Source organism: Betta splendens, chromosome 3 (assembly GCF_900634795.4).
Source record: "Betta splendens chromosome 3, fBetSpl5.4, whole genome shotgun sequence".
NCBI lineage: Eukaryota > Metazoa > Chordata > Actinopteri > Anabantiformes > Osphronemidae > Betta > Betta splendens.
The window spans coordinates 3399733-3657232 of record NC_040883.2 but is presented as its reverse complement, the minus strand read 5'-3'; the positions used below and the strand labels follow the sequence as shown (position 1 = coordinate 3657232).

The 257500-nt window shown below is 46.3% G+C and overlaps 13 protein-coding genes and 3 long non-coding RNA genes across 44 annotated transcripts; 9 read left to right on the top strand and 7 right to left on the bottom strand.

The window, feature by feature from the left end:
• The first annotated feature begins 4779 nt into the window (after window positions 1-4779).
• Window positions 4780-43301, top strand: LOC114852257 (uncharacterized). The gene is made up of 4 exons (XR_008694261.1): window positions 4780-5798; window positions 37400-37537; window positions 38806-39007; window positions 42558-43301. It is a non-coding gene; the product is annotated as an uncharacterized LOC114852257 (long non-coding RNA).
• Window positions 24424-27631, bottom strand: LOC114852256 (uncharacterized). The gene is made up of 3 exons (XR_003785330.3): window positions 27133-27631; window positions 25325-25496; window positions 24424-25238 (listed from the first exon to the last, which is right to left on the bottom strand). It is a non-coding gene; the product is annotated as an uncharacterized LOC114852256 (long non-coding RNA).
• Window positions 43302-57691: 14390 nt separating the features above from the next.
• Window positions 57692-72810, top strand: onecut1 (one cut homeobox 1). Of its 2 annotated transcripts, none has more exons than XM_029144852.3 (2): window positions 57692-64354; window positions 67879-72810. In XM_029144852.3, exons 1-2 carry the CDS (start codon window positions 63298-63300, stop codon window positions 68166-68168), a joined length of 1347 nt encoding a protein of 448 aa, XP_029000685.1. In that variant the 5' UTR covers window positions 57692-63297; the 3' UTR covers window positions 68169-72810. The 2 variants fall into 2 exon arrangements, with proteins under 2 accessions (XP_029000685.1, XP_040926003.1); XM_041070069.2 differs by having other exon boundaries at window positions 57692-64369.
• Window positions 72811-74904: 2094 nt separating this feature from the next.
• atosa (atos homolog A) lies at window positions 74905-94962 on the top strand. Its single transcript, XM_029143747.2, has 12 exons — window positions 74905-76194; window positions 87278-87462; window positions 87709-87905; window positions 88239-88364; window positions 88705-90571; window positions 90881-91006; window positions 91496-91584; window positions 92476-92572; window positions 92795-92953; window positions 93075-93143; window positions 93472-93671; window positions 93755-94962. The coding sequence occupies exons 1-12, from the start codon at window positions 76164-76166 to the stop codon at window positions 93906-93908; spliced, it is 3300 nt and encodes a 1099-aa protein (XP_028999580.1). The 5' UTR covers window positions 74905-76163; the 3' UTR covers window positions 93909-94962.
• Window positions 94963-95909: 947 nt separating this feature from the next.
• On the top strand, window positions 95910-99011 carry LOC114851889 (cAMP-regulated phosphoprotein 19-like). The gene is made up of 3 exons (XM_029143748.3): window positions 95910-96147; window positions 96975-97097; window positions 97449-99011. Exons 1-3 carry the CDS (start codon window positions 96091-96093, stop codon window positions 97617-97619), a joined length of 351 nt encoding a protein of 116 aa, XP_028999581.1. The 5' UTR covers window positions 95910-96090; the 3' UTR covers window positions 97620-99011.
• Window positions 99012-100190: 1179 nt separating this feature from the next.
• On the top strand, window positions 100191-129785 carry myo5aa (myosin VAa). 13 transcript variants are annotated; one of them, XM_055507595.1, is made up of 43 exons: window positions 100191-100473; window positions 107683-107793; window positions 107965-108136; window positions 108305-108449; window positions 108821-108977; window positions 110055-110198; window positions 110761-110842; window positions 112224-112331; window positions 112471-112577; window positions 112966-113231; window positions 113405-113486; window positions 113572-113712; window positions 113829-113954; window positions 114404-114487; window positions 116757-116912; window positions 117082-117179; window positions 117347-117433; window positions 117628-117736; window positions 117889-118100; window positions 118181-118337; window positions 118416-118655; window positions 118743-118991; window positions 119612-119705; window positions 119798-119946; window positions 120165-120278; window positions 120370-120504; window positions 120709-120765; window positions 120875-121102; window positions 121432-121440; window positions 121897-121997; window positions 122182-122238; window positions 123204-123284; window positions 123962-124160; window positions 124500-124565; window positions 124967-125060; window positions 125156-125305; window positions 125389-125543; window positions 125757-125846; window positions 125948-126098; window positions 126195-126477; window positions 126567-126741; window positions 126822-126902; window positions 127029-129785. In XM_055507595.1, exons 1-43 carry the CDS (start codon window positions 100447-100449, stop codon window positions 127179-127181), a joined length of 5682 nt encoding a protein of 1893 aa, XP_055363570.1. In that variant the 5' UTR covers window positions 100191-100446; the 3' UTR covers window positions 127182-129785. The 13 variants fall into 13 exon arrangements, with proteins under 13 accessions (XP_055363570.1, XP_055363574.1, XP_055363576.1 ...); XM_055507594.1 differs by lacking the exon at window positions 100191-100473 and adding an exon at window positions 101413-103058; XM_055507592.1 differs by lacking the exon at window positions 100191-100473 and adding an exon at window positions 105395-105516.
• On the bottom strand, window positions 108795-109390 carry LOC114852003 (uncharacterized). 2 transcript variants are annotated; one of them, XR_008694300.1, is made up of 2 exons: window positions 109099-109390; window positions 108795-109022 (listed from the first exon to the last, which is right to left on the bottom strand). It is a non-coding gene; the product is annotated as an uncharacterized LOC114852003 (long non-coding RNA). The 2 variants fall into 2 exon arrangements; XR_003785298.2 differs by having other exon boundaries at window positions 108795-108991.
• Window positions 129786-129998: 213 nt separating the features above from the next.
• On the top strand, window positions 129999-136057 carry gnb5b (guanine nucleotide binding protein (G protein), beta 5b). 3 transcript variants are annotated; one of them, XM_029145347.3, is made up of 12 exons: window positions 130051-130156; window positions 130798-130951; window positions 131321-131432; window positions 131939-132117; window positions 132485-132561; window positions 132760-132892; window positions 133949-134092; window positions 134197-134288; window positions 134837-134885; window positions 134972-135068; window positions 135351-135517; window positions 135638-136057. In XM_029145347.3, exons 2-12 carry the CDS (start codon window positions 130826-130828, stop codon window positions 135647-135649), a joined length of 1188 nt encoding a protein of 395 aa, XP_029001180.1. In that variant the 5' UTR covers window positions 130051-130156; window positions 130798-130825; the 3' UTR covers window positions 135650-136057. The 3 variants fall into 3 exon arrangements, with proteins under 3 accessions (XP_040926057.1, XP_029001179.1, XP_029001180.1); XM_041070123.2 differs by having other exon boundaries at window positions 129999-130151; window positions 135351-136057; XM_029145346.3 differs by having other exon boundaries at window positions 130000-130156; window positions 135351-136057.
• A 1105-nt stretch (window positions 136058-137162) lies between these two features.
• On the top strand, window positions 137163-140840 carry bcl2l10 (BCL2 like 10). Its single transcript, XM_029145239.2, has 3 exons — window positions 137163-137357; window positions 138172-138636; window positions 140005-140840. The coding sequence occupies exons 1-3, from the start codon at window positions 137325-137327 to the stop codon at window positions 140125-140127; spliced, it is 621 nt and encodes a 206-aa protein (XP_029001072.1). The 5' UTR covers window positions 137163-137324; the 3' UTR covers window positions 140128-140840.
• A 6366-nt stretch (window positions 140841-147206) lies between these two features.
• Window positions 147207-173448, bottom strand: trpm7 (transient receptor potential cation channel, subfamily M, member 7). Of its 6 annotated transcripts, none has more exons than XM_029145152.3 (40): window positions 173150-173424; window positions 167244-167323; window positions 165994-166032; window positions 165314-165521; window positions 164874-165087; window positions 163689-163813; window positions 163424-163595; window positions 162078-162252; window positions 161845-161968; window positions 161593-161665; window positions 160954-161054; window positions 160417-160551; window positions 160128-160181; window positions 159908-160048; window positions 159618-159752; window positions 159268-159542; window positions 158966-159194; window positions 158437-158592; window positions 158190-158333; window positions 156518-156646; window positions 156145-156396; window positions 155553-155727; window positions 155026-155158; window positions 154756-154934; window positions 154512-154644; window positions 153624-154423; window positions 152682-152770; window positions 152268-152364; window positions 152041-152108; window positions 151871-151908; window positions 151632-151660; window positions 151322-151375; window positions 151034-151099; window positions 150855-150920; window positions 150077-150360; window positions 149252-149334; window positions 148826-149031; window positions 148528-148579; window positions 148322-148428; window positions 147207-148129 (listed from the first exon to the last, which is right to left on the bottom strand). In XM_029145152.3, exons 1-40 carry the CDS (start codon window positions 173150-173152, stop codon window positions 148017-148019), a joined length of 5736 nt encoding a protein of 1911 aa, XP_029000985.1. In that variant the 5' UTR covers window positions 173153-173424; the 3' UTR covers window positions 147207-148016. The 6 variants fall into 6 exon arrangements, with proteins under 6 accessions (XP_029000985.1, XP_029000986.1, XP_029000991.1 ...); XM_029145153.3 differs by having other exon boundaries at window positions 151034-151078; window positions 173150-173423; XM_029145158.3 differs by lacking the exon at window positions 173150-173424 and adding an exon at window positions 168091-168156 and having other exon boundaries at window positions 151034-151078.
• Window positions 173449-174708: 1260 nt separating this feature from the next.
• On the bottom strand, window positions 174709-182077 carry zgc:123258 (uncharacterized protein LOC641502 homolog). Of its 3 annotated transcripts, XM_029145163.3 has the most exons (17): window positions 181867-182077; window positions 180942-181052; window positions 180568-180750; window positions 180250-180339; window positions 179988-180121; window positions 179705-179868; window positions 179519-179615; window positions 179286-179387; window positions 179036-179117; window positions 178687-178761; window positions 178496-178552; window positions 178053-178106; window positions 177422-177521; window positions 177213-177293; window positions 176889-177049; window positions 175742-175775; window positions 174709-175198 (listed from the first exon to the last, which is right to left on the bottom strand). In XM_029145163.3, exons 1-17 carry the CDS (start codon window positions 181924-181926, stop codon window positions 175161-175163), a joined length of 1623 nt encoding a protein of 540 aa, XP_029000996.1. In that variant the 5' UTR covers window positions 181927-182077; the 3' UTR covers window positions 174709-175160. The 3 variants fall into 3 exon arrangements, with proteins under 3 accessions (XP_029000996.1, XP_029000997.1, XP_029000998.1); XM_029145164.3 differs by lacking the exon at window positions 175742-175775; XM_029145165.3 differs by lacking the exon at window positions 178053-178106.
• Window positions 182078-184506: 2429 nt separating this feature from the next.
• On the top strand, window positions 184507-188018 carry LOC114852635 (putative gonadotropin-releasing hormone II receptor). Its single transcript, XM_029145166.3, is given in 4 exon segments — window positions 184507-185252; window positions 185430-185634; window positions 185724-186091; window positions 186094-188018. Coding segments are annotated over 4 exon segments (1170 nt in total). The 5' UTR covers window positions 184507-184703; the 3' UTR covers window positions 186142-188018.
• On the bottom strand, window positions 187214-191310 carry wdr93 (WD repeat domain 93). 3 transcript variants are annotated; one of them, XM_029145161.3, is made up of 16 exons: window positions 191095-191310; window positions 190592-190677; window positions 190302-190503; window positions 190130-190194; window positions 189911-189989; window positions 189755-189834; window positions 189598-189679; window positions 189381-189504; window positions 189115-189185; window positions 188898-188987; window positions 188691-188819; window positions 188414-188618; window positions 188260-188320; window positions 188013-188169; window positions 187672-187849; window positions 187214-187564 (listed from the first exon to the last, which is right to left on the bottom strand). In XM_029145161.3, exons 2-16 carry the CDS (start codon window positions 190652-190654, stop codon window positions 187480-187482), a joined length of 1671 nt encoding a protein of 556 aa, XP_029000994.1. In that variant the 5' UTR covers window positions 190655-190677; window positions 191095-191310; the 3' UTR covers window positions 187214-187479. The 3 variants fall into 3 exon arrangements, with proteins under 3 accessions (XP_029000994.1, XP_029000995.1, XP_055363143.1); XM_029145162.3 differs by having other exon boundaries at window positions 188694-188819; XM_055507168.1 differs by having other exon boundaries at window positions 190592-190669.
• Window positions 191311-191432: 122 nt separating this feature from the next.
• LOC114852631 (RNA polymerase II elongation factor ELL-like) lies at window positions 191433-208978 on the bottom strand. Its single transcript, XM_029145159.3, has 12 exons — window positions 208714-208978; window positions 208136-208183; window positions 199739-199866; window positions 198719-198882; window positions 197282-197526; window positions 196375-196499; window positions 195838-195937; window positions 195287-195752; window positions 194746-194797; window positions 194063-194234; window positions 193910-193954; window positions 191433-193673 (listed from the first exon to the last, which is right to left on the bottom strand). The coding sequence occupies exons 1-12, from the start codon at window positions 208849-208851 to the stop codon at window positions 193563-193565; spliced, it is 1794 nt and encodes a 597-aa protein (XP_029000992.1). The 5' UTR covers window positions 208852-208978; the 3' UTR covers window positions 191433-193562.
• Window positions 208979-218381: 9403 nt separating this feature from the next.
• On the top strand, window positions 218382-220167 carry LOC114852728 (small EDRK-rich factor 2-like). The gene is made up of 3 exons (XM_029145345.3): window positions 218382-218539; window positions 219485-219593; window positions 219774-220167. Exons 1-3 carry the CDS (start codon window positions 218533-218535, stop codon window positions 219835-219837), a joined length of 180 nt encoding a protein of 59 aa, XP_029001178.1. The 5' UTR covers window positions 218382-218532; the 3' UTR covers window positions 219838-220167.
• Window positions 220168-221509: 1342 nt separating this feature from the next.
• Window positions 221510-251361, bottom strand: LOC114852209 (semaphorin-4B-like). Of its 4 annotated transcripts, none has more exons than XM_029144452.3 (15): window positions 251177-251361; window positions 240221-240631; window positions 233210-233370; window positions 233004-233066; window positions 232442-232540; window positions 230660-230771; window positions 230207-230323; window positions 229966-230123; window positions 227770-227951; window positions 227407-227557; window positions 227121-227331; window positions 226916-227031; window positions 226141-226298; window positions 225774-225865; window positions 221510-225542 (listed from the first exon to the last, which is right to left on the bottom strand). In XM_029144452.3, exons 2-15 carry the CDS (start codon window positions 240321-240323, stop codon window positions 224770-224772), a joined length of 2496 nt encoding a protein of 831 aa, XP_029000285.1. In that variant the 5' UTR covers window positions 240324-240631; window positions 251177-251361; the 3' UTR covers window positions 221510-224769. The 4 variants fall into 4 exon arrangements, with proteins under 4 accessions (XP_029000285.1, XP_029000283.1, XP_029000282.1 ...); XM_029144450.3 differs by lacking the exon at window positions 251177-251361 and adding an exon at window positions 251015-251154; XM_029144449.3 differs by lacking the exon at window positions 251177-251361 and adding an exon at window positions 247163-247312.
• Between the last annotated feature and the right edge of the window lie 6139 nt (window positions 251362-257500).

The window sequence follows — 257500 nt, the reverse complement described above, 5'->3', positions numbered from 1 at the left end:
CGATCTGTTAACATTGCTTTAAATACAATGTTTATTCACATTTATTCTATTTTAACTGAACTTTTATTTATTTTAGACTAATTATGACAAACAGTCATAGACGTATTAATACAGAGATGTTTCCATAGTAATGCAGTTTACTAGGAAGAAGCGGAGCGAGGCGGCATTTGTCCTTATTTGGAAGGTCTGAGTTTCAAGCCAATAAAAAAAGGCACTGGCCGAGAGCTACAGCTCTGGGCTAAAACTAATGGGAGAAGTCACGCCTCACTACATCCAACTTTAAAGACCGCTCATAGTACGAATGCATCATATCCTGCAAGACCGTGCGCCATAAATTGTGGGACATAATTAAAATGAATCGCCGCGCAGCTTATAGCGAATGGAGAAAGATCTGAACGGCAAAATACCAGTTTGTTGATTGAGGTCAGAGTCAAACGACTCACAGACCTTCAGCCTGAGCTTCAGCCGCTGTCCATCGGCACCGCCCTCACACGCCGCATTTCAAGCAGGAAATATAGAGCTGCACAATTTTAATTTGAACACACACATTTCACCAGGCATCGCGCTGAGCACTAAACAAGGACTTCACCACTTGTTGCTGCAAAGTCACTGAATCATCTCAGAAACATCACTGGTTTGAATGCAAAGGAGCCGTGATTGAAGGACGGATCAGGACGCGCTCCTGCTGTGTGTCAGAAGCAGCAGCCGGGCCGTCGCTGGGCGCTCCAACAGGAAGGGAACCACTAAAACCTGCTGAGCTCCAACACATCATCACAAAGTCTGTAGGAGCTTCACCTGGATGTCGTCAGCTCAGCGTACAGTATATTAATAATAATACACACGATGAATAAGATCATGTCACGTGTAAAAGCAAGTTTCTATATGTGTGTCGAGATCTGTGGTGGAACGTGTCCATTAACATCACATCTGAACGCAGCGTGTGCTGCATCTGCAGAGATTAGAATGCCAGGTCTGTGTCACCGCCAGGCTGTGTGGGTGTGTGATTACATTATCTTATATCATATTGTGTTTGATTGGATCACATAAGATTAGATGAAGCCTTAATTAACTCCGTGACCCTAATGAGCTCCACCGGGAGCTTGTATCATTGCCGTGAAGATTAGAACAGGGCTGTTCCCACCAGAGATGACGGGCTGTGGGACCACACAACAACTCTAAAAAAGTCACGCGTTTGTGTGTGTGTGTGTGTGTGTGTGCGTTTTGTAGCACTCTGCACACTTGACACGCGTGTCAGATTGAGTAATACCTAACTCACGCTCAGCGCTTAATGGTGTGTGTGAAATCTGGATGCGGGTTTGTCAACAATGGAAAGGTTAACCTCCCACCGCCCCCGAATGCGAAAGCGGAGCGGGATGAATCGCCACACGGGCCGCGCGTGTGGAGACGAGTGTGCGTTAGTGCGACGGCTCTGCACGCGTGCAGTGGACGCACTGGCGAGTAAAAGGCATCAGCGGCCGTGGAGTGAGCAGGAAGTGGAAGGAGTGGACGCACGACTGCACGACTGCTGCGGCGTCGTCTGGGCCGCGTCCCGCTCCGTTCACTTCGCCAGTTCTCACTGAGATCTGATTCATCCTGAACACATTCATCATGAACTCCAGCCGATGCCATTTCTAGGTCATCTCATTGGGGCCATCAGCGCCGGCCCCCAGGCCTCCCCTCCCTTTCCTCATGCTGAACCTCATATAAACTGATTCACTGGCTGCAGGCGAAACAAGGCAAAGCTCCGCTTCTCAGGCGCCGATGACGGTTTGTGATGCTTCGCCACAGGAAGCGCTTGTTAAACCGGGTCCGGACCGTGTGATGCTCTCAGGTGTTTCCTCCTCGGTCCAGCTCTGCCCACGGGCCCTGGATGCCTTTGCCACATGCTGCCACGTCGTGCATCACTCTTTGCTGTCGCCCTTTAGCCTTAATCCCGTGTCAACAGACCGCCTCATCCTCCGCTCCTCTCCGATGATCTCATCAGTCAAATCCTCTGCCTCTCTGACCCTGGGTGTCACAGGCCTCATCTTAGCCTGGTTTGACGAGGACTTCTGCTCCTGCTGCCAGAACCAACACCGTCCCGCGTGCATCTGAATGAAACCCCTGGCCGTTTAATCACCAACACCATTTTCCCTGATACCTCACTGTCACTACATCTGTTCCTTTCCTTTCGCTGTTAATTACGGCACCGTGTCCACCAGTCGGACAATGAGCTCGCTTGACACATGCAGCATGGCAGCGCTCTGCAAATTACATTTGACAGACACAGGAAGGAGCTAAAACACTGACGAGAACAGCAGAGGAAGGAGTTTCTTAACAAGTTTGAATTGAGTCATGCCCATTTACATGAACTGCACCGATAAGCTGTGAGCGATCTGGCCCATGGGCAGCTGTTAGATTTCTGTATTCAGCAGCAGGACCATCAAGTATATACCATATATATATAGCATATACTAAATCCTGTGTAACAAGAGAAGAGCTATGGACTCAGCAGGTGCTCGTGCTTTGTCAGATTTATACGGAGCGACATCTCCACAGCCCAAAAGCCGAGGCTCTGCTACGCCACTACACGATGGGGCCGAGGATAAGGTCAAAGAATACAAACAGGCAGAGCCACTGGCTCTTGGTGGGGATCCAGTCAGCCGGTTCAGAGAGCAGAGTTTATTTTCCCTGGATGTTTCTCTAAGCCTGAAAAATATGAGTCCATGAGAGAGACACAAAGATGTTTGGATGGGTTATTTCCCTCACTAGTTAATAATACTGTACCAAACACAAGGTAAATGATTGTTTATCATAATGTGCTCCGTGCATGATAATCTGGATGAGCAAATAGGTGAAGCCTCAAAGAGCTGACTGAAATTAATCATCTTTACTGTGTAAACAAAAGCAGCCTAAACCTCCATCATCACTGACGTCCAGAATCCCCACAGCACACGCACCGGCTCCAACACACACACCCGCGCTCAGCAGGGTGCACAGAGTCAGAGCCGCCTCGTGTTCCTGCCAGGGAGGCAGAAAAAAGGTCCAAGTGCAGTTTTCAAAAGGCGATATATTAAACTGTAACATGCACCCAGCAACTGGCCTGTGTTAACACCTTGGCCCTGAGAACACGCCCCGAGCTGTGTGAGCGGAGCGGGGCTGACGGTGCAAGAGTGCCCTCTGGTGGACAGACAGAGACACGCACACGCACGCACGCACGCACACACACACGCAGATATAGATACAGACACACACACACACACACACGCAGATATAGATACAGACACACACACACACACACACGCACACACACGCAGATATAGATACAGACACACACACACACACACGCAGATATAGATACAGACACACACACACACACACGCACACACACACACACACACGCGCAGATATAGCTACAGACACACACACACACGCAGATATAGCTACAGACACACCCACACACACACACACACACACACACACACACGCACACACACACACACGCGCAGATATAGCTACAGACACACACACACGCAGATATAGATACAGACACACACACGCAGATATAGCTACAGACACACACACACACACACACACACGCAGATATAGCTACAGACACACACACACACACACACACACACACACGCACGCCCACACACACACACACGCACACACACACACAAGCAGATATAGATACAGACACACACACACGCACACACGCCCACTAGTAGGAATCTGTCTCAACCTAATACTTTACCTGGATCAAGGAACGTCTTCCCTCACATCTATAAATGGAGTCGAGGTTCCAGAGTAACAACAAACATTCAACTGATCTCATGCAGATTGAGACCATCTGTGACCTGTACTCGTTCATAATCAGGACAATGCTAATTTCAATTCAACAACTTACTTCTAATTAGTCTTAATGTTTTAAAATATAGAAGATAGATTTGATGATTTTTGGTGATCATGAACACAATTATAATTAAGAATAACAACAACTGAGCTCTCAGTTTGTACATCTGAGCCAGTACAACCTGTCTGAATGTAAAAATATATAATAAACAGAAGCATTTAAACAGTGTTTTATCTCTCTACTGTTGTAGAAACGTTTGAATCTCAAACTCCACATGTCTCTGATCGTGATGGTTGGATGGTTCGAAATGAGCACAGTGAAACACTTGCATGTTCATGTGCTGTTCAGTTCAGCCGCAGTGGACACAGACTCTCCTCATTGCTTTGCTCATTATATCCAGTGAAGAAAGTGGTCCGTCCTGCAGGATAATAACTTTTACACTGCGGCTGCCTCTGCGCTCGGAGCTCCTCCAGCAATTAAATGCTACTGCAGCAAAGCCACCACTTCAAAAGCAAACAATAAAAACAGATGATATAATAATGCAGCCAAATGTTACTGTATGTTTCACTCTCGAGTAATAAAGCCTACGAGGCAGTGAATCTGTCGTAGTGTGGCACTTTTACCGACTCGGAGGCTGACGGGGGCTCAGTGTCTTTAGCAGCGACCAATTTGACCTTGATGGTTGAGATTGATTGTGAAATTGCCTTGCGGGTAACACCACAGAACCACATTATGATTATGATACATAAACTTGCTGCCTTTAAATGGCTGCACTGAAGATTTGTGACAACCTTAGGCGTCACTAACACTATGCTTTTAAATGCAGGCTCTCATTCTGTAAAGCCTCCACACACCAATCCAGTACAAAGAGTGAAAGCCAAAAGCTGTTGAGTACCTTTCTGCTGACGGCTAGAAGATAAGAGCTGAGAGGCATATTTAGCTGGAGGCCTGCTCCTTAAGGCCCTATTAAAGCTGCTAAAATCATCTGTACAGAATATACCGTGCACACACAAATGACTAATGCTGGAGCAGAATTAACTGTCTTCTAGTGCAACAACAGAGCAGAGTTGGAAGATAAAGCATGGCTATGTGCACTGCAGGCATACAGTTAGTATTAACATACTAATCTCATTCTGACATTTGCTAAATGAATCATTCATGCACACAGCCATGCATATGCATCAAGCCAATGGGGACTCATTCCCAAAGAGCCTTTAACATATGGGCAGACGTGCACAGCGGGAAGGCGGTCTCAGGCATGTGAACAATCAGTCAGCTGTCCATTCGTTGGGTTTTATTATTATGTCGCCATCATGTCACATGCTACATGCGAGTCAGAGGCAATTCTGTATATATGATATTTTGTTCCATGTGGTGGGTTATTAATGCCTTTTGTGCTTTATTCATATATTTATAACTCTGTAGAGATGCATTGGCATATTCTGCATAATAGCCATCCCGGAATAAATACTGGTCATCAGTTCGCAGTTTTCGGCTGTTTCCCTTTTTAAAAAAAAAAAAAAAAAAGAGCGAATCAGCGCCCCCTAAACGCTACGCGGGGAACGTGTGGCCAAGGCCCACGTGACGAGCCCAGGTGGAAGTGGACGCAAATAACTAATTGAATAATGATGACATCGTGTCACTGTTACCCATTGTTTGCAGCATTATCATCGTCGCCAGGTGCATTTGGGTGGAGGTTTTAGAGTTTTTAGTAAAATACTACAATAAGTTATAATTGAATGCGAGCGCGTCTAACACGAAAACTGCAGCTGCCAGAGAGATGCTAGCTGCTAACTAGCTGCTAGCACCAAACTTTACTTGTCCAGCGTCAGCTGAGCTCACGTTCTGCTCAACAAGAATAAAAACGCGCCCGAGGAACCTGTGTGGACCAGAGGGAACGGCTACACGTGGTTAATGAGCGCGTCCGACCCGTGACAGGCAGAACGGCCTCCTCTTCTTCCAGGTGAGTGGGATGTGCAGCTTGTCTCTTAATGATCCGCTCGTACAGCTGCGTTACGTCGCTTACTGTGCGTTGTCGGTCGGTTTTAGTTGTAGTACGTGTTTGTGTGTGTGTATTTGTTTGATACATTTAGACTAAGCGTCTGCTGGCCTGCTTTTATTTATTGTGTTTGTTTGAACTTATTTCTACATGTACCTTTCTTAATGGGACGTCACATGTAGAGTGCGCGTGCGCACACGTTTCTCTTCTGCTTCTGTAATTGCTCTGTCCGGCCGCTAGGTGTAGCTGTAAGCCCACAGTAGAGTCAGCCGCCACTGTGTGAGAAGCCTATATCCTGAAGCTGGTAGCAGTTATCAACAGTGACCGATTTAGTGAGTCCAATGCAGAAGTATGTTTCACCCATTATAAGCACGAGGTCCCATACGATGCTGCAGCCACTTCATATTTACACATTTACCCATCCATGCAGCCCAATCAATAGGTCTCACATAGTTGAACAAGAAGCTCGGCTGCATAAGAAGGGGATAAATGCCTTCAGTGATGTAGTGCACCTGACATTTCTGAAGGGGCCCAGTTTCACTGAGATGTGACCTAAAGGAAAAAATGTGGCGAACATATAGATGTTAAAATTAAATGGGGGGGATCTGACTTCTTGCAGTAAATCATTAATGTATTTGTCTTTTATAGGGTTATCACAGTTATTTCAATTATAGTTTGAAAGCATCTGCTGAAAGAACAGTGAGATAAAAAAACGATTAATAGAAAATACTTTAATTACCAAGATGTTTTTCTAGTTAAAAATGTGTTTATTAGTATTTATCACTTCTGTTTTGATTTCTACAACCATAATAGCCGTGTTTTTTGCTTGTCCCAACCTTTACACACAGTACACCAATAAGCATTTGAGCCAAAATGGTGGTTACTGCCTTTTACAGTCACATGCTTTAAATACTGTAATCAGCATTTGTTGTTGTTGTTGTTGTTTATCAGTGTGACACTTACACACGTCATGGCTGCACAGTGGGTGTATTCACGTACTGTAAATGGTTATTTTACAACATGTCTTAACATTTTTAATCTTGAAATTAAAATAGCTGCTTAATAGATTTATTCCATGCGACTGAGTTTCTGAATGCACTTAGTTTAAAACAAATCAAAATTATATTGACATCATATCTTGTTAGTAGCCGTCTTTGTGATAAATTAGGTTTATAAGATGATTGACTTTTAACTAATCTACATGCATAAAATGTGTTTAAAAATGGAATGAATCTCAAAAATTAAAATATAAGTGCCTCTGTGATTATAATACACACAGACGCAAATAGACAAAGGTGTGAATTTGTTGGAGACACAGAAAAGAGCGGAGGAAGCGGAGGGGGGAGGACAGAAACACCTTGTTTGCTTTGCATGATCACACGGCCATATAGACATTTAGCTGCTTCCTAATTGCTGAGTAATTGTCTGATTGTAACCATTTGCTCCTTGCAGTCTGTGTTAGCAAGCAAATAGTTTAATCAGGTTTATATCAAACAGTAGCCTGTAAAAACATGACATTTACAACAGAGCGCTATAAAGCTGTGTAAGCCAATCAATAAGTGCACACACACACACACGCACGCACGCACACACACACACACACGCATGCAAACAAGCACAATGCATGATTTAATGTCAGCTCCTCTGCATGGTGCCAAGCCAAGCAGCAACACAACGCACCCACTAACTCACCATCTCATTCTGTGTTAACCTTGTTTCTTTTTCCTTTCTCTTTTTATTTCTAGTTTTATTTATGACAATAATTCATTAATACATAGTTGTTATTATAGTTAAAGTAATTAATTACACTATTATTCTGCTGTTAAATTCTGTTAATTGTGGCTGTAAAAGAATTATATTGTTACTTTGTCTTTTGTGTAGTAAAGTTAGTGAGCACCTTTATGTCTAGGAGTGATTTAATTAGATTATTAATGATGATTTTCCAAAATATCAGAGGTTCCTGCTTGTGGGATCTCCCTTTTCTTGGATTCCCCACCCTACAGTAAGTGTCTTTCCCAGCCCTTTGTGATTTCTGTCAACATGCTTGGAAGATGGAGAAGTCAAGGCAGTGAATGAAGCTTTAAAATAGTTTTGAAAAACTACAGTAAAAAAGCACAGTAATAAGTAGTTGCTGAAATCTATTGTTCAATGAGGTTTAAAACTTGCCTCATCTGTGTTTTATTTTGAAAACTTGCTTGTGTCAGCTGTGTAAGTGGTCTTATTTTGTATCTTTCCTTTTTTTTCTTTAATCATGAATGAATGAATGAATCGGCACACCCACAATGCAACACTTCCATCCACCAATTAGTGTAAATAGCTTGTGTCCAGTGATTCTGTGGGTGCATTCATCCACCACTTTAGGACGTACTCCAGATACATGCTATTATATTACTGACTGACAATCAATCATGTCTACTTGGCAAACAGCCTCTCGCGTTGGCGTTCCGACTTTATTATTGGATCAGTAAACACACTGATCTGTACATATTCTGCTCGAGCACCATCATAAAATCATACACTCAACAATCAGCGCTGATGACTCTGCTTATCAGGATAAACACAGCGCTGTAAAGATGTGGTGGTAAAACGCTGAAACACTGCTTCGCATCAGTGCAGCATTTCAGGTTTTAGGTTATTTATAGTGTCTATTTACCTTTTTTCCAACTGATTAGGTTGGACCAGGCTGCTGTACTTTATTATTATTATTATTATTATTATTATTATTATTATTATTATTATTATTTGTATGCTTATTGACAATACTGAACTACTCAATACTGATTCATTTTAAAAAAAAGCCATTAGCTTTTCTTATTTATTTAGTTCTTCCACTGTTAAAAACACATTATTTTTCAGAAGATTGTTTATAACTAAGATTAGAAGAATGTCGTTTGGAAACAAATGCTCGAACCAAGGCTACAGAACCGTAAATACGTTCTTTTGAGTTTTAACGCTGTTTATTTTACTGTTATTAGCCACAAACAAACAGATGTTTACAGCTTGTCTTTGCACAGCGTTTACTAATACATATCTGAAAGTTCTTTCATGTCATAGGGGAAAGTTTGACATCTTGGCAAATGTCACATTGAACACAACGTCTGGTAATGGACATATTCAGTCCCAAACACACGTGGTTTCGCCCTAGTTTGACTTTCTCTCTAGAGCTGTTTCTCTGTAATTTTGGCAGTTTAGCAAGAAAAAAGTGAGAATAAAACTGGTGTGACACTGTAGATTATACATACATCCCCCATTGTAAAATAAATAAATGGATTTTTAAAAAAAGAAAAGAAAACGCCTCCTGGTGTAAATGCTGCAATTTGCCTCTCAGCTGGTAGAGGCAGCTTTGACAACGGCTAAACAGCTCTGAGGCACAAAAACAATCAATACAGATTCTCTGCTCCATCCCGAGCCCACCTGCTCTCTGCTCTGAGTCCCACACAGGGAGGCCGCCCCCACCTCCACCGTCGCAATCCCTCTATATGAGCACACAAAGATGCACACGTGCACATACGCTGCGAGGCCAGACGCACCAGCTTCCTGTGTCGCCGCGGCGCAGCTTTTAGACATTCCCAGCACGCGCGTCATGGCGTCGCGTCTCGCCTCCACCGGCCACTAATCACCGCCTTTGCCTCCATATATTCACAGCTGATATTGGACTGGGTGTGCACAGTAGGTGGCCTTCCTGTGGCCACACTCAGCATCTCCACAGCCGCTCTGTACGTTACGCTGCTCCACGATTACAGCGGACAATTAGGCCGACACACACACACGCACACACACACACACACACACACAAACACACAAACAGGTTCCTCTCTCACGCCCGGGCTCTACACTTTGACTCCTCTTTTTCATATTGCAATGTTGTTGATGCACCCGTGTTCATACTCAAGGTCCATTTGATGCATGTGTCAGGCGTGAGGTGGAGGTTTAACTGATTACATCAAACTCCAGTGTGGTAAAAGAGCACAAAGGTGTCAATCTGGGCTCTGTGATGGGAGATCAGTGGAACAGTAATGCAATGGTAGTGAGTTATTAAATGAATAAAGAGGCAGAGCTGCCGAAGAGTATTGATTTTTCACAGCTCCCCGAGGCTCTGAGGGCTTTCAAGGCAGGGGAAGGACACACACACGGACTCTCACACACACACACATATATATAGGCATGGACGACACACGTATGCGCACATATATGGACACACATACAGACAGAGAGAAAGGTTTAAGAGTGAAAGGATAATGGCCACAGCAGTTGCAGTCTCACTTAAAACGCAGTTTGGGCTCTCAAAGTTTCCCACCGGGCGCCGATCGCCCAATAAAAGGGCTCATTCAGAACCAGCCGGGTTTTGTTCTCTTTGGCTCGCCGCAGCTGCAATGCACTCAGCGCTTGGCACAGTTTACATGCAGAGAAGCCCAATCTGTGTTTGTAACAGCTTCCTTCGTACAGGGTTTAAAACAGGACCTCTCTTAATCATGAAAAAATGAAGCGTAACCGCTTTAACAAAAGCTCCAGTGTGATAAATGGACTTATCTGATTAAGCTGAGCGATTTACCCTGAAGGTGAATGAACAGGAGGAGCCGCCGCCGTCAGCCTGAGTATTGAAGCAGCGTTTTGATTTGCTAATTCTCAAAATGCACATTATTTGCGTATCATCTGTGAAGCCGATCAATGAGCTGCCGGTCCTGCTCGCGTACGCGCCGCTCCGTCTCGAGCGCCTGAAGCCGACGGGAGCGCGTCGCGGGCCCCGTTTTGTGGCCGCGGCCTCCTGTGTCATTTTGATGAATGCCGCAGGCATTTTCGCAGAGTGCAAATGTGAGGAGGCCGAGATCCATCTTGATTTCAGGAGTCCATGGGAGTCTATAAGGGGAGGGTCAGCGTCCATCTGTTAGCGTGATGTGACACTGAGGCTCCACAAACGGGAGGACGGACGCTGACCTCACGCTTGGACTGTGTTTGTGCCTGTTTCTGGAGCTCCACATAGATCCGACACGACAGACGCGTCTCCCGGCCTCCCTGTTTTCTTCCCATGCTCCGTACGCCGTTACATATTCTTAAGGCGTAATAATCCCTCCCTCCGCATCCACAGACATTCAAAGTGATTCAGCCTTTGAAATGAGCCCTGAAGGGCCTCTTGAGTGCAGGAACATGAAAAAGATGCTCGCAACTGCTGGCGTCTTGTCTCTATTAGATGTTGGAGCTATGTCTTATTGATAAAATCCTTTTCTCATTAATGGCCCTAATGTGTTTCCTTTCTCTTTTTCCAGTCATGGAAGATGTACACAGATCTCTCAGTATCTCCAGCCTCTTTGTGTTTGTGTCGGGAAACGGAGACGTGTGTCTGAGATTATGATAACACGGAGTCCTGTTGAAACCATCGAGAAGAAAAATTCTCACTTGTCGTCTTTTTAAATAGGAATTAGTGTTTTTACTAGGAGGTTACAGGATGGATAATTAGAATCATTAATTGCTGTTTGTTTTTAAATATCTTGAATAAAAGCTTAAATCACCCATAGCATCAGTCCAAAGCTGAATTGTAGTGATACTGAAGGTGTAGGAGCTTTGACTGCGAGTAATAAAGCAATTTTATATTTCAGCATTCCAACGCTTTTAACCTCAACTGTGTTCGCCTCACGGTTGACAAACAGAAAAATCAATGTACATAAACCTATACAGGCTTTGTAGCAGCTGGCTTTTGTCTTTATTCATGTGGAAGTTTGTCTTAGAAATTCAGAAGTGGAGCGAGTCCAGGCAGACAGACGCAAATGAGGACGGAGAGCATCTTTGTGAGCAAACAAAAGACCCACAGACAGGACGGACGGACCGGGATCCCACGTGCACCGCCGTGCTGCCTGAGCACATTCCCACCATCCACACTGCAGGGAAATCAATAGTTAGTTTTCACCACATACAGATGAATTTTTCCAGGGTGTTCTGCTGAAAGATTCAACATTTTTTTTCAACATTTGGAAGAAGAATGGGCCTGTTAAACCCTGACTGATGAGCAGCAGCAGCGTGCGTTTCAGCCCTGAGCTCAGACGTTGCTGAAATATTGAAATATGGATTATTTGACCTAGTTCATTAAGTGTCAATTTACCTAAAGCATAGTGATTAAATATTTGACTTTTTTAGTAAAATCAGGTTTGAAATCAGGTTCTTATTTTTTAAGATATACTGTAGTTGCTCTCTGTGAAAGACCAGGTTTAAACACAGCCTGGTCTGACTTCTCAGAGGAGACTCCCTGTCTTGACGGAGCAGGCAGCCGCTGCCAGCATCCACTACTTTGTTGTTCAGACAGTAATTACGGACAACTGAGTAAGTTGTATCCACAGGTGTTGTGTATCTAACAACACTGAGGGATTAATGAAGTTAGCGTGTGCCGCTGCAGCGCTGTCTGTGTAACCCAACAGGCCTTTAATGCCGAGCGCAGCCCGTGCTGATCTGATTGGGTCCTCCCCTCCTGCCTGTTTTAACACAGGATCCTTTAATGCAGCCTTAACAACGTTTGAGGAGTATTTTTAAACGAAATGAAATTGCCGCGGCGCCACCTCCGTCTGCCCCGGTGTGGCGCGGGATACAGTTCCCCCGGTGGAGCGGGCGCCGAGACGCTGGAGGAATTCAAACTCCCACTAATGAAGATAGGGGGAGTGCTGCTGCTGCCCTATAGGGTTACACTGTCGTACAGCAGTGTAATGCCACAGAGGCCTGGAAGGCCGGGAGTCGCGCTCAGCAGTGAGCTCCAACACACACGAGTAGCACTGACCTCACTAATGGGAACAATTAGGTGCTGAGCAAAACATTCCTAGCCTATAATTTGAACCAACCACTTCAGGATTGGTTTGGTCTTTGTGGGAAAGTCTGCGTCCTCGGCCTTTGTGTCACCTGGACTTTGACCCGCGTCTTTGAGCACGCGTATGTTCCCAAACACTAAGACTTCATGTCCACGCGTGTGTCGTGTCACGGCAGCCGCAGTTTCTGAATTTTTGATGCGACCGCTGGTGAGGAGGGGGTGGGAGGGTGTGAGGAGAGAGAGCAGCGAGGACGAAGGGGCTCCTTGATGTTTGGCCTGTCGATAGCGGTGCTCAGGGGAATTCTCCCTGCTGCCGTTCGGCCGTGGGATGTCTCTGTAACTGGGCTCCAGTAACTGGGCGGTTGGTGGTTGGTTGTCATGTGTTCTGGGCAGGAGACAGGTGTTGTGTTTTACAGGACTTTGTGGGTGCACAGCAGGAACTATGGCTGCGTGGGTGTAGATTTACCCTCCAGGTCACAGATGGACACACACGTTGGCTGACGGCGGTTGGAATGTGCCAAAAGACAGTGGTTTCTTAGGAAATGTCTGGCGAAAAGAAAAAAATCCTATCATTCAATATGAGTAACTTACCAGCCACTTATCAAGCAGTCGATACTGTTAGTGATCGTTTTCCCAAAGGATCCTCAGGTGCGTGTGTGTGTGTGTGTGTGTGTGTGTGTGTGTGTGTGTGTGTGTGTGTGTGTGTGTGTGTGTGTGTGTGTGTGTGTGTGTGTGTGTGTGTGAGGAGATAGTAATCCATTAAACAGTCCCCCATCGTTGGATTAGGGAGGGCCATCAGGAGATGGCTCCTTTCTCTGTGAGGAGGTGCAGGTCAAGCATTTACTAATAAGCTCAACTGTAATAGAGTGACATGTAACCAAGGCTACCAGGCCGACCCTGTCCTGAGAACAGCTCTCCATCACACTGCGATGCAGCGCACACATACAGGAGTTGTTGCACACTTCTGCACCTTTGTAACGGCGTCTCACTACATCTGTGCTTTCCTGAGTTCTTCGACTTATCCCCATAAGAACCCATCTGTTATCTGCCGGGCTGACGTTACTATTTTATGGGGCCTGTTTGACATTCAGCAGAATAAAAGCCTTCATCTTAAGCGCGCTGCCAGAGGTGGTGTAGGTGTCTGATGTCAGCTGTGGTGTAATTGTGGAGGGCTTCTGGGCCGTCGGAGCGACCCGGAGGCCACAGCCTCCGTGGCCGGCGGGCGCCGAGTCGACCCGTTCCTGCAGAACGCTGATGCTCCGTTTGTCTGCGCCGCGTTCTGGTCCGCGTGATGGATCGCATGCGCTGAGGCTCAAGCTCTAAGTAATTGAGGGAGGTTTAAAATACCCAATTCACTTACAGTAGCTTTGCTTTCAATTTCATGACCAATCAGAGCGATAGGCACATGTAATGTAATATGGAGTATCTGTACTTTAATGTACTAGAGAAGCTCAGATATGATGTCTTGCTGTTTACCTGAAGCACCGTTGCTTCAGTATGTAGATCTGGTGCATCATGGGAAAGTCTAGTGTTTATTATTTGGCAGTAATTCTATAACCTGTGATGACTCACTACTTTTTTGTTTAAAACTTTAGTAAATATAGTATTGGTATTTATAACAGAGGAGATTTTTTATTATTGAGCTTAATGAAAGTGATGTAAACAGGATGGACACCTGTAAGAACAGATAGAAGAACCTCTCTGAAGGAACGAAAGGTGAATATTATCACTACTATAAAAGATAATTAATTACAGTTTTGTTTATAGAATTGCATTAGACAACTGTTGTTGTTAAAAGACCTGTGAGTTTGAGTTTCATATACTGAGCCTCACTCTTGTGTATTTCCTTTCTCCGGGCGTTTTAATTAAGCGTATTCTGAGATGGACACTTCCTAAATCAAGTGCTACGAAGATGTTATGCATCCTGCATTATAGCAACAAAGACATACGAATCTATTGATCTATATTTTCCAGGTGTCGTACGTTGGGCTGTGCATATTTGGTGTTTTTCACTTTAGGTGACAGTGTGCGAACGCCCTTGATGCCGTCGTCATTGATTTACTCCTCGGTGTTGGACTGATTTCCTTTTGATGAGCCACTAAGTAACTCCAGTTCGTATGTGTGGGGGAGGGGACGCTCAGGCGTGACTAACACTGCAGGCACACGCATCACCACCATCACCAGTTCAATCCATGAACTGGAGTTACCGAAAAAGTGCACTTAAGAATCAAATGTTTTTATAAGTTTTAGGTGATGCAGTCCAAACATCCTCATTAGGTTAATCGAGCGGTTGTTATTGTGTGTGTGTGTGTGTGTGTGTGTGTGTGTGTGTGTGTGTGTGTGTGTGTGTGTGTGTGTGTGTGTGTGTGTGTGTGTGTGTGTGTGTGTGTGTGTGTGCGCTCCCTGAAGGCCTGAAGAGACACTGCTGAATGTTTTAATCCTTCCTTTAGAGTCCTGAATGTGAATGTCATTGAACGTCCTTCATGAATTTGCCATTGATTTTTCTTTTCCATAAAGATGTTTTCCTCAGGCTATGTGCCTACAGCAGCTACAGGTAGTCGGTTCAAATGCGGGGCAGTGAAATTAAAGCTGCATTTGAATTTTTTATTTATTTTTGTCACGTGTCACTGTGCTTATAAAAACAAAGGCAGGAACACAGAAATAATATTTTATTAGTAAAAAAACAATAAAGCTTAATAAAAACAATAAAGATACTATTACAGCCAATAATAAACATGGACAAGGTGGATGAAGGTGCTGCCCATGATGTTCTGTAGGAACAAACAAATAATAAATAATTCTTAATAACTTGCTCAATAAATATTAATAAATGCATAAATACTAAAACAGACAAACAAACCAGTGGAGGCAGTGACTGACACTTTGCACACGATGAAAATTGTCTAAGTAAAAGTCATGTGACTTTGTCATTGACTCAGTTTTTAGTTCCATTTCATTTTGGAGTGTGTGTGCGTGTGATGTGTGTATTTTTAGCATGTCTCTCACACACCTTTCTATCTTTCATGTCTTGTGTCTATCAGATCTCTGGAGCATAGCGATATGTGCACACACACACACACACACACACACACACACAACTACATTAGGCACATCTTGTAGGTGAGGGTGTTGGGTAAAACCAGTGAGATGGAAGACAACTAGAAATGTCTCTAAATAAATACATTATTAATTGTTTATATTTAAATACATACAAGTAACACAACAATCCAACTGAGCCTGAAAAAAACAACACAAACGTATTTTCATCCTGACCGACAGCATCCAGTTTCCTGCTTTCAGATCTTCCTGTGTTCGGTCATTATGGTGGGGGGTATGAGGCGGCTCCCCCCCGGAGTCTGGACACTGGGGAGGTATAGATCCCCCACTCATTGTCACTGTCAGCCTTCTTCATTAGTGTCTCACACAAACACACAGACAGAGCTGTATTTAGCATCTGAACACCTAAACACCATGTTACATCCTAACAGGATCTTATTTCATATTAATAAAACATATTACTGACATAGTTACGATATTACATAAATATTAGTCCCTCTCAAACCACAGCCTTTTGTAGCAGCACCTTATTTGTTTGTTAATATTACCTCCAATCCATTACTTTGATTTACTATAAGCATATTACTCGTTTCTGAAAATGACAACACGAGCACAACAAAAAGAACAAAATGTGACAAAACAGATGAGGTGCGGGACTACGGTTTGCAGCTCTACTCTCCGTAGGACAGGAGGCCCCGTTGCCATGGTGATGCAGTATTTCTCCAGAATTGCACATATTGATTCACACAGGCGTCAACGGCCGAGCAAGACTGAGAAGAAATGGTGTGTGTGTGTGTGTGTGTGTGTGTGTGTGTGTGTGTGTGTGTGTGTGTGTGTGTGTGTGTGTGTGTGTGTGTGTGTGTGTGTGTGTGTGTGTTGGGGGGATGGGGCGTGGACGCAGAGGAATAAGAGGGAGTGTGTAGGTTGGAGTGGACTCACCAGACAATGACTTGTGCTGCTTTACACACACAGCTCCACGCTTCTGTTTCCATTCTTCTCGTTTGTTCATGTGCGTTTTGAAGTTGGCGTCATGTGATTGAAGAGCTGGCTTTCACCTCAGACCACACATAGTGTATAATTTGAAGTGTGTGTTTACAGTATGTTTATACATAAATGTGGAGCTGGAGGAGTGAGGTCCCCAATAACGGCTGTCGGCAAACACCAGTTAAAGGGAAACATCCTCCCGAAAACACAATTCAAATGTTCTCCCCTGTGTTCTCGACAGGTTAATCAATATGTGTGTGCATGGAAAAACTCTGTGATGTAAAAAGGCCGAGCTAGATTCACAGATGATTATCAGGAGCATCTGATGTCGACTTTAAGGGAACATGTTAACTAACTGTCGGCAAACACAAGTATTTGCACACAATGCAGCACAACAAGCGAGCGCGTTCTCTCTGTGTTTGAGGTATTTAACAGAAATGAAGGCCGTTAAGTTGGCACGCAAGCAGAGATGAAGGGAGCCGGGAGAGCGTTTGAAAGGCGACGTGGATGCGAGCGCTGAATTCCTTGACCGCTGTTTGAAAACTGTAATCCCAGCCGAAAGGTCAAAAGTCTCAGCAGGTTTTTTATTTGTGTCTTTGTGCTGCTGTTTTAAGCCCAGAACACGCTTTGTACTGCGTTCAAAGAGCAACACGAGGGGTCTGTGAGGGGATTAGTCTGAATGATGGCGGCGGAGGCCGGGTGCGTGGGCGTGTGAGCGCGGGCAGCTGCACGTGCACGCCATGCGGCATTTTAAAAAAAAAAAACTTTTCAGCGCCAATAACAACAGGACAGATGCTTTGGTTCTGAGATAACGGCCGACGTGCGCTGGGTCTTTGTCCGACCACAACGCCAGCAATGTGAGCGCCTGTGTTTCGTTGATGGGAGGATTCTGCTCCGAGGCGTGAATGGACTTCACGTTGGTGAGCGTTTACTGTGTAGGTGTCCATGCAGGTGAAGATGGTAGTGACTGGTAATAACTATGGATCAGTGGTGCCCAACCCCTGGGTCCCGGACCGGTACCGGGCCGCGAAGGAACACTTGACCTTCGTCATTTCCGTTATTTGTTGTGCGATGCTTAACAATGTTTTATTTTGGAAAATTGCTCTAATCACTGCACTAAATCCACTAAACGAGCCAGTGATGAGACACAAGAGACCAAGCATTGTCCATGTTACACCAGGTTACGAGGACGCTGCTAATGAAGCTGCTCTCCTGATGAGAGAGAGACCGGTTCCCTGCAGAAAACAAACGGAGACGCGGGAAAGTTCTGCACTGAAACATAGAAGATGTGGGCGGCATGCGTTTTCAAATGCAATTAAATACACAAATGAACTGTGTGTATATTAGATGAGCAGCATCTTGTGTAGGGATTTGTTTAAAACGGGAATAATAACAGCGCAGGTTCAGCTGTAAGACTATTACAGCGTTATTATTGCGTTGGATTCTGACAGTTGACCATGACTCACCATTGACCAATATCAGGTTCTGTTGGTGTTTTACAAATAGAATATGCCAAAATGTTTAAAAAAAAACAATGTCAAACACACAGTTAACCCAATATGCACCTTTTATGTCATTATTGGTGTAATAATATACATTGTTCCATGTTTAAAGCTTGACTGCATGCAGTTAACCAGAGTGGACACGTTAATAACCTCATCATAACAAATTTCATCCTTTAGAGAATAGATAAAACACGTTCTGCAGTAATGCGTGAAAGGGTTAAATTCAGTGTGAATGTGACCTGTGTCTGAGTCAGTGACAGTAATACACACAGGCTTTACAGCTGCTGGGTCCAAACCCAAACTAATTCCACTTGTCCACACGCACACACACACACACACACGTTGTTTGGGTGCTGTGGACGGACTGTGTCTTATGGTCAGCATTAGATTTCTTAGTTTGTTGGAGTTTATTTCGGAACAAACTTTTTTTTTATTCACAACCTCTCCTCATACGAGTCCAGGAAGTTTTGTGCTCCTTCAGATGAACAGCGTGTTGTCTGTCATCACTCCGCCCACATCTTCTACGCTTCAGAGCAGAACTTTCCCGCGTCTCTGCAGGGAGCTGGTCTCTCTCTAACGGCGAGGGCGTTCATCAGGAGAGCAGCCGCCTGCGCATGCGTCCACGCAGACGGGACGGTCCAGTTCCCACGCTATCGGCTACAGAGGCGCTGTACGTGCACACGTGCACACACACGTCCACAAACCGCACAAACAAACGTTCCACAGCATCTGTGTGCGCGGCATTGGCCCAGAGGTGCTCCGGCCGGGGACCAGGGTTGGATTCAAGAGCCTCAATCACGCTCTCAAAAACACAACTAATCCTCTGTCTTTCCCCAACAAACACACACGGCCCCTTCCCTCTCTCACACTCTTTTGCCCTCTTTGCCACTCTACATTCAATGCAGCACACTCACGACTGTGAGAGGGAAAGTGCATGTATGTATGCATGTGTGTGTGTGTGTGTGTTTATTTGTCTGTGTCTGCATTGTGATTGTGCTCGGAGACATTGTTAGCCCCAACAGAGGATTGCTGCCGTGTGTTTCAGCTCAAGGTCTCAGCCTCCGTCTCCGGCTGTGGTCTCAGCTCCTTCCAGCTGCTCCTGAAAGCTCCACTCTGCCTGAATGAGCTGCTAACCTTGGCACCAAATCAATATCAGCCAAACTCTTTGAAGAATCACAGATGGAACTGGCCTCACTGCTCTGTGCTCTCGGTGCTGTGCGATCGGGGTGTGTGTGTGTGTGTGTGTGTGTGTGTGTGTGTGTGTGTGTGTGTGTGTGTGTGTGTGTGTGTGTGTGTGTGTGTGTGTGTGTGTGTGTGTGTGTGTGTGTGTGTGTGTGTGTGTGTGTGTGTGTGTGTATAATTGCTGCCAGCCTTCCTTTCCTGCCTGGCCTTCATCCAGAGAGCCGCACAGTGTGACGGTGGAGTATCTGCTCTCATTCATGATTGAGGGTGAGGTTTAGGGCCCTACACCCCCTCCCTCCCCCACCCATTCCTTCTTAACAAACACACAAAAACATGAACCGTCATTACAGGATGCTTCATGAGAAACGTGTTGTTAGATGTTTGCTACCTCCTGAGTATATTTGGTCTCCACGGTCCCCTTTCCTCCCCTGCTGATGCCTGCGTTTACTGTGAAGCCACTGAGCTGATGGCTTCTGTAGCAGGGACCGGCTCCTCACTGGTCGTACGGGCCCAGCGGGGGGAACGAGCCTCTGCCATTCATTTGAAATGTTCAACCTGATCTCGTTATAAGTTCAGCCAGGTCACAGGCACGGCTGGTTTGTGGGTCAGTGACAGTGACGTTCATAGGTCACCAAGAAACCTCAGCAAACAACAGCAAAGAAGTCAAATGTGTAAAATAGATCATGCTTTGTCTGAATCTGAATCAATCTAAACTATAGTTTGTTTGGTTCTTTGTAGCAGGAGTCTTTGTCCTTGGCCTAAACACACACACACACACACACACACACACACACACACACACGGCTTCCTGTAACCCAGCCCAGTATCATCTGATCTGGGTGTTGCTGAAGCTGATCGATGGCTGTGTTGAAATATCTCTGGCTATGATGGGATGCTGAATTCACACAGGCACAGAAACATATCAATAGCCTGGATGCCCGCACCATCATCTCTGTTTCAAAATACAATTAAATAGTCTCTTTTACAGTGATGCACTCTGTGCACAAGCAAACATTCATACAAATAGATGTAATGGACGCTAGATGGATCTAATACACGATAGATTGTATAGCGACGTACTGCACACAGGCCTGTAACGGTGTTAAACACAGACAAACACACACTTCGGCATAACAAAGTGTATACACACGTTTTCAAATGCAATTAAATACACAAATGAACTGCCTGTGTATATTAGATGAGCAGCAGCGTTGTGTAGAGATTTGTTTAAAACAGCAATAATATCAGCACAAGTTCAGTTGTGGGACGATAAACTACACAACATGAATGACTTTATTGTTATTGTTGGATTGTGACAGTTGACGGTGACGCTGTTGTTGTTGTTGTTATTTTGTTTGTTTTTTTATCAGGTTCTGTTAGTTGAAATGAAGATGTCGTGCTGCTGAGTTCATGGGTGTCTGGTTGTTGTTGGATATGTTTTACAAATAGAATAGGCCACTTTAAAACTGTTTTAAAAACAGTGTCACACACACACACACACACACACACACACACAATGTCAAACACGCAGTTACCCAATATGCCCCTTTTATGTCATTATTGATGTAATAATATACATTGTTCCAAGTTTAAAGCTTGACTGCATGCAGTTAACCAGAGTGGACACGTTAATAACCTCATCATAACTAATTTCATGCTTTTAGAAAATAGATAAAACACGTTCTGATGCAGTAATGCGTGAAAGGGTTAAATTCAGTGTGAACGTGACCTGTGTCTGAGAAGAATAGAGGAGACTCAGGCACTTTTCACTCATCACAGCCGCTGAGGGCGAATGTGTCTGTGTGCTGACTTGAGTCTATTGATGGGAAGGACAGTCGCACCATAACAAATATATTCCTCTGATTGTATTCGGCCGTCATTTTTCTTTGTCTCTTTCTTTCCACTCTCCTCTCTCATTTCTTCCCCTTTCCTCCTGTCCTCATTATTTATCTTTAGTCTATTCTATTACCTTCCCCCCAGTTCTTATGCTTTCCTGCCTTCTTGTATTGATTTTCATTTATAGGTTTTCATCCTTTTCACTCCCATTTCTCTGCACTGATGGCACCTTGCAGCTCGCCTCTCATTCTGTCTCTTCCTTCACCTCTCCACAACTAGATGCCTTCCATGCCGCGCTTTTGTTATAATATCAGATACTTCTGGACTTTGCAGTGCTGAGGGAAAAAAAGAGCATGCACTGCAGGTAAAGAGGTCTTTCTATCCGCGCGCTATTCAAAAGCCGTAAAGGTCACGGTCCTTTCTTATACGTTGGAGGAGAGAAGTTGGTATAGATCCAGAAATCTTTCAGTGAATAGAGGACACCAGTAGATCTATTATAGAATATATTTACTGCTGTACAAGAACTCAATCTGCGGTATGTGGATGTTAAATGAATTTCAAGTGTTGGCTGTGAGTTATGAGTCAGGAGGTGGATTGGCTCAAGAATTCTCTTTATCCGCATTGTAGAGCGTTAACATAAGGCAAAAAGTAAACAACTGAATGTGTGTGTGTGTGTGTGTGTATATATATATATATATATATATATATATATATATATATATATATATATATATATATATATATATATATATATATATATATATATTATATATATTGCAGTATATTACTGTACATTATTATGTTGGCAGATTACACTATTATCACTATTTAAATTTATTATTATAAATTTATTATTTATTATCGCTATTTAAAAAACAGCCCTGCATAATAACATTCAGACTATCTCAAGGATTAAACAGACAGGAATAGTGCATTTACACTGTGGACGTGTTTTCTTGGATGTTCATCGAAGTGGATTTTCTCATTCAATAAAACTGTGCCAACAACTGTGTGCTCATCATGGCGCCGCCCAGCTCTGCCGTCTTCAGCTCATGTTCATAAATTAGAAACCTGTTGCTTTAGAAAAATTATTTGACTTTAGATTTATTAAAAAATGCCGCAGTCATTCATTTACATGAATATGTGCTTTTAGTGTTTTTTTATAGTTGGGGTAAATTTTCAGCTGTACAGTTACTAATTGTGCGTACTAGTCCTACAGTAAGTTACGTAACAAAGCATCCAACCCGTTCCACTAAATCACTGCTGTACGAGTCACCTGGGAACGAGCTCCGGGCTTCAGGCTCGCTGCTTAGCTGTCACTGCAGTGTTGTGGTTTATGCTGTAAAAGTAGCACCTTTATCTATTGGCTACAAGAGCTCGACTGTTCCTTGTATCTATGCAGAAAATACATAGCGAGAGTAAAATCTACAAAGGAAACGCTGTTTGCCCAATTAGATAAATGGGTTTCAGATTGTGTGCAAACAGGGCTCCATGTTTGTTTGGAGGCACCAGCCAACGGGGACGCGGGACAGTATCTGCAGGGCAAAAAGTCAACCTGGAGGAGAGATAAGGAAATGGCGTCGCGGAAATGTGCGCCCTCGTTCTGCTGCGCAAACACGCTAATATCAATGCCGGTTATTAATTGACCAGATAAAGAGTTATGGGCGGCGTCTCTGTCTTTCAAAACGACATAATGGCAAAAAAAGAGGAGATGCTGTCTAGGAATGAGACGATTCACTGTTCAGTCGTGTCACCTGTTGATCTCAGTTCCTTCAAGGTGATGAATAAGAAACAAAGTCAACATGATTTCTACTATAACACAATGACAGCACTTTTACTTCAGATACACGTGATTTCATGTGACAGCACGATGAGAAGGAGTTGCAGAGACGCTGCTGAATATGATTATGTTCATACAGAGATCAAACCCTCCCCCGCTCCTCCTTTGCTCGACTGCAGGTCCTCACCTCCAGTGCTACTTTGCTATTTTCCTCTTACTGATTGGAAAAAATCTAAAGGTGTCCAGTAAAACAGGGGTCTTTGCCCCAGTAGCCTGGCATTACCAGGAGTCCCATTATCCTCAGTGATCGCTCTGAGACATGACCACACACACACACTAGACGAACACACACAAACACGTGAACAATGGCACATCGATCACACATCAGAACATTCTGACATTCTGAAGACACACACACACACACAAACGCACGTACACACACACACGCAGCAACAACAAAAACATTGATTTGCCCCCTCCCCCTGCACAAAAACACTGCCAATCTTCGCCAGCCTGTAATTTTATGGCACAACAAAATGAAAGGGTAATTTTAGCGGAGTAGTGAGGGAGAGGCACAATCGGAGATAAAGGGACAAAGTTTGGTGTCTGAAAGGCCAGTGATGATGATAGCAGCCGTGCAGCGGCAGAGAAAGGAGAGAGAGGGAGAGGGAGAAAAGGCCGTTTGACGAGGCTGACAGCCTCACGCCTCACTACCCGGCTCGGCTCAGAAAGACAGACACTAAAACACTGCAATTTAGATAGTTTACTGGCCATTGTCAAAACACTAGTGCAATCTGAGGAGGGTTTAACGGGTTTAAAGTCACTCAGTGGGACCCCCACCACCTTCTGCTCATTACTTTCACTGCTCCCCGGCTCCCTGCTGTTTTTTTAACATACACCTGTGCTGAGTTTTCAGTATTTCCTGCTCATCCTGTGTGTATTAGGTCTTAACCACAGAAAACTAATGAAATAAATAAAACTACTGTTATATATATTAATTATGGAACAATATTATTAACATACTGTAGTTGCCTTTGTTTTGGGATGTTATATAATTGTATGTATATGGTTCCCCTCTTTTTTAACACTTGAGTTTATTACGGCAGAGAAAGCGTAAACAAACATCCATTGAAACGAAGGAGGACCAGACTAGTTTGATGCTGACAGCATCAAACGGAAGCTTCCGTCTGTGCTTCATAGAGTGGAATTTTTTTCACATTTCCAGCTCTCACCGACAGAAAGGTTCAGTCTCTGGACTGATGAACCCGATCCAAAGCCAGAAAATGTCTGACAGATAATCAGTTTTTCTTCTACTGTTTCCCCACTTGTATAATTGTGAGTCTTTTTGTTGTTTGGCTCTCGTTGGACGTCGTACTGATTCAGAATCCTAAATAACAGTTATACTTTCCAGACACTAGATACAGGATTCAAGGAAGTTATGCGCATATAGAGTTTTTTTAGAAGATCCATTCATTCATTAGCAGCTCTGTTGATGCTCACCAGGGTTTTTAAGCAGCTGGAGAACAATCTACCACCGTCCGACTCGGCAGCGGTCAACTAACACAAACCTGTCAGCTACCAAAGAATATGAATGAGGGCGAATCAGCTTTTGACTTTTTGGAGTCTAATGAAAATCTTTTGTTCTTGTTACAGCCAGAGTTTTACATGTACATGTAGCTGCCAAAACTAAAGATCTCATCTAAAATAACTTTTTCTAAACCGTTGTAGTGTTTTTATTTATATTGGCTTTAACAACGCCATACTGTATTAATTAAATGAAGTCACTCCAATATTTAGTAAAAGTGAGTTTAACAGACCAAAGCATAAATATAGTGTGATGATGGTGAACGCTGGTGTGTTGGTGCAGGTGAACAGCACAGTGGCCTTGCTGCACTTATTGTCACATGAATGACGGCCTCTTTTGTGTTTCAATGTCAAGCTCTAAGAATTTTGAACAGACCACCTGGTTTCTTTCACTTGCTGTGTTAAAGCTGCTGTTTATGTCTAGACACATCCAGTTTCTCTTGATCCGAACTTCAATCAGTCACATTCTGTCTTCTTTGAAACTATTGAAACCTTAAATCTGTAAATAACAGATGTCATTAATGAATGAGCATTTTGTTGATGCTGCATCTCATGTATGAGGGTTGTGATGCCGGCGGATGTGTCTGCTGCATGGAGGAATAAGTCAGGTGGACTGAGTCTGGATCAGTAGCTGCACATTAATGCTGTACAGTAATTTGGAGAAACAACACCAGAAAGAACAAACGGACCTGGGTGAGACAGAGCAGAGAAAGATAAATATAGGTAGGCTGGCTTGAATTTGGGGGAGGGGGGGTCACAGTTTAGAGGTCAAAACCTTGAGTATTGATCAGGTTTTGTCATTTCCATGGCGCCTGGAGGCCCCGTGTTTCTGACCCGCTGGACTGCATTAGACCTGAGATCCATAACGCCTGCTCGTCTCGCTCTTTCTGTCTCTCTTCCTCCGGTTTTTCCTTTTCCACCATATTTTAAACGCGTCTATGGCACACCTACACAGAACAGAAGAGCAAACACACTTATCAATAAAAGCACACACAGACACACACATGCACAGCTGCTCATCCAAGCACAGGAAGAAACCGAATTAGGGCTTAAAAAACAATCTGGGACTGCAGAGAGGACAATTCATCATGATCTGTGTGTGTGTGTGTGTGTGTGTGTGTGTGTGTGTGTGTGTGTGTGTGTGTGTGTGTGTGTGTGTGTGTGTGTGTGTGTGTGTGTGACCATCCAGCCACTGGCCAGTTGTTCGGGCACACACGCTGTGCTCACTTCACAGCACCGGTCCTTAAACACTCATCCTCATTCTGGCCAAGGTCAGCTGGATTGTAAATGAAGCTGCGCATCGGGCAGCGGTTTGTGTCCGAGCGAGGAAAGGGGCCGAGCGAGGCAGAGAGAGAGAGAGAGAGAGAGAGAGAGAGAGAGAGAGAGAGAGAGAGAGAGAGAGAGAGAGAGAGGAGAGAGAGAAGAGAGAGGAGAGATAATAGCTATATAGCTCTGCTCTCTCTCTCTCTAGCTAGAATCGTCTCTTTCCTCTATACGCTAGAGTACGAGAGAGAGAGGCTTAAGTACATGAAGCGAATCAAGGGAGTGTGTTAGAGATGGGCTAATTCGACTTCATTTAGCCCGTACAGTGCTTTAGCCTGATGCCAGCCTGGCAGCACTTACAGTGCTTTATATCAATTTCTCTAATATTTCTTTTCCCTTGTATTCCATTAGGAGACGCACCACTTTTCGTACTTCTCAGTGCTTTATTCCACTATCTGTCGCCCTCTTTATTCTTGCTCTCAGCCTTTTTTCGGACCCTTTGGCTCTCTGCGTGCGTGTCCATCACTGCCGCGGGCGCCTGAGCCAGAGGAAGGGCTCTTTGGTTCGTCCCGCGGGCCGGCAGGGGCCGGCAGGGGCCCGTGCAGCGAAGGGGTAGCCTCTTTGTGAGGAAATGATTTTCTCGGTGCTGAGGAGGACACTCCAAATCATCTCCAGCAATCTGAGTAATGGCTCTGAGACGCTGCTGCCTTTGTCCTGTAATGGTGACAGATGACTGGTTGGGCAGATGGGGGCCATCCAGAGCGTAGTGAAGGGGCACACAGACACACACACACACACACACACACACACACATAAACACTTGCATAAAATGCCACTCCACTCGCGGCCGGTGTGATTGCAGGTAATTGTCTCTTCTCGGCCGTGGTGTTAGTGGTTATCTTTAACGATCACTCTTAAAGACGACTTCTAACTATCTGTCCTTTCAACGGAAAGATGATTCCACTTTACAGAGTCACGCCTGAGAACCCCCCCACCGCCGCCCCAGCCACCAGCTCCTTCAAACCTGAGAGGGACAATACAGCTTTTAATGTTGGTGCATTAACGGTGTTTGCACTTCTCACAGAGCAGCTGACACGTGGATATGTCAACAGTCAGCACAAATATCTTTATAATACCTTTGTAAATTACAGATGCGTCCCCTGGAATAAAAGGTTAATAGTAAGTAAATATTGAATTAGACCTGCATCACTTGCACATAAGAAACAGTTTCGTTACAATTTATGTTCAGTACAAACATCTTTAAACAACATGTCTTGAAGTTTTTAGCCGTTGAATGAAAATGCTTATTTGTGTATTTACCTCCCTTGTGTCGTGGTTCTGGTGTGTTTGTGTGGGCCGTCGTCTCCCTCACCAGAGCATCAACAGACAGTTTTCGTCCACAAAGGTTGAGAACACGACTTCGATGGTCTGAAGCGTCCCAAAGTTTGACTTTTAGACAGACAAGCCTCAAACACATGTTAGCAAAAGAATCAATGGGTGTAAATGGAGAAAGCCTGTTGTCTTGTTCTGCTCCTGGTAAAGAGGAGGTGTGAGATGTCCAGCCGCAGTCCCAGCGGTCCGAGGTGTTACCATCTCTTTAACCTGCCTGGTGGCTTCCACATATGGTCTGCAGGCAGAGATCCACATGGATTCATACAAACCCAGAACTGTGCGCCAGCCTTTATACCGCAGATCTTGATCTTTATTATTATTGTCATTATTGATCGCCCTCAATGTTTACATTCAATTTATGTTTAGAATTAAAAGATTAAAAACACATTAAAACATAACAAACATGTTGTTGCCCATGTGCTATGAACCTGATCTTTAATGTGTATTCTACCATGACTAATAATAATAGTAATAAAACGTGTGCCTTTAAGACAAGAAATTCACTCAACGTGGTCCTGAGATTCCTCTCTCTCCTAAACATTAGATGCTACTTATTAGAGACTCGGGCATCGTCTCGCTTTGTAGCCGACATCTTCAAACTAGTTTATAGATTATTAATTCCCAAACAACAAAATCCTATTAGAGCATATTACCAATAAGAATCCATATGCATAGGCCAGTCAATGGCCCAGCCCTCATTAGAAGAGGCCCGGCAGCAGGCCTGGGGGCAGATCATGGGCCTGGTCTGAATGTCGCCCTCAGAAACGACGACGTGTCTCCACAAACTGCTGCAGCAGTCGTGTCCCACTCTGTGAAGCGTGTGGGACGCAGGTACGAGTGTCACCTGTGTCCACGTTCCTCCCACTGTTCAGACTCAGCTTCACACAAACCAGGACCTCATGCTGCTTTCTGTCTTTGTTGTCGCCCACTACGTCTGTGGAGGCAGGTCCTGTGAAAAACACTGCAGTGCTGGTGGAATAACGGTTTAAATATAGAGATATGATCTTCTAATGCCGAATAGAACAAACATATAATACTATTACTATGTAGCTACCAAATTTGAATACAGAGTCTTTTAACAATTATTTTGTTTTCGACACGTCATAGTGAACAGTCCAACCAGTAACGTATTTTACACAGCGCAGGACCATGCAATGCTCAATAAAATGTCTTTTTATTGAAAAATGAAAAAACTGGAATTCTGAGCTGTTAAAAAGAAAATGTATATATGATACAGCGTGTATCCATCGTAACTTTCCTGGAAAACTGAGCTGAATAAGTAGCTTCTCAAGAGGACGCTTATAGTAGAACTGTCTGGATTAACTGCACTTGTGGTACAGTGTGTGTGTGTGTGTGTGTGTGTGTGTGTGTGTGTGTGTGTGTGTGTGTGTGTGTGTGTGTGTGTGTGTGTGTGTGTGTGTGTGTGTGTGTGTGTAAGGCAGTGGAAAGTGGTCAGGGCCAAATTGCTTTATCATTTGAGGATGAATTGAATAAAGTCATATCGGGCTTTTTGGAATGTTACCACAGGGTTCAGGAAAATTGGTTAGTGGAGCATCTTGCTGAAATTTCCAAGATCCTGTTACACACTCACATGCACTCAGTCAAGGCTGTTGTGGAAAAACACCTTATGGGACTTGGAAAACGAGAAGTGCAATACATCCACGGCCGTGGCGCTTTTTACACGGTCCTGTGGAAACACAGACTCATCATCTGCTCCAATGAGAGAAGCATCCGTCCAATACTGGTTTATAAATGTCTAATTAAAAACTCCTTCTGGTTGTGTGACGAGCACATGGAGCGTGTTTTTGTTTGTGTTCTCTAGCGAGACCTTTTTATCACGATGCAGCCAAGTAGCTTTTGTATGTAATTACAATAACGGCTCCGATGTTTAGGTTAAAATAAGGGACTACTTGTGTTTATCTATGTTTAAATATTGTGCGTGCGTGCGTGCGTGCGTGCGTGCGTGCGTGCGTGCGTGCACATCTTTGCAAGGTGGAGCAATTTGATAAATGGCGCTAAAGTAGAATAGACTGGTGTTCAGATGGCTTTAGCCTTGTAAAGATGTGACAAATGACGGAGCACAAAGTATTGATTCCAATCTCTCTCTGGTGCTGTGTTTCACAGTGAAGGCTGCATTTGCAGACACACACACACACACACACACACACACAAACACACGAAAACACGCTATATACATATATATGCTCACAATCGCAAGCAGAAACACGAGGACAGTGCAATTAATGCGTTCATGATGTGAAACGCGTAAGTGTGCGTGTGGATTGTTGTGAGTGCAGTGTGTAAGAACGTCATTTGAAGTCATTTGTGTGCACGACAAAAGATTGCAGCTTGTACATATGTGTGCGGCAGTGACATGTGTAATGCACTGTACATGGATGCTTTGTGGCCATGTGATTGTTCTCTTTGTATGTGTGCGCGTGTGCAGCCGCCCGTGTGTGTGCTTCCATTGTTCGCCGTTAGTGTTCAGATGCCAGCAGGAGTCCCTGGTCACACACATTAAGGTCTCATCTCACTGTGTTTTAAACCAGCTGTGTTTCTCCACGCTGTCAAGAACATTCAGTAGCTCAGATGATGTAGTGTGTGTGTGTGTGTGTGTGTGTGTGTGTGTGTGTGTGTGTGTGTGTGTGTGTGTGTGTGTGTGTGTGTGTGTGTGTGTGTGTGTGTGTGTGTGTGTGTGTGTGTGTGTGTGTGTCAGGCTGTTTGTTAGGGTGCCTGAGCGTGTGTGCCACGTTAGCGTGATCACACAAGGGGCCAAAGGTCAAACACGGCTAAGCAGAAGGGGGGAGTGGAACTGATCAGATGAGGAGGAACAGAGCAGGAGGTAATGCAGCGAGGGAGACTACACACACACACACACACACACACACCATGACCACATAGATGGATGGATAGATGCCCTTGTTGTGGGGAGTGTGGGGTTTCCTTGGTACATGAAGGTACACATTAATTATTCAATCAGCAGCGTCTTGTGGTTGGTTCAAAAACAACCTCTCCGACCCAGAAAACCGAGGCGTCGTCTGTCCCAAAAGTCAAGTTCAGCCAAGTCATAAAGGGCCAGAAGTCTCTTCAGAGCAGGTCTATGACTGCGACAGCTCAGAACCAAACCTGCACAGATCATCTGTTGGAACGTGGCAGTCCAATCAGGGTGAGCTCCAGAACCAGTCAGGAACAATGGGACCAACTGACCAAATTCAACGGCGACTTGAAGCTGTAATTGTGAGAGATTTCTACAAAGTCCTCAACTCAGACTGTTTGCTTTTTCCAAATATAGGTTGTTGGACTCTACAGTAACATGTACATATGTATACAGCATTCAAGTATTGCTATTAGGAAGTGAAGGGAGAGCGCATTAAGCAAGAGGTCAGCGCGGAGGTCAAAGGCATTCAGAGGGACGACCACCACCCTCCCTTTCTTCCTCACCACCTCCCATCACCCCTGCTCACTCCCAATCAAGCCCCACACTCACCTCTCTCCTTTTAGTGTGTGTGTGTGCGTGTGTGCGTGCGTGCATCCAGCCATGTTGAATCGCAGCTCATCTCCTTGATGCCGCCGCTCCTGAAACTGCTGCAGGGGGACACATTACTTCTGACCTTTGACCTGGGGAGAATTGACTCTTCACCAGGCCTGTGGGGTCGCTCACCCTTGACCTTGAGGTCGCTCAGTCAAAGTCAGCCAATTGCAGCCCTCTGCGGCTCGCTCGCCGAGCCTCGCATGGAAAGTGGAGAGGTTGGGCTTGTGGCGATGGGGGAGCTGACCATGAAAACACACCACCCTGCTGTGATGGAGCATATGCTGTAGCATCTGCCTGTTATGGCAGATCTGTGGGGTTTCTGTCACAGCAGCCTGCGTTGGCAAGCCTGTGTGTGTGTGTGTGTGTGTGTGTGTGTGTGTGTGTGTGTGTGTGTGTGTGTGTGTGTGTGTGTGTGTGTGTGTGTGTGTGTGTGTGTGTGTGTGTGTGTGAGAATCACAATCAGTGTGCAGAGAAGTGTGAGCTGTAAACTGTAACTAGAATAAACCGGTGAGACAAACCAGAGGCCCCTATACATTCACTACACCCAGAAACATACATTCAGGTTAGAATACATATTCCTGCCCCATGGCTTCCTGCTGGTCCTGGTGAATGGAGTTTACTGGAAACTGATGGAGAATCCTTACGGTCATGACCGTTGTTGTAATCTAATGACTGCTCACTGAGTGCAGAGAGGAAGAGGAGGAGGAGGAGGAGGCCTAGGGAGGAGTGGACATGAGGCAACGAATGAGGGGGATGGTCAGAAGGATGGGTGATGGGGTTAGGAGGGGAGGGAGGGGGGGGGGGGGGGTGATCTTCTGTCCTCAAGAATGGCCGGCTGGTGTTGACCTCTATTTGATCAAATCAGATAACCAGGCAGAGACAGTGAAAGGCATTGTCCTGTCGTGTGCCACGGGACGGACAAACGCAGGTTCATTCATCCTGGACTGGATCTGCGGGATGTTTTTATCAATTATCCACCAGAGAGAGTTCTTAATTGAGATTAACCTTATTGTCTCTGTTGGCGGCTCGTAGGAGACCGCTCGGCCGGTGGCTCCACTTCACAGTGGATTGATGTTAGGTGAGCCGGGGGCGCTTTATGTTCACAAAAGCCTTCGCGAAAAATACTGCTCGAGACCCTGTGTGTGTTGTGTGGTCCAATAGTTCCCCTCTGCTTGTTTTTATAATAGGTGTGTGTGCTGCACGTGTGCGTGGCCACGCCGCTGACCTCTAAGGATTTATGGGACACAAGTGTGAGAGCTTTGTCACAGAGATATATCTACAGGACCTACTGTGTTAATGCAGTGTGTGTTTGTGTATGTGTATTTGTCTCACTTTGTCGCGCTTGCTGTGTGTGTGTGTGTGTGTGTGTGTGTGTGTGTGTGTGTGTGTGTGTGTGTGTGTGTGTGTGTGTGTGTGTGTGTGTGTGTGTGTGTGTGTGTGTGTGTGTCTGTGTGTGTCTGTGTGTGTCTGTGTGTGACAGGGACTAATTCCATTAGTGGTCTAGTGCTACGGGAGATGAGCAAGGATTGACGGAGCTGCACTCGTAATGAATTGGCTCTGGCAGCATCACTCAGCCTATAAGTTTCCCCTCTCTCTCCTCCTTCCTGCCCCGCTTCGCTCGCCCTCTCTCTCAGCAACACTTTCATCCCGCTGCCTTTCAATAAACACACTCTCATTAGGGCCCTGCTTGCTAATCACTACTATTCATTACAGCCGTGTTCGCTTAACTAGGTGGTTTCATTACAACTGCTGCGCCTGCAAAATTCCAGGCCACCTGCGTCTGCCAATTTCCTTCCTCTATTACTTCCAGTACACAGTCACATAATGACTAATTGTCCTGGAGTCTCCTCATCAAGTTTTAAGTAAAGGAATTCTTTGCTTTAAGCACATGATAAATAAGACGTTCAACATTTAACATGATAAAGGAAACCAAGGGGTGGGGGGGGCGTCTGGACAGGAGAACGAGGGGTCTTCTGAGCAGTCACTGAGGATCAGCTCAGTCTGCAGGTAGAGTGGAGTGACTGCGAGCGTCTCCTAATCACAAGGTCACAATGAATGTCATGCAACTTATTCCTGCAGGGTTGATGAAGCATCTGAAGAGTTGGGTAGTTACTGTAGTGCAGCGGCTCCTGGAGAGTTCAGCTCTTTGCTTTTGGGAGGATTGAATGCAGAGCCCGGTTCGTCTGCGCGCTCTCTCTGCTCCGGCCCTCGACTCTCTCCCGCCGCCGCCCGTTCTTCTCATCTTGTCATTTGCTCTTTTATAAGGACATCGATTCTGTAGGTCAGGTCCGCTGACCAGTCCCCCCCCCCCCCCCCCCCCCCCCCCAGAGACCCTTTCATGTTCCCAGCAGCACCCTGACACCTGCCCTGGACTCCAGCAGTGGGCCTCCATGAGCCATACATCACAGACACGCACAGAAACACACATGGATGCAAACGGAAAAGTCACACTCTCGTGTTCAGACATGTCCGTGTCTCCAGACACGCATCCCAGCATGTCGACGTTACACAATTATCGACACTTTGTGGGGATTCAGGGACTCATTGAGTGTAGAGTGTTTGCACACACTCAAAGCAGTTGTCCTCACACCTGCGCCAAACCTTTCTACCGTTCTTGCATCAGCGTAGACTGGTTTCCAGATCCAACCAGTTTGTGCTGGGATGGAAACCATTAGCGTCTTGTTGAGTTTTTGATCAGTCAAACGTGGTGCAGAGAGCTCCAGATTTCTCAGATTTCTAATGTGCTCTGTTCTTTGTTCTATTCCGAACTTGATGCTGTCGTCTCACTCCTGCATAGAAATGCATCGCATTACATATTGAGGGATGTGAGAAATGTTATGTAGAAGTAATGCAGTTATTACATTTCTGCAGGCTGTAATGTAAGAAATGTGTTAATTCCTATGAAGGCCACTACCATACGTCCTGTGGAATGAAGACAAATACCAGTAATAGTCCGAGTGAGAGCAGTGGGAGGGAGGCTCCACCTGGATATTGTCTCGTTGCGTGCTAATTGTGTCTTTAACTACAGTTTATGGTGATGGAGCAGGTGTGGCGCAGAGAGTCTTCATGCTGATGGTCTTCCAGCGGGTCCATATATGAAGTACCTTGTTAAGAGAAGGTGGTCGATAGAGTCGACGGTGTTTGTGTGTCCTCATTAGCTGCAGGATGTCCCTCAGCAGGAGAGGGGAGGTAAGGAGGCCCTCATCGATGATGAACGTGTGTGTGTGTGTGTGTGTGTGTGTGTGTGTGTGTGTGTGTGTGTGTGTGTGTGTGTGTGTGTGTGTGTGAGAACCATCACATTGATCGATCCCGCTCATAATCTCCCATGACCCCCTAGGCAGCATGAATTACACCAGTGGGCAGTGTGTGCGTGTATGTTTGTGAGGCTGAGAGAGTTGGGGGCGGGAGCCTCTATAATTACAGCGGATGGAGATAGCATCTAAGGGACCTGCACACTGGAAAGGCTGAGCGGGAGCAAGTGGATTAACTCCAGAGAAAGGCGAGGTGTGGAGAAGGCCGAGCGGCGAAGGAGTGAGTTCCGCCGCACGCTCAACTCTGCCCTGCACCTCCACCTGCTCTCAACAGGATGGAGCCAGTTTCACACAACGTCCTTTGGCTTTCCGTCGTATCCAACAGAACGTCTGACACATAATGTGGACCATGTAAATGTGTAAATATGATTAAGGGTCATCTGCATAAACCTTTCGGTTGCGTACAGTTTAGTGATTTAGAGAAGTTTTGATTTGGAAAAGTATAAAATGTACCAGACCTGCTGTTCTTTCGGGACCATCGTTAATTATGTCACATCGTTCCACTTTAATGAAGTTTGCATGTTCCTCCCTTGCCTCACAGAATGAGTCGAGCTCAAACACATTGATCTTAGATTACTATTAAAGCGACAAGAGCCTCATCATTGTCATTGTTATTCCCTCCCTTTTCATTTTTCGGGGGGGGTCGAAGTCCACTCGTGTGAAGGTTGTCACACGAGTGGACTCATACATCAAACCCCATGACCTCAGCTTCAAGACAGGACGGGGTGTTTTCGTTCCCGGGCCCATGTATTATTCACCTAATCTGACTTGTTTTGTACATTTATTTCGCAGTTTTTTTGTGCAATTGGCAAAATGCTAATGACACTTTGTGAAGCAGGAACCTGCGGGTGCACTAAGGGATATCCTCGGGTATAGGATTACAGCGGCTGAAGATTATTATTGATTTGCTCATGAGGCTGTCAGTCTGTGCTCAGCTCGCAGGAGCAGGGTGACTGACAGGGACAGGGATGGGTGGCCTGCAGCCAAAGGGGGGGGGGGGGGGGGGGGGGGCACTCGGCAGGAAGGGCTGAAAAGATGGAGCAAGGCTGAGACCAGGAGAACGCAGGAATGGGAGTAATTGATTATTGTTTCAGCAGTGGAGACGGAGAGAGAGCATGAGAGGGAGACACAAACAGAAGAAATGAGAGGGAGAGAGGGAGCGAGGTTGATGAATGGGAGGTGGAAGAGGACTGAGTGAGTGCTGAGAGTGGGGCCGTGATGGTGAGTCTTTCCCATCTGTGCTCAGGAACAACCACCTCCACAACCGTGTACTGGGAGGATCCAGCAGCTCTGGGACGTCTGTACTGTTATAGGAGCCACTGTAGAAACTGCAGGTCATGTGACACCCGGTCAATACAAACATTTAACCAAACGGCAGCTGGCGATGATGATGATGATGATGATGATGATGATGATGAGAAATGATGCTTTTTCTAGTCAGTGAAAGAATGCGAGCGTATGCAGGAAACCTGTTTCCAAACAGAGGTTGTCAAATGAAAAGCGGTCTGAACCAGAACATTGGCCTCTGGACGTTTCAGTGGGAGACGTCTCGTCCAGACAACTTTTAAGGTACGACTGTCGGAGCCAGACAGTCGTAGTTCATCCATCCGACAAAACCGATGCCCTAATTCGATTTCCGTGCACTAGAGTGTTCTCAGAGAGAAGAGCGCACACGTACTGTAGCTGTGGCTCCTTCATTAGACATAGTTGTGTATGTTGAGCAAGCAGCGTGCGTCTTAGTTTCAGACAGTCGGACTCAGTCGCTGCTCAGGTTGATGGAGATGACACCCGGTCCTCGTCTGCAGAGTCCCTGTGTGTAAATCTGGTTTGTGCGATGCCTCCAGTTTCTCGTGAAGACCCCCTCACACAAAGGCACTTTAATCAAGCAGCTTGTACTGATGGGCAACAATACGCACACGCACACACACACACACACACACACGCAAACACACACACACACACACACACGCACGCACGCACACACACACACACACACGCACGCACGCACGCACGCACGCACACACACACACACACACACACACACACGCACACACACACACACACACACAGCCCTCAGAGTGCAGACGCAGGCAGAAACAGTCACTCTGATATTATTAGACATTGCACTTTAGAAAGCCAGATGAATTATGTTTTTATTTGAGAACCATAAAACAATAAAGTGTGATTGCAGCGCCCGCTGCTGCAGGACGGACAAGACAGAGGCCAATAAATGACAGCGTTGATTTCTGCTCACACATTACTCTTTGCCATCAGGTCTTATACACATCCGTCTGTCGAGACGCCGCGAGAAGAGCTTATGATAAAAAATACAGAGCCAACGCTCCAAATAACCAAATCACAATTACAACGGTATTTATGCCTGTAAGAAGGAAGCAGAATATCTGAAGTGATGCACAGACGTTTGCGTAGCTAAAGGCGCTAACCACTCCCCCCACAGCGACCTCTGGTTTGGAAATGTTATTCCACACATTTTACTGTCATGTACTCATTATTTCTTCTTCAGAGGCATCACTACCACAGGCCTTTGCTTCTTATTGGCCGCCTTTCACCACTTCGCCCTCGAGGCCTGACTGATGCTATAGCTTCTTCCATCTGGCCAGAATAAGGCTGGAGGTTTCTCTCTCTACAGATAAACTCTGCACAAAGACTGCAGCTCTCAGTCCACAAGGTTCCGATGAAGATGGAGGCCATGGGCTCCTGAACGATCTGTATAACATGCTCCGGGTGCATTCCGTAGCCATCCCATAATTCCCTGCTCAGTGCTCATGGTTTAGTCTGTTCTTTACTGCCTTTACACTGGGAACAGAGTGAGCAGAGACCGAGTAGGAGCCTATGTTTGTTACATGCGAAGTCAGCGAGCACATACATACGATTCTGCCCAGGTTTTTCCTTCGCTCCTTCACGCCGCACATTATTTAAGGGCAGCTGGCAGCTTTCTGCGACACCTCAAGGTGTCTGTGTCACCAGCGAACACGCATGCGCGCACACACACACACACACACTCACACACACACAAACATCACTACCCCTGACACACAACCGACAGCGTGTCCCTGTCCCCTTGTCACACAACCCCTGGCCTGTCGCTTCACCAGCACCTCCCTGTGTGTGTGTGTGTGTGTGTGTGTGTGTGTGTGTGTGTGTGTGTGTGTGTGTGTGTGTGTGTGTGTGTGTGTGTGTGTGTGTGTGTGTGTGTGTGTGTGTGTGTGTGTCTGTGTCTGTGTCTGTGTCTGTGTGTGTCTGTGTGTGTCTGTGTGTGTGTCTGTGCGCACGCTCCCTCTGAAATATGGCTGTGTCTGCCTGGTCTGTATATCTTGACTCGTCCCTTCAGGAGAAAACCTTGGTTGCTGCTGATGAAAGGAGCGCCGCCACAAATAGCCCTCACACCGCTGCTCCGACAAGTCAACACCAGATGAAAAACACCGGCGTCTGTGGACCGTGTTCATTCCCTGCTGATCAGTTACTGATGGTAGGACATATCACTCCATACATAATCTGTTGTCATAAAAGAAGCCAATATATTTTTAATATTGGTGATTTTGATAATAATAATAATAATAATAATAATAATAATAATAATAATAATAATAATAATAATAATAATAATAATTGAATAGCAGACATGTTGCAACAAGCCTAGGCTTTTCCCTCAAGTTCACTTCCACCACCAAGTTCAAGATACACGTTCTCTTTCTGAACGAGGAACCAAACAGCATCTAAGCTAAATACCATAACACCAACAAGGAGTGATGAGTGAAGCTGTATATTGTGATAAGACCAAATATGTATTGGATTAAGTGTCCCTGTGACTCGTGGCTCGTGACTTCTTAGAGGAACAGAAAGTTGACAGCAACTTTTCCTTTTCAGTATCTCGTCATCGTCTTCAAACCTCCAGCATGGAATTGACTTTCTCTTCACTTCACATATGCGCCGTGCTCTCATTAGTGCCTCGTAGCCGGCTGGAGCTTTGTGGAGAGCACTCGACAGGTCACCGAGTGTTAACGTCTAATGAAAGCGTCGCAAAGTAATCTGCGAGGTGTCACACGGGCTCTGCTTTAGCCCAGTAATGACTGGAGGATGATTGTGTAGGATTATGTAGAAAATGGACCCACTCAGGTAAAGTCCCCTCCAATCTCTTATTTTGTGCGTGGAGTGGCCAACAACCTTGTTGCTTGATGGAATCAATTATCAGTTTCCTGAGTCTCAGCAGTGGCGGCAAAAGACTGAAAGACCTGAACCTGTGAAGGCTGCAAACAAACGGAATCAGGGAACGATGAATTATTCCATTTGGAAGAGGAGAGTGACAGACCACTACAAGGGATGGGTTTAATGAAATGCAGCAACACACACACACACACACACACACACACACACACACACTCCGGCTACGGCTGTCAAGATATCGAACCAGAGAGGCCTCGGATATCTCTCATTGCTGTTTCAGAAATAGGATGCACCAATCGGCCTCAGGCAATTCTCTAGGTGTGTTTGTGCATCTGTTTGTGTGCGAGCGTCTGACTGCTCGTGTGTGCGTCTGGTCACATGCACCTGTATTCATCAGCTGCCAGACATCCCACCAGTCCTAGAATCCATCCTTTAAAACGGCGCGTCTGTCTGTCTGTCTGTCTGTCTGTCTGTCTGTCTGTCTGTCTGTCTGTCTGTCTGTCTGTCTGTCTGTCTGTCTGTCTGTCTCAAACCAGCCCTTTTCAGCTAATTCCCCTTGTTTTTACATCCTAGCAGTGCTAGAGGGAGCCCTCCTCCATTTCACCCACACACACGAAGGCCCTCAGTCCTTTAGCAGCAGCGAGGTCCCGGGGGATCAGAGGGGGACTTGCCAGGACCTTAGCTGTGCTCCACGAAGGGGTGGGACGAAACCCAGGATGCTGAATCCAATCTGACCCTGTCACTCACTCAGACAGGCTGAGACGCTGAAAAGAAGGTAGGACAATGAACGAGCAGCGCTAAGAGAGGAAAAACACGGCAAACGCAAGACAGAGGGGAGTCAGACAAAGATGGCGTGAAACACACAGGTCCTACAGGGGGTGAGCTCATCCATCAATACAGTCAAATGAAAGGAAGGGAAAAGATTCAGGCCAGGAATTATTTTGGGTCGGCACAAAAAAACCCCTCACCACTTTGCAGATTGGGTGTTTAGTGTAAAAAACCCAAGGTCTAAAGCGCGGCTGCAGTCTGGGCGCTGAAAAGCCATTCTCTGAATTCTGTTCTTTAAATGGGGAGAAATATTGATCTGGCTCAGCTGGCCCTGTAGTGCTGTGTGTGTGTGTGTGTGTGTGTGTGTGTGTGTGTGTGTGTGTGTGTGTGTGTGTGTGTGTGTGTGTGTGTGTGTGTGTGTGTGTGTGTGTGTGTGTGTGTGTGTGTGTGTGTGTGAGGCTTTGTCTTTTAGGACCCACTGGGGGTGGCAATGGGCTGTTACCATGGAGACAACCTCACCCCCACACACACACTCATATACACGGTACGTTGTACACACACACACACACACATACACACACACACGCACTGTCCCAACTACGGCTTCAGGGCTGCACACACGTTTTAGAGCCTCTGGTAAAAAAAAAAAAAAGATGTAGACATTTCTGAAGGCGTTTTCAGATGTGTCACACTCCTGGATCAAGGAGAAAAAGTACACACACACACACACACACACACACCTGTTATGAGGTCCAAGAAAACAGACAATCATGGTGGAAAAAAAAACCTGCAAGACACTAATGTGCGACACAGACTCATCGCTCATCATTTCCTTTCAATTTAGCCTCTTTGTCTCGTCCACCCTCCATCCACTCCTCCGCACGCTCGCGCCGTTTTGTGTCCGTAACCTCCTGTACATGTGATGCACCTTCATCCGCCCACCTGCACTCGGACGCACACGCCGCGTCCTTCGGCGCCAGGTGTTTCAAATGCAAACTAGCACGAGCAAAACGCGACTAAATGAGACATGAGAGGATGTGAGTGGTTTACTGCCAGGTAACTGATACAAATACCCCTCATTACAACGGTGACAGGAGCTTCTTCTCCTCTGGCCAAATGGCATCATTAGAGACACACACACACACACACACACACACACACACACACACACACACAGACGTTTGCAGAATGATATAAACACACAAACAAACAGCTGATTGCGATGCAGGTATAAAAATGCAGATATGACAAATATCAACCGTGGAGCAGACACAAACTTACACAAAAGCTGATAAACAAGCGAGTGCAAACTTTTAAAAATGAATCTTTTTCTTCTTCTTCTGCTAAATGATGACGACGATAATAGATCATGGAGGATTTCATAGGGTCGTTATAAGGCAGGAAGTCGCAGTGCTAGCCGACACGGGCCGATCAATACGCCCAGGGTCAATTACAATATTTAGGGTCACATGACTACAGCACCGAAATAAATCAGGATGTGAAATATTGTTGGGGCGGATGGCGGAATGGGCCTGCGGGTGAAAGCAGGGGGGAGGAGGGGGGAGAAAAGGGAGGAGGAGACAGAGACAGGGTGTGAACGGAACGTCATCCCGCTGTTCCATGCAGGACCTGGCTTTGGAAAAGGAAGCTCATGAGCAAGGCACCATGTTACAGCCATTAATAAGGGAGCTGTGTAATGAAACGTTACGTAACCCTTTATTCAAACACACAGCCTTGAATTAGAAGTTGAATATTTTTTAGAGGCTGTTTTCAATACATGAAATTAAACCGTAATGTAGAATGAGCGTCTCAGCATCTTAGATTCGACCCTGTCCCGTTTATTCATGTCGTCGCTGCTTTGAGTAACGGCGCCGGCGTCCGAACGCACAGCGGAGGAGGAGACGGATGAGCGGCGAACGGGAGCAATCGTATTTCCGCTCCATAATGAAGCTTTTAAACTTTGAGTTGATGCTACCGCCTGTGCAGCAGCCGGAGGAGGAGGCGAGTGATGGATGGACCTGTGGATTCATCCTTCAAGGCAAACGCAAAGGAAGTTGCCGTTGGCGTCGGAACTGTTAAGAGACTGTTCACAGACTCTGAGCCGCTCGTTTGCCTCGTGCTCGATTCAGCGCTCAGTTCAGATTCTACCCGTTCCCCTTTGATGTGAAACACAGAAAACGCATGAGCTTCTAATAGACTCTGCCGAGTCGGTGTTTGTGCACGTGTTCGTGTGTGTGCGCGTTTGTGTTTGCGTAATTAATTGGGCATTTCTGGCTCTATTCAGGAGACGGCGACCTCTGACCCCTGTAACAAGCGGGAGCTCCGCCCTCTGTGGCCCAGAGTCGCTCAATCTCGCACCGTGTTAAAGGAAATTAGTCACACACTTAACCACGCGCACGCCGCGCATTGTTAAGTGACTCCTAAAGTGTGTCAGAGAGGTTTCATGGTTGCCTCAAACAGCTCTGCCTCGTTCAGGTTCAGCACTCAGACCCTTCTAGACCTTGGAGCTGAGCTACTCCACCTTTGCCTGTGACCCTTAAAACAAGGAGGAAACCTCTCCACCCACACACACACACACACACACACACACACACACACACACACACACACACACACACACTCACTGCACGGTCAATAGAATCAGACACTCCTCTGTATCTGGAGCTTTTCAAATTAATTGCAGGTGCCGAAGCCAAATGTCGCTTCAGTGTTTTGTCAGAGTGGAGTCCATGCGACGCCTGAACAAAGAGTCCGAGTGAAATCCTTCCTTTCAAAAAGTTTATTAAAAATAGAAAAAAGCTAAATACGGCGTGGTTTCAGACAATCGGCACATTCCTCTGTGAAGTTCCAGGGCAAAGTCATCCAAGTCGTTCTCAGAGATAAAGGGAAAAATGTTTTTCAGGCATTTTTACAGTCCAAACATTAAAAGGTTTTTAACCAAAATCTGAACCTCTGCTTTTAAACCCACAAACAACCCTCTGCATCTCACTAATTACTACAAATAGTATTCTTTGATAATATATGTAACATGCTTTGATAAATCTGATCCTGGGCCGTCTGTGTCTGGGTGGGAGCAGAAGGCTTACACATCTGCACGTGTGCTCCAAGGTGTGATATGAAGGTGTAAATTTCTGATAGCAACGCGCTAATGATGCTGCTGATTGAACGTGTCTGCCGATTATTGATTTCCCCACAGAGAAGTTGCTAAAAGTCTCGCAGCTAATCCTGGCGGGCCGAGGACGCTGTAGATAATGACGTGTAATGAGCTAATGACTTGTTGAAATATTTAGTAGCGCCTCAATAAGGCTGCACTATTAGAGGTGGGAGAGGTCATTAGAGGACTGTCTGAGGGACGGCCCTTCGATTAGTAACACCCAGAGCTGACTCACACACACACACACACACACACACACACACACACACAAAGGCAGGTACATGCAAGGATAAAAGCATACACACCTAAACAGACGCACACAGTCGCAGACAAAAACGCATGGCTGCCAGTATTGGAGTTGGACCATTGATCGGTCAGCTTTTAAGAGAGTGACCTTTTGCAGGGGGCTCCACTGGCCTTGATAAATCTGATCTGGGGCCATCTGTGTCTGGGTGGGAGCAGAATCTCCAGGATGGGACCCTGGAGAGGAGGCGAGAGGAGGCGAAAGTGGAAACGGAGGGAAAAACACTGGACAGGACGCGAACATACGGAGCCAAATAATAAAGGTCAACGGGGGAAGAAACCTGAAGAGACGGGCGGCGAAACGAGGCATAAACACGGAGCGCGAGTAAAGGAAGGAGTCATGCAGATGTTTAACGAGCAGCGGGAGAGTGGTCGTTAAGCGTCCAGTCACATCGCAGCTTCTACACTGGAACTAGGCCGTCAGTGCAACAGCTTAACTGCACAATGACTGTTGACAACGGCTTCAACCATCTCCGGCATTTAGGCGTTTGAGCGTCTGCGTCGCCACTAATGCTGAAATCGCAGCCGTCCGTTTCTAAACACGGGGAGCGACGTGCGGCGTGAACGCACGCAACTTAATCACACGCTGTGGTCGGTGGTTTTTGGACGAAAACGGGCGAAGGTGGAATTGATTTAGCGAGAGTTCGAAATGTTTAGCTGTTAATGTACTGAGTGAATGAGTGTGACTTCATTAGACGAAGCAGACGCGTGTGTGAAAAAGTGGGTCCGGACTGAGCAACAAATAAACAAAGTAGCCGACTTTGGGGCGCTTTTCCGTCTGATCTGCTGTTTTTCATCTGTACGTCGCTTCTTTTGTGTCACATCAGAGTCTCGCGTTCTGTGAATAAGACGCACACGCGCTTCACAGACGCACACGCGCTCACAGACGCACACGCGCTCACAGACGCACACGTGCTTCACAGACGCACACGCGCTTTACAGACGCACACGCGCTTCACACACGCGCTCACAGACGCACACGCGCTCACAGACGCACACGGGCTTCACAGACGCACACGCGCTTCACAGACGCACACGCGCTTCACAGACGCACACGCGCTCACAGACGCACACGCGCTTCACAGACGCACACGCGCTTCACAGACGCACACGCGCTTCACAGACGCACACGCGCTCACAGACGCACACGCGCTTCACAGACGCACACGCGCTTCACAGACGCACACGCGCTTCACACACGCGCTCACAGACGCACACGCGCTCACAGACGCACACGCGCTCACAGACGCACACGCGCTTCACAGACGCACACGCGCTCACAGACGCACACGCGCTTCACAGACGCACACGCGCTTCACAGACGCACACGCGCTTCACACACGCGCTCACAGACGCACACGCGCTCACAGACGCACACGCGCTCACAGACGCACACGCGCTTCACAGACGCACACGCGCTCACAGACGCACACGCGCTTCACACACGCGCTCACAGACGCACACGCGCTTCACAGACGCACACGCGCTTCACAGACGCACACGCGCTTCACAGACGCACACGCGCTCACAGACGCACACGCGCTTCACAGACGCACACGCGCTCACAGACGCACACGCGCTCACAGACGCACACGCGCTTCACAGACGCACACGCGCTTCACAGACGCACACGCGCTCACAGACGCACACGCGCTTCACAGACGCACACGCGCTCACAGACGCACACGCGCTTCACAGACGCACACGCGCTTCACAGACGCACACGCGCTTCACAGACGCACACGCGCTCACAGACGCACACGCGCTCACAGACGCACACGCGCTTCACAGACGCACACGCGCTCACAGACGCACACGCGCTTCACAGACGCACACGCGCTTCACAGACGCACACACGTCACACTGTGTTTGACTAATAACAAAAGCAGCACAAACTGTTTACTCTCACTGTAGCTCAGCGCAACCCTGACACACACTCATCCTTAAACACACACACACGCTCACACACACCATTACTCTTTCTTTCTCTCTATCTGCTACGTTTAATTCCCTTTGGAAAAGACAGGTGCAAGCGTTGATTGAGCCTGTGCCAGATTTAGCCGCGGCCCTCGGTGTGCGTCCAGCTGTGCTCTCCAGCCCACTGAGATCGATGTCCAGCAGCCAGCAGCCAGTCAACCGGGCTGCACCCAGCGGGCAGAGGGGGCTATGGCTCCCCCGGCCCGGCCCGGCCCGGCCCAGACGCAGCCGCGCTCCGCTGGGCTCACTGGGCCCCGGCCCCATCACTGCACCGCTGATGCAGGATGTGCTGCGGGACGGGACGGGGGGGGACCCCCGGACGCTTCCTGGACCCTCCGCTCGTTCCCTCCTCAGCCGCTGCACCTTTCCTCCACGCTCGCTCTCCACCCCGCTTCCTGCACCCCCCCCCCCTCCCTCCCCCACCCCGCCTTCCTCCTCTCCCTTCCTCTCCTCACTTCATCCATCTCGCAGCTACTTTGATTCAGGTCTCTCTCTCTTGCATCCTCCATCCTCCATCCTCCAGCCCCGGCCGTTCTCCAGCCAACCACAGTTTCCTATTGATTTATTGATTGCTGTCTGCCTGTGGGAGAGCGGCCGCAGCCTCCCTCTGCTCTCCCCTGCATGGATTTGTCTTCCCTTTCCCCTCCTTTCTTCTCCTCCTCTCTCCCTTCACCCTCTCCATCTCCCCATCGATGCAGCAGCTCTGAAACATGAATTAGAGAAAGCAGGGGAGTCCAATTTACCGGGAGAAATCGGATTCACCTTCTGCTACGCTCGTTTCTTCCATCTTTCCCGCGCACTCTTTCACTTACGCCCGTCTTTCTCCTCCATTTTCTGTGGTTTCTCTCGCGTTTCGCTTTCGTCTTCACGTCTGGTTTCCCGCATTTTCATTCTGATGCTGCTGCATGAGCGCTGATGCTGCAGCTCCACAATGGGCGCATTCACACCTTAATAAAAACAAATGTTGGGCCTTCAACATTGTTTTAAAATCCAGTTATGTATCATTCAGTTTCTATCTTTCAGTTTGTTGCATGTGTGGAGGAACTAGGGGAACTCTCATGGACACAGATCTGTGTAATTCTCAAGCTGATGTGTGGGTTTCACCACCCCCTAATGTTTATGCCGCTGCCTTGTTTTATGTTCATGCTGCATCTCTGCAGCTCCAGCTTCAATTATCAGCCTCGCACCAGCGCAGCGTCGAGCTGTTTCAGGCTGAGGAGTCGTGCTCTTATACCACACTGGCTCCTGAAGTGCAGGTTAGTGCAGGTCACGGAGGACGGCACCTGATTATCTGACCTCTGGGGTCAACGGGCAGCTCTGTGGGTTTGGAACAATAGGATCAACTGCCCGATGGACGGGCGGAAAGAGGAGGAGGAAGAACGGGACCTTCCATTCATCTCAAATATTTTTTTCCTCCACTCATGCAGATATTTTGCCTTTGCAGACATTTGTATGTACATACCACGATACAGCGGAGGTGATTGGAATTTGTAATTTTGGTGGAAATATGACGTGACAAAAGTTCTGAATTATGCTTGAATCCCATGGTCGTTCAATTTATTGGAACAATTTTTGGTTGAAATAGTCCCAATAAAAAAAGAGGAAGTATGTAACTTAACAAAAAAAATGTTATTTTTATTTATTTATTTTATTATTATTATTTAGTGGAATGTTTTTTTTGCTCCAAATTTACTGAACACACTGAGGAAATATTTTTTACATTTTAGAACCATATTAGTCGTCCATAGATAAATAATATACATCAACTCCTTCACTATTTCCTACGTTTAGGTATTTGGTTTCTACCGAAACTAACCTGGGATTTTCCCTGAATGTGTGACTGGTGCCAGTCAAGATTCACTGGAAATCATGTTTTCTGTCCAGGAAAGGAATTCTGTGTGAGGATTTGAGGGACGAGGGGGGGTGTTAGTAATGGTTGACAGCAGTGCTTCAAGAAAAGAACCCAGCACCGGTGTCGCCTCGGCGCCGCGCTCCGTCTATTGATAAAATCCAAACCACTGAGGTGTGTGTGTGTGTGTGTGTGTGTGTGTGTGTGTGTGTGTGTGTGTGTGTGTGTGTGTGTCTGTGTGTGTGTGTGTGTGTGTGTGTGTGTGTGTGTGTGTGTGTGTGTGTGTGAGATTAGTTTCCTGACTGGATCCTGGTTAATTCCACTGAGGGAAGGACACTCCACACCTGAGGCCCCGGGCGACGCGCAGACTGCAGGGCAGGGAACCTATACAGTACAGACACCGGGGAGACACACTAAATGCCAGAGACTTCACGATGGCGCACACACACACACACATGGATGCACGGTCCCCCGGTCTGACGCCACCACCCCAACGGTGGCGGGGGGGGGTCAGGTGTCTGCAGGCCAGAGAGTGGCAGCACAAGGACAGACGTCTCCCTGGCTGTCTGGCTGCCGACAGGTCTGATCGATCAATATGCTCACTCTCTCTCTCTCTCTCTCTCTCTCTCTCTCTCTCTCTCTCTCTCTCTCTCTCGCTCTCTCCAATCTCCGATTCTCTGTCTCTCTCATCGGCACGTCTCTATCTACTCTCCCATCTCGCTACGTCTCCGTCTCACTCGAGTCTCTCTCTGTCGTTCATCGCTCTCTCTCATGTCTCTTCTCCTCATGCGATCTCCTCATCTATCTCCGCATCTCTCTGCATCTCAAAGCTCTCGCTCTCTGGCTTCCCTCTTGTTTTCACCCCCTCCATCTCGTTGTTTCCTCAATCTTCATCTGTCTTTCGCGTTCCCTCCTCATTATCGCCTCCATCATTCCTCCTGTTTCCCACCTTTTGACTTTTCCGCATCATATTTTTCCCCACTCCTCATTTCTTTTGCCCTTTTCTCTCCCGCGCTGTGATCAAGGCCCGCTGACCGCTGGCCCTCTCATCCCTGGGCCCAAACTCCTTCCTGCCTCGTCCCCTCATTAACCATTCGTCACTCGGCCTCACTCACGCGCACACAAGCTAGTTCCTTAAAACACACTCCAGCGAAGCACTTTGTACAATGCAGATTAATCAGAGGTGATATTATTGACTGTACACTCCATCAGCAGAGCTTGAAAAATCAACTTGAATAGTTCTCCACGCTGGAAAAAATCAAAACCCCTTCTGTGTTCACACAGGACTATTCTTCCTGAGCACTCAGCAGGAATAACACTCCACCAAACGATGAAAGTGGCTTTTATATTTCACCTCAAACATACAGCTCGAGGCACATCTCACATCTGCATCTCTTTAATCTGAGAATCTGTCCCGTCTCTTTTTTAGAAAGTCCCGTTGAGACTAAGAAAAGCGTCTTCAGTGAAGCACAGATGGTTAAAAGGAGGAAGATGAGGACGGTCAAATAGAGACGGCTCATTTATCGTCGGTATTTGGAGTTCGTCTCATTTCTGTAGCCGCCATCTTAGACATTCACTTTCAATTCACATTAGAAGTCGCGTCGAAGTCAGTGTCAGACGCGTAAACAGACGTGAGTGGGTTTTGGGGCTTTGATGTGTGGTTTGGTGTCTGTGATGGTTTTTTGGGTATGACTCACCCACAGAGAAATGCCTGCATGTCTCTAATCTCTTTTAGATGGGATGCTTCACTTCCCCATCATGCGTTTTTTTCTTCTTCGTGGGCCCCTGGGTAATAAATCTAATGGTCTAAACTTCTACTGCATCTCATTCACTATTTCTCCCAAAAACTATGCGCTTTATGTTCTCCTGAACTTCGTTACGCCGGGCCAGAAAGGAATGATTTCACAGGAAAATGTATATATCGGCTTTGATTTTTGTCTACTTTCGCGCAATATGGGCCTGCTTTAGTGGAATAAAAATTGATTTTTTTTAAGCTTTTGGTGCATTAGCTTTTAAATTTGAAATTGTATTTGCAGAACCTGTTTGTGATCAATGGGAAAAAATCAAGATTTATAGCTGTGATGTAATATAGAAGGAACAGCAACAACTGCCTGAGATGGGTTTTACATCCTGTGTTTGAAAAGTGTGAATCTATCTATCTATCTATCTATCTATCTATCTATCTATCTATCTATCTATCTATCTATCTATCTATCTATCTATCTATCTATCTATCTATCTATCTATCTATCTATCTATCTATCTATCTATCTATCTATCTATACATCTATCTATACATCTATCTATCTATACATCTATCTATCTATCTATACATCTATCTATCTATCTATCTATCTATCTATCTATCTATCTATCTATCTATCTATCTATCTATCTATCTATCTATCTATCTATCTATCTATCTATCTATCTATCTATCTATCTATCTATCTATCTATCTATCTATCTATCTATCTATCTATACATCTATCTATACATCTATCTATACATCTATCTATCTATACATCTATCTATACATCTATCTATACATCTATCTATACATCTATCTATACATCTATCTATCTATACATCTATCTATACATCTATCTATCTATCTATACATCTATCTATCTATCTATACATCTATCTATCTATCTATCTATCTATCTATCTATCTATCTATCTATCTATCTATCTATCTATCTATCTATCTATCTATCTATCTATCTATCTATCTATCTATCTATCTATCTATCTATCTATACATACATCTATCATGTCTCACATGTTCTGTTCCCTCTCGTTACCTTTTTTCTCTTATTTGTTCGCTGTAAACTCTTACGACTTTACTTCAGCTTTTAAGTGCTACAAAGATAAAAGCAACGAATCCATTTCCTCTCACCTTCCTCTAATTACTCCTCCTCATCATCATCTTCATCACCCGCCTCTTTATTTCTGTGAAAGCCTCTTTAATGACTGGGTTTGATATCCTGGCTGCTTGTCTCCAACTTGGGAGAGCTTCCTTGAAGACCAGCAAGTGGCCGGCGATAAGTACGCGAACACACACACCTACACACACACACACACACACACACACACACACACACACACACACACACACACACACACACACACACTGCCCATCTTACCCGACTGTTCATTTTGTGTAGCTGCAGCCTTGAAAAGTCTTGAGGAGTGTCTTAAAAGCATGAAAGGGGTTCTAAGAGGGACACACAAACAAATACACACACTAATGGCATCACATTAGCGTCAGTAGCAGGGAAAACAGACACACACGCGAGTCAGACACACTCACTCGGACGCACACACACTTCAGTGTCTTTTCTTATGGACTCTTCTAAAACAGAATAATCTTTTTTTGTTATGTTTTTGAAGTAAGGTCAAAAATATTCAGTTTTGTCCCTAGCCTGCGGCTACATGCAGCGACCCTGGAACTTTTTTTGTGTTTCATGCTTTTTGAAGTCACATTTATTATATATTGAAAAGGGGTAAAGAGCGTATCATCAGCCTAAAGTAAATGACACGTGTGTAGGTCACCATATAGAAAAGCACCAATAAATGCAATGCAAACTCATTCATGAATGAGCGTCTAATATATTATTCACCTCAGATAAATTCTTAATCAGTTTTGTTGTGAACCCGATGCTGTAGAGAACAGAACTTTATAATAACGTGGTCCCAGTCATGTTTAGGCTCCGGCGGTGGCTGTGTCCGTCCAGATGTGAGCGGCCTCGTTAAGACCAGCGTCTGCTCATAACGAGTCTGTCTCCTCCAAACTAACCCACCTGATCACACACACAGTGGAACTGCAGCGGAATCTTTGTTTCTATCCAAATAATGAGGCCAGGCTGATAATCAGTATAAATAACAAGTCACAAACACAAACCGCTCATTTATGTAATTTGTTTCTTATTAAATATGCTTAAAGTATATATGTCGTCATCAGAGAGTTGTAGTGGTTGTGACACATGTCTCACCTCGGTTAACAGACATAGTGAATATTAAGCCCTGGTCATTTTTGCTGTGTGTCTAGATTTGTGTTTCCAGTGAATTTCACCCGGTGGGAGAAGCGAACGTGAGACTGCACTGTCGGCTCCTCTCACTCACCGCAGGCAGCTGCTGTAAATGCTGTCCACACACAGTGAAGCTAGTGGTTGTGCGAGAGTTACGCGGAGGCAGAAAACTCTATTGGAACCTCTCAGGATCGTTACCTTTTCAAACGTTCTCCGGCTTTTATCAGACACATCCAAGACACAGTTGTCCAGTTCCTGCAGTGGAAAAATCTAATAAACAGATTGAAGGCGCAAGGCGACTTCTCTCTGGCTCCGCGTCTCCCACCGTGTGTGTATGCATGTGTTGGCGTGTGTACTTGTATGGCGGCAGCCTGCTAGGCTGGGGCTGCTGCTGGTGATGGGGGACATTGATTTTTCTCTCTCCCCCCTCTGTTTTCTTTGGGATTTTGACAGAATCATAGCACCATGGAAACAAAGAAACTGCTTTGTGACAGAGGAAAACCTTTCATTTCAGCCAGAGTGAATGGCGGCTTGCTGCTGATAACAGCATGGGTAATCACACGCACACACACACACACACACACACACACACACACACACACACACACACACACACGTGTAAGGTTCCAAGTATAAGGTTAAGGTATGATTGTTGCACATAATTGTAAAAATAAACAACTCAAAGGTCTCCTTTCACTAAGCTGCAGCTCAGAGGCACAATCACAGTTATTATCGGCCCCAACAGGAATAGATGTCAGCCGCAGGGAAGCTGGTGTCTCATGTCATTCGGATGCATATACCTGGTGTTTTGCGGTACTGTGTGCAGTCACGGGGCTCTAACTGAGACCATAGGTCTGCGTTTAGGAGCCGACCTGGTGCAAACGGCTGCTTGACAGCACCTGAAACGTGATGCGCTGGGTTTTAGTGAACCCTGAGACGCGTCGGTCAGTTTGAGAGTAGCAGCTGGTGCTGATGAGCCTCGGACTCAGACTGCGGCTCGTGCGTCGTGCGTGTCGCCGCTCGGTTCCGCTCCGGCAGCGTCGCGGGTTCGCGGCAGCCTGACGGATGGCGTGCAGTCTGAACCGGTGGGCGCCCAGAGTCAGATTGCTCTTCATTAAACGATTTGACCCCAAAATATTAGATTTCAGAGATTCTATTGCATTTAGCATCTTTTCTATCATTACTGAGATGACGAGGGATCAAATCGATTCTGTGTCAAATTAACTTGAGGAACACCAGACTGCCAGACTTTCAGCGTGCGTGTGCACGGATGAGTTGTTGTCTATGGCGTTTGTGATGCACATTTTAATTGAATTTGATTTATTGGCCTCGTTGATCCCACGGTGACACATTTCTGGGAGAACTTTTAGGCTTCTCGTTGGGGGAGAGTGGAGGCATTAGATCCAGGAGTGTCTTCGCATGTGTTCATCTGCTGCAGTGTGACACACACACACACACACACACACACACACACACACACACACACACACACACACACACACACACGCATGCTGAGCTTGTCTCTATTGAGCTGTTGCTGTAATCTGAACAGCTCCACTGAGAGGTTCCTAACCTGAACCAGAACAGACGGACAGCGGTCAGTGGTCACAGAGAACAGGACAGTTAAAGAGACAATCTGCTCTAAAAACATAACTCACCCTGTGGAGGTCACAGAGGCGGCACTGGAAGCTTATGTCTCTACCATCAGGCTGCCTCTGTGGGGGGCTGAGCTCCCCATCACTGTAGTGTCTGAGAGGAACCAAAGCCCTTTATATCCACACACGTTTGTAGCTTATATTAACAGTTCTCTGCCTTCACTCAAATGTTTAATACATTCATTATTTAGTTTGAGCAGATCTGACGCAGGTTTTGTCATCGTGAGCATGTTCATATGATCTTCGCTCACTGTTATGAATCCTACCTTCACACTTTGTCCGTCTGTATAACTTGAACTCAGAGTCTCGGTCTCCAACACATTCCAGCTGTGTTGATTCCGACACGTGCTCAGAAGCTCCACAGACGTGCAGCGCCGCACCTCGGCTCCCGATGATGAATTGGGTTTTAATCCTGAGGGAAGCTCCGGGTGTTCTGTGCTGCGTCTCTGTGCCCCGGCCTTCGCAGGAGGACTCGTCTCATCCCAAGCCACTCACAGCTAAATGTCCCATCTGGTAACATTTCCACGTTCGTCCGCCTTAAATCAATAGCAATAATTTTCTTAAGACCCTCATGCATGCACACACACACACACACACACACACTCAAACCCGAGGACACATGCTGCTGCTTCTCTTTGTTTCAGCAGCCATTTAATTTGATTGCCGTTTCTGCGCATCTCCACCCTTTAAGCAATTGGTTTTGAATGTGCATTTCAGTTCTAAGCAGAATAATATGCCTGTTCCTGGACGCGCAGCCTTCTCATATTCTCATCTCTGGATTGAAGCCATGGATTTTGTCCCTTCTAATATAATTGATTTGTGGTTCATCTTTAAGCGTTTTGGTTTTCATACTGATCCGCACATGATCCTGAAACCGATGCACACAAGTCGCACACGCATGCACCGGCCTCCATTTTGCTTCAGTCCTGCTGGAGGTGGAGCCGTGTGATGGCCGACGCTCGACACCTCACTGCAGGTTCTTTTCAGCACACAAGCGTAAAAATACACAAATGAGCATGTTGTGTGTTTTGTGGCTCACTCACAAATCCAAACGCTCTTCTGCTCATTGTGATGCAGGAGCGACGGCGCCGAGGGCAGTGAGTGATGCTTCGTTATTATTGTATCCAGATGAGATAATTACTAAGACCTTCTGCTCATCCGTTGCTCGGCCAGTTAGTTAAACACGCATCAGGGATTATGATGTCAGCCAGATTAAATGATCAATTACACACACAAACACACACACACACACACGGCTGAGTGCGTGCTCCCCTCCCTCCTTTTAAATACACACACAAATACACACATGCAAAGCAAAACATGAACTGTGTGTGTGTGTGTGTGTGTGTGTGTGTGTGTGTGTGCTGGTCAGTGCCCGGTTGGTTAGGGGGCCCCGGCTTTTGACCTTGAGCTCAGGGGTCATGCAGCAGACGGCCGGCCAGCTGGACATTTCCATCTCAAAGACCCTGAGGACCCCTCAGCTCTCCCGCACACATCCTACCTCCAAGTTCCCCTCCCTCCTCTTACTTGTATCTCATTTTCTCCTGCTGTGGATGGTTGGATGGTTTATGAGTGCGGAGAAGCTACAGCCATTCATTTCTCCCTAACTGGGGGTCTAATGGAGAGGTCTACGCTGGAAACCTGAGCTCTCACTGAGTAATGAGCCGCCCTTTACTGTCGTGTGTGTGTGTGTGTGTGTGTGTGTGTGTGTGTGTGTGTGTGTGTGTGTGTGTGTGTGTGTGTGTGTGTGTGTGTGTGTGTGTGTGTGTGTGCCCTGGCCACTCAGCTCTGTGCAGCCCAGCTCTGACCCCATGTTCGCTGCCCCCCCCTCCCCTCATCCACAGCGGCTCTTTACTGCTAATAACCTCAGATCGGATCTTTGACGGCCGAGCCCAGAACTGGCTCTGGACCGCCTCCAGTCCAACAGCCCGCTAATACGCTCCAATCAAGCGTGGGCTGCTCCACTGGAGGCTGATGCGCAGGGATCCGTGGCAGGTACGAGTCACGCCCTGTGCCCCCACGCGGCGGCCCGCTGACTGGCGCTGCTGAAGGATGGAGCGCGTGCAGTGAAAGGGAGCAGCCACTTCTCCACAGTCTAATGTCGTTAGGCCGGAGCCGATCCGTCATCCTGACCAATGCTAACCATGTCGCTGGGCCTCTCTGCCCGTCGTCTCCACACAGGAGCCACGCACAGGAGCCACGCGCAGCAGCGCTGTGCATTTACCTGCAATTAGATTTACCCCAGCCGTCCGAGTGATGGAGGCCCCTCGGACCCCATGATGGCAACCAGCCCGGCTCCATAGGAACCAATGCACCCGTGCACTGGGAGCGTTTGTGTGCGCGTGGGCCCCGTTCCCTCCGTGTGAGGGTCAGTTACACATTAGTGGTGCCGGGTGACAGCCCAGTAGTGTTTGTGTGGTGCTTTGCAGAGGTGCTGGATGGATAATGATTTAACCATTGGAGAGTAGCGATGGGGTGAACACAATGGAGGGGCTGATAGCTGCCTCTGTGTGTTTGCTTTGTCCCCACTGGAAGCAGAACAGACCGCGCACGTCCTCGCACCGTTCCGTCGGTCTGATCCTCTGTCGCTGCTAAACTCAGTGTGTGTGTGTGTGTGTGTGTGTGTGTGTGTGTGTGTGTGTGTGGGAACAGCCTGCGCTGTGTAAACACATCAGCACTTTCGGAGGGCGGCTCTTTCGCCTCGTCAGAATGCACACACACAGATTCCATTCCCTCATCCCTGAACCCCCCCCCCCCCCCCCCCCCCCTTTCCTCCAATCGCTCCTTTCCTCACCTCCAGCCTCCCTCCACCCCCCTCCTCTCCTCGGCCCCCGCGGTTCTCCCTGATTTACAGCTCCTGGCTCCTCCCCGCACCTCGACAGCACATTAAGAGCATTTAAACTGTGGCCGTTACTAAACAGGGGTCTTTATGGAGACGCTCCACACATCTAAAGCCCATTACAGCTACATCAGCGCGGGATAACAATGACTAATGAACAATAGAGATCACGAGAGACTGTGCCAAATCAGTATTCACTGTTACCAAGAGGGTGTGTGTCGGGGCAATCCCAGCTCCATCGTCTGTATCTGCAGTTGTGCAGCGTTTTCCCTGTGTCTGTGTGTGAATGCGCTGCTGGGTCTCACTGTGATCCACACACCACAAGTACAGTACACGCAGCCTTATCTGGGATCAGCGCGAGGCTCTCCAGACCCGTGAAGCCCCGTCTGGCAGCGTACCTGTTGACCTGCCCGGACCCCCCCCCCCCCCATGTGGAGGCTTTGAGGCTGCTCTGCGCTGCAGCACCAAGGTAGGAAGTGCCGACCGTAATCCTATAATGGCAGGTGCATAATAACAGGGGAAGCCCATGTAATCCTCCTTTAGATGCAGCTATCACTATCCTTACTTTCCCTACTAATCCCTCCCCCTGTCCTCACACACCCACAAACCCACCTAATCCATGCTGCCATCTATGATTAATAATTAATTAGAAGTTAAGACGTGATTATAGTTTGCACAAAAATAAATGTGGAGCACTGAACGCTTCCCTGCACTCGCGTGTTTTCTCTTACACATATTAATGGTTTGTATTAGTGATCATTCCTGCAGCGTGTGTGGGGTTTTTCTCACACGCCGCGTGTTTTGTGAAGACACGGAGGCGCGTTTAATAGCGTCTGACCGATCCTGGACAAACTTAGCCTCAGGCGAGAGACCAATTGGCGATGCTAAATGTCAGCGTGGACAGCTGGAGGAGCAGAAACTAATAAGAGTTACTGCTGGCATCAGGGAATATTGACCTCCAATTTCATGCTGAAAAGGGTATTCATAATATTTTATCCTCCGAAATTGCATATCGTTCACAAAAACAAATCTCAACTAGTATTTTAAGAACAACTAGCTTGGTAAATGTTTTAAAGAAGCATGGCCCTCATCTTGTAATTTCTTCCCTTTTAAAATCAAATGTTCTAATGTAATTAAATATTGACTTAATGAGAGAAACCTCTGACGCAGAAGGAGCCGCTGTGGGAATGTAACTACAGAAACACAGTCACCTCCCAGTGACTGTGTTTCTGTGAAGACTGAAGTTGGACACTCATAGAGTCTCACACACACACACACACATCAGAGGACAGTCTCTTGTTGACATAAAATACATAATCCTTCCCCTTTCTGAGATATAGATTTTCAGGCACAAGTAAAGGACAGCAATCCTTGACCCAAGCGCTGAGCGCCTTGTTAAATCTGGACACTGCAACGCCCGCATCACATTTAACGGCTGGAACATACTTATTAAATATGACACTTCCTGTAGTGTCCGTGGCTGAAAGGGTCTTAACTGATGGAGGGGGACTCTGCTGTTCGAGGCATTATTAAAGCTTAAAAAGGGATTTCTGCTCCTGAGCTTTGCTGCTCGGAGCCTTGAACACCACACACTGTGTTTATCTGTCCATGGATGAATATGCACCGTCGACAGGCGTCACGAAGGGAATAAATTATACGTCAAAACACTTCCGTGAAAAATACTCCCAGAAACTCTGCAGCTCCATAAATTAACCTGGACCTAATGTCGCTTGTCAACACAACCGCACATTCTGAGTAATGGCCATGGTTCCCTGTCCTTCCTCCCGTCAGGCTGCAGGAGCAGAGGACGTCTAAAGGCTCAGTACGTGAATTTGGCCCATTGGTTACATACAGTATTAGTCTGCTGCTGCAGCGGATCCGGGCCCAACGTGGACCTCATGAGGTGGAAGCCAGCTCTTTGGTTTCACCGACATGTCCCCGCTGTGTTTCTGCCCGTGCACTGACCAGGCAGCGCCCCGGCCGCCGGGTCGGGTCGGCGACCCCTGACCCCTGACCCCCTCAGCTGGTCAAACTCTAACCCTGGGACAGATGGATAACGGACTCCGCGCTTTATCTGCTCCCGACCACGCTCCCCTTCTCCGTGGCCTCAGCGCAGCCTCTCCTTTCACCTCCTCCTACCTTTTGCTCTCGTTTCATGCTCTCAGTCGCCTCATGTCTCAGATTCACTCCTGTCACTACGCATACGTTCCACTGTGTGTTTTGTCTTCACCCATTTTACCAGATATGTTCCTCTTTTTGTATAATTTCTTTTTTCTTTGCATTTGACCTCCAGATGCCTCCTTTCTCCAGGGTTCATCAGTCCTGTCTTATCCCCATAGACTACATTATGAAGATGACTGCGCATCACTGGCCTCTAATAACTAAGTAACTACATTCAAATAAACGGATAAAATGTGCAAAACTCAAGACAAGATGACAGCTGTCACGTTAAATTAAATCACATTATTTCATAAAATTCAGAAATCGATGAACATTTGCATGATTTTATGCCCCCTATGACAGAAAACAATAATTTAGTTGTACATTAAATATTAATTGTAGCATTAAAACAGTGTAGTTCTACTTATATAATGTGTTGTGGGTTTATTTCACTAATAAAAGAGTCTTTTGAGATGAGCATTAGCTGAGGCAAAGTCAGACAAGCGCATTCATAAATTTAGATTTCACTTAATCTGCAAAAGCGTTTTTTGTCCTCACCCTAATAATCTTGCGTTATTATATGGGATCATTATAAACATTTATGCAGCCAAGGAGCCTCTAGTGCCAAAGGGGCTGAGGCTCAGGCGGATCGAACCTTTCGATTGATACTGAAACAATTTGCATACTGATTCTCTTTCAGTGCGCACGGATCCATAACAACACCGGCCAGCTATTCAAATGCGCCTGCATCGAGAAAGGCACGGAGAGAAGCGCGGCACCAGCGCAGGAAAAGAGCGGATTCTTGCGCAAAGGATAATTTGCCTGTGGACACGGAGACGCACGCGGCGGCTCAGGATGTTTACCTCGGTCGGGATTTTGGACTGTGGCAGCTCTGGAGAAACGAGGTGGAGGACGAGGGAGAGGGTGGGACGGGGAGACGCGCACACGCAGGACGAGGCGTGTGGATGCACGCGCGTCCTCCGCGTTTTCCAACTCGAACGTTGGAGTTGGACACTTCATGTAAATTGATGTTCAATCTCTGTCGTTATGTGCGCGGCTGAACGGGAGACGGTTTTAAAGATGGATGGCGGAGGATCCCGCGGTGCAGTCGGGGGGAACAGCGAGTGTGCGCGGTGTCGATGCGTGTGTGTGTGTGCGCGTGCGTGCGTGCGTGTTTTCATGTGTGTCGCAGTAGAAGAGGAGTTTAAATGCAGATATTTTACACTCTGGCCCCTGTTGACACGAGACACGGACAACAGGACGCGCGCGGTCCAGTGTGATAGACTGCGTCTCTGCAAACTTAGAGCAGCTGCAGCACTTCGACCTGTGGTTTCGACTAATACCTGGACAAGGCGTCGGTTAATGGCCCATTGTTCGATGTTTGTCTGGATAGTAGTTTAACTAAGCAAATATCTCGCCTCATTAATATACAGTGTGTGTATATATATAAATACAGTTTAATAATTCAGCGCCAAGCCCGCAGTGAACACCAGTACAAGCAGCCGCCGCTGCTTTCTGCATAATGCGCTTCCGTGAATATGTGCAGTCAAACTGTGGGCTATGACTTTATAACACGGACTTAATATAATGTTACGGTTAAACTATGGAGACGCACTTCAGTGCTAATAATTGACTAACTGAACTAAACGGTCAGTTGCACCTGTGCACGCGAGCGCACGCGCACTACGCATACGCCCGGAGTGGGTTTGCGTTTTACAATTATGTATTTTATAATATTAAAGTCGTACGTTTCTCTCGTGAGTCCACGCTGATTTTCACGTAGGGACATTGACGCACAGGAAATGGTGACTATGCAGAAAAGCGCGTCGTCTCGTGTCACATATCAGCCCCACCCGTGTTGACTTCACATGCAACGCACACAAGCAAGTCACCAATTATTTGGCAACAGTGCAGAGAACGACAACATGTCTGTAAAGGAAAGAAAAGAGCACTTGCCCTGTTGCGTGTAAATAATTAATTTATCGAGGTTTTTATGTCAGACAACTTCTAAATTTCAAATTCTCATCATTTAAATCTAACAAACTACCACATTCTTTTGCTAAAACGTAAATGACTCGGGAATTAGCCTCTAAAATAAACAATGAATTGTATGTATATTTTCAAATCTAATTTGAAAAATGCCTTTTCCTCCCGCTCCGCTGTTTATTAATGTCATTACAGCTCCAGTCTGTTGCAGTGAGAAGTCATTAGGATTTCACGTGCACATTTAAAGCGGTGCGGGTTTGGCTATCGTTAACACGGTTTTGTTGTCATAATTGGAGTCTCACCAAAGTTACAGGGAGTAATTGGGCGACATATGGACACCTTAATGTAAAGTGATGCCTTGTTAATCTCACATGAGTGCGCGAATCAGAGCAAGTGACGCGGAATAACACAAGGGAAGAGGCAGTTGATTTACCCCTGAGCAAGGCAGCAGGTCCGGCATCTGCTGCTCGGCCATGATGGCATTTTTATTAATTACGCAAAAAATAGGTAAATAAATACGTTCCTCTGATTAAACAGAACAAAATGGAGAGCGCTTTGAGTATTATGATTTCATATTTGATATAAAACCATAAACCTGTTTTAGTACAATGTTCGTTCATATGATTAAAACATTTACGAGATTCAAAACAAAATGTTTGTTTTTTTTATTGTAATTTGTCATTTTAATTTCTAGTCTGCTAACGAGGCTCAGTGATGCTCAAAATTATTTTAAATAGCTTTATCCTCCCACTAAATTATTAAACTCATTAAACAACGCGTTTTGTAAAAAGCTGTAGTTCCTGCAGAGACTCGACCTCCTTTAAAATAATAAAATTTAATTTAAATAATGAACTTATACCAAAAGTCGTACGATCGGTGGGCACAAACTAATTTACATTATATTGCATTAAAATGCAACAAAATACATCAGAAAACTTACCTTTTCGCTTTGTTTATTGGAGCAAATCAAATTCCTCAGCCTGGGTTCCACTAGGAATTATAATTTTATTCAGTATTGATTGACGCGGTGTGTTGTGTTTTCAAGGCCCATACTTCAAATGCTGTAAAGGCCAGCCAACAACACTGCAATGCATTTATAGAAAACAGCGCGTGTAGCAGTAATGTCATATCTTAGGGAAAAATAGCAGCGTTTAACTCTTCATTTCCCAAATAATTGTCTTTGTGTTTTGGGGTGATTAGAAGATAAATCACACAAGCTTTGCGGAGATGTAATATTTATTGAACTCGGGAGTTAAAAGGTGAACTAGCAAATAGGTTTATTAGTTCAGAAGAATAAAACAAGAGCATTGTGATTTATTTTCAAAAGGCTAATTCGGTTTGCTCACAAATGTGGGCCAATATCACGTGCGTTCAATCGCCATAAATAACCGTCCACCGTAGGCCAAAGTCCAGTAGGCTCATTTATTAAAGTTTAGTTTCACCAGACGCCATTTAGCAAATGCTTGTTCCTAAACAAGCTGTAATTGTCATTTTGAACATCTATAACGCTCGCAACGCTGTGTCACTTTGCAGAGCTGCCGAAATATTGATCCACGGTCCTCTCTGCGAGGCGTTATATTGCTTCTGCGCGCATATGCCGCTGTGGGCTCCACGGGAACGACGCCCCTGCTTAATAATCAGTGTGAAACCTGTGCCGAGGTAAATCACACCATACCTGCGGGTTGCTCCTGACTGGACCCGCACCTATTCGTCTTCTATTTTACACATCTGTACGTGATAAAATAAAATGTCTGGACTCCGTTCCCACATAGGTTATGAATATGTGAGGCGTCACTTGCAGGTCATTGCCTCTGTTTCCTTTGTGCTAATTGAATTGAATTCCGCTTGAAATGTATCCTCTTCCCGAAGTGCTCGGCAAACCGTGTTCCTTATATTCTCTGCAAAAGCAAATGTCACCGGCTCTAAGAGCCAGGCCCATCTCGGCACAATGACCATAAAGAGCCAACGCACATAAACACACGGCTCGGGTCGCGCAGACATAGCAGGAGCCGATCGATCCGCGCGAGAATGTGTAGATGAGGTTTGCTGCCACGTGAGGCCGATCCGTGGCCTTTCATATTTCTCTGTCGTTCGCGTCGCATGTCTCTGTGCGTGTACGTAGCAAAATAAAAACACAACGCCTTAGTGGAGAACTAAGAACGTCGGGAAAAGTGGGAGGAAATTCTCAAAAGGTGTTTTTAAGCGACTTTAAATTAACGCGCTGAAGAATTATATGGAATTCGTTTGAAGCTGAAGTGAGTGTCGGTGTCCGAACAGCACGAAATGACGCATTTTAAAATTGACACGTAATCACATCCCGGTGTTTTTGTTCCCCTGTTGTCAGCCCTATTTGCCTGAGTCTAAACTCTATTATCTCCGGCAGAACTACACGCTTGGGCAGCCACTTCTAGGAATTAGCGCCCCTTTGTCTGGACACACGTCACACACACGCCGTTGACATTGACTTCACATCAGAGACAGTTTAACTTCTTCTTCTTTTTTTTCTTCTTCCTTTTATTTAAGTCGTTCAACCGAGCGCCGGGTCCATTGTGGGGGCCCTGACAGATGCGGGGCCCCTAGCAGGTCCGGGACAGGGAAAAGTCTGAAAGGTTAATCTGTCCCCCCGCAGATGTTGGCTTTGGGAGTCTTGAAGCGTCACCTTTGACATGTCCCCCATTCAGCAGGGGGTCCAGCAGGACACTGACCGCTGCAAGCTGTCACCTCGGCCGACGGAGGACGCCCTGCGCTACCGCTCTATTAGGATAAACGGCCCCTGACACGGAAGGAGGGGCCCTCCTTTGTCAGGACGCAACTTCGGGGAGTTTGACACTTGCACAAAAGTAGTACAACAACACGGGGACACGAGTCGTGTTATGTCATGTGTGTCGTGTGTCAGCGTGTCATTTCCTCCTCTACCTGCGCTTTTAGAGAGACGCACTGAGCGCGTGCGCGCCGGCAGCATCAGTCGAGTCTGTCTGGGTCTGTTTGTCACCAAAAACGAATAAAACGTGATTCCACTGAATGGGCTCCTCTTGCTTTTGTGCGCGCCGCGGCGTGTTGCTGCAATGTTCACACTTGGATCAAACTTCAGCTTTAAATGTGCATGCGTCCATTCCCCTAAGGGGAGAAGCGTGTGCACACGCACACACACACACGTGCGCGCGCGCATACCGCTGGGCTTGGTTCGTTAAGCCTAATGGCTGAACAATAGACACATCTGCTCATCTTTTTCTATCAAAAGAGAAGTTACTACAGTCGTCTTCGTTTGGTTAAACCGCCACATATTCGTCATTGTGGGGGCGGGGAGCTGCAGCTGAAACAGCCTCATAATCAAAGAATGGATCGTAGTGATTTACTATCGGACAGTCTATAACTTTATTGACAGCCCCATTAGCCGATAGTTTAGTCGCGAGGCTTTGTTCGAACCCATCCTCAGTTTTCGTCTTCCTTGAGAAGAATTCAGTGCATATTTTAATTTTGAGGCGTTGGATAACTGACCTCACGAGTTAAAAATCAACTCCAAATGAACCCGGAAGTGGACTTCATTTGCGCGTAATCATTTAAGGAGGACTGGGGGAAAACGACTCATTATAGCGTTAATGAATTCATTTATTTCTAAGTAACAATTGACAGAGGATCATTAGGAGCTGCCGCGTACAAGCTGCTTCCATGGGTCGATTCTGCGAGACGTTTATAAGAAATCCATCTTTTCATTTCTAACGTTTCAGCAAAGGCTACATGCTTCTGCATATGGGTTATTGAAGAGAACGGCTTTTAGCAGGTGCTTTGATACCGCCCTTCCTTAATAAGGTAGCTGACGTCAGAGCAGCGGGGCGGCGGGCGCGCGCTTGTGTGTTTGGGAGAAAGAGAGAGAGAGAGAGAGAGAGAGAGAGAGACAGCGAACGTATGGGAGGGGACGTTCGTCCACAGTGCGCATGTGTAGACGGGGATCTGTGCTGCGGTGGACGAGGGTCTGGAGACACACAACTAGAGAGATGGCGCGGCACCCGACCGGAGCGCAAGGACAGCTGGTTGGCGGCGGGGGGGCTTGAATCATAAAGATAACCAGGGAAATAAAATAACAAACCAAAAAAAAAAATCAAGAAAAAGAGATTCAGATGCGGAGCTTCCGTCCTGCACAGCAGCATCACGGGGAGAAGAATAACCAAACAAGGGGGAAATAAAGAGACAAGAGGCGACAGCAAAGGACCCTGCTGCAAAGGGGGAACGGAGGAAAAACAACAAAAGAATTTGAACTTTACCGGACGTGAGGACTTCTGGACATCAGCTACACCTGCAGCAGGTCAGATAGATGGTTTGTCCACAGCGCTGCCCGGATCATGAATGCACAGTTGTCGATGGAGAATATTGGCGACCTGCACGGAGTGAGCCATGAGTCCGTGTCCGGTCACGGAGAGCTGCTGAGCGGTCACAGCCCGCACTCGCGTCCGGGCGCGCGCGCTCTCAGCCACCGCGCGATGGGCATGGCGACCCTCCTGGACGGCGGAGACTATCACCCCGGCCACCCCGGGCACCTGCATCCGGCCATCAGCATGTGCGAAGCCCCCCCCGGCATGAGTGCGAGCAGCACATACACCACCCTGACTCCCCTGCAGCCCTTACCCCCCATCTCCACCGTGTCCGACAAGTTTCCTCCCCATCACCACCACCACCACCACCCCCATCATCCTCACCCTCATCCGCACCAGAGGATCCCCGGGAACGTCAGCGGCAGCTTCACGTTGATGCGCGAGGACCGAAGTCTGGCGCCCATGAACAGTCTGTATCCCGCATATCATCACAAGGACCCATGCATGGGCCAGAGCCTGTCCCCGCTGTCTGGTTCCGGTCTGGCCAGCATACACTCGTCCCAGGCCGGCATCCCTCCTTACGCTCATCCCGGTGCCGCCATGCCTGGTGAGAAGATGCTCACCCCCAGCGGGTTCGAGGCGCATCACCCGGCCATGCTCAGCAGACACACGGAGCAGCACATGAGCTCGTCGGCGGGGATGGTACAAATCAACGGCCTCCACCATCACCCGCACGCCCACCTCGGCGCGCAAGGGCACGGGCAGGTGCTGGGGAGCAGCCGGGAGCAGGCCTCCGGACCCGGGCAGCAAGGGGGCGGTGGCGGAGGGGGTGCTTCGGGTGGACAAATGGAGGAGGTGAATACCAAAGAGGTGGCGCAGAGGATCACCACGGAGCTGAAGCGCTACAGCATCCCTCAGGCCATCTTTGCCCAGCGGGTCCTGTGCAGGTCCCAGGGGACCCTGTCCGACCTGCTGAGGAACCCCAAGCCCTGGTCCAAGCTCAAGTCCGGCAGGGAGACCTTCCGCCGCATGTGGAAATGGCTGCAGGAGCCTGAGTTCCAACGCATGAGCGCGCTCAGGCTCGCAGGTGAGCGAAGCCTCGGTAAAGCCTCCTTTTTGCTTCCATCTTTTCAATGTGTTGCTGAGCGAAACCAACGTTGACCCTGAATGTTACCTCGTTTTGAGCAGTGGGTTAAGTGGGCTGGGAATAAAACACCTTTTAGTTTCTACTACATTTTCTAAGTGTAAACTGCGAATCCATGTGTGTAACATTCAGGGTAAATGTTGCCTGATAGTGAACGCAATAGAATATAAGCACTCGTGTTCAGAAACGAAATGCTTTGTAAAATGTGCTGCAAAACAAATTACCTTGGATTTGACGGAGCACCGAACCTGCTTTGTAGAAAGCATCAGATATTGGTGCCTGGATGGACTCTGCTGAATGGTCACAATCAAGTGTGATACACAATACGTGGAAAACAGAAAGTGCTTCATCAAGCTGATCCCAGTGCACCGAACAGTGACCCGATACTGGCCCGCATTCCTGTTCTGTTTCTGCACAGATTCTGGGGCTTGTGTGGAACAAGTGTTCATGTCATTTTACCTCAAAATATCGACCGCCGGACTGTGCGCGTAAGCTGATCCTTCGCGCAGAAATCGTTAGGAATGTGTTTATTTTGGTGTAGATGCAACCGATCGGCCTTTTTGATGTTGCCCTTGGTGTAAACAGAAATGTAGAGAGAAGGAACGGTGCGTGGGTGCACGTGTTCTGGAGAGTCTGATAAACCAAATGTCAAGCTGAACTTATGCATTATTTAGTTGGTGAAATGGGCTTTGGTAAAATCATGGCCTCTAATTTCCCAGTAGAACAGGGAAGAATAAAACGCATGTTGGTGTTGACTTGACTGAGGTTCCTCTAATTAACTGATAGACCTCTGTATTAATTTGTCCCAGAGGCACGCGCGAGTCAATTAGGACGTGCAGTAAGGCCCAAACAGCCCGTGCGCGTTCACAAACAGACACATATAAGCGTCCAGTAGATGTTTTTTTGTAACGTTTACGAGCAGTGACCACTTCTGTGGCTGCATCTTGGAAAATGCGCGTATTTGCCTGTAGGCGCGTGGACGCGTGTTCGCGCGCGTGTGCACGCGAGAGTAATCACAATTGATCCTTTTTCAGTTTTCCCATCTGCTGTGTGTGCGCGCGCGTGTGGCTGAAGATGTAAGGAAGGAGTAGCAAAAGAAGCCTGAGTGAAACTGACCCTGGTTTTGTGTTTGTTTGTTTGCGTTATTCTGATAAACGCTTTTATAGAAGAGCTAATCATCGTGGATAAATACTTTTAAATGCCCTTTACGCACGTTTGACTGGTTGCTTTCACGGCAAAGCTTTTCTTTGGCGAATATTCCAAACTACACAAATATGGCTCATCGTGGAAAGTTGCTCAAAATATATGCTGGTAGAAAAGTTTTAAGCGCTAAAAGCAAATTAATTTAAACAGAATAGGCTGAGCGGAGTATTATTGATCCGGTCGTTCCTGGGTGAACTAGATATGTGATCGCGTGCTGAAGTAGATGTGATATACTTATCGATTTTAGGCTTCTGAAATTAATCTCGGGCCTTTTCTCCTTTTCCCCAAGTATTCAATTAACCACCTGACGTAGAATAGAATAGAATAGAATAGAATAGAATAGAATAGAATAGAATAGAATAGAATAGAATAGAATAGAATAGAACGAGACAATTCGACAATGCGTAATTGTGAGACGTTCGTTGTTAAAATGTGTGTTTGCGTTCGTTACGAGTTTTCTACGGCTTCGTTTTCTGGTTTAATATTTGCCGCATTTCCAGCGCAGAGGTCTATTTGCTGTTCCGCTGTACTCCATGAGATTATGAAACGAAGGGCCATCGTCACAGCGTATCAGCGGGCCCAGTGTGTGCACTGTCTGTTTGAGTGTGTGGAGTTATCTGTGCGCTTGTAATGATTAGCCGGCAGCAGCAGCAGAGTTTTTGTGCGTGTGTGTGTGATTAGCCTGATAACGAGGCCGTTGTTTCGTGTCCCGGTCCTGGGAACGCTGCCTCTCCGCCCGGGCCTCCTCTACCTGGGCCGGGCCGCTGTGTGACGGCTCCTGCTGTCTGAGTGGCCTTCACTCCTCTGATTTATAGCAGCTCTTACACGAGGAGCTCCGGCTCCCTGTTAATGTTTACCTGCACAGGAGACACTGGGCTGCTCATACTCACAATTACACTCCACTTTATGGTCATGCGGATGGGCCGCTGCACTGTACTTTAGCACACATCCGAGGCATCGTGTGCTGCATTCAGGATCAGAGTCAGCGATGCCTAAATTTATGTCATAATAATTACTATTAATTTTATTATTAATTTTTTATCTATCCCTAGCAGTTAATTTGATATTACAGGCTTGTCTATGACCTCTGTAGTGGCTCTTTCCTCTATATTTTACAGTGGGTAGATCTGTTGGTGTATTTAATTGATTTCCTTCATGGCTTCGTTTTCTGTAATTAGGTGTTTTTGTTCAACCGCTGCATCTTGCAAAATTAAACAGTGCGGGTTTCAGAAGTGCCTGGTGGTTAGAATATACCTTTAATCATGTCCCCCAGTGCTGCCATAGAGCGCGTCTGCCCCCTCCCGGTCTCTGCACGCTGATCAACCCAGAGCTCTGTCCTAGACCGCTGAATGCAAGAGTTAAACGAAGGACATAGTGAAATGAAGAGAGTCTCGTTTAGTTGGGATGAAGCTTGTTTTTTCACAAAATGAAAAGAATTGTACAGTTTGCAGAGATATCGTTTATTGTGCCGAGCCGTTGCCTTCAGCACCATGGACAGCGCTAACTGCCCGCATGTGGCCGCTCTTCGTCCTGACCCGCACCTCGGCCCACGGGCTGGAGGTCGGTGGGTTCACGGTGAAACGTTGCTGTCTTTAATGACACCAAAGGATTTATCCAGCCAGAGATCACCACAATGAGCCATAAGCACATAAGCCGAATGGCTGCTTGGCTATTTTTGGTTGAATGGTTTATGATGAGCACACGTCGTAGCATGTTGGGTCATTTAGGGTCCATGATAAGTATGATTATTTAAAAAAAAACATATCGTCAGTCTGCAAACTGCAGAATATTATTCATCTGTTTTTAAAAGAATGTAAAGATGGACGCAGTTCATCAATATTAACAAGCTTTTTCTGAGGATTTAAGACACAGGTCAACATAATATGTCAACTTAATTTGTTTTTCGCAACAAAAGTTGTTAAAGTTAAAAGGTTTTTATTGATTGCCATGTAATGTTTTCTCCTCTAATTAGGACATTGTATTACAGCCCGAAAACTAGCAACACAGGTTGTAGAATGTTAAATCTATCAATCAAAAGAGCCTGAAAATGAACCTCTTTGCATCTGGTTTGTCTTTCTTCATAAATTAACTCTTAAATTAACTCTTGATCCTAACCTGGAAAAATATATGATATAATAATATATGTATTTCATTTTGTGATATCTTATCATATAATATGTATAATTCATGTTTGAAACAATAGCTTTTTTGCTGTCTTTCACAAACATGTCCTGTGTGTCTGTCTCCTAACTTCATCCTCCCAGCATGTAAACGCAAGGAACAGGACCACGGCAGGAGCGAGCGGGGCAGCGTCTCCAAGAAGCCCCGGCTGGTGTTCACGGACGTGCAGCGGCGGACGCTCCACGCCATCTTCAAGGAGAACAAGCGTCCGTCCAAAGAGCTGCAGCTCACCATCGCCCAGCAGCTGGGCCTGGAGCTGGCCACAGTCAGCAACTTCTTTATGAACGCGCGCCGCCGGAGCCTGGATAAGTGGGTGGACGACGGCTCCGGTCACGCAGCCAATTCTGGCCCCAGCGCCTGCACCAAAGCCTGAAGACAGACTGATTTGATTAACTCATGGACTGACTGAACCTCGGTGGAAAAGCTTTAAAACTTAAGAGAAACAAAGAGAAACTTAAAAAGACCTTGAAGCAACATTTTGCCCTTAAACCTGTACTATATTGATATTTATAGTATCCAAAGATGAAAAAACAAACCAAAGACTTCTTGTTTGACCTGCTTTGAAATGTTTGTTTCAGCAACACATTTATGTGTGACGTCCTGCAAAAAGACTATGATTTTATCCCCCCTTCCACACACTCACTGTCACTGGTCTCTAGCTTTACCACCCCCCCCCCCCCCCAGCATCAGCCTAGCGTTCGCCATCCTTCATTTTAATCTGATTGGTTGGTTTTAGTGTTGGAGGTCTAATCAGCCTTTTGGGAGTCTGATCTGCAGCTGTCCACACCCTTAGCAAACAGCCAGAACGTGGAGCTCCGGTGGGATTGGCCAATCAACTTCAAAGAAAAAAATCCTGCAGGAGTGCACTGGATTGGCTCAGCGTTGCTTCTGGATCGGTGGCGGTGGCGGTGGTGGACCGTCTGTCTAAATATCTGTCCGTCCTGCTGTCTGTCTTTCTATCAAGCATGCCAGACAGATGGGTCAATGCCCATGAGTCGACTGCTAACCCAGAACCCAAAGCCCATCTCCAAATCAAACCAAAGGCCCATAACCTCAACCCGCGTTGTAGTGCTTTCTTCCGACATGCTGAAGCGTGAAGGATTTAAAAAAGAGAAACCAAAGCCGCCCACACAGCTCAGAAAAACCTTAAGGACTCATTTGACCAAAGAATATATTTTGTTGTTGATAATCTTAGAGTATTTTATCAGATGTTTCCTCACAAAGTCACAGCTCTGTTCATGCAGCAAAATCTGAACACCTGCCTTTCTGGATTAAACAAAACATGTTTAATCTCCGCTGTCAGTCAGGTGAATGTTGTTGGAAATGCTGTCTGCATGGACCCCCTGCTTCTCTACAGGATCAGGTTCAGGTGACGCCGAATGCCGACAGTCGGTGAACAAACACAAACCCGCTCTGTTGTGTGTTTTCGCCACAGACTCCGCTCTGAGCGCGTGTCTGCGTCCACACTGTAACGTTCCGTCACATATAGTCTGTATTTGGCCTCATCACCGCATGAAAGAGTTGGATGGACAGTATGATATCAATGATCAAACCGCTATCAGGCACTTACGCAGCATTGTCAGCTCCTCACCTGAATATAACCCCCCGTCTCCTGGAACGCTATGCATTTCAGCAGTAGGAGGGAAGCACTACACGGAGCCGGTCCAGGGCAGCGTCGCAGTGATGTATTCAGCCGTCATCGTCCCCGCGGCCGATTAGCGTTAGCAGCTCCGCTTTCATCAGAGCATCACTCTCTGAGGGAGCGCGCTGCCTCTTCGCCTCCCAACCAAAAACCAAAAAGACGACAAGAAACCAAAAAAAGAAAAAAAATGTGTCAAGACCTGCTGATGTTTTATAGTGTGAACCAAAGATGCTACCTCACTCAAGTTCCATACGTGATTTCTATCACTTTGATGATACCAAAGATAACCAAAGATTTTTTCTCATTGCACGGCCTCTATGAGTGATTTTAAAGATGTTGTATGTCCCCCCACCCCCCTCTTTTCCTTGCAATTGCCCCTTTCTCCCCCCAACACTCAACCCATCACCCCTGCTATGTTTGCTCTAGCTTCCTCTGTTCTCTGATTACAGCTCCATAGATAGTCATGCTGATGTAGCTCTAGGCAGATGTGCTGATCTGGCCATAGATACACACCACCACGCAGGAGCCTGCAGGCCAGACGCGGCGGCAGCGTGCTCATCCTTTGCTCTGCCTGTGAGCAATAACGCACCATTCATATCTATAAAGTCAAAGTAAAATCTGGTAATGTAACTTTTGGACTACGCTCAGACGAGCCTGCGAGCCGCGGCCCTGCCTCTGAGTGTGTATCTATAGGATGACGCCAGTGATGGATCCGAGGTCAGCCATTTTCACATGACGGTAGACAGACAAGCTGACATAGCCATGGACAGAGTCGTTGACTAAACTATAGGCAGACGTGTTCCTGAAAGTAGAAGCAGACGTGTTGCAATCTTTCTAAAACTCCCAGGACGAGTGCCTTGCTTGAACCAAAGTGTTAAACCGCTGTTGACCTCTCACCTTTGACTCTGTGAATACCTCAGCCTGTAGAAGGGCCACTACTGACGAAACAAGGAAATGGGTTTTTATTTTTAATCACACCGTGGTGCTTTCGCCGGCACGACCATGCAATGAAAACATACCAAAGGAATTTGTGTTCTGTCCACTTCTACAGATGAAACCAAAGCTCTTTGTTTCTCCTCTCTCCGGCCCGTTTCCCCCCCCGAGTCGCCCCCGTCTCTCTGTTGTGTAGGAGGGTCCAGCACTCTGGCCGTGCATGTCTTTACCAATGTCTCTGAATACCTCATAGTAATAATTCCTTTGAGTTCTGCATTGAGACGTCTATCTGGGAGTAAGGCAGAACTCGTCTAGTGTGGTAATTATTGTTATTGTTACTTCAAGAAGCTGTATGATTATCTATTTTGAAGTTTGTTCTTGTTTTGTTTTCCTGCAGAAGTGCTCTGTTTTAGGACAAGTTTCAGGGTTGATGAATGAAACTTAACGGATGGAGGGAGAAGCATATTTTTTATCAAACATTGGGTTATTCCAATAATATATGATGGTAGACTATTGCTTTTACAGGGTAAAAACCAACTGCTGTGATATTGTGTTCATATTTTCTCTTTTCTCTACTTCTGTGTTGTGATTATAATTTAATTGCATTTTTGTATTGGTTAACCACTGCTTTAATTTATGCATTTGTAGAAACTCTAGATTTGTATATAGTAGGTTTTTGAAAAAAGGCAAACAAAAAAAGACAGTCTTATGTTACAGCCTTATTTCCCACGCTAGACATAATAAAGGAGTAGTTTGTATTCTTCTTCAGCTAAATCCTAGCCGGCATTTCAATGTGTGTTCTGAACACTGCCAGAAACCCAGATAGTTGATTTGCCAACGCAGACAAAGTTATACAGGAGCTACTTTGTTGAACAGCTGGCAAAAAGCAGTGTGTGTGTGTGTGTGTGTGTGTGTGTGTGTGTGTGTGTGTGTGTGTGTGTGTGTGTGTGTGTGTGTGTGTGTGTGTGTGCGTGTGTGTGCGTGTGTGTGCGTGTGTGTGCGTGTGTGTGTGTGTGTGTGTGTTTTTCTATTCTTTTGACTTTTTCAAAACTGTTATTTTAAGGGTATTACTGCACATCCTAAAATTTTTAAAACAAACCAAAAATTGGAAAAAAAATATGTATAACGTTGAAAAGCACTGGCATTTGTGAGGTAGACTCGTTGACTTTTTGATTTGCCATTCGCACGGGTATAGAATGTAGAAGGCGTAGGGCTGCGTAGACAAGCTGACTCTGCCATGTGGGGGAATCTCCTGTTCAGAGTACAATCGAACGCGTGACTTGACTTTGCCGTCTCATGCACAGAGTGAGGTGGAGTGGAGGCCGGGCAGCCGGTCTGCCGGGGGCCGTGCCGTGGAGCCGGGTGGGCTTTTTTTGCTGTGTCACTGCTGCCTCGCTCCATCCAGTATCTGTTCTCTTGGTACGTACTCGTGTGATGACTATGAGCTAAGTCTAATAAAGAAAGAAAGAAGCTTGAGGAGGTGTGTGTGTGTGTGTGTGTGTGTGTGTGTGTGTGTGTGTGTGTGTGTGTGTGTGTGTGTGTGTGTGTGTGTGTGTGTGTGTGTGTGTGTGTGTGTTTTCATCTGTTAATGACTGTATGTTTGTATGCGTGTGTGTGAGACCTCAGACGGTAAAGTCTCCAGGGACGGACGGCAATCCCCCAAATGTCCACGACAGATTAGATCAGCATGTTGAGCAGTTATTGTGTCACAAGATGAAGAATGTGATGCTTTTCAGCAAAGTGAGGAGGACCGGATGGACGTATAGTTTCATGTTTCTGTAGATGTTTTGTCCAGGAGGAGTTCCCATGTGATGGGTGGCTTGGCTACAAGTCTCATAACAATACTGCAGCGCCTAAGACAATCATCTGGATCTCTTACGCTGGGGAACTAGTTTGTCATCCGCAGAGGGGTGTCCTTAGCAATTCATACACAAAGATGCTTGAAGGGTTTTGATAAACAAGCATATTTGTTGTCATAGACATTTAGGAGTAAATTACAGTTGTAGTTCATCTTGCACTTGCATTTCAAAATGAAATTTCATAGCTCTCGTCAGCCTCGTGCTCTGACCTTCTCCTCTCACAATGCTTCTTCAGTTTTCGGTATGTGTGCGACTGGGTGAGCGTGTGTGTGTGTGTGTGTGTGTGTGTGTGTGTGTGTGTGTGTGTGTCTGTGTGTGCCGGAGAGGCCAAACTGTCAGTGTTACTCTCAGATGTATACGTCCACGTCCCATGACTTTGATTTGTTTATTGCCGTTGCCCAGGTTTTGCTACTGCTTTCTCAGTGCCGTGCAATATCATCTGTTGTGATTGCTAAGCAAATAAAAAAAGAAAGAAACTTGAGAAGCAAGTGATGATGTCATCGAGCTTTTTTTTCAGTGTTCGGATGTTTCAACATTTCTGTAGTCACAAAAGTAGAAAATAAACTGTTGGTATTTCCAGCTTCTGAACTCTGGCTCTTTATTAAAGTTGTTTGTTCATGGTTACTGTGTGTGTGTGTGTGTGTGTGTGTGTGTGTGTGTGTGTGTGTGTGTGTGTGTGTGTGTGTGTGTGTGTGTGTGTGTGTGTGTGTGTGTTTCTATATGTGTTTTTGCCTTTCCTGCTCAGACAAGCAAATTGAATCAATAAAACATCCAATCAGACCAGAAAGTAGGAGCCGAGATGAGCAGACGTACAGTACGAGTCTGGCCTGCATGGAAGCCTGAATGACAATTAGCTTCAGACCGTCTTTGGGTTTATACTGCCAGGGCTACACATGATGGAAATCCTGAAATATAGATTTCATTTTGTGGCTTTAGTACGTTTGGAAATATTTTCACGATTTTGTCAGTTCTGAGTTAAATACCCTAATCAAAACTCAAGGTACTTTACAATAAAGGTTTGAAAGTACTCTACAGAGTACAAAAACACTGTCATAGTAAAGCTCAGCAAATCCCACTTGAGCAGCGCTAGGCAACAATGGAGACGAAAACCTCCCTGTAACAAAGGGATCTTCCAGCCGAAGCAAGCGCAGCGCGGGCAGCCATTTGCCTCCACTTATTGTGGCGAGGGCACAGAGAGGAGAGAAAAGGACAACAGGCAGCAAATAATACTCGTATGTGAAAAGAAGAGGCTGGGGATCAATCTTGTGGTTAAGGCACAGCCTGTCCTACCTGAGCCACGTCAGCCCCATGTGGTTCAGGTAATTTGAAGAATGTAATAAAAGCCGTGCTGTGTGTCAGGGAGACGAGAGAAGACTTCTTGTGTGTTTGTGAAGGTGCTTGTATTGACAGTGACCAGAGGGGGATCCAGGACCTGCCCGTGCCGTCTATGGGAGACAGCAGCGTCCTCATAGTCCTACTCATATTCTGTCGCTAGATGGCGCTGTGGCACGTCTTTTTCCGCCAACCCTGCGACTCCTTTGTGTTGCCCTCAATCAACATTTTAAAGGAATCATATAAAACATAAAGCTATTTGTTAGAACGATGTTGGGATACTTGATTCACTGTAAAACTCGGAATATGATCAAGAATATCACGGATCTTTGAATTTTTCACACTGAATCACTGTAGAGATGATGTGAATGTGGGTCTCTGTCATATAAATTGGAAAATGTCTCCATGCTCCTTTATAATCACTGGTCTCAAGGATGAACTATTTTTACCTTCAGGGTTTACATCACAGCTAACTGCAGCCTGAACTGTGCAGCTCACTGAAGACCACAAGCCAAAGTGTTCAACTTCAATTTAAAAATAGCCACGTGTAATAACAGAAGGCTTGTGGTTGTGATTGATTGGTTGTAGGAGCAGAAGCAGTGGAGTCGCATTTTTAATACTGGCATAAGTGATTGCTGCTTTGCCTCAAAGTATGAACCGCATTTCAAACAGATATAGTCAGTAAAGCAATAACTCTTTAATACACCATTATACATTTTGTCAGTGGTAAACCTATAGGTCACGTTTGCATACAGTGAAACTTACTATGACTATTCTTTAAATAACAAAAAATATTTTGGGTCTGACGTGGTATGTTAACTCGTTGCTGCCTACAGTAACCATCCGACCACCCCGCATTCATTTGAATACAAAGAGTAAACCTTTATCATGTGGCAAAGTTGGAGTTATTATATTATCATTTCCTCAAATTTGAGTTTTTATTTTTACTTTGTCACAAAGGAGAGGCGATTAACCTCTATACACACAGTTAACAATCAAATAAAGTCCTAATTAAAGATACTGGTTATAAGAATAATTCTGTCCAAAAATACATAAACATGTTAATAAAAAATAAATAAGTAAATTTGTGTTTTTCTGCCCTACATCACATTTACGACGTTTGGACTTCACGCGAGTTCCACAGATCAGGACAAAATGTTCACGACGGAGAAAAACGAATCCTCACGTGCGCACGTGAACACGGACCGAGTGTCAGTGGCCAATCAGCTCGCGGCGAGTGGCCCGTGTTTTGTTTGTCTCGTTCCCCTGCTCGCGCGAACGTCGGTTGAAAATGACGCAAGTGACGAGAGAAACGTTCCGCTCGGGCCTTTTATTTAAAAACAGGTTTCCGTCGCACGCGGGCCGTCCCGTGTTCCTCGCGAGTTTTTTGGTACCACTCCGAACTTCGCCGTTGCTATGGCTGCGAGTTCAGGCGAGGCTGGGCCGAGGGGCGGGAAGTGACGAGTGTGGCTGTTGTTGGGACACGTGACTGGAGCTGCGCTGATCTGTTTTGACAAGCAGCAGGGAGGGAAGTGCGGAGGGCAGGCGGACCGTGAGCATCGCGACTGGAAGCACTCGCTGCCGCTTCCATCCGCGACCTGCCTCGGCGATCTCGGCGTCGAACTCGCCCCACGGTCCCCGCCGCTGGCCTGTCAGCGGTGCGACGGCGGCTGCTGCTGCACGGCGAACGGCCGCAGACCAGCGGGCGCGCGCGCGCTGCCGAGGCGTCGGAGCCGAGTTTGGCTGCTCGTCGTCGGGTTCGGAAAAAGTTTAGTGAAGCTCACAAAGGAAGTCATCGCAGGTGGCGTTCGTGCCGTCGAGTTCGTGGCGACGGGTAGAAAGTGGACCGCGCGCGCTTGACGTCGCGAGAACAATAACACGCTAAACATGGTCCTGGAGCCCAAATAATAACAATAAGAAGACAAAAAGCGAGGCCGCCCGTGAGCAGCGTCGGTACCGAGCTGAGGCTAACTACCTGCGCTACGTTGGGGGTTGGGGTGTTTAAAGCTACATGGAGGGTCGTCGTCACCGCTTCACGCCGAACCTCCCAGCGACGACACGGTCAGTGGCTTGAGTTGCTCCGCTGCCGCGGTGCGGAGTTAGCGAGCCCCGCACCCGCGCGGCGTCGTCGTTACCGGAGAGCGCGCACAGAAATGCACCGCGACGTAACTATGGCTCAGGTGGTGGAATTCGAGACAGGCTGTGACGGTAGCCAGCTCGCTAGTTAGAACGCGGGCAGCCCCGTTGGCCTCTAGCTAGGAAGCCGCTTGACAACGTCGCCCGGCGGACATTAGCGATCAGCTGTCTTTGTGCTCGTCGGCGAGGACGTTACGGTGCGACTCCATGGACGTGTACAGTAGCATGCTAACAAAGCGATGCTTTGTTGTTGGATAGGGGGCAGCTGGCACCGACACGCGCACTCTCCACAGCTGATATCGCTTAGCCATTAGAGCGGATCTCGGTCGCCGGAGGCTCGTGTGTGCGTGCGTGCGTGCGTGCGTGCGAGGGGGGACCCGACGCCGTCGTGTTGCAGTCCGGGCAGCGCGTGGCGGAACGCGAGAAAGAGCGTGAAGACCCCGCGAGAGGCCGTGGAGGCAGCCTGATGACACTGGACAACATGAAGAGCGAGCGAGGTACGTGGGTGCTTCAACAACACCAGCAACCGCAGTGAAATGACTGTACCTGTTCTAACACGAGCAGAACCGGGCCACGGAATTATATAAGAGCCGGTCAGCCTGGTCACCGGTTATGTGAACCAGCGGAGCCCGACCTGGGTGAACGGGGACGTGGACTCGCTGCTCTAGATCTGGATGTTCACGGCGACGTCAGCCGCTTCCTCCTCCTCCCCCCAGTTTGTCACAAGTCAAGACTCCTCTCGTGACAAACACCCAGTCCGCTTCCAGTGGCGCTCGCTTCGACTGTCTCACTGTAAAATGTCCTCTAACGCCGCCCGGTCGCTGCCGTATGCCAGGCAGCCTGTTTCCATGTAGCTGCGTGTGCGCCATGAGGTGGAACAGGAGCAGAGGGGACACCCTTGTTTGCTTCAGTGTGATTATGCAAATGATGGCGCTGCATTCATTTCTAAAGGGGGAATTCAGTACCTTTTAATCTCTGCCCTGACACGCGATTATCGGTGCGTGTTGCAGACGCTCCTGGGTCGCATGCGCTCCACGGTAACTGGCGACTGGGTTTATTGTCATTAACACAATAGCGTCACACTTGGCAGCAGTAAAGGGCCACTGTTCTCCGTCACGATGAGATTAGCGGCCGTCGGCGTGTTTGCGCCGGTTATGAAACGGCAGCTCCTCAGTGGTCTGAGTGAGGTCCACTTTGGAGCCCATGGTGCTGGTAATGAACCCGGTGAACATGCGGCCCGCACGGGCCCGTTGTTTAGCCCTAGCGGTGCCAGTTGGGCTCCTTTACATAGAAGCACTGACCCAGACGTGCGTGTGACGTGACTGGTCAGAGTAAAGGGCACGCGGCCTGGTGTAATTATAGCCTGACAATGCAGCGCTGCCGGGCCGAACGCCGGGCCGAACGTGATCCACAGCAGGCGAGCGAGCGGTGGTGGCAGAGGTGGCTGAGAGGCAGCAGCCTGGGGCGCCTTGCTGCGGTGCATCTGTTCGTCACAGTCGACTCGACTTTATCGCCGTCGTGTTCCACTTATGAAGGCTCGTGCCTCGGCGGCTGCTCTCCTGTTCCGTGGCGGATGGCGTGGGGCTAGTGTTGTTTGGAGCACACTGTCCTGGAGACCTGTGAGCCAGGCACCTTTCGTCTTCCGTGAGGTGGACCGGAGCGTTTCACCGGGGGTCGGTTAGCGGGTTAGCTAGTGGGGAGCCGGTCTGAACAAGTCCAGGCATGTGCAGTATTAACACAGCTGTGACGAGCGACCACCTCGTCAGGTGGGTGTCAGAAGTGGCCCCGGGGCCTTAGGTGGGTGACGGGGTCACAGAGCAGCGGCTGCATTCGCCTCCACTGAACAGCAACAGCAAGTAGCGCAAATTAGTCTGAGCACAGTGATGAGACTTTGCCCAAACAGCAACACTGACGTCAGCTGAAGCCTGGCTGTCAGAGAAACGGGCCTAATGGAGGAGCTCTGCTCCTATTAGAAACCAAGTCCAGACTTCCTGGAAGCAGATGTGTTTTTATGTTCATGCAGCCTTTCATTGTGGCACTTTATGAACCGAGCTTTTGTTTAAAGGTGGACCGGGATCACTTACGTCGTGCTCAGGGGCCTAACCAGAGTCATCTGACCCCCTTGTTTGTCTGTGAGTGAGCTGTGAGTCAGGGCGGCGAGTGTGTGTGTGTGTGTGTGTGTGTGTGTGTGTGTGTGTGTGTGTGTGTGTGTGTGCGACATGGAGTATGCAACAGATTGGCCCTAATAACTGCTTTACTGTTGAACCGTGTGGCTCAACTGACAGCTTTTATAGATCCTATAAAGATCAGCTTTGGAAAGTTCAGAACCTGTTTACGCCTCCCGTGGACAAACGACAGCTCGTCCTATCGGGTTTCAGATTGTTTCTGCTCAAGTGTGGTCAAGCGGGGTTTCATTTGCATTGTTATTTGGCTTTGCTTTCAGGCCGCCGCTTCCACAGGTAGGAGTTCGATTCAGAGCCCACTGGAATTGTTTGCCGCATAAAAATAGTCTGTTTTCGCTCAGCTGCGGTTCTGCTCTTAACCAGATCACTGAGCAGCCATATGCTGAGGCGTCTGAACAAAGGGCCGAGTGCTTTGCCCTGAATGCCCTCGGCCACAAATCAAGGCCTCGTCCCCTTTGCTGCACTTTTCCAACAACATGCAGAGGGCTGATCTCAGAGCCTGCGTCGGCGGCGAGGCTCGACGCCGAGCTTTGACGGCGCTTCCTGTTTGAGTTCCTTCTGCCGCGCTCTCATCCAGATTACAGCTGCCCTAAGACGTCCCAGACACACGCCAGCAGGTCTGTGTACACACTCTCACTGACGAGGGCCTCAGATAACACAGAGTGACACGCACTGTTGGCCCACACTGCACGTGTCCCGCCCTTTGTTCTCATTGCCCCCACCTGGCAGTCATTTATCCCACGATGCAGCATCAGCCCCGCGTGGAGGTCATTTAAATCATCTCCAAGTCTTAATTGAGTCGGGTTTTACTCAGTTTTTAATGATTTGTGAAACATATATTACATCATTAGGCTTCTAATTATTTAGAAAGGAATGGGAACATAAAACCTAACAATCCTAAACATAAAAATTTAGTATGATGAATTTCAGTAAAGCGACATCCGTCCATAAAACTGGATCTTTTTTCTTCTGTCTTCATTTAGAGATACAGCTGAACAGTTAGTATTCATTATATCAACAAGACTAAGTCAACATAAGTGCTTCCTCGTATTGCTTTTTCTATAAAACACCACGGTCCTTTGCTGACCCAGCTGCGCTGAACATGGATATTCGACTCCCCATTGTACAGTGAGATTCACAGCTGCCTCTCTCAATGAATACCAATACTGGGTAGGCATTCAGCTGTGAGCCGCCGTCCCGGCCCCCAGAGTAATCAGTCTAAATCAATGCTGTTGTGACAGATTTAACCGTAAGTAGCCTAGGCTCGTCCGCATGCTGTATGGGATTGGGCACCCAGTGCTCCCAGTACTTTAATGCTCTTGCGTAATGCTGGAAATCTTTATTTAGCAGCCCAGCCCTCGTTAGGACGTATTTCCAAGGTCACTGTAACCCAATACGTGTACGTTCATAGGTGTAATGCTGAAGGCCCTGCATGCACACACAGCCACCGTCCAGCCCTGGTGGCTGATAGCAAAGCAGCAGTTGGGTCCTATTTGCGCTGCCAGGGTGCCACAGAGCCAGTGATGTAATTCCTCTCGCGTTCGTCACATCCTCTCGGCCCTGTGGTTCATCATAGCCAACCAGCAGTCAGCTCTGCAGGAACAGGAAGAGCCATCTGGACCTGGTGCTTTTTCCTGGTGGGGGTGGTGATGTAGTAGGAACACGTTTTACATCTCTCTCTCTTCATGACGGCGGCTCCGACAGTTCTGAAAGAATTGGCTCAAATAAAAGCCTGTAAATGGAACTCTGTAACTCTGGTTTATTAAATAAATGACCACATTTCTATTGAGCTTTTAGGATATAGCTGAACAGGATTAGTAGAATGTATGTAAACAGGGGACCAATTATTTCCCTGCTTCATTTGCAGTGTGTCCTTCCTTCCAGTCCAGTTTTGGTCCCTGATGTGACAGAACTAGACGTGTGCTAAGTTCTGTAGAACTAGACCCATAATAAACAACCCGCTCTCTGTGCCTGGCATTTGTTTTTGGAATTTCTTCGCCCTCTTCCGCCATGTTTATTTTTGTAACCAAGGAACCAAAATGACAGCTTCTTGTAAATCTCAGCATTGTTTACAGAGGAGTAAGTCGGGGGATTTGTGATAATTGTTATTCTGTACGAAGGGAAACCGTGCACAGGGGCTGTTGTCTCCCTCCCCGTCCCTCTGTTGAATCAGCTTACCCATTCCTTGCTCCACTGGTCTTTTACTCATCCTGTTTACCCCTCTCATCTCCCGTCCTCTGTTTTTTCTCCACTCATGTATGTCACATCCAGCCTCTGTTCGAACCTCAGAACTGTCTAATAATGCGATGAATGGAGAACAGGCCAAAAGTGTTTATTTTCTTTCAGACAATGTGAGTTTTGGTTGACTAAAGACGTGCCAAACTACTCTCCTCCCCTTTTCCCACCATCTCCTTCAGGCCGTCAACAAACCTCAGTATTGAGTGAAGCCATTCCACCTCACTACCCCCACTTTTCTTACACCAGAGCAGCTGATAGTCAGTCTGTCCTGTTTAACTGGATTAATGGCTGTTTTCTCTCTTACTCAGCTCTTTGGACAGGGTTGAGTTTGGGTTTGATATGGTTAATAAGTGCTGCTTTTGAGTCCAAAGTCAGACAGGGCTGAAAAAGGCTCCATTGATAAACACATAAAAGGAACAGTCAAAGTGTGGACTGCTGCTGTTTGTTGACCTTTGGTGACAGATAATTCATCTTACAGCTTAACTGAGAATATGGTGATGTTTTTTTTCCCAAACTAATCTTTGTGCTTGTCGTTGGGGGGTGCATTCATTTCAGTCCCCAGCCAGCCCAAACCGCCTGACACCCTTTCCAAATGGTCCTTGGAGGTAGTGTGCTCAGGTTGCTCACATTGGACTCCTCTTACTAGAACTTGGCACCAGCGACATGCGTTCGATCAAAGGCCCGTGCGTTCACGTTGGCCCGGGCTGCTCTGGTTACAGAGAGGCTGGGTTGTCCTCCTGCCCTAGTGTCCTATGCCCACCAGCACTCAGCTTGTTGAAATTCAAACTGCTATAGTAAATATTTAGTCTCCATGTTGCCATTAGAGGAGATAAAGGGTTGATTAAGGCGGCTGCAGAGTAAAAATCACTTTTAGATAATGTTCCAGCTGCTCGTCTTGACTGAAGGATAGTTACGTATCTCCTGTTTATTGTTTTGGAAATGAGAAGATGTATTGTTAGTTGTTTCCAACCTACAATGTCACAGCAGGTTTGAGATCTGAATCTTCACCTTTGGGGTCAGTAATGAGATTATGTAAATGTGCGTCCTATTCAAATGCTTTATCGGTTCAGTTGGGTCCTAATCACGTCCAGCGAGGGGCTGCGCTGAAGACCTTTTGCAATTGATTATCAATGCTTACCTAACTGTGACAGGCTGCCCTTGTTTCTGAGCCTTTCATAATTCATACGGGCCCAGCACTGTAAGAGCACAAGTGATTTAGTGTGTGTGAACTCAGAGTCCCCTGCAGAAAGTGTGGGGTTAAACTACATAACATGCTAATGGTGTGTAAACAGAGACATGCAGCAGTGCAAGTTTCTCCCAAGTGCCTGTAATGTTTGTGCTTAAGGCCTTTTTAGTCAATTTTCATGTTTTTTTAGAAATAGCACACACAGAGGGGTTTACCATGCTAGTGCATCATCTACTAGCAAACATTTTTTTAACCTCATGATGAATATTCTGTGTGGCTCAGTGCTTGTTTACAATGTGACCCCACTACAATGCTAAGTTGCTCAGCTTCTACACAACAGCTCTGTTTACGCCTGACAATAATGGGTGTGGCTGAGAGGAGGCGAGGTGGCGTGTCACTCAAACATATGTCTGAGTGTTTGTTTGTTGGCGTCTGGAGAATAATAGCAGCTGAAATCACACAACAGTGGAAGGGTTCTCTTCAGCTGGAGCTCCTCGCATCCCTCGGCCAATCAGGGCTTGTTGCTACGTCTGCGGTGAATCTGCCCCTTTGTGTTGCAGATGGGGGGGACACACATTCACACGTCGTGGGCAAAGTCTTGAGAAAGGCTCTTGTGGTCCTAAGTCGATGGGTCAAGAGGTTATTGCTGGTGGTCGACGAAGTAAATGGAGGAGGTCGGGATGTCAGGTTGAAGATTTACAAATATTCAGCTGGATTAGTTTAATTACAACATATGTATTGGAGCGCACCTCGCAGGCTGACACACATCTGGGCCGTATGACGCTTTTTGGCAGCCTTTCAAGCATATTTCAGCCTCATCACACGAGGCAGACGAAAACAGGAAAGGTGAGCTGACAGTGATGTGTGATTCATGTTCTACCACATTATGGGAAACCACAGGCCTGAGTGCTGCTGACCAGCGACTCACAGCTCGCTCTGCTGTTACATCTGACATCGAAACTACGAAGGAGAACAAAGGATGGATGCGTGACTTTAACACATGACATCATACACCAGACAGCACACACAACTGGGACAGGAAACCGATTTTTTCATGATTGTGTAAGGATGTGGTATACGGTCACAGCAGACACATGCTGTGAAACTAAATAGATATATGGTGCTTCTCTAATACAAATCACATGGTATTTACCTGCTTTATAAGTTTGTCTTTCTAGAAACTTGCATTTCTTTGTATAGTTTGGTAAATGAAAGGCACCCTATTCTGCATATTTCACACAATACTAGAAATCTAATAGCAGCAGTTGTGCTTCTTCAGATGTGTAGGAGAAGTTCTCCTTTTTTTTGGTCTTGCAGGCCAGCTGGTGTCCAAATATAGGCTTCAGACTGCAGAACTGCCCGTGGAACAGAGAAGACAGCATTGTATACATTCCCCTGGTGATTCCTAAAACCGCTGATTCCACAGATCTGCTCTTTTCTTTGTTATAGTGTATGTGAAAACTTTGGAAGTCTCTTTGCTTTCACAGTCACGGTGAAGTCGCAGCGCGCATCAGAGGATATTTAAAAGCAAAGCCCACCTGTAGATGCAGTTTTTATTGTTTATTTGTGTGTATGTAGAGTTTAGTTGTGTTGGTTGTACTTAAGCAAAAGGATTATCACAGCATGCAAGCTGTGCTAGATCATTGTAGTGCAATCTAAAATATGTGTCAGCATTAAAGAACCTAAGTTGCTGCTTGCATAGTCGCTGCTGGAACTTTTCTGACAACCTTGCAATCATTTATATTTAATCATTTCAGAGTGTATGACTTCAGGCGTTTACTGCTTTAGCCCCTTTGAATGAGAGCTCTGCTGCCAGACGCCGTCACAAAGTCATCGGATGCTTGATTGTAGGAAGCTTCACTTTGAAATCAGAGCGAGAGAGAAAGCAGAAAATGGGAGCTACCGAGTTGTGTCTATATTTATCTCACCGCGGGCTGCAGTAAGGAGATTTAGCATGGAGAAGTGTCAGTGTAATCTCCCATCGTTCCTCTGTATAGTCCTTACAGACGTGCAGCTGTGCGTGCAGCGCCACAGTTCCTGATGAAATCACGTCGGATTGTACGATCGACATCGGAACCTCGGAGAACGGTGCACGGCTACAGCCTGACACAGTGCACCAGCAGTGCATGGTCTTCTTTCACGCTGACTTCCTCTGGGTGCGGGTGTTGGTTGATGCTACAGCAGCTGTTGACAGAATATGTGCGTCTTTTGTTTTGAGCTGCTTTTTGACAACGTTGATGCAACAGAATATGACTGTTTTTGGCACAAGCACAACAGAAGTCTGAACTGTAATCTGTTCTTGTTGTTCGAGAGAAGTCGGAGTTGTTGGTGTCATAATGATTCTGATAGGAGATTTAAATTTCTGCGTAGCTTCACTCTGGTGTGTTCATTTACTAAATCTACTTCAAGGTCGTGTCATTCTATTCAAAGGAACTAGATTATTGTGGCTTTAGCTGACAAACGTCAGACTCTTGCAGTCGAGCAGCCTGGGACAGTTTAACATGCACATCTATAAACAATCATTCACATCTCAGCATGTGTTTAGACTCCAAAATACTAATGTCAGACCGGAACCACGACACCAGGAACTCGCCCCTCGCCAGTTTTCCCGTGGGGCCACTAATGCTCGGAGTATTTTTAACATCACATCTCTATATAAAACCAATGCTGCGTTCACGTTAACTAAACAGCTAACTGTAAAAGTTGCTGCTTTGACTTCCTGTCTGCCTTCAAACCTACTGCGTGTTTTCTGCCCTTTCCACTGCTCATCTGCCTTTTTCAAAATCTGTGCAGACCTTCTGTCTCTCTTCCTCTGAAGTGAGTCTCATTTCCCCCCGGTTGCCGCCCTGCAGTATATTATCTCCTAACGCCTGTGTGTGATAACCAGTACCCAGCTATAGTGAGCTCATCAGCGATGTGTTTCAGCCAAGACTTTGATCTGTTACTCGCTTTAATTTCCTCATGCACTAATGGCTCAGTCGCCTCGGCGTAGACGCATCGCTGAGGACAGACGAGCAACTCTCTGGTGCCACTGTCTGCTTTGTTTGAGGGAGACGTGGCTGTAAACAAACCTATAGAGCGCAGCACTGGCTGAGCAGTGGAAGATGGGAGTGGTTTTTACCATATGGGGACCGACACAGCATTCAAATTAGCTGCCAGTGTATGCGCGTGGATGGTTGTGTATGCAGAGAGGCAGACGCACAGTGGTTGCGTGGCCACGGATTAATGGGTCGTCTTATCTGAATGTGTGTGTGTGTCTCTCACTTCTGTCCGTCTTTCCATCTGTCTCTCTGTTAAAACAAACCCAGAGCAAATGTAAACGGAAATTCAAGCAACACGTCTTCATGTTGTGTTCAGAGCGTTGTGTGTTTGGTGACACAACACAAACCTTAAGTAATGATGATTCATACCTAAGCGTGTGTCAATGTGCAACGTGTGTTTACTCTGAATGCCGTGTTGGCGATCAGGTCGGACCCTTCCCCTCTTGACCTCGAGGCCTTTTTTCACCCACATGACTCCTGATGCTGATCTACTGCCGGAGGACGCTGCGACAGGTGCATGTGTGTCCGTGCACAGGCAGGAGCAGCCGATCCATAGGCAGGAATCCAGCTGCACTCTGCGGCAGGCGGCCGCAGGTCTTATAATAAGATCTATGAATCCAAATCCGACCTGTTACATAATTCACATCACACATTGCAGAGGGACAGAGGAGAGGTCACACGCACATGGAAATGAGACAAATCACTGTTCCAACGCTTGTTATGAGCCGGAGTACGGGTCCTGTAAAGTGCAGGGTGGCAGCAAAGCCTCTTATTGAAACAGTGGGACTAAACCCCATTAAAATCATTTCTGTTTGCAGCACGCTGCTGCTACGGTGCTTGCATCAGAGACCAGAAAAGGGGAAAAAACGATGAAGATAAAACGAGAAGATGCCTTACAGACACACTGGTGGACCTACAAATATAGATGAATGAGAGATGGAGGAGAAAATATTTGGCCACAGTCCAGTGGGAATGGAGATGTGGGACACTTAGAGTCATTCTTTATAATTAATAGTTCTCTAAAATTCCAAATTCCATTGTATTAATACTATTGTTTGGTTATTTTGATGGAAATGTCTAATCCTGGTTTCAGTTGTGGACTGTGTAAATGTGCCCGTTTCCTACTTTCATCTTGTGCCAAGGTTTCCTATTCTTCTGCTTTGTGCTGTTTTCGCGACCAGCAGCTTTCATTTAGCTGCTTTTTGTTCCACTCTTTGTGCGTGTGCGTTTAGAGGAGTGTTCTTTTGAGGCACGACGCCCTGAAGAATGACTGTCCTCCTCCCCGTGCTCGCGGGACGGGCCCCGTTCTGCACAGCCTCCAATCACTGGCCCTTTTGTCCAGCGCTGCACGCGTCTGTGTGGGTCTCTGTGCTGCTGTGGCGTGTACGTAATCCCTGGGCCTGCCTTTGTTTGTTAGTGCACAGGGGTGTTTATCATACGTGCTCTAAGGTGTGTTACTGGCCTTGTCTTTCCCCATAGAGCAGTAATCTATCACCCTGTGTTCGTTTTTTTGTTCAGTGTCTCCTTTAGCTTCTTCACAGCTTCATGTGAAGGTGCAGCGATGGCCCTTGTGACCTTGAGTGTTGACCTTCATCATATATTACTGCTCCTCTCCTGTCCCTTCCTGTTTTACTGTTGCTCTCTCTCCACCTTTGTTCAAGCCTTTCTGGTTCCAGCCCATAAATAAAAGGAGCTTGTCTCTGAATATAGCCTCCCTCTCCATCTCTTTCACCCTCTGCTTATTCAGCCTAGAGCTGGCGAACAGGCCCCATCCACCCCCCCTCCTCTTATTTTATGTTGGACTTAGCCTCTCTCCACGTGCAGCAGCAGCTCAAAGGCATGTAGGAGGAGTTCCCAGAGAGGAATGTGCGTGACTGGCTGGCTGACTGTGACAAACACACACGCATGCAGCGGCGGCGGCGGCTCACACTTCTGCAGAGCCAGCTGAGAGGGACTCTGTTCTGTGAGGGCTTGGGGTCTGTGTGAGTGCTTCTAGCCTTGAGTGAATAGTGGCCAAGTTCTTGATTCCAGTGTAAAGGAGAGCACAGGGAGGAGTCGAGCAGATGCCGTGTTTGCTACACAGTAATGAAGCCGAGATCCGGGGCTCTGCTGTGTATCAGCTGACCTCCTGCGGGATCTGTGGCGTTTTCTCAGGAGGAGAACAGGAGATGAGCTCCTGTTAAAAATACCTCCCTCAACATCGGAGCTTCGTTTGCAACGCTCACAAAGCTGTGTTTTGTTAATTGTATCAAGGACGCGAAACCTGAGCCACAGCTACAATTAAGTAGCATTTGATTGACTGGTGACTGTGTAATGTTTGGAATTTCTTTGTGACGTCGACCTAATTGTTCCTCGTCGTGTCGTTGAACTGCTGGAGGAGGACTGTGTGTTGGGTTGGACTTGAGCCTCCTGTGTCCTCCCAGTCCTGCTCAACCCCACCCTCCAGTCCTCGGTGGAGCGCTGGGCCCTCTATGACTGTATGATTCCTGTCCGTCGCTCTCTTCTTGTGTCTGGTTGATCTTTTGTTAGTAAATGTTTTGTCACTGACTGTGAGTGATGTCACAACGCCGCCTATACTTGCGTGTGTTCACACAAAGGGAACTCACAATGGGTGTTCCTTCATTTTTCAGCACAGCTGACATTAGTGGGGGTATTTATCTAAAGTAGCCAAACTGGAACCGTCATCACCTGCTGACTTAGCCCACATTCCTTCCCAAAACAAGTTTTTCCAGCCAAAGTTAAATATCTATTTCCATTTAAATGCAAACCCAAACAAACACATTCATAGGCACAGCATGTATTACTAGGTATCAGTCACGAGGCAGGCAGAGTCGATCCTTCAGCTGCTCCATCTTCACTTTCTTCTGCTGTCCGTTGAGGTGGGTGTGGATTTTACAGAATATACTCAGTCTGTGTGTTTTTGCTTTGCCAGAGGCAACGGAGGAGTTCTTTGAGTATGACGCAGAGGAGTTCCTGGTGTTCCTGACCTTGCTGATCACAGAAGGACGCACGCCAGAGTATTCTGTGAAGGGCAGGACTGAGGGGTTGCACTGTCCGCCGGCCCAGTCAGCTATGCCACCTCTTCACAAGCACGAATGCAGCGACAAACTGCCTCAGGTAGAACATGTGTACACAGCTCTGTGTGTTTAAACAGACGTTCTACCAGTCAACAACACTGGGTGGGTCCATTTATCAAATGGGACAATATAATAATATTGATATAAAGAATTCGTCTGTTGGTGTTACTTCTTGGGGTTACACTTGTTTTGCTCTTTGATGCCTGAGTCCTGGTAGTGATGAATCATCATTGATGAAAACTAACCCTTCGTCTTTGTCTCCCGATGTGTGTTTGTGCGTCTCCAGTGTCGTCAGGCAAGACGAACTCGTTCCGAAGTGATCCTGCTTTGGAGGAATAGCATTCCGATTATGATCGAGGTTATGCTCCTACCAGACTGTTGCTATGGTGACGAGTGCCCCCCAAGTGACCCCATCAGCGACCCGGTCATCAAACAAGACGCTCTGCTGCTGGAGAGATGGACCCTGCAGCCAGTTCCAAGACAGTAAGGCACCGGCTGTGGTATCACTATTTTATACCTGGAAATCTGGGAAAGATAAGTTACACGGTTAGATAGATTTTATAATAGGTTTGAGTTTCATCTTTCAATAGATTGAGAGACAAATGTTAAACAGCTTTTAAAAATGACCAAAGAAAAAACCCACGTAATTAGTTCAGCACTCAAAACACTAATTGGCTTGAAATTGTCCCACTTTCCCACCCACGAGAAGCAACGAGGAAATCTGTGTCTGACAGAAACACACGTAACCCTGAACTGTTTCCTCATTAATCTGACATACTGGCACATTTCCACCTCTTTTAACTATGTTTTTAATAGAAGCGGTGATCGTTTCATTGAAGAGAAGACCTTGCTGTTGGCAGTCCGCTCCTACGTCTTCTTCTCCCAGCTCAGCGCCTGGCTCAGTGCCTCCCATGGCATCGTCCCCAGAAATATCCTATACAGGTCAGACATAACACTTAAGACTCGTGACCCACTGGAGAGCTGAAGGTTTTTCACTTAGTGCCTTTGACAAGATTATTAAAGCTGCACTCGTTTTTTAGTTTTATGCAAATACCATTGTTTATAGAATTGCAAATGTTTCTTTGTGGAAAAATATCAGATCTTATATTTGTGTTTTTTGCTTGGACTACTAGATTCTTTTAGAAATGAAAACCATTAGACTATAGTGATTTGTACCCCTAATAGAGAAATATTAGCATGAGTAAATCTTTCCTTTGTGCTTTCATAAATTAAAAACAATAAGTGTATTTAAAAATGTTGATTCAGTCTCCCTGTCCTACAGGATCAGTGCTGCGGATGATGAGCTGGTGTGGCACTTCTCCCAGACTCCTTCAGAACACATCTTTCCTGTGCCCAACGTGTCCCAAAGTGTTGCACTGCAGGTGCGCGTCCAGTCTCTCCCCCGACAGCCCACCTACCCCACCCTAGCCTGCAGCATCCATACCGGCCTGCCTCCGCTTTACAGCAAGACCCCCAGTCTCAGCCCGAACCCCAACAGCCACGGTGGCCTGCCCACCTTCCAAACGACGCAGGATCCCAGCAAGGACCAGCTTCACAACTCTAACATGTACAGCAAGAGCTCCAACTCAATGTCTGGTCTTCTCCCCAATGGATTACCCATACCTAATCTTCCTATCAACAACATCCCCATTAGCAGCCTTCCTCACACTGCTGTGTCACCCTCCTACAGCAAGAAGAGCCAGGAGCCTGGTGATAGCTACGCATATCAGAACGGAGAGCTCCCACAGGTCAGCCTCCCCCAGCGTCAGGGTTCTCCACTCTTCCACAGATCGTCCCACTCCCCCACCACCTCCCGCTCCCACTCCCCATCTCTACTTCCCACGACTAAAGCGGGGAAGTGGCTGTACTCAGCCTTCAACGGCTCATCCGACCCCACACAAGTCGAGGACTTTGGGCCTGGCACCAACAGCAGCGACAGGTCAAAAGGACCCCCCCCTGAGCCGCTGAGAGCCTTCAAGAGTTTCTCCCTGGCAGAGCCACCCCGCTGCCCCTCCCCGAGGCCTTCTGCACCTGAAACAAACCCCCTCATTGGCTCCTTGCTGCAGGAGAGACAGGAAGTTATCGCCCGCATCGCACAGAGGCTCAACTTCTGCGACCCCACAGCACCACCGCTCCCCCCTGGCCTCTTCGTTTCTGACAACCCCCCCAAAGCCATGTGGGGCAGTAATAACGATGACGTTACTGCCAGTAGAACCAAAGAGCCTGAGGTACCACCTTATGAGTCTGTGGGATGTGCGTGGCCAGGTCCCTTCAACACACCCGTGACTGACACTCCTTTCAGCAAATTGGAGAGCTCCTCCCCCAAACCTGCAGTGTGCAGGAAGCTGAAAATGACCGAGATGAGAGACACAGAGGAGGAGAGGATTGTAGAGATGGAGAGAGACAAAGAGAAGGAACGAGACAGCTCTCTGATCGCCCAGGCAGTGCAGGACATAACCAGACTCATCCAGGAGAGATTGTCGGTCCCAACTCTGTCCCCCAGACACAGCCGGACCGGCAGCCCTCTGCACCACACTCACACAACAACCGTCACACACACTGTGCGCACATACTCACACACCGCACATGTCCCAGAAGCCTCCCACACTGCCACCAACGGCTACATCAACGGCCACACTCGCGGCCACACTAGCCACGAACCTCATCGAGGCAACACACACACAGTTGTCACACACGCGTCCGTTTGCACAGACAGCCCCCGAGTTGATTCGGGGGCTGCATACAATTCTCCCCGGGCCCAGAACGGTGCTCACTCTACACTTGAAGAACCCTCAATCAGAGACCAGTCCCACACCCAGCCTGGTCAGTGTTTACGAACACCCCCGCAGGAAAAGCTCAGAGTCAGGACACCCAGCAGCCATGAAACCCCCACTGCCTCCACCGCCTTCGAGAACAGCCCGAGGAATGCCCAGATTTTTAATTGGACTTTCAACGATGCCAGCTTAGCCATGAACTGTAACGTGAGACACAACCATAGCAAGCCTCATCCTCAGCCCCAGTCCCAGGTGCAGATGCAGAAATGCATGCAAGCCCAGGCCTCTGCCCTACAGGATGAGAACCAGGCACCCTCAGAGTCTGGGTGCTCCAGCAGTTCCAGTCCTGACAAGACTCCCCTTTCTACTGTACTGGTAAGAGATCTCTAATTTTAGCCAGCTGAGTAGGTTGAATGATGGCCCACTGAGTAATCGACAGCTCACCCATTACTCATGTAATAAAAGTTAACGTTGTACTGTAAACTACTAAAATAGGCTGTACGTCTGGTTGCCATTATAGATCATTTAATGAACCACATGATTCAGTTCATAACATTCTGCTGATTTTAAAGGGGGATCTCATATCATTAGTGAGCTTGAAATGAAATAGTATTTCTCTTCAACAAGAAGGTAAATAGGATTAATGTGCAATATGAATGATTGAAATCCTTCCTTTTGCTCCAGCGCTCTCACAGCCCGTCACCACTGCGCCCATGCAACAGCTGGAAGAAGCAGAATCGCCACTCGTTGGATGCCACAGCAACCAAAGCCTTCCACCCGTGCACCGGCCTGCCGCTGCTCTCTAGCCCCGTAAGTGTCACACCTGAGCATTTGTTGAGGTCACACATTTATACACTGATTTACTCGGTTCGCTCAAACACTTGTTTGTCACCGTATCCTTCCATTTACTCACATACTGACTAACGTACCTGGCAGCTGTTTTTATTGCTGCTGGGCTACTGAGTAGACAACAGGGTTAATGTACACACAGAACTAAACCCAGGTGGGAGAGGCATGTGACTAATCTGTGCCTCATCGGCCACAGTGAGTTGCTGCGCTGACTTTGTTAGATTTACCCCTCCCCTCCCTGCCAACGGCTTCCTCTCTTCTGATTGGTGTCATTCACACATGTAACCACTGAGATGTGCTGACACGCACGAGACTCACCCGACTGTTTCACATTTAGATTTCAGATAAATGCTATCCTGTGTTTTTAACTCTTTCACAATTTTCCAAGCTCCAACCTGTAATGGTGTTACGGTCGCAGTGGGTTAATCATGTCCTGTTTGTCTGCTGCAGGTTCCTCAGAGGAAAAATCAAACAGGCTACTTTGACCTCGACACCTCTCTGGCAGCCTGTAAGGGTTTGCCTTGGGCCTCTGGGAAAAGGTACACATTTCCTTGCATGAGATCTTTTAGTGTCCTTCTCAAGCTGCACTTTGTTCTTGTTTCAGCTTTATGGATTTAATACAGTTATAATCACAGTCAAACGACAAACAATTTAATGTTTTAGAGTCCTCTCCCACACCAACTGGTAATTATAGTGCCATCTGGACTAGGTTACTCATATTGTTACAACCTACATGTTTTTTTTTCTCACATTTCCACCAAGTATGACTGACTCTGACTGAAAGCATTGTTTAAATCATTTTAGGGATGAATTTGAAATCGGCAGACTCCGCTGTAGAAGAGAGATGTGACAATAAGAGTATTGTTGTGTCTGATAAGGTTCAGGTCACTGCTGTTTTGTGCTGCCACCTGATGAAGCTCTGCTTTGCTATGACTGCATCTAAAATCGCACACATTCAGCACAAAATGGCAGACACAGCCAACCTGGTTCTCAATACACAGAGCATCATGGCACTGCCCACACAGCAGATGTGGGTGGTAGCTCAGTGCTTCTTTTAATAAAGCAGAAATCTCCACCGTTTGGCTGTTGGGGCCAAAAGTTCACTTCAACCCCAGGATATGATTTGGATCATTTAATGCATGGTCCCATAACATATGTATTTTATTTATACTTGTTTGATTAAACATCTTATGACTACAGTTGAGTATGTGATTAAAAGAAGACTGCCCTGGTTGTTAAGTAAGACAACATAAACATTTCAAGATGGCTGATATCACCGTTTACATTCAACTAAAATTCAGTCTGAGGTCACTTAATCTCAGTTTCACAGGAACATACCAGAAATGTTTGTCATGTAACAACATTCAGATGCTTTTCACCCATCACTTAATTAGAACAAGTTGATCGAGTGTGAATATTTCAACCTGCAGGGTATGTCCAAAGAGAGAGGGGTACACTGAGGAGTCACAGCAGCTGTTCAGTGCCAGTGCTCCACCTGCCAGTCTCAGCCTTCTGGGAAACTTTGAGGTGAAACACACGAACATCACATTTCATACAAGTGCTGCATTTCATATAAAGTACCAAAATATATAATGAAAATTATCGAATTAGGCAGAACAGTTAATCTAGTATGCTATGATCTTACGCTCGTCATGCGACTTAAACTCGGTAATAAAAACTGGTGCAAATTTATTTGGGTTGTGGAAAAAAGACCATTCTTAAAACTGAATCAAACGTCTCTTTCTGAAGGAGTGTGTGCTGAACTATCGCCTGGAGCCTTTAGGGACGGTAGAGGGTTTCACGGCCGAGGTTGGAGCCAGCGGATCCTTCTGCCCCAGTCATCTGACAATACCTGTGGATGTGTCGTTCTACAGTGTCTCTGATGACAACGCTCCCTCACCGTACATGGTGAGATTATGTCCTTAGTACATGGCTTTGTTTATGACTTATAGAACTGTTGCCTGTCTAAGAACTATATTCAAAGCTGTGTGTATTTGTGGCAGTGATCCTGTGTATAACTTTCTCACAGGGTGTGATAAACCTGGAGTCCCTGGGAAAAAGGGGCTATCGTGTACCTCCATCAGGAACCATTCAAGTGGTAAGAGGATGTGTTTTTTTTAACAAGGGAATGTTTTTAATATTCTTATTAATACATCTGAAGATGTGATATAATGATCAGTCACAGTCTACAAATGGTGAAGAACAAAGAACAGATTACACTTATTGGCAGCAGGAAAGGGAGACACCTAATGGCTATAATGACACATGCTTCATTTTTAAGACAGTCTGTGGTTTCCTTTTATTTATTTTGTGAGCTAGCTGTAACTTTTCCAGGATTTCAGCTTGTGTACATTGTTTAGATCGATAAGTTCAGGTCCCAAAGCACAGGTCTAACTGCTGCCACGCTCTCTGATTTTACCACTCAGACCTTATTCAACCCGAACAAAACGGTGGTAAAGATGTTTGTTGTGATGTACGACCTGCGAGCCATGCCAGCTGGACACCAGACCTTCCTCCGCCAGAGAACCTTCTCTGTTCCTGTCCGCCGTGACGCAAACAATCATACCAGCAGGAAGCCCCTCAGCCTGGGCCAGGGACGCACCCTGCGCTACCTCATTCACCTGAGGTGAAATTGGTGATTCCGTTTATATTTATTCAGAAGCTGTGAATTATTCTTCATCTCTTAATTTTCTTTCCCATCCCAACCAGGTTCCAGAGCTCGAAGTCTGGGAAGATCTACCTCCATAGGGACATCCGACTGCTGTTTTCTCGGAAATCCATGGAGGTGGACAGCGGTGCTGCCTATGAGCTCCAGTCCTTCACAGAGTCCCCCACTGACCCTCCATTCTCTCCTCGATGCTGAGGCCTGACTCCCTCCCTCCGTCCTACACTGGGAAGGCAGTTCCACCTCAATGCCAGCATTAGACTCCTCCTCAGCCTAGTTTATGAAAAAAAAACAAGTTCAACAGCAGCAGCCAATAAACTCACCTGGCCTGTTCCCAAAATCCAATGTTGCATCCTTTCTGTCACTCAAAACTGACAAAGGGAAACCAGGAGGCCGGGGGACGGGTCATAAATGAAACCCTTTTCTCTGTTAAATGCAGTGATTGTGGACCAGAGAGCTTGGGTGAAGGTTTCTAATTATTGGATATGTTACAGATCCTATTCTTCTGGTCCTTACCAGATACGATAGGTAAATCGTCTACATGCTGTTGTGATATGCCTCCAGCGTCTGGCAGGAGTAACAGTTAGTTCCTTAGAGAATTTAAAGTTCAGGTTACTTTACTCAGTTAATTGGACTTTTACTTGACATTGTGAATGACAATTATCTAATTTCTTTATAGATGCAAAAAAACCTTTTAATGGTAATGTTGAATCCTTAATCGGTTTGATTGAACTCAAAGTAAACTCAGCTTTGTCCTTGTGATTCCTGAGCTCAGCAGAGCGTGAGCATTTGAAAGAGGAAGCGGATGGCAGACTGCTGCCACGCCGACCCCTCGTCCAACAGAAAACCACATCCCGTGGACCACCGATGAAGTCAAACAAGCAATCAAGCTCAAGTCACCTAACGGCATCACAGCAGAACATCAGAAGTGCACTGTGGATTTTTTTTTTCTCATAACTGGAAATGAAACAGTAAATAGTAATATTCTAATACTTTTGTACTGTTACAGAACCACTTTATTGGAAGTGTTGCAATAGAAAGAGTAACCTTAGTTTAGTGTTTACACGTTCACTTTCTGTTTACTTACCATCAGTTTATTTAATATTTAAATTAATATTTCAGTTACTACTTGTGACGTCTGTCATGCTAAGATGATGTAGTGTAAACTGTATATCATAGTATGTATTTTTGACATTAATATTCAAATCTGAAAAAAATATCTATATATCTTCTAAAGCATTTTTGAAATCTGTTCTGTCTCTGTGTCTTTTCCACCAGCCCACATCTCCATGTGGTTATTTGTAGCAGAACACATACTGCTCCTCAGAAGTGCTAAACGATGGAATCTCCAAACCGTTCACATATAGCAGGAGTAATGTCCTGAGTGTGGCTGTAGATCCTCTGCTGGTGATTTCAGACTACTAGTGTCTTGATAAGTGCATCAAACAAGGGGTGTGTTTTGGATTTTTATCAGAGCCACGTTGATACAGATATACTGAACCGGACATAACGCTAGAAATAACTTTAAATATTACATTACATTTGCAGCACCACATATTACAACTAGTAAGTCCTGCAATTGAATCAACACATGTCAAGAGCAAAAAGCACAACCTGATCATTATTATGACTTGGATTTTTTTGTTTGGACTGCAATAGATAAGAATAATAATACAGAGGCAAGTGAGGAACACTTCAGAAACATGATTATGAGCTAAATTGTACACATCTAGACCTGTTTGTGCGCTTTATAATAGAAAGACGGTGTGTTTTGGTTACTGTCGTGAAGAAAATCTTGATTAGACAACTTGCGTCCACCTGCAGTCTTTCGTAAGACGTCAGAACAACATTTGACAGCAACTGACATTTGCGGACTCCAGGTGGTCGGAGCCGCTTGAACTCCTTTCCACGACCTCGCATTCACAGGTCATCCAACATGGAGGCCACCGGGCTTTTAAATGCACCGCATTTTGTATGCGTCGCTTCATTTCCTTTGCACGGTGAAAGCCTCTGCGTACGCTCCGCTGCTCAGTTAGCAACGTTCCATCACACGAACAGAAACCCCGCGTTAATCAGCGCAGCAAAAAAAAAAATCAGCGCCCGCGACGAAGGATTATTTGTCTAAAACCTGGATTTCGCGTTACAGCACAAGGGGCTAACAGCTGATCGGTGTTACGCAACACAAATCCGCTCTCGGGCTTGTGTGAGCGCGTGCACCGCGTGGGGTGCCAGGACGCGAGCGCGCGTGGTGTCTCCGCATGTGACGTAGAATTCCTTGTGCGGGAGTGAACGAACGCTCGGCATCAAGCGGTGTGTGGGCTAGGAGAGGCAGCGCGGGGGGATTCGAGCTTCGCTAGTCAAAGATCGCGACTATTTAAACATGTCGGGGGACAACGACGAAACGCAGGCGCCAGAGGAGACATCGGTGGAGGAGAAGGTACCGTTACGGCGGGCGAGCGGTCGAGCGGCGGCGCTGACTTTGTTATAGCCTCGGTACAGCGCTAGCTTAGCTCGCGCGCCCCCGCGCCTCTTATTGTTGACATATCACATAAAGCCAGAATACTTCGGACCAGTTTGTGTTCCGTGTGAATCTTTACAGCCACATTATGCTTTGGGTTCGCGGTTCCACTGTGTTAGTCTCAATGCGGCGCTTTTGTTTGGCGGTTGCTGTGAATGTCAGCGGTATCGGCGGCATGCTAATGTTAGCATCGCCACGCTGTTATGACATTTGACGCTAACGTCTAGGTGCAGCGGGGAAATCGTCGGCTAATAGTTAGCTCGGCTGCTCCGTGGTGGGTTCGTGTCAGCCCAACGCATCTCTTTGCCGTGGATCAAAGTCTGTTTACAGTAACGCCGTTTTCCACGCAGCCAGCGCAGTCTTGTGCGGCATCAAAACGCCTCTGCTATTCGTACAAAAAAACGGTATTGCACCAAATTTGATGGTCACCCCAACCGGTGGTTTAACCCAGACAGAACGTCCCTTCAGTGTCTGGCAGACACAATGGTTAGAAGAGCAAACCATTGGATTTCCCCTTTTAGCTGCACTAGGAGGAGATTAAACGTGTATATAAATGATGTCAACAAAGCTTTGCTTCCCAACCAGCAGCTTGATAGCCGTAGGTTCTAATGGGCTGAATATGGACCTGTATGTTTTTGATTTTTACGGTGTGTAAGGACAGATCTGCCGATGGAAATGTCAGTAGTGGCCTGCGAGCGTGTGGAGTCTCCCTCTCATCTCCGTGTCTTCCACTTGCTCATTTCAAGGATGTTCAGGAGAAAGTGATCAGCCCGGAGAAGGCGGAGGAGGCTAAGCTGAAGGCGAGATACCCAAATTTAGGGAACAAACCCGGAGGCTCTGATCTGCTTCGCAAACGCCTCCAGAAAGGGGTGAGTCGTCCGACTGTGTTCGACTTTCTGCCAAATACATATATTCCTGTCTGTATCCTGGACATAGAAGGAGCATGTTGAGTTTGTTACACTTTTGTGTTCCCATCTGTGTTTCCTTGCTAAAAGTTGTTTTTGCCTGTCTTTGCTACCACCACCAACAGTCAGTCATCATATGAGCACTGACTCACTGGTTACAGACTCTTTGGAAGTAAACAGTTTGCAACATGTGTTTGTTGTTGTTGTTTTTTAACAAAATGATCTTAAGATAAATAATCTTATTAATTGGTCAAAATTTATTGAAATTGAGGGTCCACAGTATGTTTTAAAAACACGAATAATCTCTTTCCACAGCAAAAGTACTTTGATTCAGGCGACTACAACATGGCCAAAGCAAAGATAAAGAACAAACAGCTGCCAACAGCTGCACCAGAGAAGACCGAGATCACAGGGGACCACATCCCGACCCCCCAGGACCTGCCCCAAAGGAAACCGTCTCTGGTGGCCAGTAAACTGGCAGGCTGATGCACATTAAGCCTCAGCAGCTACTGCAGCTAGTCTCAGAGCTGTAAAATTACTTCTCCCCCTCCACAATGTCATCCATGCCCCACCTCTGACCCCAACCCCACCCTACAAGACTGCACACCCAGCAAGCTGTCTAGCATATACCCTCCAGTCCTCTGTTTGTCACCCTACATGGCTCTGTCTGTACTGCCTCCTAGTTTCGTTTATGTTTTTCTCTACTCCCCCAAACTGACTCCCCTCCTTTTTATTGATACACTGTTCTGTCATTTACTTTCCATGTTCTTTTTAATGTTCTCTTCTATGTAAGATACACTGAAAGACGACACGTCCCAGCGTGAGTGTAAAGATTGAACAGTGACTCCTATTGAATAATCAGCACTATGATGTTTACTGGCTGAGGAGAGGGACAAGCAGCAGATTCTGCGTCTTGTATGGTTGAAGGGCTTTAGTGTGGCTATCAGGATTCCTCACTTTGGAAGGGAATGTGTTTGTTGTATATATATGTACACATATATATAGCTATATTTGCTTTAAGTTTGGCACAGGGGGCACTTGCCAGCCTTTTAACACATTTTTATCAAATTTCTTCAAAGTACTGTATGTGCTTACTCAAAGTTTGTCATCATGCCTGGCTGATTTGCTAAAAATTGACCCAAATCCATAGCTCACTTTTGTTAACAGCGTGATTGTTAAATGCGGTTAAACTGTTACTAAAGGACAATAGAAGCCAAAGTGTCCTATGAAACTGCATGTCTGACACAAGGCTCTCCAGTCTCCCTTTTACTCCATTAAGGTGCGCTAAATGGGCTTTTAAACAGATGCCTGAACATTAAAGTGCAGCATAAAAGCACTGGGTGACAGATATGTGGTTCATTCAACACCGCTGGAAATGAGAAGGGAGGGAATGTGATTTTGCTCATGTCTGAAACCCTTATGTCTAAAATGACTCTTCCACAGGACCGTTCAAATTCAGATAATGAAATAGTACTTTTATCAGGGTTTCTAGTTGTTTGTTGCTGTGAATGAGGCATTAATAAGAGTAAAAAAACTTTATTAATTTCACAGTGGGGAAATATCATTAGCATGAAAAAATGACTAAATCATGAAATCCTGGCAGCAGGAGTCGATGTTTGTGCAATTATAAAACTCAGCACTGGGAAGGAGAGGTGACATCAATTATTTGTGGGTTTAAGACGAACTTATAAGTGAAAGTTTTATCTAACGTATCTGCCGTGCATATTGATTTTTCAGTCTTCACAGACTGGTTGAAGTTAACCTGCGCTGCGATCAATCTAAGCAGCGTCTGTCTAAACTGTGCATGTATATGGCTGCCCTGCTGTCATTTTGTGCCATTTTGTTTTGTAAATAAAATAGTTTTGCACAAATGCCTAATTGCTGTTTCATGTGTTGTGATTACTTTGCTAAATATAAAAGTATTATTATATTAAGAGGCATTTTTTGTAAGCACTGGTGAACTTTTTTACCATTTTTTGCAATATCAGACCAAATTAATTTTTACTGTGATAGTTTGAGTTGGTTATAATACAAACGAGAGTTTGTAGTAATTAATGTAAGTTTTTGAGGAAACATATTTGAACTCCAGTTAGAAACCTAGTCACACAGTAACTGACCCTGATTGCATAATAATAAGTGTGGGATTTAAATTTTTGTAACTTTTGCAAGAATATTGAAGGTGAATCATAAGATCGTCCTGCAATTTATTCATCCAGAAATACCTTTGCCTTGCCTTTGCTTTAACTAACTAATCATGAATACATTTTAAAAACTTTGTAAAAAGCAACGTTGCAATTAAAATCATTACATTAAAAATCTCAGATTTTCACTCTCAGAGCTCTTGTTTACCTGTGGTTCCTAGACTGTCTAAATGTAGAATGAGAAACAGCTTCTACCTATAAACTCCACTCAGGCTTAAAATATCATTTTGAAAAAGCTCATAGAGCCAAACATTGTATGGTCAAACTGAACAACTCTGAGTGTTGCTGCTACACTCTCAGCTGTGTGTTTCTCCTGTCTCCCTCTCTGTACACTTCCTGGCTTTGGGGTTGTGTCAGTACTGCAGTTTCATTAAATGGCTACAGTGTTTTATCAGCCGTTTCTTGTTCAGCTTTTCATTCTCCACTTTTCACTCATTCTAACAGTTCGAGGCTGATGGTAGTTCCTGGCACTGCTGTAGTTTCCTTCCATTAAAGGGAGATTTACTCAATTAATTAGGCCTGAAGTTATGCCACAATATGTATTTGGTGTGATGTAGGAATACTGAATTAAAGCTCAATTAAAAAGAACATCAAGCTCATGTAACAAAATGGACGACAATAGCAATTTATATGTGGGCTATTTAATTTTGCTAGCAGTAGCAGAAACAATACAAAATATAATAAAGGTGTCTATGAGCATTTTAATGAGCATTTTTCTCTGTTCTCTTTCCATTAAATAAATAAGTTCTACCTCCCTTCGTAATTCAACGTTTGTTGCTTTTGATTATACAATGTGAGTGTAGTACACACGTTCGACCACGTGGGGGCGCTCTCCGCGCAGCAGCAGCCTCCCGTGTTCGGCTGAATCATTTCATCCATCGCACGCAGAACGCACGGTGAGACACCGAGTCCTCGGCAGCCTCGCGCCTTCCAGGTTATCATGGCGACGCGAGACCCATCCTCACCTTGAGTCCCAGCAACAAAGGCTCCTCCGCCGCCGCTCCGGGCGAACGCACGCCCGCACGCACGCGCGCGCGCTCCCATGCAGCGCGGAGACCTGCTCGACTGTCTTTAGCCCCAGATTTGGAGGACGGACGCGGCGAACGAGCGTCATGGCAGCGTCGGAGCTGTACACAAAGGTGAGGAGTGTGGCGGCCGCATCTGCTGCGGGCGGGCTGCTAGCATAGCGGCTAGCCGAGCGTCCGGGGCCAAAACGTTTAACGTTTGTCGGTGCGTCGCCAGGCGAACCGGGCGGAGCGGCTCGTGAGCGCGGAAATGGTGGCGGAATGAATGAAAAGTGTTTTAGGAGCGTCAGAAGCGGTCGGTGTCACAACGCACGGACGTTTGAGGCGTTTAAATATAGATGTTAGCGCTGACATGGGTGTAGCGGGGGGGAGGAAGGGAGGCGTCGTCCCGTCCACGCGCACACGTTGACAAAATCATCTGTTTGTCGTCTTGTTGGATGAATCAGAAGCGGGCATCTTCTTCCCCGGGCCTTTGCGTCATCTTCCCCTGGATGCTAATGGGTTCGGGGGATGCTAATGGGCTCGGGTGATGCTAATGGGTTCGGGGGATGCTAATGGGCTCGGGTGATGCTAATGGGTTCGGGGGATGCAAAGGCGGTGCCGGCCGTCACGGAGGCTCCGCAGTCACGCGTTGAAGCCTTAACATTGGGCCAGTGTGTCGTTCGCGTGACGCGGCTGTCTGGGACGCGAGCTCGGCCCGGACGTCGGGTACCGCCGGGATGCTGCGACTAACGCCGCATCCCGAGCGCTCGGCGTCCGGTGCCGAGGCCCCGAAGCCTCCGCGGAGCTGCGGACGTACAGCTGCGCGCGGCTGCTGAGATCAGCTGGCTCCAGCGGTCACGCGTCCTCCAGCTGCTGCTTTATCTCTGTAGATGTGAAGTAGAAGCGCATTTAGTGTGTGTGTGTGTGGGGGGGGTCACCCATCCCCCATCCCCCTTACTTTGACAGCTGGTGTGTTCATCTTGAATCATGTGGTGTCGGAGTGAAAACGTGACTGTGTGTGTGTGTGTGTGTGTGTGTGTGTGTGTGTGTGTGTGTGTGTGTGTGTGTGTGTGTGATGAGGGCAATCGCTGTTCTTTTCTAATCCCCGTCTAAACCGCAGAGCTGCGGTGCACGGAGCTTCCACCGCTGAGCATTTACACTGAACATCCCAGTTCCGATCCGGTGGTTATGGACTCTGATGAAACGGCTCCTGGTCCAGAACTCCTAATGCTTGAACTGCTCCAATAACAGACAGAACTGTTTCTTGGGCATCACTTCATCGCCTGTAGGTTTGAAACCAGGCGTCACGATGTCTTGTTCCTTCAGAACTTTATTTGGCGTTTAAATGTTTGTTCTAATGGCAAATAAATAGGGAAGGTTTTCAGTGCCACCGCTGGGAAAGCAAAGGTTTCTGCTCTGAACGGCACCGTCTGGTTCAGAATCCAGCGTCTGTGGTTTATTTTTCCCACTGAGGGGTGGGAAACACTCCGGCCTTTATGTGCGTGACTCAGCCGCATAGAAGCGCATTGAGCGGGTCTAATCTGCCTGGTTGACGCGCACACAAACGCACACAGTATCGGGTTCTGCTGTGGCTGTGGCTCCTGTCTGGGCCGAGCTCCGGCAGAACCAGCGGTGAGTCAGAGTGTAGAGTTTAGCTGCAGACCCGGCTTCAGATTATTCATCCATCTGAGCCAGAGGAGTAAAACAAGCTGGGATCTCATGGAAATAGAAGTGAGGCTCCATTAGATGACTCAGAGCCGATAAGCGTTTCCTCAGGCTCGAGTTTCAAAAATACGAACTGTACCATCTTTAGTACTTATGCTGTATTTTTAGTACTGCTATTGATTTGTTCTGGAATGAAATAAAACTTTGGCGGGTTCACAACCACTCATAAAGGCAGGTTTCCTTTGGCATAAACATAAACTCAATGCAAGTATTGCGTTTATGGTTCATAAACAAAGCTAAGTTGATAAAGTCATCGTCTACAAACCCGCTGTGTCTTCTGTGGAGAACAGAGGGCAGCATTCTCTGCTGACAAACTCAATTTCACACCTGTAGATTATACGGTTCATATTTAACACAGTTCATTTAGATTGGTCATAGTGCAGAACACTTCAGCTTTGTGCGTCGGTGGCGTCTCAAACGCATCACGTGGCCTCACGTTAGCGAAAGTCGGACTTTATTTCTCCCCGGCTCTAATTGGGAGCATGTGCATCGCATCACTGATGTAACCTGCCTAATGTAATGGCTCAGTTGTGTTGTGTGTGATTTCTCGGAGGCAAAGCCCCAGTTGAGCTGCGTGTGTCGGACTAAAATAGCGATTATCGTCCTGAAGCTCCCAAAGTGCGGCTCGGGGTTTCCTGCTCCTCTGTGAGTCGGTCTGGCCGTTTTCATTGGGCGTCGCAGCGGTGGTTTGTGGGGAAGGCCTGGGAGTCGGCCTCCTTCAGATCTCATGTGATCACAGGAGGACGAGCGGATGCGCTGAGTGACAGCGAGCGCGGCCAGTAATCCGTCCCAGGGCCGAGCGCTTCGGGCAGCGCTGCCCGCGTCTGCGGACGCAGTGGGACGGGTTGATCCACCAGTAAGCGCTGGAGCCCCATGCTCCACCAGTTAGAGCCTGCTACTGGAATGAGTGGCTGGAGGCGAGCTCGCGGCATGAGCTAGAGGCTCCATAACGAGGCAAGATGAACCAGGACCTGGATTATATGTTCATCCAGGTAGGATTCTTTCCATTCCAGCCTTTTATTTTTATCTCATCACCACATTCACAGATGAAGTCAATATGGAACAGAGCGAAATCGTGAAGAAGAATGAGTGTGAATGAAATGTTAGCCCATATGTGGCTGTTGGACCAGTGATTTTAAAGGTCTGATCTAACAGTAGTACATGTTTCTATTGGGCACGAAGAGCCCACTGCTGACACACCCTTCATCAGGATTAATAGTGGGAGAAAATAGTCATTTCAGTGGAATTAGCAAATCGGATTTTAGCCTGAACTGATCTTTGCTACAAAAACAACAAAATCTTTGTGAGTTTTAATTTAATCACTGGAGGCTTCAAGTGTGTGTAGAGAGAGAGACGGTCTAAAGGCTAAACACTATGGTTTGCTTTAAAAAGGCACAGAAGATTCTTCCTCCTGTTCTAATGTGTGATTGGTTTTATATCATCTCAAATGACAGCGTCAACACTAACTGAGCCGATGTGATTAAATGCAGGACAGCAGCTCAGCTTCCTGATCTTTAACACACTTGGTGAAAGTGAGACGCTCGAGCCAGGAGTTGAGCAAGCGAGCGGCGCCGGGTGTAGCCGGCCCGTCGAGCTTTTCTGACCCGACCCTCCACCAGCACCGAGGCCTCCGAGTCCTGCTGCATCTGCCCAGCGGAGCAGAAAAACAGCAGATCCTCACATGAGTGGCATCATGTGACGAGGCCTCTGCAGTCTGGAGCTCCATTGACTGCTTCGCTGCAGATATGTGGGCAAAACACGTCACACATTCTTCCGCAGCAGCTTCTGCTGGAAGTCAAATAGTTTGTCTGACCCTCAGCATTTGTTTTTAAATCACATAATGTTCTGCTGCTGTTGTTCACACTCACCATAGTGTACAGGTGTGTTTTTATGTGCAGAGCTGATGTGGATTATGTATAAATGCCTGTATATATTCATCTATATTGACTGTGTGAAGTCTGTTAAATGAGCTGCAGCCCGTGGAGCGTTCAGAGAGGCAGGACTTGAGTGCAGCAGTGAAAGCTCAGAGCTCGGCATTAGCACGGTGAAGTCCCTCTAATCTGCACTTGACTTTGTGCAGATTTGTAAACACTTCTCGTGGCGGCCCCACCCTGCGTTTACAGCCCTCCACCCCCGACAAGGGCAGAGGCTCGTACCCAGGCGCCTCGGCAGCGTCCTGGTCGCTGCGGCCGCTCCGTTCCTCAGGAACGGGCATGAGACGCTGGAGACGGCTGAAAACACGGGCTCCATGGCGTCTGTGGATGCATTCAGTCACTTTCTTCATATCAGTGGATCACAGTCGTATTTCAAGATTTAAAAACTTTATTAATTCCAGGGGAAATGTTTTTCCCTGCGTATGATTGCTGTCACATGTAGATAAACACAGAAGGAAGGAAGAGAGATTAAAAATGATGAAGCATATAACACAAATACACACACACTCGCACCAAATGACCTGCTATTCTACACAGATGGAGGTCGACCCGTACAGAGGGGGGAGGAATTGATGGCTACCGGTGGGAAGGACCTCCAGGGGAGCACTTTGAGTTATACGTGGGTTTTTTAGGGTTTAGTCGCTTGGGTTTCCTTTTCAAGTGATTCCCGTCATTCTGTGGTCGCCGCTCGCTGATGGGACCAGGGAGAACCTGTAGCTGTAATGCAATCACGGTGCAGTTGACTAGAATGAGATTAGCCAGCGTTAAACCCTGAGTTAGCCCAGTCAGTCCTGATCCTTTATCTTAGTTAAACCACGATTAGTATCGCCACAGCCTTGAACCTTCACAAGAAGCCTCGCCTGCTGTGAACGGGCTGGTCACTGTGATAAAACCACTGGTCGTGTGTGCTGTTACTGCCTTTAAATGCGCCTTTGGTCTACAAATACCTTGGTATAAAATGGATAGATGTATGAGATGATACTCGAATTTGTTGATTTAAAGAGTCAACCGTGACTAATCATCTCAACCAAAAAGCAATGTTTTCCGTGGATTTGCATGAGCTGCAGTATAATGTGTGTGGACGTCTGGAAAAGATGTTGATGAAAAAGATCTACGAGCAAATACAAGGTTTGCAAGAAAAGCGGTCACTCAGGTTGGGGTCACATTGATTGTGTCATCATTCAGGTCAAATAGCAGCATCCGTTACTGAACAGACACAGATGGAGGCTGAAGGTGTGTTTGCGCCTGTAGTACAGTGATCTGCTGAGTGGAACGGGGCTCTTTTTTAGTTCATGCCACATACTGTAATTATCAAGCATGTGCTGTGATCTCAGACGTCACCGTTGCTCTGATGTCCTTTTCCTCAGTGACCTCATCGTCATCGGGCCTGAACGCCATCATCCCTGGAAGGCACCGAGTGCTTTTCCAGCTCGGGTTTCATTGTGGAGGAAGGAGCCCGTGTCTGCGTGTGATGAGGCTTCATCCCCGTCTCTGCTGCGCTTGTTTGAATCTGTTGGTCTGTAAATGTGATTAGCTTCCGCTGCATTGCAGCAGCATTGATTGCTCGCTGTCCCTTCATGTTTTACTCACATACTCGCAGCGCAAACTCTCAGGTTTGTGTCAGATGCAAGTGTCACATGAGAAATGTGCTGATTAGCAGCATATTTCAGTGATAACTAATTCAGGCTAATTGTGCTTGACACCTATGGATGTGTGAAAACATGTGTGTCTGTGTGAGGAAGGAGGTTGTTGTGAAGTGTGATCAGTAGGTGTGTATGAGGTGTGATGCTGTTCAAACCTCACTGCTGCTATATTTAGCCTCCTCCCTTTGCTCTCTCTCTCTCTCTCTCTCTCTCTCTCTCCCTCTCTCTCCCCCCTCCTCCTCCTTACTCCTTCGGTTGCTAGGAGGCCGGCTGCTGGGACGGTCTCCCGCAGGGACCAAAAAGGTGAAATGACTAATGAAACGCTCGGATGTGGAGGGAGAGACGGAGAGATGGAGGGCGGCAGCGGAGCGGTTGTGCTCTGTTATGTTTCACCGTCTGCAGTTTTTCATCCTAGGTGGAATAGGAGCTTTTTCTCATTATGAATAAGACAAACAACTTGGCACACAACCCCAGTGTCCAGTGGTTTTAGTATTTAGATACAGAGGCATTATTTCAGCTCAGCAGATCAATTATTCATTCACAGCTCACACCTTCTTCCACAATATCTCTTTAAAAAATCTGTTGTTTTCCTGTAGCTGCCTTAATCAGCTGCAGTTTAATTGCATTATGAGCCTAACCTCCCTGATGATACTGTTGGGTGTTTATGCAGCGTAGAGAAGGATTAGAGACATAAAATACTCATCCTCCTTGAGGGTTGGTGGAGGTGTAGTTTGGAAGTGAAGTGCCCCAATAAGACCTGAGGTGAAACATGGTCGTGACTGATTTATGGAGTAAAACTGCAGAACCGATGTAAAACAAGCCTTTTATGTGTCTGCATCCGTCCCTCCACCCTTTCACGTCCAACTCTTCTTGATATATAGCGTGAAGGCGATGAGGTGGAGGAAAGTGAGGGCAGGTGAGGGTTAGTGTGACCATGATGTCATGGTTCAGATGATCAGTAGTGGAGCAGCAGACTGGATTATTCACTTTCTCCCATTGTTAGTGTCTACAATAACGTATCTGTGCCTGTGAAATGTTCTTCCTCCTTTTGGCTTTGTTACATAAAACCTTCACTTGACTCGTCGTCATGTGCCTCAGTTATTCACGTCCTCACCAAAATACGCATGTAATTTAAAATAGTTTATGTAATTTTATTTGCATGTAGTTGTTGTCATTTGACAAAAAGGTTCAGAGTCAACCATCTATCATGGCATGTCAGGGTTTCAGTGGGATCTAATTTAGATTTTATTTATAGAAAGGTGTAAAACAAAGCTTATTTTAAAGCTTTTGTTCACTATAATAGAACAGAAATCACTTTTGCACTATTGATTTCGAATTTGCTCACCTCCTGCTTCTTGACTTTAGCTTGATGCAAAGTCAAACATTATGTAAGCGGAGCCACCTCAGTCCAGCGTTGTTGCATCGGAGGACATTAATGGCTGCACTCATATGCTGTTACGTGTTTTTGCGTGAGCTGGATTCCTCAGCCATGTGACCGGCAGTGTTCAAACCCGTTTTTTCTACATCTGACATCTGTGATCAGCTGATCGCCTCCGGTCACAAGTCAGACACTCTGAAACGTGTGTGTGTGTGTGTGTGTGTGTGTGTGTGTGTGTGTGTGTGTGTGTGTGTGTGTGTGTGTGTGTGTGTGTGTGTGTGTGTGTGTGTGTGTGTGTGTGTGTGTGTGTGTGTGTGTGTGTGTGTGTGTGTGTGTGTGTGTGTGTGTGTGTGTGTGTTTTGACCACAACCTTATTCTTCAGCCATTATGTGCAGCTACTTGTTCGAGAGTTCGTTCCCACAGACTTACTGACAGTTATGAGGCTTGGTGCTCATGACTGGGGGAAACACAGAACCCACTGTTCTCTGCGACGTCATGCTAAGAAAAGGTAGTAAGTCTCCTAAAATCTGTCAGTCAAATAAGGTGGAGAACGAGACAGGGGCGACACGGTTTCACCAGCGTCAGCAACTCCAACTTCATTATAATAACAAACACAAAGACACGGTGCAGCTCATGATTTCCTTTGTTTGGTGTCTCTCAGCATGCGCGGGTGTGGATCCCCGACACCGAGGAGGTGTGGAAGTCTGCGGAGCTCACCAAGGACTACAAACAAGGGGATGCCTCCCTGCAGCTCCTGCTGGAGGATGGAGCGGTCAGTGGGAAGGAAATGCTGTTTCCTTCTTTGTCTTTTACTCAATCTCATCAGAGATTTTCAATTGCATCTACATTGCACTCATGCATGTTTTTATAGAAATGTTGCCTGTGTGAAGTAATTTTATCAAGCTCTGCGTTTTACCCTCTGATGCTCTGTGATCATCCTCAGAACCTCGGATACAAGCTGGACCCCAAGATGACGAACCTGCCTTACCTTCGAAACCCAGACATCCTGGTGGGCGAGAATGACCTCACAGCGCTCAGCTACCTCCATGAGCCGGCCGTGCTGCACAACCTCAAAGTCCGATTCATCGACTCCAAGCTCATCTACACGTACTGTGGTAAGACGCCAGTCCACCCACCCGGCGTCCTTGACCCGCATGCAGTACAACCCAAACGAGGCCCTTCTGCCCCGCAGCATGAATGATATGCAGCAGTATCTGTTACATACAGGCCAGCTCAGCCCCAGGTAAACCCACACCTGCATACGCTGCTGCTATGTGTCACAGGAATCGTTCTGGTGGCCATCAACCCGTACGAGACGCTGCCAATCTACGGAACCGACATCATCAACGCGTACAGCGGTCAGAACATGGGGGACATGGACCCGCATATCTTCGCCGTAGCAGAGGAGGCATACAAACAGATGGCCAGGTTTGTGTGTGTTACCTGAGTAGCCTACACCCCCCCCCCCCCCCGCCCCCCCCTCATTCCTGTTTGTAGGTCAGAGCTGAACCAGAAATAGCCTCTTGGTGGTCTCCTCGTGTCCCATACTCATTTGAACACACAGGAACGGATGTTCAGAGTTTTTCTACAGGAACTAGACTAGGTCCAGACCACATACACATACATGCTGAACGTACTGAACAGCAGGTTTCATCAGAACCGGGATCTATCTTCTTTGTTCATTTCAGTTTGCAGTCATAAATTAGCAGACATAAGCTGTTACTATACTTACTTAATAAAGCATATTATATGAAATAGGCAAATACCATTCAATAATTGTTCATATTATTTATTATCAGGGACGAGAGGAACCAGTCAATCATTGTGAGTGGGGAGTCCGGAGCAGGGAAGACGGTATCGGCCAAATACGCCATGAGGTACTTCGCTACAGTCAGCGGCTCTGCTAGCGAAGCCAACGTGGAGGAGAAGGTCTTGGCTTCCAATCCCATCATGGAGGTGAGGACCTGAAACTTAGATTGCCCTCACTTTTATCAGTGAGGACTGAACTGATTTGAAGCCCTGTGTCATAGTAGTGAATTAGTCTTGTGTGTGTGTGTGTGCATGTGTGTCCATTTACCCTGTGGGATGAAAGTCATAGTCTTCGTCCTTTTCTCTTTAGTTTGTTCTTCGCTGGCATTTACTTCCCTTCCTCCACTGTCTCCTCCTCTTTCTGCCGTCCTGCCCTCCAGCGGCTCTCTGCTTTTCTAACGCTGGGCTCATCCTCAGCCGTGTGTGTCTTTCTTCCTGTAGAGTCATAAGAGGGCTGGTAGAGCTCCCTGGGCCCATATGCCTCTAATACTTTCCCACCCCCCTCCTCCTGCTCTTATCCCTCGCCCTCATTCTTTGCTACCATCACTGTCCTGCTCCCAGCCACCACTTTCACCTGGAGCCAATCAAAGTCCCACTGGCAGAATGAATAGGACGCTTTCATTCGAGCAGTGATGTCATGCCATTTCCTGAGCCTGGCTGTGGAGTGGATGGTTGCATCAGCATTTGCAGTATTAGAAACTGTGTGTGGAAGTGTTTGTGAGTGAGGCTGATGCAGGCAGAGATTGGAATACCTGCTCCACTGAAAGACTCCTTGTCTGCAGTGAAACACTGTTTGGATTTAACTCGGCAACAAGCGTTCACACACGATTTAACTCTGTTTAGCACGGCTGTGTGTGTGTGTGTGTGTGTGTGTGTGTGTGTGTGTGTGTGTGTGTGTGTGTGTGTGTGTGTGTGTGTGTGTGTGTGTGTGTGTGTGTGTGTGTGTGTGTGTGTGTGCGTGTGCGTGTGAGCGAGTGTGTGTGCACGCACGCCCCCACCCATCTACTGTCTACTGACACTTCCTCCTGGGACCATTGATCAGTCCTTTATATTGACCCAAGGCTGCTGACTGCAGATGATTCCTGTGCTGCTGCAGAGCTCAGCAGCAAATGTCCGTCAGCGTTTACCTGATCCAGTGTTTTCAAAGGAGAACGTGGTTCAATGTGTGCGGGCTAATGTAGAGAAGCACTATTCTATTAAACATGTTTTCCATCTGCCACTCAGGCCATAGGAAACGCGAAGACCACCAGAAATGATAACAGCAGTCGCTTTGGCAAATACATCGAGATTGGCTTTGACAGCCGCTACCGGATCATCGGTGCCAACATGAGGACGTACCTTCTGGAGAAGTCGAGGGTCGTGTTTCAGGTGAGTGAACGGATACACGTTGAGGTTTGAATGAAAACACACCTACTGGGACACTTTTTTGCATTCTTTACATACATATTCTAGTTTTCCACACTTGCCTCAGACGGCACAGATAACGCCCTGCTAACATTGTAGATCCTTTATCACATTGCCATTCATATATTAGAACACACACACACACACACACACTGCTGTTCTAGACATCAGTGCTGGGGAATGAGGAAGCTGGTGGAATAAGGTGATCACATGCTTGGCTGCTGTAACGCCCATTTACACAGCAGGTGTGTGTTTGCATTCTGTGTTTGGGTGTAGTAACATCAATGTGGGCCACAGGTAACAGGCCGTAGAGTATAAGATACATATACATGTATAGGTGGGCATCATTTTATGTTTGTCCTGGGAAATGTGAGTTTAGAAAATAAATCACACCTTTCAACAAGTGCTGTAATGTAACTTGTGCCTTAACTAACCTCTCCACAGATGGACCGTGAAAAATCAGGTATTTATGACTAAATACACATAGAACAGGAGTGTATTAAATCAGTTGCATGTTTTCTTCCAGGCGGATGAGGAGAGGAACTATCACATCTTCTATCAGCTCTGTGCATCATCCCATTTACCAGAGTTCAAGACTCTGAGGCTAAGTAAGTCTGAACATACATAAACATGTATGCGCCTACACAGAAGCAATTCATTTCTTATCAGAAGAAAAATCCTTTTTTTTGTATCGTATACATTTGCATTTAAGATACAACGACAGTGAATCTGTGCTTAAAACAGGAGTGGACTGAAATACTGAGCCAACGAGTACCCACCTAATGGTTTCCCTGCTGATTCCCTGCAATATGTGATTGAGTTAACGCTCGGAGCTTGTAAATATGCATCTCCTGACAGACAAACAGGATCCACCATTTAAAAGTTTGATAGTTCTCTCAGTAAGAGAGGCTCTACCATAAAGCTATGACGTGGATTAGTCTTTATTTTTTTGCTACAGCAGTTCCAGGACAGCGGGAAACCTGCCAGGACACTGAAAATCCATCAGCTCACTGAATCTTAGGCTCAGCCAAGTGAAAAACACAGGATGTTAAGATACTTGTTGTTTTTCTGACGTCTGCACCCCAGTGAACACTGGCGCAGGAAACGCCTTCCACATCAAAAAACCCTTTACTGTCCTTTACTGTGTCATATCTGATATTAGTTTAGGTATATTACGCTGATTGGCTCTGGTTGAACAGGAACCCATACAGATCACTCCAACTGTGGGCCTGCACCTGCTCCTGTGGTCATGTGACACACACTCACACTCCTGGCACTGTGACTAAACAGTTGGCGCACACACACACACACACACACACACACACACACACACACACACACACACACACACACACACACACACACAGCTGCTGTCTTTTCCTCTCTTGCTGACTTCCTGGCTCAGCAGATAGGGAGGCCATGTCAATGCCTCTTGTTGCTAGGAAACGGGCCAGGCCTTCATGCCTTAAGTTGGTGTGAAGTGACCATGAGGAATCTGACTGAGATATTCGAGCTATTATAATGTCATTTTGACTGAGAAGTTGTTCTTAATTTAAGTCTTGTACAGTATTTGGACATTGCACACTATTAATAAAGCGTCTGGAATGAAAAGAAGTCACTTAGAATTCTGGGTTGATGAATTTATTAATAGAGTCCTTTTATAAAAAGTCCTTATTCTGCTTTAAGAAAAAAATTTTGTTATTCTTGCTTGTTTTGATTTCACAGCTACTTAGAAAAGCCTCTGACTGTGAGCATCAGCTACAGTAGCGCATGTCTTTGTTGTCGGTTAGCGTAACCATCCAGGATCATTGCTATGGTTACTGTACTTACATGGTTACCCTTAGCACTGGCTGGGAATGAATGACGCTTCTCTGTTCTCAGATCTGTTCGTCTGTTCCTGGGAGTTGGCCATGCTAAAGAACCGAGCACGCTGTTCACACCGCAGCGTGTTTTTTTGAATGTCTGTGCTCTCCCTGTCGCTTCATTTAGGCAGTGCAAACGACTTTCTGTACACCAGGCAAGGCCGCAGCCCTGTAATCGACGGTGTGGATGATACCAAGGAGCTGTGCACCACACGGAATGCCTTTACATTACTCGGTAACAGCCACGCATGAATATAATCACAGATGTGTGTGGAAGCAGTTTTATAGAATGTCCAACCACAGTGAAAATATTATTGAGGATAGGTTTAAATGGTCTAATTCTAATGTTGCTTGTGTATGTTTTTACTCCGCAGGCATCAATGAGTCTTATCAGATGGGCTTGTTCCAGGTTTTGGCTGCTATTCTTCATCTAGGAAATGTGGAAATTAAGGACAAAGATGCAGACAGCAGCTTGATTGCTGTGAGAACACATTCTTAATATTTACATTTGCGGTCACATTCAGTTTTTTTGTCAGTCATTTCTGTTATTGTTTCAGCACAAAAGCCTCTTTTCATCGACCTAAAAGGACCAACTCAATGTTTATAGTGATGATGAATGAACACAAAGACTAACTACATCGTCTAATGGCTTTTAACATGTTAGACTAGGCCTATTATTAATTCTGAATGTAATAGTTGATCTATTCCCACAAATTAACAATATGCACTCACTCACTGACCATATCACTACAGAGAGAAACAACACTCACTGTCAGAGATGGGAGGAATTTTTAACAATTTTTATTTATGATCATTTACAGATTTTTTTTTTAATTTACAGCTTTAATCTGCTCTTCTGTTTCCTGTAGCCTAACAATCGCCACCTCACGGCGTTCTGTGAGCTGGTGGGCGTGACCTACCAGGACATGGCCCAGTGGCTGTGCCATAGGAAGCTGAAGACGGCCACGGAGACGTACATCAAGCCACTCCCTCGTCTGCAGGCCACCAACGCTCGGGACGCGCTGTCCAAACATATCTATGCCAAGCTCTTCAACTGGATCGTGGAGCACGTCAACAAAGCTCTGATCACCAACATTAAACAGCACTCCTTCATTGGCGTCCTCGACATCTATGGGTACCTATGAACCTTATTGCTTGTGGGTGTGTGAATACTTTAAAAGCCAAAGCTAGCAGATGCGTATTTATCTACATTCGACTTTATGAACATCTTTTCTATTATATTTTTGAGTTAAATGTTCAAATGATGGGAAGGTATACAACCAATCAGCATCTTTCTTTTTCTTTAAGGTTTGAGACTTTTGAAATCAACAGCTTCGAGCAGTTCTGTATTAACTATGCTAACGAGAAACTCCAGCAACAATTCAACATGGTGAGCAGCACGTTCACTGTTGCACTTTATATTTAAGAATATATACTGATGATTCTATTTGTGATTCAAAACTGTGTGTGCACAGCATGTATTCAAACTGGAGCAGGAGGAATACATGAAGGAGCAGATTCCCTGGACTCTGATTGACTTCTATGATAATCAGCCCTGCATCAACCTCATAGAAGCTAAGATGGGAATCCTGGACCTGTTGGATGAGGAGTGCAAGGTACTTTCTCCAATAGAGATATTTTTAAGGAATATTTACATCCTGGCTGTTCATTATTTCATTAATTTAAACTTAGCTTGACATAACATACTTGTGTCTTCACCTTTGTTTTCCAGATGCCTAAAGGTTCAGATGATTCTTGGGCTCAGAAGTTATACAACACTCATCTAAAGACTTGCTCCCTCTTTCAGAAGCCACGCATGTCAAACCGTGCCTTCATCATCCAACATTTTGCTGACAAGGTGGGTCAAAATGGCATTATCACAGTTTGATGTTGATGTAGTGTGATAGTGTTCTGTGTGTGTAAGCTTTGCCTCTTTAGCTTCAGTATATCCACATAAGACCAGGCTGCAGTGGGTGCTGCAGTGCTGGAGTGAGATATTTTTAGAATAGCTGGAAGCAGGATGACTTTGCTATTGTCATAGTTTTCCTGCAAAAGGTAATGAAGTGTGGAGAATGCATGTGTTCGGATGCTGGTGCAATCCACTGTGTGTGTGTGTAATATATTACATATCTCATTACAGCAGCCATTCATGTACAAGTAATGTCCCATTGTTCAGTTCCTGAACTGAAGTGTTTCTTGAAGAAAACTTTGGCAACAATGTTTATATCATCATAAACATAAATGAGCTGCTGAAAAAAAAAGTGCTGATAATTGTGACACGTGCTGTGCTGCGTTGCTGTTGAGCAGGTCGAGTACCAGTGCGAAGGATTCCTGGAGAAGAACAAGGACACCGTGAATGAAGAGCAGATCAATGTTCTGAAGGCCAGCAAGGTGAGGTGCACAGATGGTATATGGGTAACGTTAGAAGCCGACCGTGCAATACAGATACAAGTAGCACAATTCACTCGTAGTGTGTGTTTGTGTTGCTTTAAAATGTAAATGGTCTTGTATCTAGTGAGAGGCTGAGGGCACTTTGAAGCAGCGCCCTCTACTGGTGACACGACGATAATGTTGAGATTCGTTGAAAGCTTGATGTCACTAGACAATTCACACACGTGCTGTTAAGTCCCTGTTACCTTCACGTGTGTGTCTTCCTATTCGTTTAGGATCAGTGTAAAAACCTATCTGAGTCAAACAGGATCTAAGTCTTTAATTTAAACCCTTGGTGCTTCATGTGCTGCACACAAACGTGCTCACGCCCACACATACATGCACCAGCACATATAAATGTTTAAATATGAGACTTAAGTCTCACAGCAGACGTTGACAATTCTCCTATAGATTTCAACTAGAGAAATGCATAAAGTCTAAATGATGTTTTGCTCTAACGCTTTAACAAAACCACTTAACACATAGACCCACTGATATAAATAGCATTACTGCTCAACAAGAGTTAGGATTACATTGTAATGACAGCTTAGTCATTTAGTCTAATGAACTTTCATTAGACTAAATCCAAATTTATCACATCCGTATTTGTCCACAGACTCATAACAAAAGTTATTTACCTATACTGTTTATTTGTTACACGCACGTGCTGTTATACTTAAATATATCCCCAACTAAATAGATCTAAACATAAACCATCAGGAAATATTCTATATGCTGTTTTTTTTTTAAATTATCATTCAACACATAAAATGTGGATACAAAATATTTTGGTAAAAAACAATCTCCTATGACCAAGCTAGATTCTGTAGTGTTTGTTGAATGAAATGAAAAAAACTGTGACGGCACAAAGCTGCAGCTCATCAGGAGCTTGCACTGATTTGTTCTTATTTTTGTGCTAACGTCAGACTCTTGTGAAGTTAAATATCCCACTGTCTAATGGTTTGTTCTCTGGTAGAAACCAGCCTGTTCAGAACCACATTAAACCCTGTAAGAGGCACAAGGGTTTCACATTAATACCACTGTTAATAGCTCATTAGCTCATCAGTATCATTTCCATGATCACCAAATGCAGATCTTTACTTGTTTGGCTGTTTGAATTACTGTTCTTCATATTTGTGTAGGTTTGTAATTGCACCACAATGTTTTTTGATTTGGATCTGATCAACAGCCATCATGCTTTTCTCATTGCGTCGTCACTTGCAGTCTGTCTGTCTCTTTTTGGTTCAGTGTTCTGGTTTTGGATGGGGATGACAATGGCTTGGATTTCCTAAACCTTTCTTTAATGTCATTTTCTGTTGTCACTGTCTCCATATGTTGTCTATGTATGTTTGGTTCTGACCTCATCATGACAACCCTTCCCTGCCAGCAGAAGGTAAACTGAGGCGTTCTTCCATCGCTGGACCGCCTGTAGTTCTTCTTTGAGCTTTTATTACCTCTCCTTCTCGCTGTAGCACTGAATTATTATCACCCTAACAGCACTGAGGAGATTAAAGTTGCGGGAGTGTGTGTTTGTGAGTGTGCGCGCTGCATGGAGAGCACTAACGGCACTCTGGGAGGAGAAAGGAGGATTGGAAATGAAACGGGGCACAAAGGAAGCAGGGTGTTTTATGTTTCCACAGCGATGCTGGGAGCGAGCAGCATGTCGGGCCTTTGTGGCTGTCGTGCTTAGAGCAGCATGGCAGCGGGCTGAGCTCAGCAGGAGGAGCTGCGCACATAACACGGCGTCCTCCTCATATAACATCCGTGTTATATGAAGAAGTCACATATGGCAGCAGCTTGTTGTCATATGTGACAAACACAACCTTTTCTTCATTTCACTGGCTTTTTGAGAATATTGGACCAACTTATTTAACAAATGCTCATTAACAAATCAAATGATCTTACTTACTCATCTACACTGTCAAATCACTGACGACCATTTACTCTTGACTTGTGTTGTATATGATATCTTCAATAAATATAAAAGGTAAATCATTGTTGACCTGCTAGAAAGAGCTTCGTGGCATTGCTCAGAATGTTTTGGTCATCCTGCTTTGTAAGCCTTCATTTACTAGGCAGTAAGTACGGGTAATCCAGATGCATGGCTATAAGAAGAGGCCACTCTGTGACAGTAAACTCTCGTTGCACTGAAGCCAAATATACACGTTGATTTACAGTACAATTAGTTATGTGTTGTGCTATTTCTCACTGAGCCTGGTGCTGTTCACAGTTTGACCTGCTGGTGGAGCTGTTCCAGGACGAGCTGAAGGCCACCAGCCCCACGGGCCAGGTGCCTGGGACCGGAGGTCGGACCCGCCTCAGCATCAAACCCGACAAAAGCCGGGAAGCGAGCAGCAAAGAGCACAAGAAGACCGTCGGCTGCCAGGTTTCTGTTCAAACCAAAGTTTATTACGGCAGTTCACTTCTACTAAAACTACAACTTCTACTAGAATAAATGCATTTCTGTTAAATGGATTGAATAGTGAAATAAATGCCATAGACAGAATACTGCTGTTGCTGTTATTCATGAGGATAATGATGGTTTTCTCTTGTAGTTCCGTAACTCTCTGCAAATGCTTATGGAGACATTAAATGCGACTACTCCACACTACGTCCGCTGCATCAAACCCAATGATTTCAAACTGGCCTTTTCGTAAGTCTCCGTTTTCTGTGGCAACATGATGTGGTTGTTTTTGTCTTTGTTAATTTTAAACTAAATTTAGTCTTTTCACCACAGTAAAACGGCCTTCTATGAATTATAAGCATGTCGTTCTCCTGTTCTGCTCAGCCGTGTTTATTCTGATGGTTTGTTTCTGACAGGTTTGATCCCAAACGTGCGGTTCAGCAGCTCAGAGCCTGTGGTGTCCTGGAAACGATACGCATCTCAGCTGCAGGTTTCCCATCCAGGTACCGATACTGTGACACTGACTCGCAGGCCTAATTGTGTTTTTGCAGTTAAAAAAATGTATTCTTTATAATATTTAGAATTATTACATATATAGATACATAGAATAATTCTATATAAAGTGGGAAACTGGTACAGGGTATAAGGCTTGTTAACTGTCAGTCAGGACGGGATTTCATGTGTTTGTGTTTCTCAGATGGACGTACCAAGAGTTCTTCAGTCGGTACCGAGTGCTGATGAAGCAGAAGGACGTGCTCCCAGACAAAAAGCTGACCTGTAAAAACGTCCTTGAGAAACTAGTGCAGGTCAGAGTGTGCTGGTTTTTACTTACTTACTTTATTTTTACTTATTTTTCATAAATGGAAAAATGTAGTCCCAGTCCCATAAAAATAAAATGTATAGATAGGGTTGTTTTTAATGTGCGTCAACTCTGAACCCTGCTCCTGTCGTACCTCAGGACCAGGACAAATACCAGTTTGGAAAGACCAAGATCTTCTTCAGGGCAGGTCAGGTTGCTTATCTGGAGAAACTGAGGGCAGATAAGTTGCGCGCTGCCTGTATCCGCATCCAGAAAACCATCCGGTGCTGGCTGGCACGCAAGAAGTACCTGCGCATGCGCAGAGCTGCCATCACCATCCAAAGGTTTACCAGAGGATACCAGGCTCGCTGGTGAGTCAGCCGAAAGTGTATTTCCATGGTTAACTTATTGGGTAAATGAATAACCTCACATTCTATTTGTCTCTTCTCAGCCTTGCTAAGTTCTTGCGGCGCACTCAAGCAGCCACCATCATCCAGAAGTACCAGAGAATGTATGTGGAGAGAAAACGCTACAGGCAGAAGCAAGCGGCTGCTCTGGCCATGCAGACCATCCTCAGAGCTTACCTCGCTCGGCAGAAGTACACTGCGGTAAGTTTGTACTATGAATTAGTACTATTACAGACCCACATTAGCACATCAGCGCTAATCTCTTTGCTCTGTCCGTAGCTACTGCGGGAGCACAAGGCCGTGATCGTTCAGAAGCACGTCCGTGGGTGGTTGGCTCGCTGCTGGTACAAGCGCTGCCTTTACTCCATCGTCTACCTGCAGTGCTGCATCCGCAGGATGAGGGCCAGGCGCGAGCTGAAGAAGCTGAAGATCGAAGCTCGCTCAGTGGAGCACTTCAAGAAGCTCAACAAAGGCATGGAGAACAAGATCATGCAGCTGCAGAGGAAGATCGACGAGCAGGTGAGACGCTGACCCTGTTCATACGTGCTTTAGTGACTTGTCTTTTTTTATCCGACTTCCCTGTTAACATCTGTCTCACACCTTCAGAACAAAGAGAACCGCTCAGTCAACGAGAGGCTGGCCGGTCTGGAGAGCTCCTACACAGCAGAGAGCGAGCGCATGCGCGGCGAGCTGAACCGGCTGCGCGGGGTGGAGGAAGAGGCCAAGAACAAGGCCAACCAGGTGACGTCGCTCCTGGAGGAGCTGGAGAAGGTAAAGAAGGAGCTGAAAGCCACACAGCAGGAGAAGAAGACCATCGAGGACTGGGCTCAGACCTACAGGAACGAGATGGAGAAAGTAAGGCTGTGTCCACAACCGCATCCGCCCATGTGCTTTCCTGCACTCCCGTTTTCATCACACTTTACATTGTATGTACACTGATCTGTGTTTCTTTATCTCTTGTTCTTTATCTCTAAATTTCTTTCTAAATTTCTCTAAATTTCTTTATCTCTAAAATTGAGATGAATGGTCCTTTTTACTCTACCGCCCACTCTCGTCCTCATAGCACGTAGAATTGTGAAAAGATATTAGCATTAGTTAAGTCAATAGATTTGAATCCTAAGAATTAGAGTCTTCTATAGTTCCCTGAAAATATGCAGCATATTTCAATACTGGCATCAGAGGAAAACATTTTTCCCTAATTTAGGAGCCAGAGCGAACCAGGGGACAAAGGGAATGTGTTGGGCTCAGAGGGCAGAGTTGCCCAGACAGAGGTGAGCATAGCAGAGCCAGTGTGCTAGTGAGGTAGCCACCGGTCCATGTGTGTGCTCTAGACCCCCAGTACCTCAGTGAGCAGTGGAATAGCTTCAACAGGGAGTTAGTGTCATCTCTTGTTCCAAACATCTTTTAACATTAAAGTTAGTGTAACGTGTTAAAAGTCCTCAGATGTGAATAAATGATCCTCTGTGTGTTACTAGATGGTCTCCGAGCTGAAGGATCAGAATGGTCTGCTGAAGAAAGAGAAGGACGACTTGAACAGGTTGATTCAGGAACAGAGTCAGCAGATGACAGGTACAAAGCTGACTTGAGCACATCTGTTCATGCATATTTCGCTTCAAAACTGTTAATATGTTTCTATTTGTGGTTTTTTTTTTTTACTTCAGAGAAAATGGCCCGTGCGATAGCAGAGGAGACTCAGCAACTGGTGACGGATCTGAACGAGGAACGATCTCGCTACCAGAATCTCCTGACGGAACACCTTCGCCTGGAGGAGAAATACGACGACCTGAAAGAGGATATTGCTCTTTCTTTGGTAAATACCACATGAACTCACAGCATTATGAGTAGATCTTTTTATTCATCGTTAAGACAATCCGACTCCATCCATTGTTTTCAATATTAACAAATTCAAAATCAACAAATTGAGCCTTTTGGCTCATGTATTTGATTCTATCTGCTGCAGCACAAACTAAAGCTAAAGTTCCTGTTCTCTGGGAGTAATTTCATGTTGTTCTTGTTCCCTCCATAAAGAACGTCTCCAAGCCTGGCCACAGGAGAACAGATTCTACCCACAGCAGCAACGAATCAGAGTACACCTACAACTCCGAGTACACCGAATTGGAAGAAGGGTCCCGTGCAAGCGAAGTACCAGACTGGCGTCAAATAAGTTTAATACGCTGCAAATGGTTCCACCTGTTGCAAAAGGATCACGTGTGTGCATTTTGTTGTCGTACAGGACGTGACACGAGGAATAGACACCTCCCTCACCCTCAAGCTGCAAAAGCGACTCACAGAACTGGAGCAAGAAAAGCAGTCGCTGCGCAACGAACTAGAAAACAAAGAGGAGCAGTATCAGCGGGCCAGAGCCAGGGTACGACGGAGCAGAGCAGCCCCCCCCCCCTCAGTTTGATGTGCTAACCAACGGTTAAAGATAATGCAAGAATACTGGAACTGCTTTAATACACCTTTTAGACTTTTAATTGAAACACTACTCCATTTAATATTGTACTTTAATGAATAGGTTAGAAAATCGTGCATGTATTATAGGTTTCATGAGCATTTTTACCTGTTTCAGGATGATGCAGAGTTTAAAAAGGCTCGTGGGGCAGAGCTGGAGTATGAGTCACTTAAGGTAAGTGGAAATTATAAGAAGTCACGTGACTCTTTTCACTGACCCCAGTTCATTACTCATTGTTATGACCACCACCCCCTCACCCTGAACACGTCCGCGCGTCTCTCAGCGTCAGGAGCTGGAGTCGGAGAACAAGAAGCTGAAACACAACCTGGCCGAGCTGAGGCAAAGTCTTCTGGGTAACGCAGCCACAGGCGCGGGGGCCCCGGGCTCTCCAGCTTACAACGTGCTGCTGGACCAGCTCAACGCGTCCTGTGAGGAGCTGGAGGTTCGCAAGGAGGAGGTGCTCATCCTGCGCTCCCAGCTGGTCAGCCAGAAGGAAGCCATGACGCACAAGGTAGACGCCTTCTGGGCATCAGAACAGGGAACTAGCGCCTGGCTTTTAATCAGTGTCAGCACTAAAGCGTGAAGCTTCCTAGGACCAGGCTTCCTGTCATCCTCTGTGCATTTGTATGTTTCATTAGTCTGTTTGTTTCTTTGTGATGATGAGTAAATATAGTGAACAGGAGTATCTGTTTGCCTAAAGATTAGTGTCAGTGCCACTCAATTAAAGCAATCATTAGTTTAACCCGTATAAAGCATAGTTTTAGGCAACACTTTGAAAATGTTTTCACTGTACTCTCATTTTGTCTAATTCATCTCTCCTGCATTCATGCTTTCCCACAGGATGAGAAGGTACAGTTGAAAAGTTGTTTAATGCATGACACCTTTTTAACAGTCTATCCTCTGCGTCCATCCTTAAGCTTAAATAAAAGGCCCAGTTACAGTTTTACTTCCATTTTTACTGCCTTTACTTAGGATTTAATTCATGTAGCAGTAACACAGAGACACAGACACATCAAATCTGTTATGCAGCATTTATTTGAACCTAATTGAGATTTTCTAATGGTCATTTGACAGAAGCCATGTTGCATTCTTGACTACTTCTTCTGTAATACATCCCATAATGATGGGATGTATTACAGTTGTTTTATGTCCTATTAACACATCACTTCATTGCTTGCAGCTACGTCAGGCACTCTGACAAACATATATGAAAACCCTGATAGTCATGGTGAATGATGTAGCCTGCTTGAACTCTTTTTTTTTTGCTCATTCTTGTTCTGTTCCTTCTTCTAAACCGTGTTCCAGGAAACCATGACTGAGCCCTCTGTCTTTGTTGAGGATGTGTCCAAGCTGAAGGATGCTGATGAAATCAAGCAAGCCTACGTAGGCCTCAAAGACACCAACAGGTACATTGGCACAGACGCTACTCCTCCCATTGTTGGGCCTTTACTTTCATTGTCATGGTTGTATTCTTTCAGCACCAAACTCCTTCCCTTTGTATTAGCCACTGAGCTCCAGGTCCATAGCCAGTAATCAGTATGTGTTTGAGTGTGTGGAGTATGTCCGTGAACACTTGTTTCTTCTATGTAGATCTCCTAGGTTCATGCATAAGCACCTGGAAGTCAGTGATCTCCTGAGTAGGCTAAGGTAACAGTTGAGACGTGGCCTATGCATCTTGAACAGAGCATGCATGGCCACAGTGTCACTGGGCCACAGTGTTGCTGGGCAGGGTGGAAACAGCCACACACGACTCATTATTGACACTGTATCAGCTGATGCCGTGCTGCATCGCCGGTTAATGCCTGAGCAGCTTCACGAGGTGTTTTCTGCTATAAACAGCATGAGGAAAACAGGTCTGGCTAGAACATAGGTCTAACAGAAGTATCAGCCAGGTAGGTCTGCATGTGTTTCATGTTTCATTAGTTCATGAGTAAGAGTAGAGGTTCCTTCCCACTGATAGAGAATCTGGATGTTTTGAGTCACTTCAGGCATTCTGGTGTTTCCTGCGGAACATGGAGCAGCTGATTTCTGGCATGTAGGCATGAAAGCACAAGCGGCATCGGTTGTAGTGTAACTTTTATTAACACGTGCAGGATTATTGGTGCAGGTGTGTTGTAGGTTTGTCCTGCCTCAGCTTCATGGAATGACTTTGGCATGAATGCTGCATGAAACAACGCTGTTACTATATGATGTTTGCTAAAGCAGAGATGCTCAGTGGACTTTGCATCATAAGCCTCCAGAGCTTTGTGAGAAGTCGTTCTGTGCATCTCTGCGTTCATCCCTTTGTTTTCTTCCATCACGTTTCGAGATCCGACTTTATTCAGCTAAACGCAGTAAATACAGGAACAAACTCACTTAATTTATATTGATGCTGTGCAGTGAAAACACACAGTATTATTATAAGTTATTATTATTATTACATGTCCAGATGTAAATATAAGATGACATAAAACAATATTCACCCTAAACTCCAGCTAAACAACATTTCCTACCTTCTCCTTTTAGTTTTCATACTGGCATTACCTTTATCAGACACCTGTCGTCCCACTCACCTGCACCACCTTTTTGTTTTGTCGTGTTGTTCATGTCCCCTTGTGTTGTGTGCCGGTCAGATCTGCCGCCCCAGACTTCCATAAGCTGAATGAGGACGGAGAGCTGTGGCTGGTTAATCAGGGCTTAAAGGAGACCATCAGGTGTTACTGTGTTTTAGAGTGTGCATCTGAGCATGATTTCACCTTTTGACAGTGAAGGAAGTGAGCGGCTGTTGCTCTTCTCGCTTGGACCGTGTTGGAGATTACAAAGTGCTCATCAGATTCACTTCAAACCTGTATTTAGAATTAGATCATTTATAACAAAGTAGCAGAGTCCTTCCTCGGTTTGTTACTAACCTAGTTTCACTTTGTTTTTATCTTCATATTAATTGTTATGCAAAATTGAACTTTTATATTAATTTTATTGAAGGATTAGTAGTAGTTCTTTTAAAGCTGCTTGAAGGAAACCCTTGAATTGAGTTTCAGTTGTCTTGCTGCTATAATATAAATTGATTGAACTGTTTGTGCAGCAACACACTGAAACTTCTGAGTAGCTGAGCTCTGTGCTGCTGATGGTGTCTGCACAGCATGCTGCTGTCCTGTCACCACGTGGTGAAAACCTTCCTTCTTCTCTCTCACTCTTCTTTGGTCTCCTTACAGTAAAAGTCTCTCTAACCTTTCTTTATCTACTGTCTCCATATTCTTCCCCTTCTCCCTAATGCCTTTACTGCTGTATTCCTTAGATTTCTGTCACTTGCCTTGTTTATTCCCTACGCGCTGGTCCTTCATCTCTCTGCTCCCTTTGGTCTCATCTCCGTCCTGGTCTCTCTCTCCCCCAGGTTGCTGGAACACCAGCTGCAGACTCAGCGGAGAACTTACGATAGCGAGGTGGAGTCGTTACGGGGAGAACTGCAGAACGTCAAGGAGGAGAACAACCGGCAGCAGCAGCTTCTGGCCCAAAACCTCCAGCTGCCTCCGGAGGCCAGGATCGAAGCCAGCCTGCAGCACGAAATCACTCGGCTCACCAACGAGAACCTGGTACGCTTCCGTCCGTTTAAAGCCTCCCTGGAAAGTCTCTGAGCATGAGTTGTTGATAAAGCAGACAGAATATTCAGAGTCCAGACTCTGATCATCTCTCATTTATATTCCTACTCCTTCTGTGCACAAACGCCAGGGTGTGATTCAGAAAATATATAACTTAAAGCCATTATAGACGTTTATTATAAATATCTAAAAAACCTTTAATTTACAAAGTCTAAGACTATGTGAGGTTTCTGATTCATGAGACTGACACAGTCTTGGTTCCTTCTGCTCGGATCCCACATGTAAAAGTGAGTGTGTGAGTTAAAACATTTTTTGTGGCTGGTGTCACCATAGGAACTCATGGCTGACGACCCCACAGCGTCCCGAGAGGCTCGAGTCATCATTTTACGCCGAATGGTTGTATGTAGATACAACGTGTCTTTTCCTGTGTGTGCACGTGCGTCTGATCAAAAGTTGCTCTAACCCTCTACAGCAGCGTGTCCCAACTAAAAACTCTGAAACTCTGCACATTCCTCTCTTTTCCTAACAGCCAGCGAGTCCTGCACTGATTCCAATTATTATTGTAAACATTCTTTGCTGCATTAGCCTTCAGGTTTTAGCATTTTGATTCTACTACTACATTAAAGTAGAAAATATTAGAACTCTGCTTCCAAATATTTTCCAGGTGTTTATTTTCACCTCTGGAGGGCGACCGTGTGCCGCAGTCTGACTTTTTAACGCTTGCTAGTTTGCTTCTCTATTCTCACCCTCCTGTTTCTTTTATCACGCTCTCCATCACTCCATCCTTTTTCGTATTTCAGGATCTCATGGAGCAACTGGAGAAGCAGGACCGCACCATCCGTAAGCTAAAGAAGCAACTGAAGGTTTACTCCAAGAGGATTGGAGAAATGGGAGGTATTAGCATTCATTCAGCGAAGCTTGAGAAACGTGCTGAGGAAAAGCAGGCGTTTGATCTGATCCTCCTGACTGCTCTGTCTCCTGTGTCCCAGCGGTTCAGGCCGAGGGCCAGACGTCTCCCGGGCAGATGGTGGACGAGCCGATCCACCCCGTCAACATTCCTCGCAGGGAGAAAGACTTCCAGGGAATGTTGGAGTACAAGAAGGAGGATGAGCTCAAACTGGTCAAGAACCTGATCCTTGGTAAGAATGAGCGATGAGTAAATGACAGCTAAAAAGAAATGTTTAAAAACGGTCACTGAACTCATTGCATGTCTCCCCTGCAGAGCTTAAGCCTCGCGGCGTAGCTGTAAATCTGATCCCAGGTCTGCCAGCCTACATCCTGTTTATGTGTCTGAGACACGCAGACTATGTCAATGACGACCAGAAGGTCCGCACTCTGCTCACCTCCACCATCAACAGCATCAAGAAGATCCTGAAGGTGTGTGTGTGTGTGTGTGTGTGTGTGTGTGTGTGTGTGTGTGTGTGTGTGTGTGTGTGTGTGTGTGTGTGTGTGTGTGTGTGTGTGTGTGTGTGTGTGTGTGTGTGTGTGTGTGTGTGTGTGTGTGTGTGTGTGTGTGTGTGTGTGTGTGTGTGTGTGGCTTCTTGACCTTTGGCCTTCGCCAGTCTTGACCTGCAGGTTCTCTCCTTTCAGAAACGGGGCGATGACTTTGAGACCGTGTCTTTCTGGCTTTCCAACACCTGCCGCTTCTTGCATTGTCTCAAACAGTACAGTGGCGATGAGGTGAGACCAGCTGTGTTTTGTTTGCATATTAAACGTCTGGAACGTTATTTTTTTTTGTGTAAGGTCACTGTTTTAACCCCTTTCGCCTCCGTCTGACACAGGCCTTCATGAAGCACAACACGCAGAGACAAAACGAACACTGTCTGTCCAACTTCGACCTGGCAGAGTACAGACAGGTGATCAGCGACCTAGCCATCCAGATCTACCAGCAGCTGATCAAGTGCATGGAGAACATCCTACAGCCCATGATAGGTGTGTGCTGGAGCCGTGATGCGCTACCGTAGTGTTCGAGGCTCCTTCCTCTATGGCCATGAGGCCGATGCTGTCCCGTCTGTGTGTCCCCTGCAGTCTCCGGCATGCTGGAACACGAGACCATCCAGGGCGTCTCGGGCGTGAAGCCCACCGGCCTCCGTAAGCGGACGTCCAGCATCGCCGACGAGGGCACCTACACGCTGGACTCCATCTTGCGGCAGCTCAGCGCCTTCCACTCCACCATGTGTCAGCACGGCACCGACCCCGAGCTCATCAAGCAGGTGGTGAAGCAGCAGTTCTACATCATCGGCGCGGTCACCCTCAATAACCTGCTGCTGCGCAAGGACATGTGCTCGTGGAGCAAAGGCATGCAGATCAGGTCGGGGACTCCTCTGAGGCCTTGTTGCGTTCTGTTTATCTGTGCCGAGAGCCGCGGCCCCTTCACGGATGAAACGCGTGTGTTTGCAGGTACAACGTGAGCCAGTTGGAGGAGTGGCTCCGAGACAAAGGCCTGATGATGTGCGGAGCCAAGGAGACGCTGGAGCCTCTGATCCAGGCCGCTCAGCTGCTGCAGGTGAAGAAGAAAACGGATGAAGATGCTGAGGCCATCTGCTCCATGTGCCACGCTCTCACCACGGCTCAGGTGAACCAGCGCTTCCTTCAGTCTGTGAGGGTGTTTGCAGGGGCTGTTGCTGTAACCTTTCTGTTTTGAATCCCATTCAGATTGTGAAGGTCCTGAACCTCTACACTCCAGTCAATGAGTTTGAGGAGCGAGTTTCTGTTGCGTTCATACGAACTATACAGGTAGCTGAATAAGTGCATCGCTGTCTTTATAGGCTCCATGTACCTACAGTATAAAGTTAACAAGACACATTTTACAAGCACTACTTATTAATATTATTAATAACACTGGTTTTCTTTCCTCTCTAGACTCGATTAAGAGACCGCTGTGAGAGTCCTCAGTTACTGATGGACACAAAGATGATCTATCCCGTTACCTTCCCGTTCAACCCTTCCTCCCTCGCTCTGGAAACCATCCAGATCCCCAGCTCACTCAACCTCATGTTCCTCACGCGTGTCTAAAGCCACACACATCGGCTTTGCGGCGGTTTTCGTCTTAATGGCCACTGAAACTGCAAGTCTCAAACGCACTAAACTCACCAGAGCAATGAACAACAATTAGCGAGCGACGCAAACTTCTCCATTAAATAAATTACAGTTCACATTTACAAAGATAAATAATTGAAGTCTCATGATATCGCGTTGTTCTACATGCCCCTGTGGACGTGAACACAGATCCCTCCACACACCGAACTCTTAACCTGCATCTGTGTGAAACCACCACCTGCACAGAAACACAGCGACACACACACACACACACACACACACACACACACACACACACACACACACTCACACTCACACACACACACCACTGCTTGTACAAACGCCTGCCTCTGAGCAAAGCTTCAGGCTCAGACCGACGCCCCCGTGACCCCCGACTGGTCCAGCTCTCTCCTCTACTCACCCGCCGCTCGTCATCGTCCCGCTCTCCAGTGAGAATGTGTGTGCTGATAAATGAGAATAGGCCCAAAGGAGGCGCTCACACCCCACAAAAACAAATAACTTGTAGTGTAGGTAAGCATGATTTTAATTCAGATTTCTAGAGAGAAGCCAGTTGAGTGAGACCATGCTCATGTTCGCTCCTGCTCTACGTCAGGTAACCTTTTTACTGTCTGAACACAGTCAAGCCAAGACAGAAGTCATTGTCTGTACCATATTATTTATACATATATAAATACGAATAATCTATATGACAGATTTACTTTATTCCATTTAGCTGCCATAAGGCTGTCTCATCTGATGTATCGGATTTGAAGGTTGGGACCATGGTTTCCCACGCAGAACAGCTTTGTAGACGTCTGTTTATGTGTCAGCCTCATTCGGTGGGTGGTGGGTTAACGCAGACACGTTTGCTTTGTCATACTTGTGTTTTATTTCTCGCAGATGTAGCATGTGCGTTAATGTGGAGAGATGAACTCAGCCGAGGGTGGAGCCTGTTACAGCTGTGAACCCAACATTACAAATACACAGTACTGTGGCAGAGCCCTCTCTGGATCCGTCCCCTCTGCTCACAGTTCTGCTCAGAGCTCGATGATGTTTTATTATTTTCATTGTTATTTATTTCAGTATTGTCGTTTCTTCTGGTTGTGTTTAACCTCACGCCATGTTTTGCTGAGCGCTCGGCCTGAAGCCGCTGGAGCTTTTGCCTCTCACACCTCCTGCTTCACGGCAGCTGTCTCTGCTGGACTCGAACTGAAAGCGCGGCCTCAAGGAACGGCTCCCGTCGCCTGCCTTTGTGCTCGATGCCCAAGGAAGCGGGCTGGAACTGGTCCACTGGTTGCCCTCACATAACCTGTGTGGTTCTAGGTTTGTCAGCGTAACCATTTAGAAGGAATTAGCCCACATGCTTTTAACGGAAGGTCGTCTGCTTTCATTTCGCCTTGTGTTCAGCGCTCCAGAGCTGTTAACCTCCTACCAAACTGCCTCTTATTTTTCCTGATGCCAATGATCCCTTAAGTACGAATCTGCTCTTTGATGTAATGTCTTATTTTAAGGTGCTTTCATATTACACATATTGAAACATGACACTGATATTATCAAGGTGTGATGAAATGCCCTGAAGCTCTAACTAGAACAAGCAGCTGATGAAAACTAACAAAGTTACTTAAGTTTTGTGTTGCACTTCTATCCATATGCTCTTGTTGGGACCAACCGTTCAGCCTTTTTTTATATAGTTTAGCTAAATGATCGCTCTGTGTTACACATACATATCTGAAGAGGAAGGCAGCAACAGTAGGAATGATTCAACCATATGAATGTTGGATTGTGGTCGAAGCCTTATTTGAATCTTTTGAATGACTCACACGCGTCGTTCTATCAGTGCAGTATTTTCCTTTCTTTGTTGTTATGTTGATGTCTGTCCCTCAGCTGAAGTCACATGTGGGCTGATGTCAAAATGCACTTTTTAAACATTCAAGGAAGGAAGGAAGGAAGTTCAATGAATAATACATAGACAGTAAAAGGAAATGCGTTAGCGCTCACGTCCCCCCTTTGAGTTCCCCTGTGGCCCCGTCGAGCTTCTTTCCACACATTCCCGTCTTCCCCGATCAGACGCTTCCTCTCCTTTTATCAGTTCTCTGCTGTTTTAGTTGAGTGATCCCTAAAGGAAGGTTGTAGCTTAGAAGATGCGAGTTTCATTGACGCAGCACCAGCCTCCACACACTGTTGTGTCCCAGCACGTGCGTGTCTCGTTCCTCTGGGCTCCTCTCGGCCTCTGAAACAGGAGGAAACCTCATTGCTTCACTCTGAGTATTGGAGGAGAGAGTTGGTTGTGTGATATGATGTAGCCATTATAAATGAGCATCGTTCTTCTCGGCACTAGTGGTGATTATGTCATTCTTGAACTAGTTTAAAAGCAGAATAGGTCATGGTCCCAGCTGTCGTGCTGGTGTGAAGACGCTGGCGCCGGTACTAACATGTCTCCTCTCTGCGCCCACGTGTACATTTGACCAACTGGACTGTTTGTAGTTTCTGGTAGCTGTGCTTAGTGAATGTGTTCACCGTTAAGAACTTGGAATAAATTGTCAATTCTGTAAAAGTGAAATAAAAGAATCTGCACTGTCACGTTGTCTTCGTTGGTGTTTCTTCTTTGTTTTAATTTCCCAAATTTGCATCACATGCAAAGGGATTCATTGAATCTGATAACAACTTAAAAGGTGACTTTTTACTGAAACTGGTTGTGTAGAAGGTTACAAAATTCAAAATTTATATTCAATTTTATTTTATTTATTAATTCTATATTGGATGAGTGAAGGTGCAGGCCTCGCTGCAGGTGATGTGTCAGGGACGTACGCAGGTAAAGGCAGAGTCACGGCTTAAACACTGCACTAAGAAGCTTAATCTGCCCTCTCTGACTGAATCCTCCTCACTAACTCGCTTTAGGTCCTCGGAGACAAATACCTGCTGAACGGAGAGAAAACTAAGTCTCTGGTGAGGTAAGATTTGTTGTTCCTTCATATATCTGTTTTTGTCAGTATATTATTCAGAGAGCTGATGTGTATTTAGTTTTTAAGCATGGGACTAAGATGCTGTAAATGCAACTTGACTTTATAGCTTTATAATTAACATGTTAACAGCAGAATCAAAACAAAAAATCGATCCTATGAAAAGTAAATTTGCTTATGAGTAAACGTCTTTTAAGCAAGGTTGGATTAAAATCCTGTGTATGTGTGTGTGTGTGTGTGTGTGTTCCTGCTGTTGGACACGCTGAGTTAGTCTGATCTTCAGTACCAGACGACGTCTTCATGTAGAATCGGTTAGATCGCTCATGCAGTGCTTGAATGTGCTTCAGTTTGAAAACTGGATTCTTGTTCCGAGTGTCCACTGTGTGTGTGCAGCTCCCAGAATAGCAGCGCTGCACTCTTCTCCTCTGGAGGAGGATCAGACTGGATAGATTACAGCTACTTATCTCAGGGCCCACACACACACACACACACACACACACACACACACACACACACACACACACACAAGCTAAGTGGCAACAACTCTGAAATCAAAGGCCTCCGTTAAAGGGAAATACCTCCACCCTGTGTCGGAGCTGATGGAAATAACCTGCGTGCCCGTGTTTCCACAGGAGTGTGTGTGTGTGATCACCTGCAGCCATGTGTGACCAGACGTTCGTGGTGGCGACCTTTGGCCCCTGTGACAGCTGTGGGATCGCCAGCCCCCTGATGAACATCTACATCCAGAATGAGCCCGTCACCTACTGCTCTCTGTGTGTGGAAATGGTAATGGTGGTGTTTTCTCTCAGCTTACTGCAAATGCACATGAGACTGAAACGTGCTCCCAGCTAAAAAATGCTAAGATGTACTATAATATATTAGAAAAATATACTTAACACTCAGATGCCTTTATTTACTGATGTTGGAGTGAACCCTGGAGATGAGAGCAGAACTTAAAGACACAGTGGCCTGTGTTAATGTGGAGCAGAGGGGGGAGGGGCTGAGGAGGGGGCCGGCCAGCGTGAGGCTCCAGCATCCGCGTCGCGCAGGGGAACAATCTCAGCCGACCGACCACTAACGGACACGCATCCCTCCCGTCCCCTCCGTCTGCCTGCCTCCCCCCCGCCTCCCCCCGTCTTGCTGCTCGCCGCCCAGATGGCTTGTCAGGGGCTCCAGAAGGGGGAGACCCTGCAGACGCTGAAGCAGGAGAGCGAGAGTCTGAAGAAGAAGCTGGAAGAGGAGCGGAACAAGCTGAACGACGTGGAGCGTGAGTGTCGGGTTTAAACAGCGCTCATGACGTTAACGGACAGAGGGAAGCTGTAATGATGCTTAGTCTAATGAGTAAAGGTCTTTATGAAGTGCATTCACCTGACAAATAGAATTATAGAAGTCTTGGCCTGTTTATTATGGGATGCTATGATGTATTCAGGGCTCTATAGTGGCCTTATAAGTGTTTTTTGTGCTTGTAGTGTCCTCGTGGTTTCTCTTATGTTTTAAGAATCATCTTTGCAGCTGTTCTGTGTCTTTTTTTGGTTATTATTTTAATTGACAGCCATATTTTATGATATTTACCTGTAAAGAAACCGGCTGGACCTTTCAGATTCAGGAAACTCCTATTGATCAAAGAGGGCAATTGCTTTGAGCCCCTGGGTCCATTCAGTTATTTCTCTTTCATCTGTATTCTACATGAGTCAATATAGTAGATTCGGTGTTTTTGTACTTTTGTATTTTGACACCTACTTGGGCCTTGACTGTTTTATCTCTGTGCCTCAGTGCACCAGCTGGCTGAGAAGGTGGAGGTGGTCGGTGCTCTCTCCATTAAGACCAGGCGTTTGCTCAAGGGCCATGAGAACAAGGTGCTGTGCATGGACTGGTGCAAGGACAAGCGGCGCCTCGTCAGCTCCTCGCAGGACGGAAAGGTCATCGTCTGGGACGCGTTCACGCTCAACAAGGTGGGTTCAGATCAGCGTGTGGCTTTTCTTCATGGCTCCTGCTTCGTCCTCACGCCTGAATCCCCCAGTAACTGTATGTCACCGATGCCTTCTTATCTTTATACTATGGAGTGAAGTGACTACGTGGGTCCCATGCTCCTCAGAGAGAGGAGGTCACGGGACTAATAAAGATTATGCGTCCATCTGTTGATGTGATGGCTGTGACTGAGTGCACTCATGTTGGGCGGGATTCGCTCCGGTTCAACCCTAATGTGTCTTAATGGAGCCCACTAATCTACGCTGGTCATAATTCCTGCGATTTCCCGCAGCTGCGGCTGTTTGCGTTCACGCTGCCGTTGCGCTCACGTCTGCTGTGCTTGTTGTACAGGAGCACGGGGTGACGCTTCCATGCACGTGGGTCATGGCCTGCGCCTACGCGCCCTCTGGCTGTGCTGTGGCCTGTGGGTGAGTGCACATATGTCACAGACGGAAAGTTCTCACTTCCTGGTTAATTTCCTACTTCTAAAGTTCCTTTTGCATATGATGGAGTGCGTTTCACTGACCTCACCGATTCGACCACTGTTGCCGAGTCTGGATCCAAAAAGCCGAAGTGATAAAAGTGATGAATTTGGTGATTTTTAATCCTTCTCCATCCTCCATCAGTGGATTGGACAACAAGTGCTGTGTGATCCCACTGTCGCTGGACAGAAGCGAAAACCTGGCTGCTAAGAAGAAGTCGGTGGCCATGCACACCAACTATGTGTCAGGATGTACCTTCACCAACTCTGACATGCAGGCGAGCCACACTTTACTCATTTCCATTCATTAAATGCGTATCGTTCATTTACACTTTGGCACTAACATGAAAGAAAGGGGGTCGGAGTCAGAAGTGAAAGGAGCTCACAGAGGAAGTGGCCTCAATAATTCATTACCTGGTCTGGTGTGAGCACATGGGACTGGAGGAGGAAGCAGGAGATGGATCTGAGAAGTGGCCAGAGAAGAACCGGGGCGGGGGCGGTCCTGGTCCGGGTGTATTAATAGACACAGTGGGGCTTTTATCTACGAGAGGCTGGAGCACGTCTCACAAAGACATGCGTGTCTTCAGCCCACGGCCTTTATACCATTAAAACAGACCTGGGAGCGTAAAGCTGTGGACCACATTGAGAGTGTGTGTGTGTGTGTGTGTGTGTGTGTGTGTGTGTGTGTGTGTGTGTGTGTGTGTGTGTGTGTGTGTGTGTGTGTGTGTGTGTGTGTGTGTGTGTGTGTGTGTGTGTGTGTGTGTGTGTCTCTCTCTCTCTTTCTTCTGAGTTATGAGTTTTGAGGCTTCTTGATTAAAGGCATTTCCATGTGGGTGCTTTAATGAAGCCCTCTTGTCCTGGATTGAATATACAGTAAAGATGCAGGTGGTACCAAGCAAAGTCCCACTGCTCCAGAGGCTCCTTGTATCATTCTGTGTATGTGTGTGTGTCTCCGTAATTGTGGCTTACTGATAATTGCATTCATGTTGGGACTGGAGCTACGTGTGTTCGTGCCTGAGGTCGTCCAGCAGTCGCTCTTTAATCCAGCAGCCAGTGGAGACCTGTGATGTCGACCTGCGTCTCCCAGTCGCTGCTCATCAGACGGAGCATTAGCTTGACTTTGTGTGTGTGTGTGTGTGTGTGTGTGTGTGTGTGTGTGTGTGTGTGTGTGTGTGTGTGTGTGTGTGTGTGTGTGTGTGTGTGTGTGTGTGTGTGTGTGTGTGTGTTTGGCATCATTCACCCATGTATTTGTCCAGAGTCCTGTAATCTGGTTACCGATGTTTTTCGATCATCATCGCGCCTCGCGTCTGATGCGTTTGTCTGATGCGTCGCAGCTCCTCACCTCCAGCGGCGACGGCTCCTGTGCCTTGTGGGACGTGGAGAGTGGGCAGCTGCTGCAGAGCTTCCACGGTCACACGGCCGACGTGCTGTCGCTGGACCTGGCCCCGTCTGAGACCGGGAACACGTTCGTGTCGGGGGTGAGAGTCGTTGCGCGTGCGCGTGTTCGAGTTCAGTAGCGTGAGCAGCTCAGTGGTGGTTCAGGCGCTGAGTCGACGCTCTGTGTGTGTGTTTACGTCACCAGGGTTGTGATAAGAAGTCCTGCGTGTGGGACATGCGCTCAGGACAGAACATCCAGTCTTTCGAGAGCCACGAGTCCGACATCAACTGTGTGAAGTGAGTGAGCAACGGCTCAGCACGTTTTATTTGACTGCATGTGTCACAGGTTGAACAGTGGACGATGCATTCACACAATCAGACCCCGGAGCCTCTCTCCTTATAAATAACTGTATTAATGGTCAAATGCATTTAGAAAAAATGTTTGTGATACAGTAAATATGTTTAAATAAGCAGAAATGTATTGATAGTAAGAATGCAGCACCACCAGATATTTAAAAAAGGTTTTAATTATGTTGTTTGAATCCTTCTATTTATTTGTGGTCATAGACAAGATAAAAAAAAGTTAAACTAAAGGTAAAGTTTGACCTTTACTCCCACTGCAGACAGAGTCAGATGTAGATGTGAAATGAATGAAGGCTCCTCGCCGCACGTCTGCACGCACAAAGGCTCTGAGGCCGCGTGCTCCCCTTTAATTTGATGGCCTCCAGTGAATGAGAGGCCAGAGTTCTGATAGTAAATCACGGTTGGTTCCATCTGGTCCAACCTTACGGTGACACCGGCTCATCAGCGGGTCTGGGTGGGTCTCCTCTCCCACGTGTGTGCAGGTACTACCCCAGCGGGGACGCGTTCGCCTCCGCTTCTGATGACGCCACGGTGAGTCGGGCTCCTGCGTTTGTGGTGTGTTTGATGATGAACCTCTTTGTTATTGGCCCGTGACACCGCGTCCTCTGGTTCCTCAGTGCCGCTTCTACGACCTGCGCGCCGACCGTGAAGTGGCCGTGTACCAGAAGGACAGCGTCATATTCGGCGCTTCCACTGTGGACTTTTCTCTCAGCGGTGAGCGCTGACTCAGTCAATACTCTGCTTTGGGACAGAGCCGGTGTAAACATTTCCACGACCTGATGTGACTGCGCACCAGTGACGTCATCACACGCGGCGTGAACAGAGACCTACTGTACGACGCTGTGTTGATGCTGTGGAAAGTTACACAAAACATTAGCTTAGCATTTTTAGGCGCTTCGGGATCTCTACGTTCCACCGCTGCTTCCTCTTATTTAAAAATCCTCCCACTTCCTGTTTTATGTACTTTCTCTGACACGCACACCTGTTCACCTCCAGGCCGCCTGCTCTTTGCTGGTTACAATGATTACACTATCAACGTGTGGGACGTTCTGAAGGGAACTCGACTTTCCATCCTGTTCGGCCACGAGAACCGCGTCAGCAGAGTGCGCGTGTCCCCCGACGGCACGGCCATGTGCTCGGCCTCGTGGGACCACACCTTACGGGTGAGCCGGGCATCATCATCATCATCACCATCATTATTATGTTTATTTTTATTTATTTTTTTATTATTATTTTTTATATTATAAGTGTTTGTGGGTTTTCACGCTGCTTCTCTCCTGCAGATTTGGGCCTAGCTTTTCCCTGCAGGCGACGATGCAGCAACACCAGCATTATGCAGCTGCCATAATGGAATCCGCACCCAATGCAGGAGAGCGCTCATACGAAACACAAGCAAAAACCACAGTGTCTCCTCTAAAATGCAATATGTCCTTCTATAGTAATTATTAGATGAATTTTTCTCTAAACACATTTATTGTTTCTAGCTTGGTGAATAACACTGTAATATAATGTTGCGCTGTAATAACCCGTAGACACCAGGTGTGTGTCTGCAGACCCACAGACAACACACCTGCACCTGTTCTTTGTGTTACTTGTGTTCAGGCACTGCAAAGATTTTACCTTAACCTCATACACTGTATTTGTTAACCTCCACAGTTTAGGTGAAGTTATCGTGAGATAAATAAAAACGTTTTTAAATGTTTGCCTTGTTTTTAACTCACCCAATGATGACAAACGTTCAAGATTCAAGACAAAAAAAACATAAAGCCACACTTTTAATGGCATTTAAGCAAAAGCCAACATGATGCCAGAGGTTTAACAGATCTATTGGTTTGAACTAATACCATGTTGGCTCCCAACTACTTCAGCCTCACTGAGGGTGACCTATATTCAACAGCATTGGCTTAAATTTGCATTTTTCATTCTGTACAGGGGGCATGTAAATTACCTGAGACTTGAATATATACTCATCTCTATTTGTTGCAGGTGTGTGATTATTGACTCAGATTAATATAAATTGTTCGACCGTGTCGTTGTGGTAGTACATTTGTAAAACAAAGTGAAAGTGCTGCTGTGTAGTCTTGAAAGTGCTGCTCGTAGCCACGATGCACCGTATCACAACTGTAACCGCTTGGAACCAAAAAGTCCAGCAGTTGGTTTAATTATTCATTTGATTTGGTCTTTTTACCTTTGTGTTTTCTACCAGTCACTGTAAAATAAATAATACAATTACTGTAGTAACCTTATAGTTAGATTTTCTGTGTTCTATTTAAAGGAGCGTTATATCATATATATATATATAATATATATAGACATGTATATAATATATATGATATCTTTAAAAAATGTTGTATCAAAATATGTGGAAGCTGACTAAAAAAGCTGAAAACTGGCCAACGTGCATCACGGGAAGTAAAACCCTGATGATCAGCTTTTATCTTGCTAATCAGCGTTTTCCTTTTCAGTTAATCCTTGTGAGCTTCTCTCCATATGTCATCAGGGGATTCATTGGTCATCTTTGTACTTTACAACAAATTAAACTGTTTTGTTTATGGAAGTTAAAAAGGGAAAACACCTACAGGGAAACACCGACACAAAGAGAGAGTGACGACATGGAAGGGTCCCAGAGGACGGACATCCGATCACCACATTCATTTGACTACAAAGTCTCCACATTTCTCACTTCCTTCTTCAGTCTCACTATGTGACGTCATCACCGGGTTTATAAAATGGCAGAATACTTTAAAATCTCATATCACATCGCGTCGCGCCGCGACGTGTAGTTATTGACCTTCACGCGCCGGCGCTGTCCTCCGGGAAGACTCGCGCCTTTTGCTTCGCTTTCGACGCCTATTGTCTCGCGCGCTGGGACTTTTTGCGGTGAAGCGTGGGAGGCGGGGCCTGGACATAAATGCGCAGCAGCTGAAGGGGAAGCTGCGAGTTTACCGAGGTTCTCCTTCCGCCGTCCGTATGTGTGGAGAGCAGTCTGCTACCGCTGGGAGGGTAAGCTTTGTTCTTTCTACGCTCTTTAACTGTGCGTTAGCGAGCTTTAAACGTCGCCCCGTGGAGACACGGGCCGGCGGACACCCGTAGACGTGCGCGTGACGCTCTCTGCGGGGCTCTAACGCGTCGTTTGCCGCTCGCCGCTCCTCTGCGCCGCCGCTCCTTTGTGTCCTCCATTGCTGTGGTGACAGCTCAGTGCCGCGTTAACGCGCTAGCCGGGGCGGAAGCTGCCGGCTAGCCGGCGGATTCAGCCGGCCGGCGCCGCGTTGAGGGCAGTCGGACGGAGCGGAAGCCCCAGCCTGAACCGGAGCGTCCCGGTTTACCGGCTTGGTGGTTTTATTGGCGTTAACCGGGGCCCGACGCTGTGATGTGATGAGCTTCACACAAGCTAGCGCTGTCTGGACAACCTCATAGTCAAGCTTTAGCTACAGCGCCCACGACGCGGCTTTTACCGGCTTTAGCGTTATACTAATAAATATAACTATGAATAAAAATACTTAGTACTGTAGAAAGTTGATGAATATGAGCCGCTGAGTCAAAGAGCGACACTGTTAAATGCGCGATGATGCTGCAATAGTTAAAAAGCGGCAGCTTTAATTATCGGCTTATTGAGGTTTCTTTACAAAAAAAGTTAAATGCTGTTTCTTCACAATATTTATAATTATGACATTTAAGCCTAATGTGTTACGTTTCCAAAATAAAGAAATCTGTAATCTAGAGGAGACAAGGCAGTAGCTGATTGATTGGAGCTGTACGTTGGTCTATTGTTCCCAGCGCATTACATCAAGTGAACAGTTCCCTTTCCTCCCGGTAGAAAATGTCTTGTGGGCTGAGGAAAGAGACCCTCGCTCTGGCAGAGGACTACCTGAGTCTGAGCTGCTCGAGCCCGTGGCCAGCCCCCGCACCTCCCAGCGAGGCAGCCGCTGCCATGAGACGCGCGGCCCGGGACATGGAGAGCCAGCACCAGGCTCGCTTCCTCTCCCTGGCTCAGACCTTCCTGAAGCAGTGCGGGCCGGACCCCTGCCCCAGCCTCAGGAGGGTGATGGAGGAGCTGGTGGGCGACGGACACTTGAACTGGGGGAGGGTTGTTTCCCTTTTCACCTTTACCGGGGTGCTGGCCAGACTGATGCTGGAGCAGAAGAGCTTGAAGCCGGGGCTGGACCTCGGGAAGGGGCAGGAACTAGCGCAGGGGACCGGACACTGTAGGGGCCTGGCAGAGACCATAGCCGAATACCTAGGAGAAGAGAAGAAAGACTGGCTGCAGGAGAATGATGGATGGGTAGGTGTTGCAAACATGACTTTGCCAATGCTGATTGAATCAAATGTGATGCTGTTTACACTGCAGAGCTGATTGCGTCAACATAATGCAACACTGTAGAGAAGTGTGATGTTTTGATCTGATCATTTGATATCTACCATTTTTCTGCGGAACTGTTGGGGAGGGAGGAAAAAGTCCCCCTACACCATGAAAATATGTTTTTATACGTCTTCTGCTGGAAACCACCTAATTTGATAAGGTCGCGCTCGCTTCCTGATGGGGCGACTGTGTAAAAACGCTCAGATCTTTGTGAATCATGGCTTAAATTGGACTGTATTTGTTAGAGCAGCGTCCGCCAGCAGGCTGAGCATTCTAGACGTCTCATGTGGCTGCTGTGATTATAGGAGTTGCAGACGAGCAAGGAATGCGAGCTATGACACAGGAAACCTCAGCAGCATGCGCAGAGCCGTGATCAAACAATGCAGGGTTTTAGATGATCCGGTTGCTGTAATAACCAAACAAAAGCCTTGTAGGCCATTATGTGACTCAAAGGACAGAGATCCGTTTAAACCTGCTTGGTGTGGCTTAGTTACTGGAAGCTCCTAGGTTTAGTTGAGCTGAATGAAGGGCAGACCAAGGCTGTAGAAGCCTCACCACAGGCCAACAAAACTACAGTTGAATGTCTGCTTTTGTGAATGGCCTCGACTTGGCTCCTTCCCAAACACCCATGAAAACACACACTTGCTCCTTTCTTCTTCTGGCAGCTGCTCTTAAGTTCAACAGACACCAAAGCAGCCAGGCCACATAGACTTTGTAGTAACAGTCAGGGCTTCAGTGTGTTTTGTCGTTGGCCGAACTGAAAGTTGGCTGGAAACAAAAAACAGGAGCAGCTGCAGAGAGCAGCAAACACCTGGAGCCCAGAGCAGGTGCAGTCGCTGCTCTGAAAACACGGTGGTGGAAATGCAGCTGCAGAAACAGCCTTCAACTAGTTTTAGTCAGCTGGAATAACTTGAGTTTCTGTATGAAATCTACTAAACCTGTCAGTAGTTGTGTGTTTGGCCCTCGTGAAGGATTATTTCTTTCTTTCTTTTTGTAAAACTGCTGCTGTTGGACTATTTTAAAAGTTATACACTGCAACACCCTCAAAGCAGCAGTATTTACCATACGAAACACACAGCTGTCAGAGACTGTGACATATTTTTCAAAAACACAGCATAATTGGGACCAGCTGTCAGTTAACCTGCTGTTTGCCGGAACTGGTTTTGGCAGCTAATAGTGTTTTCACAAGCTTTCGGTATGTGGTGAAAACTGAAAATGGCTCATAAATATTCCCTTTTGCCGGTAAACAGTGTCATGCACCTGTCCTCACCCTGTGTTTGTCTTCCGCAGGAGGGGTTCTGTAAGTTCTGCCGCAGTGCCAGAGAGGTGACCCAGGACTCCTCCATGAAGACAGCTCTGTTTGCCGCTGCTGGTGTGGGCCTGGCAGGGCTCACCTTCCTCCTGGTGCGCTAGCGCCGCGCTCTGCGTCCCTGACATGTCCTAAGTTCTTATTTCATTTGGCACAATTCCATAGGCATTTTAATAGCGATACTGCAAAACGGGCTCAATCTTGAATTGTCAACGAATACTGACATTGTGTGACTTGCTCCATAAGATTGTTCAAAGCAAACGTCGATGCCTTTCGTACATTTAGGAGTGAGTGTCGTCAGTTTGTGTATCTTTAGCTGAATAAAGCACAGAGCTCAGCACACCGTTCACCCTTCTTTCAAGGGGTGTCATCGATTTAGCAGCTACAAATAACTCATCCCCACGGCTTTCGATTTTTGAAATTGTCAGTTGCCTTTCTCCATGTGTTGAACTGAATTGTGTATGTAGTTAGAGCCATTCTAGTGTATAAATTAATATATTATATTTATATGAATTAAAACTGTAAGCAGTGGCTCTTTCTTTTTCTACCTAGCCCAGAGCCGATGCAGTTGTTTCATTGTCTTACATTCCTGTGAAATGTGTGTGTGATTTACAAGGTCAACAAAGCTGATGACCACACAATGGTGCTAAGATATGTTGCATAATGTTTCTCAGTCTACCAAACCAGGGACCAATTGGATTTATTGCTATTGAGACGAATTATGAAATTCCCCCACAGATCTGTCGAACATTATATTTTTGCATTGTTTGGTTTTATTTATTTGTCACAACTTTTGTAATAAAATTAGAAACGGTCATTTTGTTTGAGTTTTCAGTTCAACTGGTGATGTTACTTCTACAGACCCCCCCCCTCCTTAGTATTCACAGAGCAGATGAGTGAGCAGACCTGTTCTAAATTGTTTTTGTCAGGGGTGTTCTGAGTTACCAGCTAACGCAGATAAATGTGAATGCAGTAATGCCTCAGGCCCTCACAACCATTATGTAGTTGTTAAAGCAGAGCTTGGAAAAACTCAACAATGATGACGACTGGGAATAATCAAATGCTGATGAAATGGAAATTTCAGAATCTGCTTTGTCTAGTTCAATGAATCAAACTGGTTCCTTGTTGGATTTCCTGTTACACACACTATTTAGAACTTACAAGCAACTAACTGAATGAATATGAAATGAATATGAAAATAGAGTTTTAACTAAATTTAGTTTTAGATCATTTTTGTAGATGAAAGAACTAAATTTAAAATCTTAGACATGTAAAATCCTGTTTAACTCTATGTGCTTTTTCTCTGAGATTTGTAAATGTATACTGTCAATAGCATTTTACTCAAGTTTTAGAAGTGATTTATAGTGTTTGGTGGCTTTTTATTTATTTAATTACTTATAAAAGCTTATCATTTTTTTAGCAGATGCTGAAAATTGAGTATATTTTTACAGCATATTTGCAGGTACTAAAGGTTCCTCAAAAACAAGACATAATGGTTAAAAAACTGTAAAAGTTGTCAAAACAAAGCTTTTGCTAAATATAAAATGTTACTGTTCCAAAGCGGCGTCATTTCCAGCGACCTGAGCTGAACTGAACCCGGATCATGCAAGTGGGTGATGAAAAACAGAGGAAACAGTAGGTTGGCCTCTGCCATCTGTTTACACAACACGCACAGCATGATGTCTGCAGAAACACACCCATTATCACAAAATAGCACTAACATCAGGGACCGTGCAGAAGCCGCTGCTCTGCCTTGATTCTGTGAAAGGTAAATTAAATCGAAAGATTAGGGCTCTGGGTAAGTACCCGGAGCTCAGTGTCGGTGGACTCAAACATGAGGTCATGGCTCGAACATCCTCCAGCAGGAAAACACAACATGCATGTGGGCAGCTCACACTGTTTTCACACACTCGTACACGGAGTATTTACCCACCATGACATACTGAGGTGTTCTGTGAAGTGGTTACCTCCTTCCTGTTGGTGTATTTGCTCTGCTGGTGTAAACAGAGCATCTCAAACAGCAGTATGATAAACTATGTATTATCATTGTTACTATTTGAACTATGTGTCATAGGTTGTATGATCTATCACCTTTCGTCATTATAGTTAGTTTAGTCAGTTTCTGGTTTGAGTTTGTTGTTAACAAACACTAAACCATCATGACTCCCACAGCATGTTTATATTTAAGCTGTATTTGATTTGTAGGGGACAGAGGAACAAGAAGTGCGAACAGATCAGGAAGTGTGGCTTGTGCGCTGACCTTTCAGGTCTGAGGTGGATGATCGTATCTGCCTCTAACTGGCTGTGACAGACGGAGGCGGGTGGCGTCGGGTGTCACTCACTCACCGCCGACGTCAACTAATCCGTCAAATGATGCACATTTATTTAAAATGAACCCATTCAAATAGTAGTTCTTGAAATCATTAGCTTTTTTTGACGGCGCCATGTGAATATTTACATTTGTGCTTCTTTCTGGGGGAAAGGACTGCGCACTACAATAAATATACTGTCTGTAGAGCGAGATAACACAGTGGTGTACACACATTTTGGTCTTGAAGATGATTATGTTTGCACCCCTATGAGGAAGTTAGTTTTATAACACCAACCGCTCCCTCGTTAACTGAGACCATGTTTAAGTATTTTATTAACACTAAAGCTCGGACGTGAGTAGTTGCATGATAAACATGTTTAATTAGAAATATCCAATCAGACTTACAAAATTCTAACGGAATCTATTTGCAACCTCATATGGTTTAGAACTGTTTTTGTTTATCACTAATAAGAAGGAAAACATGTTTTACTGTTTTATTGCAGAACAAAGATTTAAATGTATAAAAATGAGTCTCGGTAAAATACTCAATGATTCTCTTTTCAAAATGACTGCTCATTGTAAAGCAGCGATTAAGGTGGAGGTAGGTCGCAGGTAAAGTCAATATTAACATCCTTACACACAAACACACATAAGAATAAAATATATTGAGTAATAAAGAGAATGAATGGAATTAAGTGTTGTTGCGGTATGATGTGGCAGGAGGACTTAACGCCACACACAAGCAAAGCAGGAATCCACTATGTGGTTCTCTTAGGGCTGAGTTTTTAATACAAGTTTATCTTTCAAAAGGTACCAAGGTAACTATCAATGCCCGTCGTTGAAACCGCCTCTGTGCCGGACAACCAATAAGATTATTCTTCGCTCTCATTGGTCATCTCTCAACACGTGACGCCCGTTTCCTGCACTCCCATTGGCTCCAGCCACTTTGTGTGTATGCACAGCAGAGTAAACAAAGTCGAAGTAAGTTTAATAAGTTTACATCCGTTATTAGCATCGTTAGGTGTTTTGTGTAGGAGTAACAGTAATTAATAAAAGGACTGTCTAAAAAATGGACTGTCTATGTGCACATAGATATAACAAAGCACCACCAGTGTCAATGTTCCTGTGCCTAAAAGGTGTAAACAATTATCATCCATGAGGTTTTCATCACATATCATACTATAACCTTTTTATCATCTCATATTATAGCATTTAGCATAGAACATTTCATCACATACTATGCCAGTTTCTTTTTTATATAATGACCTTTTTTTGATGACATACTTATGACAATTATATGACAATATGACAATTTTGTCACCACAAACCATGCTATGACTTTTTATAATAACATAATAATATAATAATATAATAACTATGATACTTTTTGATGACATACTGTACTAAACCATTTTTATCACATACTATCACATGCATACTTTTTTTCAATCATACTATGACACTTTTTGACAACATATTTTACTATATTGCTTTTTTCATCACATACTATGCCATTTTTTCACGACATTCTATACCATGACCGTTTTAATCACTTGCTATACTATGACAATTTTTTCATCACATACTTTGATGCTTTTTTAATCACATACTATAATATTGTACTATTGTTGACAGAAAAATGGGAGAGTCAAAACAGTATGTGGTGAAAAAGTGCCATAGTATCTAAAGTAGTATGTGATGAAAAAAGTCACGGTATAATGTATTCCACAGTATGCTAAAAAAACAGTGTCATAATATATCCATCCATTTTCTACCACTTTTTTTCCATGGGGGGGGGGCTGGAGTCTATCCCAGCAGGCTGAGGGCGGAGGTCACCAGTCTATTGCAGGGCCACACAGAGACAAACAACCATTCATGCACACACACACACACCTACGGGCAATGGAAAGCAGCCAGTTAACCTAATCGCATGTCTTTGGACTGTGGGAGGAAGTTGGAGAACCCAGAGAGAACCCATGCAGACACACTTGCTCCCTCGCGTTTTGAACAAACCAACCAATCAGAATCAGTCACATTTTCACATTGACATTCATACGTTATGCAATAATTTATGCACTAGAACACTAAATGTGTGTCATTGTCAGCTGATCATTTCTCTGTTCCGTATTATTCTGAATTGTGTTCCCTGTTTACTGCTAACATAACTGTACTGTTTGTGCGTAGTCATGAATACAACGCTCCCACGCTTCTGTCAATATGCAAAATCCATTTTAAAAACCTGTCTGTTCATGGATGAGCAATGATGTCTGTGGAAATTAGAAAGTTGTTTATCTGTATTTCTGTTTGAACTGTGAAGGATTTATTTATTTATCTTTTTTTCTTGTGACATCATAGAAGACAAAGCCCACATTAATGCATTAATTTCTTTATTAATTACTGTAAGGACAGTTTGACACTTGTCAACTCTCAGTTTGGTTCAATCGCAGCTTTTTAATCCTGCACAGAAAAGGCTTCATGCTAAGCTAAGATGAGAGGTTGATAGCATTTAGTTATAACAGACCCACCTACAGATTCCTACTGAATGCAGCTGATACAGGCTGATGAGAGCAGTGGTCCAGCTTCCTGTCGGCCAAAAGTCTTCATTCGGTATCATGTACACACCTTACACGTTTCAGTGTGTACATTCATAAACAGAAGAGCCGATCATAACCTGAAGTTGCTCTCACCATCCATTTGCATTCACACTAATACAACATGGCGTCAGCTCCGTTTGTCTGGCAACCAGTGTCATCAAATGGTCATAACTGGTACAATAAAATGTGAGTGTATTGACTTTGTATTGAGTTTTCCTTTGGGCCATTGTTCTATGGTTCGTCCTCTAGAAGAGAATGCATCTTCTATGATGGTTTTCTGATGTTTCCGCCATATTTTCTTCTTCATGCACCATCATCTTCACTGTCTTTATTATCTGCTCAGATAAAACACAGAGACTACTTTCTTAGAAACTAAAAGACCACTGCAACCTCTGCTATACCAAAACAGAAATGAAACTCAATGTAGGTTTCCTCTAACAGCATGTGTATAAACAGACCAAACCACTGTGAAAACACCATCACAGCTTTCTTTGTATTTGGAGATCAGCAAATGCTGCTGCAATAGATTTATATTATTACATTTATAACTTTACAAGTAAATTAAATTACAATGTGTGTGTTTCTGACTCACTAACCTCTGCAGTTACAGGAAACTTTCCAGTTTCAAGCTTGGAGTAGATCAACTGACCATCCAGTGACACCTCGAAGCTGTCTGTGAAAAATGATAATGCATTTGTACCATAAAAACAATTTGGAGCCGTTAAGGCCGTTTGTTAAATGAGATCAGAGTTTCCTCTAGTGAGGATCCTTCAGGGGATTGTTGTTCACACAGTATTTTTCTTTGCTAAACTGTAAACTGTGACTAAAGACAGAACAGCAGCTTACCTGGCTTCCCTTTCATCCCCTTCACCTGCACACCACGAACCTGCCTGATGGTACTGGCTAGTTCCTGGTAACGGTATGCATAACTTCACCCTTTACTACACATTCCAAAGATAAAGAAGAGCACATAACTTTTTGATCAGCAAACAAAATCATTTTAAGAATAAGGAGAAACTTCTAGGTTATTTTAATGTCTTTATGCACAGATTTTATTTCGCAATAATAAAATACTATACAGCCTACTGTACATAAAAGTTGTTGGAGGCTTATTGATTATGATAACACTGTAAAGTCAAGAAACCATCTCATACAAACTACAAAGAACCTATTTCCTGTCAATTTCCCACTACCTCGTGTATGTACTGTATGCTATAATGGTTCATTACAGTATGACTGAATGTGTAATGAGATTTTTAATAAAGTTAAACTTACCAATATTCAATAGTAACTTCTTTCATGATTCACCACGGGTTGTGGACACGGTGTAGAGCTGCGGCTTCGACTCAGGACCTGAGCTGCAGTCAATGCAGCATCATAGAACAGTAACACTTTTGTATGTAATAAACCACACCCAGGGGGAGGGAAGGCCACTCTCACAGAATATCAGGTGAATTGAAAATTCATATTCATTTCTATGCTGCTTTCTTTGACATTTGACTCAGAACCACATTGGAAAAGTTATTGTACAAATGTAAAGTCAAATCAAAAATGTGTTTTTGCAGAGGAGAGCCATCAAAGCATCTTTATGAGAACACCCGTCTACCAGACACCTGCTGCTGGCCTCTCAGCCAGCATTCCTCCTACCAGACAAAAGGAGCTAAAGTGCTCTGACCCCCCAATCAGCTGATCACAGGTGCACAGGTTATGAGCTCAGGGCTAGATGAGTCAAAGTCATTATTAGCACATTCAAATTCCAGCAACTGGGAAACACCTGAAGCAGTGCAGCCACTGTAGCTTCATAGGCAATTGTTTATGCAATAAACAATATTAAACTTTGTACAGGGCACAGAACATTCTGTGCTTACGTAATTTACAAGTACCACAGCACCACAGACTTAAGAAAATATAGATAAGAAACCAATAAACTAATATTTAAATGCACCGCAGGATAATTTAAAAATAACACAAACTTTCTCAGAGAATCCGAGTCACTTTTAAGTTAACTCATTCTTATCATGTCACCGACCAGCATCTCTAATCATCTTGGTATGTGGAGATTTAAAAGTAGCTTGAAAGACAGCACTGCGCACTGGAAGTGGCACCTGTTAGATTTCTGTATGTAAATTCAAGCTTAAAAATAAAATGGTTGAAATATCTACAGCATATGCATAAGCAACTACATGTAAACCTTCCGTCTCATGGTGGAGTTCTCGTAACAAAAATAAATAACATCATTTAGTCTTATTCGGGGCCAAAGTTTGAAACACATTCCGAATCAAGCTTTTTAATACTTTATTTGTTTAAAATGATATCCAGTACAAAATGTATACAGCAATACCCTTACGTCTGTCAGTTCCCCTGAATAAAATATCTTATCTGCTGAGCTCATGCCAGACAACAGTATCTATAAGATACACTCGATTGTAATTTGCTCATACAATAGTTGATGACAAAGATATAGGAATAGTACCTTTGTAACAATAAAAACTATTGGCAATATTTTGGTGGACACACTTTCAATACAATAAAATTACATATATTTTTCTGTAAAAGTTGCATTGCAATCTGCCCATATTTTACAAGATTTCCAAATTCATGTTTATATTTTAATTAACTAAAAGACAAAAGCTGTGATACAAGTCTTTATACATTTATAAAAGTGAAGTGTTTGCAAACTGCAGTGAATGGATCTCAGCAGCCTGTCGCCCTCTAAGCTGCTGTAACAAATGTACAATGCACTTAAATTCATTTTTTTTTTACTTTGTTTAAACAAGGCAACTTCTTAAATTTCAAAATAAATAATAAACCCTCTATAATGATATTGTACCTGACGATATAGCCTGTTTGTGTATTTATAGATGTATAATATATTTATAAATGTGTACAAAATACATTTAAAATGTTTCCTGCCACTAAAAAATTGTTTAAATGGCTGAATTGTGTACGACACAGCATTTAGGTGATACTAACAAAAATATGACACAGGCCTCATGCAGTGGATCCCAGGTGCGATTCATCCAGTTGATTGTGGTCCTTTCTCTGGTCACGGACTAAGGTCAAATGAATATTTGATCCCCTCAACTGATCACAGCATCAGTCTCATGGATTGGCGTGACTCTTTGACTCCGCCCCCTGGGTTGGAAGGGTCTTCCTGTGGAAATGTCACCTTATCTGGTGTGTAGTCGTTCCTTTTAAGATCTAAAATAGGCACAAAAGTCAGTCAGCATTCAAACTGTATAATATAAACATTGATGGTTTTATTCAGTAAAAACCCACAGCATTGTTGATTATAGATTCATAGGTCAGAAGTACTAAAGCACGCAATATAGTGCAGAAAAACTAGTTTATAACAACTACATGCACTAACAAAGCCTGTGAAACACTTCTCACCAGGAAGTTTAAGTTTCTGACAGCAGGAGTTGCAGTGGTGTTTTGCACGAAAGTTTCTAATGGCGTCATCCCCCAGGTTAGCTGGTCCAAATATCATATCATATGATCTACAGGGACAGAGGTCAGAGAAAAGTTGCCAGTTATGACTATGATATACACACACACGAGTCAGGAGAAGCTGGATAAATGACCGTGACCGTACTTACCCCTTCTCACCACTCTTTATGACTGACGGATCAGTCAGAATCTCTCCCACACCTTCAGAGACACACGACATGCACAAATGTCAGCATCTAAGACACTAAATAAAGCTCATCAATACAACTCTGCTAAGTGCTTAGAGCCTTTAATTAGTTAATTAAACACATGCAGGTAATGAATTGAAAATGAAAACATAATTTGTTTAGCTTGCTCTTTAAAAAAAAAAAAAAAAAAAAAAGCACAAAAACTTCTCCACACAAACAGTTTTTTTGCATTTTGCATTTGCATCCATCCCAGTTTTACCCTGCAGGTCAAGCACCAGCAGTTCCCCGCGGGTGTACTCGTAGGTCCAGTGGCTGAAGGCCAGCATGGTTTCCTCCAGGAGGTTGGTGGGGACGATCTCGTCTCCGTTGTTGTTGTTGAACTTCCTGAACTCTCCGGTGATGCACTCTTCAATTGCAAACCACTGTCCAGCAGAGTGACAGTAGAGCAGGAACACTTCCAGAAACCTGAACACACAGAAAGGCCAGGTTATAGTGGAAATGTTGTAATCATTTTCGTGACATGATGTGTTTTCATGTTTAAAAAAACATGACAAATAATCACAAAGAAAAATAAAGCATGCAACAGCACTGATATTGTATATGTGTGTGTGTGTGTGTGTGTGTGTGTGTGTGTGTGTGTGTGTGTGTGTAAACTGCACTTCTGTGTGTGTGCATGCACATTTACCTTGGCGAATAAGGAATCGTCTTTGGCCTGATTTGGTTAAAGGCAAATGTCAACTTCTGAGCAGCTCTTTGTTGTTGAATTTCCTGTGTCACATGAAAACAGATAAGACTTAGGTTATAGCCAATATTTACATTAACAAGCAACGATAAGATAAAATATAGCAAATAGTTACAACTAATAATATGTTGACTATTTTACACTCTTACCACAGCAGCCTTTAACATGTAAAACAAACTATTAATAAAAAAAGGCATTTTAGTTATTTAGCAATAGAGGAACTAACAAGGTAAGGGTGGAATAGGTAATAAAAAAAAGCTGTGAGGGCAATAACTGATTGATAAAAGGTAAGCGATCAGAAATATAGATAATGTAACAGAAACATTTTAGAATAAAAATAATGATTACTGGTATATGGTTGGTAGGAACAACTGGTTTATCTATAAAAAAGTAGGTCACAACCACATGGGTATTAACATGGAACGGAAACACTAAGAGCGAAAGCAGTTGGCTGAAAACAGGTCTGGTTTCCCTATAATAACTCTCAAACTCTCCAACATGAATGTTTGATTGTACTGTTCATTTCACTGAAAGCAGCAGAATTCTGCTCACTCGAGGCCATGTTTATTCTTTAAAGTCAGACCTGAGCCTCGTTTCTCCTCTGTTCATTTTTTGGCGACTTTAAGGGAGTTAAGTGAGTGAGTTCTAGTTATTAGGCATTATCCTACCACTTACAATCATAATATTGCAGTACTACCCCCACTGTTCCTTGTTACTTCCTAATGATTCCCCTTCTATTAGCCGTCAGTAGCCATTTGTGCGTCCTACCCTGAGACAAAGGTGCAGCACAGTGTCCTCCTTGTAGATGCTCTGCCAGGTGTGGACCACCTCAGGAAGGAACGACTTAACTATATACAGGTGTCCTGGTTTTAGGATGTCATACTCTGACCAAGTGCAGAGCACTTTAAGGGCCCGCCTCAGTCCTCCACCCATTTCCTCCTTGCTGAGGAACTCTATTTTGGCACAGAGGCCCCGTTGGGCCCAGGAAGACATGCTGTTGTTGATAGTGTTGGGCGAGCTCTCCTCCAGGCGATACACAGTAACTGGTTCCCCTGAACAAATGCAGGAAATGATATTCTATCACTTTGGTGCCGCAGAGATACAATAAAATAGCAAATAATTCTGCTTTATGGAATTATTTTCATAAGGTTATAGTGTAAATGTAATATTTCAGACCGGTTAAGCTCATGTTGAAGGTCTTAAACTGCTTAAGGTTCACACATTTACCAGTTTTGTCGATACCACCGAATATTTTTTAGGAGTTTCCTGAAATTAATGATACCAGAGGGAAATTTCAAATCTCCTCCCACTCTCAGTGTATGATGTGCACAGTACAGTAATAACAGCTCACATCATATCACATGCAGCAACATAGTTTAAATGGAAGTTGTTCATTCACAGCATAGGTGTGACGAGCTGCATGTGGGAGGGGTGCGTTATCTGGATGGATCACACTTCCTCACTCCCCAACCGCCCTTTTCTGAAGCGTCGGCACGGTTTTCACCAGACCTGACATCCCGTGGAATGCGCACTGATTCGGTCTTACCTCTAGGGGGCACAGGAGTGAACGGAATACTCTGGGAGAGCCTCATCAGGTTGTTGCGCTCAACAGCTACAGAGGAAGAGGGGGAAGTGCAAATAAAATAAGTACGCACCCACATGCACACCATTGTGGAACAGTAAGTATGTGAACTTTAGTCTGTGGAGAACAACTCCGCGTGTTACCTGAGTACTGGTAGTTTTCCACGGGCTTGAACGGGGAGCCAATAGCTACAGAGAAAAGGAGGGGACCTGTCAAAACACGGTTGCAAAGGTCCCCACAGCATTAGCTCCTCTTCAGGTACAATCAGGCATCTAACTTCAACACAAACAGCCTGAGCTTCACCAGCAGATGTCAATGCACCACATCACAAAATAAACTCCTGACTTTTTTTTGTATATTAAATGTCTTTGATCAAACCATGTTCCCTTAGTCAGTGTACAGTTTGTTAGTATCATCATAATGCTGCTCACAATCTTTCCTGCTTCCCAGGTGGGTGTGGTGCGGCATGTAGAGAGAAACTGCAGCTGGAACACAGAAGACCACATGAATTATTATACAGCAACGCTCACATTGGTGCTAATGCAGTGCAAAGTACAGTATAAAGATGACTTGACCCGTTCGTTCCAGCTACCACTGATTACCTTGATCAGGTGTTTAGCCAATGCACCTGATCAACATAATCAGCAGAAAGTTGGACACCCCTGCTCCAATCAGTGAAAGCGTGTTTTTGACCTTGACCTAGAGCAGGTCTGTCATAGCAAACTATAGGAGGTTTCTTACCATTCAGTGCATTGTCCCCAGGGGCACGTCTGATACAGAATAAAACACCGACAGAAGACAGAGATTAGAGGAACACAACACACAAGATGCACAGGCAGAGTTCAGTCACAAACCTACAAATGAGTACGTGTAAATACACCAAGATCACTGTGTGCTTGAAATATGCAAGACCATCTGACTTCATTCTACGAGTCTTTGTCAAGTTAAAGCTGTAATGAAGGAATGGCCAGGAAACTTACTGGCTGCTGGCTTGGGCAGATTTGACCTGAACTCTTTCCTAGTGAAGAAATTAAGTGATGTTAAACAGTGACAGAAACCGGCACTAATAAAGTTAGAGTTAAACTGCACACACACTGTGTTGTTTTAACTTTGTACTTGTGAAAAGTAGGAAAAAAGACATATTTCTTACAGGTGCTGCGGCCTCCTGTACGCGGATGTCTTCAGCCGACACCCTGCTCCGTTCTTTCTTCGTAAGAGCTACAAAACAAACAAAAATACATTTTAATCAATGAACTGAGTACTTGGATCCTCAAAAGACAAAAAGCCAACTAAATTCCTGCTTAGTCATGAAATAATTAAAAATCTGTGTTTATTTAAGATGATTTTTCCTGAAAAGCGGGGTCTTTGTGAACTTACTGGAGTCAGGATGGAGGAAGGCTGGACTTTTGTTCAGTTCTGTGAAGCCAGCATAAGAATTGACTGTTCTAATGAGACCGTGACCTTCAGGATGAGCCTGCAGCCACAAAACAGAGGCAGAAGAGACTGTGAGAAGCTTAGCACTAGTATACGATCAGAATGAAGCTAAATTATTTGGTTTAGTAGGGTTCCTGCATTGTTTTGTAGGAAGGAGTCTCTATTTATTACAATATAATTGTATTTCTGAATTTCTATATGGTCCTAAACTTTACATTTGCTGTAAATTGAAGCTATATAAAAAACTGAGCTGAAGTGAAAAATGATGCAGACTAGAAACATGTTAACACCTGATAATATGAAGTTGATGCTCTGAAATAATACACCAAAAGGTCACTGACAGAAGCAAACACACACCTGCAGTCTGGTTTGTGAACATGGGCTTTGCTGGAAGCTGGAGGCGTCTTTGGGTGTAGAGTGCTGGAGGTCTACACTGTCCTTATGTCCTGAAACAGATTAGTCATTCAGGCTCACGTGTCACATTGATATTACAACAAAATTAACACTTTCCTTTACTCTAATGATTTGTGAAAATGGCCCCCAAACATTAACCATTTGTGTGTTGACTAGTAGCATTATGAAATCAAAGACATTTAGCCGTTAGAACTTGATCAAACTTAAGGCTGATTTCTTTACATGTCAAACACCACAATGGTGAAATAATCATAGTTCAATGCCTGATTCTTATAAAAAAAAAAAAAAAAAAAAATCTTCGCATCCATAATTATTCATAAACATGTCAACCAGTGGTAACATCCAAACCACCCGTGAACAGAGAAAAAAACCCCAAGGAAAGTAAAGCTCTAGCTAAAATTCTATTGACATCTTGATCTGGAGAGGGACAGGTCCAGGCACCCAACAGTCCTCAACTCAAACCTCTGGTGTCTGGCCAACTTTGACCTTTATAGCAGAACACAGGCGGTTCCAATTCACTGCTTCCGCATCTCTGGGGTCTCCTGGGTTCCACAGCAGGGGCCCGGTCGAAGCTGCTTCCCAGGCTGCTATTTCCATGTGATGATCCCGGTTCAGGGGCCAGCGGGACCGTGTCTGTGCACAGTCTACTCAGAGACGCCGATCTGCCCTCGTCGTCACTGAACGCCTCATTCACATACCCCATCTGCCCCCACGTCGTCCCACTGTCTAAACTCTGTGTGCCCTCACGCTCGCACGCAGGCGAGCGTGTGGATCGAACGGAGCCCGAAGGCGAGTCGATGATAACAGTAGGGTACACACAAAAGGAGTTTGCATTCGCCTTCATCGTGTTACCAACATAGCAATCGCTCCCATTCTGATACTTACCCACAAAGGCACCAAATTCAACACTGGTGTGGTGTGGCTGAAGGTGCTGGTAAGGACCAGCGGGGGCGAGCTCCGGGTGGCTGGAGCCACTGGGCTGCGAGGGGGTGCTGCTGATGTGGAACTGAGCCTCGGGGGAGGGGACGTTGGGCAGGCTGGATGGGGAGTCGGGAAGGCCCGATTCTTGTGGACGGGTCAGTTTGCTCTGGGTGAGAGAGTGGCCTCGAAGACGCAGCTCCATGGGGGCGCTTGGCACGACGCTTTGGACAAAGGCACTGGAGCAGGCACTGCCGGAGGAGCCGGCGTCTGCAGCGAGGAGGCCGAGGCCGAACAGCGCCCTCCTCTCTGGACTCAACGCTGGGTTAAGGCTGGGGTCCAGCTCCAGTCCCATTCCAGGGCTGGGCCCAAGTCTCCGGCTACTGTCCATCCCAGGTCCACCACTCACACCAACACCAAACAGTGAATCGGCTATATTAGTTCCTGCTTGGGGGAAGGAGGAGCCGAAATAGGCCCCAACACTGCGCTTGCCCATCACAGAGGATTTGGAGTGAGGGCCAGTGTCTGTTGCCACGGGGGCGATGCTGGGCACCACATTCTTAGACACACTGAGTTCCCGTGTGATCTGATTGTGGACCTTGCTGTCCTCCGAGGCCCTCTGAGCACTGAGGGTCTTCAGAGTGTCCACAGTCAGCGCCGAGAGGTCCTGCAGGTGGCCGATCTGCGAGTCCAGCGTGTGCAGAGAACGCTTTATGAAGTTGACCTTGTTACCGACCTCCCTCAGCTGCAAACACATGGTCTCGACCCTGGAAATCACAGAGAATTCTTTTTTTAAATTCTCAATTTCACATTTTGAAAGCTTTTCCATCTCGTTAGAGACAGTAACAGACCCACTTTTCTGAAGTAAGACGGATGCGTTCCTCACTCCCTGTGTGAAACTGATCGTCCTTTTCATGAAAGTATGTCTCCACACACTGCTCCTCAAAGTCATGAAGCTTCTTCTGGTCTTCCTCAGTGAGAAATAACTCTAAAAGAAAGATGAATAAATATTACGTTAATGTAGAATTCGACACAACCATGCAGAATTCTACTTAAGCGTGTCTAAATGCAGCAGGAGACAGTGGCCATGTGGTCTTACTTGGTCCGTAGGTGTTTTCCTTCTTCCTCTTTCCACACATACAGAAGAGGGAGTAGATATGGCTCAGCAGGATGAAGGGGGGTGGGAGGACAGGCTTTTCATGGTATGCCATGATGACGTGGTAGCGCTGGTACTTCCACACCAAATTAGAAATAGACTTCACTTGTATGTACACGTTGCTAGAAAATAGAGTCAAAATGATTAAACTCCCAGCAAGATTTCATTTAGCTTGTCTACAGTTACAGACAGCTCAACTTCATGTACACTTACTTGAAGAAGGCAATGAGAAGGTTGACCATTAGTATATACTGTACAAAGAGGTAGACTGCTTGTAGGAAAGGAGTCAGCCAAACCGTTTGACCTGTATTACACAGCGACTGGACTTGGCTGTCATTGGCACATACTGTTGGATGAAAACAGTGTTATAGTATGTTCACACGATCACAGAGAGAAGAGCAAATGATGACACCACAAAAATAGAAAAGGTCGAATGGAGACATAATATAATTAACATAATTAAAATGATTCAAAGGGATTATGCATAAAAGCCATAGCTTCTAACTGGGCCAAATCTGACTGGGATCAATATGTAAATGTGTTTATTGAAATAAAACTCAATCGTGTCCTCATCATCACCTAATGAATGTTAACTATTAATATCTAGCACTGTGTTGAAATGACTTCAACTGCACCTGACTCAGTGATGACCTCTGAACTCTCGTGGTGGTTTACACTGAAGCCTCGTTCTCCTTAAAGTCAGTTTAATTTCCAGGCATCAGCCGTCACAACACGCTCACCGTCTATTTCATAAGCGTACACTTCCCCGTACATCATCCAGTATGGCTGGAACACGACGTCTTTGGCTAGTTTCCAGCTGGGCTCCTCGTTTGGGTACAGAATGGCTTGTCTGGGCACTCCAAAGCTCAGCAGGACGATAGCCATTATTACCACAATGTAAAACATGTTCGCCACCTGCAAGACACACAAACAGAATCCAAAGTCACATCAAGCATCTGAAGTTGTTCCATATCAAGTTATAACTGTATTATTTATACAACTTGAGAAAAACAAGGACAGAAAACATTCATATTTATACCAAAATATCCTTTGAGTATATTAAACAATGGCAACTTCCTGTGACTAGTTCCTTATTATCTGAACGGGCTGTTATAGGGCAAGGGTTGTTCAGGCACGCTTCAAATAAAAGCATGGGACCTGGGGCCAGCTTGGCTTATCCTGCCACAGCCTGTTTCAAGCACACCCTGACCCCCCTCTAGCCTGGAGGCACATTTCAGGCATGCATTCAGCAAGTCTCTCTCTAGAATGCTGCTAGAAAACCATTCAGTCCATCACAGCACATGAAAAAAAGTGTATATTAATACAACTCACCATTTTTGCGATCATCGTGACGTACGGCCCTGCTTGTTGGTTGACAGCAAGAAGGTCCAGGAGTCGCACATACCAGAAAATGATATTGAGACAATAAACTGTCCTCCCGGGGACGAAGACAATTCCCCCACCTAGCCTTAAGCCAAAGCCAATAAAGAAGCTCACTATGGCCAGAAAGTCACACATGTTGAAATAGTCGCTGAACCACACCTTTATCTTCTGGCTGATTTTGCCTGCTTCAGACATGAACATCTACAAAATAATATTACACAGATTCATAAGTTGTCTTGGACAGAGCTATACAAAGAACGGCACGATGTCAACGTGATATTTATCTTTTTTATTTAAAAGCGTCTGGAAATAAATTTCATACCTCTCGAATTTTCTCAATGGCTAAGGTGAAGATGTAGAGGATGACCAGCCACTCCTGAGGGGAAGGCCATTCTGGCATTTTCACCAGGACCACATACGTGTACAACATCAGGAAACCCAGGTAGAAGAGCTGAGAGAGGACGAACGACATTCAGACTCAAATTATACCGATCTACAGAACACATGAACAGGAGAGAACAGAGTTCAGACGTAGAAGGAGGCTTCTTTCTGAAAGATTCCTAAGTAGGCAACATTTTTTGTCAGGCTTTGTACATCAAGTACTTTAAGATAACAACCAAGCCCAGTTCTCAACGGAGGCGCTCACGCTGATATAATGAAGTATCTGGGACACTTGCTGAATCTCAAACCTATTGAGCTGTGGAATCAGCGAAGGTATCAGACATGAGAACGTCATCTTGTGGGAGAAGCTTAAGATTCATTAGGTGAATTCTTTGCAGATTATATCAACCAACTGGGCACAGAAATGCCCAAAGCTTTAAAGGCTCCAATTACTGCAAGTGAATGATTTTTTGATAAAAGTTTACAGATACCATTATGTAACTGAAACATCATTTCAAAATTTTCCAGTGATTATATTTTTCAATTCCAATACGTCTCATGTATATGTTGATGAAGAATAATAAAATACCTAAAATCGCAAGTTTTTAAAACAAGGTCACGTTTGTTTGAAGCACACGGCAGCTGTGGGAAAGTATGAAAACACCTACGCAGGTCAGCGAAGCAGTCACATTCACAAACGCACGCCGAGTCCTTGGTGACTCCAGAGGAGGTCAACCACTTCTAAAACTGCTCAACCTTAACGCTCAACGTGTGAACTCAGCCATTAGCGCTGTCATTAGACAGGTAAGTCATTACTGCAGCTCTGGGTTGCCATGTTCTAAGCAGATGTAGATAAGCCTCGACACAGGATGGTGTGTGTCAAACAGCAGGTTCTGCGATTGCATCAGCACCTTTCAGACTCAAACAGCCCTAAAACAATCCTTTTTTAGCACAACAGTACCCTCATTGAAGGCTCCAAGCTCCCTGAGAACCAGCCTCTGGATTATGTGTATAAATAAACATAAGCACATGTGAGATGAGATACATTTAACCCTGTGTATGCTTAAAATGGAACAGGTGTGTATGAAAAATAAGTCTTAATAAATGCAGAACATGACAGCATTCATGGTCGGTGCTCAGGTCTGTGCAACGGTCCTCCCTGAGCTTTCTTTTTGGGACAAGCACCGTGGGAAACGTCCCACGGCGTCCACTGAGGCTTGGAATACGTTGCCAACGTATTCCAAGTGAGAGACGGCCAGTTTCCGTTTCGCAGCTTCTCTTTAATTTCTGTGGGTCACTGATAAGACGAGCGTGCACCTTGCCCTCTCTCTGTTTGTGGTATTCACCGACGGCTAAGGTCCAGATGACGTCACCTTTAATGACGTTTCGGAAGTAGCTGAGCACACAGAGGCCTTTTGCTATTTAAAATGTTAGGTCAACCACTGATTAAACAACTTCAAGTGAGCAAAACCCGTCATTCTACTCCAGGGTCACCTACAACCACCTGTCTAAGCGGGAATAGAAAGATTTATCCTCAGCACTATAGATGCTCAGAGAGAGTTACCATGTGACCAAGCCCATCACCCTCTTGTTTACTTATGTAACTAACATACCGTGTATGACCAGAACTTGACGATGGGAGCGTGGTAGAAAGCGTAAATCTTCCGTCCTAAGGGCAGCTTCCTGGAGCGAACGTGGGTCTCCATGTCATGCTTTGGATCCACATGGTCACCGGATCTGGACTCCTTAAACACGTCCTGTACAGACGTAAAAATGCCCAACAACAGGCGTTAGATCAAAGCAGAGAGAGGCGGCTCATAATGAGGAACGCTGACACTGACGGACACTTGGCATACTGACCATCTGGATGTCTTCAGCTACATTCTGGAAGTTGTGTTCACTGTCCTCCATGGTCATCTGATGATCGTCCTGACTCTGAGGTATGTGAGCCATCTCAGCCTTGGACTTGTACTCCAACAGCAGGATGGCAGGAGGCACCAAGGTACTCAGAATCACCTAAGGACCAATACACACGATCTCATGTGGGTGAATGTATCTATAGAAATGAACAGACTCATCTGAATTACAAATGCTAAAACGTGGATGCTGTGTGAGCACGTAAATCTTAATACTAAACAAGAACAACATATACTGTACAGACTGTGGATTACTGCTAAAATAAAGTTTTAATCCATTTATTCACCCAATTAAGTGAAACTTTGTCAACCAGTATGATATTGTAGCTCAATGTATTTCATAGCTGAACATCACACCACAATTTCAAGACCAGCATCACGTGAAACATGGAGGCAATGTGTTGACTCCCGCTAGAAGAAACGCGCAGAAAGTTCATTGGTTACCAAAAATAAAATCTAGATGGAACATGAACCTTGTACCAGGAGTTCTTGCGCATGTTCAGCCGTCCCATCCACATGTCGAACAGCAACATCTGGGTGCAGGTGTGGGCCACAAAGGGACGCAAGTGGGAGGAGACGGCGAGCTTCAAACACGTGGAGTTGCTCCAGTTCTTCAGCTCGTACGTCAGCAGCTTCATGGCCATGGTTTCATCCTGCCTAAAGGACTGCTCCAGCAGGTCCACTGCTAAGGTCCCGAACTCGCTGGAGAACATGAGCACCATGAGAAACGTAACGTCACATACAGCAAACTTCCATTTGCGGATCCTTCACTGACTTTGAATATTCCTTGAACTCCTCCGACGTGTCGTCCACCATATCGCTTTTCTTGGCTTCGTAGCCCATGGACCGGCACAGTTTACACGCCACCAGCGCTTTGGCCATGTTCTCTTCTCCGTGCTGCCAGAAGAACAGGGCCATTTTCTGCCTTTTCATTAGCACAGCCCACACCAGCAGTTCATTGAAAGGGTAGGGGAACCGGCGTGTCTCTGGGTCGTCGATGTCCACAATCTCTTCCTTGTTCTTCTTGCTCTGCTCTGTTGAAGACTCCGGCTAAAAGAAGAGGCACGGGAAGGTGAGAGGGACAGGACGCCACAGCCTGACTGACTTTCACTTAGCAGCCTTTACCTTGGGTTTGTACGGCTGGGCGGTCTTGATGAAGTGGTTGTGCCTCGTCTTCTCCTTCTTGTCGGCCTGCATACTAAACGACTCGTGGTTTTTCCTTAACTGGGACCCGGGCCCTGCTGTGTGCCGCCCTGACCTCTGCACCAAAAAACATTTATTTTACTACTCTGATTCACGATACATTAAAAGTCTAATGTAAAAAGACAACACATTCCATACTTGTATGGAATGGGGGATTACATGCAATTTAATCAGTTAATGCTAAAGAAAAACAAAGACGCGAAGACACTCACCCTATTGTTTCCATGCAGGTTGTTATAAATGATTCGGAAACGTTTCCTGGTGTAGTTGCACCTGTAAGTTCCACCCATCAGAAACTCGATAACCAGGCCCACGTCAATCAAAGAGATTTTATAATTTGGGGGCAGATGACTCTGCAAGAAAGAAAATGCTGAAATTAGACCGAGCTGACTTAAATCTGTTGAGAAAATTAGAAACCTTAATCGACAATACCTGTTTAACATCTCTAATGAGATGCAGAAGAGTCGGGTTGTTTGGAAGTTGTTTCTAAAGCAAGAAACAGAAAGAAAACAAGGACAGAAACAGTGTAAGGCCCATAAATAGTGACAGTTCATTTTGTTCCAGTTTTTATCTGGCGAGGATGAACACACAGACAAGGCCTCAAACTCAGCCCTGGACAACCTGAGAACCCGAGTGACTTCTCAAGCGTTTTCCTTCTGTAAACTGTGAACTCATGAATCGCCTTTTGACGCGTCAGGTGCAGGAGGTTGCGTTTCGTTACCGTGTTGTAGAGCTCCTCCAGACGACTGATTGTCAGGAAACGGTGCATGCTCACTCCGTTTTCTATCAGCAACTTGACGAAATCCACCCTGTCCATCACGAGCGCATCCAGCATCGCTTGCTCCAGAGAGCTCACCTTCAGAGACAAATGAACCCAAACATTCTGATACGAAGCATATTTATACAGAAAATCATTAACAACAGGAAATGGATGAGACGGCCAAAAATACGGATTTGAAAGAAAAAGGCACAAATATATGCAGAAACAAAAATCTAAAATAAATAAATAGTATCCTGTCATTCATGCAGGGGGGGGGGGTTCCAAGTTTTAAAATAAACATAAGCGCTGAGACCAGCTCACGAAGACAACTGTAATAAGAGCTCAAGTTGCAGTGAAGGCAGGCAGCGCATGGAGGACGGTCCACGTCCAGCTCTTTAGACTGGGTACTGTGATCAGCAAGCACTGGGGGTCGTCTGAGGTCAGCCTACAGTTTGGAGCAAACGTCCCAGGCTGCGGCTCACAGACGAAGTGACGTACCAGGAGCTGCTGTCCGTACACAAACACGTGATTCTTGGCAATGTCAACACGATCCCAGGCCAAAGTCAGGGCCAGCTGGTCGAAGGAAGACGCATTTGTGCCTGAAACACACAGGTAGACCCACGGGTAAGCAGACAAAAGGAGCAATAATTGCAGGGCAAGGGCAGATTTACTAACCATGTATTTCCCGTTGGTCAGTTGCTGTAGCAGGATTATAGGGTTAAAGCAGGGCCACAACAAAGGTGAGGCCAATTATAGTGATGATTACACTACAAATGACACTACGTTCACTGCACCGCTGCCCTGCAGAAGTCATCTCAGCTCTTAACATGCATGGTGTGATCTAACATTTATTAAGCGTGCTTTACTCGTAATCCTGAGTTTGCTTAATTGAGAGTCTTCACCCTTTTCCACCAACAACCAGAGAAGGGCGGATTCAAGACAGACACAGCACTGGGCCCTGTGAACGCCAGCAACTCGATCTCAGGAGCAGAAGGAGAAGGGCACACAGGGGGAACTTTGTTCTCAAAGCATATCGATATCAGAATGAAAACATCTCGAGAACTTAATCTTCCAATGCCAACAACCTTGGAGGGAGGGGAGGGGGTCTAGGAGGCCAGAGAGGAGTCATATACAAACCTTGGAGTAAAGCCCTCAGAATGGCTACGTCAATGTCCTGGTGCTCCTCTGAGCTGATGTGAAACACAGTGATCTGTTTTCAGAGTAACAACATAGCAGTTATTATCATTTTCCCACAGACGTTATTCAAACATGATAGGACTCAGAAAATGTAGTTCATTTAACTGAAAGCTGGTGTATTTCCTCTATCTTGTGTTAGAGCTTCAGAGAGGGTTACTTTAAAAAAAAAAAAAAAAATGAGCATCTCTGTACCAGTTCTTTACTCTTCATGCACTCCATCAAGGTCTGAAAGAGATGGATGGCATCGCTCTGGCTAAAGTTGAAGGTTTTCTTGATGGTTGCGATGATGTCAGTCTCTACTCCATCGGGAAGACCTCTGCAGAACAATGACAGCACCGCACGCTTAATTACTGGAAATGGCTCTGCGGGTTTTCAGTGATGATTTTTAATCCAAAAAAGACTTTTTTGCATTGACGTGCTCCTACCCTCCCTCCTCCGTCTGCTTGTGGACGTAGGCCAGTATGTCAGCAGCACGGCCCGTGCCCTCGCACACCACCACTGGGACAGGAGGGCTCTCCTGAAGGTACTCCAGCACAGTGAGGATCACGTTGGGTCCACCCTCGAAGATCAAGGCCACAACAGGAACACCCTGACCGATCCCTGAAAGAATGCGGTGACTCTGCTTCAAGCATTTGTAGGAGCTACAGATTTATTACACCACTGATTGTAATTATTTATTACCAGGTAAAGACACATGGGCGAAATCTTTCACAACGTGTGGAACCCTATTTATGTGAACAGTAAATCAGCACTAAACTCTAATTTAAATTCCAGTTTGTTTGTAAATTCCTGTTTTTAAACAGGTCAACAGGTAACTAAATACATCCGAATTTGACAAAGCATTATACTTCCCCATAGTCATAAAACACCCAAACTATATGAACAAGCTCCAACAGCGGATGTTTGCGATGATGTGCAAAGGCCAGATTAACTTGCTTTAACGTGACTTCCTTTAAATTCCTAGTTACAGGGCATTGTTGTGACCACAACATCCGTGGTTAGAATCTGGCTGAAGAGCTTTGTTGGCGCCCTCCCTCCTCCCATGTTTGCCTCTTCGCTGCTAACTGGTAAATAAAGGCTAAAACGCAGCTCGATGCCTGTTTTTGTAGTTTAGGGACTACGTGAGAACTCTTCTGCCTAAAGAGATGAAAAATCCAGCAGATGACATCATCCCTTTAACTGCCAGGGGAGAATTCTGTCTTCAGTATGGCTTCGCTTTACAGTAAGATGTTTAGAATTAGGATGGTCCTTATTAGAAAAATATAAAACTCAGTTTTTTTTTGCTGTATGCATTAACATTTTAAGTCACTGTTAAGTCACCTGGCAATTATGTATATTATTAATCAATAATAATATATAATAATTAATTGTCCTTGTCTGTAGTTAATGATGTGTGACCAATGAGACTCAAAGATGCAACATGTGAGGTAAGTTCCACTCCGTGGGTGTTACTGCCTTCATGGTCACTTCAGAGTACTGGTCAATTATTAACCTTTCAGGGAATCTAAAAGTGTCAATACTGTGATGAGTGCACACCATTAGCTCGTATTAGAGAACCTCTTGGTTCTGATTCTTCCTCTAGATAGTCAAATGCAAAAGATAGATTCCATGGCTCCCATGTTGTAAATTTAGTCACTTTTCTTGACCCCACAAATGAGTTTACCTTTTATGACTAGCTACACAGTAACCTTTTAGCCAGGCATCAACCTAAACGTGCTCCTATTGGGTGAACGGTTATAATGCCAATATGATTTGCAGCCCCGACACTTACGTGCATGTATTCTTTGGAGGTTTATGTGCTTTTCCAGGTCTCTTCGCAGCTGGACCTCGGCGCCATACTTGCCCACGGTCCCATCGTCCACCAGGAGGAAATGAGAATGCAGGTTGTTGAGAACATTGAGTTTGCTGAGAGGGTTGAGTAGTGTCTGATATGGAGCAATAATCTGCAATGTGGCAATAAGAAAACAAAAATAAATCAATTCTATGTCTTTAGTAAAAGGAAACCATTAGAATGCTTAAATCAGAGCGTCTCTTACGTCTCTGCCAATTAGATCACTTCGGTTTTCAATGACTCCCCATGGTGCAATCCCAATAGTGCAAATCTTTTTTGATGATCGTGAACAGTGTTCTTTCAGAGCATCTCCCACATGCTTTGCCACACCTGTAGAAAAAAGAAAAAGAAACATTTAACAATCGTCTTCATCTTTTTTCCCATACTCAAAATTAGTCTGTTTATTCCAAACTTCTGACCAGCATAATTGTGCAAAATACCATTGATGCCAATATCCCTGCAAAAAAAGCGTCACATTTGTACATTAGTACACTGGAACCCTCATGATTTCTGACATTTGTGAGCTAGGAGACCGTCCCAGCTGTCCACGGTGCCAGAGGAGCATTAAAATTAATCACTGGTCTGGGTAATTGTCCCTGTGAGTAATGTTTTAAAGATTATGGTTAGACCACAAGTTTTTAACCTTGTGCTGCGGCTGCAAACACACCTGGTATTAAACGGCAACTTCTGCTACATCAGCGCAACACTGATGCACAGGTTTGTGTACAGTGTGTGTGGGTGAGTGTTGTTTTAGAGCAATCGTCGATTAATATTTGTAAGGGTGTGGAAGCAGAGAGTAAATATTATTTGGCTCCAGCATGTATTGAGTTTATAAGTTTAAGAGAGAATAAGAATTTGACAGTTGCTCTGATGACGGTTTGAACACGTTACACCTTCAAATGTGACATCACTATTAATCAGCACAGTATAAACGTGCATCTAGGACAAAATCACATCAGGTAGAAAATCGCAGAGACCAGTTCTACATTGTTAATGCGACGCCTGAGCTGGGTCAGTGCAGAACAGCCAAACAGATCCTCCCACCTGCTGAGGCAGGCTTCCATCAGCAAGATCAGGGAAAAGGAAACTCTGCCTTCATAGAAAAAGCCTGGTGTAAAGCAGAGCTAATGAAAAGCTGACATGAAGTCAATTAAAAAAGTTCTGTGAAGGTGTTGGGTAGTGAGAATGAATCCTGCTGACGTACTGCTGCGTATTCTGAAACGTTACCGTAACCGTTAACGTAAACGTTAAGTTATAAAATCCTCACACTAATAAGAAAAGTTCCAGCTTTTCTACTTTGGAAACCACTTCTGCAAATTCAACAGTACAACATACAGCAGGGGAGGTTTCCACATAAACCAGGACTCCACTAATCTCTGGGTCCACATACCTGTGTTGACCCCTCCAGTGAGAATCCAGGCCCCTGTGGTAACTGCTGCTTTGATGAGGCCCTTTCCCACCACTTGTTTGATTCGAGGGTGTAGCTCGAAGTTCTGAACTCCTCCATGGACAGAGATGAGGATCTTGGGTAGCTCCATATTCCACTCTTTCAGCATCAGCCGAAGGATGCTCTCAGGCCGAGAGTTGTGAGACAAACGAACATACTGCCCAGATGAAGACGGGGACAAGAAGGGGATGTGTTTATTTATAGGATTCACAGAGGAGTTAAAGCAACAAAGTATTAAAATCATCCTTTCTATGAACTGTTAGAACTTCGTTAGCCACATAACCAAACAGATTCATCAGGATTTAGCAACAACACAAACAGTTTGAGGAACCTGCCGAGGTTCTGAACGGAAGCCTTTGAGCAGACAGGAAGTGGCTCCCTACCTTGGCTCTGTATGAATGAGACCCTCCCTGGAAGTTGATGACACCATAGGCGTCTGTGGAGCTCTCCTCCGTGTGTTTTTCCACAGACCATCCTTCCAGTTCAGGCATGGGCAGTGCTGAGTTCTCACCCAGCTTCACGTCCGAGTACTTGGTGGCCAAGCTGGCTGTGAAGCCAACGTGCTGGCGCACCAGCCGGCCGCAGCAGCACCTTCACAACAGAATCCCTCACTCATCTACAGTACAAGATCACACCTACACTGTGGGGTTTGGATTAGACGCAATTTATTGTATGTTCTAGCAGAATGTGACTGTTCAGCATATTAGAAATGATCCCAGATCACTATTTTAACCATGATTACTGTCCAACAGCTACATTTTAAACACATCAGCTAAATAAAAAAAATTCCAACACTTAGCTTTACTTTTATATGCAAAAGCAAACTTAACATCTACAATTAAATGACCAGCCTAAGAACTTGTGTTTTCTTAACTCTTTAGATTAAGAATCTGCATCCGGACACACAAAGCCTGGAAGTTAATTGTTTCCTGAGGAGGTTTGCGGTTCAGGGACTTTGCCTGCAAGCTACTCCTTTCTGGTGTTAAGTAACCAGCGGGCTTGGATTCTCTCGGGTTAATCCCATCAGGAAACCGTATCAATCAAACACAGAACAAATGCTTACCGGACGAGCTGCTGGCAAATCTGACATCCTGGAAGGCATCTGGAGAGAAACGAACGTCATCATAGCACCCGTTTACATAGAAATATGTCAAATATATCAAAGAATATACATTTGTTTTGGAGAGTTGCTTTTATCTTGGCAAGTGAGAAAGAAGTTCCCCAGCATGAACAAATGTGTTCACAGACATCAGCCAAGGTTATCTGTCCGCTGGGCAGGAAGCCCAGCTGGACCGGCCTTTAACGGAGCGTTATGAAAGCTGTCAAGGGGACTCTCACTTTGGTCCCAGTCACATGAAGGCAGTTGTCCTAAGTCTATGAGCGCCGCTGAATCATCTACGAGCAGTAGTACATATTGTTGTAAGTGGAAAAAAGCCAGTGGCAAATAATTGACCTAAAAAGAAAACAGGAATTAAAAACAATGACCCTCTGACTTGGAAGAACCTGTGACTAAATCTGTTGACCCAGTGAAGAGTGTGTATATGTATATGTATATGTATATGTATATATATATATATATATATATATATATATATATATATATACATGGCTGCACAAACAACTCATGAATAGCCATTCTATCATATTCAGCCACTCATTAGGGGTCGGGTCTGAGCCAAGAACCGCGGACTCCCTCTCCGTGGGCACTTCCTTCAGCATTTCTGGAGGGATCCCACGGAGTTCCCAGCCATCTTGGGTCTTCCGCGATGCCTCCTGCTGGTGAAACACCTCCCCAGGGGGCCGCGAGGCCGTCTGTACTATATGCTGAGATAATTTGACCAGAGCCAAACGCTCAGGTCCCTCTGTCCATCTTAAAGGTCACATGGGATCCATGTTGTGTCTTTCCTGGCCACCAGCAAAAGGTGCAGAGGCCAGGATCTGGTCCTCCAACGCTTCTGATTTACAAACCTATACTATATGTTTATTTAAACTGTGATGATATGCAAGTGTTATTTTAAATTATTTTCATGACATATTTTTCCTGCAAGCACAACAAAGTGAACAAAGGCCGAGGGTTTTAATTCCTTGTTGAAGCCACTGTACAGTAGCATGATGCACAGGTTCATCACTGGCCTTAAACCTTTCTATCACTGTAATTACAGTGACAGACATAGACACCAAATTATGTCGAAACAGACTCATTTGGTCTTTGGAGAGTGATGGTTAGGGTTTGGTCCTGCTATAAAACACACCATACAATTACACCATTTCCATGGCTATCGCAAAAAGCATGCTAGTCCGCTAAGAACATACCTGTGAGGATCCTTTGACACTGGAAGTATGTACACACATTCCCGCTTGGTGAAGGTCCTTTCTATCCAGGGTTTCTGGGACTGTGGACAAAGAAACAGATGCACGTTCACATTTACAGCGTTACTGTATACACTTATCAGCACACGGACGTAAAAAACAATGCTCCTGTAAATGGGTGTCAGTACAAAGGCTTTAGGCATTAAACCCACTCTAGTTTCAAGAAGGCAAGTGAAGGAACATGGGGTAGTTGTAATGAGGTAAGTTGATGTTTAATTTCAAGTTGGCACGACAGGAAAAAAAGTGAACAAGACCAGACCAAACCCTTTTAAACAGCAATTGGAATCCAGGAGCAAGTGTTTTTAAAGAAGGCGTAATAAATAGCTATAAAAGGGAGGTTATAAGTGACAACAAGCTTGTTCTCGATCACAATTTTATCACAGCAAGGACTCATGTCAGAAGAATTTGCAATTAAAGCCTCATTCCCCACTGAACCCCCAGTACCCGCAAGAGATTAGCAACATTAATCTCCCCCAGCACAAGAAAACTGCAAATACCACCACCTGCTTCACACAAAGGCTTCAACTAGTTGCGAAACAATAGTATTTAATCAATTTCTGCTGGTAATGTAACTAGTCATTTTCTGCCAACACAGGCTGAAAACGTTCCTCAGCAAGTCGTCACATAGTCGAATAAGAGCAGAGATGTCTAGAATTCAGGTCCATTCACTTCTCTATCCTCAACACTCAGCGATGGATTTGTTTTCGTCTTATCAGCAGCTTTACACCAAAAACCTAAATGATCTGTTCACTCCACATTCACCAGAGTCACCAAGTCCCTGAATATTTACCTGGATGTCCTGCTCCTCATCTCTGTGTTTAAGGGCTTTGTACAGAAACATACCCGGGCTCCACCAGCATCTCCTGGACAAACCACAGTCACCACAGGCTCCCTGTCCTCTGGATCATCAGCAACAAACCACTCTACTTGTCTGGTATGAAGACGTCCATGCAGCGACTCGAGCTCCCAGCGATGCTCTCACAGCCGAGAGCAGCCCCGAGTTAAAGGCTTAGTGATCAGTGAGCAACTGCAGCCTCCAAACTCCATCCACTGTTAATCTGTAAGAAGCTACTCATGGGGCAGATGAATGTGTCTGAGACAACTGGATATTATAGGCTGGGGAGAAAGAAGAGGCGGCGGGGGTGTGGGAGAGGATTAAAGGATGGGCAGAGGCCTCCGTGATATATACCTGGCAACTGAAAACAAGGCGACCGTGATTTATGCAGTTGGTGGTAGCTGCCCACTTCTGCCTCAGGATGACTAATTTGTTTTTAAATAAATTTCCAAGTGAACAGAATTATATATATGTATGAAAGGCAGAATAATGTCACTAATAAGTAAAACCATAACTAAGTGAACCCATCTCAGATTTATCAATCTGAAAATATAGCGAGATGTAGATAAAACTGTCTTGTTGCAGAGTCGTGCAGTGAAAAGCTTAGTTAACCACTAACTACAACAGCCCTCAATTATCAAAACCACTTATTTAGAGTTTAAAACAAAAATGGAACGCCACAATAATCCTAAACCACACGCACGCGTGAACTACAGCGCTGACCTGCTGTTAAAAGGTGACTGCTCACGGATTTGAACCCTTTTTTACAGCAAGGCTTCAAAAGTCAGTCCGATTAACAGGTGATATTTTATTAACGGGTAATTTCATTTGTGTCGTGCTACATAACATTCATCCATTTTTAATACATCATTACATCACGTCAACAGGGTGGAGCGTGTGTTACGGTGTAATTATAAGGCGGCCGGTGAAATAGTAGAGGACACAAAAGCGGTGGTGGCTGTTTTTAAGCACTAGCATTAGTATTTTAGACAATGCTCACGCTATAAACTAAATCATTGTTACATATTAATGTCGTGAGCCCCACCTGCATCTTCCAACCTGCTGTTGGTGCAGCTCAGTGTCTTTTAAGAGTTTATAAAGTGCGTTTTTTATTGTTCATAAAATTACATTTACTGCCAACGCTGCATTTATGACTCAGGTTATCGTTTGTTTCCATCTTCAAATGAACTGGAGGTCATTGCCTGTCGCACTGAAGTAAGCGAGTTACTGTGACCCAACCATCCTGCATCATGTGTCAGTTCTAGAACCACATTACTACAGTTTCCCCAATTAGTGGAGCAATCAGTTTACGTAAGCGAACGCGAAAACGCTGCCGGGTTCTGATCTAGTAACAGACGCAGCACACGCCCTGGGACTTATGGGAAGCGTCGGTGCTGCTGCTGTGACAGAACGGTGCTGTGGGTGTGCAACAAAGTGTTAATGAGGCCGATAAAGCAGCACAGGGCTGCGAAACGTAACCATGGCACCTGAGAATGTCAGGCAACAAAAGGCTAAGCACTGTGGAGCCACTGCCAGCCAACACACACACACACACACACACACACACACACACACACACACACACACACACACACACACACACACACACACACACACACACACACACACACACACACACACACACACACACACACACACACACACACACACACACACACACACACACACACACAGGCATCTTCAACCAAGCTCCAGCTTTTTCCTGCAGGAAACACAGACCAACACCTTTACATTTTAACGGTTTCAACAGTGAAACATGCCGTCAACATGCCGTATGGGAAACGCATGGGGGTCATATATATCATATAACATCTGTTTATACAAGTAGAGGCGTTAATGTGAAGAAAACAGTCCTTGCCGCAGTGTGACCTCAGAACCCATTGCCCACCGGCTTCTTCCGTTCCCCTCCTTCGTTTGCCTCAACAATGCATTGAGGTTGGCGGGTCAGACCATCACTCCCACTGCCTGACGTAGCACGGGGCGAGGGAACATCTGGCCCGGCAATTCTGCTGGCTATTATAAAAACAGGAGGCTATGGGGTCGCGTTTCAGTGTGATCGGCAGCCAGAGAGACTCATTCTCATAGAACAGGCAGAAGGAGCAAAAATTATTTGACCATTTAATTTCCTCTTCTTTATTTTAAGAAACTGGGCTCAAGGTTCACCGCTGTGAGAGAGCTTCAGCCGACTTCTCATTCTTTCTAAATGGAACACATAAATAAGTTCTGGGGAACATAAACCCTTTTTTCACAAAATTAATAATGTGCAGCTTGTTCCAAACTAAATTCCTTGACTGGGCCATTAACGTACAACTACAGTAATAAGCAGAGACAACAAACAGGGGAATCCCCCACAGTGAAGCGAGGCTCACGATGCCACGATCAGAACTCCTATCTGCATCTGTGTGGGTCAAAGCTGCAGGTGAGATACTCTAACAAACTGGACCCCAACCTTTAATGGGTCAGAGGTCAGAAGAAGTTAGCAGAATTTGGTTTGAGACAACCAACAATATTTGATGAGCTTTAATAAACTGGAAGTAGTTTCTTCTTTAAATAAAAACATTTTCCACCAATTGAAAAAGTAAAAATAGCAGCAGTCATTGAAACATAATCTAAATGTGTCTAGTTTTCAAGTGGAGATAGATTCAAAGTCAAGGCATCTTTTTCTAACCTATATTAAGTCACAATAAACATTTAACTCCCGATGCAATGCATGCAAGAAAAGGTACGAGGGACGCAGCGGTTCACTTTAAATGAAAACCAAGTGACCGAGTTCTATAAATATGAACTCTTCCAGCTGACAAGTCCAGATCAAATCTCCTCTAGTCCTGTTGATGATAAACCAAGCGTGGCTCATGTTCCGGTCTCATTTAGAGCTCTGAGCATTACAACCTCGGTCCGCGCTAAATTCCTTAGTATGCTGAAAATATACCTATCTTTTTGATGGGGTCAAAGTAAGATCAAAATAGGGTCTATAAAAGAAGAACACATCACACACACGGACACTCACATCAGACAGGCCTTATCAACCTGCAATCCCTGCATACTGGTTGTTCCTAAATTCCGGCATATAAAAGAATCTTAAATAGAGTGAACGAGTTCATAATAGCCCTGAGATAAGATTCCTGGAAGCACAAGTCAGTTTACACAGTCATGAGACTAAAGTGTGACAATGCTCACACACATGTGCCCCCGGGGCTCAGCTCTGACAGACTGCACAGCATGAGCTTCAAGCCGCTGAATGGCACAGTAAAGCACGGGCTTGGTTCCTTTTCTCCTCATAATCTGCTAATCATGTGTGTGAAACCCAGGGTTCAGCAGACTAGGATTAAGACGCTGCAGCACGGATTAGGTAGCATAACAATAAGACAAACAGCTTTAATAATGGAGAAATGCCCCTGCCTCGCGTCATTTAAATACAACAACAAAATACTAGAAAACACAAGTGCATATTTGCTCCAAAAATCTCTCAGATGAGTGCGGGTCAGCTAGACGTTCAGAACTATCAGAGAAAAAAAAGGTCCAGAGCCGCTGGAAAAAACGTTATCTTCAAGGCTTGTGTGTGTGGTGCAAAGAGATTAGAGCATGAGATAAGAGCATGTCAGAGTAACTGCAGGCCAAACACACTGGGATGCATGGACACACACACACACACACACACACACACACACACACACAGTAGTGGAGTCTATTCTAGAGCATAACACAGTGATGCAGGAGCGTTCTGTAGCAGCTCGCAGCCTTGAAGCCAGAGCTGATGACCGTCTCCACCATCCAACGTTGCATAAGACGGTGCCGGGCAGTAATAAACCTTTATTGCTGATTGATGTCCGGATCAAGCGCACCGACCGCACTGATGAAGCAGCCTGTTGGGGTTCAACAGTGTCGGCCATCCTCAGGGATAAGCTGGGACGTGTGACCGGCTCAGTGCAGCGCTGTGGGAACCGGGGAGCAAAGGAGAAAGGCTGCTCTCCAGCTCAATGAGACCGAGTCTCGGAGGAGAAAATGCCCTTCAATAGAAGGACTGTAGGAGAAACCCGACTCCATCGAGACGGGCCAATGATTTATTCCTCATCTTACAGCCCGAGCAGGGACACCATGTGCTAAACAGGATCAGAGCTCGGTGAAGGGCAAAACGTCTGTAGTGGTGACGTTCAGGTTTGTTTTCTATTTTCTTTCACCCCAATTGTAACACATCTGGATTTCGTGCCATCCAGATGTTACCAAGCTCTGACGCTCGGGCCGCTGCAGGAGGAACGATTACACAGGAAACACTCGGAGCAAAGACGAGGCCGAGCTCGTTGCGACGAGGGAGAAGCCGCATTCCTCCGAACCTGTCGAGACACGTCCGCTCCGTGGGCGACAGGCCCGAAGGCGCCGAGCATTCCTTCGGTTACACGGGCCCGACGCAGCCCCGCCAGGGCTCCGCGAGCGCCCAACTTTTCCGGGCAGCGGTCAAATAAAAAGCACTCGCTTCAAGCGGACCTGGCAGCCGGTCAACGCGGCATCGACGCGCTCCTGGCAGCGGCGCGTCTTAAACAAGCGCCAGCTGCTCCGTGCGGCTCGGTCCGGCGCGCGGAGGTCCGTGCGTGGGGGTGTGGGGGGGCAGAGGGGCTCCGTCTGCGTGGTCGCGCGGCGCACAGCAAGCTGCTAACGTCGGCCAGCTCCCGCAGCTAGCCGCGGTTAGCCACGGCTAGCCCCCTGCCGTCCACGGTTAGCGCTAGCGGGCTAGCCGTGCCGTTAGCCTGCTAGCGTTACGCCCGTGTGCGGTTGGGGGAATTTCTCGCGTGTCAGCGCGTCACGGTGAACGCTTCGCTTAACGCGCGGTGGCCGAGCGGCCGGAGCCGTCACCGAACACGGTGACCCCCCCCCACGCCAGGTAGCGTGCCGTTGTGTGGGGGAACTGCCACCCAGAGCCCCGATCAGTCACGACGGTCCTCGCCGCCAATTCGACGTGTCGGTTAAAGTGAAAGGGAGCGACCGCGCGCGCACGTACCATTCTCTTCACCGTTGAGACTGAGGAAGAGCTGCGTCGTGGCTTTTATCCATCTATCGGCGGTGCCCGCGGTTAGCCTTGGAAGGAAAGCCCGGTGGACGTTACTGAGATCCGCTTCGGCTGCAGCTCCAACGGAAGGATGCTTTTTCATAATTGTGCGACTCCAAACTGACGCTGCGTGACGGGCCGGCTGACTCAGCCTGCGCGCTGTCACATGCTGAGGCGGAGCCAGCGGCCACATGTGCACTTTGTTTTACTTCCTAATAAATACAAACACGCACTTCGGTGCCTGGAACGGTGGTTAATGTCGCACACGCTGAGCGTCGGGATGCTACGGGACAGTTAGGAGTCAATCACACGCTCCACACATACTTATTGCGTTCTCACACACGTAACAACACATGGGTTCGTAATCATTTCACTAATTAATGTTAACGTTTGACACGTTTTTAAAGTCAGAGCCCAAAGCGTGAGACTGTGCGCAGACAATAAAGTACCAGAACACGTGTGACATCAGACTGAATTTAAAAAAGGCTAAAACAATATATATTAAATCAAACGCAAGCCACTTTCATGTACTGTAAATCTTTTTAAAATATCGTCAAATAGAATCATGGAATCAAAAAACACAACACCAAATATCGTCAAATGTGATGAGGCGAGCGTCTAATAGCACATGCGTTTAAGTAGCTCTAATTGGCCAGGAGGCACTTCCTTTGCTGACCGCTAGGGGTCAGTGGTTTATCATTTTACCCAGTTTACCACTAATGCGTTCATGGTTTATTCTAACGGCCTTACGGTCAAACGACCGTGTCCCTTTGCTTTTTTTATTTGTCTTACTCCATGTGGAGAATAATGGTCAAGTTTTGAAGACCAATGAGGACATAAAGTTGTTTTAGCATCAGTTGTCCCCTAGATGTCGCCAGAGCCCATTGAAAAGAAATCCATGCGGCTGTTAAAGTCCATGAACTGAAAAACAATACACTGCTTTAAGAATATTCAACAGGATCGACTATATTAATAATGCAAAAGAAAAATGATTGAAAAGAAAGGAAGCAAAATATTCCATAATGTGTTTCAATTACAGTACCAAGTAAAGTAAAACAAGATGTCTGCAGGACCCTCATAGCTACGATCGTGTTACTCTGAAAGCAGATCAGCTCTGAGCAGCTCCAGGACTTCCAGGTGGATTGTCCTTCAAGGTTGGTTTAAACCCCACCCCCTGATGCTGCTGGTCCCTGGGACGTTGACCTTTCAAGACTTTGTCATGTTTTTACTCCGATATGTGTATATGCAGACAGAGATCCCCCAACGTGCCCTTCTCTTCCAGAGATCAGGTTGCTCACATTCACATGGTGTCCTTGTTGCACTGTTGTCAGTCATTAAGCTGGAGGCCTCTCACTCATACTCCTTGTCCTTTACCTAAATGAAGTTCCTAATGCATAGCATGATCTTAAAACACACTTTGTTTGTTTTTGGCCTCATTATCTGCAATAATACATACATATCTAGTTTGTATACATATATAATAAAGATCTAACAAGACAATATGTAGAAACTACATTTCAATAGAAGTTGTTCATTTAATATAAGGCAATGAAAGAAATCACATCATACAAACATTATACAATGAAACTCAAAAATGGGTACCAAACGTCTCATAATGTAGATGTAAGTAAAAGCCCAACCCTCACCTGTTACTGATAAAAAAGATGTTAAGCCAAATAATATAAAGTGCTTCCTTTTCTCAGTTGTATGCAATCACCACCAAGGCAAAGTCATTACAGTTTCAGAACATGACATTAACAGACCTTTCAGGCACAAAACAAGCCTTTTTGATCACTATAAACATCAGATACATATTTGTTAACCTTCTAATCATTTACAGCAGTCAAACGACCCCAATATGTTGTGAGAATCTGTTGATGTTCTCTTGTTTAGCAAATGTAATATTAAAATATATTTTTAAAAGTTCCAGCTCTTGGCTTCTTGTTTATTATTGTACAGTAAGTCAGCATTGTTCTCCTATGGAGCGTCCAGTTCTTCTCTCTGAAGAAAAAAAAAGCAAACAAAGTTAGTTTTTTTCCAATGAAACAAAAAGGTCACATATTTCAAATTTTACTTCAGCGTATAAGGCGAAGGGTGAGTGGTACTTTCTACAGATACAAAGCCACAGAGAAAACAAATTCTGAAAAACATTCCAATGCTATCCCAGGTTAACTGCAAGCAACAAAATGCAAAATGAACATGTGGGTGAACGTCAGTGGTGAAAGAGACGAGATAAAACTTCGCAAAGAAACAAACTGAAGGAAAAAAGGCAAAAAGGTAATGGCATTCCAAGGCCCTGGCTTCAAGAGAGAACTGAAACTAGGGGCATCTAGTGGCTGGTCAATAGAACACACCTCTCTTTACAAGCCTAAGCCAAAATCTTTATAGAAATTTATTGAACTGATAAAAATGAGTAAAGTTAAATGATAAACATAAAAGAGGATTAAAACAGGAAGCTGATCAAAGAAGAGAGGCAGTGCAGTAAGCAACACCATAAAATGGTAGGAGAGATACAGCAAAAGTCTGGTTTGGATGGAACCACACCTGGCAACAAAGGTTCCCTGGATGAATCCAAGACCTGGTGAAGACAAAGCCCGGTCAGAGGTTTCTCTCTCTCGGACACACAAAAAAACACACTCATGCACCGCTCTCTAAGATTAGGGAATTTACTTTTAAAGAATTTCATAACCAGCTACAAACTGCATATTTTATATGTAATTATGACCTCTTCCCATATTAGGTCAATGGTTCTACTTCCACTTAGAGATATAATATTGTACAAACAAAAACAAACTGTGACAAAGCATCTAAAAAAATGCAAATTAACCAACAGATTTCAAAACTGACAATTATGGCTATTTTATTTGTCTCTCCAGGAAACATGGCGTAATTTTATGGGACTTGAAATCTTGCAATAAAAGAAATGACTGACCTTGTAATAAATGTCTTATGATGCATGTCATTTGCTTAATTTCACCTTGTTTAGGTTTACACACCTAGTCTCCTCAGGCCAAGGAGCACATTAGTCACATAGGATAGTCTCAGGAAGCGGTCGTATACTTTAATGTTCGCACACTACTTTGCTGATCTAATTGAAAAGGGAGAAAATGGTAAACTGAGCTAAACAAGTTGAGTAACAGGCTATGACAACCTGCTTGGAGATTGCCAAAAGCCATTTATAAGTTTGAGGAAAAGCATGTTCTGATCTGACCTCTGGTCAGAGTTGAGAGAGGGGTGAATGCAGTTAAATACAGAAACATCCAGAAGGAAAACATGCCCAACGGTGCCGAACACCTGACATTGGGGTAAAAAGTTCACCTTTCAGAATGAAATGGACGTAACACTAGTGAAGCTCATCTAATTGTCCACAACAAACACCATAAACAAACGGGCAGAACTGGAAATACATCCTTCAAACTGCCACTCACTGCACTGACAGTGCTTTGCATCCTCAGATGCCTGGTGGAACCATCCTCATGTCACTTCACTGCATCACAAGACAATAGCTTTGAGAAAGGGAAATGCCAGTAATGTTACGCTTGGTAGTAAAGAATTTAAGCCTTGTTCAATTTAGATTCATGAAAGCACGACTAGAAAAGACTAAGAGTAGACTAAAATAACTGCGACAGCACTGAGGAAGCATCATTACAGCTTTGCTAGTAAGATTGAAGATATAAAAAAAAATGCTCACCTCACAAATGGCTCCTGCCCAAAAGTGCTTCATTTCTCCACGGCACCCAGCCACCACAGCAGATGTTATCAGAGTAAAAGGCACAAGGTAGAGCAGAGCCGGCTGACCCATAGCCGACAGCAGCATCATGGCAAAAGTCAGTATCATTCCCAGAAAATAGGCTGAAAGGAGAAGAGATAAAAGACAAAACTACTGTAGAGCACAACACACACAAACAATTAGTCATCAGTAAACCGAGTAAATACAGGCCAGACTGCTGCTGATCTGAAAGGAGGAAGTCTGTGTCCATGAATGAATGGATGTCAAAGCTGTGCAGTGACGTACCTATGCAGCAGCTGACAAAGTAGATTTTCCTCCTGCTGTTGATCCACACATCAAACCTGCTGCAGTAAGCCACAAGGAGACCTGTTGGACCATGAAGCGGTAGAGTGACTACACAAAGTGCTGTAATTTATTTATGGCCTTTCTTATATAAAGACACAGTATTCAACAGATACAGTTTAGCCAAACACTGATCATCCCTGTGACCTCACCTGGAACAATAATGTCTCCATAACCCAGGATGGAGAACTGCATCCCACACAGGTTCTGAGCCCAAGCTGAGAACCGTGGGACACGCATCACCACAGGAAGCTGAGGAAATGAAACATTTCTGGTGTTTGAAATTACAGTGAAAGAACAACTAAAACAAATGAAGTGAGATGCATTTTCTCTGCCTCGTATGAATTTATTAATGTCACTGTTGTACGAAGCCCAAGTGCTACTAATCCACTACTAAAAAAGCCCAATTCCACTAATGTTATTTCTATTTTTATGTAAAGAGTGTCATGCTATTACAGTAGAAAAGATTGAACGCCTCGATTGTGATCAGAACTAACGGCAAAACGTTCTTGAAAGGTGTCAAACTGTTTTCGTTTGTTTAAGAAAGTGCTCACAATCACAGAATAGAAGCACAACTAGCCGACTTGAAGGTAAACTAAAATTAGAAAAAGCAAATACAAGATGACACTGAAGTCTCTAATGTTCGAAAAGCAGTGTCATGTGATTTAACAGGAACATCCTAATGACATAAATCCTACATTTGCTGTATTTAACTTTTTTTTTAAACCAACAACAGAATGTAGCATTACAAGATGGGTGCATGGGTAACAAGTCAAGTCTTACTTTCTCAGAGGGAGTCTGGGGATCGACAGGGACCTCCACCATGTTACCCTGCGTCTACGACAGAGCCCACCCAGCCCATCACACAGTTAGTCAACCACCCTACGCGTCACTGCTGGGCATCATCAAGAAGCAGTGCATTCCAGCCAGGATGTTAATTAAGCTATGTGAGACACGATGAGGAATTCCACAAGGCTTATCGTGGCATCCATTAACAGGGGTGATAAAACTGGGGGATTTATTCGAAAAGATTTTGGTATTCCGTCACCTAATAAATAAAGGCCAAGTCCTACATATTTAAATTTGAAGGAACAATGGGTGACCCATGAATTTGCCTTAAATTTATTATTATTGTTAGACACTTGACGTAATTTATTATTTTAGCAATGCCTAGTAAGAATGGTGGAGTTCCTCCTCATTGCAGGAAGTAATGAAGCAGGATTTACCTTCTCTCCAGATGCATCTGGACCCAGAGCAACCTGCACCATGATACTGACTCCATTCTGTGTACAATGAAAGAAATATCACCGAAATACACGTTAGACAGATTTCACATAATAGGTATGTAATTGTACACACAAATAAACTGTTCGATTAAATACTGAAATCAGTGTCTATTAGGTATGAATAAAAATACCTTGGTGAATAATGGTGTAATGAAGACGAAGAAAACGTCATATACAACCAGAAGGCTCAGTAGAATCACACAGATCTGTAAGAATGAAGAAAGGCTCAAAAAAGAATCACAAGTGGTGTGTGTGTATATATATATAAATTTTGATAACCAAAAACACAGAAAACACATCTTCCCACCAACTTTTGAGTACTTAAATAAAATATTTTTTCCCATTTACCATATGCTCTTGTATAAAAGGCATATACCAAATGGCTAAATGTATTAAACATCTCACCAGTAAAACTACAATAACAGTTAGTCCCTAAACCCAGGAGAAGATCAGCCTTATAAAATGATTTTTGACAGATACCTTGAAATTGGACAGTGAAATGGACTTCATGAAGTTGAGGCAGAAAGCTATCCCAAGAAGGTCCTGAAGGATCCAGATCCATCTAAAGAACACAAAAGCTTCTTTATTCAGTACTTTAATATCACTATGTGCTTCAACAAAGCAGTGTTGCTCTATTTACCGGTATAGCTGTATAGAAAAACCTGGATCGCCATACAATACTGTAAATGATTAGGGTATTTACAAAATCATTTCAGCTAATAAACAGTACCTGTCTTCATTTCTGTACACTCCCCAAATCACAGCAACGGTTATGCAGACAGCAGCCAGCAACATGGACCTCACAGAGAAGTTGTAATTTCTGACAGAGAAGCTAGAAGATGAACATAAGCGTTGTAAAATGAATGGAGACTGTCACAGCAAGTGTTTGTGGATTTGACTGTGGCTGTGATTTACACTAGCATTTATATATCTTTTCAGTTATAAAAAGAGCAGACCACAAACCTCAGAGTACCGCAGCCAATTTTATCCATCACGGCATCAAAACAGCTGTAGAGCGCAGAGGCAGATGCCAGGCAGAATATAGCAATAATGATGTAAACTAGGGGGACAAACGCACCAGAATGCACCATGAACACCAGATCATTTTACTTATGTGAATGATCAAGATTCACTGTTCCTCCCACTCACCAAGGATGTTGTAGAAAAAGTACATGAGGACCAGCATTCCACACATTAAGGCCACAAAGATAAGCACTTTGAGAGGAGAGTACAGGGAAAGTTCTCCACTGTCTTCTTTGCTTCCTTTTCCTCCTCCTGCTGCTGCTGTTGGTGAGCAAGCGTTCAACCGATCTCTGCCACAAAAACAAGAAACAGCACCAGTTTTTGATGTGCCTTCTAAACCCAGGACATTTTAAATTTTAAAAAGCATGATTAGAAATTGATATTTTTACGTGCAGCTCAGATGTCTCACCTCTCGCAGGCCCCACTCCAGTAGCCACCCAGGACAACTGTGACCATGGAAATAAGCAGAATCACTAAAATGCTTGGGTCAACCTTCGCTTGTGGGGGAGCATACAGCTGCACCTGCATCTCTTTGCCAAACACCTGAAAATATGCACAAAGATTTTAAATTCAATGAATGTTTGAGCCAGTATTATGTTGTTTATCCAGACGCCTTTAATAAAAGCGTTAGTGCAAAGACTAGGACGCTGAAAAAAGAAATGTCGTCTGACCTGCTGTGCTTCCAGGAAGTCTCTGTATTTCATAAGAGCCAGAGGAATGTGGACCTTTGCATACTCAGAGTCATTAGCTGATGGAGTGATCTGAAAGGGATACAATCATGGCAGCAAACTTAACATTTGCATTACATACAAAATATATGTTAAGATGAAAATCCCCACATCCACTCCACAGATGTGTCACTTCCTTATTTTTGAATCACTATCCACATCTCTAATAGGTTCCATAAAGGTTTATGACACTAGTATTATGATCACAGACAAAACACAAAAGGTTATCAAGAGAACTGTAAACGCATGTATAAAGCCCACCAATGATGTGTTGCTGGCAATGAGTAAAACTGTAGCGCCCAGACTCTGAGCAACCAGAGCCTTCTCGCTGAAATCACACTCTCCTCTCATCACCACCAAGGCCTTGCCCTTAACCACATCTGGACTGACTCCGGAACCGTTGCACAGCAGACTGGAGGTCAGATTTACCAGAGGATACGGTGTCTAAAAATGAAAAATAATGCGTGATCAGAACGGCACTAAAAATCCTGTAATTAACTGAAACTGAAGTACATTTCAGGCTTATCTGGTTAATCTGACCTTGTGTGAAAACCTTTGTTGTTGTTCACTGAGGTTACAAATGCTGATATTTATTTAGAGCACAGATTAGTGCACAGAAGAATTGAAGAACTTACGGCAGCATCGAGGCTTTTTGACAGCGGGGTCCAGGAGTGATTGTGGACAATGCAGTACTCCCTACTTGTACTTCCATTGGAAATGTGCAAAACTCCTTCTTGGCAGCTTATCTAGTGAAAGAGAAACTTACTGACTTTAAAGTGTTAGGAAAATATTTAAACCCGAGAAGAAGGGAAAGGGAAAGACCTCATCTGAGGCCTAACACAAGCTGCATTTAATTAGGCATGAAGTAGCTGTTTCGTTTGTCTCTGGATCGTGATGGTTTGTCTCAACTAAGCACTGCTCAAGAGCAAAACACCGTTTAGACTTCATGCTGTAGTGTTGTCGTTGCAGTCTAGGTTATGATTGCTGGTTTGCATATGGCTTGCAAATGCATGCTCGCTGCTGCATCACTGGCAAATGAGCAACCCTTCGTCTACTGAGGTAAAATAACAACCGGACTGTCTCAGCTTTGTGACTGCCTCCACTAAAACCCGTTGCTTCCTCTTAATCTGTTGGGTGAATCTAAAACAAACTTGTCACCAAAGACGTTATTGACCAAAGACCAGATCTCTTTTATAGAAAAATTGAAAACAAGCTTTAATTTAAAAAGCCTCTCTTCACGGCACCGAACGTTAGCTACAAACGAAGTTAATTAAATGTAATTAATGTATGCGGGACCGAAAGAGAACTATAAAAAATGATAAAAACCCAGGCCTTACATCGGAAGACGCCCGGAAGCTAATATCAGAGCTAAAGTTAGACGATGACCAGAGCCATTTGTGTTGTTAAATACACACGACGGCGTCTTTTCATATAAAAACGACCAATGTATTGACTACGCACTAATTAAAACAGACGCGGCTGACACGTCTATCGCATTGTCGGGCCTGTAAACTGACAACACAACCAAAACAGATTTATGCTATTCATTAAAAAACTTACCTGCGATACCATAAAGAATACAGACAAGATAACGACTTCGACGGCTCTCCCCATTTTCATAACACTCGCCAGTTTGCACTTCTACAGCATCACAATTCACTAGCTTCTGTTCTCACACTTTTTATCCGCTAACACTAAGTTTCTCCTATCGTCATAGCTGCCGCTTAGCCGCCTGTGGCTAACACCGACTTCCTGTATTGGCTCGTGACCGATGACGCGCTGCTGACGCGCTTGTCGTCGAGAAGACGTTCGAAGCGAGCAGCGACGGATGGAGCCAGTAAAACACCGGCAAGAAGGGCGACGCAGGACGGTTTATTGCTAAAACAACACAAATTAAGCACAAACACAAAAGTTTCCGAAAAGGGGATAAAACAGTTTAGAGCCTTGTCACATTTAATCAGCACATCGTTTCTGAGCTCGACTTTCTCCTCTGAGATGCAAACTAAGAGATAAGATAAGAAAAACCTATAATAGTCCCACAGAGGGGAAATTGCTTCACACAACAGCAAAGTCCAGAGCTGTACAGAACAGCAGAGAGTGAGTTTGAGGTCATTGGAAGTGTGTAAATGTAAATCTTGCACCGGTTTGCACAAATGTTGCATAGAAGAGTTGTTGCATATTGTGTAAATATATAACCATTAATAAGTAAACTGCAAGGAATAAGGTGGATGAGGCCCTGAGCTGTGTGATACAGTAAATGCATCACATTGACATTCGATTCACTTCACTCACTGACAGCTCGTCTATTTTGCGTCAGCTGCAGCTTCAGGTCCTTGTCTCTTGTGTTGTCCTGTTTGGTTTTTAGACTCCTGATCAGCTTCTCACCCCGCTTTCTAACAGGACTTCCTGGTTCTGACCTTTTCATGTTGTTGATTAAGAGCAAATTTGACCTTTCTGTTATACCTGCCTGGAGTTAACGCTGTGCTTTCTGAGCCACTGCAGCATCGTGACTAGTTAAAATGAACAAAAGCAGAAGGCAAAAGCACTTAGAAATGTTTTTGGTATTAATAAAAAAGACCAGAAGTGGGAACATTTTGTATGTATATTGCGTTTATACACCCACATCCAATTTATTTCATAATTTGTCATGTGTTTTGTTTATTTTGGTTTGTGGTCATATTTATAATAAGTAGTGAACAGAAAAAAAGTCTTTATTCTTTTTTACATGAATTAAAAAAATAGTCTTTATTAAATATCTTGGAGCCCAAAAAAGTGATGGCAACTGATTTTTACTGGTTCTGTATGTGTTTTATTGTTTTATTGCATTAAATTAGTTTTAAATGTATCCAAAGTACTGTAATGATTCATTAACATAAACGAGTGTGAATTAAGAGTGAGGGCTTGTGTTGTGACACAGCTTCATGCTCGGGGCCCGTGATAAACGAACCCAGAAGACTGTGCTGACAAATAACAACATGTTCTGGGTCAACATGTTCTCTTCCTTCCTGGTCGCATCTAGATCAACACATAGAAGTCTATGCTAAATAGGAACCAGGGAAATTAATCCATATCTGTAAAACAAAACAGATCATGCAACATGCATACAAGGACATCACAGAGGAAGCTGGAACAAACCTGGATTCACCAACAGGCAGGTAGAGGTGTCTGGAAAACTAATGATAAGATGTGGACTGATTAAACAGTATTAATAGTACAATAAATCATACATAAATAAAAAGAATGAACATGAACATTTTGTATTTAAACTTCTGTATTTCTTAAGACAATACATTTGCAGTTAGAGTAAATGTTTCCCAGACTGAGTTCCTGAACTACAGTACATGAACTAAACGCTGTGTGTGTGAGGGGCGAGACCTGAATAAAGATCGTCATGCTTCCTAATGAAGCAGCGCCTAATGAAGCAATTCTACGTGCTTCTGCACAGCAAGCATTTACTCCTGGTGCGACGGTGGAGGCATCATGGTTAGTGATTTCACCTGGAGCCACTCCCGTCAGAGAGAGATGCCCGTTCATCAACCTGACAATGATCATTTGAGCAAAATTATCAAACAATAGTGCGCAGAGAAGAGGAAAGCGTTGCCATCACGGTATGGACAAATAACACTCTTTTTCTCCTTCAGTCACACTTTACCCGCACATAAACACTGTTTTATTAGAATCTCTTCCAGCCACGTCCAATAACGTGAGCTCGGAGTCAGACCACACCCCGGAACATGAATGCTCTGATGCGCTGATGTCTGCGTGGACGAGGCTGCAGCGGCTGCAAAGCGCCTCTGGACGCGCTGGAGAGCAGATGAGCGGATGAGCAGATGCGGAGGTGTGGGAAACCGCAAGAAACTTGGAAACGGAAACTTCCCGCGACTTCATCCAGGCGCCGCTTATTATAAACACTAGAGACCAGCAAGGCGCCCTCATCACATGACCGTGAGTTATTTCTTCGTGGCCACGATCCTTACTTTAATTTGATATTAGAGACGAGGGTCAAGAGATGGGAGCAGCATTCACGCATCTTTCTGACGACCGCATGATTTGTTACCGCGTGCGGAGATAATATGTAGAAACATTTACAGGATCAAAACAAACGGTGTTTATTTATTTTGATAATTTACAGAAATGTGTTTATTATGAAACAACAGCATGAGTTGATCCGTTGGTGCCTGTGTGACTGGAACCTGAGGAACGAATTTTATTTTGCTACAAATCAATTTTCCACATCTGAACACACTTCGTGTTGTTTGCTTGTGTTTCTGCCCACTTCGTGGCCCCGGGCTCGTGCGTCGTGAACTCCGCCGACAGCTGTTCTCCCCCCTCCCGTCTCCAGCGCTGCCCCTCCGCGTGGATCCTCACCATGCTTCTTCCCCCGCGAGCTTCCGACGATGAACGCCGCTCCGTGTGACTCCGCGGGGGGCATGTACCAGCTGAGCGCAGACCACCGGCCCAACGCCAGCTGCAACGGCTCCTCGCCCCCGGGCAACTGGTCGTCGGGGGACGACGCCCTGCTGCTGCCCACGTTCACCACGGCGGCCAAGGTCCGAGTGATCGTCACCTTCATCCTCTGCGGCGCGTCCGCCTTTTGCAACCTGGCCGTTCTGTGGGCGGCGCACGGCGACGGGAAGCGCAAGTCGCACGTGAGGGTGCTGATCCTGAACCTGACCGTGGCCGACCTGCTGGTGACCTTCGTGGTGATGCCCGTGGACGCCGTGTGGAACCTCACGGTGCAGTGGCTGGCCGGGGACTTCGCCTGCAGGCTGCTGATGTTCCTGAAGCTGCAGGCCATGTACTCGTGCGCCTTTGTGACGGTGGTGATCAGTCTGGACCGGCAGGCGGCCATCCTCAACCCGCTGGCCATCAACAAAGCCCGGAGGCGGAACCGGGCCATGCTGACGGTGGCGTGGGCCATGAGTGTCATCCTGTCAGTGCCTCAGGTAGGTAATGCTCCAGAACCCGGGTCCAGTATCTTTATTCTACTGTTCAGACTTGTGCCTTTGGATCCTGTAGCTGAACATTATATCAGGTGGAAACAGACGCACATGAGAGAAGCCCCAGACGAGCGGCGGACGTTACCGCGTGTCCTGATCATCCCACGCTCTCTCTCCCTCCAGTTATTCCTCTTCCACAGCGTGACCATCGTTCGCCCGGAGGCCTTCACTCAGTGTACGACGCGCGGAAGCTTCGCCGCCCACTGGCATGAAACCGCCTACAACATGTTCACGTTCTGCTGCCTCTTCCTGCTGCCGCTGATCATCATGATCACCTGCTACAACAGGATCTTCTGTGAAATCTCCAAACGGCTGAAGATGGACAACCGTAGGTTTAGCGTGAAGATTGTAAATACATGTGAACAAACATATCCCTGCTAGTATGTTCATGTCTTTTTCCATCTCTGCTGCCTCCAGTGCCCCCCAATGAAGTGCACTTGCGCTGTTCTAAGAACAACATCCCCCGAGCGCGGATGAGAACCCTGAAGATGAGCATCGTCATCGTTTTGTCCTTCATCATCTGCTGGACGCCCTACTACCTGCTGGGCCTGTGGTACTGGTTCTTCCCCGATGACCTGCGGGTGAAGGTGTCCCACTCGCTGAGCCACATACTGTTCATCTTTGGTCTGTTGAACGCCTGCCTCGACCCCCTCATCTACGGCCTGTTCACCATTTACTTCAGGAAGGGGATCCGGAGACGCTACTGCAGCGCCGCCGCCGCCGCGTCAGACGGGGATAATAACACGGTCGTAAGCGGCTCCTTCACTTGTGGGGGAAACTCTTCAGGGCACAAAAAGAGAGGCGAGCCCTGAGCCAGGAGACGTTGGTGTGGTGATGATTAAAAAGCTTTTCACCAGCAGATAATGTTGCCGAATGAGCATCACAAGAGAGAGGACGAGTTTATTGCTACTCTATAACTATAGTGTTATTATTATTATTATTTACAGAACGTAGTATATGGGGTCTTGTTATCCTTAAATATGACTTTTTATTTTAGCTACAAATCAAAACTAGCATCTCCTTTTAGCTCCTTTGTATTTGCTATAATTGAACTGACTTAAGCCTTATCTTTCATAGTTATTTCAGCTTTTGTTCACAAGCATTAATGTCTTTCATGCTCTGTGAGTTATGTTATATATGTCAGTGCATCTCTAATAATAATTGCTGGCTGCTGATTGAATCACAGACTATAGCGTGCTTTCATTGTAACTTATGTGTATGTGTATTGTCAGTTTGAATTGTGACTAATCAGTGGGATTTAACACGTCTACTGTGAATCGGCGGCCGCTGGGAAACTTAAACAAATTAGTGTTGCGCAGAATCACCATCCGTTTGTACAAAGCATGTGCAGATTTCTTAAGCGCACACGCCTCTGTGCCTCCGCTGATGTGCAGCAGTAGGATCCCCGAGGCAACGCCGACCTATTATCAGTGATGAGTCAGTGCTCGGATGAAAAGGCCATTCTACCCTGTGACACAGTGGACGTACAATTACAATTTACAGAGTTTAAATGTGAGTCAAGTTCTTTTATGTTTCATAAAAGAAACAATGTAGCAAAGAAAACATGTCAAGACGTGTAATATTGCTTTGATGAAAAACTGCTGTGTCACCATTTTCTGTCTACATGAAGTCTTCATACAGTGAAAACATAGAGTCAGGTCTTACAGGTGCTGACTGAATCGTTTTCATGGTACAATGCAGTAACACACGTCACGTTCTGTGTACAGAGCACCTGTGCTGTCATTACACACTAAGTGAGTAACTGGCGTCTCTTTGGATCAACTCGTAGTGAAGCTTATTAGGAATCATTCATACAAGCGTTAACATTGTTATGAGTTGGCTTTCCTAGAAATATGCCATGGTATGAACTAATGTCACCAGTGAATGGAATACAAATGAGGGAGCAATGCACTCAAATATATATATTATGGTATCAGCAGAGAAACAAATAAGAAGCGTGATGTATTAACATGAGTCCATCCATACAGTACATCGGTAGTTTCTCACACTACAGTCTCGTAAAGGGATCCTCCACTGGGCAGGTGTTTCTAACCCTGGCTCCCTCTTACACCATTTCACTCCAGTCGGCTGTACTGTATAATCGTACCTGTGTGTGTCAGACAGAGTCGAGCTGTGAGCAGCGAAGATGTTGAGACGACACCACAAACGCACTTCAACTGGCTGCATCGTCTCTCCTTTCCTGTAGTTGTTTCCAGGTCTGTGTTATAGCTTTGTTCCTTTCATGCACAGACAGTGTCCTGCACAATAACGCAACACACTACTTTCAGACACATTTATCACGGTGGCTTTAAGATGTCATGTATCCATTTTATGGCTGGATATTATGTAAAACCAAAAGTTGAACCTTTGTTGGAGATACTGGTTGCAGGCTTCCTCTAAAGTGGCAAAGCTCTGGGTTTTGTTGTGTGAATAATGTGGAAATGTCACAACATACGGCTTAAGAACTTCACACTGTCCAAAACGTAAAAGCAGAAGCCGACTGTGGTTGATTTCTGTGGAGGAGGAGCTGTGGCCTTGATCACCTGAGACAGAAAAGGTTACAGCATTTCATCAACTGATCTTGCTCTTGTGATTTTAAGAACTTCCTGAATGACACACAGTAAACAGCAGGTCACCTGATTTTCCCCTAAAATTATTATTTCACCTAAAGGCACAAAACAAAACAAAGTAAAAATGTGGATTTACCTCGAATGTACAAAGTTTGCTGCTTGATGTTCAGAGTAAAAACTGGTTTGCAGGGAGAAGCAATCAGATGAGCTTTGGGAGCCGCCAGAAGACAAACAGATTTGTTGTTGATGACGTCATGAAGGTGCAGTTTTCCACTTCTTTGCACCACTAGCATCTAGTTGATGCAAGACAATAAGAGAGAGAGATATTCAACAACATTAAGACTGTAATGAAGTTTGTATGAGATGTAAATTTGTTTACTTGCCAAGCAGTGCAGAAATGGCAGCAAAACTGTGACACTTGGGAGGTCTGCACTGTCCTCAGGTCTAAGCAGATACAGGGAATAATGAGAAGCTTGATTATATGACCAGTATTTAACAGAACCCCTCAAATATGGAACCACGCATCTATCAGGTGACCTTTTGAGGAGCAGGACTGAGCACGACTGCATCCCTCTGTCTGCAGTGACCGCGTGGATGTCTCCACTTTTACACGTCACCAGTAAATGGACTTGTGCTGCGTTAAATGTCTGCGAATCATCAGCGGACACAGGCCAGTTATCAACAAAATGCATCCGGAAGAAGGGACCGTCCGCTGCTACTGCTAAGACCGACAGTGGAGACCCTGAGGAAAAGACAAGGAAACGTTACGGATCCTCTGTCAGGCTTCCACTGCTTCACCATATGATTTGCTCACCACATTTCCTGTCCCACACACACACCACAGCGTCGTCCAGCCCCAGAGCTATGTAACGGGTGCATCCACTCACAGCGGAGCAGAGGATTCTCTTTGCATTCGGCAGCAGCACGTCAGGCGGAGCATCGGCTTAAGGGAAAAGCCATCAGAGACTCACAGGATAAACGTTTGAAAATGCAGCACATTGGCACCATAGAAATGTCCTACTTGATTTTTTCTTAGTCGATGCTTTTTGCAGCTCATACTGAAGTAGGTTATGGCTGCCACTCCACCACAAACAGACGGCAACGGGCAATTCTGACGGAAAAGGATTCAATCTGATGTTAAAAGAGGCACGGCCAGATGTGATCATACTGCACCTCTGTCACAGGCTGCATTGACCTTCAGCAATGCAACAGCATCACTACCGCACTCACTAACAAACCTGGCCGGGACGTTTCTGTGCAGTCATCATGAAACCGAGCGCAGGGGAGAAGAAAGTGCTGAGTGCAACGTCTGAAAAATACAAAAGGCCAAAACAAATGTGTTGTCAAAAAATGGAAAAAGGTGAAGTGAGGGAAGTGGAGGAAGTGAGGGGACACTACAGAGGATAGCCATCATCAAAATGACTTAAAATATCAGAAATACATGTAAAAATATACATCAAAGACAAAACCCAAAACCCAAGTGAAACTGTGACTGCTTTTGTACCTTGGGCCTTCGGGGGTTTCCATAGTTTTTCCTTTTTGTCCATCCCTCTGTTGATGCCTGGTGTCGACGTCCTGAGCTAAACAGAATGTCAAAAAGTCGGCTGTCTGTGGAACGTCAGGTTGTCCTTCCAGGCAAAACAAGGGAAACAGACGCTCAGCCAAAGTGGACCATTCCTCTATGATCTGACTAGAAATATTGTTTTAATAAAAAAACACACCTGCTGAAATTTTGGGTGGTTTCATTTTGGCTTCCATCGACAAAAGAGACCATTTCACGCTGACATACGGAGAGTCTGGGTCCTTGGATGAAAGATTCATTAGAGGTCAGTCTTTTCCAGGTGAAGGGATAAAGAATGGATCGATGCGGTTCAATACCTCTGTCTGGGAACCTGCTAACTCCTTCACCCAGGCTTTCAGGGGGAAGCGATAGATCTCGAGCCAACAGGCAGAGTTGCCTAAAGAAAGGATGACATTTTAATAGATTAGGTATTTAAATGCACAGTTTAAAATGAAAAGTAAATTCCTACTCACAGCTGAATGACGCAGCTCCATAATGTCCTCCTTGTGAGAGTTCAAATGTTGAGCAAATGCTCCTGTTGTTGATATCCTCCTAGTGTGGATGGGATTTTAAATATTTATTGCAAAATTTGGAAGAATAAATGCAACAAAAAGACAAAAACATCATGAAACCAAACTATACTGTAAGAGAAGAGCCCATTGTATATTTCTTAGAAGATGCTAAAAACGCACCATGGTGTTGACAACACTGAGGAGGTGAATGCTCTTATTGTGGAAGGCAAAGACTCTGGCAACACCTGCAGAGGAAAGTCATTTGTCGACAAGCGTCTCTGTGGTCATTGCTGAACTGCTGAAGCCGCATGGTCGTGTCTTCATGGAGGCTGATCAGCGCCATACAACTCACCCATGTCGTCCACGGTGCCCAGCAGATACGCTGCCTCTGCGGCCCCAGTCATCTGAATGGACGTGATTTCCAGCTCGTCCTGCAGCCACTCAGCGTCGCAGACAGGAGGGCACGCGCGCCACACAGACAGGCCGTGGGCGTGGCCCAGGCCGAGGTACGCGCCATCCTCTGAGCTCGCCAGGCACGTGCTGCCGTCCGGAAGCTGATGGACACGTCACAAGAGCAATTAGCCAACAAATGAGGGGGACGCGTTCCTTCAGAAGCCCAGGGTTTATTCATCAGCTCTGTACCTGCGCTGCGCTGGACAGTTCCAAAGAAGGAATGTTCCCACTGGATTCCCAAGATGAATCCATTTACAAATCCAAATCCTGTGCACCTTAAATAGACGTCAAACGAACAGACACGAAGTCATTTCACAAGAAAAATATTATGTTTGCTGTAACTTCCTACAAAAATAAATAATTCATAAACCCGTATACTGGCTTCAGGGGTAGTTGTTTTCCATTTACAAACGCCAGATCCAATAAAGTAAAAATAATTACTTGGAAATTCCATATGAATACACCACGAAGAACAATATAATTGATGCGAGCCAGCATATGAACAGCGAGTATATTTATCACATAAATTGCGTAGTTTACGTAGTGGCTAACGTTAGCTTACGTACGCACTAAATAACACGGCAAGGCGACTTCGTCCGAGGTACTGGACATGACGGGCGCATGATGAGTTACTGTTAATATAATTCAGTATTTGTTATTGTGTAGTGTGTTAGCAAGCAGTCGTAACGTACCCGTCTTTAGCCGAGCTAGCTAAGCTGGAGCCACGTTAGCAGGATCGGAATGTGCGGAGTCTCACTGTCGTCATGACAACGGCGTCTTCTTAGGCGCAGCGTTGCCAAGTAACCGCAGAAAACGAAAGCCTTTCGTTCTCTCTGCAGTTCCATTTGTCGTTGCTGTGGATCTTTCGTAGAACTGATGACAAAACTGTCTCTAATTAACGTTTCACTCATTCTTTCTTTCCCAGTGCAGAAGCCTACATGGCTGGATTGCATTTAAAGAAAGCAGTAATGTTTTACAAATAGATTTCAGGGAGCACGGCTTTAGAATACAATGAAATTGCAAAAACAAATGTGTTTATGCTTTTAATAGTTTGAACCTTGCACAACAGGAAAAACGTATACAAGGGTATAAAGCAGATGCTAAAGCAGACTCTCCATCTTGGTCACCGCGGCGACGGGACGAGGCTTCTCCCATCAGCACATGTGCAGCACATGAAAACAGGCTGTGGTACACGCTGGTGCCTTATAACTGCCCAGCACCGCTCCAAAAACAAAACGCAATGTGAAACCTGTATTGTAGCTTGTGATTACAACCTGTACAGTTAATGATTGTGTAAGAACGGCCAGTGATTCGTTCAACATGTTCAGTGAGCGGAGAAAATGAAGCGGCCCATCGTTTGCAACCAATTTGCATCATTATACCCTCGTTCTCTCCAAACCAGCAGTCGCCTTACAGTCATTAAATGTGGATGGAATATCGCAAAAAAGGTGTTCCAGTTAAACAGGATGTGGACAGGAATGTTGACACAAAGGATTACTTATGAATATAGTATATGCATCACAGCTGATCAAAATGAGCATTGAATGTTTTTCAGCTTCCACTGTAACAAACAATATTCAAGAGCCGTAGTTCATTCATTGTGATTCGCTAAGACAAGTGTAACTGCATCCACTCACAGAAGGCAGAAAACGTGCGAGAGCGGCTCCATGCTGAGTTTGGCAGTTTGGAGACTTGTGTCCTGTGACAGGTTAATCTTAAGGCCTCTACCTGCAGTTTGACAATCGCTTCAAAAATTGCAACCACCACGAACAATTACAGTCTGATGGTAGTGATTACTATTTGGAAAGTGAGGGATATAAAAGTATTCAAAACACCTACAGTAAGTACCACAACTGTTGATGATGTAGTAAAGGTCCACTTTTTACCTTATATCATATACTTTGAACAAACAGCTGTTCCCTGAAGACAGTGAGACTCAGAAATCACTGACCAGTTTTATGTTTTCTTAAATTACTGTGAACTACATCAATTCAGCAGCGCAAAGCGACCAATGAACAAATACCCGATGTCTCATTGCTTTGCACCTGAGCCGAGTCTTACGGCTCTTCTTCCTGTAGTCTTTTGTGTCAGGTCACACAGGGGCAAACACACAGAGCGAGGCAAAACAACTCCTCCATCGCTCCAGAGGTGTGGATTACAAAGTGAACCTGGTGCATAGAACCGAGAAGCCCAGCAACACATGAAACATGAAAAAGGCGGCAAATAAATACATCAGTAGTTCTAAGCAGAAGAGGGAAAGACAAATCTTTCCTGCGAGTTAAAATACTTTAAACTAGACTTTGTGTGTAAATGTTTTGAGGAACAAAGCCATCTTTCCTCAACATATTAATGCAACAGCCCACAAGGCTGCACTTTGGTCCCTTTACCCGACGCTAAAATAAGGGGAGTGGTAAACAAATACTTTATATAAACACAAGTGCATTTGGGAGACAGCAAATACCTCATCGTAGTGTTCGGCAGCGGAACGCATGGATGCGAGCGTCGCTGCATATTCCATGTGATTTTCCATTGAACCTACAGTAGCTTTAAAAAATGCTGTTTTATCATTTTCAACTTCATGTGCGAGAGTCAGAGTGTGAGATTATTATTATTATTATTATTATTATTATTATTAAGTGTTAACATGTCAAACATACAGTTTCCTGCACCGGGAACAGGTGAATTCACCTATAAATATGAAGTCTGAGATGAGAGGACGGTTCTTTCAGTTGCAGTGTGCCACTTCAATCACACACACGCCTGGGAGAACTTTGATGAGCACACAAAGGCTCCACACTTTTCAAGCTGCATATTAAAATCTTGCTTGGACTAAAACATTATAAACAAAAATCAGGGTGAATTCATATCTGCCCCCTTTTGGGACGTTTCCAACAAAATGGCTTTTCGTGAGTTTTAAGAAGCATTCAGGACGCTGTCAGACGGGGCTGAAGTGAAATTCCCAGGATTCAAAGCTGTTCTGTAGGTGTAATATGCAACACATGATACCTGGAAGGCTAATAACACAGGAAGCTCAGACTCGTGACCTCAGCAGGAGCAGCCGCCTCTTCTCTTATCTTAAATCCCGACGCCTGGTGTGACACACGTGTTGACTGCATATGAAACAAACATGGCGTCAGCGCGTGCGTGGGGAAAGCTAACGCTACGACGACGCCTGGGAGACGTCGTAGTCCACAATGAGCTGTTTGATGTAGGACAGTTTCTCATGGAGGTACTCGCAGCGCTTCTTCTCTTCCCGGTAGCCTGGAAACCTCTGTGCACAAAGGAGACAAGGCTCTATCAAAGGTTATCGTATTCCTTTATTCTAACACACAGCAACAGTCTCTGTTCAGTCACATGATGACATTAAACACGAACAGGACATTCAGACCCAGATTGGATTTTCTGGCCACCCCTTGATTGATGCTCATTTAAATTCTAAATCAATTTGTGCAATTTTAAATCCTGCTCCCATGTAACCATTTAAATGGCAGCAACACTTTGACGTACCTTACGATATTTGTTGTACTTTTCTAGGATTTGTTCTTCCATTATCTAAAAAAGGGAAACAACAAAACCAACAACAACAAAAATGATATAGTTTTGAGTATAAAATACAGCCGTATCATCACGAATCACATGGGAGATCTGATGACAACGTACCTTATACTCCTGCGTGCCGGGAGACAGGCTCTTGATCTTGGATCCGAGCTGAACGAACATGTGGGTTATGGTGGCGATCCGCGAGTGGAGGTCCTTGTACTCGTCGTACTCGGAGCAGAAATCCTCATGGTACCGCTGACGCTGCTCCAAACTCGTTATGGCGCCATAGACGCTACAAGGAGACACAAACACTTGTGCAGTTAGTGAAGATGTTGTAAATATTGTATATTTCCCTATTAACATTTCTAATGTAAATTTTCTTTGTTGCTGCAGTTCCTACTTCGAACACATGGTGGCAGTATTGTAATAATGAAAGACCGTGAGTCTTCTGGACAACTTCTCATGTTTAGGAGGAAATTCAACAGGACAAAAGGCCAGAGGTGGAGTGAATAGAGTCAACATCTTAGTGGCTCTGTGTGCTGTTCCCCGTTAACAGACTTACGAGACGATCACCACCCAGTTTTAATTGGTTGTATTATTGTTAGTAAGAATTATTGCAAACTATTTATTTTGTGGGTGAATAATAAATATAGAAAAAAAAGTAAATGTGTTTAAAAAGCCCTGTGCATGTTAACTTTGTTCCCAACTATATTTAATGGGCAATAGATCATAAACGGGAACCACAGTGGTAACACACTGCATGGAACAACGACAACCAAATGACTTAACATGTTTACACTCACTGCACATAGTCTGGCTTCTCCTCGGAGGCCACAGCATTTGTGATGTCCGGATCTGGAAAAACACGGAGAGAAAATACAACAACATTACACAGAGTGGAGTTAATATAGTCATCATGACACTTTGTCTCGATGTTAAGCAATGTGTTTTTGTTTTTCAAACAGCCACAGTGTGTGTGTGTGTGTTTGTGTGTGTGTGTGTGTGTGTGTGTGTGTGTTCCTGCCCGCCTATGTGCAGACAGCCTAAGAGCTTGTGGGTACCAGGAGACGTCTCAGCTTAGAGACCCACGGCTCCGCTCGACATGTTGTTGAGTCAATCAGCCACACAACACACCGAGGACTCGGGAGAGAGCGATGGAGCAAACAGACGGAGCGAATGCAGCAGCGGGCTGTGACACTGTGGGCTGCGCAGCCAGACCTCACGCACCCCTGGTCACCAAAGCGTGAACTTATGTGGGAGCAAAAGTGCCTCCACTGCAATATGGGAAAATAAAATGTGTGTTCAGCGGATGTCAGAGGCTCCTGGTGAAGAAAACCGTCTTACTGTCAAGTTTGTCTGGGCTCTGCTTGAGACGAGGACTGGAGTCCAGCCAGCCGTCCTTCAGCCTCTCCCGCTCCTTGTCTTTGTGCTTCTTGGACCTCTTCTTCCGGTGCTGGCTGCTGGCGAGCTGCGGGTGAGCGGCGGCGGCGGCGGCGGCGGCCGGCGGCGCCTGCAGAGCTTCCACTGTGGGCTCCTCTCTGCTCGCTGACACGGGCGCGTCAGGTGTGCAGGGCAGTTTGTGCGTGGCACCAAAGGGCCGGTGGCCCCCTGCGGAGTCGCTCTGACTACTCGTCCTCTGAAAGTCCGTTTTTGTGTGGAAGCTGGGGCTGAGGGCGGCAGCTGCACAGTCATGTCCTCCTTTACTGGTTAAGGGCACATGAGCAGCAGGCTGCTGGTGGAACCGCTGCTCTGTGAGTCTCTGTCTCTTCGCAGCCAGACTTTCCACTGAGTCAAAAGGCACAGGACGTTTCTGGAAAACACACAAATTGAGCTTCATCTCAAACACTACTACATATTTTTCTATTTTATTGAAGGGGAGCAGCACTGGACTTTACCACTGCAGGACTTTTGGCTGTCGTGTCCTCGGACGTCTTCACGACCGACACGTTTGCTTGAATACTCCTTGATTGGTTGCAGCCCTGTGGTTGCAATTTCCTGTTTCACAGAACAAAAAAAAGGGACCATGAGCGTTTAAACAATGAGACCAAATTAAACGTTTCACTTTAATTGCAGGCGCTACAGAGCCGTGTGGACTGACGGGAGGAGCGGAGCCTGAAAAGGAAAGGCTGAGCAGCAGGTTCGGGCAAGTTCTGCTGCCGAGTGCAGATTAGCACCTGTGAAAACACCGCGATATACAGGAAAGACAGAAAAAGTGGAGAGCAGGGACGACAATAATCAGCTTTGTGCCTGGAGCCTTGAGGGAATGCCCAGATAGTCATGGAACAATGAAAAGTGAGAAGGGTGCACGGTGTGTACACACACACACACACACACACACACACACACACACACACACACACACACACACACACACACACACACACACACACACACACACACACACACACACACACACACACACACACACACACCTGGCCAGCAGCCGGCTGATCAGCTGCCTCTCGTCCTCGCTGTAGCCGGGCCAGTCCTTCTGCACAAACTTGTAGAAGTCGTCTCTCAGCAGATAGCTGTTGTCTTTGGGATTCACCTTCGACACCTGAAAGCCAATGCACGGAATAATTCACCTTCTAATTGTTTCTATAGCTTCAAATAGAGTGACAAAATTTCAGCTTTCATATTGTATGTTTGAATTTGTATTATCAGTGTGAGCAAGTTAAATGGTCAAACTAACTACAGATTAAAACAAGCTGAAACAAGTGGAAAATAAAAACTAGTGAAAATCGAAACTCTTTCTCTGGTCACATGTGAGAGGCCTTTTTATCCTGTCGCAGTGACTTTAACCTCCTCAAGCTGCTGCTCTGAGGCACATCTGTCTTTCTGGGGGCTCCTGACAGAGCAGAGCCTAATGCAAACACAGCCTGTACAGAGGCAGTTACAGCAGAAATCTAATCACACACACACACACACACACACACGCACACACACACACACACACACACACACACACACACGCACACACACACACGCACACACACACACGCACACACACACTAGGAGGAACTCAAAATATATGTACACACTTTAGAAATGGAAAGTCACATATGAAAATTAGCTCACACGTCTGAAAAAAAGCACAACTGACCTCTGGTTTCCTTCAACAAGTAAATCACAATATACACTTAATCTGTCAAATTCAACACTGCAAAAAAAATGCAGAATATGTAATGAATTAGGAACGATTACGAAACATTTTTGCATCCATGATGTTAAGGACATTTGTCGGATGTTTATATAACTGACTCTATTTGCCTCTTATCCACTGTGTTGTCACTGTGACACTGAAACGCGCTCCGTCCCCATCGGCGCCAGCGAACGCACCTCCTCCAGCACGGCGCCGAGCTCGGCCTTGTCTCTGGGGCTGCCTCGCTCCCTCTCCAGCCACAGCAGCAGCTCCGGCTTCCTGTAGGGCTTGTGAGCCAGCAGGTGGATGACGCGCTCCCTCAGGGGCCTGTGAGCCGGCGCCGGCGCGCTCCCGGTCCTCCGGCCGCCGGCCGGCTGCTTGTACGGGCTGCCGTCGGCCCCGGGGGCGGGAACTGGCCTCTTGTGGAACTTCACACACTTACCTGCACACAGGAAGAACAGCACTCAGACGGTGTAACACGCAACACAGTCCTTCCTCACCAATGCGTAACAGAAAGACATAAGAAACCGGATCCCCGGAGGGTCCTGACATTTCAGAGACTTAATCTTAAGCTCATTAGATTTAATTTGCCTGCGAGGGAAGTCTGACTGGAATGCAGTTAAAGGGTCATGCATGCATTCAAAAAGTAAAACACTTTTTATGGCAGAGATCAAGTTGAATCAGTAATGTGGGCAGCGAAGGTTTAAAACTGGCATTTCAACACTTGCCCAGTGTTTTTATGAAAAAAAAAGCTACGTAATAAAATATAATCTAATCGCATACACACACCAGTTAAAATATAAATGCTGCACTGGTCACGTCTAACATTCCGACTGCAGACATGTGGGTCAGGTTAGCGCAGCGAGAGCCATCTCTCCGTACTAATCCCATTACGGGTAATCTGCGCTTTGAAGGTCAGAGTTGGGCAGAGGTAACAGAACTGAGCCCAGAGACAGTAACTCTGTGCATCGTCATTACTCCACTATCACATAATAATCACATCAACAGTTTGGTTGGTCACGGTCATGGTCTGGGGTGCAGAGCACGTTTGATACAAGCGGTAGCTTTTGTCATGTCATGAGAGGGCAGTTCTTATCAGAATATCAGATTATACTATTATATCAAGTCATTTGTTACACAAAGTCTAAATTTAGCCTGAGCTTCCCAGAGTTCATGCCCCCGGGGGGTCCAGGCCTGACAGGGGGCCTAGAACCGAGCCAAGGAACCGCGTTGCATAAGCGCAGAGACGGTTGGAGAGGAGAACGAAGAAGTAGCATCAGACTCGAAGCTCTAACGTGAAGCAAAAGGCATCCTTTGAGATTATGACTATAACACAAGCGAATGATCACAGCTTTAGAGGAATATTAGCCCATAATAGCACATCTGGTTTCATTTCATGTCACATAAGGAAAATATCTGGGTTTCAGCTCATGAAGCCAGCTAGAATTTTCAAGTAAGGCAAACATTCCTGTTACTCATGGCTGCCATTTGGTTTCTATTTTTATGTTTAAGTCATTAACGCGTTCACATCCAGGTGCTGATCCTTTCCTCGCAGCCTCGGGCTCTTTGGCCTTTCCCGGTGAACGTCATCTCGTGATCCTCTGCTTCTGCTCCACCGGGGCTCCTCGTCTTACTTGGGTGCGTGGCTCCGGGCTTGATCTCGATGGCAGAGCGGCTCCAGCTGTCCTTCTCCACCTGCGACATCCTCTCGCGCGTCATCTGGTAGGAGTCGTCGGTGGCGCACACCGTGATCTTGTCCTGAATGACTCCCTGACCTTCCAGCTGCTCACGGCCGTCGCTGCGACACATGAACACAGAGTCAGTGAACCACAGGAATCTCTGCTGGCTGGGCAGTAAAACACTCTAAAAGCCACCTCGCAGCATCATGCAGCATTTCATTTGCCCTGAAAGCTCGCTAACACGCTCTGTTATGTCACAGGCTACTTATAGCCCTGATATCTGCTAGGTGAGGAAGCCAGATATCCTGGTTCACAGCAGGACGGAGCCCCATGAAAACCTAAGGATTAGCTTTGCTCCCGCCAGCACTTGCAACACAAAGATCGTCTTGGACAAAAGTAGAATACACAAACCTGGGCTTCATAATTACTCTCAACAGATCAGAGATTTACTGTGCTGCCAAATTTATGTTTTGGGATTAAAGACCAACTTTCACAACGCAGCCACATACTTGTGTGCACATCATTCCTCCCCTCGATTCGCCGCGTCTTAAAACAAGCACAATCTCGCTCCACCACTGGTTGGCTACTGGTTCCAGCAGCCGACTGGAGCCAGAGCGGATTTGAGTCCAGATCAGGCCATCTGGCAGTAGGAGCAGTAACCCTCACTTTCTGAGCACATCCACTGCGTAAACACGGCACCACAGGTCTCAGTAATGAGAAGGTCAGCCCAAAAGTACACAGGAAATTACAACGGCCCGATGCTGCGTCGAGCAAACAGTGGGTCTCTTATTAGAGGCATGGGCATAAAGACACGTGAGGGAGTTAGAAACAAGCCTGCTGCAGGACTGTGAGCTATGAAGATCATCTACTGTCAAACCAGCTGACCTGCAGAGGACGGCGCTGGAGACAGGATGTTCGGCCCCACACGCATCTAACGAGCAATAAACACAGCGGCGCTCGACTTCAGCTGCGTACCTGGAAGCATACTGGTGGATGCAGTCGAAGCTGGCTTGCGGCTGGTCTTTGCTGTCGCTGGATAAGTAGAAGGAGAAGACACGAAGAGCTGACGGCGACTCTGGCGACGGAGCTGGGATCTTGATGTACTAGAAGGAAACAGTTCACACAGAAGAGTCAGAGTTTCCTAAAGGAGACCCCCCTCCACCACCAAGAGCTTCCAGAGCTAATGTGAAACGCTGCGTTTTATCAGTGCAGCAATAAGACGGAAACCACGCGTGGATCGTCCTGTTTCTACGTAGAGAAAAAGCCAGGTCTTTAACGTACAGTATGGTTACTGTGCGTTACCAACAGCCGGGTGCTTTCACATATCGCTGTTTCCCCAGAGTCCATGCACCATTTATGCGTTTGTGCTTTCCAGCTGTCAATCTAGAGAAAAAGCAATTATCTACTCAACAAAATTTCAGCTCCTCTGATGCCAACTGCAGCGGAGCCAAGAGCGCGGGGCCGTCCAACGGCACGGTTTCTGCAACCAGCATAAATCAGAAAAGTTTTCACAACTGCAGCTATCAGATCAGAAAGGAAAAGTTTGAACATCCTGAGAAAAAAATAAAAGCTCCAGGACAGAAACGTACTGGGATTTGACTGCTTTCAGATAACACAAACAGTAAACTTTGAAATAATTTTCTATCTATGTGTTTTATAATACAATCCATCAGTATTAACAATTAACAATCAATCAAACAACGCATCTGTGGACTTGTCTGCCAACATCCCAGACTTAGAAGCAAGGTGTCAGGACACACACACACACACACACACACACACACACACACACACACACACACACACACACACACACACACACACACACACACACACACACACACACACACACACAGTAACTTTAAATAAATCTCCTTGCGTAAACAGTGTTTTTTGGGAGCGCTCCGCCGAGGCGTCCATGAGATCTCCTGGCAGACTCAGTGGAGCGCAGCGGAGCCAGGGCTGCGAACCTCCAGGGCAGACACACAAACAGACGAGTATAATAACAGATCAGGGCGGACGCAGGCCGGCGTACAGGCAGGACGTTCGCCGATTTGTCCACCGAAAAAAGACGTAATTGTACGTTTGTGAAGGCAGATTTCTGCAATACTTCACTGCTGCCCTGGTATTTCCATTTAGCTTTGTGGGAAATCGGCAGCAGTGCGTTACAGAAACATTACAGAGACACAGGAGCTGCAGACACGGTCAGGTCAAGTATTCATTACTACTCAGGAGGCCTTTGCAATTTTAATGGCATTTGGGGAGATGTGCAAGATTACGCAACACAAAAAGATGCTTTTAAACTTTGAGTCACAGGCTTCCAGCACTTCTACAGTTTCTTTATACAGATGATAAAATTAGATTTCCTCATATTAAACATGTTTCATAGTCCAAACGGAGTTCAAACTCCACTTAAAGGGACATGACATTCAAACGGTTTAACGCTTACAAGGTCGTGAACTCGATCCAAACAAACACTTAGTGAACAGAGCTCAGCCCACGAGCAGCTGTGTGCGGCTCATTACTTGCGGAGGCTTCACTTCAGGCCCAACACAAAAGGTCGGCTCATCTGCGTTAAGACCCGACGCACGTCTTTACATGAAGGCTCTCGCCACAGGAATTCATACAAACCCAGACAGCGCTTCAAGACACACATGAGCCTCCATGAGGCTGGATTCACTCATTAATAGGGTGTAAACACGTGACGCCTCCACTAGATTTGTCTGTAGGTGCTATAATGCTCAGACAGTGACTCATGACCGATAAGCAGATGATACTTGGATACTATGTAATTTTGGGTTTGCAGCCTGTTTTACCAAAAATTACCAATTGGAATTTAAAAGGTGAAGGTCGTTCATGTTGGCTTGGAGTTCACTTGAACCACCTGAGAACTGGTTTGCTTCTCCACATCCACACACGTCTCTGTGGTCATAGAACACCATGACGGCTCCATTATGTCTCCATGGCGTCTCCGTGATGGCGTCTCCGTGATGGCGTCTCCGTGATGGCGTCTCCGTGATGGCGTCTCCGTGATGGCGTCTCCATGGGAGCCGCCACGCTGGGATGATCATGATCACATGAAGAACTAAGGCTGCTAGCGTTAGCCTGTTAGCCACACTCACACCTTGGTCCACCAACGCACCACTGTCCGGGCACTGAGCGTGGCCGACTGACAGCCAGGACGGTCAAGATCATTACTGCTCGTGTTGAATTCCAAGTATAACATTAGGTATAATTAGCTTTTCTGGGAGCTACAGCATTAGAACAGCAGCAGTCTGGACAAACGCCACTTGGAAAAATACTTCAGTGCTCTCAGACTGCACATGAACTCACATCCTAAGCAGCAAAGCTATTGCTAAAAAAAAAATCTGTGAGTTCACGCGTCTATATGAGGACGTCAGGAGGAGATAAATGGATTCGCAGGTGGAAAATTCAATGTCTCAGATGAGTTTGTTTAGTAAGACAGCATCCACGTTTTATACGAGCCCTCCACCTCTCAGCCTGAGATCAGAGCACATTTCCTCCTGCTTCCTCCACAGGATGTAGATAATACTTAATCATTGATGCGCCGTGTCCCGGGCGGTGTGTGCGGAGCCCAGAGGAGCTGGCGTCCGTCCACCGGCGGCAGCGCGTGAGCACCGTGGGCAGACTTCAAGCTGTGTAAACTACAATCAGCGGCCTCCTCCCAGCAGAGCCCAGCTCCCACACAAACAAACAACTGCCACAGGCTCTGCTGCCAGCGGACCTCGCTCCTCAATGAATCCGGGTCGCCATAAATAATCAAATATTTATCGACCTCTTTTCAAGTCAATTATTTAGGGAATCTCTGGGTTCATTCTGGCCGTTTCCAAGGTGTTCAACTAGCAAGGGTCTATTCTTAAGCCGCACATGTTCTTAAAGTTGTTTTACACTTGACCGAGTGACCTCTGTGATGCTCAGTGACCCCTTAAACACCAAAGGGCAACAACAGGCCCTGGAACAGCTTTGTTTGACAGGTAGTCTGCCATAATTCACCGCTTCAGGTCAGGCCATGGCCACAGACGCTTCACATTCACCACGTTCCTCCGTTCAACCTCTCATCCTCCATCTGCCTTTCACTTTTGTCCTTGAATACAGTTTCAGCTGTGTTTGTTTTTCTGACAGACTTGTTTCACGTTTTATAATCGGCATCAGACAGAAAGTGAAGGAAAACTCTCTTATTGGATCGAACACCAGGAAATTATGCAAGTGCAAACGTGGTGCAGACGTTTACAGCCCATCACGAGGGCGGTGGGGCTGAAGTGGACCGGCTGCACACCCAACAGAGGACACAGTCCCTCCACTCGACCCAAGCATGAGCATCGGCACTGGAGCTCTCCCTCGGGCTTCTGCATATGGTTCTGTATTAATCAAGTTGTTGAATTAGGTTGAGTAAATGTGAAGAGAGCTCAACTTTTCACCCCGTGAGCTTACGTAAGGCAGCGCTGCAGCAGCTCTGAGGTTTGGTCAGATGCTGCATGTAGTTCTCAGGATTTCTGCAGTACGGAACGTCGCTGAGAAAAAGATTTGTATGTGCGGTTATAGATATTTCTGCAACCGGCACGTGCGTTTATGCTTCAGAAACCACAAACAGCCTGTTCGATCGTCTCGATTGATGATTAGCTTTCTCCTGTTGATTGGCTTGTTTCACGTGGAAACAGTCAGACCAGTGACGTCACCACCAAGCCCAAGTCTGAACATACTGTGCTGCTAAAGCTCGACATAAAAGGCCAATGGTACAGTATGTGTGGCGACACTATCTCACTATTTATGACAGGCTCGACTGTCATAAACGTCTCGAGGAGACAGGAAAAGCTCATTTTCATGGCTCCATCAAAAGGATAAACGACAGCTGAACAAGAACTGTGAGAGACTGCTGTCGCTGCGCTGGGTTTATGTTTCCTGCTACCTTTTGGGTGAATGTGGGGTCTGGGTGTAGATCTCATGCAGCCTATTGTTTCCACATCCTCTGCAGCCTGAGTAATGGCCTTCTGAAAACAGGCTGCCTTTTGTTCTGGCCTCTTCGGCTCCAGAGTGGGATGCCACGGCACCGCTTCCCTTTTCTGGTTGATGGGATGAGAGGGAGGAGGAGGAGGGAGTGAAACCTGTCGCCACCACCGCTGCCTGTTATCAGCAGGAGGCAAGTCACTCTATGCTGGGTGCTAATGCAAACTCTGTGTGTGTGTGTGTGTGTGTGTGTGTGTGTGTGTGTGTGTGTGTGTGTGTGTGTGTGTGTGTGTGTGTGTGTTAATCCGGCGTGAGCAAAGAGAGGCTCAGCTCCGGCTCCTCTCACAGGGGTGTAATCAGCATTACTGCCACTCATAAGGCCGAGGAGGGAGAAAGGCCAAAGTCTAAGTATCAGCCGAACCTTTCTGCAGAGACGCACTCAACTGCACACACACAAACTTAGCCACGCATCCGTCTTCACCACTCACCCGTAAACACTGCTTCTTATCATCTCATCCCGAACAAAGGAGCTGAATCTTTCCCAGGGCCACGGGTTGACACATGCCATTTAAGAGCACTCCCTTCCACAATGGAGGACAGAGATACAAAACACAATGCGTCTTTGTGTCGGGCCCGGTGGAAAAGAGCCGGGACCAGCGCAGCGACCCGTCAGGAGCGGCACTGGCCACGCCGTGCGCCTCACGCGTGAGTGTTCATCCCAGCGCTGGCGGCTCGAGGCTACGCCGCGTCGTCTTCCCATCGGAGATCCACGCGCTCACACTGGGTGATTAATGTGGTCGCCTCGAGTGGGAGGCAGCGCATGTAATCAAGCCCCGGCCTGTAATCACCTTCCGTTCCTATTCACAGGAGATAGAGCTGCAGTTCCAGGGCTGGGGGGGGGGGGGGGGGGGGGGGGGGGGGGGGGGGCTGTGCTGCAGGCGTCGCCTCAGGCTGCTCTCCGGTGCCAAGAACGGTGCGTCTGTGGCAGGTGCCTGAGGCCCAGACTGTCAACTTCATCTACCTATGGAGTGTGTGTGTGTGTGTGTGTGTGTGTGTGGGGGGGGGGGGGGGCACTCCCACAGAATGCCATCAATGCAGGATCGTACCATGACACATGTTCAGGGGAATCAAGTGGCCTTTTACGCCTCATTAAGTTATGGGGCAGATTTCCACATGAGGAAGTGCAACCGTCCTCAGGGAGACGAGATGTGCGGCCTCTTCATACAACACACTTGTTGTATGAAACACTTCAAACACTTTCGTCCAGAGCTTCTGCGGTTGCTTTTAATCTCTCAGAGGTTCGCAAATTGAACAAAGCAGGAACTTTAATTGTGACCTTTTAGAAAAAGATGCTGACTATAACCACCGGTGATTAAAACACAGAGCAGCGTGTGCCTGTTGTGGGCACACGCTGTTCAGAGAACACGCACACACACGCACGCACGCACACACACACACACACACACACACACACACACACACACACACACACACACACACACACACACACACACACACACACACACACACACACACACACACACACACACACACACACACACACACACACACACACACACACACACCTAATTGCTCTAGATCGGGCTTTAAGTACTTTTTACATATTTCTTTCAGGATGATTTATGTGCAAATTAACTCGCCTGCATCTGGCAGAGTCAATGCCATTAGTGTGTCCCATGTTAAAATAACAGATATTAGATAAAAGTCTGTGCGTGAAACTTTCTGCATGGTTCAAGATTTAAACCTTTCTGATGCAGGATGTTTGCATTGCTCTTGGTTCAGGACTCTCCTCCATAAGAGGAGGGAGGCTTCTATCGAGCTGTGCACAAACAAACAGGCCACAGCACATCTGGCCTGACTGTAAAGGCCCGAAGAACCTGATTTATTTTGGGTGATCCAATCAGTGTGACAACACACAGTCTGAATTCCCACACTCATTGTTATTCAAATCAGAGGAGACAACACACGATCCTGGGGAGACTCTGGGGAGCCGCTGCATAAGCAGCACCCAGAAAAAACAACTCACTCAAACATGAATACAGATAGAAGCATATTGCAAAAAAATATATTCCCCCCTGTCTGTTTTTCAGTCACATGGACAAACCAAGCAACCACACACACACACACACACACACACACACACACACACACACACACACACACACACACACACACACACACACACGGTCCTCTGGGGATCCACTCGGGTGCTGACAGGCTAAAGACCACTGCACAATAGGCAGACGGGCAGAACAGGAATAAGTAGGTGGGACATGAATAAATCATGGCTTCAGGCCACACGGGATATAATATGAATAACACTTAGGATCCACACCTACGTTTAACACATAGGAAAATACATGCATGAAAACAAACGAGGCAATGTAATATTACTCATATAACGAGTGTGTCTGATGTGTTTTCACACTTTGGGTGCACGCACAGCGAAGGTGGGGCTCCGGCTACAGAATGGGATGGGGAAATTAGCAGGCCAGGGTTCATATCAGCCATTACTGCTGCACACACACACGCACGCACGCACAAACAAATACACACATTCATAAAAGGCTGAGTCAGGCAAGCGCAGGGAGAGCTAATGCAAGTTGGAGCTCACACTGTAATCAGCAGCATCGCGGCTCCTGTAATTAACTGGAAACATTCATTTGCCTGATAACTGCAGGCCTCTGTGCCACATTTAGGACGGGTGTGAAATTTAATACAGTCCCTCAAGCGACGGCCCAAAACCTCAGACGAGGGCCCTGGAGCTGCACAGTGCAGTCTTCACCTCACCTGAACATTGAATCCATTAAATTAAATTGAATCCAATCATTAAGCAGAGTTGTATGCAGAACTGCTTCAACGCTGGAGGACTGGATTCGCAGCCTCTCTCTCTCAACCTAATGCCACCGTCATGTTCGTCCAGACACAAACTCCCCCGGAGCTGCTTCCTTATACCTCATGCAGCAGCACACGCAGACACGGAGCCAAAACCTGGACGGTTGCTCAATAAACTGACACACAACAAACTGCATCCATCGAGTCCAGTCACAGTCACACGCGCTCAGACTGGACTCGGACCAAACGCGTCACCTTCCGCTCATGCTGACGCCACAGGAAGGGGGCTGCAGCCGCTTCCCACAAGGCCGTGCAATTAGCATTACTGAGGAGTTGAGCACTCCCCCACGGACACAGCTGGTCCCGACTGAAAACACAGCTCTGCTTTACTGCACGTTCTGGTTTGACTTTAAGAGTCATGGACAACTGCTAATGTTCGCCCTATCTCCAGGGGCAGATCAGAGCTCCCGGTCCACAGCTCCCAGTTCACAACTCCCAGTTCACAGCTCCCGGTCCACAGCTCCCAGTTCACAGCTCCCGGTCCACAGCTCCCGGTCCACAGCTCCCAGTTCACAGCTCCCGGTCCAGATCAGAGCTCCCGGTCCACAGCTCCCGGTTCACAGCTCCCGGTCCACAGCTCCCGGTCCACAGCTCCCGGTCCACAGCTCCCGGTCCACAGCTCCCGGTCCATAGCTCCCAGTTCACAGCTCCCGGTCCAGATCAGAGCTCCTGGTCCACAGCTCCCAGTTCACAGCTCCCAGTTCACAGCTCCCGGTCCAGATCAGAGCTCCTGGTCCACAACTCCGGGTCCACAGCTCCCGGTTCACAGCTCCCGGTTCACAGCTCCCGGTCCATAGCTCCCAGTTCACAGCTCCCGGTCCAGAACTCCGGGTCCACAGCTCCCAGTTCACAGCTCCTGGTCCACAGCTCCCAGTCCAGTTCACAGCTCCCGGGCCACAGCTCCCGGTCCAGATCAGAGCTCCCGGTCCACAGCTCCCAGTTCACAGCTCCCGGTCCAGATCAGAGCTCCCGGTCCACAGCTCCCAGTTCACAGCTCCCGGTCCAGATCAGAGCTCCCGGTCCACAGCTCCCAGTTCACAGCTCCCGGTCCACAGCTCCCGGTCCAGATCAGAGCTCCCGGTCCACTTCACCAGAACGCCTCTCCCACTCCTGGCTCTGGCTCAGTGCACGTCGAGCGTGCACGTCCCTCCCTCCAGCCCGTTTTCCCAGCACCGCTCACTGACCCAACAAAGCCTCCCCACAGTCACCAGCCTGCCCCAGTAACCTGCTTGCCTCCTGTCTGCTGGAGACGACCAGCCACCGGCTCCCACTGAACAGCAGCAATGTGTGATAAACAAAAGCTTTGTTGCAGTGGAAGAACCGAAAAGCAGGTTGACACACGCTCATTAGACGTCACAGTGAAAGGCTGCTTGTATTTAATGTGGATTCCTGCGTTTAGACATGCTTTGCCTTTGCAAACAGAGGTTATTTAAACACTGGTTAAACTGGGTGCAGCTTTTACTTTTCTTACAATAAGTTAACCACACTCACCCCCTGGCTCCCTTTGAAGCAAATTGATGGTTCACTGGGTAAAGATCCCTAAAGAGACAGAAGAGACAGAAGTAAGAAGAGCGTAGTTCAACTGAATGCAAGTTAACGTTACACAAGCAATTATGCGCTAATGTTGTTTTACTGGAGCTCATTAAGACGCGAACGAGCCCATCTGTCAGTTAGAGGAGTTGACTCCGGGGCTCCGGGCCGTGTTTCCCACCGAACAGCTGACCCGTCAGAGACAATCACAGGGTTCGGCCGCTGCGGGGCCAGAAACTGCAAACTTGTTCCAACTTCTCCCGTTTAATTATTTACACCACACCTGACGGTCTGCGCGCCGCGAGGCGAGACCGGCGGAGCCGTCGCCTCGCGCGCCGCTTCGCTGTCTCTCTTTAGAGGCAGCGCAGAGGCGCGCGAGCGGCAGATCCGACAAGTGTACTGTAAGAATTAATTCGTTCCCCAAACACGCACGCGCGCGCGCGCGCGCCCGCACACACACACACACACACACACACACACACACACACACACACACACACACACACACACACGCGCGCGCGCTCGCGAGGCAGCGGTACCTTGGCGTTCTGATAAGCCTCCAGCGCCCTGATGGCCGTGTCCGTCAGCTTGACGTGGTACAGCGTCCTGCTGGGGCTGCTTCTGCTGGTCCTGCCGCAGCAGAGCCCGTAGCGCTGCTCCTGCCTGAGACAAGCCATCGCTGGCTCTCCTCGCCGCCCCACAATTAAAGCTGCTTTTCCTCGCTCTGCTCCGCACGCTCCCCGTGACGTCACCGCGTGGGCGGGGCCCCGCGAGCAGCAGGCTGCAGTCCTGACCTCCGGGTCCCTTCTTGCACTGAGTATAATGACCTCGGTATACGTCCAGTCGTTTACCATTTTATATACAAACTATTATATGAGCCAGATAATTGCTAATTAGCTTAGCATTTAGAGGCATCTGTAACTTTGGATTGATTAATAGAATTCTAAACCATTTAAAAGTTGGACTAACCTTTTGTCAGGTGAATAGAGAAACAACTTGTTTTCTAATATTTTTACAGAATGCAGAAATACAAGATGACAAATATATAATATAATCATAAACTATTTCGCGTGAGTAGTGAAATAATAACTTCATTGTGTAAAACCATTGCAAATTTGATGTCACATCTTGTATATGATATATGTTAGATGACATATGTATCTGAAAGCAACCATTCCTTGAAGCTGCCTGTGTGCTTTCGTAGCCAGTGCAAGTAAACACAAACGTGACAGGAATAGTGTCTCCATGTTGTTGAGGCTTTGTTCCTGACACGTAACTAAATCAGACATGACCTAACAAGTCGAATAAAATTCCTCAAAAGGCAGTAGGTTAAATATATCAACCATAATAAATGAGGCAGAGTGTGACAACTATTTATTCATTCAACATGACGAGTCATGACTAGCCTCGCATCTGAAACTGTAGCTCAAACTGCGCGGAAACGCGTTCAACCAACATCATGCACTTAAACAGATAGGAAAAGCATTTGCAACAGAGCAGCAATGAATGTCTCAAAACTATGTTGGTGTGAATATAACTACTCAATGGCAGTAATGGAAGCTGTTAATGTTGTAGAGTCAATATTAGAAGAAATCAAAAAGCATCAATGTAATTATATAATCTATAGTCATTGATAATAACATTACAGTGGCTCTATACACATGAGTGGGCACATGATTAAACAAGTAATGTGAATTAAAAGTGTAAATGTTGAAACTGGTTTAAATATATTTTTGAGCATGTGTATTCTTTCAATCAATCACAATGTGGGTCAGTTTGGGAATTATCTCTGACAAGACAAGTTGCTTTTGCTGAGGAATTAATGGGCTTATTTATCTTCATTCTTGACAGCAGCGCACATTTTCCTTTGTTTGCCAGCAATAACCTCCAACTGGGTGGAGCTGAAATCCACATGTTCTGGTGTGTGTGTGTGTGTGTGTGTGTGTGTGTGTGTGTGTGTGTGTGAGCAGGTAAGGCTTTACATAGCTGGGAGAAAGCACCGAGTTGAGGGTTGAGGCTGGCAAAGCGGACAAATCTGACAAGCAAGCCAATTAGGCAGAGTGTTAGGCCACTCCCTGAATGAGAGATAATGGGGACAGGGGGCTTTGGTGGTTAACAGAGAACAGGTGGTGCTGAATCGTCACACGGATGTTCACATGTTCCATTTTGCGTTGTGATTCAGTATCTCCCTAATAAACAGTATATGTGTCCAGAACATACACAGCGCATGTAAATGCAGCTCCCAAATGGCTTTGTACTGTCTAACAAGCGCCGCGGCACAGCACCCCCCCCACCCCACCCCCACTCCTGCCTGCAGATTTGAAGTCGCTCCTTCAACAGCAGTGGAGGATTAACCCTTTTCAGCCTCTCCGCTCCTTTTACCTGGCTCATCTGTCTCATTGTCTGACTTTGCCATCTGCTGCATGGGAAAATCCAAATGCACACCAGCCCTTTGGGAGTGATGTTTCACACCTGAGGTTAATGGCTCCCAGGACACCTGCATCTAGTAAGAAGAGTTTGTTTACATTGTTCTCCTCCTGACTCTAACAGTGGAGAGGTTGCTGTTTTTTTATACTACCACCACACATATTTTTAAATACTATGCAAAACAACTTATCATTTACAAAATGTGTGTTCAAGAAATCCAGCATTATTTTAGGAATTCTGTATCAGTTTGACACTGCAACCGGCTGTAGGTCAGTTTGAACCTGAAATAATTTGATTAGAAATTTGTCTAAATTCTGCTTGTTGCCACCATTGTTGTTCTAGCCTGAGGCAGGCAGGAGCCGACTACAGAGGTCTAAGATCAGTGTGTTCTAACGCCACACACCCTTCCTGCAGTGTGTATTTCAATCAGTGAAAAAACTGTCTTTAAACACGTGCATGTACGCGCACGTGGCACGCTAAAAAAAACAAAGGCACTGGATACAGTCACTGCACATTTCACCACGGAGAAAATCCCATGAAGTGTTCACAAAGACATAACACGAATGATTTAAGGCTGAGGCAGCAAGGGTGTGCACGTTATGAACACACGCACGCACACACACACACACACACACACACACACACACACACACACACACACACACACACACACACACACACACACACACACACACACACACACCGTTATTCAGCTGGAGACATGGCGTACTGTATGTGTCAGGGTGAGGAAGCACTGAAAAATTTGAGAAAGCTATCAGGTCGACTCACTAGCGCCTTTAAAGTGAGACTAACACACTACTAAAACACATAAAAAACCATTTGGGTTTCTCTCCAGATGCTGAAATGTTACATATAAATAAGCACCAGAAAAGGCTAAATTAAAAACGTGAGAAAACAAGAGAAAGTGCAAAAAGACATAGATACTGGTTGAGATGTATCAGTGTCTATGTGACCATCTATGTTAACGTAATATTATAATATAGGTAATATTAAGTTATGATCAGTTAAATGTAAGGTCTGACCTTTTTAACTGTTTTTGCAGATCCATCACAATGAATGGCTAAAATAGAGTAATACAACAGAAATAGAAAGACATTAAAACACTAAATTACTAATGCTCTAATGCTGTTTGAGTAAAGGGGCTATATGTAAGCTACAAAAGCAAAATACAGAACTATAAAGTTGAGCAACATTTGTACTTCCAGGGAACTAGATGAGATCTTATCCTGAGTGTTAAATATAACAAAAGTCGTACCAGGTCTTTTGACTACAGCTGTGAGCTCAGACAAATTAAAAGTTATTATGTTAACCTTGTGTGTGTGTGTGTGTGTGTGTGTGTGTGTGTGTGTGTGTGTGTGTGTGTGTGTGTGTGTGTGTGTGTGTGTGTGTGTGTGTGTGTGTGTGTACGTATATGCTCGTTGCTAAGTAGACCCAGGTGGTTTATTGAGATCATGGGCCCTTTGCAGACACCACTTTTACAGTGACTGTACAGGTGTGACACATGAAGTGCATGAAAAGGCAATGAAACAAAACCCGCTCTGTGCTCTGCCGACCTGTAAACAGACTCATGAGTGCAGTCATCTGCACTCACAAACGCGCCTGCACGCTCCTTCCTAACCAGGCTTAAACGTGGTCCATAGAATAGAACATTCACACCTCTTGCAGCACAGTCTTGTATGAATATTACCCCTTCTTGTTTAACCCTCTTGTTTTCTACTGTACGAGGCCGGTTTCAGCCTGTCTGTTTTTAGATGCCCGGTTCATCGGATGATGAAGCTTCCTCCCCCCGAGCCTCATGAGGAAGGTGCTGCTCGGCCAGCCGTGCTTTGCCCTGCACTTCCCCTTCTAAAGCGTCTTGATGAGTCACTCAGGCCACATACGTCATGGTATTCAGGCCAGGTGCCTGCAGCTGCACAACATTGAGGTTCCTAGAATGGGAGATGGAAGAAACTGATACTGTGATTAAAAAAAAGACAGTCAACGACCAAAGGGAAGACGCTCAAAAACGGATCTGTCTCGTGAAAATGCACGCGAACTGTTATTTTTAATATGTCTCTTCGTAGCGCGAGGCTTCGTGCTGCACGCCCTGATTCGGCTTCCACGTGACACACACTGACAGTAAACCTTTGCAGGTCCTGGACTTCCGCCAGGATGGAGCAGGCATTAACCTGCACAGGGAAAACTTGCCGAGGGCCTCCTTTGACGCAGATGATCAGAACCAGTTCACCTGAACCATGATTTTCCTATCGATGTGAGTGCAGTGGCCATCGCTCTCTATGGAGAGAAACATTTGCCTGCATTGTTCCTCCTGACAGCGTACAACTACCTCACAGGTCTTCATCATTACCTACATTACTCCAGCTTTCATGGCTAATGCGCCCTGGGAGCAGTCAGACTAAAGCAGCACGCTGCCTCTAATTCCAGCCTTCATAATATTTGTCTGCATGTGTCCTCTCAGGAAAAGCGCACGGTGGTTATTTGTTACACTTCACACTAACAATAATGGGCTTTACGGCTGCACTCGCTCTCCTCTGCTCTGGTCCTGGGAGCCGGGTCTCGGGGCGGTTCAGGCTCCCATGTGTCCTAGCACTCAGCTGATTAAGGCCCGGTAAAGACAGGTTGCCATGGAGGAGACTCTCACACTTGAGACGCCACTTTTAGAGTCACTCTTAAGGGAAAAGGCAGGTTGATGCTCAACATTCATATTTAAAGTTTTTCATCCTGCCTTTGAGTGCAGCTGCCTCCAGAAGGCAAATGCTGACATGATGAGGCTTAGAACACATGATGCGTCCAACATTTGCCCAATACTGCTGATGATGGACAATGATTCACCAGAGAGGGGTGATCAGACCCTGAAGAGTCGGGGTTTAAGGTCCAGACGTGACAGGGATCGGTACGAAGCCTCCAGTGAACGCTCACTGGGCCTGACAGAGGCCAGAGCCAAACAAAATGCTGAACAGGAGACGGTGAGAATCAGGTTGCACAAGAAAAGCCCAGCGAGTGGTTTGCTGCTTGGGGGGGGGGTGATGCTGCTGTGACTTGTCTTTCCTGTTCATAATTCACAAGTTTGAGAGTCACCTGAGGGAAATCCCAACACTACACTAACTGTGTAATAAACTAACCCAAAATGAACTTCCAGGTTCGTATGATTCTACTAAAATCCTTTGAATTAGAAACACAAATTGTCCTCACTAGGCAACTAAAAACAGCTCATTAAGACAACAGGAACGGATCCTAGACAGGGAGAGTGGAAGCGTTAGATCCACACAGACAGGGAGTGGAATCAGAAGAGAAACACAGGCAGAACTAGGGAGTTACCTCAAGGCCAGAAAGGAGAAGAGCCACCTGGAATCAGCTGGATGAGGCCCTATGACTGGATGAGGCCCACTGGTCCAGACCACAGTCCTACCTCCAGGTTCTAGCAGGCCTCCGACAGATGTGTGACCCATTAAATGAGGCACAGGGTACACAGACGGTGACAGACGCAGGTCCTTCAGCACGAACGGCCACCGGAGGCGCTGTTTGACCAGAATCTGAGTTCCTGCCACTGAGAGGAATGAACATTAGTACCTGGGAGTGTGGACCTTGTGGAGCAAAGCGCCAGTCAGGAGGGCGGTGGTGAATCTCAGGTCAGGTCAGAGTCAATGAACACTTGCTCTTTAGCGTTTGTTTCCACTATAGCCGCCTCCACAGCAGCAGGTGTGAAAAAACAGTCAGCGTTTCAGGTGACACGCCTGACATCTGCTGCCCTGCAGCGATTCTTGTGTGCACGTAGGGCAAGAGTTGGCTCATAATGGATTCACATCATGGTGGTCACGCGTACGGAGGAGCATCTCATGCATGCTGAGCGTTCACACAGAGTCTGCGCTGCACTGCCTGCATTTCACAGTAATAGTGCTGGAACTATTGTCTGCACTTTACATGCAGAGTGTGACGCCGCCAGCCAGGCTGTGTGTGTGTGAGGCTGTCTACAGTAGGAGACAGGGAGAGTTCGTCCAGACCGGGAGGATGCAGAGAGACCAACAGAGATGAAGGCAGAGACATCATGACCGAAATTACAACATTTCACATGTGCTTACTTCATTATTTGATTCTCAAAATGTATCTGATGTTAGCATGCCTCCCACTGTTATCTGTCCATCCCTGGGTGTAGCGCATTAGTTGCCCTGGCAACCATTCAAAAATACATCATCTGGACAACGTCTGATGATTTTATTTCATTATCATAATATAATACATATCTAGATGTTAGGCCATTGTACTCTGTACAAACCAAGCAATAAGGCACCTTAAAGGGACATTAGGTACAGCTCTGTAGGTTTTTATACCTTCTGATCAAACATCTTCAAATACTGCTTAAACACTGCTGCACAGTGTGCGCCCTGAGGTTACAGGACACGAAGACGGGTTGGGAATCATCAAATCTGATCTCACTGACTTTGTTCTTAAAGCCAAGGTGTCTGTAAAAACTGCCCCACAGAAAATAGATGTCAAATGTTGTTTAGGGCACCTGTCGTGACCTACAGGACTCAACAAATGAACAACATCGTGTCTGTGCTTTCAGAAACTCCATTCATGCTCCTGAGTGTAACTCAGCCCAGTCTGACCTCCCCCCGCTGCTGGAAAGCTGCACCCGCGCTTAGTGTTCCCATGGCACAAGGTCAACCTCATGTGCTCACGTGTCTCCGTTTGTCCTCAAATAACGTCTGATCAAATAGACTGCACATCCTCAGGCTTCGCAGTTAGACCTCTGACCAAAGGCAAAAATGGTTTAGACTCAAGTAAGACAGGAGAGAAATGTTAAAAATAGATGGAGTTTCTTTGTGTGGCAACGTAAGCTACAAAAAATCCTCCTCCACATTTCAACACATTAAGCTACTAAAGTGTTTGTGTTCAACATTTCTATTTTGTTGAATGTTGAAAGCTTTATGTACAGTAAAAAACTGGTTCAGGTAAAAGCATGACACTGAGGGCAGAGAGAGTCACCGCTCATTACCTACGATCAGGTTGAGTGTTTGTGGTCAAACTACCCTCACGCCAGCGGGGAAATATCCCGTGGCTCCCAGCAGGGGGTCTGCACAGTATGTGCCTTTATTGCAGCTCTACCATCAAATCTAATTTACTGTTGTCCAATGCTTTTCTTTATAAAGTTTTACGTTTGGATACCACTGTAGTCATAATATAATAGTAAATATAAATATAGACTTATACCATTTAAGTAAACTGGTGGAAGAAATCAGTGGTTCTTTGTAAAAACAGCTTCTATGTACAGTAGTTTGCAATACAGATTGAGCAACATAATAATGTCATAGCTTCAAAATTAGCTCCAACAATCAGGGCACGAGGGACATTAAGGCAAGGCAGAAAATGGGCCCAGCAAGATCCATCAATCATTCATGACAGCAGGCAGGATGCTGGCAGCGTGATGGATGGCAGCAGTGAGAGAAGACAGAGAGGAATGCACCATATGTCCAGCTTGTCACACTAAGTTTATGCCGCCACACATCAGTGCGTCACCACTTCATGATCAGCGTTAGTGGAGAACACTGTCAGCAGCCTTTGCATGAAGAAACTAATAGTGGTGGTCCTCATGTCACGAAATAATCACACAGTTTCAGTGCTTTGTACTTATTAGGCAAACCCACACACATAATGCTGCCCAACATGAACTATTAGTGCATATGAAAGGATGTCAATCAGCAAGGGAGGAAATCAAATCTCCACATTATGAAGTGTATGGAGGCTTTCCCTTCCCATCATCTTCATTGGTTTAAATTGAAGTCACAACTGACAGAGGTACTGAATAGAGACTCAACACGTGCACAAGTGCCACATTAGCATTTGGAGGCTCTGTAAAGCAGAGGGAGTCAACATTGTCAAAATTACCAGGTGGTGATAATTGCACTGGGAGACAAAAATAGTCGGAGCAGGATGCTGTCACTGAAAGCAGCTGTGGGGAAAACAAGTCGGAGGCAGACATCCTGGGCCGTCCCGTGTCGCCAGCAGCCCCATAAACCGACCGCCGTGTTTGACATGCTGTTCTACATGCTGTTAAAGTCTTTATGCTCCAGCACGCGAGCGGTGGCTCTTCATCCAAGTGATCCTGTCTTTGCAGTGGCTTTCATTAAATTTGCAGTTTTTCAGTATTGCGGAAATAACAGAAACACTGAAAATGCATCAACTACTTCAGTCATAGGAGAAAAAACTATATTTTTCCTCATTGCTTCCTTCATGTTTGAAGAAATCAGACAGCACGATACTGATTTCAGTATCCTTCAGTTTCTTTCTTCTGTAGCTACTAATGAAATGTTTGTGAGTTTGCAGCATTTGATTCCCACATGATGAATCCTAATGGATTTGCTGATCCATTGATGTTTGACTTGTTGCCTTCATCAAAGGTTGCTAACAAACTACTGAATTGGTTACTAATAACTAGATTTTGCATCCCTCTCTGACTGCACTTTGAGAGCTGATCAGGCAAAATATACTGTTATTGTCAGTTATAGTCAAAATTAATAAATAAACAATACAAAGCCATTAATACAAACTTTGTTTTACATTTTGTGTCTTTTAGACAATAATGCATATCCCATCAAAACACTAGTCTGAAAGCTTCAGTAGGCCAGAACAAACTTAAAGCATGTAATTAAACTGCGTGAAGACCAAACTTCACCCAAATAAACTGCTGGCTAGACAATCACAGCTGCACTGTGATGTCTCATTGTGTTCAAACAGCAATTATGGCCTTAAAATACAGTATTTTGTCATTTAGAAGGAGACACAACCCTGTTTTCAGTTTCCCTCAACAGCTTCATTCAACAGCTGTAAACACATTTTAGAAGCTGAATTCCTGAATGTTAAATATTATCATATTGTGAAACATAGACATTCAGTTTTCAGTTCATATTAAATATATTTTCTTTGTACATATGCAATTTGCATCTTCAAAGACTAAATACTTAATTTTAAGCCAAATGTGTAAAGTTATTTGATTAAATATAGCTTCAGGCAGTGGTACGTGCTGACTGTGATGAAAATAGATCTACATCACTACACCATGACCCAAAGTACCTCAGTCACATGCAATTTCAGTAAGTAGACTTCTTTTCATAGTGTCAGTGTACAAGTTTTAGGTTTAGACAGACATGACTCAGTCCGGTAGCTTTTTAAACAGCCACACAGTCAATAAATTAGCTCCACCTCAAGCCCTAGCAAAACACCATATTTTTGGTGTGGAACAGAAACACATATTTAAATTATTATTGAAAGCTTTTTATTTCTCACTTAGATGTGCTTGTTAAGAGTTATTTTGATGTGACCACATTTTGCTATGATGGCTTCTGCATATACGCAACAGTAAAATATAATTGAAATCCACTTGTTATTCAATTGAAATATTTTACGCATAAAAATATGTATATATTTATCTTCATATTTCTACAGATTTTCACAGACACATTTTGATTTGAAATCTTTGACACACAAGTACCTGAATGTCTAAATGTAGTTTAGCAGATGGCGCCACCTACTGGCCTTTTTATTTCAAATGTCCATTAATGTACGTAAGGATTGAAATCTAGACTGTATAAAACGCTCACTTGTATCAAAGCCGTTTATAACTTTAACATTAATGTTTAGCTATGTGCAGAATTTGAACAACGTTCTAATTTCTTTGTTACTGCACCGTAATCAGGACGTGATCGTTTAGTGTTTACAACATTCATGCGCATGCGCAAAGAGATGTGCGCAGACAGGAATGTTCTGGTTCTCGTGAGGAAGTCTCGCGCATTTTTGGCAGCCACGGTGAGGCGCAACCAAAGCAGAAACAGCGATTGGAGCGACGAGAAGGGAGCTAGCGGCCCTTTGGCTGAGCTTGACTGTATTTCAGGCAAAAGGAGCATCAGATAAAAATGACCAGTAGGTATCATCATATAATATGACTGTAAGACCGTCATGTACTTCTCGTCTTTTGCATGTCCAACGTAGTCGCAGCTTTTGCCCCTCGGTAGCCGTTGCCATCGCCGACATGGGTTCCGTCTATTTGCTGAGACAAACGAAACGCTTTTTAACAGATTTATCGCCTGGTCAAAAAAACACACACATACCCACAACACTACGATTGTTGTAATTGGTACTACGTTGTAGTGTGTGTCACGTGGCTGTATGTTAATTGGTAACTTCTAATAGACTTTGGTTTGTCATTTTCAACATCAACAGACCAGTGGGAGGATTGTTGTCCGACTATTAGTCTAGTCCCTGGCCTGCAGTTATGGTCTAGCTAAAGTTACGGGGAACGTTTAAATCAGGATCAAGGCTGCTTGTATTCACGGCTTTTGCCAGTAAGGACTTATTTTTCGGATGCGGCTCCGCCTGTGCTGCCTGTTAATGTTTAGCTGCTGAGACAAACACGTAAAGCACGGTTCGTGTGCTGTGGTCCTGTGATGAAGCTGCTCTGGGGCGCCTCTCTGCCACGTCGGCTGATTTGCACCATTTTTGTCTCTGCAGGTTTTTGTGTTTATATTATGTGCTTTGTATGTAAACAGACTGTATTTTCATTTCTATTTTGGGCTTTATGGAATGGAAAGGACTAAAAAGAACTGTCAACAGACTGTTATGACTCTGAGGAACCTTCACATCTCACCTCAAAAATGGAAAATACATGTAAAGCTGTGTACATTAAATATTGGGTATACCAGCCACTTATACACGTGTATGTATGTAAATAAACAACATGCCACTGGAGGAAACATTTAATTCTGCGAAGTAAGAACATGATTCTGATATTTTTGCTTGTTGAACTGCAAACTCTCCATTGCTGTCCAGTCTTACTGCGTTTGCCTTCTCGTTTTGTCTGACACGCAGGAGGAAACCAACGTGAGCTTGCACGCCAGAAGAATGCCAAAAAGCATTCTGAACAGACTAAAGGGAAACGGGGCGACGATGGGCTGTCTGCTGCTGCACGGAAGCAGAGGTGGGCACTTGTCTCTACATTACTTATAAGAAAGATGCACGTGAGCTTTTAGCAACATGGCAAAAACCACTTTACACTATTTTTTTTATTTAATAAAAGCAATAGTGGACATTGTTTAATCATATTGTGGTTGAATGTTGGAAAATACTTGATTATATTATAGTTTGCTTTCTCCTGAAGGGATGCTGAAATAATGCAACAGAAGCAGAAAAAATCAGATGGAGGGGAAAAACCTAAAAAATGAAGAAAAACCCAGAACCACATTCTTCTTCCTGATATTTATGAGAATTGATCTGTCATTTTCGTCTAGACATGAAAATCTAGGATCCTACATTCTTCCCTATGGAAAATGACATTTTGCTTGTTCGATTTGTTATTTTAGTCGGTGAAATCATGCCTGAGCAAGTTAGTGGTTGTTCACGTTGGTGCTGCATGCACCGGAGCATCAGTAGTGTAAGGAGCTGGAGAAAGATGAACAATTCTTGACACAAAGCATCTATGTAACAGTTGTGTATTTTTGTACAAAAATGTCCCCTGCTGGTTTGAATAAAGTGTATCTTCTTATAAATTCAAAGTGCATTGCATCATTCCTCGCTGGGTCCAGGACTAATTAACAACACTTAAATATACAAAGGCTACTCAGATTAGACAAGAGACAGCACATGCCAGATGGAGTTAGAAATTGTTACCATTCCTCAGGATGATGTGTTCATTTCTATAAAGCCCTGACAACAAAGTTACAAATTAAAGAATCTGTTCACATAAACTAATAAAATGGATGTACACCTACCTCACCATAATGTGACAAACCTCCTGGATATGAAAAAAACAGTTTTCAGTGATATACAATTATTTAAATTTGCCCCAAATTCTAAAAACCATTTTCAAGCGACGGTCAGATAAAATGAACGGGGATCTCACTGCATTCCATTTGTACCGAGTACCGAGAACACCAGGTGACAAATAATGCAATGTGGCACAATGACCACCAGGGGGAAGCACATACCCTGAAATGTTCCATCACATGTCAGAATAGTAAAACTGCAACATTAAAACAGTTTATGGGTCCAAGAATGACGGTCTGGAATTTTTAGGCCATAAAAAGGGTTTGTGTGATTATTTCCTTTTTCTAAAATGAATCACACACAACTCATCTTTGTATTTTGGCTGTTGTTTACCAACATAAGCCTAACATTGCATAATAATGATATTGTATAACTGTAAAGCTATAGTTCCGCCTATTTGAATTGCCATTTGTTTTGAAATGGCCAAAACTTTTTTTTCACATTACAGGTTATGTCATATATGGAACAAGCAAGAATAATTACAGGCTGATTTTGGGTTTGATGCTTGACAGAATACTAAGCAGAGTCAGGTTTGCCATGTTGCTGGAAATGCACGTTAAGTGACATCAGCTGTAATTACAGTCCACATCCAGAGGCTATTTTTGATGCCTGCCAAATTATTGTCTTAGGTGTGACTTTTGTAAACAATTGTATAGTATTGACAATTGTCAATGAGGACTGGTGAATAGTAATATAAAGAATAATAATCTAAAGGTTTAATATCTAACAATTATGAAAGGGAAAAGTACATAATCAATTTTATTTAGCAGAAATGACGTTCCCTCCAGTGGCATGTTGTTTGTATATTTACATTATATACAAGTGTTGGTCCACTTATATTTAATGTAAACATGTACTTTCCATTTGTGAGTCATACCGTCTGATAATTGACTTGTTCTTTTTAAGCCTTTCCATCACACAAAGCCCAAAATACACAGCTGAGACAAATCTAAAGAACAACTGCATTTAGTTTTAAATCAAATTAACGCTGTGCAATAATTAGCTAGGTTTAGTTTCTAGACCTAAAACCAAAAATGCAAATTTAAAGCCAAAGCGACACACTACATGAACAAAAGTCAAAACATGTATTTTATTTATGTATCTTAAAAAATTAAAATAAAGTGCTTTTATGTACAATATAATAAAAACAACAGTCACAATCTCAATGATACAAAAAATACAGTTCACAATGTTATTTATACACAACAAATAAAAGAATTCATGCAGGCAAGACCACATTTGTCTAATAGTTATTCAGTCAACTAAACGCATGGTGCAGGTTCTGAGGCAGAGCTGTGGCTGCGTCTCATGGCGGAGCTGATACGCAGGAGTTTGCGTCCTGCCGTAGGTTTACACAATGATTAGTTACTTCTATTGTGCTGTTTTGTTTCGTTGAACTAAATCTGAAAAGATGTCGCAATGATTTGCCTACTTGAGCTGTATTGTGAGGACAGACTGGTGTAAGTGTTATATAGTTGGCTACATTCATGTCCAGTACAGTGTGTTCTGTGTACGGAGGAGCCACTCAAAATGAAGCATTACTTAATGAAAAGCAAGTCATTAATAAATGCTCATTTTATTCCTCTTTGATCCTTATTAACCATTAACACCAAATGGTTACATAGTTTCAGCTTAAGAATATTACATCTTCATGTTGGAGATTTATTGATGAAATGCTGCTAAATATTTAAGTTTAAGTTGGCATTAGTCCATCGCTTTTCAAATGCTCGTTTGAGCAGCTCCCAGTTTGGTGTTTGCGGCTAAAGTTAGCGGTGGCGTGGATGAATCAGTAAATCTACTGCTGACCCGTGCTGTGGAGGTAAATGCGCCCGGAGCGGGCTACAATCACACTGTTCGCCAGGTCACTGCTGGGCATTGTACAACGTGGCACATGGCTGAAAGGCAGAACAACTGGACGTTTAAAGGCATTTTGAAAGGATGCTGTGAGGTTATTCATCAAGCACATCAAAGCAGGCGAGACAGAATCGCTTAACGGCAAGAGATTTACAAGTCTAAGCGTCAGCGACTGTCATTCACAGCTCACGATTCAACGTTCGCCTAGAAATAAGCTCAGTTTTTGCTTTGACGTGCTCGAAAAGTAACAGCGTGGTGAGACGTGCACTGGAATCTGTGCAGGTAGCGGAAGTAGGCAGTAAAGCACTATGAAGGGAAATATCAGCAGTGTTCACTCTCTAGTTTCAAGACTATCTCTACAACACATCTTGCACAAGGTCCCTTAAAACACACACAATATTAAGTACAAATACTGTATATATATATACATACACACACGCGCACACACACACACGCACACATACACGCACCAAAACCCAAAGCAAAGGGAACACTGACCACTGTTGCGCAGTATGCTGTGCAATTACATTGTCAACCTGTAACAGTTACATGTTCTGCTCAATGCTCAAATAGCAAAAATTAATTTTGTATGATATTGGAATATATCGTCTGTCCTGATAGATACGGTGAACTGCTGATGCATTCAAAGACACGCGGTGCAAATGTATCTCTATATCAGCCTCCTACATCTTTGGACGATTCCGTTTAAGTCTCCGGCGTCTGACGTGGGTGCAGGAGCGTTGGTGATGGCTGCACTGGTCCCTGGAACAACCGCGTACCCGAACTCCCTCCTCTCAGCAGCCGCAACGTCTGTCTCCCATTAGCGGCGTCTTTTCTTTTTTTAAGAATACGCTCCAATTTGGCTCAAGTGTGCAAACCTCTAAGTATTCGACACCCTGATCTCGTGTGCTTTCACATTAACGATGCTTCGACGCGTTACTGGCTGCAGTGAATGCACCGACAACCTGGTGGGTTGGAGATAAAATGAGCTGGAACGACGAGTTAGCATTTAATCTAAAGGTTAGTATAGTTAGCGTTGGTTGGACTCAGTAGTCTGCTGTCGTACTGCAGCCGTACCTGTAGGTTTTACACATGACTCCTTTAAGGGCAGCTTAGAGAAATCAGGGATTTGCTCAAGGCAACTAGTCGGCATGTCATATCCTTGGCCCCGCTTCCGATTTTACATCAAATATTTGCCTCAAGCAGATTAAAAGCTTTTTTTAAGCTAACAGTCTTTAAAAACTTTCCACCTTCACTTCCTTTTTTTGTCCTTAGTGCCTCTTTTGTGAAACCCGAACGTGGTTTCATCGCTCTGTGCTTTTACACAGTGATCGATGACATGGGAAGGCGTGAGATGGGAGCAGTCTTCACAGAATGGCACTATTGCATTTGGATGAGACCATGAAGGTGTTAGTTTTGGCACAGAGCGTGTGGTGGTTTCGGCGCTGCCCTGAACGCGGTGGCGGTTTCTCCTTGGCTCTGTGAGACCAGGTCTCTGTTCCACAGCCCCTGTTTTAACGCATCACAGTACCTGCAGATCATTATTGGCGTCTCAGAGCAGCAGGTGGAGCTCAATGGATTCCCTAAACAGTTCACGGTACAGTTTAGTCTAAATGAAACAACAACAACAACATACATTCAGGAGGTAAATGTCAGTATTTAGGCCCTGTAGAATAATTTATGATCCAATTTTTGATCATCTGTCGACATATTCAGAGCTCTATTTACCCAAGGTGCTGTGTCATGGTTAGCCTCAGCGTTCCGGCGTCAATTCTCACACACTCATGACCTTTACTCAGCACACGGGAACAAACGCGCTCTGTGACTGACCGGCTCCCGTCACGTGTGGATCGCAATGAACATGTGGTAAAGTCTCTAAAACCTGAAGTCTCGCTCGCCGCTGCAGCTGCAGCTTGGTTCTAGTGTGCATAATAACAGTATCAGTGTATCAGCAGCCATCTTCTGCGCTGCGTGTGCAAGCTCGCACATCCTGAACTGGGGCTGGAAAACACATGGATGTTCATAATTCATTGTCTGTTGTTCTTATTACTCTATATCGTGTCATGGGATGGACATCAACTAGACTGGTTGATTCTTGCATATCTAGAGATAAATACTGATGGGGAGGAAGGTCTTTTTCCTCCTTATTGTTCAGCCCTACACTAACACACACGTTTGCTGTTAGTGGTTATGGTAATGACAAAAAAAGGGTTAATACGACTATTGTGAGCAGCTGCCATGGTTCGGTGAGACGGACGCTCGCGCCGCGTCCTCGGATCGTTCCCTGCAGCGAATCCGACCAACCTCCAGCTTTGGAGTGGAACTGGCTAAATGAAATGCCCTCTGCGCTGATCACAGAACACGGATGGCTGAAATAAAAGGTGCTGTGATGTCGGCCGGGCCCCCCCTCCGTCGCCCCGTGGCCCGAGTCCGTCCTGGACGTGCAGGGTCGCGTCTGTCAGCGGGCGCCGCTGCTCTCAGACGATGGAGTCCTTGATCTCCGAGCCCAGCCGCACTCTGGGCCGCGGGCAGGTGGGCGAGTACTCCACGTGGCTCTCCTTCGGGCCGAGCGGCCGCCTGTCGGACGCCTCCGAGAAGCTCTTGCTGTTGTCGGGCGAGGACTCGTGCGTGGGCGTGCTGCAGATGTAGTTGTCGTTGAGCGTCTGGTAGCCCTTGTGGTCCGACGTGGACACGGGGATGGTGTTGCCGTTGAGCGGCAGGCTCTCGGCCGGCTTCCCCGCCATTCGCGGCTTCTTCTGCGGCATGTTGGCGCACTCGCCCTGCTTCAGCACGGACTTCATGTGGTCGCGGTTCCGGTAGATGACGAACAGGGAGAAGACGACGAGGGAGAAGGCGAGCAGGGCGCACACCACGATCAGCTCGTTCCAGTACGTCTTGGTGTGGACCTGCTCCGACCGCGACCTCCCGGGCAGGATGATGGTCTCCTCGCGCTTCACGTGCGGCGTGCGCGAGTGCCCAATCAGAGTGGTGCTCTCCTGACGCGGCTCCGCCCTCACGCAGTAATTGGCCAGCAGCTGGCGGAAGCCCTCCTCCTCCGACCAGCACTCGTAGGTCTCGGCGCGCTCGGCCTGCGCCACCACCACCAGGTTTCCCTCGGGGGTCGCGTACAGGAACTGGCTGGCGCCGTCGCTGTGGCGCCACCTCCTCTGGGCCAAGTTGGACCTGAGCTTACAGGGCAGAACTCTGAACGTGTTGGCTGGGATTGTGATGACTTGGCAGCTGGAGCCACCTGCAGAGAACGGAATGGATTTGAGACAACTTAAAGGAATAGTTCAACCTTTTTAGAAAGAAGCTGGTGGAGACATGACTGTCTAAGCAGTAGATGTAACCACGCTTTTTGCATGTCATTCATAACAGTGGCCAGGTATTTCTCTGTGCACATTTAAAATTAAAACTACAAAGTAACGGGATGAGTAACACACTTTAATTAGAGACGACAGCACAACGAGGACACACTCACGAGAAGCCGGTGGCCTGTTTGATCTGCCGCTGAGGAACGTCCTGTTGCAGATCGCCGATGTGTCGGCCTCCTCCACATCCTGCTGCCAGTGGCTGCGTCGAAGCGGACCGCAAAACAACAAGGTTAATGTCAGCAGCTGCAATGAAAGGGGCCTTAAGGCAGACGCACGCATGTACACCGCCCAGCTCCGGCATTGTGACACCTGTAGCACAGATTAGCAGGATGACCAGCGTCTCCCAGTGCTTCGCTCGCGCAGATGCAGATTGTGAGTTTGGTTATGGGAGGATGAGTCTCATTATTATGTTGTATTATCTGTTTTATGTAGTGCCCAGAAACGAGCTGTGCCCCAGTGACACCGGGCTCGGACCTGTCGGGGGGGGCCATCCTGACGTCCCGGCACTGGCGCCCGGTCCAGGCGCAGTAGGGATCTCTGGACAGCACACACTCGCCGCAGCTCAGGTAGTTGGAGCAGTTGGCGACAGGGACCTCCACCAGGCCGGAGTGGGACGAGACGAACAGCAGGCCCTGCGGACGAGAGCCACCGCGTGCGAGTCAGTGCGATAGAAATATCTGAGGGCTGTGAGTTCAAACAGGGACAACATGAAAGACAGCAACTCCAGATAAACACAGCAACACACGCAAACAAAGGAGTAACTGTGGCCAGCTGCTCTTTTAGTTGGCGCCAGCTGAGTAATTTGGTTGTAGTCGAAAACATCCACCATCACAACAGCTTCAACTTTCATTTGTTCTTTGGAATTAACACTGTTGAGTCTCTATTAATGAGACACAGATACTGATGCTGTGTTCAGATGAACAGAAGTGTGGATTCTGTCTTAGCTCCAAATAGGGACATGGAAACTAAGAATACGCTCACAGGACGCATCTGTGACTTTATTAGACTTACATAATCGTAGATAAGATTTGCTCTGGAGAGAGGCCATTATGTAATAAAGAGAAACAAGGTAATGAAATTTAGCTCCGAGTAAAAAGCCAAGGAGGATCATAAATTCAGTTACAGATGGAGCTATAACTTAGAGGCTAAGAAAACACAGCAGCCTGATGTGCTCTGCTAAATGCAGCTCCTCCACAGCTTCACCAGCTACTAAACTGGTCACCAGCTGATACAGCCCATGTTCATTTACCCTCTGAGGATCCAGTTCAATGTGCTGCACAGGCTGAGGCTCAGAGAACAGAACCAGCTCCTCGATGATGTGCATCTTATCGTTGGCGTTGATGGCTTTGTGCAGCTTCCCGTCGTCTGGAACACAGAGGCGGAACACGGGTTGAGGTGCAACGCAGGGCGTCCGGGCCCGTTCTCCGTTCAACGTTCTCGCTCCGGTTCTCTACCTGTTCCGATGAAGAGCACGTCGTACGCCCGCTCCATGCCCTGGATCTTGTGGACGGCGATCTGCGTGTAGCGCACGCTGCGCTTCAGCAGCAGCGGCGTGCTGCGGATCACGCCGTCCATCAGGAAGTGGTCCTTGACGAAGTTGAGCACCTTGTCGGGCATGTGCAGCGACGACTGGATCCCCATCTGCCGTGCGTGGTTGGTCACACACTGAGGCAGCGAACCACAAATGAGCCATGAGGAAGCAGCACTGCTCTGTTAACTTGCTCTGATGTGACCACTCACCGCTCCGGGCCGCGGCTCTGGCACCGGGTGGTTGTACGTGTACCACTGCTGCGTCTCCCTGTTCACCTCGCGGTAGCGCCCGCTGAAGGCTCTCTCCACCTGCGCCATGGTGAAAGCGCACACCGCCGAGCTGCCGGAGGCGCCTTTGTACCTGTGGAGCAAAACAAACGCTGCTTTCCCTGCGTTTCATTTCATTCCCCCACTTTGTTGACATGACTGTGTTTTGCTGCATGCGCTCGAAGCCAGGGGGAGGCGGCGACCTGCCAGGTTCGAGCAGGGAACCGGCTTTAGATGGTGCCGATGAGCCGTTTGGAGCAAAGCGCCGCTATGTTTGTGTGCAAACACAGCCAGTTTGTCTCTTACCACTGCGAGGTGAAGACTCCGTAAAACACCGTGCTCTCCCAGCTGTCTCCCATCGGCTTCAGGACAAACATGTCCTGGATTATGTTAAAGGGGAACCCGTCATCAGGGAGGGAGCACAAGAGCTGAGCCTTCAGGAACGTGGTCCATTTCTTCTGCAGAACCCTCTCACCTCCTTTATCGCCCTGCAGCAATTAGAAAGATTAGCATCAGGTTTGCACAGTGACAAACCTTGAAAAAATGTAAACACAGGACCCTAATGTGTTAAAGCTGCATTGCCCCCTCGTTGAGGTTAAATAAGGAAAGTCAATAGTCACTTTTTAATAATGGGAATAACTGAACAAATACCCACAATCAACCAAGATCTCAACGTCCTAGTGGAATTCTACAGTCAGCGATTGTTCATACGGTGCAGCACATGTGGTGACTTTATAGTGAATTACAAAGGACGTGGTGACAATAAAACAGGAAAAAAGTTTTCCAAATAAAAGCTTGTTATATCAGCGGCTCTTTGAAGAACAGGGCATTAAAACGGAAAACAATCAAGAGCTAGTAATTAATTTGAGCTTTGAAATCTCTCACACAAGCTGCCACGAAAAACTGATCAGATGACTTGTAAGATGGCTGCTAATTATCAGAGAGCCCAGAGGACTCGCCAGTCTCAAGACGGGACTCCTGCTTCAAATCCAAACCCTAAACAACTCCTACAGAACAGCTGGGAGACAATGCCACGCAATAGCCACCACTGTTTCCTCCTCCAACCAGTCGTGCTTTTCAATGGGGGGGGGGGGGGGGGGGGGGGGGGGGGGGGGGTAAGTACAAGTACAAATGCAGAAACATGTATAAATTTTATCTTCATTAATAATTTGCCTATGATTGATTTATTTATTCATTTGAGTTTTGTTTTGTATTTAATTACATTTTTGTATGCATCTCTTGATTAAACATGCCTGTGAGGTTTGTATGCACTGGATGTGAGTGGAGCTCCTCTGGGGGGAGCATGGCCACCCCTGCCCCCCCCTGAGGGCGCCACTGCCTCTAACACAGACAGCCCTGTCACCCAACAGACCTGTTGCAGGAGCGGAGCCTCGTGGACGCCCTCCAAAAACACTCATGCTGCATTCACGTTCACGTTCATCCAACTTCACATTTCACATTCGTGACGTTTCCTCACACAACGCTCATAACAATCAGCCTGACTCTCTGTGAGCACCTGAACAAACAGAGCAGCGGGGGAGTGGAGTGAGGAGGGGGAAAACATCTTAAAAGTAAAACAGTAAAACAGTAGTCATCACATAAAGCCTGTTTTATCTTATCTTACATGAAAGGAGGGCTCCAAACACGCCCAAAACGCTTCAGACGTCCTCCAACCACACGCAAACATTCCTTGGTTCCCAGACGGAAAAAGGAGCGACTGCATCCTGTCCGCGTGGAAAGCAGACGGCGAGGGACACGCGTATGTTTAGCTGAGCGGCGGTTTGGGAGATGAGGAACTGCGTAGGCCGCCAGCTCTAACAAGCGTGAATGCAGAAGAAACCACCTGCAGGTCGACTGCACCGCCACAAAACGGCCTCAACAGGCGCCGGCCGGGGACAGGAGGCTCCATCACGCAGTGGATCTGCAGCGAGAGCCCTCAGTCCGAGGCTCGGAGCCTGTCAGCGGCCGCCTCACGTAGAACCCAGGCGGAGCCGGAGCCGAGCAGGACTAAGTCATTAGGCTGTCACTTAGGATTACATGCTGTCCCCGCGATTACGCACATTACTGCCTCGCTGAACAGGCAGCATCAGTCAGAGCGGGACGCTAAGTGCATGTATATCAGGCTTCGCTTTATTTAATCACAGGTAAAAAAAGAGAGTGTCAGCGTGGCTGGCTGCTTTCTGCAGGTGTGACAGTTCACATGCTTTATCTGACAACAACGACAACAACAGGGCGTTTGCTGTAGGAAACGGAACCTCTAAACGCGAGGAAGAAGGCCAAACACGGACGGAGGGAGAGGTGGAACCGTGGAGGAGGTGGCGGTGCAGAGAGGGAGGAGGAGGAGGGTGATAATTAGGGCAAGAGGAAAAACCAACGCTGCTGAAAACATGTTTTCACAGTCGGCGCGAGCGCTCCGGTCGGATGGAGGCGAACGTGCCCTGACAGGGAGCGCTCCCAGCTGATCGCATGGGGATCCGGCAGAGGAAGCCCGGCTGTTCCTACCTTACACACGCGGGCGATCCTCGACACAATGGTGTTGTCGAAGAAGTCGAATTCCTTCCCCGCTTCGCTGAAGAAGAAGTAAACCTTGTCGTCGTCGCCCACGGCGTTGCCCGTCGGCTGGCTCTCCTCGATGTAGGCCGACCCGACGAAAACGGGGTCTGACGCAAACAAGACACAAGAACACGTTGAGAACGCGATGGGAACCGCGGCCTCGAGCGTCGGTCCGTGACGCGGACGTCACCTTGCAGCCATTTCAGAGAGTTCTCCGTCTTCAGTGCTGTTCCTTGGCCTAAACTCTTGTAAATGACTGGTTCATTTCCCTGGAAGTTACTGGCTGTACCCGTGTACAACTCACCATCTGGAAGGAAAAACAAGACGGAGCATGATTTAATATTCATTCACCAGTTGCTGCTTTGGGCAATGACGCTGGAAACAGTTGATAAATCTGATAGTTCTTTGCTCACATGCAGCTCCATTATTTACCAAATGCTTTATTAAAGAAGCTGAAACACAGACTCCGCTGGTGTCCAGTTATTTATGTATCCTGAGTCCGGAGCAGACAAACAACATTAGCAGGCGCATCATGACTCACTGAAGATGGAGCCAATGTTAAAGTAGGTCCAGGAACAGCTGAGGCGCTTCTTCCACAGAGAAGCAGATTCACAACAAAGAGAAGCCGTTCGCGGCTACGTACCGACGATGATGGCGGTGGATTTGTACTCGGGGTTGAAGGGACAGCGGCTGCGCCCGTCCTCCATCACGACCTCGCCCTCCCTGTCTCGCACCAGCGTGAATGTCGACGTGTTCTGGAAACAGGGGAACAAGCAAACGGTCCCGTGAGCCGCGGTGCAGGAGAGAGCGAGTTCTGCAACCTCAGGCCCGTCCGCTCTACGGAACCACCCCAACACAGCCACTTCCTGTCCGCAGGACGCTAGAGGAGACTGGTTTATCGTGGCTCATTTAAGCCCCACAGCTGCACCTGACTGCCCTGAATCCAGCCACTGTCTATCGTCAGCCCCGACCCGACCCGCTGCCACCAAGCCTCTGTGACGAGCATGAATCCTTTGCTCAGTCCATCTTTACCCACGTTTAATGTTTGCAGTGGCCAGATGTTTCCCCATTAAAAAGGAAAGTCAGATGGTCTCTCCTGGCTGAGACCACGCGTCAACACAGAGCAGAACACAGCTGTAGCTGCCTTTGCCTGTTCTCACTGTTTACCGGCAACTCATCAACATTTAGCATTTGGGGAAAGGTTGTGTAACGTTTTCCTCAAATCTGAGAGTTTCATCATTTCTTAGAATGAGTGACCTTGCTTGAGTAACTTTAGGGCTGAGCTTTTTAAACACAAGCCTGCGTTGTTGACATTTTCCGAGCGGGGAGGGTTTTTAAAGTATTACAAAAGTGTTGAAACTGCTTGTTTTGTCCAAATAACAATCGAAACCCAGATATGCTGAAAAACACAGGTCAAAAAAAGTCCAAAAAAAAAGTCCAATGTTATTCATCCAAGGTCAGTCAGTTTTTTAAGTCAAAATCTTAAAACACTAAAATAAATATTTAATACATTTTCATGCTGGTTCGTCTAGTTACTGATGATGTTCTCCTGAAAGTCCTCCTAAATATAATGTCGCTTCTACAGTGACTCCTTCAGATGGAAATGACTCCACACCCTTATTTGTTTAATTTAAGCAGCAGAAGCCCCATCACATAAAATGACCTATATCCAGAGCACATCTCAAAGAGTTTGGAGTGATAAGAATGTCAAACAGGACAGTGTGGTCGCCTCACGTGCCACGGACGTCTTCCCATGCTTTGTGATCAGATGTTGTTTTTCCTCAGTTTATTTTAAGTCATGTCTGAACTTTTGATTGTTTACTTTCTTGTTGCCCACTGTAATAATAAGACATCTATTAATGGTAATATTATGAGTCGCACACACACACACACACACACACACACACACACACACACACACACACACACACACACACACACACACACACACACACACACACACACACACAGCTGGTGAACTTCTTTCAGACTTTCATGGAATCCCAGTTCAGGACCTTAAGTCGTGGCCAGGCATCTTTAGGCTGAGTCGCCCCAGGCCGTTCTTCCTTTCTCAGGCCAAAGACGAGAGTTGAACGCCCCGCTTTAAGAGCTGAGCTGACACCCCCCCCCCCGCTGCTGAAATCAGTGTCATCCTGCTGCCGGCTACTATCGCAGCAGATGTACTCCTTCACTAGATAAACAGATCCTCAGCTCTTTTAGCTGGAAGCCCCACGGCTCACGATCCCCCGTACGGCTTGTCTGGATAAACCGCCTCAGTGGGGTTTGGTTGCGCTCGGATAAGACAGATCTGTTTCTAACATGGTGGAAACAATGAGCTGATTCCACGAGAAAGACAATTAAATCCATCAGAATCTGGAACCTTTATTATATGACAGAAAATGAACTCCTGGAAGTAAGTACTTACAATGTAGGCGCAGATGGGGCTGAAGGCATAGGTGCCGCACACGTAGAGGTGAGTGCTGTTCAGCCGCAGGAGGATTTTTATGTAATTGAAGCAATCAGTCTGGAAGGAGAAGAGATGAGCAGGTCAAGCTCTGTGCATCTACATCAAATGTGCCTGAAATACTCGCAATCATAAGGAAGTCTGGCAATAAAATAATAAAAAACCACAAATGCACCAGGAGGTGTTTGATAGACACTGACAGTGTCACCGTTGGTAAAACCTGCCCAAAGCAGCAGCCGCCTGGGGAGCCGCCTGTAACACTGTAATACAGGGCATGATGTACGCCGCAGCACAGACCACAGAGGCCTGTCGCCCACGGATACGACAGCCGCCATGACAACAAGGTGACAGACAGACACGGAGGGAGGAGGGACCCCCCGCGGGGCTGCACGGGGGGTCGCCTTGTCTTCAGGGAGGAGGTTAGTGGAGCAATACGGACCTGCGCCGCTCAATGCTTTACATGTAGTATAATAATTCACATTATGTTTATTGCATGGTTGAAGTGGTTGAAAGCAACTCTGACCTCCAGGTTCTTCCCTTTGAAGCTGCACTCCTCTCGCTTTCCTGCTGGCGTGCTCCACTTCAGCTGATGACGACAGAAAACAGATCAGAATCAGTCGCGTGCAGGAACGGTGGTTTGGGGCTGGACGTCCACCCGGAGTTCGTGCCTGCTGTAATGCGGATCGCCCAGTTAGTTAGCTAGTTGCTAGTTAGCCCGAACCCACTCACGTTCTTCTGCAGCTTGGTCTTGCTGATGTCGGACAGCGTGAGGGCAAACAGCGCCTCCCTGGCCCCCACGTACAGCATGTCGTCCTCCTGGCTCAGCAGCAGAGACGTGTAGTTGGAGACGCCGTCCGCGGAGAACCTCCTGGCCGACCGCTCCTTTGCAGCTGGAAGGAGTAAGAACAAACCTTATCGTCATCATCATCATCATCATCATCATCATCATCATCATCATCATCATCATCATTATCATCAGGACAGAACAGGGAGCGGTAGCTGCTACAGAACATGGTCTCATGCTCACAGCACCATCACAGGCACGTGTGCTTCACAAAAGCTAAATCTAGCGTTTCTCCTTTCAGTTCAGGAGCTGCTTGTGGGTTTGTGTGTCGTTTAAGCTAAAGTCCCTGAGCTTCTTCCGTAGAGCAGCAAATACATCAACTTCTTCATACATTCATCCAATTTCCTTCTATCTTGGACGAAAGTGTCTGGCACAAACGTCCCCTCAGGCCCACGGGTGACGTCATTGGAAACCGAGTCCGGATCAACATGTAAACTACAACTTGGCTGGTTGTCAGAGGCGTGAGCTGTTCGAGCACTGAAGATGAAACCGCTACCTTTGATTTTCAGAGCCCCAAAGTGGACAGACTTCCCGTTACGTTGCCGGTTTTAGTCATCACCATCTCCAGCTTCACCGCTCCAGCAGCTGACAGCGAGCCCGTCCACGTGAGGCCGTGGTGGCTCCTTCCCGACAGCTGGAAAAACCTCCCCCGTCACGGGCCAGGCCTCTTCAAATGGACCTCTGCAGCAGCGGGGGCCATAAGTCACACAAGCAACCGTTGCCCCACGTCGCTCCGTTTTTACTCCCGCCTCAAATCGTCCCTGTGATGAAGCCCACGTCCAGCGTACACGGTTGCCGTGTGGCTTTTTCTTGAACTGTGAAAAGGAATTTTTTAGGAGGTCTGAATTGATTTTAGAGCCAAGCGGAAGGACTGTCGAGCTCCTCAGTAAGTAAAGGTTCAGTCGATACAAACACAGGCCAGTCTGTATCTGCTGGATTGATGTTACTGCTTGACATCCAACTACACTAACAACCTTCCAGAGTTCACCCAAGACACGGGATATGTGTAAATAAATATTTGTGCACGCTTTGCTTACATATTTCATGTCTTTGCAGTTTTTGGCCATCTTTAAATGTTTATCTATCATCTGACATTCCACACATATTAAACTCACTCCACACTCCTCCACTCACGGACTCACTCACTCGTCCAAGTAACACTACTGGCTCGTAACTCCGGCTTGTAAACGCTTGCGCTCGCTGCAGTTAAACCCGTTACAGCGTTTTACACGTGCACAAGCAGCGAAGCTTACAGCAGCGAACCCTCCAGTAACGAACCCTCCAGTAACGAACCCTTCCGGAAGCGAACCCTCCAGTAACGAACCCTCCAGTAACGAACCCTCCAGTAACGAACCCTCCAGTAACGAACCCTCAATAAGCGAACCCTCCAGCAGCGAACCCTCCAGTAACGAACCCTCCAGTAACGAACCCTCCAGTAACGAACCCTCCAGTAACGAACCCTTCCGGAAGCGAACCCTAGCTCACATTCAGACGCGGCGTCGTTTACCGGCTGCGCCCCGGGTGGTGCACTGGGCCGCAGTGCAAACAGAGCTGGTGAACATCCACCTTTCCTGCATGCTCACAAACAAAGGGTTTATCGAACAGTCAGAGCGCTTTGGCAGATGACCGTCTTTCCTCTTGTGGGAGTGAAAGGCCACGTGGGCCACGGCTCGTTCCAAAATCAGATCTTAGACCCTTTCCCCTTAAAACGTGGTGACATCTGGAGTCAATGAAGGGGGGGGGGGTGTCATTAAAATCACAGGAGGCAGAGGGAACAAAAAGACTTCTGTCACCGTTCGCTCGTTCAGGACGGGAAGAGACGCACGCTTTCCCATGAGGAGAAACTCTGCTGATGCAGTTCAAGGTAAACGTAGTCTGTTAAGAAATGCCCTGAATGCTCATAAAGAGCGTTTTGCTCAGATCCAGGGGAGCCGTTAGACAAAGCAGGGTCGTCAGGGGCTCCCGTCCACTGGAACCCAACGCAGGCATCTCAGCTTATTAAAGCTGCCACAACTCTCAGACAGACAATGGAGTAATGAGCAGAGGAGACTTATGATGCTCCGGGGGGTGGGAGTCGTTGTACCCAAGAACACGAGGTTGAGACGTTGACCTACGAAGGACCATGGGAGGAAAAAACGTTATCTCCTAAAAGCTTTTTCCCCACAGAGCTTTGTGAGATGGATCTTTGATAAGAGCAGTAACAAATGTCAAAGCGGACTCTCGAGGCCTCTGCTCTTTTCATCTGCTGGAGGTTTTGATGCAGCGGGTCACTTGTGTGCGTCCACATGCTTGCAGCCAAATGCCGGCCGTCCACAACTGCAGGGCACTTCACAGCCGGGCTCCAGGTCCATTCATCACCCGGCTGTTTAATCAGCTGGCTGTCACCGAACCCCCCTCCGACCTCTGCTAACGCCCATCACATCACACCTACCAATCAATCAAATTGCCCATTTCATTGCTGGTGCCAACTCGCTGAATGAGTTAGTAGCAGTTCTGTGGCTCTGAGGCCCGGACTCAAACGAACTCCAAGACACTCGCTTCGCTTGCTGCAATTCTACCAAGAAGTTGGTGAAACGTTAAGACCTCCTGCTTGTTGAGAGACAGTGAAGACTTGCACGCCTCCTTTCACTCAGACACCAGAGTGTGATTAGGTTGCACTTAAACCCACGGCTGAGGTAACAGAGGCATCAGAGGCTTGCAGGCACACGCCGCTGAGGAACCGGAGACATGCCGGAATTCACAGGAAACCAGGCAGGATCAGGCGTTTTCTGGGGTTTAATAGTGCGCTAAGGGTGGGATGAATGATTGGCTGCTTGGCAGGCACACGGCTGCCAAGACACTCCTAAAAGCCCCGACCGTAAACATGCCCCACATTTACTAAAGCTGCGTGAGCCAAGTCACAAGGCAACGGGGGGCAACGGGGACAAAGAGGCTTCGTCTCCGAACGGGAGGAGAGGCATCGCACCCCGAGCTCCCTCCATCTCACACGCGAGGCAAACCTATCAAACAAATAAATGGAACACATCACATCTGTGCCCTCGGCCGAGTCCACACAACAGCGAGGCGCTCGGTTTGACGTGATTTGACGAGCAGCCTGGTAGCGAGACCGGAGCTCCGGCAGAGGCGAGCACGTGCCGCTGCAAGGTCACAGCTCCTTCCGATACGTGGGCAAAGCGGCGACGGGCGCCACCGCTGCAGCACCGAAGCCGAGCCGGCACAAAGGCCTCAGACCGGACATTTTGAATAGGAGCATGTTGTGTGGGAGAAAAAAAAGGTCCACACGCTTCTAAAAGCTGTGAACAAGGGCTGACACCGACGCGGCTCTGCTCTGTAATTACGGGCTCTTAGGTGTCACTCCGATGCGCTGTGGACGGGCACGCGCCCACTAAACGCTCGCAGCAGCAGCATGAGGCCGTCACAGCCCGGAGCCGCGCGGATCCTGCGTCAACCTGCATTATTTTGGTGACAGCCGGCCTCCGTTTCTCACCCGCAGTTCAAACGCGCGTTCACAAAGACAGAATGTCTTGGACATCATGTATTAGGTTGCTGCTTCCATGTGAAGCGATGCCTGCAGTGCCTGTGTTTGTCGTGGATTCATGAAAATATTATCTACAAATCAATAAAGCTGCAACTCTGCAACTGAAATCCTTGGACTTCTCTAATGGAATACAGGGAGGCTTCTGGTGTTCCATATCCTGCCCCATCTTCCACTTCAGATTTATTTATTTTGGTAGTTAGTACATTCTCATACACACAGAAAAACACATGGCCTGACGAATGATGTGATTTCCAGCCAAGAAGACTTAAAGAGAAAAAAATAAGTCATTTGTGTTGGCACGTGAGCCCGAGTCCAGATGGCCCCGCGCTCGCTCGCAGATGGTTTCTGCTCCAGCTACAATCCCGGCGAAGCACACTTCGATTCCTGCAGCCACGTTTTTAGTTTGTACACATGGTGATGTGGAGTGGGCCTGTTCTGCAGAGGCGCCTGATAAGAGGAGCAGGCAGGAGGCGCATCGATTCCACGGCTGATGAGAAGCGGCCCGGCGCCGGAGTCCCACGAGCCCAGCATCTGCACACCCGCACCGCCAGCCTGCAGGTCTGCATGCAGGTTATTATGCCCCAACACGCCTTAAAGCCGTCAGATCCACGACAGATCCGTCAACAGGTGTCATTCACACCGAAGAGGACCGGGCGTCCCTGAGCATTAAACCCACCAGCAGCCGGCTGCTGCTACACAAAGAAATAGAGCGAATAAAGCCATAAGTCAGACCCATGGTACGTTTTTTTGAGTCCAGCAGCCTTTAATTACAGCAGATAATCATCTGCTCATCTCCCATTTGACCCTGAGTCTGAGTGAGGGGGTGTGGTTTGGTGGGAACAGGACACATGTGCATCCTCTGCAGAGGATACAGTCATGCAGGCCTCACTGAGGCACATCTGGCCTTAGTTATGAATAAGGGGTGTGTGTGTGTGTGTGTGTGTGTGTGTGTGTGTGTGTGTGTGTGTGTGTGTGTGTGTGTGTGTGTGTGTGTGTGTGTGTGCAGAACTGAATCCGGGAAAAAAAATCAGGCTTTTAAAGGAAAGTTACATGAGACGGCATCTGCCTTAATTTAAATGCGAAGCCTAAAATAATGAGCTCATGCATCATTATTTTAGAGGGTTTTAACATTATCGTCTCCACTGGTTCGGTATGAGTCACATTGTAATGGAGGAACTAGAGCACATGAAGGGAACGCAGGCAGATCATGGAGTAAACATGATCTACAAAGAGCAGCCACCTGCAGACAGGTTCAGACTCATAACTGTCTGACTAGGAGGCAGCAGTATTATATACATGAGTACGTCTCACCCTGGCATGTTGCCTTGTTCTACTTTCCTTAATCTTCTTTTTTGTGTATGTATTGCATATATAACATATACAACTTACTTTCCCTCATTATTGTTGTTCGAAATTCATCCAGCTGAGTTAATTTAAATAAACTGAAGTCAGAGTTTTTACACATTCTTTTATATCCTGTTCATGGTTTAAATGCAAAATCAGACCAGCCCATAAACTTAAATATAACCCAGTGGATCCAAGTTCATGTTTCCACCTTCAAACTGCAGGATGTTAGTGAAGAACCTGCATCACGGCGATGCAAAAGGACAGCTCTTCAAGCCCACATTCCTCTCTGTCCATCTTAATTAATATCTACAGCATTATTCCGTGCCGCTTGCCATTTCCTTCAAATCAAACGGCTCTCGCTGAAGTGAAACGTGCAGCGGCTGAACTTTTCAGTGTCGTCCCTGGAGCGCGCCGGCGACGCAGCCGTTAAAGCGACCTCGCGTGCGCTAATTGCTCCAAACCGCTGCGGCTGTTGTTACAATACATCGCAGGCGCTTGTGACGCCCCGGGCCGCGTTCCCTTCAGGATCGGGGGGCGTGTCCTCGCTGGGTTTTCGTTGGGCATCGGAGCATGGATGAACCCTCGCGGCCTCTGCACGGCGGCCGACACGCTGCCAGGGTCACCGGATCAGCGCGCATGAGAGGACGTGCACGATATGGTGCGTACAGGGAGAATGCAAGGTGTGCTCAGGACGCAGTCTGAGGAAAATACCACGAAGCTAACGCTAAGATGTGACACTGAGATGCAATTTGAGTGTGATTTCTATATTATTAACATTAGCTATTGTTTATAATTTCAGCATAAAAGCAGCTATAATTGCTCTTCATGCAACACGTCCTTTGGCCTTTTAACTCTAAACTAAGCTCAAAGATTAGTTTTAGGTTTTTGAACGACTACATAAGTTGATTGAGTTTTAGTCTTGTAGCTCATAAACACACTGTGGTCATGAGTAATACAACTTTGAAGAGGTTGTGCAAAAAACTAGCTAAGTGATACATGCCACATGTCTTCTCGATGTTTACTCCCATGATCCTTTGTGCTCGCTCGCTCACCCCCCCTCTCTCTCTCTGAGCCATAACGAGAAGCAGACAAACTCTCCCACTGCAGCGACCACAAAAACCTACGCTCACTGAACACGATAGATTATCCTGCTCATTAGAACAAAAGGACGGAGCAGCAACAAGTAGAAGAAGAAAAGGGAGGCTTTTCCAAGAAATGGGCTCTGGTTGATTCTGCAGTAGAGGCCCATTCCCTCTTACTTAGACACCATACAAACCAAATGGGTATTTAAAGTGTGACCAGCCAGGCTTGAGACACTTTAGGTTCAGTAAGTGACAGCTCCATCTGACGAGCGTTGCCCATTTGGTGGAGGCTCGTTACAGCATGATCTCAGCTGCGGAGGAACAGCTTCAGACAGGTAGTATTTACAGGAGGCAACACACCCTCACACACACAAGCCTGGGCCTTGGCTGCTGCTGCTCGCATTGACATGCGCCTTCATCAGCACTTCTGCAGCAGCAGGAACAAGGAGTCAGACCAGAAGCACAGTAAATGATCCAGGGGCTCATTTTAAAAAATCAATGTTAGTGTTTAGCAATAGTTCCCTGAAAAGCAGCACATCAGTAAGTGAGTCACACGGAAACAACCTCGTTCCGCCTCTCCTTTGTTTGTCCAAAGCTCCTATAATGTATTAATCAATAATAAAGGTCCATCAGCCTCGCCGTGATTTTAGGTGATGAAAGCTTAATCCACAGTTTTCATAATAAGAGGAGTGCTGAGTATTAATCTAATAGAGTCAGGTACAAGAAGGCGTCCCATTCAATCAGTAGATTCAAGGACAAACACGTTCACAGCAGGTCTGAATGTCACTAAAATGTTCATTATGTCATTCTGTCCGCGAGCAACCACTAAACTGAACGGACAGAAACGGTGAACGTTGTGCCAATTAAACAGAGACGTGTTTTAACGCATGCATTCACGAGAAGCCCGCGCTCGTTCGGTTTCCACTCACCGTACGCGAAGCTGATGCGAGGCGTGACGTCATCGTCCGCCGCGGCGGGCGCCGGCCGCAGGCAGCTGACCCACAGCAGCGCCGCCGTCAGCAGGCAGCGCATGGTCCACGTCCACGTGGGTTCTCGGCCTCTCAGCGAGGAACCGCTGCACCGCTCCACTGTTTGTTTTAAGATTCCTCGGAATTCATTAAGACGCTCTGGACTCCTCAGAGGCTCATTCTCTCGCTCCAGAACTGAGCGTGTCCTTGACTCGATGCTTGTACTCCCAGTGGCCCTCGCACACGGTTACCGCAGAGGAGGAGGAATCCTGTCTGGATTAAAGGCTGCTTGTTTCCATCGACTCGAAAGCCTCGTCGGTGGATCAGTGATAAGCTGCAACCTGTGGCCGTTTAGAGGAAATCATGGTGGATCTGTGGAAAGAAGAGAGGGAGATTTTGTTCTTTAGGTTTGTTGGAAAAAAACTAAACTAAAACTGAAATAATGGGGCCTTTGCAAATTCTCCAAACTCTTCACATCTACAAGACAAGAGTCTGATCCACCTGGATGCCGTCAATTCTAGGTGTAAATGTCATTGTAAAAAAAAAATCTAATCAAGAATAAAATATTAAGGAATTCAGGCCTTCAGGAATCAGTCATGACTCTGTGCTGTGACAAAACAACAACCAAACACACGTTTATGCTTCTGCTGTTTATTCTGTCCCCACACATCTAATAAACCTGGAGGCCTGACTGTTTGTGCTGCTCGGATGACGCTTCCTCCAGTCCTAATCCCTGAATTAATGATGCTGTAGATGACGATCAGATGAGAGCTTCACTCGTGCCTCGTAGCTGCTACAAATGACCAACATTCCGTTTCCTGAGACGTTAGAGGAGAAAAGCTGCTCAGACTGAAATGTGAGCAAACACGTGTATTGTTTGACTGAACCATCACCCGTCCGGGGTCTCAGCCGTTCACCAGGACGTCTGTCACGACGCCGACTCGGCTCCTGATGCTGAAACGCTGAGTGTTGACGCAGCCTCCTGTAATATCTCCTTCCTCCTCCTCCGCTGGTCCCTCTCACGTCCGCTCAGTCTGCAACAACAAGGCCTGCGTGTGTCACACGCTCCAGGTCTCCGTGTTCCCAGGGCTTGTCCTTATGCAACTCCACTCCTTTAAATTTTAATGAAAAGAGCAGGCGCTGCGTGGAGGCTTCTCTGAGGCTCAGATAAACTAGGAAACCTCATTTTCGCTTTAATTCTGTGGGGCAATAACGCATAAAGAAATATCTGACAACTCTTGATGCATGGGTTCAAAGGCGCCAGGCTCCGGTTATAAGTTTCAAAATAAAGGCAAGTACATGAAATTTGATCAAATGGACTGCGTCCATTCAAGACAGACAATGAAACTACACATCAAAGCAGTCAATCAGATTTGACAGCAAGGGCTCGGCTGAAGAGACGGATTAGATTAGAAACAACAATTATAAGATTTATAGGATTAGAGCTCTATTGTGCGGGAGCAGTTATGGTACAGACGACCCGCGACGCCCAGCGCCACGGGCCCATCTGCTCCTCCAGCAGAGGCTCTGCAGCTCCGTGTACGAATGGGCTGCCGCCGCATTGCTGGAGGCGGCGGCTTGATTAACCTTTGAACTCCCTGGAGAATCTGCAATAATACCTGCATCTGTTGAGGGAGGCGAAGGCGGGATCATACACTGCCCCGGGTCACGGCGGGTTCACGGGACGAGGAACAGCGCGACTGCTAAACATGTGCCGCGACGAGGGCCTCGTGCTCCAATAACTCAAGTCTCCAAAGTGACTTTCCCCTCGTTTAGTCTTTGGCTCAGACCCGGACGCTTAGAGAGACAGATAATCAGCAGCCGGGCAGGACCCTGTGATGGGCGCTATCACAGAGCTTGACACGAGTCCAGATTAGGCCGGCGTCCAATCCATTAACACTATCGTGAGCACATCTAACGCCAAGTGAAAGGGAACTAGAAAAGCATTTGCAATTAACTGCATAAGCGCCTCGGCTCCTTCCAGGTTACAAGGTGACTTTGAGAGAGAGCGCGTCCTCCGAGCATCGGAGGCTGGACATCAAACAGGCTTCGCTGCTATTAGAACAGTGTGAAGTCCAGTGTTTATTCACCGCGTCCGACCCTGGGGTCGACATTAAAGCCATTTCCCTCACCACCACATCAGAGCGGCTGGAGAGGAGATGAGCAAAGGACGCCGGTCTCGTCCCGGCAGAAGGAATTCAGGCTCCTGAATAAATCACAGGCCGCGGTAAAAATAAACCGCCCCATTCGATGCAGGACCCGTTTCATCGCCTGATTATTGCGTTCGAACTTCAGCAGCTGGTTCTGAAGAAACAGCCCCCTGGCACTCACAATCTGGGCAAATCAGACCAGAACCTACATGCACGCGCCCGCCCGCCGCCAGGCCTGTAATAAAGAACAGCTGCACACGACAGGTTCGTTTACACAAACAACACAAAACCTGCTAATCAGCGCCGTCGATTTAAGACTGCAGTTTCCTCTGCTTTTCATTCAGTATTCATTCTGCATACGTGCCTGGCGGCGGCGCTAAGGGTTCCGGCCGGACCCGACCCCGTGTCAGCGAAGGTTTCCTGCACAATGCACGTCTCCGAGCGCAGAAACCACCGGGCTGCACCCAATTAATTATTCAAACGAGCGATTCCACGGTGATGATACGAGCACACCGGCGTTTCCTGCCTGCATTATTAATAATTAGCTGAATCGTCTTCCTATTGATGACTGTCTGGGACGCATCCTGCTGCGGCGCGTCCCTGAAGGACTCAAACACCCGGCGACGATTAGACGATTAATGAACAGACAAAGCCGCATCACAATCTCAGCAGGTGAATGAGAGCAAAGGCTCTCGCTTGACCTTTAAAGGGCCTCCGCTGTGGAATGTGCCGCTTCAGGTGCATTTCACCAACGCCCAGATTTCATTTGCTTCACAACTACAGGAAGACTTTGTGTTGATTTACTTGAGCTCACCCACAGCGTAGGACGATCTCATCACAACAACTGGAGTCACAGTTAGTCTGCATTTAAACACGCTCCCTGGCTGATCCGGCTCTTTGAGGAGATCCTCCTGTTAATCAGGTGCCAGACTTGGACTGAGCGTGCACTAATTGGCTTTAAAACGACCCCGCGGCACCAGACAGATCTGTGTTAATTGTTTAACATCAGCGTCCTCCGTCCTGTCATGTTCGTGCCCCACGGTCCAGGGCATTAATTACGCCGCTGCGCTGAACTGGGGCTTCGGGCCCTCGGCGGCGCCTCCGAACCTGTGACATCCACCCCAACGTCACATCCAGACGAAGGGGAAGCGGTTTAACGGCGGTTCTCAGCTCAAACAGGCTCACAGTCGCTTCTACATAAGTGTGCGCACGGCTGCGCCCGGCAGAAAGGGGCAATTATCATTTCAAACAAGCGAGTGAAGCAGAACTGGCAGAAGCGATAAGTGCTGGAAGGAGAGCGGGGGTCACCTCGTTCCCTCTGATACGACTCGCCCTCGCCTCGAATCGTCGCGGCCTGACGGGGAAATCGGCTCGCGGAAAAACTCGTCAATAATGGGCGGCGGCGCGTCCGTCACAGGCCGGTGTGACAGGAGGCACGACTCACCCCCCACACACACACACACACACACACACACACACCATCACCGCATCACAGGAGCTGTGGGGACGACCGGAGACGCACACGGCAACTGTGGGGAAAGTCGTAAAACCCAGAAGAGAACGTTTGTTGTTTGTTCCTCCTCTGGGCTGATGATGATGTCAGTCGAGACCGTGAACAAACTCTGTGGCGTAACAAAGGGAGGAGAGGATTAACGGTCGTGTAATGACACAACGGAGGCCTTTGTGAGGCCCGGACCGCGCTGCGCTAGCATCACAGTCCATCTGCTAATTACACCATCAAACCCAAAACTTGGCTCAACCCGGTAGGTTCACCTCAAGACTCAAAGCCGGAGTTGTGCGAGTCGGGAGGGGGTGAATAATCCCTGCAGTTAAACCGATGTGAGGACTCATTTCTTTATGCGTTCTGACAGGCAGGGCAATGGGATTTAAAGCAGATCACAGGACAATATTCCGTTTCTGGCTCAGTGCTTCACCTTCACTTCAGCGCCGAGGGTTCGAGCAGCAGCAGCGTTGGCGGAACCGGGTCCGGCGTCGCTGGGTTTGAAGGCAGGTGCCTGTTTACTGTGAGCAAACATGTCAACGTGAAGAGGAGCAGCTGAGGCACTTCTGGCGCGTCGAGCGGCGGCGGCGCTGCCAATAAAGAAGCAATGAGTCAACTCTCCCTCTTGGCACCGCTCCCACCGGTGACGGCAGATACACCGGACAAATAGGACGGGGTCATAACGACTTTATTCAGCTGCAACATTAGCGTTACGATGCATTTATTTCCAACAGCTACGTGACGACATTATGGCCACCGTAAAAGTAAGGGACTGTATGCAAATGATTGGAGAAAGGCCTTTGAAAAGCGGTACTAATATTTACATTGGGCTCTTCACAGACACAGGACACAGAACATTAAGGGGAGCAGCCAGAATTAAAAATCCAATATTCTCCATTTTTGACGACCCTAGTCATTTTAAATACAGTTGGTTTTCCATAGTGAAGCCTGATTAAATCAGGGCGTGCAGCTGCTACTGACGCATCAGATCAAACAAATTCAAATGGGTTTTACAAGAAATAGATGCAGCATCTTATCTTCTACTAATTTAACCTCTATCTGTTTTGTTAAGCAGCTATTGGGAAATCAAAGTGCAAAAAGGTCACATGGGTGGAAGCAGTTCAAACAGACGCCCGCTTATCTCCTCTGGTCTAGTGTTTGTTTAATCAACGTGTAAGAAAACGAGGTCTGTGCAAAGCCGAAAGCCGCCAAAATAAAAGCACCACGCTTTAAACGCATGCGTCACCGCCGCCGAAACGCAAAATGTGATTACTGGTGGATCCACAGTGAAACATTCCGAGCACACAGAACGCCTGCTTCTCATTACAGAGTCATAGTTTATTCTTTTCCCAGGGTTTCTGTCAAAACAGGAGAAGGAAAATGAAGACGGCAACAATTTCACTATGGAACGTAATAAGTTACATAAGACGTTTCCACGCAGACACAGACACCTCAGTCACGCTTCATCGAAGACAGAGGCCACGTCACAAACACGCACTCGTACGACTCACAGAAGTGATTCAAACAGTCATTGATTGTGTGGTATTCAGTCCGGCCTCCAGTCCAGAGTTATGACAACAGTGAATATTACAACACTAAAGCAAAGATCAGACTGTAGATGTAACTGTTCATGAGGAGAACAGCTGTATAACAGAACGCTGTTACGGGAACGGGAATCACTCCAACCCTGAGGTCTGGAGACGAGGCGAGAACCTCGTGGTCTCAGAGGAGCGGACCCCTGCAGGGTCCGGTCAGCAGGTCCCGCTGAATACGAATGGCCTCTGCACCGGCAGACAGTGGGCAGAGCCAGGAACAAACGGGCTGCCGGGTTGGAGTAATGCAAATAAAACCCATTCAACCCCGCAGTCGGCGCCTGAAGTGTTACTTCTCACACTCTCGGCTCCTCGGCCGTCGCACGAGTCCTCGCAGATTCCTCACGCCGCTGCGACTCTGAAGCCAAATGGTCCGAACAGAGGGAGAAACTCAGAAAACTCAATACTGATACGATCTTCTTCCACTTTGAACGGTTCGACGTGCTCAGCACAAAAAGGCAACCCCCCACAACCCCCACCCCCTCCATCCCTGGGCGGAATCGGGCTTCAACGCAGTAAAATGACCGTTTTCTCACATCCCGGCACTGAACGGGACGCTGCACTGGGACTCAGGACCCGCGAGTTCCCATCACTTGGTCCTGATCACTTCCAGTCCCTCTGGACACAAACATTTGGGAATTAGAAGCAGCCCCCCCCCACAGCTTTCACCACAACCCCTCCACATGCTGACCATTCTTCTGAAGTTGTTACAGTGAGTGGAGTGCTGGGTGGAGTCTGGCTGATTGTTTTGCATGTGAGGGATTATGTGGGTGGTGGTCTGAGTGCACGCATGTGTGTGTGTTTAGGAGAAAGGGGGGAGAGAGACAGGGGGGGGGGGGTGCTTTTGCAAGAGCTTTTAGAGGACGAAAAAAAAAGTTCCCGAAGCTTTGTGTACAGTGAGACACCATCAGTGTTACTCACACAGCAGAGGCCCAAAGGGAAAGAGCGTCCGGCTCCAGTCCGGTTCCAGCAGAACATATCAGCATCATCACACACGCGCACACGCACACACACACACACACACGCACGCACACATACACACACACGCACACACACACACACACATCCAACGTGGAGCCCACGGTTCAAAAGCCCACCTTGTTTGTGCAAAGCGGTGCTTTTCCAAAGGTTAAACCGTGTTTGTTCCGCAGAAACGCGGTCGGACGTGTGAGGTAAGTCGACACGTTCTGCAGCGGAGATAAGAAGGTGGAGGACGGAATGTTTGATTCACTCACACTCAGCAGCAGCAGCAAACGCGTCAATGGTCCTTCAGGTCTGGAGAAAATAATGCGGAGACGAACGAACATTCGGGCTCGATACAAAAAGCAGCTGTTCACGCACACGGGTCCTCAGAAAACAGACGGTACCGTCACGTGCGCTCTGCACATGAGATGTGTAAGTAATCTGAAATTCAGCTGGGTTTAAAAAAGACCCGTGTGTGAGAAAGACGTCAAACTCCCATGAACTGGTTCGGTTCTGACTGGAAACCATCACCGGTCAAAGCGACACCAGTCCGTCCTTTACGCAACGCTCCACGACGCGCCGTGAATCCGGCAAAGAATCCGAAAAACAGAATAAAAACAGGAAGCAACTCAACATCTATAGATTTCGTATCACCGTTAACGGCGGTTAACATGAAAGGCAAAGCGGAGGAGCTCACCGTCCACGGTCCACGATGAAAAAACCCACTGAGGAAAACACACACGACAACAAAGTTTGAATCGGTCCAACTCCGCGGTGCGTCCTCCGTGGAGCCTCTTCCACCACTGACCGAGAAGCGGCCGCCGCCGAAGCGCACAACTCTGGCTCCGCCCAGCGCACGCGCTGCGGCGCGTCGTCACAGCAGCCTCCTGGAAGTGCGACCAGAGCAACGAAGGTCCCAAAGAGGGAGAAGATGGAGAAGAGCTGCGAGCAGAGGCACGTCTGTACGGCGTTCGTTCCATTATTAAACTCCACCAATGACAAGACTCAGTGTCCACAAAAAGAATTACAGCGGATTACGTGCAAATGCAAAGACGTGAACACAGGCAGACGCAGCCATTCGTGTAATCTGTTCTACTCCCTGACACGAGGAACAGAACGAGAGCTGCTTAGAACAATCCAATCAAACATTACCAGTATCTTTCACCAAACGGTGATCACGCCACACAAACTGAAGGTCGACCTCGGAGGGGGGTCAAAAACGCATTCCATCTGGTTGCGTTTGCTCACATGCACGACTCCAAGAAACACAGAGAGAGGCCAAGGTGCTTCTCTCTGGGACACGTTCCGATTGGTTTGTGTGACTGTGCCGCAGATAAATAGAAGGACAGAAATGAATGTCGTTCTCTATTATGCGTTCCTTGACGGACAGATGCCAAATCAGAGTTCTCCTTTATCTGCGGAGCCCTCGATAATCCCTCAAATTCAATCAAGGATTACTTCTGAGGAGATTAAAATCTTATTCAGAAGTCAGGCTTGTAACATTATGGGATGGACGGATTCAGCAATAAGAAGTCATATGAAGACAGACAAAGTGTGACTGAGGTCTGTCTGCAGAGACACAGTGCAGATGAGTCACTTCCTTTGATGCTGGAAAACGCAGGAACAATCAGAAGTCAGCACTTGTGCAGCGTCGCTCTGCAGAACCTGCAGAACCTGCAGAACCCGTGAGCGGCGCTCAAGTTTACTGCTCCGTCGGCTCTGACCTCACACACGAGAAGCCTCCAGGGAGCACACGGCAGCGGTCCTCACATTAGGGTCAGCGCCGCCCGGGGAGCTTCCATCGGGGTTAAGTAGACGGCAAACAAAATATTTGGTGGATTTTGGTAATCCAACAAGAGGAGCGGGATTATCTCAAATTGGGGTTAAACTAATGTCTATAGGATCAAAAGGCTCTATGTTGATGTGCTGCATTGTTAACGCTGCATGTGTTGGGCTGCAGTCACCTCCGTGCTGGGGCTGAGGAGGAGCTGGGACCCTGGGTGGACGTTCAGCTCCACTCTGCGATTCATTCCGCTTCCTTCTCCCAAGGATTCATCCCACTGACGGCACCTCACGAGCGACAAATCACAATCAACCGACGGCGTCGTCGCCGTGGAAACGCCGGCGCTTGGCTGAAGAAGCCGCTGTTGCTAAACTCCAGCTGTGGACTCTTGTTTGTGCGTCTGTGGCTCAGTAATAAAGGATGGTCGTATATAAAATGTAGGTTTGCACATACAAAGACTCTAATGTCCCAAATACCCGAAGCCTTGGCCACATACAGTAAAGACTGCAACAATCTACACTAACAGATAGCATCTCTGACAGGACAGAACAAGACGAGACGAGAGGAGAGGAGCGAGGTGGCGTCCTCAGCTCTGACTCCCTCCATCGTCCGTCATCTTCTGTCCAGATAGAGCTGCCTCCCTCGCGTGCTCACACACAGATGTCAGAAACATGTTTACGGTGACAGGAAAGCTAATTAAAAAGATGTAAATCATGCCGTCAGCTTCAATTGGCTTTTTTTTTTTTTTTTGCCTTCATTCCTGACATGTTCAATCATCTCAACGCGAGCTGCTGAAGCTGGTGCCCGCACGTAATTAAAGCTTAGAGCTACAAGCTAACATGTCAACACAGCTCATTGTGGCAAACAACACGAGCTGAGGAGACTCAAACTAAAGAGCAGAACAGTGAAATGCTTAGATTTCCATTATCTGGCTCTTTGAAGGCGCCAGGTTGCGAGTGCTGCAGTGGGAGGGCAGAGGTGAAGGTCCTACAGCTGCACAGTGAGAGGGGGGAGGGCTGTGGAGAAAAGCCCCCAGGCACCCATTCTTTATTGATTTATCAAGTGCTTATATCTTTATTCATTTTGACATTAAATCAAATTACAAAGGAATACTATTAAATTGCAAGTAGCTGCATTTGAGGCCTAATGGCTCATTACTCGATTATAGCGGCGACCTTTTCCTGAATTTAGGGACCAGAACGTCCAAACCCGCTGCTCCCGTCTCAGTCAAGCTCCGACTGTGGAATGTGAAGGAAAAACAGCGCTCCGAGAACAGAGTGAAATTTCCCTCAGCTGCTTCGACAGCAAAGCAAAACATTGGTGTTGTTAGCAAGAATGACGTCCGGCTTCCAATGTTTGAGGAGGCCACGTTTTCTTTTGAGCAAGAGCGATTTATTTTTTCCCTTCACTGCTGAGACTCTGTCAAACCACTGGTTCACTCTAAGTTAAACATTTACACACTGTGATGGAAGATGGCACAAAACGGATCCGTGATGGAAAGAGGAGTCGTTTTAAAACAATCACAAGCATTGATTTAACCCCCGACAGATTCAGTATTAGTACAGTTAAACGATGACTGATCAGTAGTTTGCTGAAGTGAAACCTTCTCCATCTACTGCTCTTTATTAACATGCACGCTCTGCAGCCTCTCTTTCCCTTTGCAGGACGTTTAACATGGGACTTTGTGTCAAAACAGCTGAGGACGAGTGAATCAGCACAGTGTGAGAGAAACCAGAGAACTGTTCCAGGGAGAAAGACGCAACAGCTCTGCTGGAGGAAGAACGCGGAAACCTCGCAAACGCTACGGCAGCCAGTGACTTCACTTCCTCCAACGCTTTATTAGTTTGTTGTTGCACCATCATCGTAATTAGTTTCCATTCATGCTCGCAGAGAGCATGTCAGCGCTAAGCGGCCTCCAGGAAAAGCTGTTTGATGTGCTAATCACTCATTTAAAGGCACAACAGCTGAGCTGGTCGCTGGAGAACGGTGGTGGGTTCATAAGGCAGGAATTATAACAGCAACAACTGACTTATGTGTAGATTTACAAAATATTTGAATAATGGATTAACTATTGTTCCGGTGAGTGAATGCAGCAAATGGAGATACTGGAAATAGAGCCAGGAAATCGAAAAACATCTGGAGGAAGAAGCGAAGTAGCTCAACCAGCGACACTTCAACACGCTGGATATGAAAGGTTTGCGGTGCAAAGCTACACAAAATTCAATTTGGTCAAAGTCAGCGGAGGAAGAAAAACGCACCAGTGACTTCATTCACCCATTTCCACCATCATTAAAATGCCATTTAGCAGCAGAAGCTGTGACAATAATAGAATTACTTTTTCTATCAGACTGGGTCTCATTGAGGCTCACAGTGAGAGAGGCCGGCGCACATAATGGGGATGGAGTCGACGTTGTCCAGATGTCACGCCACGCGCACACACCCTTCTGTCAGTGACACAGCGCGAGCCGCGTACGCGCAGATAACGAGGCGCTCAGGCCGCTGCGTGGTCCCTGTCCAGCTGGAAGCAGCGGGGGGGCGCCGGCGCTGCCTCCGCTGCCGCTCCATCACCAAAGCAGGGGGGGTGACATTTTTCACAGCATCCTGGAGCACATTAGCATACAGGCAGATTGCTCCTCTCATTAGAGCCCACACATGCACGTGCACCCCCCCAGCGGCTTCCGGACCGAGCGCAGCCACGCACGCAGCGGCAGGACGACCGGTACCTGCAGCAGCTGCAGCAGCGGAGCCGCCTCAGCGGTTACTCACCGCGAGCACGCACTCCAGCATCCCCTCCCAGGCTGCAGCGGCAGCGCTGCCTCCGGCCGGCGTCTGACCGCCGCTCGCCGCGCAAACGCCGGTGCCCCCCGGTTCTTTTGTCTTTCTGTCAGACGCGCTCGCCCGCTGTCACGGAAGAAGGGAGGGACTCACCGCGCTTTGCTCCCACGGCGAGAAGCAGGAGCCAGGTGGAGCTCGCGGAGGCTGCAGTGGCGGAGGAATCCCCCTGACAGTGTATGTGTAAGAGGGAGCGAGACGAGGCGTGCGTGTGTGTGTGTGTGTGTGTGCGTGTGTGAGGAGTCAGAGCTGATACAGCAGATGCAGGCAGGAGCCACCAATAGAATGAGGAGAAGGAGAGAGAGAGAGAGAGAGAGAGAGAGAGAGAGAGGAGCGTGTGAGCGGCAGAGGGAGGGGTCTGAGAGCATTACATCATGGGCTAGGAAATGGTAGGTTTGCAGGGGGTGGGCTATGGTTGGAGGAAGGTGCGTGTGCATGTGTGTGTGTGTGTGTGTGTGTGTGTGTGTGTGTGTGTGTGTGTGTGTGTGTGAGTGTAGCCTTGTGTTTGTGTTTGTCTGCATCACCGTCACCGTCCATCCTCCCACTGCAGCGGAGCGGTGCGTGATTAAAGACTGTGTCCACTGTGCAGCATCCAGCGCCGTGTAGGCCTGCACCTGTGTGTGTGTGTGTGTGTGTGTGTGTGTGTGTGTGTGTGTGTGTGTAGATGGAAGGAACTGGCTGACCATAAATAAGCAGGCTATTCTTACAGCTTTCATGTACTGATGCTTTCCAGATGCTGCGCTCTCTCCCTCCTCGACAGTTTGCTGCAGATGTTGCACATTGAAGAGAAAAAAAAACACACAACCCCACCCCTCCTCCTCCTCCTCCTCCTCCTCCTCCTCCTCGCCACAGGACACACACTCAGAGCCACCGCCGGCTAATGGCTCCCTCGGCACTGACGGACACCCTGCAGGAGGAGTCGCTGACATTTGGAGGTGAGCGACTCCAAACGCTTTCTGCTGCTCGTGACACAGCGCCGGTCTCAGGTTGAAGACACACACACACACACACACACACACACACACACACACACACACACACACACACACACACACACACTGAGCAGGCTGCCGCGCGTGAAATAAAACAGCGACAGGAGGCGGCTGCTGGCGGCAGACAATGACAGCTCAGGGTTGTCCTCGCATCCTCGCACCTCTGCTCTGTCAGAGCCGCGCTGGGACGAACAGGCACAGAACACGGCACGGAGGCGCTGGTGGCACAAACACTCACGGATGCTGCTCGTCTCCTCATTCATGCTCCCGTCGCTCCCTCCAGGATCCTGAGCATGTATCTGTCTGTGCGGCGCCACAGAGGACTTTAAAAAGTGAATTTTAAACTATTTCTGGCACCTTTGTGGTTCTAGCGTCTTCAAAGCGCGGCTGCTTTAGCCGCTCTCGCTATAGTTCCGTTGCCTGAGTTTTAACAGATTGTGATCAGGAGCTGCGTGAAGGCGCTCCCTGTGTGTTTCTCTGGTTTCCAGCGCAGGAACGCTGATGCTGCATCCTTCTGTGGCGGCTGTCAGGGAGCGCGGCCTTGTTTCACGTCAGTTCAAGGTGTTTCCTGTTGCACCGCAGGCGTCACACGCTCCCGATCCTGCATCTAATCAGAAATAAGAACAGATGAAACGAGATCCTTTCCTGAAGCGGCTCCGCGTTGCTTTGACCTTGTTACAGTCGTGAGTTACTAGAATCCTCTTGGCTCAACAAGTAAAGCGTGGCACGTGTGTGTGAACGTGACTCAGTCCAGACGCGCTTCACTTCTATCAAGCAGCGTTTACATCTTGGACCGGCGCCTGAATGCAGCGTGGACGCGTGAGGGATGAACGGAGCCGGCGCTGTTTGTTTAAACCTCAGCCGTGACGTATGACCAGTCATGTGTCACTTCCAGCGACGCTGCATCTTACAAAAACAAAACCAGGCACTGTTGTGAAGAGGCCACATGTAAAGTCAACACGGCTGCACGGTTCCCAGGCCCACGAGGCTGCGCCGCAATCAGGACCGCCAACATTAGAATGATGCGTCAGAGAAGATCAGATCTGAAGTTTGTCCTTTTATTACTTACACCTGTAGGATTTCACATGGTTAAAACATCTAAATGTCGCCTTATCTGAGCTGCACGCTGTCCTTCTCATCCTCTCAGCTGAAGAGGATCTGTTCAAATGTATCTTTTACACTGGTCATGTGTGATGAGCATCATGCTTTAAATTTAAAATCATTTGTGGGGATATTTGGCTTTAATTTGATATTTGAAAGTGAATATAGGAATAGAGTTTCTTAATTATTTTCTGCATTAACACAGATGTGTTGTAATCTACATTCTGGAAAGCAGTAGACCATGATTTGATTATTGTTCTTACCCAGAACACATATTCACACATTTTTGATCAATACGAGCAAAACTATATTCACAGGAAACCTGTATTTTCGTGTTCAAAGACGGGGTCTGCGTTTTACTTTAACTCCAATGTTATGAATAATTTCACTGTCATTTCTAGCGTGTTCAATTTCAGTGCACAGCGAAGCCTGTTCTAATGAAGCAGACATGAGCAATAGATCAAAGCGCCTTTTCACCCTGGCCTGGATAGCGGAAAACGCTCCGTGGCCGCCGTGAGCGCCGTCTCCTGATATTGGGCTTTTCAATTTCAGACGCAGCCTAAGCAGCGCTTTTTGGTTGAGTGTGGATTTCTGCCCCTCAGCCTCTGAAGGAAGCGTGGACTATCTTAATGCACAAAGGTGTCCCTTGGCGTCTCCAGTTCTCCCTCTCAGCCCAGACCCCGTCTCCTTTCACCACCATGCCTGCACTGTTCCCTGTTGCCTTGGCAACGCCACAGCCAGCCAGACCCCTCCATCTCTCGCTCTGGATACACAGGGACGTCTGTTCTTGGCCCGAAGCAGCTGAAGAAGAGCAGAGGAGGGTAAATGATTGTCATTTTCCTCAGGCGGAGGTTTTCCTCACCACACGAGGAAAGCAGCTCCACTCCACACACTGCAATAACGTGGGACGAGAAGCAGGACCCAGAGGTCAAGTGCTGCTTAGGCTCAACTGCACTGGCACCGAGGTCAGACGGCCGCCACCTGTGTGAACTGGAAGGAAAACAGAGATATGTGCAATTTAGAGCAAAACAGAGGGAGGAGAGGCGTGGACCTTCTGTTGTTTTCATTTTCTGGCCTGTTTCGCTTTATGTACAGATTAAATAGAAGCGTGTTGAGCTGCTTCCAGGGGTATTTGTATCCTTCAGCACAGTCAGGTCCCACGTTTTCCCCTGATTCAATGCACCACAACAGGGCTTTTCCCATGCTCCGCTCGCCATCAGCTGCAAGTCATCAGCTTTTATTGTCTGGGTTCGTCTTGAAGAAACGTTCGCTTGTCGTTGTGTTTCATGTTTTATCTCCCGCTTGGTGAAACAAATGATTCTGTTCCTAACGGGAATGTTCCAGTTTCACGGGGGTCGGTGGCCTCTCAGATCAGACCGGAGCGGGCGGATCAGACGGCTGGAAATCTGCTCAGTTAGCGTTAGTTAGCGTCCAGATGGGGCAGCAGTTCAAAGAGAAGCCCGTTTTAATGAGAGTGAAGACATCGAAAGCAGGAAAAAAGGAAAACAAATGTCTCTCTGACTTAAACTGTCATTTAAACCTCCTTCATGAAGCAGCTGAGGAAAAAACGGGGACAAATATGACAATTTCCTGGAACGGTCCCTGAAATCGACCAAAACAGTCAATGCATAATTATTCACTTACAGGTGGAAACAATGACTGAAGTAAAAGAACAGGATAAAGTGTCCCCTCCTGATCTGCACAACCGAGATGCTTCACTACAGCATCCATGACTCCTGAATGGGATTCTGACCTATTTTTACAACATAACATAAAAATCAAGTCCCGCTTCAGGTAAAAAGCTTGTGTGCCTGCGTTTACATACGAGCCACTACATGTGAAGCCAGTTAATAATTCAGGGTTTAAATCCAGTAGCCGCTCCATCAGCCAGTCACACATTCACAGCCCAGCAGCCAATTAATCAGCCTGGCAACCAGTCATCCACAAGACTGATGACATAGTGGGAATATAAGAGAAGTGGGAAAAGGCTGACGACAGGTTTTCCTTTGGGGAGAACGGATATCGTCTTAGATTCTGGGTGCTTTACAGAATGAATGAGCAGCGTAATGTGCACATGAGTCTGAGCGTGAGTCCGGCTGTAAACGGTTCAGGGACAAGACGTCGGCCGCGTCTGACGTCACTGCCTCCAGAGAGACAGCGGCGCCGACCTCATCCCGCGTCATCACTAACAGCTGGAATCACGCAGCTGGAAACAACTGGGAATGTTTGACTGGACTCCAAACTGAGCGACCGGACAAATGCTCCAAATGCCGTGAACAGGGTCCGGTAAGCGACGGGTTCTGACCCGCGGGCCGGTCCCGGTCACCGTCGGTGGGAGTTTGTACATTATGAGGCCGGGACGTGTGCTAATGTCAGCGCGAGGGCTGCCTAAACGTGAGGACATGAAACACCCACGGACCAATGAGCTGTCAGGCAGCGGCGGCACCGCACCGCGGGGGAAGCTGGGTTCTGTTTGGGCTTTTTTGTTTTTAAGGTGACATCAAGCGGAGCCTGAGGCCGACACCTCTGACGTGTCTCAACAGCGTTTCCTGCGAAGGCCCGTCCAGGAATGAGCAAACACACACACACACACACACACACACACACACACACACACACACACACACACACACACACACACACACACACACACACACACACACACACACACACACACAGCAGTAGGAGGAAGCTCTGGGACGTGACAGGGGATTATTAGGGCGCTGGATAATTTCCCTACAGGCTCCGTCAGTTATCTGACGACTCTCAACTGGTGACATCAACTTCCTCCTGGCTAAACGGGAACAGACTCTGGCCTCTCTTGGCTCCGTCATGCCTTTTCTAAAGAAATACATATACATATATTTTTTTGACAGAACTATGGTTAGAGGCAGCAAATAAAAACACTGTCAACGTGTATGAAGGCAAATTACTTGGGTTTGGCTCTTCTCCCACTTACTGCTGTCAGAACGTGTGTGTGCAGGAGCCGAGAGGAGGGTTCAAGTGGTGTTTGTCAGGAAAACTTGCTACAGAGAGAAGAACGAAGAAGAGGAAATTATAAATCTGACATTAATTCTTATCAGATTAAAACAAGGAGTTGTGAGTAAATATGACTGCGTATGTAAAAGAGTTTGGACAAAGAGCTGCTGATTAACATGAGTGAACCCTTGAAATGAAAAACCTCCTCTTGCTCCCAGTATTTTCGCATTTCTACACACACACCTGATGTCCATCAACGGGCAGCGGAGCAGAGATGTGAAGCAGAGGACGAAGAATCGTGTCAGAATGTCGAGGTCCCGGTTCTCATCGTATCTATTGAGTAACAACGACTCGTGTTTTGTGCTTTTGCAACGTTTTGCTCGATCACAGGATAAATCAGCGTCTGGGCTCCGTGTTTTAACACGTTGGCGTCTCAGCAGCTTCTTGGCACGTGCGACTGTTGAATCCCAGCACAGTGAGGCTGTCGTGTTGCAGAGAGTGCGACTCTTCTTCTTGTCGGTTGCTCTCACATCTCTAAAACACTCAGATTCTCCCTCAAAGCTCAAGGCAGACGGGTTTCCACACACAGCAGGCTCCTTTAAATCGCTGCACGCGTAATAATCCCTGCCCAAACCCAGAACCCAGAACCCAAAGACCCCGAACACACAGGACCAACAGCTGAGGGTTCTGTGTGCGACCCGCTCTATTTGCATCAACGCGTTATTGTGGACGCTGCAGAGTTGAGCAGCTTTGAAACCCATCAGCAAGCAGCACAAACATATTTATTCATCCCGCGCGCGGCTCGAGCGCCGAGAAAGCGCTGATCCACGCGCGGGGAAATGTTGCTTTGCCGGTTTGCGGAGCCGTATAATTGTGCCCATCGAGGCATCTGCCGCTCCCACATCATCAATAGACAATGCGAGACGAGAACAGATGCAGCTTCTGCAGCACAATGGGCTCTGACAACGTGGAATTACAGCCTCTGCAACAGAAAAGTGCCTTTTTTATTTGTGTTCTCCCGGGAACGGCAATAAAGTGTGTGACATGTATTGAATAAAAGCATTGATTCTCATCCAATGATGCAATTTGGGGAAGAAAAGAGGCGCAGCAGCATCTGGACTGATCGCGCACTCCCAGGTCCATAAAAAAGAAGCAAACACTGGATAGTGATTCGTGTAGAGACAGGCATGTGATGCATCGGCCTTTGATTCAAGCCTCCTCTGACGAGCTCATATTAGAGTGTGTTCACGCATGTGGGCCCGCGCTGAGCTCACGGAACAGCTGTGGAGCAGGCTGCAGGTGAAGGATGACTCAGGTCCTGCGGGGAGACATCAATCACTGTCGGTGT

Excerpts from the sequence above, each read along its gene's own strand:
- onecut1 (XM_041070069.2), top strand. The coding sequence starts at position 63,298 with ATGAATGCACAGTTGTCGATGGAGAATATTGGCGACCTGCACGGAGTG. Across the intron at positions 64,370-67,878 it reads CGCAGGTGAGCGAAGCCTCG|CATGTAAACGCAAGGAACAG; the intron begins GTAAAGCCTCCT and ends TCATCCTCCCAG.
- atosa (XM_029143747.2), top strand. The coding sequence starts at position 76,164 with ATGACACTGGACAACATGAAGAGCGAGCGAG. Across the intron at positions 87,463-87,708 it reads GCAGCGACAAACTGCCTCAG|TGTCGTCAGGCAAGACGAAC; the intron begins GTAGAACATGTG and ends GTGCGTCTCCAG. Across the intron at positions 92,954-93,074 it reads ACGCTCCCTCACCGTACATG|GGTGTGATAAACCTGGAGTC; the intron begins GTGAGATTATGT and ends ACTTTCTCACAG.
- LOC114851889 (XM_029143748.3), top strand. The coding sequence starts at position 96,091 with ATGTCGGGGGACAACGACGAAACGCAGGCGCCAGAGGAGACATCGGTG. Across the intron at positions 96,148-96,974 it reads AGACATCGGTGGAGGAGAAG|GATGTTCAGGAGAAAGTGAT; the intron begins GTACCGTTACGG and ends GCTCATTTCAAG. Across the intron at positions 97,098-97,448 it reads GCAAACGCCTCCAGAAAGGG|CAAAAGTACTTTGATTCAGG; the intron begins GTGAGTCGTCCG and ends CTCTTTCCACAG.
- myo5aa (XM_055507592.1), top strand. The coding sequence starts at position 105,472 with ATGAGGCTTCATCCCCGTCTCTGCTGCGCTTGTTTGAATCTGTTG. Across the intron at positions 119,947-120,164 it reads AGGATATTGCTCTTTCTTTG|AACGTCTCCAAGCCTGGCCA; the intron begins GTAAATACCACA and ends CCCTCCATAAAG. Across the intron at positions 125,061-125,155 it reads GAGGATTGGAGAAATGGGAG|CGGTTCAGGCCGAGGGCCAG; the intron begins GTATTAGCATTC and ends CCTGTGTCCCAG.
- gnb5b (XM_041070123.2), top strand. The coding sequence starts at position 130,826 with ATGTGTGACCAGACGTTCGTGGTGGCGACCTTTGGCCCCTGTGACAGC. Across the intron at positions 131,433-131,938 it reads CAAGCTGAACGACGTGGAGC|TGCACCAGCTGGCTGAGAAG; the intron begins GTGAGTGTCGGG and ends TCTGTGCCTCAG. Across the intron at positions 135,069-135,350 it reads TGTGGACTTTTCTCTCAGCG|GCCGCCTGCTCTTTGCTGGT; the intron begins GTGAGCGCTGAC and ends GTTCACCTCCAG.
- bcl2l10 (XM_029145239.2), top strand. The coding sequence starts at position 137,325 with ATGTGTGGAGAGCAGTCTGCTACCGCTGGGAGG. Across the intron at positions 137,358-138,171 it reads AGTCTGCTACCGCTGGGAGG|AAAATGTCTTGTGGGCTGAG; the intron begins GTAAGCTTTGTT and ends TCCTCCCGGTAG. Across the intron at positions 138,637-140,004 it reads TGCAGGAGAATGATGGATGG|GAGGGGTTCTGTAAGTTCTG; the intron begins GTAGGTGTTGCA and ends TGTCTTCCGCAG.
- trpm7 (XM_029145158.3), bottom strand. The coding sequence starts at position 168,141 with ATGTTTCTGTACAAAGCCCTTAAACACAGAGATGAGGAGCAGGACATC. Across the intron at positions 163,596-163,688 it reads GTGATCTAATTGGCAGAGAC|ATTATTGCTCCATATCAGAC; the intron begins GTAAGAGACGCT and ends GCCACATTGCAG. Across the intron at positions 161,969-162,077 it reads AAGCAGACGGAGGAGGGAGG|AGGTCTTCCCGATGGAGTAG; the intron begins GTAGGAGCACGT and ends ATTGTTCTGCAG.
- zgc:123258 (XM_029145163.3), bottom strand. The coding sequence starts at position 181,926 with ATGAAAATGGGGAGAGCCGTCGAAGTCGTTATCTTGTCTGTATTCTTT. Across the intron at positions 178,107-178,495 it reads CAGATGCATCTGGAGAGAAG|ACGCAGGGTAACATGGTGGA; the intron begins GTAAATCCTGCT and ends GCTCTGTCGTAG. Across the intron at positions 175,776-176,888 it reads GGGCAGGAGCCATTTGTGAG|GTCTTGGATTCATCCAGGGA; the intron begins GTGAGCATTTTT and ends TGTCTTCACCAG.
- wdr93 (XM_029145161.3), bottom strand. The coding sequence starts at position 190,654 with ATGGATTCATCTTGGGAATCCAGTGGGAACATTCCTTCTTTGGAACTG. Across the intron at positions 189,186-189,380 it reads GAAACCCCCGAAGGCCCAAG|ACGTTGCACTCAGCACTTTC; the intron begins GTACAAAAGCAG and ends TGTATTTTTCAG. Across the intron at positions 188,170-188,259 it reads TGCCATTTCTGCACTGCTTG|ATGCTAGTGGTGCAAAGAAG; the intron begins GCAAGTAAACAA and ends TGCATCAACTAG.
- LOC114852631 (XM_029145159.3), bottom strand. The coding sequence starts at position 208,851 with ATGGCTTGTCTCAGGCAGGAGCAGCGCTACGGGCTCTGCTGCGGCAGG. Across the intron at positions 208,184-208,713 it reads AGGCTTATCAGAACGCCAAG|GGATCTTTACCCAGTGAACC; the intron begins GTACCGCTGCCT and ends CTGTCTCTTTAG. Across the intron at positions 194,798-195,286 it reads GAGCCCAGACAAACTTGACA|ATCCGGACATCACAAATGCT; the intron begins GTAAGACGGTTT and ends GTGTTTTTCCAG.
- LOC114852728 (XM_029145345.3), top strand. Across the intron at positions 219,594-219,773 it reads GCTGCTGCACGGAAGCAGAG|GGATGCTGAAATAATGCAAC; the intron begins GTGGGCACTTGT and ends TTTCTCCTGAAG.
- LOC114852209 (XM_029144452.3), bottom strand. The coding sequence starts at position 240,323 with ATGCGCTGCCTGCTGACGGCGGCGCTGCTGTGGGTCAGCTGCCTGCGG. Across the intron at positions 232,541-233,003 it reads TCAAAGGGAAGAACCTGGAG|ACTGATTGCTTCAATTACAT; the intron begins GTCAGAGTTGCT and ends TTCTCCTTCCAG. Across the intron at positions 230,772-232,441 it reads GCCCCATCTGCGCCTACATT|AACACGTCGACATTCACGCT; the intron begins GTAAGTACTTAC and ends CCCTGTTTCCAG.